The sequence below is a fragment of the Gymnodraco acuticeps genome, unplaced genomic scaffold, assembly GCF_902827175.1.
Source record: "Gymnodraco acuticeps unplaced genomic scaffold, fGymAcu1.1, whole genome shotgun sequence".
Taxonomy (NCBI): domain Eukaryota; kingdom Metazoa; phylum Chordata; class Actinopteri; order Perciformes; family Bathydraconidae; genus Gymnodraco; species Gymnodraco acuticeps.
In genome coordinates, this window is record NW_022990042.1 from 2,651,381 (window position 1) to 2,909,435 (window position 258,055).

At 41.7% G+C, this 258,055-nt stretch overlaps 9 protein-coding genes and 1 long non-coding RNA gene across 16 annotated transcripts; 5 read left to right on the plus strand and 5 right to left on the minus strand.

Moving 5' to 3' along the window:
• Positions 1-1,155: 1,155 nt before the first annotated feature.
• Positions 1,156-10,703, minus strand: LOC117545424 (lactosylceramide 1,3-N-acetyl-beta-D-glucosaminyltransferase A-like). 2 transcript variants are annotated; one of them, XM_034215198.1, is made up of 2 exons: positions 10,502-10,703; positions 1,156-3,611 (listed from the first exon to the last, which is right to left on the minus strand). In XM_034215198.1, the coding sequence occupies exon 2, from the start codon at positions 3,294-3,296 to the stop codon at positions 2,139-2,141; it is 1,158 nt and encodes a 385-aa protein (XP_034071089.1). In that variant the 5' UTR covers positions 3,297-3,611; positions 10,502-10,703; the 3' UTR covers positions 1,156-2,138. The 2 variants fall into 2 exon arrangements, with proteins under 2 accessions (XP_034071089.1, XP_034071088.1); XM_034215197.1 differs by lacking the exon at positions 10,502-10,703 and adding an exon at positions 7,223-8,022.
• A 15,132-nt stretch (positions 10,704-25,835) lies between these two features.
• On the minus strand, positions 25,836-26,909 carry LOC117545617. The gene is made up of 4 exons (XM_034215470.1): positions 26,838-26,909; positions 26,582-26,747; positions 26,317-26,444; positions 25,836-26,194 (listed from the first exon to the last, which is right to left on the minus strand). Exons 1-4 carry the CDS (start codon positions 26,907-26,909, stop codon positions 25,886-25,888), a joined length of 675 nt encoding a protein of 224 aa, XP_034071361.1. The 3' UTR covers positions 25,836-25,885.
• A 30,535-nt stretch (positions 26,910-57,444) lies between these two features.
• On the plus strand, positions 57,445-60,614 carry LOC117545427. The gene is made up of 7 exons (XM_034215201.1): positions 57,445-57,532; positions 58,684-58,746; positions 58,816-58,872; positions 58,980-59,058; positions 59,241-59,386; positions 59,460-59,698; positions 59,772-60,614. Exons 1-7 carry the CDS (start codon positions 57,508-57,510, stop codon positions 60,243-60,245), a joined length of 1,083 nt encoding a protein of 360 aa, XP_034071092.1. The 5' UTR covers positions 57,445-57,507; the 3' UTR covers positions 60,246-60,614.
• Positions 60,615-60,727: 113 nt separating this feature from the next.
• LOC117545426 (putative nuclease HARBI1) lies at positions 60,728-62,580 on the minus strand. 2 transcript variants are annotated; one of them, XM_034215199.1, is made up of 3 exons: positions 62,349-62,580; positions 61,744-61,843; positions 60,728-61,646 (listed from the first exon to the last, which is right to left on the minus strand). In XM_034215199.1, the coding sequence occupies exons 1-3, from the start codon at positions 62,450-62,452 to the stop codon at positions 60,762-60,764; spliced, it is 1,089 nt and encodes a 362-aa protein (XP_034071090.1). In that variant the 5' UTR covers positions 62,453-62,580; the 3' UTR covers positions 60,728-60,761. The 2 variants fall into 2 exon arrangements, with proteins under 2 accessions (XP_034071090.1, XP_034071091.1); XM_034215200.1 differs by having other exon boundaries at positions 61,734-61,843.
• A 12,323-nt stretch (positions 62,581-74,903) lies between these two features.
• On the plus strand, positions 74,904-75,991 carry LOC117545428. Its single transcript, XR_004568833.1, has 3 exons — positions 74,904-75,026; positions 75,381-75,472; positions 75,839-75,991. It is a non-coding gene; the product is annotated as an uncharacterized LOC117545428 (long non-coding RNA).
• A 5,872-nt stretch (positions 75,992-81,863) lies between these two features.
• LOC117545466 (F-box-like/WD repeat-containing protein TBL1XR1) lies at positions 81,864-151,742 on the minus strand. Of its 4 annotated transcripts, none has more exons than XM_034215245.1 (16): positions 151,494-151,742; positions 149,146-149,212; positions 131,317-131,420; positions 130,163-130,308; positions 129,769-130,006; positions 127,859-127,991; positions 107,116-107,257; positions 106,244-106,307; positions 106,053-106,150; positions 99,353-99,413; positions 98,311-98,432; positions 93,365-93,439; positions 93,097-93,224; positions 87,147-87,312; positions 86,956-87,057; positions 81,864-84,042 (listed from the first exon to the last, which is right to left on the minus strand). In XM_034215245.1, the coding sequence occupies exons 3-16, from the start codon at positions 131,372-131,374 to the stop codon at positions 84,016-84,018; spliced, it is 1,560 nt and encodes a 519-aa protein (XP_034071136.1). In that variant the 5' UTR covers positions 131,375-131,420; positions 149,146-149,212; positions 151,494-151,742; the 3' UTR covers positions 81,864-84,015. The 4 variants fall into 4 exon arrangements, with proteins under 4 accessions (XP_034071136.1, XP_034071135.1, XP_034071137.1 ...); XM_034215244.1 differs by lacking the exon at positions 151,494-151,742 and adding an exon at positions 151,055-151,333; XM_034215246.1 differs by lacking the exon at positions 151,494-151,742 and adding an exon at positions 151,051-151,261.
• Positions 151,743-163,472: 11,730 nt separating this feature from the next.
• Positions 163,473-168,707, plus strand: LOC117545643 (calcium-activated potassium channel subunit beta-2-like). Of its 2 annotated transcripts, XM_034215498.1 has the most exons (6): positions 163,473-163,530; positions 164,319-164,415; positions 164,787-164,900; positions 165,410-165,586; positions 166,119-166,314; positions 166,558-168,707. In XM_034215498.1, the coding sequence occupies exons 3-6, from the start codon at positions 164,851-164,853 to the stop codon at positions 166,840-166,842; spliced, it is 708 nt and encodes a 235-aa protein (XP_034071389.1). In that variant the 5' UTR covers positions 163,473-163,530; positions 164,319-164,415; positions 164,787-164,850; the 3' UTR covers positions 166,843-168,707. The 2 variants fall into 2 exon arrangements, with proteins under 2 accessions (XP_034071389.1, XP_034071388.1); XM_034215497.1 differs by lacking the exons at positions 163,473-163,530; positions 164,319-164,415 and adding an exon at positions 164,570-164,671.
• Positions 168,708-170,451: 1,744 nt separating this feature from the next.
• Positions 170,452-200,753, plus strand: LOC117545508 (phosphatidylinositol 4,5-bisphosphate 3-kinase catalytic subunit alpha isoform). The gene is made up of 21 exons (XM_034215309.1): positions 170,452-170,834; positions 172,238-172,650; positions 176,286-176,495; positions 176,599-176,849; positions 179,590-179,835; positions 180,069-180,154; positions 180,774-180,879; positions 182,138-182,290; positions 185,308-185,442; positions 186,210-186,334; positions 186,460-186,541; positions 187,550-187,714; positions 187,859-187,962; positions 188,900-189,071; positions 192,526-192,632; positions 194,417-194,538; positions 194,894-194,972; positions 195,163-195,333; positions 196,453-196,570; positions 196,659-196,810; positions 197,586-200,753. The coding sequence occupies exons 2-21, from the start codon at positions 172,299-172,301 to the stop codon at positions 197,854-197,856; spliced, it is 3,207 nt and encodes a 1,068-aa protein (XP_034071200.1). The 5' UTR covers positions 170,452-170,834; positions 172,238-172,298; the 3' UTR covers positions 197,857-200,753.
• A 2,236-nt stretch (positions 200,754-202,989) lies between these two features.
• LOC117545618 (calcium-activated potassium channel subunit beta-3) lies at positions 202,990-211,724 on the minus strand. The gene is made up of 4 exons (XM_034215471.1): positions 211,639-211,724; positions 207,026-207,247; positions 204,575-204,749; positions 202,990-203,355 (listed from the first exon to the last, which is right to left on the minus strand). Exons 1-4 carry the CDS (start codon positions 211,722-211,724, stop codon positions 202,990-202,992), a joined length of 849 nt encoding a protein of 282 aa, XP_034071362.1.
• Positions 211,725-213,711: 1,987 nt separating this feature from the next.
• mfsd8l2 (major facilitator superfamily domain containing 8-like 2) lies at positions 213,712-233,567 on the plus strand. The gene is made up of 11 exons (XM_034215472.1): positions 213,712-213,791; positions 213,971-214,156; positions 215,793-215,855; positions 215,955-216,074; positions 216,257-216,336; positions 223,797-224,079; positions 227,345-227,418; positions 228,417-228,630; positions 230,522-230,644; positions 230,760-230,890; positions 233,466-233,567. The coding sequence occupies exons 1-11, from the start codon at positions 213,716-213,718 to the stop codon at positions 233,565-233,567; spliced, it is 1,452 nt and encodes a 483-aa protein (XP_034071363.1). The 5' UTR covers positions 213,712-213,715.
• The last annotated feature ends 24,488 nt before the right edge of the window (positions 233,568-258,055 follow it).

The window sequence follows — 258,055 nt, forward strand, 5'->3', positions numbered from 1 at the left end:
CAATAGGAGCTTGTAGGCGGATGTAGATACAGAGCCGAGCTAGATGTTTCCAGTCTTTGTGCTCTAAGGCTCAGCTAAGCTAACCAGTAGTATAAAAACAGCATGTTGTAGTTTGACGGGGGGTTATGTGACTACTTTCAACAGTCACATTAAAACAGTTACTAAATCAGCCTACTATCACCTAAAGAATATATCTAGGATTAAAAGACTAATGTCACAGCAGGATTTGGAAAAACTTGTCCATGCTTTTATCTTCAGTAGACTCGACTACTGTAATGGTGTCTTCACAGGTCTCACTAAAAAATCTATTAGGAAGCTGCAGCTGATTCAGAACGCCGCTGCTCGAGTCCTCACTAACACTAAGAAAGTGGATCACATCACTCCTGTTCTGAAGTCTTTACACTGGCTTCCTGTGTGTCAAAGAATAGATTTCAAAATACTGCTGCTGGTTTATAAAGCACTGAATGGTTTAGGCCCAAAATACATTTCTGACCTCCTGCTAAATTATGAACCATCCAGATCTCTCAGGTCTTCAGGGACTGGTCAGCTTTCTGTCCCCAGAGTCAGAACTAAACATGGTAAAGCAGCGTTCAGCTATTATGCTCCAAATATCTGGAACAAACTCCCAGAAACCTGCAGGTCCGCTGCAACTCTATTCTTTCTTTTAATGTTTATTTTATTATCTTTGCTTTTTAATAACTGTTTTTAAATGCCATTTTCGTAATGTTTTTCATTTTTTGTAAAGCACTTTGAATTGCCTTGTGTTGAAAGGTGCTATATAAATAAACTTGCCTTGCCTTACTTCTTGAAGAGATGCTTCCTAAAGTCTTGTCTCTACTGCTGCACCCTCCTCTGGAACTCACTCCCTATCCACATCAGACAGTCATCAACCCTATCATCCTTCAAACCCAGCCCTTCAGATTTGCATTTCCCTGTTAAACCCCCTCCCCCACATCATTACTCCTCCAGTTCATAATGCTTTCTGTTGTGTATATCTCATTTACTTCATTTGTTGTTTGTATTGTACTGTAAGGCGCATTTAGAAAAGCATTCAATAAATGGAATTTATCATTATTATTATTATTATTGGCCAACCAATTGACATTATTGATGCCTGCAAGTACTAACACTAATTAAAATAATAAACACTTTGACTTTAACTTGGGAGAATTTATTTAATTAAAAAACCTTTTCACAAAGTTAATTACAAAAAAAGAGTCCACACTTTTTTGCGCTTCTTAATATACATCATTGTTATTTGCAGCACAGGAAATGTTGTCTGTGACATCTGTTCTACATCACTGTGAGGAATTTCCCACATTATGACATGGAGACATTTTTAGATTTGACACTGACCTACTTACATATCAGGAACTCAAAACTGTGTTACTTCTGAATTTTACTATTGGAGTTTGAATTAGGTAAATACCAAGTTTTTAAATGTTGTGTTTGTGGGCTTAAAGGAAAAATGTACTTGTCTTTAGGACCACAGTTTGTTCCTAAATAGAAAAATAAATTAATAGAATAATCAGTCGTTGCATGTGCCCAATAACTAAAAACAATACGATAAAAAATGGTTGTACCTAGAAGGAGCACAATTAAGTATTTGGAACTCAAAACAAGTTTTAAATAAAAAATATAAACATAATGCTATGTTAGAAAAGTTTCTGTGTTTTTCTTAGCTTCTTCAAAAGTAGAGACTTTGAATATTGATCAGTGCAACTGTTAGATACTTACCCGAAACATATGCATACCACATTTCAAGACTTTGCGTCGTGTTATTTTCTGCTTATCATACTCAATATAGTCTTGTTCCATTTCTGAGCATGGTGTTGGGACTACATGTAAACAGCACCTTTTAAAAAAAACTATTCAGAACTCATTCTGCTGTAAATGCAAAGCCAGTTTTATTAAAGTTTAAAACTAGTTGTCATTGAAGTGTTGGAGATCTCACACACAACAAAGAACAACAGGAATCATGTGGTGTCTTTGACTCGGGAAACACATAACACAGGCTCCAGTGTTTTCACATGGGTGTCCGACTGAAGGACTGAGGTAATATTTGCAACCATGGTCCTTCTTGCATTATGATCTATGACACACTTCCTCTCTGTCTGCAAATGCAACCTGACATAGTACTACAAAAAGGCTGCTTTGCACGGGTAGGTGTTAAAATAGTACGGTTTACAAAGGAGAGCTATTTTCACGGCTGCGCAGTGAAGCCTCCCTATGAGTCCAGAGGTCTTCTGCTTCACGTGCGGGTCCGTCGCCACCTTCCACAGGTTGTAGATATCCTCCACGTGACCATGCGAGGTCATCATCTGGTTATAGATACACATGTGATAGGGCGCTTTGCCCTCGCCTGAGAAATAGACGTGCTCTTGCGGTGACACGCCAACAGCATTGGCACAGATGCCCATGAACACATCGTCTATGTAAAGAGAGGCATTTAGGGTCAGCGTGGCATGGTAGATTTTGTCCGCTACGTCCCTGGAGATGACATACCCGGCCCCGGCTGTGTAGTCGGGGTACGACAACCACTGGTACATCTCATACGACACGTAGTACTTGCTGTCTTTGCTGCGGATTGGCGGCGCCCCTCTGTGCACTCGACCAATCCAAAAGTCTGTGACCCCTCTGCTGCTCACGTCCTGCAGGTAGCTCACCAGGTTCGGCATGTGGACGAAGATGTCGTCATCAGCGGTCATGAGGAAGCGGGCGTGAGCGCAGTGGTTATGAGTCCAGTGGAACTGCATGATCAGCTTCAGAGTCAGGTTGTGGAAGGAGTCTAAGAAGTCCTGTTGGATCAAATCACCGTGGAGACCGTCCTCCTTGATGAGCTGCTCCTGAAAGCCAAATCTTTTGCTCCACGAGGGAACCTTGTTCCTGGCCTGAGGCGCTCCCAAGGCGAACACCACCTTTACCGTCACTCCCAGGGCATTCTGGATGTAGGTCTCATTACCCCAGGTTGACCTGATGGCGTTCCGCCGCTCAATGTTCTCTGGGGAGGTCTTGACGAAGAGGAGCAGGAGGACATCTTTGCTGACGCATTTATCCGTGTGGTCCAGCAGGTAGGGGAAGTTGCTGAAGCTTTTGGCCTGCTCCCGGGGTATGGTGAGGCTCTTGTTGACGTAGGTGAAGCTGTTGACCAGGTAGCGGTAGGAGTAGGACTTGACGTGGCTGACCACACTGTTGTCCAGCTGCTCCCAGCAAACCATCACCACCGACAGCACCAGGCAGGTGGTCATCAGCTGCATAAACTGGCACTTTCGTATCCGGCGGAAGTTCACGAACATCCTGGAAGTCTTGTCACCCGTTGGCGGTGGTCCTTGTCTGGTTGGTGATGGCGGCAAAGCAGCTAGTTGTGCTTCTTCTCGCAAGGAAGGAGGGGAGTTGGTGTTGGCGGTCAAGATAGTTTTTCCGGTGCCTCAGATCAGCACTTGGTGGGTCTTCCATCCTAGGCTTTCCGCATTCACATCACCGGAGGCGGAGGCGATGGAGGGAGTCACTGGGTGTGCTGGGAAACATCCTCCATTGCAGAAGAATCACTTGAACAGTCGCCCGACAGCCGGGGATTCATCTTTCACCCATGAAGCCGTCTTCCTAGAATACTGAGAAGAAAAAGCACTCTTACTGGGGTGACATATCTATTGTTTCATTACTTATTTTAAAAAGTGGATGTAAACATTTAAAAATACCATGTTGTGTATATAGAAATTGTATTTATTGGGATAAACCCCTTGAGATGCACCATCTCGTTTTCAAGGGGGTCTGCTTGGTCACCATTTCCTTATTTGGAAGCAGAGTCTCTCTAAATAAATACCATGTTGAGAGATGATTTGGCAAGCATGTATTTTGTCATGTTCCACATTTTGCAAATGTCTAACAGAGCAGTTGGATCTTCACCCATAGTTGTGATAAATGACTCAGCACATTGGAGGCCGGCATTTCATTGTTTCTTTATCTCATGATTCAACTAATTGTAAGGGTCATAAATAATTGATGTGCCATCAATAAAAGCCCTTAATCACTTCAGAGTGTGAATGCAAATAGAGACTACAAACATTGCAGTAGTAAGTTTATGTAGTAAAAAAGATTGTATTTACAAGTGCGCTCAGGACATTAGCAGCAGTTTGATGCTACAGTAACTTTTTCATGGTTGGATCTAGGACCATCGCGATTAAATAATCATTGTGAATTATTTTGGCTGTGACCATACCGAGCCCTTTCGGATCTGAACATGGCTACACCCACATGTATTCAGTGTTTCAGTGCAAAAGTAGTAACGTTAGCTGAAAAGTCAAACCTTAGCGGGAGGGGTGAGAGGGACGGGCCGACTGAATACAAAAGCAAACGCAGCAAAACGCTGCCGCTCTATAATGGAAGGGATTTAAGGTGCAGACCCACTAAAATCGCTGAGAGTCATGGAAAGCATTCGGACACAATGGACAGAGTTAGAATACTTTGGCAGCACAATGCTGGACGAGAATAGCCTGATTCCGGGCCTGGCCTAAAAGCGAGGGGGGATCATGATGGGCACGGGCCTGGGACTCCCACCGCACCCCGAGAGCTTTTTAAACATCATTGGATGGCCCGCACCTAATGGGGCCACTGGCCCAGAATGCCTCTTCTCTGATAATAAGAGCCTCACCTCTGTTTCACTTTAAACCCAGTTCTTTGTTATAAAATGTAGGGCAGTATACCATACTTTACACTCTGTCGTAAATCTTTTTCAGTTAAAATGTCCTGCTCCTGTTAATGAATTGACGAGAGGTGATACTTTTTTATGGTCTATTTAAGACAAGATCAGTCAATAAGTACTTTATTGATCCCAATTTAGGAAATGTTTGTGTTGCAGCAGCATAAAAAGACATGGGATATGGTGATAAGCATATACCCGCTGGACTGTGGCCAACACATTTTACATAGGAACCTAAGAGTACAAGGGGGGATTCATGTAATAACTTATAAAACCTTAAAGGTCCCATGTCATGGCCATTTCTACTGATCATAATTCCATTGTTGAGAATAGATATACATTGTGCAATTTTCCAAACTCACATTGGTTTCTCATACAGCATCTCTGTATAGTATGTGTATTCACTCCCCCCTGTGAGCCCACTGTGCTCTGATTGGTCAGCTCGCCCACTCTGTTCTGATGAGTCCGCCACCGTACAGCGGAACATCAGTGTTTATGTGTTACAATGGCGTTAGCAACCAGAAATTGACACCAGTAATGACAAACAGATGAGAATGCTGCGTGGGGTCTGGGTGCCATGTTGGCGGGACGTTGCACGGCTCGCTGCTGCGAGGAGCGGACAGTGTGAGCTGGGTTCATTTCTGGGTTGAACATGATTTTGTTGAAATTTGCTTTCTAGTGTTATCTGGGCCTAGAGTAGTATGGTTTGAATCAAATGAATAAAAAAACATTTATTTATGTTCTTGGATTGTTAATAATGATGTATTAAAGCGGCCCTATTATGCTTTTTGGGGTTTACCCTTTCCTGTACAGTAGTGTGTTATATAGGTTGTTATGCATGTAAATGGTCTAGAAAAGGTTGAAATCCCAAAGTTTCCAAATCCCCAGCTAACCAATCAGAGCAGATTGGGCTCTCAAGTAGAGTACCTCATCATTTGGTAACTTTCCACCACTATCACCTGCTTGGTAACAGAAGTTTACAGAAACAGGGTGCAGTCATACAAGTATCATGAGTTAACCTCTTGCCAGGGCAAGGCACCAGACACAGCTTAGTTGGGAAACACAGGCAGGCAATACAGTAAAGAGCTTATTAACAGCATATTAACAAAACGGAAACCCTCCCAATAAAAAAATAATAAATAGCTAAACACACTTCCTACATTTTAGCCACTTCTGAAATAAAAAACCCTGAAACACAATTGACACCAAGCTATGGTTTAACATAGCTTGGTGTTAACAGCACCCCCATCTGCGAGGCTCCACTAGCACCCGCACCCCCAAACGCCTACAGTGTAAACGCGCCACAGTTTCGCCGCTGCTAGGCTCCACTAGCACCCCCCCCCAAGCGCGTCACAGTTTTGCCGCTGAGAGAGTGTGTGTGTGTGTGTGAGGAGCTCCACGGATTGATCCATGTGGGTATGGGCACGTCACTGTACCCAGGAAGCAAACAATGGAAAAATAGAAATCTCCAACGAGGCGTTCTGGGGCAGCATAGACAGGTTTTTTTCTGTGTTAGAGTTTTACTCGCTACAGGGTGTACTTTGAAGGTTTGTGACTCTGCAGACCGTTTACATGCATCAAAACCTTCATAACACACAAGGGGATGGGTAATAACCGGAAAAGCATGACATGGGACCTTTAACTTCAAAGGGTTGGTTAATTAAATTACCAATATCAATAGCCATTTTACCTTTCTCAGAAACTGCTTCTCTGTTACTCTGTACAGAAAACATTGTGAACTATTTTCCCAGACACATTTTCTCTGGAAAAACAAGTTGATGTTGCAATCGTATTCAAGCACCTTGCATAGAGGTAGTCGCAGAGCTCCAAGAGTTACACAATCACCAAAGTAATTCAGTTAGTTGATTAGAATTTGGGTGGACTGGCCCTTTAAAAGACGAGGTATGTCCAGCTGTCCAGGTCTGTAACACGCCTTTTTTTGCCTCCTGTATTATACTCATATACACACACCACATTTTCCATTTACAATAAAACACTTTTTTTTGCATTGACAATCTTTTGTTTTGGTCTAGTGGGAAGCAATGCTAACTCCCTTTTTTGCTGAAGTAAAATAAACACAAGAAATAGTTAACTGAAGTCAGACCGGGCTCATGTGACAGGTGCAACGTCATTGGAAAAAAATGTGGCTATGGTTAATTACTACAGCCTTTTTACAGCATAGAATAGTACCTCATATACTTTAACATTTCCCTTCTTTCAATGTATTACCAGTTTCCTGAGATAATTATTATTGGATTGTGTGTTCTTGTAGCCGCTCCTTGACTGAGGGTGTTGCCCCTTTACATCCTGTCAAAACTCCACTCTACCACATTGAGAACAAATACAACCGTGTATCCTGTCCCCTCTGTCTCAGCTGCATCTAAAACAAGCGCTCTGATAGTGAACCACAGCACTAGCATATTTCTAAAGTCACCGTTCGTATAAATAGATTTGAAACACACAGAGGGGAGGGAGGGAAGAAAAAATCCCACCATCACTCGTACTGATCACTCCAACACTCACCGGTAAAAAAAGAAGAAATGTGTGTGTGGATCCAAGCAACAGTGTCCTTTTTCCAATGAGTCTTCTTGACTTCTGAGCAGGTCCTCCTTTATGTTTGAAGTTTACTTTTCCTCAGCTGTCAGTGTGTCAGAAGGAGCCTCCTGTACCTTGTCAAACAGCTCCTGTGTGTGAATCTGTGTTTTCTGATCCTCCCTCTGCCCTGTGTGTGTGTAGACTGGAAGTTACTTGTTCATGTGCTGGTTGCCTTGGTTCTATCCCCTCCCACAGTCCAAATTATGAGAAGGCCTGCCTCATCTTTGTGCTCTGCCTGTTGACACCCAAAAGGTGGGAGGAGTATCTGACTCAAACAGAGGTATTCTTTCAAACCTCTATATAGTGCTGCATGATTAATCGAAAAAAGATCGTGATCTCGATTCAGACACCTATGCGATCTCATTTCTAAATTACGGCGATCCTATGACGTCATGTTGATTTTTTTTTTTGTTGATTTTTTTAAAAACATTTTTTATTATTTTGCTTCTGAATAATACCAACTTGCAATGTTAATCATACTTAAACGATGTAAAGCAAATATACTCTATACATTTAACATGAAAGTACCATGATCGCATGCAAATGGTAGTGTTCTGTCTGTCTCTCCTCCTCTCATGCAGTGTTAACGCTGCAGCCACTAGGGTTGCCAGTTTTTGCGGAAGGAATAAGCAACCAGGTCTACGAAAACAAGCGCAAAAGAACATGAGCACTTTAAACCTATATGTCGGGTCGGCTATTTGAAAATAACCTATTTACAAGCTCACAACCGCAACAACCATTATTACTTGCTACCAAGCAACTTCACAGAAAGATAAGCCCAATGTGGCTTATAATAAGTATACCTGGCAACACTCACTGACTGCAGCACGTGAGGGCAGGAGCCGGCAGTATGTTTACAGAAGCGTTAGCATTAGCAATGATTAGCAAAGAGTGACGAGAGCGACTAGTAGTACAAGAAAAACAGAAATGAGTGACACAGAAATGAGTGACGAGGAGGTCGAGGACAATGACAACAACACCGATGAAAAAAAAAAGGGGGAACATTGTTACATGCCAGCGTTCCTCCCTGAAACCTCAGAATGTCGACATGTTGGTGTTCTTAGCCAAGAATCTTAAAGTGCAGTAGATGGACTGTGCTAGTAGCTAAGCAGCTAGGCTTTATTTACATTTATTCTGAAGCTGTAACTTTATGTTCTGTTCCGTTTTTATATTCAGTACTGACTGCAGTATTTAAGTTAATCCTTTTGATTCAGTGACATTACTACTCAGTGGAGTCTAGCACTTTGTTTAAGTTTATGTTTTTTTCAGTACAAGAACCTTTAAGTGCAGTAGTTGAACTGGGTGCTAGCCGGCTAGGCTTTTTTAAAATATGATTATTCTAAAGCTGTGACTGCTTTGTTTTTATATTCAGCACTGTGGTGAGGTATTTTGAGTAACTTAAGTGCATTCCTCCCTGTAACAAACAGGTTGGTGTTGTTGTACAGTAGTTGGGTGTCCACTCTGGACAGGTGCTACTGCAAAGTTTACATGTTGTTATTATAAAGCTGCAAAAATTCTATTTTTTATGTTCAGCACTCAGGCAGCAGCAATATCTTTATTTTAGTTACTGTATGTTTTGTTACCAGAGAGACTTGAGTTTAAGTCAAGCACTTTGTTTAAAGCCACAGTAGTTGGCTGTCAAATTCATTTTAGTTACTCTATGTTTTTGCTACAAGAAACTGAGACTTGGATTTAAGTCAAGCACTTTGATGTTGATGGTGTCTGTTAAAGCCACAATAGTTGGCTCCAGGTGCCACATTTTGAATTTAGTAATGTTTGTTCAGTATTCAGCAACTACAGACTAAAGACAAAGTTATGTTTTTGTTACAAGAGAGACACATGTTGTCTGTTTAAATTCATTGTACTCACGTGACGTCTAAGAGTAAGAGTGCAATCAATATTTTCATTGAAACGATGAGAATCGTGTGAGAATCGTGATCTCAATTCTTATGGAGGAAAATCGTGATTCACATTTGAGCAAGAATCGTGCAGCACTACCTCTATACCAATTTAAAAATATTCCGAACGTTAAGATCAATTTGGAATCTCCTGGGTTTTGATAGAACATGTGAAGCTGTTGGTAAATAAACATTCACTATACATAATAACAATCAGAAAATCCTTTAAATACTGTTGTAAAATGCAACATTGTCCGTTTATGTATATATTTTAGGGCTGTCAGTCGATTACAAATATTTAATCACGATTAATCGCATGATGTCCATAGTTAATTGCGATTAATCGCACCCTTTTTATCGGTTCAAAACAGGGGCGGCGCCAGGGGGTAGCTTGGAGTTGCTATAGCAACTCCAACAATTGGCCTAGCAACGGCTTAGCAACACCATTGTTTTGTTATGAAAATGTATCTATATTTATACACATTCTCGCGAGATCTATCAGGGGTCGTTGTTCGCTCCCATCGCTCTAAACGCTCGAGTTTCACCCATGGTTTCACCACCGCTGCCAGCTGTGTTTACTCGCATCATTCAAACAAGACGCGCTGGCTCGGGAGCTACAACTACAACAAAATGAACATATTTTACCGTGATTAAATTGTAATACACGTTTCTAAATGATGCCGAAGTAACAACATACTGATACCGGTTAGTAAAAACCATGAATTAATGCTTGACAAGTCTGCAGACAGACGGCAGGCAAAAACACTTTTAAAATGCTTGTTTTCTGAATGAAGATCGGGTCGACCAGGCTAAACTAACGTTGTATAGACCTACTCCGTCCACACTCACAACAACGGCCTACAGACATAAATAAACCAGCGACTGTATTCGCCATGACACAGACAGTCTGTGGTTTGTACTTGTTTAACTTTTGTCCAGTTTCTGAACAGATATGAGGAGACGTGAGCTCTGTGTGCTAACTGTTAACAGCTAACGGCTGATGTTTTCTGGTTGAAAGTCAGTGGCAGGCTGAGATCCTCACCACTGCTGTGTGTGTGTGTGTGTGTGTGTGTGTGTGTGTGTGTGTGTGTGTGTGTGTGTGTGTGTGTGTGTGATGATGAGGTTACATGCCACAGCATGCCAGTTGAAACAGTGAACGATCGCTATTGTGTACTTGTACGCTCAGGGTGTAATGGTATTATACAAAAATATTGTAGGAGCACGTTAACGTAACATTGTAAGAAAGCAAAACGAACCTTCGAGAAAGATTTTACTCTCAGACTGGGTGTAAGTGTGTAGCATTGCTTACCTCCAGAATTACTTTTAGTTGTTTCCCAGTGGAGACTAGAGAGAGCTGTCAGAGCGGTTCCTCTCAGAAGAGCAGTGGGCGCAGTCACAGAAACGGCTCTCAACCGCTCTTCACTCCCTGACCGTTAGCGCCAGTTAAAAACCATGTTTTAAACCACTTTGTTTCAACCACTGCTGTCTCGCAGTTCCTCCGTGTCCCGCCCTCTCTCTCTGTCACAGTATGTCTGTCTCTCTATGGAGCAAATTTCCTGCCATAACTCCACAATCAAACTAAGCAGGTTTTACAAATGCCTCATGATTCACTAACAAACACAATGTGGTTTGCAAATACAAAACACCATCTACAAACTAATGCATTTAGTTTTGCAAAGTAAAAACATATCTATCAAACAAACATATAACATTTTTCTAATAAATCATGTTTCAGAGACAAATTCAGCATAGGTTTTACAAGTACACGACTTTTTTGTACAAGTACATCGCTTTTTTTACAAGTAGGCTACACAACTTTTTTTTACAACTACAACACTTTTTTGTACAAGTAGCTACAAAACTTTTTTTTACAAGTACAACACTTTTTCTTCTCACGGCGAATATTACTGCCAAAACTCACGTGACTCACTCACGTGACTTTTGGCAGTAATATTCCACCGTGGTTGTGATCAAACCTATGGCTCAAACACACTCACATGCTCACTCACACATGCTCCACAGCAGCAGGGGGCGCTACTGAGTCCATTAAGGCGGGAGGTTGAGCAGAGCATGGAACAGCCCTTGCCAGTCTGATAGCAGGTGTTTCTAGCGATCCAGCGATCTGGGTCAGTGTTATAGTGATAATATTATAAGGTGAATTTAGCGATCACAACGAAAACAGCCAAGACACATATTGAGCCCAGAAAATTAATGTTATTAGGGGCTGTAAATATAATAAGCCTATGGGTAAAATGGACAACATTGTAACTAAGGAGATTTAAACTATACAGCGATTCTGCAAGCGTCAATCAGCCGTCTCTCGAGTTTGTCTTTTCAAATCAGCTGCTCTTTATTTTATTTCCTGCTATATTAAATGAGTGATACAAATATTTTTTACAACAAGTTCTGAATAAAACTGATACTGTTGGACTCGGTACTAGTTGACTGCTACCAGAAATAAAAGGCAGTAGGCCTACTTTGTATCCTCTATCAGAGTCCCCTCCATAGTACTGCATGTTTTCTGCTATCTTTGACGAATGATACCAATTATTTTTTCTTAATGAAATTGATACTGTTTGACTTTGAATTAGCCTACTACTAACAATACATTGAAGTACTTTTACTGTGTATTCTTTTAGAAATCCTCTGTCAAAGTCCCCTGCTGAGAACAAAATCAAGCCATTATTCCCAGTTCAACTTGCAAAAACAAATCGCTAAATAAAAAGATAAAACACTGACATGTAATCTACGTTAGAATAAATAGAATGGTTTTGAATAATAGATGAGAGTAACATCTACGTCACTTTACAGCCCCACCCACTTTTGGGGAAACTAACGCTGTTATTTGAATGGCGATCAAGCCTGAAGCCACAGAGCTCTTCTTTTACTGTCCTTTCTTCTTAGAGGAAGTACAGAAACATGTAACTCTGGATTTGTTTTAATTAGGGCTGTCGCGTTAACGGAAAAAAAGATTAACGCCACTAATTATTTTAACGCGATTAATGCATGTGTATTTTTTTTCCTCGCCGCCCTGTAGTTTCAGAGCGCATCGAGTTTAAAATACCATCTACAAGCTGATGCTGACAGCCCCGCTCCTGCCGCCCGCTTGTGGCAGACCACACTTCCACGCTCACCAGCAGGCCCTGACTGGCCATCGGGAGGACCGGGAGGCAGTCGCGGCGCCAGAGATTTTCTCTAGGGGGTGCTGTGGGGTAGCTTGACGTTTCATAGAGGGTGCTCAAACATTTAGGGTTTCCCATTAATGCACCAGCGCTACAGTTGAATTTTCTACTGCAACACTCCCCACGCACACACACACAGTGCACCCGCGACTGTTACAATGAAGGCTCGATAATCAGCTCACGGCATATAGGCAGGGGTAAAGTGCTATTTTTACAAGTGGGGAGCGGACCTCACCTCCTCTAGGAGGGTCCTCACCTCCTCTAGGGGGGTCCGGGGGCTAGCTCCCCCGGGAAGATTTTTTGTTAAATATTGAAGTTAAAAGCATAAATCTGGTGCACTTTGAGAGCAACATTAAGAGATCGATCTCTCAACACCCATACGAAACAGAACTGTCAACAGATTTTCTATTTCTTTATAGATATTTTACAAATCACTCCCCTTTTAAAACAAACCGTTTGAGACCCACTGAGATAACTAAACTAAAGTTAACTATCTAAACACTGAGAGAGTCCTTTACTTCACCTGAGCTGAGGTTACCTGAGACTCTCCGTCTGACAGGAGAGAGTTCTCCCTCCACCTTGTTGTTGAAAAAGCCCCTTATATCCGTTAGCTTGGCTAGCTAGCACCAGATGCTAACCACAACGATCTCCGGTAGATACCCACTGGTGCGCGAGGCGAGCTCTCTCGCTCGCTCGCGCACGCACACAAAATGGCTCGTGCCACACACACACACACACACACACACACACACACACACACACACACACACACACACACACACACACACACACACACACACACACACACACCAGCGACGTGCAGTCAGGGGAGGCAGAGCCTCACCTGTCATACTCCAATGTAACAGAAAAACAACTAAAGAAAAACTAAATAGTAATAATAATAAAATGTCTCCACTGATCTGTGTTGTAAGTGTGATTTCTGTATGATTCCAATCGCTTTTTATAGTCAAAATCAGCAAATTGGCCGAGCTCCGCTACAACTACATGGGGGTGAGGCAGGGACAAGCTCTGCCTCACGTGCCGTGCCGTGCCATGTGTAGGGCGCGGGCACTAATGTAGCGCGGGCACTTATTTTGTGAGCGCGCTCAAGCCAGTTACTGTGGGGTGAGGTGAGGCACAGATGAGCTCTGCCTCACCTCAGAATGGGTCACCCCACAGAAACTGGCTGGAAAGCGGGCCCTAAACGCATGCCTGTTACCATCTCACTGTATGTCACCAATGTAATGTTTGTAGATCCCTTTATTACATTTATCCTCGCCATCCATAGTCTCTAAATAACTTATTTCACGTATATATGATATTTAGGCCCGCTGGTCTCATCATACAACGGCAATGAAAAAAGCACCTGGAGAGGCAGCCATAACCTCTGCCGCACTGAAGGGGGCGCACGTGAGCCCACATGTTCTTGTTGCTACTGTTATTCTACGCAGAGCGTACGCGAACAACAAACTAGACTTTTGTTTTGAAACTAGAGGGAGATAAGGAGGACTTTTACAAAAATGTAATGGAGATTGTTGTCCAGAAGGATAGCATGGACTTAATCTTCAAGTCAAGGTAAGACCACAATTGTAATGAACATGGGATCTTACTAAGAAAGAACAATCCAATTTAGATTTTGGGTATCCTTTTGTCGAACAGTCTGTTTAAAATGAATCGAAGCATCAGACTAAAAAAGCTTTTGAAAATAACCGAACATTTCGATTAAGGTCAAAATATAATATTTGTAAATCTGACCCTGAAAGAGTCAGTGCCTCACCAGCCATGAACCTCACCGCACGTCACTGACACACACACACACACACACACACACACACACACACACACACACACACACACACACACACACACACACACACACACACACACACACACACACACACACACACACACACACACACACACACACACACACACACACACACACACACACACACACACACACAGAGAGCAGGGCTTGAATTAAACACAGAGACCCAGAAGCTACTTGTACTCACGAGGCCTATTATGTGCAGAATCCCTCTCGCTTTCAGTTGGTTTTGATTGAGTGGACGTTTAAGGACTGAAAAATGATCAATTTGTCACTTTGCTGTTAGCAAATCATTTGGTGCTCTAGCTAACAGGAAGTCACTCAAGTGTCACAAAGTAATTTAGCCTATGGGTAGGTCAAAAATCGAATGGGTGTTGGCCATTGGCCTAATCATATCACCTGTGTTGGCTTTATGTTTTTGGTAAAAAATGTGTTTGTTTCACATATGCATTGATGTAATCAATAATATTTCTAATTTAATTTAATAATAATAATAATTTTCGGAAAAAAAACAAAACACATATTTCTTGGGGGTGCTTAGGAGGTGCTTTGGCAATCCTGGGGGGTGCTTCAGCACCCCCTAGCTCCCCCCTGGCGCCGCCCCTGCCGGGAGGGTGTGTGTATGTGTGGCGCGAGCGAGCGAGAGAGAGACCTTGCGTGTATTGTTGTTGTTAGCATCTGGTGCTAGCTAGCTGCGCTAAGCTAACGGATATAAGGAGCTGTTTAAATGAAAACAGAGGAGCGAGTGACATTTCGCCGACAACTGCGCCGAGCACTTGACTTTATGCAGGTAGCCAGACAGTGGGACATTGTACGACAAGTCAGCACATTCAGCACGGATAGTGCGCGCAACATGATTGCAGCGTCCAGGCAGCTCCCGTTCGAGCATATGCCTTGAGTTGCACATAGCTCCAACGATCCAACACACACACATACACACACACACACACACACACACACACACACACACACACACACACACACACACACACACACACACACACACACACACACACACACACACACACACACACACACACACACACACACACACACACACACACACACACACACACACACGAAAAAAAGGGGCAAATCGTGTTGTGTTCGTGTTCATCACGATTTGCCCCTTTTTTTCGTGTTGCACAGCACGATTTTAAAAGCAATGTATTTCCACTGCCTGCAGCACGTCTTTTTCTCCGGTCGGGTCGAGGAAGACCGGAAGCTGTGTGGTTCATAAAAACATGTTCTTACTCAATATCAAGCCACAGTTATTGCTTTTATTTGAAATCGTATAATTTCGGACTTTTGTTGCCGTCTGTGAGGAAAATAAATGGGGCTCAGAGCCTCAGAATACTGAAATCTGTATTTTTTAAATATTTTTTTCCTTCTAATTTGTTATTCTTTTCAAAATAACACACTGTTATTTACTCACCAATAAAACACAATTATCCTTGCTTTTATTTATTGGTTTAATTCCATAATCTCTGGCTTTTTTGGCGTCCGTCAGGAACTGAATTTCAAAATAAAAATAACCGGAAACAGACGTAGGCATTTCGAGCGATTACCCAAGATCCTCAGCTATGGTTTTAAGCTCGCTTATTGGATGTTTTAGCCGCAATGCATGCTGGGATTTGGTGTTTATATGATATGAAATCCGGAAAACATTTTAAAATAATACTTAATTCCGAGCGCTCTTGCTTTTCTCTTTGAAAGTCATCGCATAACGGCATTGTAATACACGGTTCGGCTGCATTACATATTACAGATCTGCCGTAGTTCTTTATTTATAGAGCCCTGATGAGAAGACCTTTGGAAAAACTGAGAAAATGCAGCCGAAACTGAATACTTGACGTGGATCATAAATATATTCAACAATTAAACAACATCTTCAATTTCTCTTCACACAATACGTCTCCTTGCAGTATCAACACTAATTCGGCTGACTTTTACATTTGATCTAATTCACAGATAGGTTATATTTACACCATAACGGTGCACAGCTGATATAAAAGGACTGTAGTTTTTAAAGATATTACTGATTTTCTTTGAATGTAAGAATGTGAATACTGAGTCTGAAATAGTATAGCAATATGCTATACAATTATGTGAAAGCATGCATAAAACTACACATTTTCAGATGTTGTACGAAAACAAAAGTGTCCTACACTAATAATACAAAGTTATTATGGCTGTGTGTACCTTGTGTGCACCGCCTAGTGGTTAAAGCACGTTATTGAATTATTGTGTTTTATTTGATTAAAAAAATATTAAGAGTACATACTTTCATAGGGGGAAAGTATAAATATAGAATATAAAAAATCAAGAAGATACTATAAGTGATCTCTACAATAAAACAGTTTAGTGCAGAATGTACAAAGATATGAATAGGAGGAGGTGCAAAACAGAAAAACGAATGAACCTTTATTTAAACATTAAATAACAGATTAAAAACTTTGGGGGTATCTATCTACAGATAAATATTAAGCCTGACAAAGTACTTAACGTTTAATTTATTGCTTTCCTGCAATGTTAACTATGTTGAAGCACTTATTTTAACTGATATTATACATATTAATTATACTCTTATGTATGTAGATAGAATAAGAAATGTGCAGAATATGACAGTTTAATGGTGGAGGTACACACATATTGATAGATGTCTTGTAATGCACTGTTGAGGAACCTGTGACCCAAGTGTTTCATTCATTGCATAACTACACCGTAGTTGTGTATATGATATGTCAATACACCTTTGAAAATCTTGAAAGGGATGTGCAAAATAGCCATAATATACAGTCTTTAATTAACTATTAGTAGAAAATAACGAGTAATGAATATACTTTATTACTCGTTTCCATTCATGTCAATTGCAGATACATGTTTAGTCTTCTCAAGCACCAACTATCAAATATCTCTCCTGATTGTTGGCACTTGACAATCACCTTACCTGAATTTTACTCGGGTGTAACTAAAGTCTGATTTAAGGGTTGTTTATATTTCACATAATTAATCAGAATCTGCAAAGTAACTCAAATAAATGCAGTGGAGTAAAGGTTTGACCAGGTTTGATTGATTGAAAAGTTTATTAACAGCTTGTATATTGGGTACAGTACAGTACAGCTCAAAACATACAATTGTTAAGGGGATGCAGACCAGAGAAAGACTTTCGTCTTGTTTACATCAGGGTCCCCCATTTCCAATTCATCATGTCATTTAAGACATATAAGACATATTTGACATACAGATGGCTTATTTACAATTTACATACAGGTGGTTTTTTTACATACAGATTGCTTGTTTACAATTTTCATTTTAGATTTCGTTCTAATACATCCTAACCGGACATTTAAGACATACCAAGTCTACAGATATACAGTTAGTAACAGAGTCTAAAATGCGAGTATATACATAGATGGGGGGGGGGAAGCTGTCCATTGAACGACAGGTTGAGATTTGTACCATTACCGGGGCCAGTTTTGCAATGCTCTCCCCCGAAGGTGCTCTTTAAGAGAGGTTTTGAAGGTAAGTATAGTTTTACTTTCCTTTACAGTTGTGGGAAGAGCGTTCCACCTTGATGTGGCATAATTGCGAAACGTGTATTCCCCCTTTTTTGTGCCAAATCTGGGTTTCACATGATTTGTGGAGCTCCCTCTGGTGTTATGATCATGGTATTCCTTGACCTTTGGGAAGAATTTTGACATGTACATGGGTACCATAGAGGTGTAGTGGATCTTGTAGACCAGGCCCATTGCAAGTAGCTGTACTCTGTCGTCTACTCTAAGCCATCCTAGGTTGTCAAAGTGGGCAGAGGTGAGGTGGGTTCTATAATGAAAGGTCAAGCAGTAGTCTGACCAGTTTATTTTGCGATGTTTGAAGTTTTATTTTTAGCGCCTTGGAGGTGCTATGGTACCATGACGTGCAAGCATAGTCATAGTACCCTTGAATGAGTGCTCCTGCCAGAGTTTTCAGGGTGTTTTTGTTTACCAGAGAGGAGATCCGGTATAGGAATCTAGTTCTTTGATTGACTTTTTTTATTACATTGGATGCCATTTTGTCACAGGAGAGGTTTGCCTCAAGAATAGATCCTAGGTATGTAATTTCCTTCTTACTTGTGACAATAATGTCGCCCACTGCAACTGAGAAGTCGTCGGATTTGCTGAGATTATGTTTCGAACCGAAGAGAATGGACTCTGTTTTACCCAGGTGTAATGATAATTTATTATCGGCGAGCCAGGTGCAGATTCTGCCGAGCTCGGAGCTGAGGGTTTTTTCAACCTGCAACCTGTTCCTGTCAGAGACCAGCAGGGCTGAGTCGTCCGCGAACAGGAACAAGTTGCAGTCACATGCTGATGACATGTCATTTACATAAATTAGGAACAGTAACGGACCTAATATGCTTCCTTGTGGAACACCACAGCTCACTGGGAGGGGGGGGGACAGAGTACCGTTTACCTCCACCATCTGTTCTCTCCCCTCCAGGTAGGATTGCATCCAGCTCACCGATAGTTTATCAAAACCAATGGCTTTTAGCTTGTCAATCAGAATGGGGTGATTGACAGTGTCGAAAGCCTTTTGTAGGTCCAGCATCACCAAGCCGCAGTACTTGCCCTCGTCCACCTCTTGTTTGATGTGGTCGCTCAAATAAAGAAGGCATGTGTCAGTGGAGTGGGATGTTCTAAAGCCAGATTGAAATTCATAGATTAGTTTCTTTTCCGCGAGGTACTTTTCGACCTGTTCATATACTATTTTTTCCATGACTTTCGAGATGGAGGTAAGTATAGAAACAGGGCGGTAGTTGCCTGGGTCCAATTTGCTGCCCTTTTTGTGCAGGGGGGTTACTCTTGCAATTTTGAAGTCTTTGGGTACTTTTCCCTGTTTTATGGAGAGGTTAATTATGTGAGCTATGACTGGTGAGATGGCGGTTGCTGAGTCTCTGAGGAATTTGGAGGGGATATTGTCGTGGCCAGTGGCCTTGTTAGGTTGGAGGGCGCTCAGTTTAATGAGTACCTCTGCTGTTGTTACCCTTGCTAGACTGAAATCATCTTTGCGTACCCCTAGGTTTTTGTAGTAGGTCATGATGTGATCTACTCCAAAAAGCCCTGAGTGGGAGGGTAATTTATTTACAAGAGTTGTGGCTATGTTTGTGAAAAAAATGTTCAACTACTTGGGTTAACCTCTGAATTGTAGAGACGTCCCATAGAACATTTTGCGAAACACAATAGCCAGCATGTGTAGTTCTGGGGGGGCGTTCGATTCCAGTTTTGGATAGTCTGGCGTGGTTTCGTTCCATTTCACACAGCTGTTTGACGCTCTGCGTAACCTTACCGGGACTGTAGTCCTAAACGATAGCTGGGGATTATGGGTAGTGTAGTGTCTTCGGCCATCCTAAACTCAGAAATGTCGCAATGATGCTCGAAATGTCCCTTATAGGCCTACGTCTGTTTCCGGTTATTTTTATTTTGAAATTCAGTTCCTGACGGACGCCAAAAAAGCCAGAGACTATGGAATTAAACCAATAAATAAAAGCAAGGATAATTGTGTGTTATTGGTGAGTAAATAACAGTGTGTTATTTTGAAAAGAATATCGAATTAGAAGGAAAAAAATATTTAAAATGACAGATTTCCGTATTCTGAGGCTCTGAGCCCCATTTATTTTCCTCACAGACGGCAACAAAAGTCCGAAATTATACGATTTCAAATAAAAGCAATAACTGTGGCTTGATATTGAGTAAGAACATGTTGTTATGAACCACACAGCTTCCGGTCTTCCTCAACCCGACCGGAGAAAAAAGGCTTGTTTGAGACGCGTTGCGGCTCGCCTCGAAAGTAGACGAGAATAGCCGATCGCAGCCGGGGGAGGTCTCAAAAAGCTCGCCTGAAGTCGGACAGCTCGGAGTCCATGCTCGGAGTCGGCTTCGTCTTCTTCTCTCGGTTTTTTGGCGGATTGCAAACAACTTTAAGGTGCATACCGCCACCTCCGGAGTCGGCTTGACTCGGTTTGCATTTATAAAGAATGCACACGTGTTTAATCGTTAATGTCAGATGTACTAAGTAAATACATTTGTTCCTGCTCAAGATTAGATTCAACTTTATTGTTATTGCACATATTACAGGTACTGAGACAACGAAATGCACTTTAGCTTCTAACCAGGTGCAACAAGCAGTAAAGTGAAAAGTAATGTACAAAATCTACAGAATAAAATATAGAATGAATTGAATGATGAATAAACAGGGTATGAATACACTAGATATACACAGCAGCCTGTGAGTATGAACAGTGTGTATGAATATGCTAAGATATATAAAGTATGAAAACGGTAAGCAGTGCAAGTATAGTATAAAATATATAGATATTAATTTCATGATAAACATTGTGGAACGGTGATGAAAAATGTGAACGGAAGTGGCAACGTAAAACTGACACAAAAGTAACAACAACAAACTTTTGCCGAGCCAATTGGAGAGTTTCATCAGCAGCACGTGGTAAAAACCACCAATGAGCGCTCAGCTCGAGATACCAGCGAGTCGTTTCCCATCAAGCATTTCGCTTCCGCAGCCCGTGGAGAGGAACTGCGCCGACTCGCCGCGGCTCGCTCTTAAGGCTGCGGGCATCTTTGTCCCGCGAGATTTCAACGTCTCATGTAGGCGAGCCTCCAGATGAAGTCGGACAAAATGACTAACCATCATGCAACGCACTAGCAAGACGTTGATCGCAATTGCGCAGGTCTCGCTTGTCTCAAACAAGCCTAAAGACGTGCTGCAGGCAGTAGAAATACATTGCTTTTAAAAATCATGCTGTGCAACACGAAAAAAAGGGGCAAATCGTGTTGGTGAACACGAAATGCCGTGAGACTGGGTTGCACACACACACACACACACACACACACACACACACACACACACACACACACACACACACACACACACACACACACACACACACACACACACACACACACACACACACACACACACACACACACACACACAATTGGTATTGTATTGTTATTGTATGAGAGGTTCCAGGTTGAATTGAGGCAAATATTTGTAATGTTCAGAAGATGTTGTGTTTAATATTCATGAGAATATTTGTCATTGCTCAAATGATAATAAACATTAGCATAAAGCATATTTGTCCACTCATATGTTGATAAGAGTATTAAAAACTTGAAAAATATTCCTCTAAGGAACATTTAGAACAGATCAAAAATGTGCGATTAATCGCGATTAACTATGGACAATCATGCGATTACATATTTTAATCGACTGACAGCCCTAGTTTTAATGTTTGAGGTTGTAGAGCCGATGAAAGGGAGTCAGAGGCGGTGTGTTCAGTATGGAACTCCACACTTTATTATCCATTCGTATAAAGACAAGGGACGTACATCTGCTCGCTACTCATGTTAAGCTAGAGTCTAGACTAACAACAACACCGGTGCACTCACTAACTCGTCCGTGGTGCAACACACACTATATGACTCAGTGAATTATGTCCCGTAACTGTCACTACACAAGCCCCCCCAGAATTCACTCATACACAAAGTCTGTGCGGCGGGGAGGAACGACAAGCCGACCACCCCGACTCCGAAGGACGGGAGCCGGGGAGGCGACCTCTGAAGGGGCGGCCGCTGGAAGAGATGGGACCGGAACCGCAGGCCCCAATTCTGTGACAGGGGTCGATGCCGGGGGGCGGCCCCGTCGCGGAGGTCGAGCCAGCACCCCCGGCTGGTCCAAGTCCAGGTGAGCAGCCTTCACCCGGTCCACCGAGACGTGCTCGGCCCTGCCACCCAAGTCGACCACCAAGTGCTTGTCCCCGTGTTCCAAGACCCGGAAAGGCCCATCGTAAGGGGGCTGCAGGGGGCGTCTGTGTGCGTTGTGTCGGATGAACACATGCCCCGCCGAGCGGAGCTCCACGGGAACCCGGGACACCTGAGTTCCGTGCCGAGCAGTGGGGATCGGAGCAAAGGCCTCAGCGGTGTCCTGCACGAAAGCCTGCTGGGCCGTCGCCGACCAGGGAGCCGATGCGTTGCCTGAGGAAATCCCCCGGAACCCTCAGCGGCTGACCGTAGACCATCTCGGCTGTGGAGCACTGCATATCTTCCTTAGGCGCGGTCCTCAGGCCCAGCATCACCCAAGGCAGCTTGTCGACCCAATTACCGTCCGTCAGGCCGGCCTTGAGGGCCGCCTTCATGGAGCGATGGAATCGTTCACAGAGGCCGTTAGCCTGAGGGTGGTAGGCGGTAGTCCTGTGAAGCTTAACCCCCAAACCACTCGCCACGGCGTTCCAGAGCTTGGAAGTGAACTGTGAACCCCGGTCCGAGGAAATGTCTGACGGGGTGCCAAACCGACACACCCACGTCACAATGAAAGCCCGGGCTATGTCAGCCGCTGATGTTGACACGAGAGGGACCGCCTCCGGCCAACGGGTCGTCCTGTCCATCATTGTGAGGAGGTAGGAAAAGCCATGAGAGGAGGGTAATGGACCAACCAGGTAGATGTTGATGTGGTCAAACCTCCTCTCAGGCACCAGGAAACGCTCTAAAGGGGCCTTCGTGTGGCGGTGCACCTTAGCACGCTGACAAGCCACGCACTCACCAGCCCAAGTCCTCACGTCCTTTTTCAGCCCCCGCCAGACGAACTTCGCGGCCACCAAGCGCACCGAAGGCTTACCGCCGGGGTGTGACAGGTCGTGCACTGCCTCAAACACGGAGCGCCTCCAACTGGCGGGAATGACTGGCTGCAGCAGGCCCGTGGAGACGTCACACAGGAGAGTAACGCCCGCGTCGCCGAACACCACGTCCTCCAAGCGCAGCCCCACGCCCTCCTCCTTCAGGGCCTGGACGCCGGGGTCTTTGACCTGGTCCGCCGCCATACGGGTATAGTCCAGGCCCAACTGGACGGCTCCGATGACGACTCTGGAGAGGCAATCTGCGACCTTGCCCATACATGGAGGAGTGGACCTATTTTTCGAATACACCTTGGGTAATGTATCATAAAATTATGCTTTGGAATAAGTCTTCTGTCAGGAAACAAAGATTTGAACAGCTTGTGGTGATCAATGATTAAATGCTTCAAATAATATGTCATACCATTTGTAATAATTGGTGAAAAAACAATATTCACAATCTGAATCAAGAGGAGGAGCAGATTCCAACAATTGTTGTTTCTTTCAACAGCATCACCAAGAATAAGGGGAGCATTTCGCAAGAGAAAAAAGAGAAACATGGCTGTAAGGTCCGGTTCTGGAGCCGGAAACATGGCTGTATGGGCCGGCTCTGGAGCCGGAACCATGGCTGCTAGGACCGGTACCTGAGTACGAGCTGGCTTCCTGACCTTGCGTCTTTTAGAAGTCTTTTGGAGGCTCCATGGACCTCCAAACGCCAGGCGGGATCCCAAGAAAGGGTCAGAGAATGGAGACTGGCACTCAGGGCTGCGTGAGAAAACTCTGAGAAACTCAGGCAATGAGCCTCTCAACCATGGCATGTTGTCCACCTCCATTTGTGCCTTTTTGAGGACAGCCTCTTTGTCCCTTTTAGCCAAGGTTCTACTCCATTCAGCATAATGACACTGAAGAGTGTACTCTAGGGATAACAAGTCCAAATCAAAAATCCGCTGGGTCCATTGTTGGTCGGTTCGTAATGTTACGGTGTGCAGGAAGCAGGACCCAAATGCAGATTTAAGTGACAAAATAATTCCTTTATTTCAAGGCTACAATATTCAGAGACAGAACAGAACACTCACCGCAGTTTACTCACAACACAAGACTGAACACAGGAAGAGACAAGACTAAATACAGGAAGGGGTAATCACAAGACGAGACACAGCCGGGCAGGGGAGGAGAAACACAAGGGCCACAGGTGAAAACAATCAGACAACTAGACACACCAGGGAAACTACCGACGGGAGGAAAAACACAGGAAGAAGGACCAGACAATATACAAGGATGAAAATACCCATAACCAGACATACAAAACTACAACACAGACAGATCCTAACAATAAGGGGAGCATTTCGCAAGAGTCACCATGACTGAATTGCATTAAATCCAAGATGTTAGCTACTCTCATCCATTTTTAAACCACTTGGCCTGTTCCGTCTCTCAGTATATCCATAGTTGAAACTTTGGATCCTCATTGACAGTGTTTCCAGAGATAGACACTTCTTATTGACAAGGTACTGAAATACAAGTTTCAGTTCGTACTGCACTACACCTTCAAGCAAATCGTGCATGATGTCCACCGCGTAGTTATCAGAGGTGTGGAAAAATGTTAGTGTATTGAGCAAGCATGTCTTCTTGACACCAAATGTTGACCCAAAAATAGGATTTTCCTGTTGAGCTGCACAATATTCTGCATGGGTTTCTTTAGTACGAAAAACCATACCAGGGTCATCTTCAGTGAAGACGGACTGTAAATCTTCTTTAGTAGTTAAACAAAACCTACAACAGTATGTTGCGCTGAAACACTCAACAAAACCAAACAGCCTGTGTAAACCCAGATTATCACCTGTTACTTGAATAACAGATCCTTGCAATGGTGAGTCAGAGAAAGGCACCTCTATCCCTTGCATTTCCAGTATTTTAAGATCATCAGTGAGAGGTTTTAGTATTGCATCAAATCCATATTTTTCAGGTCTTGTGCATGAAAAAGTGCCATGACATGAATATTCATCAGCACAGAATTACATTTTGGGGGTAGGTTCCTCAATATGAAGTAAATACAACCAAGTTTGTGTATACCCTTCTTTGAACCTAAGGGATTTGCTGTCTCAAAATCGTCATAGAGTTAAACCTGTAGAGCGTGTTTTTGCTTGGAAAACAAATCATTGCTTTTGAAATATGAACCATCACTTATGTCTTTATAAGTACCTTCTTCTTGTTGTTTTGCCTGCAGGAATAATTCACATAGTTCACTGTTCTTAAATATAGACTTAAGGGTTCCCAACAAGGGTACATACACAAATGTATCTGTTACAGGTATCTGATTGTAAACTCCTGTTGTTCGATCTCTGCGTAAATCAAATCCGACCCCAAGAACATACTCAACAGGTTCAACAATCTCCCACTTTTCTTCAAAGAACCTTTGTCGTTTGGATCCTGTATTAAAGGATGTGAAAGGATTTTCTAGCAGATCAAAACTATTTTCCAAATTTTAACCCAAATCAGTGCCTTGGACCTCTGAACTGCAGTTGAGAACTGCATCTCTTGCTTGTCTATGAATATAATTTACAAGCTCTTCCATGGACCCCACCATTGCTTGGACAGTGCTCTCAACAACACCAGATGCTTGTAACTGGGCTACAACAGAACCACACATGTTTAACACATGCTGTTTATCAAAAGTAACCTGGGAGGTTACGGAAGTGTCAGTACAAACTGCCTGAGAACTTGAAGATTCATCAGTTTCTCGTTGAGTGTCTTTTGTACTTGTTGAATAAGTACAAAAGGATCAAGTAAAGCACTTTGAATTGCCTTGTGTTGAAAAGTGCTATATAAATAAACTTGCCTTGCCTTGCCTAAAGAACATCCCGGCTGGCCACATTTCAAACGTAATGACTTTCCGGGATATAAACCATGGTGAAATTTCAAATGCTGACGAAGCAATGCAGAACTTTTGTGGTGTCCCTTACAGATAAAACAAATCAGCATATTTGCATCCAGTGATGTATATAACTTCAGATATCAGTGTGCAGAAGCCTTGCTCTGAGTTCTTTGACTTTCCTTGGCACTTCCAATATCAATGTTAAATACTGTGGTTTGGATGAAAGTGTAGAAGCTGGTGAGGGATTCATAGTAGTTGACACTGAAGATGAAGTGAGCTTTGAAGAGTTCATCGAAGGCTGCCATGGATGTCTGCCCCTTGCAAGGGATGGCCTTGTGGTCAACGATGACGTAGAACTGTTGAATGTTGTTCTTCTGTTCACCAACACACAGCAGGAAGGGCTGCCCTGGTTCCAAACTCGAAAGGAAGGTCTCAACACTGGCTCCAATCTGCAAAAACGTAGAGACAGAGAAGTTTTAATGGCAGACTAAGCTACTTAAAACAAAATGGTCCCAACTCAAGGAGTGTCAGTGATATAACAACTGCATACAAAAACTAAAATAATGCATACCTTAAGATATCTCACAACATGGCTGACAGCTTGATACGAGCTAATTTTAGCACTCTTCTTATGGCCTTTTGAGGTTGGGGGGAGTAGATGAACCAAGAGTAGAATGCTTGACAGGTCACTGTCCCATCCTACGGGCAAAAAAGATGCAAATATAACAGTCAGTCGTTTAAAGCTGAAAATAGTCTTAAATCAAGGTTATGCAACCGATAACATTGAAAGGTCTCAAGATTTTCAGTAAACAAAATCTGCAAGAGAAAATACTTGCCTGACTCATTTGAGTTTTGTTGTGCAGACAAGAGGTCATCAACATGAACATTAGAGTGTATGTTCTTGCAGTCTGCCAAGATCCTAGGTTTGAAGAAAGTGGGCCATCTCGCCAACATTTTTTCAGAAATCTCTTCTCCAAACATCATTGTGAAATCTTGGTCAACCTACAGGAGAAACACCATGAGTCATGGCAACCCCTCAGACCATCCAAATAATTTACAAATAAGAAACTAAATATGACATGTTGTTCTTACCAAGCCAGGGATGTTGAGGAAACGAGGAAACACATCCAGGACTGTTGAAGAGGCTTGCTGGTCCCGAGTCATTGCTTGCCGACACTGAAATGTTGCCTTCATCTTCTCTTTGACAACTGATTAGTCAGCTGAATGCTTCATGAAGGATATTGCCTCTCTGTATTCCTCGCCAGTCAGTTGCTCACAAGTCAAGAGAAAATCCCTCTTGCTCTTTGGACCATCTTGATAGGTAGTGCTGGGGTAGCACCTCCGGGACTGAACCGCAGTGTTGCGCTGAACCGTCTTTATCCTCCATGCCAAGTAGCCAGATCCACCATCTGCATCATAATAGTGTTCCTGTAACATCCAAAAAGAAATCAAAACTGAGAACACAGAAGTGAAGGTTGTTCAAAAAGTTAAGAATGAACACACTTCCTTTTCACAAATTCGAATACAGGTCATTCATTCATAGACTTACGTATCCATTCTTTGAGTATGGATATACATGGATATACATGGAAATAGAGTGATGATGCCAAGAGCACACTTTTCTCGCACATATCCTCCTTTAAAAAAAAAAAGTTTATCTTAAAAGTATAAATGCCTTACAGCTTTAGACTGTTTTAACATGTGAGCAACTGTTTCCAAAATGTACATTACTTAGCACTATCTTTGAAAACATGATTAACACCAAAGGGAATATTCAGTCCTTACCCATGAACTTCGATCATGTCAGCCACCAGTAGGTTTACCATCTGTCGTTGTGTACCCTCCATCAATGTTTTAGTTGTTGCATACTCTTGCAAGATGTTTTCTCCCCCTAGCTTAGACTGGAGAACATCTCTGACCATCTAGAAGATAAAGAAGAATCATATGGGAAGTCATTATCTTGGGCATTCCTGCATACAAACCATAGCTTATCTGTACAATATATCCATGTTTAATGATTAATAAAGAACTGAGTAAATTGCAAAAGTGTAGGCCCCTGTACCTCTTTGGCTGATTCCCGATCAGCGTGGACTCTTTTCACTCCACTGTCTCTCTCAAGAACTATTCTTGCATCTGATGAATCAGACACCGCAGAGGATGAAGCATTGGTCACGGAGAATGAGGTGTCTGAAACGTCCGACTCCAGCAAATGTGCGATACATTTTGAAGCACAACTGCAAGATAGATAAAAGAATGACATACACAATGAAAAAAAAAAAAAAACATACTTTCAGCACTCCAAACGATGTTACAGGGTCATCTCCCAACAGAAAAAACTCAGTATGATCCCTGATTTTTCATTGCGAGTCTGAATCTTACCTGAAGACTGTCCTGTGGACACTTTGACTGTAAGGTTCCCTGCTTGTAAAAGCTCCTCAAAGACATCTGCATCCACCTCTGTCCCTGATTCATCAGTCAAGTGCAGCTCACTCTGTAGTGGTAAACCTAACTGTTCTATGACTGAGAGAGAATATTAAAATGTACCACCTGACAACCATGGTACGTTTAACTAAAACAAGATTCATTTTTTAGACTCAAACAATCAGTGATATGTATTAAAGTTATCCATACCTTTCTGAAGAAATGTACCGTCGCTTTCATAGCCTTCTTCAGTCTCAGACACTTTCACATATTTCTGGCTTTCACCAACATGGTGTCCTATAAGAATACAAATTCATTAGCAAACATATTACAGAAATGTTTAAAGGCAAGGCAAGGCAAGGCAAGGCAAGGCAAGGGCATTTAAAATCAGTCATTACAAAGAAAAGATAATAAAATAAACATTAAAAGAAAAAATACATGGATAAAAGTTACAGTGCAGTTTAAGATGTGAATAGTTCAATTAAAAGCAGCGGCACTCAACACCAGTGGCTAACGATAGCAGCTAGTATTACTGACATGTGGAGCTAAACGTGTGGCTACCGATAACAGCGAGTAGGCCTATTGCTAACACGTGGAGCTAAAAACCCGTGGCTAACGATAGCAGCTAATATGCCTCGGGTGTTTAGCTTCACATGTTAGTAATATATTAAAGTAGCATATATTAGCCTCACATCTTATTAATATTACAGGAGCTACTATTGTTGGTCACGGGTGTTTAATTCCACGTGTTAGTAATATTAGTTACTATGGCGTTTAGCTCCACCTGTCAATATTAGTTGCTATCGTTAGCCGCAGGTGTTTAGCTTTAATTATAGCAGCTAAACGTACTAACACTTGAAGCTTAACACCCGCGGCTAACAATAGCAGCTAATATTACTAACACATGGAGCTAAACGCCCCAATGACAGACTTTGTAATGATATTACAAAGAGGTTAGGCTAAACAACCCTGGCTAATGCTGCACTGTGTTATATATCAAATGCACCCTATAGGACTCATCATTGCAAACGGTATAGCCTAACTGGATGGTCCTCACTTACTATGCTTAGGATGCAGCATTGGTTTTTATTAATGTATAAAGCCATTTTAGGTAAGCTTCCACTGTACATATGTGCCAGATTTGCTCCAGTTTGTGACTCTTACAACCTCAGATCCAGTGCCTGGATACGGTTCCAGGTTCCTGCTGTGCGGACTGAGGCTGGGAAAAGGAGTCTTTTTTATTCTGGTCCTTGGTCTTGGAATGACCTTCAATCACGCCTCAAACTGACGGCACTTGTCTCAATAGAATGTTTTTAATTGAAGTTGTCTGAAGTCCTTACCACCAGCTGCTCTTGCAGTAATAAGTAGTGCACCTTTCTTACTGTCCTAATGTGCACAATGTAGTGACTGCTTTTTTGTCTTTTGTTTTCTTAGTTATGTTCTCTGTATTTTATATGTTTGTGTAACGTTGCTGCCTTCTTGGCCAGGTCAGCATTGCAAATGAGATTCTATCTCAATGCTTTTATCTGGTTAAATAAAGGTTAAATAAAAATAAAAATAATGATAGCAGCACATATTACTAGCACATGGAGCGAAGACAGCAGCCAATGTAAAATCATTAGTATTTATGTAGCTGAAGGTAAGCGCTGGTTTATTAATCAGCTAAATAAATAAATACCTGTACTAGGCTAATGGGTCGAAACATTGACTTACAATTTTGTCAGTTTATCCTCCAAATAGAATGTGGTGGTATGCTCCCCCGACTTGGTCTCCCGTCTCGACTGCGCACACACACATTCACGGCCACACCCAACAGAGCAACAGCCAGTGATCCACAGAAAGAGAAATTGTAACACTGGCTATGTAATTAAATCAGCACTCTAGAGTTGTTTGGAGAATTCAACAATTGACTCCCTGTTTCAACACCAACTCGTTTTGAATAATAACTATCTTGGAGTTGAATGACACTTAAAATGAGTTGAAACAACTCTATATTTAAATTCCCAACTCCAATACTGAAAATATAACACTTTTGATTTTGCTGTGTAGGTGTCCTACATTAATTGTTGATTTAATCACTAATTACAGTAAGAGTGTGAGTAATGTGAATCGTGTTGTTTGTTTAAAGTTAAGTTTGTTTAAAGTTCATTCTGGTGTATTGAGTCATCTGTTAGCCTATGACGACTCGCTGCAAAACCAACTGTTAGCCTTTTTGTTTATTTGTTTAATGAAACCGGGTGCTTTCAATGCGACCATCTTTATAAGGACGTTGGCACAGGCTACCGGGGAAGTGGACGGCGAGGAATTTTGGAGGGTTTTTACTCCGAAGAGGGCTTCACGGGGTACTGCAGCTGGAGCTGTTTTCTGGTGGCTGAGGGAACAACAGACCCCGCCTCACCCCAGTGAAGAATCCTCAGTGTGGAAATTGTGCCCAGCTTCTAAATAAATAAAAATTGATTCTGCACTGAAATGCCTAAAGGTGCATAAACACACTAACAGTTGTTTTTGTTTTTGAGTAATCAAGCACCTCTTCAAAGGCAAGGCAAGTTTATTTATATAGCACCTTTCAACACAAGTGCTTTACAAAAAACGAAAGACATTAAGAAAATGGCATTTAAAATCAGTCATTAAAAAGAAAAGATAATAAAATAAACATTAAAAGAAAAAACACAAGTTAAAAGTTACAGTGCAGTTTAAGATATGAATAGTTCAATTAAAAGCAGCGGCAAAAAGAAAAGTCTTTAGTCTGGATTTAAAAGTAGTCAGAGTTGCAGCGGACCTGCAGTTTTCTGGGAGTTTGTTCCAGATATTTGGAGCATAATAACTAAACGTTGCTTTTCCATGTTTAGTTCTGACTGGGGACAGAAAGCGGACCAGTCCCTGAAGACCTGAGAGATCTGGATGGTTCATAATTTAGCAGGAGGTCAGAAATGTATTTTGGGCCTAAACCATTCAAAGCTTTATAAACCAGCAGCAGTATTTTTGAAATCTATTCTTTGACACACAGGAAGCCAGTGTAAAGCAGTGGCGTAGCTGTGGGTGGGCCCGGGTGGGCCTGGGCCCACCCACATGCACGTCTGGCCCAGGAAGTGCCACAAACTGCAGTTCATCTAGTGGCCGACAGGGGATGGATGCAAAAATGAGCTATTCCCATAGACCCCCATGTTAAAATGCCCAACTTTACAGCAGAAATAAACATGTGTCTAGCCTGGATCCAATAAAACTTATTCTGGATATAGTTAGATTCCACCTTCATGTCAATGGAATAGGGAGTGCATTTTTTTACCGTGAGTTTTTATAGTAAGTAAAGTAACTTTTGCCGTGAGTGAATGAAAGTATTATTTCTTCTTGAGGTCTGCAGTTTAGCGTGTACACATTTGCTGAATATGAAAACACTCAGTGTGTGCCCACTGTGTGACTGTCAAGGATAAACAACCTGTGGCCCCCGATATATGTCGTATGTATTATTGCTACACAAACATTACATTACAGTTTAAGTGTCGCCAACTCCGTTTCTAATACGCAAAAAGACTGCAAAATGCGTCTGATTATTTTTAGTATTTTAGATCTTTCCAATCCAGTCGAGAGATCTCTCTCCCCCGTCTGTGTGCGAGGGGGCGGGGCAGTTTACACACGCGCAGCTGCTACATGCAGCAACACACACACACACACGGAGGAGATGGCAGAGAGAACGCGCTCCGAGGTGTGGTTAAACTATAGCCGTGTCGATGTGGACAATACTCGTTACCAAAAGTGCAATAAGGATTTAGCATGTAAGGGCGGTAACACAAGCAATTTGTCAAAACATCTTGCAAAAGTGCTCCACATTCAGACGGAGGAATGCACCGGGTTCCACTGTGTTTCTAGTAGCTCTGTAGCCCCATCCACGAGTAACGTTTCCACGTCAGGTGTTATGTATGCTAGCAGCAACACACAGAGTTAACTCCATGATACAAACATGGGTTAATGATTAGAGGTAACAGTTATTTATTTTGTTAAAGTTTCAGCTATTCTGTTTACAGTTCTGTCATCAGATGATTTAATACGATTTGTTAAAACATTGTTGTTTCTTTTGATGTGAAATATTATTTATTTCATTGAAATAAAAAGCAATGTTAGTTTTGTTCACAATTTGTTTAGTTAGTTTACCTTATTTTTTTCTCCAAAAGAACCGATAAAAGTAATGTTAAAGGACCGGATCGATAAGACATAGACATAGAAATACTTTATTGTCATTTCAACAAGACACAGAGTGTACTATTAAAACGAAATGTTGTTGTACTGGCTTACAGGAACAGGACAATATAAAAACTTGCTAAAATTGTACATATAAATAAATAATAGTGACGTGGTGCTGATAAAATTAAAGATAAAGCGTGCGTTTAAAATATAAAGACTTACTATACATATAAATAAAATAGACATACTATATAACAAATATGTGCTCTTTACACAGCGTAATGTAATCTTTATGTTACTGGTCTACTTGCTGTTCAGCAGTCTGATGGCATGGGGAAAAAGCTATTGCAGAATCTGGCTGTTTTGCTCATAATGCTGCGGAACCTCTTGCCAGAGTGCAGCAGGGAGAACAGAGCATGGTGAGGATGAGTGGGGTCTTTCAACATGTTCTGGGCTTTTGTCAGGGAGCGTTTCTGAGCGGTGTCTCTGATGGGAGGGAGAGAAACTCCGATGATCTTCTCTGCTGTCCTAACCACTCTCTGCAGAGACTTCCAGTATTTGGCGTTGCAGTCTCTCGACCAGATGGAGATGGGCTGGTCAGCACGCTCTCTATGGTTCCTCTGTAGAACGTGGTGAGGATGGGAGGGGGGAGCTGTGCTCTTCTCAACCTGCGCAGGAAGTGTAGGCGCTGTTGTGCCATAGTGATGTAGTGTGAGTGGACCAGGTCAGACTGCTTGTGATATGCACCCCCAGGAACTTGGTGCTGTCTGTAGTCTTCACTGCTGTGCCGTTGATGTGGAGAGGTGGGTGACAGTGCTTTTTGTTCCTGAAGTCGACAATGATCTCTTTTGTTTTATCGACATTCAGGATCAGGTTGTTGGTGTTATACCAGTCTGTCAGATGTTTCACCTCCTCCCTGTAGGCCTGTTTGTTGTTGTCCCTGATGAGTCCCACCACTGTTGTATCGTCCGTGTACTTTATGATGTGGTTGATACTGAACCTGGAGCATAAGCATAAGCGCTATCGATAAAAGTAGTAGTACCGTTGTGTACCCTATGTGGATGTCAGTTTTACACACATTCTGAGGCCGCCGTGCCTATGTTTTTTGTTTTCACTGCTAATTTATGCTTATGTTCTATTAGTGCATTAAAAAATCATTAAAATCATTAATGAAGTTTCAGCTCAGACCCCACGCTTAATATGTCTCCCCCTGGCCCACCTACATTTCTCCAGGCCCACCCACATAATAATTCCTGGCTACGCAACTGGTGTAAAGACTTCAGAACAGGAGTGATGTGATCCACTTTCTTAGTGTTAGTGAGGACTCGAGCAGCGGCGTTCTGAATCAGCTGCAGCTTTCTAATAGATTTTTTAGTGAGACCTGCAAAGACACCATTACAGTAGTCCAGTCTACTGAAGATAAAAGCATGGACAAGTTTTTCCAAATCCTGCTGTGACATTAGTCTTTTAATCCTAGATATGTTCTTTAGGTGATAGTAGGCTGATTTAGTAACTGTTTTAATGTGACTGTTGAAACTCAGGTCAGAGTCCATGACTACACCTAGATTTCTGGCTTTATCTGTTGTTTTGAACATTGCACACTGAAGCTCAGCGCTAACTTTGATACGTTCTGACTTGGCTCCAAAAACCATAACCTCAGTTTTATCTTTGTTTAATTGGAGAAAGTTCTGACACATCCAGTCATTGATTTGTTCAATGCACTTACTCAGTGTTTGAATTGGAGCATAGTCTCCTGGTGAAATTGTTACGTACATTTGTGTGTCATCCGCATAGCTATGGTAACTTATTTTGTTGTTTTTCATTATCTGAGCCAGTGGTAGCATTTAGATGTTAAAGAGAAGAGGCCCCAAGATGGAGCCTTGAGGTACCCCACATGTCATATTTGTCAACTCAGATGTGTATTTACCTATAGAAACAACGTTTTTTCTGTCCTTTAAGTAGCATTCAAACCAATTTAGAACTGTTTCCGAAAGTCCCACCCAGTTTTCTAGTCGGTCGAGTAATATGTTGTGGTCAACAGTGTCAAACGCAGCACTGAGATCTAATACTAACACTGAAGTTCTGACACTGTCTGTGTTTAAGTGGGTGTCATTGAAGACCTTTACAAGAGCAGTCTCAGTGCTGTGGTTTGGACGAAATCCTGACTGGAACACATCGAAACAGTTATTTAAATGCAAGAAATTACTCAACTATTGAAAAACAACTTTTTCAATGATTTTACCTAGAAATGGCAGGTTTGATATGGGCACATTTGATTTATTTGGAACGTGTAATACAAAAAATAAAAATAATTGTTGAACTTTCCTGTCGGCTCCCAGACCGTGGTCGAGGAAACAGGGGGGATGACTCTCTGTCGTCTCCCAGGGCAGAAGCAACACGCTTCGGATTCAATAACCCACTTTATCAAATCACTGGAGAGAGGCGAGCTCGTCTTGGGAGGTCGTTGTATTTATTTAGTTCTTCCGTTTCACAAGATAAATCACAGACCTATGCTTTTTCCTGCTGCCTCGTTTCATTTCCAGAAAACATAATATACCGCTCGCTCACTCTCGCTCTACCATACTCACTCTCACATGCACGCGCCACACCCCTCTCTTAAAGCGGTAGCGATCTCACTCTGCATGACCCTAATGTCATAACATAATAATGAAATGAAACAAGAGAATTATGATACTGTAGAAACGTAAGCAGTCAATCACATTGATAAACTAAATATTATTGACTTACAAATGATATATAAACAAATGATCTACCTAATGTTTTCTTTCAACAAAATATACATCTAAATGTATGTCTACATACAATATACATTTACAATTATAAATAGATTATATAATTCTTACTACAATATATATATATAGGGGAGAAGGGGGTAAATTGAGCCAGTGGGTAAATTGAACCACCCCCTGTAACCAGGCAACGCCTTATATTTGTAATCAAGTTCCCAGAAATTATGCAAGCTCCACCCATTTCTCATTGCCTGTGAAAGAGAGTTCTATTTCGTATATGGCTTCGCCCTCTAAGGCTATCGCTATTGGGTAATCCCCCTGCGCACCCGCGCAGCACTGAAACACTTGTAGTCCACGCCCACCCGCAAAGTGGGCCCCACCCTCGGGCTCCCTTCCGGTATAAATAGGAAGGAGGCCCGACAATCTTCTCCCTCTTTTCTTCAGCACCTCGTTACTGAAGCACAAGAGACACTTTAATTGCAGAGTAAACATGAGTAACAATTGTGTGAGAGATTGTCCCTCATGTGGCTCTGGGTTCATAATGAGTTATGACCAGCACACAGTATGCGAATCCTGCCTGGGGAGAGCACGCGTACGCGGCGCTAAACCAGCAGGTAGCATGCACACACTGTGCCCGTCTCCCCTTGGGCGACAGGAAGTGGAGAGCGGACGCTCTCGCTGCTGCGGCCGAGGAGGACGATTGGCCCGTCCAGGCTTACGAGGCCGCGGACGGGGGCCAACATAATCGCCGGACGGCGCCCTACGTTGAGAGCTCCCCCAGAGACCAGTATGTCGCCCGCCAGGCCGACCGGGTGCACCAGTGTGCCTTTCAGGCGTCGGCGAATAACATCGCGCTGCTCTCCAACTCGGTGGTGATGCTGGTAGAGCGTTCCACCACCTTGGCCGCTGACGAGGCAGAGGAGATCAGCAAGGCGGCCAGCACAGCGCTCACTCTGTGCGCGTCCGTCGCTGTCTCCCAGGTGAGGATTTCCGCGTGGGTGACACAGATCCAGCGCCACCTCTGGCTGCAGCAGGCGTCTGTTACGGATACGGCCAGAAAAGTGCTACTGGACGCTCCCAATCAGCCCGGACGGGCGCCATGGTGGAGTCCATGAAGACGGCCGCGGAACAGGCGGACGACATTCTCCAGCATGTGAGCTGGCTCCAGCCTACTCCCGCTGCAGCCGCGGCGTTCACACCGGCCACAGCGGCAGCAGAGGCCGCAAGCGGAAAGACGCCCACAGCAACCGCCTCGGCATCAGGCTCGCCCTTCGGCGGCTGCAGGGGCTCCGTCCCACGTCTCCGCTCCCCCGCCACCCCAGAGACAGGGTCTCCCGGCGGCGAGTCAAAGGGGAGTGAGGCTCCCCCGCTCCTGGTCTGTTCTGCGAGAGCCTCCGAGGCGGCCATAATAAACCCATGAGCGCCGTTATAACGCCTCATGTGAACAGCACTGCACACACCTCCACTCATCCCCTGAGCGTGTACACGCCTCATGATGAGAGCCGGAGTAAAATGCAGCGTGTGGAGACTCCCTCGCAGCCCTTTCGCCTCACGGCCAGCGGCGGCGAGGGCAATGGTGTGGCTCGTCACCATGACGACCATTACAGCACATCACAGAGAAGCCAGAACGGGGGAATGAGACCCATCCTTGATCTGTCAGTATTCCAGGATGAGCGCCCCCAGCGCCACAGCGTCAGGGCTCGCTGCAGAAGCCTGCTGGTTTTAACCTGCCGGTTAATAAACTGCAGAGCTCGCTAATTAAGCCGGCTGCCACTAATCTGTTGATTAAGTAGACAGCAGGGCTCGCTGCAGAAGACTGCCGGTTTTAACCTCGGTTAATAACCTGCGAGCTCGCGGCATTCCTCTGTCCGAGATACGCCTCCACACGGTCATAATAAACCCATGAGCGCCGTTATAATGCCTCGTGTGGACAACACTGCACACACCTCCATTCATCCCCTGAGCGTGTTGTTGGGGATTTAGAGGGATAACTGGTCCGCTTTTCAAATCTCCGCGCGTTCCTATGAAGCTGGTTATAATACAGGAAGGAATCCATATCTACAAAGTAACCGTTAACAATAATCTACTTTAATGGCAATATGACAATGCAATACAATCATTACAATACAACATGATATATTACAGTTATATTGTAATGCTTAAGGAGTAATGCCGGCTTACTCCTGCCCTGGTTCGCATACTGCAGAGCTACTTTCACCCGAGGGCAGCATGTGAAGAAGAGGCCGAACGCCAGGGATCCACCGGATATATACCAGAGTAAGAAGGAGGGGTTTGGTGTTAGGTCAGCTGGTCATCTTTTCAGGTCATCTCATTGGGAGACGCAACGCTGGCCAGCAGGAAACCAAACAGGCTCACTTTCCAACAAAAGGTCTCAAGGCCTGCATACCTACACCTCCCCCACAGAGCAATACAACCCTGTTTACTCCAACCAGCCCAGAATGTTTATAGCCATTTGTAGTCCTTACATTTATGAAAGGATAAAACAGAGAAATCAATATAAAACACAAACACAGGTATTGTTTGAACAGTATTCACTTAACTGCTACTATTGATAAGCACCAGAGAAACCCAAGGGACCTCTCTTAATATCACAAACATGGTAGCTAGATCTAAGTTGAATGCAAATCAGGACATGCTCTCACCTTCCCCCATCTTCCTTTGTCCTCAAAAACACATGTCAACAGGCCCCATATCCAGCTCACAGTTTTACCCAAATTATTCCCATTTTAAGCTTATCCATAGTTTGCTAACATGAATAAATACAAATATAACTCTACAGTGTGTATATGCCTCATGATGAGAGCCGGAGTGAAACGCAGCGTGTGGAGGCTCCCTGGCGTGGCTCGTCACCATGACGACCACAGAACATCTTGAGCATGTGCGCCCGCTCTCAGTGTTTCTCAGAGTGGCAGCGCGTGTGTCTGATGGACAGATGGATGAGCAGGCTGATCAGCAGAGGGTACACCCTGCAGTTCGCCTCTCCCCCCCCCACAGTTCAATGGGATACAGGAAACACTCCTGTCATCCCAGGAACAGTCTTGCGCTCCATTCAGAGCTGCAGGAACTCCTGTTGAAAGAGGCTATTTCCAGGGTTCCTCAAAGGGAGGACAATCAGGGGTTTTTACTCCAGTTATTTTTCTAATCCCGCAAAAGACTGGGGGAATGAGACCCATCCTCAATCTGTCAGTATTCCACATGCTGACGATCAAACAGGTGCTGGAATGTGTTCACCAGGACGACTGGTTCACTTCCACTTGAAGGATGCATACTTCCACGTACCCATCATCCCAAAACAGAGGAAATTCCTGTGTTTCTCATTTTAGGGAATATCAGACCAGACAATCGTCTGCGGTTCGGATATTTCCTGGCTCCTCCCATTTTTGTGTAGAGAAGGCTGGAGCCACTACACAGAGGAGGGCAACCCGGTATCACGGCAAGACGTGAACATGTGACGATTTACCATGCTGGGAGACGTGAAGATGTCACGGTTTCGTCCCCTTCAAACGTGACAGCTACACGGTATTGTTAACCCATGTTAACCAGTGGAGAAATAACCGGAAATACCAAGCAAATGCTACCCCGACGTAATGATTTATTTTTTAATAGTCACACTCGATTACAGCGATTTTCTTGTTGCCCCAGCTGGTCGACACCTCTTTTAGCAGAAACAAAGGCTACATTAATGTATTAAATCGATGTTAATCCATGCGTGTGGATGTGGAATTAACGGACGTGACGTTGTGCGATTGAGTTGACAAGCAACAGCTTCGGTTCATGTTAATTTACAAACTATTCAACTACAACCGTAGTTATATTTAAAAACATGTTAGAAGGCCTCACGAAATACTTTAATGCACATTAAAATGTAAATGTGAAGGAATGTGTGACGTCAGCGGCTTCATTTGCAAATGAAGCCGCTGACGTCACTTCTTCTTCTTCTGCTTTGGGTTTACTGGCAGGCCGCAAACAAGTCCCTGGCCGGAAGTCACCGGAGTTGGGGACTGGCTTCAGTAGAAGCTGCTGGAACTCCCAGCAGCTTCTGGAACTCCCAGCAGCTTCTACTGAAGCCAGAAAATCGCCAGAACGCCGATACCTCCTCATTTCCACCGCTCCCATGTTTTCTTTTGCGTTGCCATAAGTTAGTCTCTCTGCGTTTGTGCGCTGGGCTAATGCTAATGCTAATAATGCTAATGCGAGGATAATAAAATGGCGGCTTCACAACACTTTTTGGGAGTTTTACGGGACGTGGTTTGCAATCCGCCCAGCCAATCAGAAATAGGAACCTCTTTCTCCCACGAAAGTCCCTGCTCTCTAGCAGGGACGGAAAAGCGGTTAAAAAGGTTCTCATGAACTAATCTTTGTTCCGGATTTTTTTGGTCTGAACGCAACATTTCGGAACTATATCGGAACTAAAGTGGGAAAAGTACTGCGGTGTGAAATCGCCTAATACTTGCTGGTTGTACTTTTGCGGGCATCCAATTCGCTAGGTGGCGATGTTGCAAATCAACTAGGGTCCCAGGAGTGCGGTCCCAGGAGTGCGGTCCCAGGAGTGCGGTCCCAGGAGTGCGGTCCCAGGAGTGCGGTCCCAGGAGTGCGGTCCCAGGAGTGCGGTCCTGAAACTGCAGTCTCCGACGCTGTAGCTTCATACTATTGGTCTTGTGTGGACGGACCAAGCGGCAAACTCTTGGGCAGAGCCGGGAGGCCAATAAGGAAGTGCCTCAAACTGCAGTTCATATAGTGGCCAGTGGGAGCAGTCTGCAGAAGGGAGCACTTTCCATAGACCCGAGGTTAAAATGCCCAACTTTAAAGCAGAAATAAACATGTTTACATCGTGGTTCAAAAAAACATATTGTCTGTATAGTTAGATTCCCCCTTCATGACAACTGTGTGGGGGGTGAATTGTTTTATAACACAACCCTTTTAGCTTTATTAGGTCTTAAAGTGTTTGCATAAATTAGGGCGTGGTCACCTTGAGTGACAGGTCTCTGCAGTGAGTGCTGCTTCTAGCTTTCTAGGAGGAGACTTGAGAGGGGACTTGTGTCGGTCGGTACGCCGACAGGACACGGGAGCTGGCGTCGGCTGGAGAGCCAACAGGAGACGAGGTGCTGGAGTCGGCCGGTACACCGACAGGCCTCGGGGAGCTGGCGTTGGCCGGTACGCCGACAGGACTCTGGGAGCTGGCGTCGGCCGGTAAACCAGTCCTGGAGCCGAAACTGGAGTCGGGACCATGGCTACTGGGGCCGGTACTGAAGCCGGAACCATGGCTGCTGGGGCCGGAACCATGGCTGCTGAGGCCAGGACTGGGGCTGGAACCATGGCTGTGTGGGCCGGTTCTGGAGCCGGAACCATGGCTGCTGGGCACAGAACTGGAACACGGAACCATGGCTGTGTGGGATGGTACTGGAGCACGGAACCATGGCTGTGTGGGCCGGCACTGGAGCATGGAACCATGGCTGTGTGTGATTTCCAGCCTGCTGACTACAAACGTCTCGGTGTGTTCCGTCCGGAGTCAACCCCTGCTTCTTCCCCATGTCCTGCTTCTGTCCAGGAGCCGTTCTCGGGAACTCGTCTGGCTTTCGGAGGTCCACGGAGCCTCCAAAAGGCTCCTAAGAGAAGGAGTCACAAGTCCAGGCAAGTAGCCCGAGCCCCAAGGGCCATGGTTCCGGTTTTTTGAAATACTAACATAAAATACACATTCTGGTACTCTCTTGAGAAGAAAAATAAATACATCTATTACTACACGACCTCTCTGAAGAACCAGCACCTTACCGTGGTAGAGAGGTTTGTGTGCCCTGATGAACCTGGGGGCTGTGTTGTCTGGAACCTTGTGTTCCTGGTAGGGTCTCCCATGGCAAATTGGTCTCAGGCAAGGGGCCAGACTAAGATTGGTTCAAAAGACCTCATGAAAGAACAACAAAGAAGTGAGGATACCCGGCCCGGAGGAAGCCCGGGGTCCCCTTCTGGAGCCAGGCCCAGAAGGAGGACTCGTCGGCGAGCGTCTGGTGGCCGGGCTTGCCACGGAGCCCGGCCGGGCCCAGCCCGAAAAGGCAACGTGGGCAACACCTCCGCTTCTCCGTCCCGCGGGCCCACCACCTACGGGAAACATCGATGGGGTCGGGTGCGCTGCCAGAAGGGTGGCAGTGAAAGCGGAGGGTCTCGACGGACCAGACCCGGGCGACAGAAGCTGGCTTTGGGGACGTGGAACGTCACCTCTCTGGGGGGGAAGGAGCCGGAGCTTGTGCGGGAGGTGGAGCGTTACCAGTTGGATCTGGTTGGGCTCACCTCTACGCACAGCGTCGGCTCTGGAACCTTACTTCTGGATAGGGGTTGGACTCTATTCTTCTCCGGAGTTGCTCAAGGTATGAGGCGCCGGGCGGGTGTGGGGATACTCACAAGTCCCCGGTTAGGTGCTTCGTTGTTGGAGTTTACCCCAGTGGACGAGAGGGTCGCCTCCCTACGCCTGCGGGTTATGGGGGGGAAAACTCTGACTGTTGTGTGTGCTTATGCACCCAACAGCAGTTCAGAGTATACGGCCTTCTTGGAGACCCTGGAAAGAGTCCTGTATGGGGCTCCTGAAGGGGACTCTTTAATCCTGCTGGGAGACTTCAACGCACATGTAGGCAATGATGGAGACACTTGGAGGGGCGTGATTGGGAGGAACGGCCCCCCTGATCTGAACCGGAGTGGTGGTTTGTTACTGGACTTCTGTGCTAGTCATGGATTGGCCATAACAAACACCATGTTCGAACATAAGGATGCTCATAAGTGTACGTGGTACCAGAGCACCCTAGGCAGAAGGTCCATGATCGATTTCGTTATCGTATCATCGGACCTGAGGCCGTATGTTTTGGACACTCGGGTAAAGAGAGGGGCGGAGTTGTCAACTGATCACCATCTGGTGGTGAGTTGGGTCGAGTGGCGGGGGAAGCCTCTGGATAGACCTGGTAAGCCCAAACGTGTAGTTCGGGTGAACTGGGAACGTCTGGAGGAGGCCCAAGTTCAGGAGGCCTTCAACTCACACCTCGGGCGGAGCTTTTCTGGCATTCCTGTGGAGGTTGGGGACATTGAACCAGAGTGGTCGGTGTTCAAAGCCTCTATTGCCGAAGCCGCGGCGGGGAGCTGTGGTCTCAAGGTCCTAGGTGCCTCAAGGGGCGGTAACCCTCGAACCTCCTGGTGGACACCGGTGGTCAGGGAAGCCGTCCGACTGAAGAAGGAGGCCTTCAGGGATTTGTTATCCCGGGGGACTCCCGAGGCAGTTGCAAGGTACCGACAGGCCCGAAGGGCAGCAGCCTCATCCGTGGCCGAGGCAAAGCAGCGGGTGTGGGAGAAGTTCGGAGAAGACATGGAGAAGGACTTTCGGGCGGCACCAAAGTTGTTCTGGAAAACTGTCCGACACCTCAGGAGGGGGAAGCAGGGAACCATCCAAGCTGTGTACAGTAAGGATGGGACGTTGTTGACCTCAACTGATGGAGTGTTAGGGCGTTGGAAGGAACACTTTGAGGAACTCCTGAACCCGACAACTCCGCCCTCTATGTTAGAGGCAGAGCTGGAGTATGACGGGGGATCAACACCAATCTCCCGGGGGGAGGTCACTGAGGTCGTCAAACAACTCCACAGTGGCAAAGCCCCGGGGGTGGATGAGATCCGCCCGGAAATGCTGAAGGCTCTGGGTGTTGAGGGACTGTCATGGTTGACACGTCTCATCAACGTTGCGTGGAAGTCGGAAACAGTACCGAAGGAGTGGCAGACCGGGGTGGTGGTCCCCCTTTTTAAAAAGGGGGATCAGAGGGTGTGTGCCAATTACAGAGGCATCACACTACTCAGCCTCCCCGGGAAAGTTTACTCTAAGGTACTCGAAAGGAGGGTCAGGCCGATTGTCGAACCTCAGATTGAGGAGGAACAATGCGGATTCCGTCCTGGTCGTGGAACGACGGATCAGCTTTTTACTCTCGCAAGGATCCTGGAGGGGGCCTGGGAATACGCTTATCCGGTCTACATGTGTTTTGTAGACTTGGAGAAGGCGTATGACCGAGTTCCCAGGGAGTTACTGTGGGAGGTGCTGCGGGAGTATGGGGTGAGGGGGTCTCTACTCAGGGCCATCCAATCTCTGTACTCCCAAAGCGAGAGCTGTGTCCGGGTCCTCGGCAGTAAGTCGGACCCATTTCCGGTGAGGGTTGGCCTCCGCCAGGGCTGCGCTTTGTCACCAATCCTGTTTGTAATATACATGGATCGGATTTCGAGGCGTAGTCATGGGGGAGGGGGTCTGCAGTTCGGTGGACTAAGGATTGCACCACTGCTTTTTGCAGATGATGTGGTTATAATGGCTTCATCGGTCTGCGACCTTCAGCACTCACTGGATCGGTTCGCAACCGAGTGTGAAGCGGCTGGGATGAGGATCAGCACCTCCAAATCTGAGGCCATGGTTCTCAGCAGGAAACCGATGGACTGTCCACTTCAAGTAGGGAATGAGTCCTTACCCCAAGTGAAGGAGTTCAAGTATCTCGGGGTCTTGTTCTCGAGTGAGGGAACAATGGAGCGTGAGATGGGCCGGAGAATCGGAGCAGCGGGAGCGGTACTGCAGTCGCTTTACCGCACCGTTGTGACGAAAAGGGAGCTGAGCCAGAAGGCAAAGCTCTCTGTCTACCGGGCCATTTTCGTTCCTACCCTCACCTATGGTCATGAAGGATGGGTCATGACCGAAAGAACGAGATCGCGGATACAAGCGGCCGAGATGGGTTTTCTCCGCAGGGTGGCTGGTGTCTCCCTTAGGGATAAGGTGAGAAGTTCGGTCATCAGGGAGGGACTCGGAGTTGAGCTGCTCCTCCTTCGCGTCGAAAGGAGCCAGTTGAGGTGGTTCGGGCACCTAGTTAGGATGCCACCTGGGCGCCTCCCTAGGGAGGTGTTCCAGGCACGTCCAGCTGGGAAGAGACCAAGGGGTAGACCTAGGACCAGGTGGAGGGATTATATCTCTTCGCTGGCCTGGGAGCGCCTTGGGATCCCCCAGTCAGAGCTGGTTGATGTCGCCTGGGAAAATAAAGTTTGGGGCTCTCTGCTGGAACTGCTACCCCAGCGACCCGACCACGGATAAGCGGAAGAAGATGGATGGATGGATGGACTACACGACATATTTAAAAAAATGAATGCCATTTTAGTTTTGTGTTACTTTGTTCTGAAAGCTGAACCTGCTGCTCCTCACAGAGAGAAGAGGGAAGAGGCTGTGAATTACTTTACATTGTGGATAAGGGTGGATAGCCCCCATTGTTCTGTGTGTCAACATGAAAGACAGCCCACACACCTATCAATCATCAAACCGTGGGGTCTCATTTCATTATGTGATGATTTCTATCAACACGTAATGTTGTATCGATGTATAGAGATGTACTACAGCAAAAGTATTCTCCGTCGGGACTTCCTGCAACAACACCACGTCGTTATCGTGATTCTGATTGGCCAGAAGACATTATCAAAGATGTTCTATTGAGAAGATGATCACTACGGGACAAAAGTTTTCAAACCGTTTCTAGTCTTCGGTATTTACAGTTGTCTGTGCAATTTACTCCGCGCGAGTTGGCGGACTTTATTTTGCTTACTTTAAAATCATTTTTCATGGTGGGGCTAAGCCATTTCTTGGTATGGCTGTAACCTACCCCAGTATACCCTGGCGCCGCCACTGAACATAATAATAAAACAATTAAAATGTTGTATTCAGCCCTGATTAAAACAGCGGGCCCAAATCCTGGATAGGCGGACCCAAATCCTGGATGGGCGGGCCCGGCCCCATGGGGCCCGCCCATGACGCCGGGTCTGCAAGCTGGCCATCAAGCTCAGAGACCTCGGGCTCAACAGCGCCCTCTGTGACTGGATCCTGAACTTCCTGACGGGCAGACCCCAGGCAGTGCGGGTGGGAAACATCACATCCTCCACCCTGATCCTCAACACCGGAGCCCCTCAAGGCTGCGTCCTCAGCCCTTTCCTCTACTCCCTGTTCACTCACGACTGCGTGGCCACACACAGCTCCAACACCATCGTGAAGTTTGCTGACGACACGACCGTCATCGGCCAGATCACAGACGGCGACGAGACGGCGTACAGAGAGGAGGTCGAAAATGTGACATCTTGGTGCCAGGATAACAACCTCCATCTCAATGTCAGCAAAACCAAGGAGCTGATTGTGGATTACAGGAAGCAGCAGAGAGAGGGACACGCCCCCATCGCCATCAATGGCCAATGGGACTACGGTGGAGAGAGTCAGCAGCTTCAGGTTCCTCGGTGTCCACATCACTGAGGACCTGACATGGACTCTTCACACCACCACCATCACCAAAAAAGCTCGACAGCGTCTCTTTTTCCTCCACAGGGTGAGGAGGTTCAACATGGACTCCAGGATACTCTGCAACTTCTACAGGTGCACCATAGAGAGCATCCTGACTGGCTGCATCTCGGCCTGGTACGGCAGCTGCACCGCCCTCAATCGTAAGGGTTTACAGAGGGTGGTGAAAACTGCACAGAACATCACCAGGACGTAGCTGCCATCCATGGAGGATTTATACTCCCAGCGGCTCAGGAAGAAAGCGTTTCAACGGCATGCTGACTGCAGTGGGACTCGAACTTGCTATCCCCTGATTCGAAGTGCAGCGCACTACCCGCTGAGCCACAGCCTCCCCCTATCAGCCTGTCAGTTTACTCTTGCTAGGTTAGTTTGGCTATTATCATTTATATTTATCTGCAACAATGGATATCAGGAAGTGGTTCACACTTGAAAGGAATATGGCAACTCAGCGCCAGATGCAGGCACATTAGAAGACATCAGTTACATTACCAACGAGCTAGCAAGCCAGCCAGGGACAAGGGAGGATGGCAATTATATTTTGAAGAGAAATTGACTCTCAAGCCAGCTCTCTCACAAACTCCTGCTCTGTGCGCAAGCAGACCGCTGCACATGCTCTCTGCCTCGCTCAATCTCTCTCTCTCTCCCTTTCTCTCCATCGCTCAACCTTACACCACCTTTCCACCCTGTGTGCGCTCAGGTTTGCCTGTGTGCTGCCCAAGTTGGCACAGCGTTACAAATGTGCCACAAAACCAACCAATGGATGTAGCCTATTATAAGACCGTCAACAGCCTTATGGCAAACCCTAAACCCCCCCCCCCCCCCCTTGACAAATCTCGAGATTTCCCGGGAAATGTAAGTTTCGTGGTGGGCCCGCCCTGGTAAATCAAATGCCCGCCCAGAGACGTATGTCTGCCGCCGGGTCTGCCAGCTTGGAGGGCACAATGGTGTTGAAGGCTGAACTGTAATCAATGAACAGCATTCTCATATATGTATTCCTCTGGTCCAGGTGTGAGAGGGCAGTGTGGATGGGGAGGGCTATGGCGTCGTCTGTGGACCTGTTTGCTCTGTAGGCAAACTGCAGGGGGTCCAGAAAGTCAGGGAGGGAGGAGGTGATGAATGATTTGACTAACCGCTCAAAGCACTTCATAATGATGGAGGTGAGTGCTACTGGGCGGTAGTCGTTGAGGCTGGTGATTTTTGTCTTTTTGGGGACAGGAACGATGGTGGAGTGTTTAAAACATGAGGGGACTACAGACTGCAGCAGGGACCTGTTGAAGATGTCTGTGAACACCTCTGCCAGCTGAACTGCACACACCCTGAGAACACGGCCAGGGATGCCATCAGGTCCAGGAGCCTTGTGTGGGTTAACCCTTTTAAAGGATTTACACACATCTGCCCTGTTTAAAACAAAAGGGCAGGGTTCCTGGTCCTTCTCTGCACCCCCAGCCTGGCTGCTCTCAAATCGTGTCAGTGGGACGGACACGTTTCTGGTGCCTATTGCGTGTGGACGGAAGACTTTTTTTATAACGATTTCGGTGCGTTTCCGTTATCGTCCTCGTGTGGCTGCAGCCTTATTTGGCAACCAACGGAGAAGGCCCCTGTTGGCCATTAGAAGAAATGCAGGTTTCAGCAACTTAATGACTTTTATCATCCTCTGACTTCTCTTACAGCACCACCAGATGAAAAGTGTTTTATTTATCCAGTCAAATATGTCAACATAATAACAAATCTGACTGTTTTTATACACTGTTTGTGCTAATACCTACAAAAAATAGTGCACTACAATGTCACACTGTCCCCAGAGAGCAATGTTTTTTTCTGTGTGAAAGATGTCAACAATTCCATTGTTTTCGCAACTTCCCACTTCCCCGTAACCTCACTTCTGCTGTAATTGTAACCCAAAAAACCGATCTCTTGTTTGCTCGACGTTCTTTGGAAACTGCTCCAAAAATGCCCCAGAAATTACTTTTATCAATTAATTTTCATTCGATACTGTATCTATTCTTTGAGGTTACATAGATTTTCCAAATGTGCTAAAGACGTTCCTTGTTCCAGGATGACCCTTCCACTCTCTATTATTCCACACTCATGATTTTGACCGAAACGTGACAAAAGCCACCCAGTTAAGGCATATCCATGCCCCATTTCCGTGTCTTTATGGATTATGCAACGTATTAGGAACCATGTGTAAAAAAAATCCTGGTGGTTTGTCTCTACTCATTTTCCATTTAGTGCAGGCAGACACAAACTAGCGGGCTCCTAAATGACAAACCTTCTTCCCTGCAGCTGCTGAGTTTCACCTGAGAGTTTAGAGAGTGGTGCAGTAGATGGATATCTAAAAATATACTAAGTGACCTGATTAGGAGAAATGCTTGTCAGGAGGTCACGGATGTAGGAGACTACAGTACAAGACAGTCAGGTCCTGCTGAGCACATGACTAATAATTCATCATGAGATTATTCAAGGAAAAAAAAAAAAAGTGTGTAAAAAAAGAGGTATGTTAACCTTGTGTGCAGGCACATGCACACATAGACATCAAAGTGGGCTTGAGCCCCTGGCCTTTTTCTTCCCCCAGAGAAAGTGCCCTTTTTTCCCCATTTTTTTATTTTGTATGAATATATATCTACTGCTGTTTGAGCACAGTTTCCCTTTCCAAAAATATATTGATTGAATACAAAATGTAAATATCAGGTCGGGAAATTAGACTGTGAAGTTCCGTAGCTCTCCCTCCTTCCCTCCCTCCACGTCTCCTGTACAGCGATGCGGACATCGGATATGGCGTTATATTTGTGCCTCTATCCTGAGCACGCAATGAAACATGTTGAGCATAGAAAATGCTATTGAGCATATAAATATCATTTTAGAGCACACATTTGAAATCAGTAGGTAAGGCTGTAATTTCGCCAGCTGTTACTCTCATGAGCGAGGCAGAAAATAATAGTTTTAACATGCCAAAAAGCTGCTGTGTTGTTTATTGCACCTCAAACATTAAAACAAATCCAGAGTTACGTGTTTCTGTACTTCCTCTAAGAAGAAAGGACAGTAACAGAAGATCTCTGTGACGCCAGATGTGGTGTTGTTAATGCGATATGATATCCAGTTTAGGATGGCCGAAGACACTACACTACCCATAATCCCCAGCTATCGTTTGGGACTACAGTCCCGTTGACAAACCCCGTGATTAATCTTCAAGCTCTGGGATTGGATGTTGGAGTGGCAGTGCGCCAAGGTTACGCCGAGCGTCAAGCTCTTTCAAATGGAACGAAACCACGGCAGACTATCCAAAACTGGACTCGAACGCCCCCCGAGAACTACACATGCTGGCTATTGTGTTTCGCAACATGTTCTCTATGGCACGTCTACTATTGTAGTTTTAAAAAACGTTTTCGTTTTCCCCAAAATTAGAAGTTGACAGTATTAAACTGTGTACAGCCCTGGAGGTTTAGGCGATAGGAAACGCATTGGTGTGTACACATTTAAAACATGTAATTACTAAATGGGTGAAAATCGCTTGTATCCATAATGGCCAGCATTAATATATACCCACATGACAGCTCATTGTTACTGTGTAATTCTACTCCACTACAATTCAGAGGTTAACCTGGTATTTTTACTCCACTACATTTATTTTAGTTACTTTGCAGATTCTGATTAATGACCCTTAAAGCAGACTTTAGTTACACCTGAGTAAAATTCAGGTAAGGTGATTGTAAAGTGCCAACAATCAGGAGAGATATTTGATAGTTGGTGCTTGAGAAGACTAAACATGTATCTGCAGATCTCTATAAAGTATATTAATTACTCGTTATTCTCTACTAATAGTTAATTAAAAACTGTATATAATGACTATTTTGCACATGCCTTTCAAGATTTCAAGATTTTCTAAGGTTTATTGACATATCATATACACAACTACGGTGTATGAATGAAAAACTTGGGTCACAGGTTCCTCAACAGTGCATTACAAGACATCTATCAATATGTGTGTACCTCCACCATTAAACTGTCATATTCTGCACATTTCTTATACTATCTACATACATAAGAGTATAATTCATGTGTATAATATCAGTTAAAATAAGTGCTTCAACATAGTTTTAGACGTTAAGTACTTTGTCAGGCTTAATATTTATCTGTAGATAGATACCCCCAAAGCTTTTTTCTTATTTGAAAGAAGACCTTAACCTAAAGTATTCTTTAATGTGTTAATAAGGGTTAATTAGTTTGTCTGTTTTGCACATCCTCATATTAATATCTTTGTACATCCTGCACTAAACTGTTTTATTGTAGAGATCAGCAGGGGTGCCCAACCAGTCGATCGCGATCGACCGATCGATCGCGGGGAGATTCCCTGTCGATCGCAAGATGTGTCTAAAAATAGAACAACAATATTCTGTTTTATCGTTAATGTCCTATAACATAATCTTCCTGTGCCAGAATAATGCACATGAACGCATCAAAGCTTTGTGATTGGCCGGCGTGACCCCTGTGTCGGGGCGTCGCTGGCAGTGTTGCCAACTTGGCGATTTTCTCGTTAAATTTGGCGACTTTCCAAACCCTTCGGCTACTTATTTGTGTCAAAAGCGACTAACGACTAATCTAACGATTTATAATGGTGTTATTAGGGACTTTTCTGGTGTTTGGAGACTCACGTATTGTTCTGCAGTTAACGAGCCGCGGGTGCTGCCGTGAGCCCCGCCTCCCTCCCATAGTACTCACAGGCGCGCCGCTCAGACTGACAGTTGCCTGGCCGCAGCAGAGCTGCTGCTGCAGTCAGAGCAGAGAGGAGACAACCACACTCCCCCGCGTCGAGACTGCAAATGAATTGCGCATGCGCCAACTGCCAAGCCGTCCTGGTTTTGAGCGGGATTTAAATGTAAAATGTAAATGTTTCTTCACTCACTTTCACACTATAATAAATAACTGCCTTTGCTTTGACTCACACAGCCTCAGTCACTCAATCACCTCGTCCACTGTGTGTGCGCCTCTCTGTGACAAGCATCATGGCACAGTCTACATTGTATTCTCAAAAATACAGAAAGGAGTGGGAATAAAACCCTGAGTATAAAGGATGGTTGAAGCCATTTATTGGAGATGACACACGGGCATACTGCCTTTATTGTAAGGGGGATTTCTATGCCAAACTGTCTGACATCAAGAAGCATGTTAAAACCCCAAAACATACTCAAAAAGGCAAAGACATTTCTGATCTACTGCCGTCTGTATTTAACTCCGGTGGTTTCAAGTTTTGATCCTTGAAGGGTTGGGAACGTTTTTTGTACTCCCCTCTACCATGCTCTCTTCTACAGCCGCAATTACATGATATGCAAATTAGGCGATGCCGTCATTTGGCGACTTTTCGGACAGCTAATAGCTACTTTCCTTACCATGGAGTTGGCAACACTGGTCGCTGGTAGGCAGTGGGCAGTGCACTAGTTCGCTAACGTTGTCCGTGTCAACAGGAGTGACAGTCCGCACACACACATGACCGCAATTATGGCAGAAGCAAAACATATATAATTTTCACTCCGAGTGGGAGGATGATTATTTTTGTATCTATTCAAATTCAAAGTCCATCTGTCTCATCTGCAATGCGAGCGTGGCTTTATCGAAGAAGGGTAATTTAGGAGCGGCATTTCAAAACAGTGCACAAACGCTACGAGACGGCATTCCCTCCTAATTCTGCCCTACGCTCCCAAAAGGTGAGGGACATGAAAGGACAGCTAAATGCACAGCAGTCCATTTTCACCAGGCTCAACAACATTACATTACATTACATTACATTGCATTTAGCTGACGCTTTTATCCAAAGCGACTTACAATAAGTACATTCGACCAGGAAGACACAACCTTGAAGAAAACAGAATCATATAAGTATATCAGGTTTCATAGAGCCAAACATTTCAAGTGCTACTCAACTGGCTTTAGGTAATCCAGTCCTTTATTAGTATAAAAGTGCTTCGTTAATCGTTCTAACGCTCGAAGTGGAGTCGAAAGAGATGAGTTTTCAGTTTGCGCCGGAAGATGTGCAAGCTATCTGCCGTCCTGATGTCAATGGGGAGCTCATTCCACCATCTTGGAGCCAGGATAGCAAACCCACGTGTTTTCGCCGATGGGAACTTGGGTCCCCCTCGCAGCGAGGGCGCAACGAGTCGTTTGGCTGATGCAGAGCGTAGTGCACGCGCTGGGGTGTACGGTTTAACCATGTCCTGGATGTAGAGCAAGGCAAGGCTGCTACCATTGCATCTTATCGTGTCAGTCACGTTCTTGCGAAACACATGAAGTCTTTCAAAGACGGCGAAGTTGTGTAAGAAGCATTCCTGGAGGCTGCCGATGCGCTTTTGGGGGACAGTAAAAATAACAGTAGCATTTCAACAGGTTTTTGATATAATAAAAACTCAAGTTAGATACCGTTATTAATCAGCTGTAAGTTTTAGTTTGTTTGAACTTATTCATTATAATTATTGTACAAAATGGTATAAGAATGCAAACTTAAAAATTGATTATAGTCTATTATCAATTCAGGTTAAGAAACTAGTGTTGCTTGCATCCTATTTTAAAGGCATTTATTTTTATACTCTACTAAAATGCAACAAAAAAAGGGTTTGATTCTATACATTTTGTCTTTTTTATTGCACTTTGGAAGCAGATTCCTGTGTAGCTTCAGATCTGAGTTGTCTTATTAGTAAGCCTAATTTATACTTTTGTAGCAACACTATTTTTATATAATGGCAAAGAAAGGTTTCAGAGTCTTTTCTTTTTTTCCCTGTGTCATATGTGGCAGCACTGTTCAATGTTTCTTGAAAACATTACCCACTGTAGTGTGACGTGTGAATAAACTCCAACTCTGTATCAACAACACTGTTGTGTAACTTCAGTTAAATACTTGTATGTGTGTAGATTAGAAAGAGGTAAGATAAAGGATCTGCAGTATTTTATGGAGTATTAATCGTACAAAGGTCAGTTTTATACAAGTAGAAGTGTGTATTTATCTGGTAGTAGGCTGTCAGTAATGGCTACGCCTCTCTATTTGGACTGGTAGATCTCGGCAGACTGGCAACTTTAAAAGTAGCTCTCGGTTCAAAAAAGGTTGGGCACCCCTGACTTACAGTATCTTCTTGATTTTGTATATTCTATATTTCTATCATTCACATTCTACTTTCCCCCTATGAAAGTATGTACTCTTAATTGTTTTCATCAAATAACATTATTCAACAAAAATAACATTATTCAACAAAAATAATTCAATAACGTGCTTTAACCACTAGGCGGTGCACACAAGGTACACACAGCATACTAATAATAACTTTGTATTATTAGAGTAGGACACTTATGTATGTATAACATCTGAAGATGTGTAGTTTTATTCATGTTTTTACATAATTTTACAGGATATTGCTATACTATTTCTCATGTTTTACTTCTACACATTAATATCTGATTTGTAAAACATCACAGACAGAAAGGTATATCCGTCATTTAATGGTAAGCTATTGAAATTGTGATTCCATAGATGTGTCTCCCATCACCCAAATCCCCTGACTATTCTCTCAACTCAGTATTTACATTCTTTAATTAAAAGAAAATCAGGATCTTGGGTAATCTGTTCAGTGGGTTTGTGGTGTGTTTAGCTCGAAATGTCCCTTATAGGCCTACGTCTGTTTCCAGTGACTTTATTTACGGCTAAAAAGCATGCTAAAAAGCCCAAGATTATAGAATTAAACGAATAAATAAGAACAAGGATAATTGTGTGTTATTGTTGAGTAAATAACAGTGTGTTATTTAGAAAAGAATAACAAATTAGAAGGAAAAAAAGATTTTCAAAAATACAGATTTCAGTATTTTGAGGCTCTAAGCCACATTTATTTTCCTCACAGACGGGAAAAAAAGTCTGACATTATACGATTTAAAATAAAAACAAATAAATAAAAAGATAAAACACTGTCATGTAATTTACGTTAGAATAAATAGAATGGTTTTGAATAATATATGAGAGTAAAATCTACGTCACTTTACAGCCCCGCCCACTTTTGGGGAAACGAACGCTGTCATTTGAACGCCGATCAAGCCTGAAGCCACAGAGATACTAGGCTTGTTTGAGACAAGCAAGACCTGCGCAGACCTGCGCAGTTGCGATCAACGTCTTGCTAGTGCGTTGCATGATGGTTAGTCGTTTTGTCCGACTTGCTCTGGAGGCCCGCCCACATGAGACTTTGAAATTTCGCGGGACAAAGACGCCCGCAGCCTTGAGAGCGAGGCGAGGCGAGTTGGCGCAGTTGCTCTCCACGGGCTGCGGAAGCGAAATGCTTGATGGGAAACGGCTCGCTGGTATCTCGAGCTGAGCGCTCATTGGTGGTTGTCCACAATGTTTATCATCATGAAATTATTATCTATATATTTTATACTATACTGCTTACCGTTTTCATACTTTATATACAGTGGCGGCGGGTCATTAGGGGCAGGTGGGGCACAGCCCCACCTAGTGTCAGAAGAAAGTATTACAAATAATGATTACAAAAAAATACTAAAAAATAAATAAAAAAACATATAAAATATATTTTAAGGTCATGTTTAATAATCTGATTCGTCTGTACATTTCTGTTTTAGTCTGTGTTCTTCTAATTAGTGTCTAGAGTGCCGTTTTGAGCTGTTTAGAGCCATGTGGGACAAAACCCGATCCTGCCCCTCCCTCTCACAGTCTAAGTGAACGGTGATTGTAAAAACTACACTGCGCATGCTCAGAGTATTTTTCTATTTAATGTGTGTGGCAAAAAAATAATGACCGTAGGGGCATAGTGCTCCCATCCCCACCATACGTCATCTCACATAATTCAGAATTGATTGGCTGTAAGTACTCACGTGTGCAGTGCTGCGAAACGTCACGTGTAGTTTGAAGAGGAGACGAGAGAGCAGCATTTAGCTAACATCACCAGCGATTAAAAGAAGTAAAAACCTGAAAGAAAATGAATGAAGTTGACCATTTACTGGAGCACACATTTGAGACACTTAGTCTCGGAGAGAAACTGGAGGTAAAGCGCCTCGGTGCCCACCATCCACCGGATTTCCAAATGGTCCAGACTGCGGGCAAAGTTAAACGTGGGTTTAACGCTGAGTGGTTTGCTAAAAAGAAATGGCTAACAGCGAGCATCCAGAAGAATTCCCTCTTTTGCTTTCCTTGCCTGCTTTTTGGTGAAGATCAAGGTACTTGGTCGAGGACAGGTTACAAGGACTTAAAGCATCTTTCGGAGAGGACAATGAAGCATGAGAGCAGCAACAGTCATTTGGAAAATGCCGTAAAATTGGGATTACTTGGAAGGGTGAATGTTGCAGCTCAGATTGACAGCGCCTACAGACGCGGCATTGATTCTCATAATAGGAAGGTGGAAGAAAACAGGTACGTGCTTGGTCGGATCATCACCTGTATTAAACTGTGTGGGAAATGTGAGACAGCACTGCGGGGCCACAACGAGTCGGCGGACTCTCTGAATCCAGGGATATTCAGGTCAATTTTCGAGACAATGTGTGAGGGCGATTCCAGGCTTCAACGGCACTACGAAGCTCAGCTTGTTTTCAAAGGGACATCAAGCACCATACAGAATGAACTCTTGGACTGCATGTATGATGTGTACAGGGAGGAAATAGCCAAGCAAGTGGACAACACATCATTTGTTGCCGTTCAGGCCGACGAGACAACCGATGTCTCCTGTAAATCGCAAATGGTGATTGTGCTGCGATACATTATGCCTGACCTCACAGTTACAGAGCGTTTTTTGGAGTTTGTGGAAGTAAAGGACAAAACTGGTGTAGGTCTCTCTAACAGCATCAAGGCTGTTCTGGAACCCCTGAAGCTGAAAGAAAAGCTAATCGCTCAGACCTATGACGGGGCGGCCGTCATGAGCGGTAACGTGCGCGGGGTACAGACGGTGATGAAGGAGACGTACCCAAACGCTCAGTTTGTTCACTGCTACGCCCACCAACTGAACCTGACCCTGCAGCAACTGTGTTCAGCAAGGATGAGCATCCTGAAGGTGTTTTTTGCAGATCTAACTGCTTTTTCCACTTTTTTCTCCGGTGCTCCAAAACGTGTTGCAGCTCTTGCAGAGGCAACACAGAGACGCATCCCACGGCCACCGGCTGTGAGATGGAACTTTAAAAGCAGAACTGTGAACGCGGTTTGGGAGACCCGAGATGCACTACTTCAGTGTATGAAGCATATACGCGCACAACCAGGATGGGATGCGGTCACCATAAGTGAGGCATACGGCCTGTCAAAGAAACTGCGGGGACCGAGCATTTATGCAGCTCCTGGAGTTTTTTTTCGTTGCTTATGCCAGAAGTGGATGTTCTATACAACACTCTGCAAAAACGAAGCATCGATGCACCTGGGATCAACAGCGCGCTCTGCCGTTTCAAGGAAAATGTTCAGAAAATGAGGCAGAAAACTGATGCATTGGCCACCACTGCTCATGATGGAACAGACGAGCCAGGCCGACGAGTCAGCAGCACAGCGCCGGTGATGAAGGAGGCTTGTGACACAGTCATCTCACAGGTGGAACAGAGGTTCTCACAGAGTGACCATTTGATCGCTGCAAAGCTTGTTGACAGCTCATTCTTCCCACAGCATGTCCTGTCATTTCCTACACCTGAGCTTGACTGCGCCGTGAAACTGGCCTGCGTTGGGAAACAAGGAGAAGTTGAAGTCTGAGCTGACCACGCTCTACCGCCACAGTGAGCTTCACACTGGAAACACTGCCCTGTCTCTGTTGAAATCCATTCACGAGAACAACTTGGAGGAAACGTTTGCTGAGACTGTGATTTTGGTCAAAATAATAGTGACAACTCCGATGACGACATCCGAGTCAGAGAGGAACTTTTCCACCCTCAAAAGGATAAAGACTTTCACTCGCAACACCATGGGACAGCCGCGACTTAACGCATTGGCCATGCTTTCAATTGAAAGCCAGTTGATCCAGCAACTACAGGACTTCATCCCCAAAGTGATAGACACATTCTGTCAGAGGAAGGACCGCCGTGCCGCTTTTCTTTTCAAGTGAGCCTTCAGCTTTGGTAAGTTCATTTATGTCATATATTTTTTTGATCTTCTGTGTTTTGCCTCTGCTGGATCGATTGATATTGTGACCTCGATGATGAGTGTCTGTGTTTTCCTTATATTTACAGTCTATGGTGTTTTAATGCTAAAGCATTACGGTTGTTGTTATTGTTAAGAATTACTTTGTGATGGTGACCTTTACTCCATGTATGAAGGTGCATTACTATGACATCCCCACGCTGTGTACGTAAATGTATGCGCTCACAGTGTTGCTCCTGTGGTCTTCAGTATGTAATTTGACACTCCCCCTCTCTCTCTCCTCCCCCCCTCTCTCTGTCCCCCCTCTCTCTCTCCTCCCTCTCTCTCGCTCTCTCTCTCCCCCGACCTCTTTCTGCCCCCCCAGTTTAGTACACCTAGAAACGCCACTGTTTATATATCTTAGCATATTCATACACACTGTTCATACTGCTCACAGGCTGATATCTAGTGTATTCATACCCCACTGTTTATTCATCATTCAATTCATTCTATATGTTATTCTGTAGATTGTGTACATTACTTTCCACTTCACTGCTTGTTGCACCTGGTTAGAAGCTAAACTGCATTTCGTTGTCTCAGTACCTGTAATATGTGCAATAACAATAAAGTTTCTCTTTAAGTTAAACCAAATCATTAAAATAAAATCTATTGTAATGTAATGATTTGGTTTAACCTTATTTATTGAATACATCATTTAAAATGGCAAGATTAAATCAAATTACATCCATGTTGTACACATCATAAAGCTTAAAGTGGCAGCTAAAGAATTAACACAGCAGCAGGTCTGTTCAATTCATGCTCATTAAGCTTCATGTGTGCGGATCTGAAGGGACTGATCATTTGTAGCCTGTCCACCTATCAGTTTTGCAAACATTAAGAGGGAGGAGCATTTCTAATTATGGAACCCAGTCATGACTGAATTAACAAACCTATATAAAGCAATGGAGATCACCTTTGTCTACAGTGGGTAAAATGGAATTTGTGGTGCTTACACTGTGTGACGAACAGAGTTGGGTGTAACGCGCCACAAAGTAACACGTTACTGTAATAATATTACTTTTGTCGGTAACGGAGTAGTGTAACGCGTTACTTTTATAATTTAGTAATCACACTACAGTTACTAACATTGCCCCGACACGCGTTACTTCGTTACTTTTATAAAATAATCACACTCACTGACAGACTAGAGGGGTTTCCGCCGCAGGTTTATATACATGTAGGCCTATGTAATCTGCGCGACTTGCGAGACCACATCTCCACGTGCAGTGCTGCATAAACATGGATGAGTCATCTGTAAACTCCCTCAACGGGGCCGCTCGCTCTCTTTTGTTGATCGCCCTCTCACGGGTGAACAGTTCAATGTCCCGCTTCATTGTAGGAATTCTGCCATGTCTCTACCACTTTAGTTTGACCATCTCTGTTATCAATCAATCAATGTTTATTTATATAGCCCAATATCACAAATGTTACATTTGTCTCAGTGGACTTTACAGTTTGTACAAAATATCAGTATGACAATACGACACCCTCTGTCCTTAGACCCTCACATCGTACAAGGAAAAACTTCCGGAGAAAACCCACAGTTTAAAGGGAAAAATGGGAGAAACCTCAGGGAGAGCAACAGAGGAGGGATCCCTCTCCCAGGACGGACAGACGTGCAATAGATGCCGTGTGTGAATTGAAAAGATAATACATTTGCAACATAGGTAGGTACTAAGTTATGGAATACTAAATAAATAAGTAATTAGATACCTTACCGTTACTGCGCTCATAAAGAATGATAAGAATAATGCGTCTTGAACTGGTTTAATTCATTAGTGTCTTGACGTTTCACAGACTGTTAGCTTGTTGTGTGGCTGGTAGCCTATTTGAGAGCATATAAAAAGAAAGACTTGTGTTATGTCTTCCTTAATGCAATAGTAATTGGGGGTGCAAGAGGCAAAACTGTGGCGCGCACACTGTAGGTGCGCCGCAGTCTGTGTGATCTGCCTGTAGGGAGGGGCGGGCCGGCCCTGCGAGTAAAGTAACGAGTAAAGTAACGAGTTACTTTATGTAGAGAGTAACGAAGTAGTGTAATATATTACTTTTTTTAAAAGTAATATGTAATATGTAATATATTACTTTTTTTTAGTAACGACCCCATCTCTGGTGACGAACAGGGAGACATCACTGTAAGAGTCTCACAAGACATTTCCCAAAGACTACAAAATGGTGAGTAAACAACTAAATTGCATTCCAACAATCTGGATATGATTTTAAATGATGTAAATTATTTTTCAGATAACAGTTTAGCAGCTGCACTTATGCAGCAAGCAAGGGCTGCAACAAATGCACAAGGTAATCTATCATTTAAATCAAAAATGGTATTGTCTTTTAATGCAAATCAAACAAATGACATATTCATGTTTATTGTAAACAAATATTTAATTTTCTCTCAATCACAGTCCCTTTAGATCTGTCTTCAGATGCTAGGCCTGCTCCTGAAAGGCCTGCTCCTGATGAAAGACCTGCTCCTGACGAAAGGCCTGCTCCTGATGAAAGCAGGCCTTTGGGGGACCCTGATGTAAACAAGACGAAAGTCTTTCTCTGGTCTGCATCCCCTTAACAATTGTATGTTTTGAGCTGTACTGTACTGTACCCAATATACAAGCTGTTAATAAACTTTTCAATCAATCAATCAATCAAAGACCTGCTCCTGACGGAAGGCCTGCTCCTGATGAAAGACCTGCTCCTGACGAAAGGCCTGCTCCTGATGAAAGGCCTGCTCCTGTAAGGCCTGCTAGATCCCAAGCTGGCACTCCTCACCTGGCATCCCCCTCCAACCGGTCAGAACACCTTGAGGCAACACAAGGTACAGTAACTAAAATGAGGATCTAAACAGCAAATGCTATTTGTTTGAGTTACTAACACTTGTGTCTTAACAGATTTCACACACAACACCATACTGCTGCTTTTGGACCTGACAAAAACACACCAACAGGTGTACTATCACTCCAAACCCGGTTTTTACAAAATTCTACAACGGCAGTTCAGCAAGGAGGGATACAGTTTCTCCTCAGACAAAATCCGGAAAAAACTCAACAACCTTTTGACCACCTACAAAAGGGCCAAGGACCGTTGTACCTCAACAGGAGAGGGGAACATAACGTGGGAATATTATGGGGTAAGAAGTTTGTTCTTGCACATCTAGTTGGTAAAAGCAACATTTCCATTTGAACAATTCTGCAATTCCACAGATAATGGACAACCTGTTTGGGAGGTGCGGTGTTGGGAGCGCACCTCCAGGCACTGTTGTTTCCACCCCTCTATTACCCACTGCCTCACAACCATCCACCACACTGCCGTGTGCCTCTGAGGCCCAGCCTGGTCCCTCCATGACCCTGCCCACCACACTGCCGTGTGCCTCTGAGGGCCAGCCTGGTCCCTCCATGACCCTGCCCACCACTCAGCCGAGATCAATCCGGTCTCGAGTCTCCCATCCCTCCTTCTACGACCTGTATGAGGCCCACTCGGAGAGGAGGACCAGTGCACTGGAGACACTGGTGCGGCCAGAACAGGAGCGCCGGAGAAGGCTGAAGGAGAGAAATAGGAGGAGGTTTGAAGCTAAAATGTTGACTGCGATGGGAGAAGTTGTTTCCCAGTTAAAGTCCATTGGGAGCCAACAAGAGCGCATCATTGAGCTTTTGCAGGACAAGCCCAATATGCCATAATTTCCCCCGCACTGGGTATTCCCTGAATTAATTTGTTTATAAAGAACACCACCTCAGTTTGTTTATGGAAGTAATATTGTTTAGATTAGTTATTTATTTTCCTCGTTATGCAGTTGAGTTATTATTTCATCCCTGGCAATTGCCTTGTAATATTTGTATTGGTATACACTAAGTGTTCACAATGTTTATATGCAATTATTATTTATTTGCCAAGTACATGTGTACATATGTATATATAGTTATTTCATTTTCAAAGAAGATAGTCAACTGCTATTGACATGTGCAGAAAATGACCATATCTAGTTTTCATATATATGCATTTATTTTTTACTTGCCCAATCATTTTGGATGACATTACATGTTACTTGTTAGGCGCTTTAATCCAAAGCAACTTACATACTCAATACTGTGGGCATAAAAGGAAACGAAATGAAAAACAAATGTCTTCCACAAATAATATGACAGTGGTTATTTGTGGGGGGGGGGGGGGGGGGGGGGGGGGGGTGTGTGAGCTCTTTAAAAAAGGTCACAAATCTGATTTCTGTGCAACACTGCATCTTGGTTCTGGGGATGCGGTGCCCTGTTATCTGCTGCTTCAACCTGCTCATCAACTTCAATTGCTTCCCCTTCCTCCAAGCACATGTTGTGAAGTATGCAACAGGCAGTGACTGTTGTGCTAATGTTTGCAATGTTTTTCATGTACAAACATTTGAGCCTCCGGAACTTCGTTTTCAGTAGGCCAAAGGTATGCTCAATGACCACGCGTGCAACATTTAATTTTTGATTGAAACGACGCTGCCGAGCAGTTAAATGGCCATTGTCCCTGTATGGCCTCATAAGCTGAGGCAATAGTGGGTAGGCAGAGTCCCCAATGATGTGCATTCCCTCAGGCACCAGGGACTGGGGATCTTCATCAAGCAGCCTTCCAACAGCAGACAACCGGAATGCCCGTGCATCATGCCAGCTACCAGGGTGGCCCACATTAACATGACAGAATCTCCGTTTACTGTCACAGAACCCAGTAAGCACAACAGAATAAAACTGTTTTCTGTTGATGTATGCTACTGGGTTCTCACAGTGTGGTTTCACAATAGGAATGTGGCATCCATCTACCGCACAGACAGTGTTGGGAAATCCTGCTGCACGAAATCCTAACTCAGAATTATGTAGGGCTTGCCCTGTGGGCCAGGAAATGTGGTGAGACAAATATGTGGTGACAAGACTACAGAATTCATGGAGATGCAGGCAGACAGTGGATTTGGTGATATTGAAACGATCAGCAACCCCCCTATAGGACTCCTGGTTTGATAGAGTCCACAGACAGGCAAGAACACTGTTTTGAAGCGGCACTTTACTGTGCTGTCTGTTCCAGTAGAACGGGCCAATAGTCGTCATCACATCCTGTTTGGTAGAAAGGAATAAATGGCTTTTAATATCACCAGTCCAGATAATACATATTTGATGTTATTTATATATATATATATATACACACACATACTTCCACATGTCCCCTGGACAATCGGAAATGACTTTTGAAGTCTGAAGGACTGTACTGTGGGACCACTTCTTCCACAAATTGTTGGACCTTTGGAACGGATCTAAGGAAGGCAGACACAGGAGCAAATGATGACCATAAATCATTAGACCTATTCAACATTCTTTATATATATATAACTGCTGCTGCTGCTGTAGGCCTATATTATCTTCACTTGATTTCAGTTGTATTCTTGTTTATTTATTGTATCTTTGTACTACTATCTTGCTTGCTTTCTATATCTTTAGTAAAGTAGCTTTTATCTTATCCCATTGGACTAAAAAAGACTAATAGTGTCATAATTTTGCACAATTTGTGATCTTTAGAGTAAAGTAATCAGTCCGGATAATCGATCATACTTTTTAATTTAGACTGATGCAACAATATATTTTGTCTTTTTACTTGTGTATTGTATTGTGTATCTGTTTTTGTTACCTGCCTAGGTAGCCTACTACGGATGTAAATTAGCACGTTTGCTCAAACACATTTATACTTCTTGTATTTTATACTGATGTTCATTAACATGCTCTGTCCCTATCAAATTAAAAAATAAAAAGATACGTAATTACCTCCGCAGACGGTGTTCATCATGCCATTCTCCATACAATACATGTGGGATTTCTATTGCATCCACTTCATCTGCAACGAAAAACGCCAACGCAATTTCCGCCATTGCAAACCCAGCCAGTCAAGCCGACTCCGACTCCGAGCTGTCCGACTTAAGACGAGCTTTTTGACACCTCCCCCGGCTGCGATCGGCTACTCTCGTCTACTTTCGAGGCGAGCCGCAATGTGTCTCAAACAAGCCTCTTCTGTTACTGTCCTTTCTCTTAGAGGAAGTACAGAAACACGTAACTCTGGATTTGTTTTAATGTTTGAGGTGCAATAAACAACACAGCAGCTTTTTGGCATCTTAAAACTATTATTTTCTGCCTCGCTCATGAGAGTAACAGCTGGCGAAATTACAGCCTCGCCTACTGATTTCAAATGTGTGCTCTAAAATGATATTTATAAATGACTATTATCATTATTATAAGCAAGACAATACATGGAAATGATATGTAGAAAATAAACGTATTTAAGATACGTTCATAAGAAACGTAACGTGGGAGAAAATATGTTTCTAGAAGATATGTAGAAAATAAACGTATTTGAGATACGTTCATAACGAACGTAACGTGGGAGAAAATAAGTTTCTTGCTAAACGTAATTGAGAATGCAGTTTAGTTCTGTGGGAACGTAATTTTTAGGAGACAGGGTTGGATCCAGGTGGAGGGATTATATCTCTTCGCTGGCCTGGGAGCGCCTTGGGATCCCCCAGTCAGAGCTGGTTGATGTCGCCAGGGAAAAGAAAGTTTGGGGCTCTCTGCTGGAACTGCTACCCCCGCGACCCGACCACGGATAAGCGGGAGAAGATGGATGGATGGATGGATGGATGGATGGATGGGTTGGATCGTCACGTGGTTCAGAGAGACTCAGAAAGTTCCCGGAAGTTCGTGGCGGGCCATTTGAATCACGATTTGAATACATTAATAACAGGATAGAAATGCAATTTTTGGTAATTAGTGGTCAATAAAGGTTTGGATTTGCAATATGTATACAACATATCGATATGTGTATGTAGTTACATCAATGTGTTTTTGTTTTTATTAAGTAAAATGTGCTAATATTTGAGGATTAAGATAAAATAAGAAATACTTTATTGATACCAATTGGGGAAATGTTTACGCTGCAGCAGCAAAAGACAAGGCGTTGTACGTTAGACAGTTAAAAGACTAGAATTAAAGAATCGAAAATGTAAACATCTTAAATAGAAATAACATAGCATTACAAAAAGTAGAAAATATACATAGTGTGAACAGCTATCTTACCTGTTAACATATACATGTTAGGCTAGCGTTGCCTTGGTTACAGAGCCTGTTGCTGTTGTTTATTGCTTTGAATTCTTTAAAACAAATATTATCTTCTTAAACTTGTATGGTAGTCAGGAGCATCACATCCTAATGTGTATTGATATATTTAGAGGGAGGGAAAATTCAAAATTCAGATTAGAATAATTTCTACCATTTCTTTAATTCATGGTGGTTTCAGTAATCCCCTGGTAATTGAGGACAGAAGTAATCTAAAGTACTAATGTAATCTTTATGACTTTCAGAAAGGACAGGAGACCCACAGGTGCCTATCAATGATTGTCAACTGACAGCACAATGAGTCAAAGCACTAGCAGCAGCAGCATGATGATGATGTTAAATGTGTTGTTTTAGGAACATCCATGTAAATAAATGGAATTCAATAAACATTGAATAGCATGCATGCAGTTTGTCTGTGCCTTTTCCTCTGTGTTGTCCCCCCCCCCCCCCCCCCCCCCCCCATGGTTTGCTGTGCTGCCTGGGGATGCTCCAAGCGCTCAGAGAAAGGAGTATGAGTGTACGGCTTCCCCACTGACACAGAGAGGAGGAAAGAATGGCTGGCTCAAGTCAGCAGGAGCAATTTAACTATCACAAAAGACAACAACAGCAACAAAACATGTGAGGTAATCATAGTTTTCACAAAACAAAGACCACACCATTGGGAAGCTTAATGTCTGTGTAATCAAAATAAGGAACAGGGAGAGGCTTGCAAAACTCTGGGAGTTGAGACTCAGGCTCAGGGTGAGGGTCTCATTGCAGGTCTTCAGGCTCCATTGAATCCCCCTGGGGTTCTTGTGCTGAAAGAGGGAGACAGGAGAAAGGGTTAGATACATCTAGCAACCTATAGGATGGGAAATTGCTGACCTATTTGAAACTTACCTTGTGTTTTCACTCTCACTTAGGTCCCTCTCCCTTTGCCATCAATCCAACATCAGCTGAGCTGCAACATAATACAGACAGGTAATAATTAACAGAATCACAAGGACATAATATGGCTCTGCTAAAAACACTCACCCATAAGTTACGTTTTAGTTTACTGTTTGGAAGTCTCAAATATCCACTCTAAATCCATATCAATAGCGATGGATCACAACAATAGCTCTCTTCCTTATTATTGTGTAACGTTCGTTAACTATATTATACTAGCTTGAACTCTAAAATGGATATCCTCATTTCACCACCTCCACCCACTACAATCACACGCCCCAATGTTATATTTAACTAATATGTAACTTCCTTCACCACCCCGGATAAAAGCATGTTTAGCCCCTTTTCTCTAATTCCACAACGTTGGATGAAATAACATTAAGAGAACGGATGAACGGCTGTTCATGGTTAACGTGTGTTGCTAACTTTATCCGGTATCCTAGCCTAATCTGTTTAGTTGTCCGGTTGAAAATTAACGCAAGCTCTATGCCCATTGTAGAACAGGAAACAGAAGTTGGTCCAGGTTCTGGTCGACCCAAAATTGTGATAGAGAGAGAAACATGTTTTGTCATTCTGCCACCTCTAATGCTTACAGCAAGTAATCAATACCTCAGAAGGGTTCATGTACATGTAGGCTACGTTTTGTTAGCGGTTTGCTTAAACTACCCCTATAGCTATGTTGCCAGCTAGCAAACTCAGGCATTGCAAACAATAACGTGATATCAGAAAACTAGAAATGTATAACTCACCTGATACTGTGGCGTGCTATTCTCTTCATCCGAGTCTGTCATGTCCTGTAAATGTCAACGATAGATGTGTAATAAGAACGTCAACAGCCTGATGGCAACCGAAAATCCCTCTCTCATCTCAGATAGAAGATATGATTGGAGACGACCAGCCAATCAGAATTTACCTTCTCGAGTTCTCCGATTGGTTGGTTTTGTGGCACATTTGTAACGCTGTGACAACTTGAGCGAGCGCAGGCAAAGCTGAGCGCGCACAGGCTGGAGAGGTCGAGCGAGCGAGGGAGAGAGAGCGCGTGCAGCGGTCTGCTTGCGCACGGAGCAGGAGTTTTATGTGCTCAAAAATGTTCAAGTGCGCGCTCAATCGCATTTTCTATGCTCAACATGTTTCATTGCGTGCTCAGGATAGAGGCACAAATATAACGCCATACAGCAGTCCCTTCAGACAGACAGGTAGCAGCACCTCCCACTTTACTGTCCCATGTTATGCCGGGTTTTCTTGGCTTATTTTGAAGGTGAGTGGTGATGAACAAATTACTAAACTGCCAGTGCCTCAAGTTTACAGCTAATTAGCTAAAAGACAATAACAAATATAGTTAACTAAGGTCGGCTACTAGCTAATGGATAAGTTAGCTCAAGGTTTAGCTAAGGCAATTTATCATGGCATACAGGCTAATGTACTGTACTTAAGGGGAGAAACTTAAAGTGAATACAGTAAAATGTGTATCTAATAACGTCATCACAATCGCCACAATGCAAATTAGGCGTTAACTAGGCTTAATTAAAATGTGCTAATTTGCATGCAGTTACCAAGGCATTGCAGGTGAAACGAATAAAACAAAAAAACACATCACCTCACAACTTCCCCAGATAGTTACTTACTTCAAGTCAGTATTTCCCCCTGAAATGGATATGTTTAAATGCAGATTAGCTTTAAATCTATAGATGAATTCAGACATGCACACAGCAAAAACCACAGTGTACATTGTACTCTATAAGAGTACATTTAACAACAGTCTCGGGGTGTATATAGGTCCAAGAATTTGGTGTTCTCTGAACACTGTCAAAAGAGTAAAATATAAACTCCAAATAAAGAGTAAGATTTGAACACTTTGGGAGTCAAAATAGACACTATAACTGGTACTTTTTTGACACTGTTTGAGTGCTTTCCAACACGTGCAGTGTAAACCTAGAACCCTCAGAGAGTTAAAAATGTACTCTTAGTCAGTCTTTTAGTGTCACTGTGCAGAGCTGATTATTCAACACTTTGAGAGAGAAAATGTACTCCATGGTCATTTTTCACACTGTTTCACTGCTGTTTAGCTGGTGTACACCAAACAAACAATTTTGGGGTGAATCATTAACACTTCGGGAAATAAAGTACACATCAGATTCTTGAAAACATGCATTAATTTAATTTTTTTTGATTTTGATGTGTTTTAAATATAACATCTAATCAGTAGCAACATCAAACAACCCACAAAATACATTGGTCATAGGTGGAGATGTGTGTACATTTGCTCATTAGGCCTCTTTAGCCTGGGGAAACACTTTAGAGATCATCATTCCAAAATCCTGTTACAACAAATGGACAACGTGGAATACCATACACTAGTGCTATTGTGCAAAGTAAACTGACAAAAATAGTGTTTTGAAAAACTAACAATCACCGAGCAGGATGACCAACATCTAAAAGTGTACATGGCAACCACTTTACATCAATGTTGTAGATGGTGGTCTGCAAAAATGTGTACATGCCATTTAAGGCCTGGTCATAGGAGATCCCAAACACATAATGTGCTTTAAAAAGTTCATCAAAACTGACAGGGACGACTTGGCCTTGCAGGGAAGGAGCTCACCATCCAACGCAATGTAGTACTCATTGCTGTTTCTTGTGGTCCCAACTGCTAGGATGTAGGGTTGCCTCCACTGGACCAGAGTACTCCTGAAGGCTGGAGATGACTGTAAGATAACAATAAACACAAATATAAGTACACTGTACATCATATTTTGATGGATGGGTCAGACACTGACAAAAACCTTTGATAGCAAATCAGATCAGCTCGGCCATTAGTCAAATGCAACATACACATTAATGCAGCAGTAATATAAAACCTAAAAGCATCCCAAAAATAGTAAAGCACTGACAGGGACAATTTCACTGCACAATGAGTGCTTTTACTTATACTTAAAGTACATTTTGCTGATTATACTTGCATACTTTTATTTAAGTCAGGTTTTAAGTGCAGGCCTTTACTTATAGTATATTCACAGGGTGGTATTTGTACTTTTACTTAATTGAAATCATATGAAACTTCCTCCACAACTGGAATTGGTCTATTGCACATGTACAGTACCAAATGTAGTGTGAAGTTAGACTTAACTGTTAACAGCATTATATCAGGCGGGAGGCGAGAGCTTCGAAATCATTCATTCTACACGAGTAACGTAAATTGGCGGTAGCTAAGCTAACAGCTGCTAACGTTAACGGTCTCATTATTTCAAATGGTGCCTGCAGACTAGAGTTGATTATGGATTAAAAAAACATGTATTCAAGGCCGCTGCGGCACTTCCGTAACGTTACCCCCTTGTCGAATGATTGGAACGAGGAGCGGTTTTCCCCCTGAGTCAGTATGAATGAAGCCTAACAATGAACACGGGAGCGGCAGCTAAAATAGCAAACAAATACATCTTTCGTTGTCAGAATAACGTTAATCTGATTGACTACGGCTAACGTTACCACTACAATAACGTCACAAATATTCTACTTCCTAACGTTATCGTTTTTAGTTGTTTAGTTATACAAATTAAAACAAGAAGACAAATATGAATATTCAGAATTATTCACTTGGTGTCTACTCAGTGGCATTTCTATATGTGCAAAAGTGGTGGGGCACAAAAAACTTAGATGTCTATTAGGGGTGTAACGGTTCACAAACATTTCGGTTCGGTACGTACCTCGGTTTTTTGGTCACGGTTCGGTTCGGTACGTTTTCGGTACAGCAGAATTTTTTTTCACAGAACAAAACATATATATATATATATTTTTTATTATTATTAAACCGTGAATAATGTATTCACTCAAATAAATACAAAATATAATAAAATAAACATTAAGGTGCAGCATTTCGATGAACTGAAATAATCTGTATTTGAACTTTACTGTAGGCTACTAGTACTCACAAAACATAAACTATTAGTTTTGGGTTTTTAATTATTATTAAACTGTGAATATTCACTCAAATAAATACAAAATATAATAAAATAAACATTAAGGTGCAGCTTTTCGATGAACTGAAATAATCTGTATTTGAACTGTACTGTACTAGTACCTAAGCAGCCAGTTTGACATTATGACTTGCTTGTCATTGTATTTTCATGTTTTTTTAAAGAAAAATTAACTTGTCCACATTGCTTGCCGAAAGGGCAGATCTGCTGGCACTAACAATGTCTCCTGCTGTGGAGAACACCCTCTCGCTAGGGACAGAGGTAGCAGATACAGCCAGGTAGCGCTTTGCTAACATGGCAACATAAGGATATTTGGCGTTTGTAATAGCTTTGGCTCGGTCTGATCTTTTTGCGAGTGGTGGAGGCTTAAATGCTAGCGGGAGTTGGATTTGCACTTCAGTCTTTTTTCTTTTGGTACCGGTGATATTCACGTTCGGGTGATGCCTTTTCAAGAGTGTGCAAGTTTGATGTATTGCCAGCCGCGTAACCAATTTTAGTTGAACAATGCCGACAAACAGCTTTGGTTCGGTCCACCTGTCTTTGTCCTTCATCCTTGTACGTAACTGCGAAACCAAAATGTTCCCAAACCGGAGACTTCAATGATGCTGGAGGATTTTCAAGCTCAACTTTATCTGCGTTCGCCATTAATTTTCGACAGTTCCTCAAATTACTGACTACATTTGAACGCATCCCTCTGACCAGCTCTCATAGTATGCCTCTCATCCAATGAAATGACTTGCTCGCTCTATGACGCGTTGAACCCAATGTGACCAAATTACTCTGAATGCTGCGACGCAGCACCTGAGATTACTTCCAAAAAGTTGTTCACGTTCTCAATTTTTTACGTTTAACGTTATATTCGTTCGGTACACTTCGGTACACACCTGTACCGAACCGAAGGGCCCGTACCGAATAATTTCGGTACGGGTACGTGTACCGTTACACCCCTAATGTCTATATATAAGCTTCTGCAGTGAGGTTCATGGGTGGCGAGGCACTGGCACTGACTCTTCAGGTTTACTAATATTATATTTTGACCTAAATCAAAATATAATATTATTTTCAAAAGCTTTTTTTGTCTGATGCTTCAATTAATTTTAACAGACAGTTCAACAGAAGGATACCCAAAAAATGTAATTTTATCATTTCAATATTGAATTGTTCTTTCTTAGTAAGATCCCATTTTCAATAAAATGGTGGTCTTACCTTGACTTGAAGATGAAGTCCATTTGCCTATCCTTCTGGACAAAAATCTCTATTACTTTTTTGTAAAAGTCCTCCCTATCTTCTTGTAGTTTCAAAAGTCTATCATAAATCTAATCGATAGATTTATGATTCGAAAATGATAAAAGTAGGATATTATCTGGCTGAACAAAACGTGCATTTATCTAACAGGTACGTTTCCCACAGATCTTATTTTGAGCTATTTTCTAAAATTCTATGGAGAAATCTCATTGCTTTTTTGTGGAGGGAAGCAATGCACAGCTTACTTCCTGGTTTTAGGACGCGTCTCTCTCCTCCTCTTCACACACACCACACTTTTCGCGGCACACGTACTTACAGCCAATCAGCTCTGAATGATGTGAGATGACGTATGGTGGGGATGGCAGCACTATGCCCCTATGGTCATTATTTTTTGCCACACACATTAAATAGGAAAATACTCTGAGCATGCGCAGTGTAGTTTTTACAGTCACCGTTCACTTAGACAGTGAGGGGCAGGATCGGGTTTTGTCCCACATGGCTCTAAACAGCTCAATAGGCACACACTGTAGACACTAATTAGAAGAACACATACTAAAACAGCAATGTACAGATGAATCAGATGATTAAACATGATCTTAACATATATTTAAATTTATTTTTTGCATTTTGTTGTAATCATTATTTTAATACTTTCTGCTGACACTAGGTGGAGCACCTGCCCCTAATGACCAGTCGCCACTGTGTCTACTTACCTAACGTTACAGTCCTGCGGAGAAATGTTGCTGTGTTCGATCCATGGATGTATAAATCTTGCATCAATCTGTAACGGTCACGGTCGCGCTTTTCCTGGAGAATATTTTCAAAAAGCCGAGGGTCACGAGGCTGCATTAAACCAATGGGAGGCGCGGCCTATCTGATGACGAATCGAAACCTAAGATCGATGCGGACCAGACAGACTCAATGCAAAGATATACTCTGAGGGAGTCCATCACCCCAGAATAAACACTACACAAGTCAACACCAACACCACGAAACAACACCAAAGAGAGGTTCTGGTGCACTCTGAGAAGTGTACTTTATGTCCATTCTACTCCAAAGTGTAAACATTTCTACTCTGGTCATCAGTACTCTGGGATTTTAACACTTTGGTATTTGCTGTGTATATTTAACTTTTTGTTTTAAAACCTTTTTTTATAAATGATTATGGGAAGTGCCCTTTTTCTCACTTGAGCACCTGCCCCCAAAATGTCTGTGCACGTCCCTGCTTGTGTGCACACTTTCTCACAGGAAACTCATGTTTGCAGAACTTGATTCAGTTGATTGTGCAATTTTTTTAAAGAATGATACATTTTAACTAGTGCTGTCAAAATTATCGCGTTAACGACGGTAATTAATTTTTTGAATTAGTTGCGTTAAAATATTTAACGCATTTAACGCATGTGCAGAATGGCCCGCCCCATACGTGCCACCAGTGGCAGCGCCAGGGTATGGCTGGGGTAGGCTACACCCATACCAAGAAATAGTTTAGCCCCACCATGAAAAATGATGTTAAAGTAAGCAAAATATAGTCTGCCAACTCGCGCGGAGTAAATTGCACAGACAGCAGTTAGTAAGATTGATTTCAGTAGCCACGGTTTTGAAAACTTTTGTCACGTAGTGATCGTCTTCTCAATAGAACATCTTTGATAACGGCGTGGTGTTGTTGCAGGAAGTCCCGACGGAGAATACATTTGCTGTAGTAGGCCTACAGGGGTGCACATAACTGGTACGCAGGTTATGTGAGTAATCTGAAATGCGTACCGTCACTTGTGTCACAAAGCGCATTTGCGTACCGACGTACTTGTGAAGATCACCAGACGACAGAGTCGGTCTCCGTGTGCACAGACAGGGCTGCTGTTAACGTCGGTCTGTACAACGGACCTATCGCTAAGCCACGCCCCCTTTGAAAACTCGGACAAACAAAGCCGACCGTGAATGACTCTTGACAATGGCCGCTGGGGGAGTTCAAGTTAAAATAACATTAAAATAGAAGCAAGAGCTAATAAAAGCAACAGCAGATGAAAGTTAACAGTTAAAAGCAAGAGTAAAAAGGTAGCCATGTATTTCTTTATATAAAATATCTAATCTTGTTGCCTGTCGTGTGTAGTGGTGACTGTTGTGTAACCATTGAAATGATAATATGATGTTGAATGTTAGCAGTGGTGGTCACTACATTAAATCTATAACTATAACTGTCCTTGTTGGTCATCATTTTCACTGTTATGCACCTGGCTGACTGTAGCGTTACCTTCTTTTGGGTGAGGGTCTGTGTCTTTTCGGAGCAGCACACACGAGAGCCCGGATGGGATCTGATATTCCAGAGTTGGCTTCCCATCTCTGAAGTGCTTTGAGGTGAAAAGACAGTTAGCTAAAGTTAGCTAAAAACACCAGCTAACTAGCGAGGACGAAAAGTCAGACAGCAAACGTTGATGTTGATAACACTGTAGCTAGTTAGCTGGCTAACAAGTTGGCAGCTAACGTTAGCTAGCTGGGCTGGATATACGCTAGCTAGTTGGCAGTCAAAGTCAATCGTTAGCAAACTAATAGTTTGGTCTACGTTTCTAATACATACCGTCAAATATGATGTCTTTATGAATTGACCTTACCTTTGAGCAAACATAAGTGTCCTTGATAATTGTCTTCACATTCAGTTGTGTATGTGGTTGACGACACAGCATAATCCACCGCTTGCATTTCTCGAGTTTTCTTTTGGGCTTCGGAAAAGGTACGAAATATACTCCTCCATCCAGTCTTTCAGGGTACCTGGTGTCCGAAATTACAGGTACCCCACGCACAGCGTTTCACCATCAGATATTAGCTAGATAATAAACATAGAAACTGAACTCTTCACAGTGGTTTCGATCACAGACGTCTGGTTTTGGTTTGGCTTTTCTGGTGATGTCCGAGTTTTCTGTCAGGAGGGATTTTCGCTGTGATATGATAGAACAAATTCTATTTGGGGCGTGGTTTAGCGATAGGTCTATTGTGCCAAAACTACGCCAACCGACTGCGGAGGGAGACTCCCCCCCCTTCACTGGAGAACTGCGCTAAAACAGCTGATCACAACGTTCACACTGTGGTCACGAAGTACTCCACTAGCCGCCGTTCCCCCCGACCCCCCCCTGTTGATAGAAATCAACACGTAATGAATTAAGACCCCACTGTTTGATGATTGATAGGTGTGTGGGCTGTCTTTCATTTTGACACGCAGAAAAATGTTATAATAAACATAGATACTGTAGGCAGTGGCGGCGCCAGAGATTTTCTCTAGGGGGTGCTGTGGGGTAGCTTGACGTTTCATAGAGGGTGCTCAAACATTTAGGGTTTCCCATTAATGCACCAGCGCTACAGTTGAATTTTCTACTGCAACACTCCCCACGCACACACACACAGTGCACCCGCGACTGTTACAATGAAGGCTCGATAATCAGCTCACGGCATATAGGCAGGGGTAAAGTGCTATTTTTACAAGTGGGGAGCGGACCTCACCTCCTCTAGGGGGGTCCGGGGGCTAGCTCCCCCGGGAAGATTTGTTGTTACATATTTAAGTTAAAAGCATCAATCTGGTGCACTTTGAGAGCAACATTAAGAGATCTATGGATACATCTCAACACCCATACGAAACAGAACTGTCAACAGATTTTCTATTTCTTTATAGATATTTTACAAATCACTCCCCTTTTAAAACAAACCGTTTGAGACCCACTGAGATAACTAGACTAAAGTTAACTATCTAAACACTGAGAGAGTCCTTTACTTCACCTGAGTTGAGGTTACCTGAGACTCTCCGTCTGACAGGAGAGAGTTCTCCCTCCACCTTGTTGTTGAAAAAGCTCCTTATATCCATTAGCTTGGCTAGCTAGCACCAGATGCTAACCACAACGATCTCCGGTAGATACCCACTGCTGCGCGAAGCGAGCTCTCTCGCTCGCTCGCGCACGCACGCACACAAAATTGCTCGTGCCACACACACACACACACACACACACACACACAACACACACACACACACACACACCACACACACAACACACACACACACACACACCAACCACCACACACACACACACACACACACACACACACACACACACACACCACACACACACACACACACACAGAGCAGGGCTTGAACTGAACCACAGAGACCCAGAAGTAAGCTACTTGTACTCACGAGGCCTATTATGTGCAGAATCCCTCTCGCTTTCAGTTGGTTTTGATTGAGTGTCCACACGTGGTCGTTTAAGGACTAAAAAACGATCAATTTTTCACTTTGCTGTTAGCAAATCATTGGCGCTCTAGCTAACAGGAAGTCAATCAAGTGTCACAAAGTAATGTAGCCTATGGGTAGGTCAAAAATCGAATGGGTGCTGACCATTGGCCTAATCATATCACCTGTGTTGGCTTTATGTTTTTGGTCAAAAATGTGTTTGTTTCACATATGCATTGATGTAATCAATAATATTTCTAATTTAATTTAATAATAATAATAATTTTCGAAAAAAAAAAAAAAAACACATATTTCTTGGGGGTGCTTAGGGGGTGCTTTGGCAATCCTGGGGGGTGCTTCAGCACCCCCTAGCTCCCCCCTGGCGCCGCCCCTGATCTTATGGCACATGTATAAAATAAGTGCATTCACTCTTGTTCACAGTTAGTGAGATGAATGGCACTGCATGGAGTCCACCATAGAGGTATTGGGTTATTTTATTTGGGGTTAAGTACATTGTCAGAATAAGTGAGAAATGGATTTAACTTCTGTTAGACAGCTATCATACTGAATAAATATTTACTGTGAATGTGTGCAAAAATGTATGGCATATAAATTAATTTCTCACTTATTCTGACAATGTACTTAACCCCAAATAAAATAACCCAATAAAAAGAGTTGTTAAATAATAGTGAAGTCACGTTGTAATAACAATAACTCATCTCTCTCGTGTTTTCCTTTTGAGCTTTGCCAAAAGCCACTGTGTCAATGTTGTCCTACTTGGGATGCCGTCCGGCGTTGTCCAATATGGCGGACCATCTCGCACATGCGCACTGCAGATCGGGCAGAGCTGCAGATCGGGTAGTGACAGGCATAGATATATATAAACACTAGATGGCTCATGGGAGATTTTCCAGCGTAGCTGACCGGCCGCCATCTTGCTACAGTTAACAGTTACTCTGATTCGCGTTATGTAGCTGTTGTAAGGTGAGTGATCTGCACAAAAATACTCTTAACTCGCTGAAATCTTGACTGATTTACAAACGGTTTGGTTTATTATAAACATTATTAGCATGGCTATGATACAGGATGCTTGGACATGTTGAAATTGCAGCTTTTCTTTGTGTATGTGGTTGTATTTATTAGCTGGCTAATAACAAGAGGCTGTGAGTGAGACCTAGTATTACAAAGTTGACCCAGCAACTTTACACCAGTGGGAGAGGCAGAACTGCTCTTTCTTTTCAACATAACTTAAGTTACACATGATTTCTTCCAAGTGGTTTGGCTTGTTAAAAACATCTTGCATTATGATACAGGAATTTGCTGGCTTTGTGTTTACAGAAGTACCTGACTATGCCGGACTTTTGTGCAGCCTACGGATGCTCTAATCACCGCAGTCTGCAAACAAGAACCCGTGGGATCACCTTTCACGTGTAAGATATGACAATATTATGACTACAATTAGGATAATCGTTAATTACTTAGTGGACATTACAAGTCCTGCTACACAGGATCAGTGGGGCTATGTGAGATAATAGTATTGCAAGATTGTTGTTGACCCATTCTCTTTAGAATATGTTGTTACCATTTCTTTACACAATTATTTAATGTTTCTTTTGGACACCTTTTTTATTACTCTTAGTGTGGTTGTCTTATTCTTAAAGTAGGCTATACATACATACCAAAAATATGATAATTTCGGTGTGTATTTTTGTCCTTACCCTTAATGTTAAAGGAAAGAAGGGAGGAAAATGTTGACAATAATTTATATATCTGGCTACCTTTCTCATGTTTTTAAGGTTTCCCAAAACCGAAGAGAGGAGGAGGCAGTGGGAACTCGCCCTAAGAAGGGACGGTTTTGTTTCCTGTGACAGGACAGTAACAGTTTGACCCGTTGTTGGGCCAATCTGTTTTGTGCATATCATTTTACTTACTTGCAGTTACAAATAAACTGCTGGTAACACATACCAATTCTACTCTGGTCGTGTCGTTTCCCTTTGTACCCCTCGCCAAGAGGGAACGTAACAACATGTGTTACGTCCCGTAGTGGGTGCTTGTGTGTCTCCCTCTCTTTCCCCCTGATGTTTCTTCTTCTTCTTTGTTTAATGGCGAATCGCATGGGCCTCGCCTGGGGTAGGCATCCGGGGCTAAAGCCCCGGATGTTTTTTCTTTAGCCCCGGACAAATTCTCCCTCAATAATATAATACATTAACCGTACTTTACCTAGAGGACGGCAGGATTGTAATTTCCCGTGTTCAGTGAATGCAACAGAGGCAAGACACCACCAGACCAATCAGAGAGTTGCATGGAAATAAACTTGTTTTATTGGCTGACAGTGACAGGTACGTACCTCTCCTCTGTGACAGTGTTTAAACTTTCAGCCGCGGACGCGGAGTTTCTGAAGATGGACATTAGACATTTTTTTAATAAAAAAGACGGCAATTCTCAAATGGTGGCTCACACAACAACCCCAGAGCCACCACCTGAGCCAGGTGAACAAGGTATGTACATGTCAGTAAACTTACAAGTTATGTCAACATGTAAGCAAAGCATAAATTATAGCCACGTTGACGTTACTTTGAATCGCGCGGGTAAGCTAAACCGTTAGCAAGTAGCTATAGCTAGCCAGATATATTAAATAAACACTTTGTCATACAATCTAAATGTTGTGTTTTTTAGCGTTACCTGGTGATTTCAAAGAAAGCTCTCTGGGAAATGTTGACTTACTGTCAGTGTTCGACATGAAGCTAGAAGCTACCTTACAGTACACAGTTGATCCGGAGTCCTGTCAGTTAAAGTGTTTCATAGTTAGCTTAGCTAAGCATCAACCTAGCACTGAAATATATGGATATTATGTGACAGTCTTTCTGAGAAAAAGTCAACTGAAATGGTGGCATAGTTGCCACTGCTTTACGTCGACAGCATGTTTGAACGTATTTGCAGCAGTAAATGTGGTGTTTGGCCACTGACGTTGCCATAACAACACCTGCATTTAAATGTGCAACCTCTTTTGTGACAGATTTTTGCAAGAAATTATAATTCTTCTGATTGATATTTCCTATTGACAGCTAGTTTCTATGTGAACATTATGAGATGGACAGCCAGCTAACAAGCTTTTTATACAAATATTTCAGATCAAAGCTAATCCAGTGGGGCTCCTGAAAGGGGGAAGGGACACTATGCTCCCAAATATTAAGCCTTGACCCCCATCTTAAAATTGATATGATCCAAAAATATCTGCATTGTCGGAGGCCTTTTTTCCTCATTATCATGTCAAATTGTACAGCTTTCCTTAGTGTTGAATGCAGAAAGATGACTATATTAGAGTATTAAGTGAAAATGACTATATTAAAGTGTTAAGTGAATATATTAAGTGAATTACTCAAACTGCATTTGTATAGGAATGATTCTGTCCTATTGGCAGATAACTACTCTTAACACTGATATCTAACAAGAGGTTTCCAATGTAAATTTAACTATTTTCAATTGGTTAGTATTACATTTTGTGACAGTGTGGTGACACTCATTTTAATGAAGACACATGTGTGTATCTTGAAATTCATTTATTTGACAGAGCTGGAAACTGATTGACTTACATACTTGTTTGTGTTTACCCACAGTCATCACAGATGAGCCAAACAGAGTAGAGGATGAAGAAAGGAGAACAGGAGAAAGGGACACACAAGAAGGAGATACAACAGACAAGAACAACAATGCAGACAACAATGAACAGGAACACCAGAACAGACAAGAGTCAATGGGTAACTGGGGAACTGATTTAGGGACTGCAGATACAGGGCCAAGGCAAGTGAGACATCACTGCTTTCCATTTGGCCAGCAAAAGAGATAATTTCAACCGCAAACAGCAAGAGATGAGGGATTATTATTTCCTCCTTCCATCCCTTTGTTCTGTTTAATCTGATTACTAACAACTTCTAATAATTTGACATAGTTTATGATTTAATTGGAAAATGAAGTGTTTTTAAATAATAAACCCGTTTCTGATTCTTTGATTTCTTTTTGACATATGGGTGTTGAGAGATGTATCCATATCTCTTAATGTTGCTCTCAAAGTGCACAAGATTGATGCTTTTAAATTCAATATTTAAAAAAAATCTTCCTGGGGGACCCCAGAGGAGGTGAGTTCCCCCCAAAATAGCACTTTATCTCTGCTTATGTAACTCCGGTGTAGTGTCCCCTCGGCAACAGATCACTCAGAGCTGATTACTTTCCTGCATTTCAATGGACAGCATATAAAAAGGACACGTGAGCTGCATTGCTTAAGAGATCCTCTCATGCTATCTCTTTTACAAAATAAGTGTCCAGTCAACAACAAAACATCAGTGATCGTATAGTGGTAGTATATTTTTCACAAGCAATGTGAAACATTAAACTTGTTCGCTGGGCATGTCAAAAACCTCCCTGCTTTGATCAAGACTTTAGGGAGCCTTTAGCCCCTCTAGCAAAGGGACTGGAAAGCAAGCATTGAAAATTCGGTACCATCTACATGCTGTCATGTTCCAGACACTGCTCTCAACCACTCAGGGCCTGCACAAATACCTGCAGAAAGAAACAATTGACTTGGTGCAGGCAGTAGATTACAAAACAGCAGTTGAGAACACACTGAAAAGTTACCGAAGTAACAAGAAAGCACATGAGGTCTATGACAAGACCAAGGCCCTGTGCAATGATCTTGATATTCCCGAAACTGTGACACAGAGGAAGAAGCGTAGAAACATGGAAGACTTTGTAGTCGAGGCATCATGTGGAGCAATGTGAAACATTAAACATAAATAAACTGGTGTACAAAACTCACATACCTGCATTTCAATGGACAGCATAAAAGGACACGTGAGCTGGGTTCTGGTGCTCAGATTAGCTATTGATGATCACGTTGATACATCATATAAAACAAATAGCCAATCACACAAAAAACATGTTGCTGTGACTGTGAGCATTACACAATAAACATTAAACTAAACAAACACAACAGTACGTTATTGTCCTTATAAAATAAAAACATACATTTTGTCCACCGAGATAATACAGGCACCTTACCCTCAAGTGATCCTCAGGTGCTATGAGAATCTCCCACAATGCATTGCCGTAACAAAGCTAATGCAGGCACACGTTTGTGACACCAGATGGCGCAATTGTGTATGTGAAATTGTAGAAATGTAGAAAATTCGACTGTAGCGCCGCCACTGTGGGCTAAGCCCCGAATGTTTCCAGGTCCAGGCGACGCCCCTGGCGAATCGCTACCACTAGGAGCATATATCGCCACCTACTATGTATTTATTAAATCTTCATGTTCCATGAGACGCAGCACTATGTTCCCCACATATGTTTATGTTTGCTCAGTCTAATAAACCCATAACATGGTTGTGAAAGAATACCAAAGTTGAGGCTGGACGATGATTGATTGTTGGTGTGCCATGTGCCACCGTGTGTCTTATTGGTTTTGTGTTATACTGTATTTTATTGTGTGCAGCTGGTCCTTATCTCCAAGACACATTTAAAACAAATAACCTTGAACCTTGAAGCCCCATCTCTCCCCACCTGCTCCTGCTTCCTACATCCCCTCCACACCACACCAAGTTGTTCTTCTTAATAATAATAATACATTTATTTTGGGATGCCGCCTTTCCCAAGGACACCTTACAGGGGCATAGGGGCAATATAGGGAACAATTTAAACAGTGGATTTTGTGATATATCAGCCGGGGTGAGACAAGACAAACCACAAATGGACTACAGAAGGACACAAAAGGACACATGGTACAGTTTATATTATTCTTGGTCTTTTTTAAATAACATATTTCAAAGGTTCTGGATTTGCTTACAAATCTAGAAACTAAATACAAAACTAGTATAGTAAAATGAAGATCTCATGTCAAAAATAATTGTGATAAATTAGACAGAACTGGTCTGTCTGTGCACATTTTATGTTGGTTTGGTTCTTCTGATAAAGGTGTGAATATCTAAATAATATACCAACATATGCTATTGTCATTAGTTGTGTCCCTGTTCTTAAAGCTAAGGCATTGCTAAATTAACAACTCTTGGCTTACAGAGTGGTAACATGAGACCGATTTTTATATATAAAATATAAATGTATTTTAATTTTATAATTTATTTTAAATATTAACAATATAATAAAAATAAATGGAAATATATACACCGGCAAATATTTAATATAAATACCTTGTGTATGTGTGTATAGCTATTGCTTTATCTGATTAATGTTATTTTCATATGAAAGTCCATGATTATAAGTATGCAGTATCATAACTACATCTTTGATGTTTATAAAAAACCAAACCGTTTGAAAATTGAGCAAGCTATGGTTATTTAAATAGTAAACCATAATGTTATGAATGAGAGAACTGCCTGTAGCAAGATGGCGGGCAAGTGGCAACGTCGGTCTCCATTGGCCAGCAGCGCGGGTGAGTCATCTAGTGTTTATATATATCTATGGTGACAGGGCCCACTGATGGTTCCTCCACGGCTCCTCCGCAGATGCATTTCCGGGAACGGTGGAGGCGTGACGCACGGCCGGACTTATCTCAGCTAATGCATGCAGAGCTGTCATTGGCTGAGATAAGTCGGACCTCACGGACCTCACAGCTGTTCTCTCTGTAAACATCGCAACGCGATGTTTACAGAGAGAACAGCTGTGAGGTCCTCACAGCTGGTCCTCACAGCTGTGAGGTCCGTGCAGAAAGCAGAGCAGTGTGTAACATATATATCATTCAGTATATCATTCATCAGGCCTACATTACTCTCTGTATTTGCTGTAGTTTAGTAGATATATACAAACAAAGAGTCGACATTTTTCTAAGACCATTTAGTGCTTCACATAATAAAATTATGTTGTAGCCTGATTATGCTTTAGGAGCTGTAGGTGTGTGTGGTACAGTGTGTGTGTGTGTGTGTGTGTGTGTGTGTGTGTGTGTGTGTGTGTGTGTGTGTGTGTGTGTGTGTGTGTTGTACAGTGCGTAGATGCGGCGGACACCTACAGACGGGTCTCAGTTGGTTTGGTGTCCTATGCTTACTTTCAATACTTGTAAATACAACTTTTGGCCCGTAATTTCAATTCCCCATTTCACTCAGAGGAGAGGAGTTCTCATTTCTCTAACCGCCTGCTGCTTCCCCTCCTCTCTCCTCGGTTCCCCTCCTCAGTCCTCCGCTCGCATCTCCTGTGGGCGGCACTAAGTCTCGAGGATAGGAGTCGAGGAGGGGAAATTAGAGTATTGAGAAACCTCTAATGCTTGCACTCATGATACAAATGCTAAATGCTCAAAATACCAATGCTAACATGCATGCAATGACAATGCTAGCAACTAGCATGCTGATGTTATGAAGGTGTACTGTTTAACAAGTTCACTATCTTGGATTAGCATGTAAGCAAGCATACTAGCATTTGCTTGTTAGCGCTGAATATAAAGTACAGCTGAGAATGATGCATTTCTTTGGTTTTGAAGGTATTTGGCTTCTACCCAAACTATTGAGAAAACAAAAGAGTATAACTGATTGTTAGAAGAAAACCCTTAATTTAAGTTTACAATTTTAGAGAAATGTATCTGCTCAAAATGCATCCAATTTGCTAATTTTACACACATTTCCCGTAGTTATACTTACTCTTTGTGAGTTTACTGTTGACTTGTTGAATGAATACAATATAAAATATAATATAACATGTCACTCAACTGTTCTAGGGAACATTTTGTCACTAGAAAACTGGATGGCAATCCATATCATATTAACTCCTTCATAAGAAATGTTGTTAGTGCAGCAACATGGAAAGTAAAACCAAACACATTGATATTATCAAAATAGATTTTATTCTAGACCTTGAAATCTGAGTGATATTACAACAGTCAGATCAAGAGGCTGCAGACTGCAACCATGTGAGTGAGAGAGAAAAGAGTACAACATAAGTGAGGGCAAAGACAACACAACAAAAAGAAATCTGCAAGTTTGTATTTACATGTTCCAGGTTATAATACATTGACAATTTAATCCGGAATTATTTCTTTGTTTTCATTTTGTGTACGTAGCTACAAATAAATCAGAATTACAAAAGTTTTGAGGAGTACAAAACCTTCAAGGGCTCTCCGACATAGCAAAGATAGAGTTAAAGTTAGTATTTTTTGTAGGAACAAAAGATAGCAAACACACTTGAATGCAGTGTAAAAAGCTTATCATCTAAAAACAAAACATTATAAAATACCATTCCACTGTCATAGACATCATTTGAAATAGTGTCTTTGTCGTACAGTCCAATCACAGCTGACTGTAAAAGCCAACTTTAAAATAGTCTTCAGTACTGTTTAAAAAAAAACGACTAACATTCTGAAAAAACCTCTGAAATGTCCGACGATACGTGCACGTTTGTCAAGCCGTTAGCTGCTAGTTATGGCTGCGAGATGAAAACCGGAATGCCACAAAGTCTGCCTAAATGATGAACCCCTAGGACGCCTTAATTACCCAATGCACACTTTCTGCAGCAATTCTAATTCACCTTTAAGAGCATTTTATTAGATGTGTCTACGATGACTTAAATAAACACACCTCCCGGTTTCTAAATTTGCAGAAAAAACACCCTTCACATGGCTGCTCTTTTTAAAATGTTCTATGACTGTTTAATGGTATTTCATAAAAAGAAGACACCATTCCTTGGGTAAAGACCCTTGCTGATGCACAGTGACATCACACTGTATTTGAAGCATCTTCAAAACTACCCTTAGCGTAGTGGCATACAAGAAGAGTCCCATGTGATAGCACAGATATATATTTATATATATATGTTATATGCAGATCATATGCTGCGAGTCTGCTTTTTAACAACAAGCACAGACTTGCCTCAAGACACCAACTCTACAAACAGTAAGCGCTGTCTGTCCATGCATAGGCCGGAACACAGCGTAGATTGTGTGTGTGTGTGTTAATTGTTATCAACGGCAAACAAAGGCAGGGACTGTAGTGTGTACTTGCTGGAAACCACTGCTCGATGTGTTAAAGTGATGCCAACAAGCAAAGGAAACATTACATTGGCCTGGTCTGATTATCATTTAGCAATGTCAGCAAGAAGCCAAAAATGGAGGAAATAAGCAACTATTAGTTGTTGGCGTCACATCGAGCAGATATAGTTCACAGATCCCAGAAGCTGAACCGACGGCAGAAAGCAAGCTCTTCCTGTGCCACGTTACCTGGGTGTTTGGTGACATGTTGTTACAAAGATTATCTTTCAGCCTAAAAGGTTTTGAATTCTTTAGAGCTCTATATATTAACCTGATGAGTTGTGAACACCTGAAAACCATTTCTGAGGTTGCAAAAACAAAGGACGGTTCAGCCTTTGATTAACTGCTTTATACTTTGTTAAAAAAAACAAACTGGATTGGATAAAAAATAGTCCACAGAATTAAAAAACATTTTCCTTTTCTAAGCTAAACATCTGCATTTGTTGCCAATAAGTGGATGAGTGGATCTCCAAATGAACACCTTATTAATAAACACCGGCTGTAAAAAGATGAATACCTTTCAAACCCCCGCCCTACCCCTCTTCTCTCCCACCCCACATGTAATATTTAACCCGCAGGTAGCAGTAAAATTCAAAACAATGACACATCTGCTGACATATGCAATATGCACACGCCGACAGGGAACCAAAATCGTTCAGGTACAAAGGATAAAAAGATGAAAGCGAGAGGAGTCCTAGTGTTTGGGCGTGTGAGTGATGTGTCTGTCAAAACAGACAAATGTTTGTTTGCTGGACGTCTGAGAGCGGCACAGGTGTCCAAGGTGTGGTCCTCGTGTGTACATATGTTGGGGGGGGGGGGGCTCCATTTGGCTGTGATGTGATGGCGGGCCATGGTGTGAGATGGGACTACAGCAGTGTGGCGGACAGGCAGGGACACTCAGTCATTTTGGCTATGTACACATTCGTAGTCGGTCCATGGCTCCCCTGACGAGTGTCATTTCCTCAGGTCTAACACGCAAACCTGGGAAAAACAGGAAGTAAAACAGTCAGAACAAAAGGCTACTTCCTGTTTCGATAATTTCCACGTCAGGCGCTGGCAGGGTGTATGTTTCATTACTCATAAGCAGGTTGGGAGGGTTACTTTAATAAGGAATTCCATTATTACTATATAACTGGAAAAAGTAACTAAATCGAAGAATCGGAATATAAAGTAATCTAACCTGATTCATTTCTGTAACTACTTTTTTAGGATTAGCTCAATAGCAATGTAAATAAATACAAGAGAAAATACATATCAATGAGATGGCTTTTACTTAAGTGTATAATGTAATACAACAGAATAATATAACATTATTAAAGAAGAAAAGACACGATGAGCTAGAACAGTGGTTCTCAACTGGTCAGGCCTCGGGACCCACTTTTTTCCTTCGTCAATAAATCGCGACCCACAATTTTGAACCGCTCAAATCTATTCAGCATACAATTGTAATTAAAGTGAAGTACAGTGCATATATCCTTATATCCCTTCACAGAACTAAAGTATGCTTTTAAACAAAGTTTAATCTGATGATGGTCATTACGTTTCTAGAATCAAAGTTGAACTGTATAACAAAAAAAGGCACACTTGACTTGTATTCAATAAAAAGGCAGACTTGGAGCCAATCCTGCAAATTCACCACACGTGAAAAACATGACATGCTGAAAACCCAACCCCAGAAGGGGGGTCTGGGGGGATTGTCCCCCAGGAGATTTTTAGAAATACTAACATATAAACTACGCATTCTGGTACACTCTGAGAAGAAAATAAATAAATCTATTACTACCCGACATATTTAATAATAGTTTATGTCATTTTTTTATTTTTACTTTGTTCTGCGATATGGTTGAGAACCACTGAACTAGAACATTTGCTATGGTTTATCCAAGACTAGTTTCACTTGATTTTGTGAGAATCATGAAGTGTTGTAATGTGTGCACGTGTGCTTCTTAATGCATCATTTGCAATCCTTCCAGTAATCCCCATTTAATGTACCAGTAATCTGATGATGTCATTTTTTGTATTTGATTGCGTAATCCGGTTACACAATTAATGTAATTCGTCACTTCCCAAACCTGCTCATCAACAATTTACAGGAATAATTCTAAATAGTTTGTCATATTCCTAACCCAGGTTACCTTGGATTTTTTTCTCACATGCCTCCAGTTTCAAAATCAGAGAAAAGTGAATTGAGGTAAAAGGGCTCTGCGTTTAAACTAAAGCAACTCATTTATCCAGTCCTATGCCCACCACTTCACAAACGCATGCATTTTCATTAAAACTACACTTTTTAGTACATAGCCATAAAGAGCCTGGTAGTTGTGTTGCTGCACTGCTCATCTGTGTAAGTGTTTATAAGATAGCAAGAAAAGGCTGTTCTTTTGAAAGTAGTAAAACAACTGGAAATATGAGACTTAGATTATACTGCACACGTTTTGTGAGAGTTTGTGAATGTTTTGCTGTTGTGAAACACAACCCTCATTTAGTTCAAGCCTTTATCCAATTGTTTATCATCTGTGCACTGTGGAGGCTTGTCAAGAGATTAAGATAACACGTGTTGAAACATTGATGTAGATATGAACCTTTTGTGGGTAGGCTTAAAGGAAATCATTATTGAGCAATACCTGTATTTATTTCATGGTTGCACATGGCATACCTGCGATAAAGTCAGCCAATAAGAGTGCTTATAGCGTTACTCTGCAGGAATCCAGATGTGTTGTCATGTCTCTTTAGCTCTGCAGCAGTAGTGCAGACACTCAGCCGTAGAGGCAGGCTTCTGGAACGTTCCCCCCCCCCTCAGCCTCTCTGCCCTGCTGCTCCCCGGGTCAATGCTTGTTAACACTTCTACTATTAGCATGTAGAGAGATAGCTTAAAAATATAGGACTGCAATTGAATAAATAAGTATTAATTAATGTTCTTAGTTATTTTCAGAATATGATTCAAACACGAAAAGGTTTTTTATCCAGAGCAACTGTTAATAGGGTTAGGCTGCTAGTTATGAGCAACAACCATTAGATGTCTGATTTAGCAATCAGTAAAACAACATCAGATACCAATGGCTCTATTAAGTGTTTATGAATTGAACTCCAACAAATATAAATTGTATCCAGTTTTTTAGGCTGTGTTTGAAGCTGTCTCCTGGTCTTTTTTAAAACACAGCCGCCAGAGCAGTCTGTATTATATTACAATCTCAAGTGCCTTGGTGCTAAAGTCCTTGAAACCACATGTCCTGGGACAAGCAGTAAAACCTTTTACCCCGCAGAGGCAGGTTTCACCCAGAGCTTTTATGGGGTCGGCCTACCTGGGTCAACCATGGATGTATAATAAGAACTGGATACAGCGTGGGAGGCGGGGCCTCGTTCATTCCTATGAGAGTTGCTCATTAGCGCATGAAGTCAAAATGGCCCAACTTTTGAGAGAGCAAAACGTCACGAAAGTATTCATATAATCCGTTCTTATTGTGCATCCATGGGTAAAGGTAAAACGCATGTAGTACTGAACACGTAACATGAACGTGCCGGGCGGCGCGGTCCCGTGGGTTAGATGCGCGTTCATAATGCAGAGGGAAATAACTTTCAGAATAACGTTATTAGCACATTTTTACAACTTGAGGACCGAATGTTTTTAATAAGGGCTATCCAAGTGTTCATACTGGGTAGTTTATTTAGTTTAAAAAAATGATCCAACGATTTACAGACGTCTCTTTCCCCATGTAAGTCAATGGGAAAAAGTGTTTCCGGGCCCAGCGACTGATACGGAAGTGTAGTACCGCCGTTTGGCCACAACTAATATTTTCCTCAGAGTCTGGCGCACTGTTGGGGGCACCTGGGTCAGGTGTCTGGTTAGTGTAGTGTGAATAGAGGTTAAAGTGTGTGTGAGACTCAGAAACAACTCACCGATCCATCTGACGCGCTGGCTCCTACTTTGTCGCCTGTGGCGTTCCAGCACACCTCGAAGATCCCTCCTGTCCCCCGGTAGCTGTGCACTAAAGCCCCCGTCTGCACAAACACACACACATCAGCAAACCTTCTCCTAATGCTTTTATATTAATGTGTATGTGCAAAAATGTTAAAGCATTATCCCTGACCTGAGTGTTCCAGATGTGCACACACTTGTCGAAGGAGCCGCTGGCGAGGTGCCGGCCGTCTGGGCTGAAGGCCACGCTGTAGACGGGCTCCTGGTGGCGGGTCAGAGTGTGGATACACACCCCCCGCTCCACGTCCCACAGCCGCACCGTGGAGTCAAACGATGCGCTGCAGAGGGAACAAGCAGAGGAGGGAGGGGTGTCAAAGAGTGGTGTCGCAGGAATATCAACTGCAATGTGTGACACGTGAGAAACATTATGCACAATAGAAATGCTGGATCTCATTTAAAAAGAAACTACTTCATTAATTCCTTTATTTATGCATGCATTTTTTTGGTAATAAATTGTATTTATAAATGTTCTTCTAATCTGAGACCATATCTAGGCCTTTCCCGATAACTTCTTTTGTTCAACGACACGTCATTTCCGAAGAAATTGCGTTTTTATGTATATAATTATGGAACAACATGTTTTAAAGGAATAACACATAAATCTAACAAAACCACAAACGTCGTAAGGCAAGGCAAGTTTATTTATATAGCACTTTTCAACACAAGGCAATTCAAAGTGCTTTACAAAAAATGAAAGACATTAAGAAAAAGGCATTTAAAATCAGTCATTAAAAAGAAAAGATAATAAAATAAACATTAAAAGAAAAAATACATGGATAAAAGTTACAGTGCTGTCTAAGATATGAATAGTTCAATTAAAAGCAGCGACAAAAAGAAAAGTCTTCAGCCTGGATTTAAAAGTAGTCAGAGTTGTAGCGGACCTGCAGGTTTCTGGGAGTTTGTTCCAGATATTTGGAGCATGATAACTGAATAACTGTCGTAAGTAAAGAGAGAGTGTTATTCATTCCTAAACATGCTTTACACTGCCAATCCAGTTTTTTTTTAAATGGTTAAGACCGTTGTTAAAAAAGAAATAGTAAACAAAAAACTAGCTTTATGTTAGATATAACCAGAGATGTGGACCATAATCAGGAAGATGTATGAAGTTGTTTTCAATCGTACAATAAGTCAATAATGTCGTTGTTGTGACAGACCTGACCAGGCACAGTCATTTTATCTGAAACACTGAGGGATACTTCTGTCTCTCAATACTATGTCGTGGATGGCATTGTGAGTTTGTTTATTCCGCTCAGGCGCACTGGGATTTTAGGGCTGCTTGGGTGGAAGACCCTCTCCGATCCGGTTGACCGAGCCCACCACAGTGGCAACCTTTACAGGTGCAGCTGGAGCATCAAAACTGGCAGTGTGGTGACTCAGCATCCAAACAACCAATAAGACTGAGGCGTATTGGTTGTTTGGCTCTGCATGTTATCATCAGAGACAAAAACTAAGGCAAGTCAAACCTGAATATTATATTAGCAGCAGGTGGGCTGCACGATTTGGAAATAATTCATAATTGCTATATGGTTCCCGGTATTAGAGGGATTGATAATTTTTGCATCATAATTCTCACTATTAGTGAAAATGCATTGAATTATGATGGTAAGATTTCTTAGGGGGATCTGTACCAAACAAACATCCTTTTTTAAGTCTGTGAAATATGAGGAGTATGCTGGGATGTCTCTGCAGCACCACATTACCTCATACAGAATGATATTTCACCATATTCATAGACTAACAAATACTGTGCTTCCTGCAACTTGAATATTGCATTTTACGGCGTGATATGCATGGTGCCGCCTTGAGGGGGTTTCCCGACATGTCGTTGCAGTAAATTAAAGGGTGTCACCGTCACATTGCTGTCCTTTCTTCGGACGAACTCAAAATAATGGGCATACCTCCACCCCTCGAAAGTTATCGCTGTTGACTCAGCCATGTTTATGCAGCACTGCATGTGGACACGCAAGTTGCGCAAATATAAGCCTGCGGCGGAAATCCCTCTTGTCTGTCAAAGGGAGAATCTAGTCATTCTGTGTTAGTAGGCTAACTGTAGTGTGATTACTGATTTTATAAAAGTAACGAAGTAACGCGTGTCGGGCAATGTTAGTAACTGTAGTGTGATTACTGAATTATAAAAGTATCACGTTACATTACTCCGTTACGGTACGTCCACACAGCAGCTTTAAACAACGCTTCCAACGCTTCTGCCCATTGACTTTGAATGGGGATGACGTCACTTTGCCTCGCTTTTCGCCGAACTGCATTGTGGGGGAGCGAAGCGAAGATTTCCAGGATTTCCAGGATTTTCAGGATTCAAAAGTTGAGCAATGTTCTACTTTTGAAGCTGAGCTGGAAGCGTCAGCCAATCAAATCCCGTTTATGCAAATCTGACAGTAGAAGCGCTAGCCAATCAAACCGCGTGTAAGCAGGGAGAGCCAGACCGCAGTTCATTTCCTCATATTCCAAACGAGAAATGACGGTAGCAAATCACCCGGTTCTTTACGACCAGAACTATTAACGGGATACAAACCGGAGGAACCAGGCATGGAGGGAGGTGGCAGAGACAGTGGGTGAAACTGGTAGGTTTTCGCCTGTTTGGGGAGTTTATATATATATATATATATATATATTGCTCGCATAAAATCCCCGGGGTTTTTTGCTTTGTATGTCGGGGGCGGGAGATTCATGTGATTGGTTGTTGGTCGCGTTGCTCGCAAAAAAGCTTTCAGACACGCCCAGCCCCAAGATTTTCGAAAAGCTGCTGTGTGGACGTACCGTTACCGACAAAAGTAATATTATTTACTTTGTAACGCGTTACACGCATGTGCACAGTTGTGGCATGACCACCAACATGATTTAAGTGGGGGGGACCTCACCTCCTCTAGGGGGGTCCGGGGGGCATGCTCCCTCAGGAAGATTCTTTTTTAAATGTTGAAGTTAAAAGCATCAATCTGGTGCACTTTGAGAGCAAAATTAGGATACATCTCTCAACACCCATATGAAACAGAACTGTCAACAGATTTTCTTTTTCTTTATGGACATTTTACAAATCACTCTCCTTTCAAACTGTATTCTTGTTTATTAATAACAACTTTTTTTACTGTCATATAGTATTTTATACCTGTTTTTCATTTATTCTCTTATTTTTTTATAACTATAATGACAGGGTGTCCGCGGGGTCTTAAAAAGTATTAAAAGTTGATCAATCAATTTAGCGCAAATTAAGGTCTTAAAAAGTATTAAAGGGCATTTTCCAAGGTATTACATTTTGTAGCTTGTTTTCAATAAGTACATAAATTGTCCAAAGAGGTTGTATTCTACAGTCTGCCTGAATGTAATCATTGCATAGGTGTGTAGTGTGATTCTGTGTAGTTTATTGATGGCATCCCGTTGGACTTGACGTCATCTGAACAGGACATCGCACGCTCACTGCTCGATAGCGCGCGAAGGCCCGTTTACGCCGGTTGTTAAACAACATCGTTATGGGGAAATGCAAGTCTGCGTCCAAATGGTTGGAAGATAAGGAGGAAGGACAATCAATACTGTATATAGTAAATGTGAGGTAAAGTGTGTCGCCAACAGGGTTGGGTTGTAACGGAATACATGTAACGGCGTTACGTAATCAGAATACAAAAATCAAGTAACTGTATTCAGCTCGCGTTACATTTGAAAAACGAGTAATCTGATTACAGTTACTTTCGTAAACCTGAAGTGAATACATTTTGGAATACTTATTGGTGGAAAGATTTCCTCTCAACATTTAATATTCATTACTAAAGGTAAACAGGCACTCGCTTGTTTAATTCTTTTGCGGTCTAGTTTTCTTAATTTTCTTTTTTTTGCGTGTGTTTATAAATGACCGTATACGGCCAGGAGGCCGGAGGTTCCCCACCCCTGTTCTAGACTATGCAACACAACAGAGGTGGGAGTAAGTCATACATGTGTAAGTCATGAGCAAGTCTCAACCACGTCACTGTGGTGAGAGTCAAGCAAGTCAAGTCATTGCTCAGGTCAAGCAAGTCACAAGTCAAGTAATTCGAAATTCTGATGAATAACCCCAGTTTCCGCATTTAAATCAGTTACAAATATTGTGGTTATGAAAAGTTTTGTTTTATTTTCAACATAAACAGCAATGGAGAATGGGGCGCTGAAATTATAACCTTATAAGTTCTAAAAGGGCTCTAAAGTGATAACAGGAGTACATATTTGACATCAACATGTTAAGCCTCCTGCCCTGGCTCCCCTTCAGCAAAGTCACAGTATTTCTCCTGTCTAAGGTGCTACCATATGACACTGTTTCATTGTTTTCCTAACTGTGTCTGTGCACAAAGAAATATTGCATTAAAACCAATACAACGGAATAGTGTATGTGTGCTGATAGTGCGACATTAAGATTAAACACATTTCTTTCATTTGGGAACACCCACATATACATATGGAGTTGGCCAGATGTGTGTAAATTACTGTTCATGGTAATTTGAAAACAAATGCTGTTCACACACACACACACACACACACCACACACACACCTTAGTGACCGGACATCTCCTTCATAAAACGAGTAATAGGGGGATTAATCGGGCAGTTCGATGTGCGTAGAGGTGTGAGTGTATAGAGGTGTGTGTGTTTAAAATGAAACAGCCTGCAGTCGCTCTTCAGCTGTTCTAATGAAAGTAAACACAGTGAAGCCCTAAGGTCTCACAGAAGTTAGCAAGTGAGCCAAAGCTAATAGGCTTAATATGTTAATAATAATATTAGTGACAATATGGGCTGCCACAAAAAATTGCCCAATAAACTCTAAAAGATGTTGTGAGAATTTGTGGATTGTGAGAAAAACACATTGGAGCCAGATGTGAGTGGATAACATCTTGTAGTGACACTCCTTGCTAAAGCATAGCATCGGAGACCAGAGCAAATATCCTGAGGGGTGAGGCAAGCATTTTCTACTCATCTTCCTTTCTTTATTTCTCCCTTTGTCTGTCTTAAACACACTCTGACAGTAACAACCATCAGCACACAGTCTGCTGCAGAGTGTGTACGATGATGCGATGAAAAAACAGCGCCCTATTGACATCATCAAAGTATGATGGAGTCACTCTTAAAATCACAATCATAGTCTCTCCCTGGACACACACACACACACACACACACACACACACACACACACACACACACACACACACACACACACACACACACACACACACACACACACACACACACACACACACACACACACACACACACACACACACACACACACACACACACACACACACACACACACACACACACACACACACACACACACACACACACACACACACACACACACACACCTTAGTGATAATAGGGGGATTAATCGGGCAGTTTGATGTGTGTAGAGGTGTGTGTGGTTAAAACGAAGCAGCCTGCCCGCTCTTCAGCGGTTCTAATGAAAGTAAACACAGTGAAGGCGTTGCGTAAAAGGCACAGCTCTTTGCGCGCTGGTGCTGCACTTCTCAGAGGCAGAGTTACACGTCCCACTTCCTCCTGGTGCTGTAGCGATTTCATGAAGTGAATGAGAGTCCGAGTTCGAAATATATCTAAAATACTGCCATTTCCCAACATAAACATTACAATCTGCAATGAAAGGGTTGTCTCCCGTGTGCTCCACTTCCTACTTGGCACTCCAGTAACTTACTTGTGCGAACGAGATACAGTATCTTAACCCTTTTTTTCATTGCCCTTTAGGGGCTCCGTACAATACAAAAACAAATATTTAATTAAAAAAAGTAAAGTCCTTTTGAGTCATCTGTCTCAAGTCAAGTCTCAAGTCATGACTACCAAGTCAAAGTCAAGTCAAGTCTTTTATCAATGTTAGTCAAGCAAATCTCAAGTCCAAAAATATGCGACTTGAGTCAAGTCATGTGACTCGAGTCCACCTCTGCAACACAATGTATTGAGTTTGTCTTGATATCCTGATACCTCCTCAGAATTATTATAAAATATTTTATTTTTCGAAAACTGCCTGTTTAGGAACATTAGACTCTGTGCATATGATGGCTGCTTGGCGCTCTCACCTGGCCAGCATGAGGTTGGCACTGGGGTTGTTGGTCCCGGGCCCAGTGGGGCTCCACTTGATGGTGTAGATCTCTTTACTGTGGGCCTGGAGGTCATGGACACATGTGTCCTGCTTCATACTCCAGATCTATACGAGAAGAAGAAACAAGCTGTCAGCATGGATTTATCACTACATATAATGAGTAATTTGTCTGATTATGGCTCATTTAAATTGTCATCTAAGCCATAAAATAACACCAAATAAGTCTGCAGGTGATGAGGACTGACCTTAAGCGTCATGTCGTCTGAGCAGGAGGCCAGCAAGCTGCCAGTGGGATCCCACTTGATGGCGTTCACCTCGTTCTGCATCCAGAAGATTAGAAATTGAAAAAAAACACAGCATATTTGACAGACATATAGCAACATAATAAATAATATACCTAGTTTAGCAATACATTTATACCAATTCATTTCAAAAATAGATGTTGTCTTAGCGTCCAACACAGTCTCACGGCATTTCGTATAATAGTCACTAAATAAATGTAATCTATTGATTCGTGTTCACCAACACGATTTTTCCATTTTGTTCGTGTCACACAGAACGATTTTAAAAGCAATGTAAATAATATTTCGAACTCGGACTCTCTTTAAAACTGCACTACACAGCTTCACTTACCTCAGGATCCAGGTAACCGATTCATTTAAAGATCTTTATAAAGCTAATTTTGCCCCCCTTTTGTCCCGCGTACAGGAAGACTTTGATCGCTGGTCAGTATTGAATCTGTCTCTGGTTGCCCTAATTAATTCTATCAAGATGAATATACTCACCAAATGTCTATATTTATTTCAATGTGTGCCCGTTTTCCTCCCTCAATTTTTTTTCCGTAAAACTGACACTATTATTTCGAACTTTATTTGGAACAAGAAAATCCCAAGGATACGCAATACATTTTTACAGAGACCAAAGGCGCTGGGTGGACTTGACTTGAGGTTCTATCAGAGATGGGGACTCGAGTTTGTGACTCGGACTCGAGTCGCACTTAAGTCGCACACACAGAGACTTCAGACTTGACTTGGACTCCTGCTCAAAAGACTTCGGACTCGACTTGGACTCGTGTTTTGGGACTCGTGAACAATCATTGTGTTTTCTATTTTTGGCGTATTAAAGGTGGGGTAGGTAAGTTTGAGAAACCGGCTCGAGATCGCTAGAATTTGAAAATACACAAACGGAGAAAATCTGCCACTTCCTCACAGAGCCCCTCCTCCAACACACACGAACGCGCACATGACCAATGAGGGCACGAGATAAGTTTGTGCCCCGATGGGAGGCTGACAGGCAGGTAGGCCATCCAGTTATCTTAGCCGGGCCGGCTATCGGGATGTTAAGAGCATTCCATGGAATATAACAAAAAGTGTATCTCGAGCCGGTTTCTCAAACTTACCTACCCCACCTTTAACATTAACATTAACATCATGGTAACACCATGGCGACAGGCCGCACACCTGCAGCTGTACCGCTTGTAATTAGGTTCAACTATAAAAACTTAGAACAAAACGCCGGCGGCACCAACAAAAGGAGCGCACACTGCAAAGTCTGCAATATTAAAATCAAGGATGCTGGTGCAACAACGTCAAATTTCATCAGGCACTTGAAAACTCACCCGGAGAGGTCAGTCACATTAACGCACATGTTTAGCTCAGCATCAGCTATGTAATGTTAACTTAACTTGCTACTAGCTTTGTAACTGAATATTTGAAAAGATGAGTGAATGTTTGCTTGTCACACTTGTTTGCGTTGAGTGGCGTTGACATCCAACTCTTGACATGACATAAAAAAGGTCGGTAACGTTAATCATTACGTTCCGCTGCCACTGGCTAACGTTAAACGTAGAAAAATACATAGTTACATACATAAATACATCTGTCGGTTTATAGGCAGGTTACAGGTTTATTGTTGACCACGTAACGTTAATGTTACAGGTTTATCAGGTTACCGTTACACTGGGTTTGAGTGAGAGGATAGAGGAATATGTTTATAGTAGACTTAAAAGATGTCATTAGAGACCCAGTGTAATTAAACAATACGGTTGCAGAGGTCAAATTTTAAAATGTTTGTCCACTGGCCAAATGGCTAGCCTAGTGAATGTTGAAATGTTACCAGCCACTCAATAGATTGCCATTGTTATGTTTGGCTGGTGCGTGCAACATACAGTACCAGCCACTTGCATGATTTACCAGCATCTGGCTGGTAAATGGTGTTAATGGTAGATATCTCTTTTGGAACAGGTCATGTTTTAATATCACCAGTTCAGTATATTTCAGATACAGTAAATGCTTTGAATTTCTTAGATATAGCTGTGCAGTATTCTTAACAGACTGGATAGCAGCAGACAATGGAAGGCTTATTACAACCAGAAGAGACATGAGACTTTTATTTTTTAGAGACTTGAGACTTGACTTGGACTCGTGACCAAAGACTTGAGACTTGATCAAGTCTCACCCCACAAAGACTTGAGACTTGACTTGGACTCGTGACCAAAGACTTGAGACTTGATCAAGTCTCACCCCACAAAGACTTGAGACTTGACTTGGACTCGTGACCAAAGACTTGAGACTTGACTTGGACTTGCAAAAAAAGACTTGTGAACATCTCTGGGTTCTATTATTGGGCTACAAATCTGAGAATAATACAGTCCTGGCTGCAGTCTGACTCACAGCACTCTATCTGTTTGGCTTGAAATGGAGACTGCTTCCTGTAGTCCAGTATCTCTTTCAGCATTGGCTCACTCTCCCATTAAGACCCCCTCCTCTGCTTACACTAAAAATGTAATCGTCAAAGCATCCTTGAAAATTTGGAATCAGTTCAGACGTTTCTTTGGTCTCCAAACATACTCTACATTAGCCCCTTTAACTGCAAACCATGTTTTTCCTCCATCCTTAGTAGATGGCGCATTTACCATTTGGTCTAACCAAGGCATTAAAACATTCAAAGACCTTTATATTCACAACACATTTGCCTCTTTCCAACAGCTATCTGATCAATGTGCACTACCTAGCCAACATTTCTTCAGGTATCTACAGATTCGTAGTTTTGTTAATAATAGATTTCCTCAGTTTCCTATCACCCAACTGATTCGCCACTAGACACACTCCTTAGGCCGTTACCTACTCTGAAGGGAATGATGACGTGTATTTACGCTCAGATTTATTCTCTTCGTTTGTTTACCATGAACATCATTACATCTCTTTGGGAAATAGATCTTGGGGAGGAGATTTCTGAAGAACTTTGGGAAAAAGCACTCGCTAATGTACATAAATCTTCTATTTGTGCTGGACATGAACTGATTCAGTGCAAAGTAGTGCATCGCACACACTTTACTAAGCTCAGGCTCTCCAAAATATATAAGGAGGCAGACCCAACTTGTGACAGATGTAGCCAAGCACCGGCGAGTCACGCACACATGTTCTGGTCTTGTCCGGTCTTACACTCTTATTGGACTGACATCTTTAGATCACTGTCAGAAATCACTGGAAAACCGATCGCTCCTAATGCTATGACCGCACTGTTTGGTGTAACCCCATCCACATGCCCACTCTCTTCTCTGGAGACAGCCTTCATAGCCTTTGTTACCTTACTAGCCAGACGCCTGATATTGCTCATGTGGAAGTCTCCAATATCCCCTTCACACACCTCATGGTTAAAAGAAGTCCTAAATTCAGCCAAACTCGAGAAAATAAGGTGCATAGTGAGGGGCTCCCTGGGAAAATTCCACAAGATGTGGAACCCCTTCTACAGGTATATACGGGAGCTGGACATGCCGGATGTCTCTGTACAATAGGGTGGTGGACCTGCGGTGTTAAACTGTGATTAGTGGGCGGCTGACTGACCAACAAGTGCTATGTTTTTATTTGATATGTTTGGTCTTTTTGTTCCATTTATACACAGTTTGATTTCTACTTTTTCATTACGTTATTAATAATGGGCTTAGACTCAAAGCCTTTAGTTTTTGTTGTTGTTTTATTTGTCCTGTCGCAGTCCTTTTTTGTTTTGTTTTATTTATTTTGTTTTGTTTTTTGTCCTGTCGGACTCGAATCGCACTGTTATCATCCTACTTGTTTGCCAACTGCTATTGTGCTGTCGGTCTGGTTGTTTGTTTATAAAAAACAAAAATAAAACGTTTTTTTATAAAACATCGTTCTGTGTGACACGAAATAAATGGGGAAATCGTGTTGGTGAACACGAATCAATAGATTAATTTCGTGACTATAACACGAAATGCCGTGAGACTGGGTTGTAGCGTCCCATAGTAGACAGTTGTATGTTGTTAGAGTTGTGAATGAATGCTATTAAAAGGGATAGTTTGAAGGTGAAGGTGGTGTAATTAAATGTCAGTGTATTACCTACAGTACTGTGTTTAACTGCTGAGGGACGGGGTCCGTAGCATAACGTATTTTACCCAGATAAAAGAAAGGCTTACCTAAAAAATCCTTAACTGAACCCCTTATCTATGCTTTTTTTTTGTTTTAAAGCCACAAGACTCCACTGAGAAAAATATGAATCTGAAATTGCAGAGCACGGGAGCGGCTGGTTTATTGCCGACTGGATTGGTTGGTTTGTTTGTGTTATTGTGTATTAGTTTGATTGGTTTGTAATCACACAACGACACAAACTAACTATCTAATTGAGGCAGCAGTACAAAAGTAACTTCCGTATTAAAATAAAAAAAATGTTCAACAAAGTCTGGTGGCTTTGACAATTATTGATAGCGCCTTCAGTTTCCCATCAGAAAGGGCTCTCTTATGTCAAGGTAAAATAGTTAAATATTCTAAATATAGCTTGTACTTAAACTGATTCTAATTTCTTTTTTAGGTAGGCTTTTCTTTAAGGTGGCTAAAATGTGGATTTTGATCAGTAAACAGTACTGTAGGTCATACACCGACGTTGGATAAGCACATAATACCCTAAAGGGGCATTCATTATTTTAAATCAGAAGCTAAAGTTAGTAAGTGCCAGTATTCCTATTAGCTATCAGTGGCGACCCGTCTCTCTGAGGGCCTAAGATATTCTAAAAAATAATATTTGAAAACATAAAAAAAAACGTCAGAGGGCCTAGGTATAAAAGTCACGGCTCGCCACTGTTAGCTATGCAACAATGCGTGTAGAACAGAGTGTGTTTGGCCAGCGGAGGGTGTGTGTTCCCCCCCCTGTGAGAAATCAACGTGTCCTGTCTCACCGTGTGTCCCTGGAAGGTCTTGACCGGTCTGTCCTGACCCAGCTTACACACATGGATGCACATGTCTGTGCTGCAGGAGGCGAACGTGTTGTTGCTCTGCCAGTCCACGTCCAGAGCCGGTGCTGTGGGGAGGAAGGAGAGCTTAGAGGCACAGAGCACCAGGAGAGAAGACCAGATGAACACGATGCTATGACAACACAGTGGTGCAGTGATTACATATTTTTGTGACCGGCCCAAATGTTAGCATCGCAAGCGCTCCCTCGATTGGTTGTTGGAATGTTACAGAAAATAAGCTCGGACTCATTTATGACACCTTCACGTTTTGTTCAGCAGGAATATCTCCACATTTTGACACCACTTTGTGAATTTCAAAGCATAAATGCAATCACCAGAAGTAAATACCTAACATTTGGCTATGAAAACAAACCACATGACGGTAACATGACTTCAAATCAATACGCTAAGCTTAACGCAGTTAAAGCTGACGTGATTCATTTAGTAGTCTTATTCAGTCACTTGTTAGCAACCGTTATTTTTAAGACACCTAGAAACTTCAGACATCCACGAGTGGGGTATTTATTAACTTTTTTTTGTCGTAGAACAAAGCGGGAACATCTTGTGAGCTTGTGTTAACCACATACCTTATTTTGGGAAGCTAACCAAAAAGCGTTGCCTTGGAAACGAGGGTACAGGAAGTGTTAAAATGCTATCTAATTTTGGGGTCGAGGAACTACACCACACAATAGATTTCTTTATGCCATATTTGAATCTGATGATTCACTATTACCATACTCTAAGGGCAGATATTGTTTTTTAAACAAAAAGAAAAGCTTTCAGCACATTTATTTAATGGTCACTTTTGCACTGCAACATAGCAACCATGTCAAACACGGAGCTGAGTGCAAAATGTGTACAGACAAGTTGGGTTGAGTGTGGCAGAAACACATATCAGTCACAATGTGTGCAAAGAACTTGGGTGTCGCTCACTAGAGTTTAGCAAAAAGTTAAGTCAGTCTAAAACAGAAAGCTTTTTGTCACTCACCTGAGTGGAAAGGAAATTGTTGTTTGGCCTCTCCCGTATGTGCGTCCCAAATAATTGTGGTCTGTGTGAAGGAAGACATTTTCATTATTTAGACCAAACTAGTATTATCACGCACGCACACACGCACGCACTCACACACGCACGCACTAATGTGAAGAAGGATATACAAACAGTTAATATATCACAACTCACACGCTTTTTACCCCACCAAGACACCAAAACAGGGGTATTAAAATGTATTCTGAAGGTGACGATGACAATGCTATTATTCTTCTGTACACTAGATGGCAATGTTGAACAACAAAGGTTTCAATGTTGTCATTTTCTGACAGGAGCATGAGTATGTTCATTGTGGAGGTGCACCTGTCACCTGTCAGTAATATCTGGTATGCTAATGGTGCGTTTCCACTGCAGCGGGTAGCTCGCTTTAAGCGTGCGGGGCCCGTTTTTGGTTGCGTTTCCACTTGGCCTAGTTTTGGCCCGGGGCTACTTTTTCACCTTTTTTCTGGCCCGACTAAATCGTGGTTCTAGAGCCAGGAACAACCAGGCTGAGTCGGGCTGAGTATGCTAAACTAGAGAGAGAATCGCTGGCAAGGCGGCTACAACTACAACAAGATGAACATATTTGACCGTGATTTAATTGTAATACACGTTTCTAAATGATGCCGAAGTAACAACATACTGATACCGGTTAGTAAAAACCATGAATTAATGCTTTGACAAGTCTGCAGACAGACGGCAGGCGAAAAACCCTTTTAAAATGCGTGTTTTCTAAATGTAGCTTGGCTAAGCTAACGTTATATATGCTCCGACCGTCAACACTCGCAACAACGGCCTATACCGACATAAATAAACCAGCGACTGTATTCGCCATGACACAGACAGTCTGTGGTTTGTACTTGTTTAACTTTTGTCTAGTTTCTGAACAGATATGAGGAGCTGTGAGCTCTGAGTGCTAAGAGCTAACGGCTGTGTTGTTTTTCTGGGGCTCTCATTGAAGATGACGTCACGGCTCCGCCTACACTGCGTTACTATAGTAACTGCCCCAGTTCCTAAACTGTAATGGAAGCGCAGCATTAAAGTGAGCCGGGCCTAATAAGGCCTAACCAAACCGAGCGAGGCCGAGCGAGGCCTGCAGTGGAAACGCGCCATAAGTAGAGGCTGACATGCAGGTATATCGATTAGTTTAATCTTTATATTGTTAAGGTTTAGAGTAAAAAATATACAAGTGTGTTACATCAGATGTTGCAGAAGAGCCAAAACTTTGGTTTAATGTTTTATTTGTATTTTTCTTTGAATCGGCTGCATTAAAAGTAGGGGCTCTCTGAAAACAAAAATGCAGGGAGCAGCATTTTTTATTTAGGCAGAAAAATAGGTCTCCTAACAACAGACGTCTTTTAAGAGTGTGTAAGTACGCTGAGGGTTGGATGGGTAGACAAACACAGGGTTGGTTCTCACCCAGGAGACCCACATTTGTCAGACATCGTTTTATGTCCCTGGATGTCATGTAAAGCGTCATTATAGTGTAGCTCAGGGATTCTGTCCAAGTAGCAAAATACGACAAGCTTGTTGATAGCTGTTTAGTGTTAATTTTGTCAGCTATTTTTTTATTTAGTTTTAGTCTTAGTCCTTTGTTAAATTTCCTTTTTAGTTTTAGTCATATTTAGTCACCTTCATCCTGTTTTTATTTAGTCAAGATTTAGTCGACTAAAAGTCTGAGCATTTTAGTCTTATTTTAGTCAAAGAAAACTAATTATTTTAGTCTACTTTTTGTCAATGAAAACTGTTGAGTCTTTTTTAGTCATCAGATTATATAGAACATTTCAGTCAAACTAGTCTAGCCAAAAACAATAATTTGTCATTTTAGCATATATAAATAAATAAGATTATATCTTGTCCTTATTTGATGAAAAACACAGGTTGAATGATTAAGAAGCTTTGCAGAGAGTATCTGGTCAGGTTTGTGGTGTTTTTACCAGCTGTGTTATGGCCACATTGCTTCCCTTCTGATAAAACAATGCATTCGCTTTTTTTCTCCGCCTCATTGTAGCGAAAATGGGCCCAAATATCACATCGTTTCTTTCTCCCAAGCAGTGGTGGCTTTAGACTTTTTCGTTGTCAGTCATTTTGACGGATCGTAACATTTCCGTCATAATCCATTATTACCCGTCGAGTACACAATTTATCAATCATTCGCGCTGATGGGGAGGTATTCGGTTAACGCGAGTGCGACCACTGCTCCCAAGCCCTGTTGTTGCCATTTCATTTTCTGTTAAATAAGGTTAGTTAGACCATGAGTTAGACCCGAGTCTTCCTGACAGTTCACAGTGTGCCGCTGCCCGGTGTAATTCAAATCTACCGCCGCGCGCAGCACAGACACACAGCTGCTGCCCAGCCGCAGCACCGGAAATGGAACTGCTGGGAGAAAACTGACTATCAGAGATGTAACGTTATCTTTGATAATATTTCGTCTCCTCATTTTTCGTCAACAAAAGTAAAGAGAGATTTTGGCATAGTTTTTATTTAGTAAACTACATTTTCGTCTCGTCACTTTTCGTCAACGATATTGCATGATGATTTCGTTGCAGTTATTGTTTACTGCCGTCGGTGCCGTCTCGTCATCGTCTCGTCATCGTCTCGTTTTCGTCATGGAAAAAAAGGTCGTTGACGAACATATTTCGTCATAGTTTTAGTCAACGAAATTAACACTATAGCCAGGGGTGCAGATAACTTTTTTGCCCTGGTTCTCAAAGGAGCACCTGGAGATGTTGCTTGGTGCTCATCCTTAAAATGAAATAAACCGTAACTTTTGAGGGGGTCTTGACTTTATTTGCCAGACACACGGCACTGAACACACATGCAGAGGTGAACACAGAACACACATGCAGAGGTGAACACAAGACAACATTAGCACGACCAGTAATCCTACAAGCTGTCATCACTACCCTCCTGACTGTTCTCCTCACTGTCTTCCTCTCTGTCAGACATGGTAGCTGATGATGTAGGCCTACTACTGATTTCAATGAATGATTTCAAACCTGTTTATCCCAATAATTATAAAGGAGTGCCTTGTAAATATGTGTTTACATAAATTGTGACCAAACAGTTTGAACTTAGACTAAAGTGAACTATCTAAACACTCAAGAGTCCTTACCTCACTGAGCTGTAGTTATCAGCCTCTCAGTCTGACTGGAGAGGACTCTCCCTCCACATTTTTGTAGAAACATCTTCTTCTTATATCCGTTAAAGCAGCTAGCACCAGATTCTAATAACAACACCGGGCAGTGCGCCCTTCTCTCTCTCCCTCGCTCACTCGCATTTTGGCTGTGAGCTGCGGGCGCCAGATAAGCCAACATCCCCCATTTTCATCACTTATAGCGCCCATCGTACAGGGCAAATGAAACGTGTAACCGGGGTGAAAAGGGTGTTACATTTACTTAATTATGAATATTGTTACATCAAGGCCGAAAATTAGGATGAGCCCCAACGGTCAAAAATGTTTTTTTCCCTCCCAGAGCTGTCAGCGCAGCGCCTCAACAGATCTGGCGCCCTAGGCGAACATCTATAACGCCAGTGCTACGTGCCGACCCTGAGTTCATATGCAACTCGCAAATATCTTTCTCTCTCTCTCCTCTCTTTTCTCTTCTCTCTCTCCCTCTCCCTCTCCCAATGTTGGTACACAAATGCGCCTTTTTTCAAATGACCCGGTGCTCTTTTTTTGGCGGAGGTGCGCATGCGCACCTGGGCACCAGTTATGTGCAGCCCTGACTATAGCTTTTGTTGTAGCTCAGTTCTGTAGGAAATAATTGGACTTTTTTTCCGTTTAGGCGCTAATTTGCAGTTGGTTGTTAACTCAAGTTTGATAAGCAAGGGCTTATTTGTGTGTTGGTTAAGGGAACATTTACATCAAGGGAATGTAAGGGAAGGATCACACCTCAACCAAAAAACACAAGGGACTTCAAACAAGCATTTTTAAGAAGTGAATCTTATCCTTCTCCAAGTAGTAACTCCACATTTAAATCCCTTTACACTCTGTAAAATAAAACGGGCATGATTTAGTCTCTAGGTGACAAGTGATCATGTTGCTTTGAATACATTAGGGAGTAGTGATGTTTGTTCCATCATACACAATCGACCAAAAGCAGATTAGTGTGTGAATCAATCAATAAAAAGTTTAACCTCACTAAAGTCAGACTATTGACCACGACAGTGCGAGAACAACGAGTCATTAATTTGTGGGATTATCCCATTCCTTCTTCTGCGAATGATGTATTGAATACTTAGAGTTGGACTGTATCCCTGCTGAATCTTGTCTGCTATGATGCTCTCTGCTTGGCAATTTAAAAAAACAGCTTTTCCTGAATATATTTGTATTTCGTATATTTTTTCTTTAATGAAATGCATTACAACTTTATAGAAAGATTAGCAGCAGAGCCAACTGTCACAAACACTGGTTAATGCATTTCTTCTTGAACAAAACCTAAATGTCGCCAAAACAGACACATTTGTGTTTTATACAGCTTCTCCCATATTGCATTCTGATATGCCTTTTCATATTTTTAAGGTTGTTTTGTACCCAGTGGACATTGCAGGACAGTGAAGCGAGGCTCACACCAGGTAAATCTGAAGGCAGAGTCCTCCAAGAAATACAAGAGGACTCACTGGCCAACTTCCTTGATATTTTCAGAGAAAGACAGGAAGTCACCAAATGCAGCCCTGAGACAAAAGGGCTTGCTGGAAGTATCAGTCAGGTAGAGCATCTGAAAAAGATCTGCCTGATGCTCCGCGGTGCCCAGAAAGATCTTGTGCAACTGACCTCCACAAACAAGGACCAGCAAGTTGCATCGGAGCACATGAAGGAAGACAAAGAGGCCCTTCAGATGAGCTTTGTGCTGACAGACGCTTGCTGGCAGTGTCTAAAACCACATGGAGGTGGAGCTAGGGAGTTATCTCCAAATAGGATGAGCAGAGAATAGGCATCTCCAAATTGCCCTGAAAAAGGCATAACATCTCTCCCAGACTGAACGCTGCCGCTTCGACAAGGAGAAAACCATCCTTCATCAGGAGGCAGAGAAATCAAGAGCTTCTCTTCTTGCTTAACTTGAGAAAGAAACAAAGCTCGAGTCTGCTCTGGAATGGACTCAGCAGGAGCTTAAGTACATCAATCTCCACGACACAAGGAGGCAATGTCCCTCGCTTCACAGCTGAAAGTATCAAATGGCACTCATCTTTCCGAGCTGCAGACGCAAGAGTCGAAAAACAAGACCCTCATGGCTGCACTTCTAAAACAAGCCAAAGATCAGCTTGGAAACTATCGTCTTCCTTTGTAGGAGAAAAAAGCAAAGATCTTCTCACGGAACAAGGACAGGCGAACATCAAGCTTGGCGACGCTCTAAGAAAGGCTGAGCAGAAGTTGGAGTGCGTTCGCATCCAGTGGCAGGACGACAGGTCCGCCCTTCATCGGGCCACAAAAAGCCTCCAGAAGACTCAGCAGCAGGAGGAGCAGGGATGGCAGGAAGCTGAGAGCCCTGGGAAATCGCAGGCCGAGGACTCGGAGAGCCGGTTCCCCAAAAAGAGGGAGAACTGGTTGCAAAAGTGCTTCAAAATCCCGGCACCTGTTGCTGATTTAGGTATATAAAAAGGCCCACTGAAACACGTTCCGCTTCAATAAATGCTAAACTGTTATTTGTTATGTTTATTTGTGATTTAAAATCTAAAACTAAAAATTAGGGCTGTCAAACGATTACAATTTTTAATCAGATTAATCACAGCTTAAAAATTAATTAATCATGATTAATCACCATTCGAACTATGTCCAAAATATGCCATTTATTTATGTATATTGTTGTGGGAATGGAAAGATAAATGAAAGAAGGCGGATATATCCATTTAACATACAGTATACTATGTATGTTTATTATAACATTGTTCTGCGTGTCAAAATGAAAGACAACCCACACACCTATCAATCATCAAACCGTGGGGTCTTAATTCATTACGTGTTGATTTCTATCAACGGGGGAGTACTTCAGGAAAGTCGACAGAGGGGGGGGGGGGGGCACAATTCCGTTGTACAGACCGACGTTAACAGCAGCCCTGTCTGTGCGCACGGAGACCGACTCTGTCATCCGGTGATCTAACCGCCTTCTGGAAAAGCTTCACAAGTACGTCGGTACGCAAATGCGCTTTGTGACACAAGTGACGGTACGCATTTCAGATTACGCACATAACCTGCGTACCAGTTATGTGCACCCTGTACTACAGCAAAAGTATTCTCCGTCGGGACTTCCTGCAACAACACCACGCCGTTATCAAAGATGTTCTATTGAGAAGACGATCACTACGTGACAAAAGTTTTCAAAACCGTGGCTACTGAAATCAATCTTACTAACGGCTGTCTGTGCAATTTACTCCGCGAGTTGGCAGTCTTTATTTAGCTTACTTTAACATCATTTTTCATGGTGGGGCTAAACCATTTCTTGGTATGGGTGTAGCCTACCCCAGCCATACCCTGGCGCTGCCACTGGTGGTACGTATGAGGTGGGCCATTCTGCACATGCGTTAAATATTTTAACGCAATTAATTCAAAAAATGAATTACCGCCGTTAACGCGATAATTTTGACAACACTAGTTAAAACATTTATTACCTCAATGATCTCAAAAACTTGTTTTAAGCATTTATCAAACTTTTTGCCTTACCTTGTCTACACCAGCACTGAGGATGAAGTTTCCTTTCTTATTCCACTTGAGTGCAAATATAGGACCTTTATGCTGACCCAATGTACTCGCCAGGTTACCTGGAAATATGAAAATTCTTGTTATATTCTCAGCTAAGAAAGAGAATGGAAACATTTCATCATCTGAGCGTCCCTGCTGAGCTTTGATCTTACCGTCTTTTGTCCATATTCTAGCAAAGCCGTCGTATGAGCCTGTTGCTAGCAACGTTCCCTCGCTCTGAAAGAAAGAGAGCCATGATTCTTATTAGAATTGAAGTCAGTGGCATTCAGTCTTTCTCAGTTTTATTTGAACATTCTGATTCAGGCAGATTGAGTGTGATTTTATATTCCACAGTTTTTTAACGAGACACATAGAGTGGTGGAGGAATTAATCCGTAAACCCTGGGAAAGGAGGCCCCGACCAAAAACATATGGATTTCAACCGGCGACCCTTCAGTTCCCAAGCCACGTCCCTACAGACTAAGCTACTGCCGCCCCCCTATGTGTCTAAGAAACAACTAAGACCTAGTTAAATGAGACTAATGAATGTCATCACACCTAACATTAGCCACTGTTAGCTCAGCGGTGTTAGCGTGAAGTCATGTGACCGGGATGTAGTTTCTTTATAGCCTGATGTTAGCATTTTATATCTCCTGATTGTATTTACTGTTCAAACAATCGAAAAGTGGTGGTACTAGGTGGAGAATATCCTGCTATACAAAACGTGTAACCAAAACGTGTGTTTGCTACAGACCTTATTTTTTTCAAATGTTCCCCCAAATGCTATGGGAAAATCCCATTTAGTCTAGGGAGCCCTAGTGATGTTAACTTCCAGATCAGCCTACAGAAACATGTCATCACTGCACGACTCTGTTAACACAACAGTAGCTAATGACTAAACTAAATATTAGTGCTGAAAATAATTTGCAGCTGAGTGGTAGAAAAAGTATTTTCCCCCCTGGGAGAGACTCGCCCCCATGTGTGTGGATGGAAGGAATGCCTTCGGCAGGAGTAGTGGTCAAAGGGGCGCACACACACGCACTCACATTCCAGTCTAGTGAGGTGACGTCTTTGTTGCTGGGTACGTCCTGGCCCCCTTCCCGTATGCAGTGCCTCAGAACCAGCTGGGTGGACCCGCCTGTGCTGTTCTCACTCAGGTTCCAGATCCGCGCTGTCGAGTCCCCGGACCTGCCCAGTCAAAAACACACACACACAATCTAACGTTAGTCATGTAACATGGCTTCCTCTCTTCAAACCAGTACTGAAATGTTATCCAACTGACCATCGCTGCTCTTGAGTAGGGCTGGGGTTTGAAAGCATTTATTCGAACCTGAACCCAGTATCAATTCCGTAAATCTTTCTAAATGACTAAACAACCCTTTTTCACATGATCTGTTGAGGAAAAAGGAAAAATACATTTTACAGGCACAACACTTAATTGCGATTACGTGGCCCATAATGCACCCTGTCAAATGTATAGGTCTGTTTTTTTATTTTTGTGAGGCGTGCTCATGCATAGGAGCAGGACAGTGTGTGCACACTGTTGGGTTGGACACTTATATTAATGAGCCCTCAATTGTAGATTAAGGCAGGGGGAAGTTTAAAGACATTTTAAGGAAGATGATTAATAATTCTTTTTTTAAAGTTAAGTCAATTATTTTTACTCCCTTGGCTTCGATCCATGGGCTTGGAAGGAAATTCATATTATGGATTAACACTTAGCTGTTAATGATGGCTCACAGTAATGGCCATTTACAGTCGGACAAGGCTTTTCCTGGGATGGGTGTTGAAGGGGCAGTACATTTATCACACATGTTCATGCCCTTTTCTGACTTGTTAATAACTTATTTTATTATTTTAGGTGTAGTCCACATGTACAACGATTTCTTCCATTATCTGATACACGTACTGCCTTTTAAAACAATCCTCCAATATGGAAAAAAAGTGTTGGATACTGTAGCTGTAAATCAACCTGAATCGCTTTCTGACGACTCTGTTTCTCAATACAGTGGAAGAGTAACGTTTTTATGAACCATGGAAAAGGTCTTGTTAGCAAGTTTAGAGCCAGCCCTATTTTGGATACATCTGCATGAAATATTTCCTCATTGGCGAGGCCTCACAAGGGTGATAACGGTGCAAACTTTAACGTTACAGGCCAGAATCTCTGTTCTCCCAGTCTACAATAAAAACTGAGTTTCTGATCATCTTCATCCTGGAAGGGGTTTTACAAGATCTTCTTTGTCGGTAACCATAACGCTTTTTGAATGTGGACGAAATATAGAATATGTTTAAAAATACCAGTGTGTGTGTAGACTACATTACATTTTGCTGACGCAATCTCATGAGCACAAATCCTGCAGGTATATTTCCTATCTACACTGAACAAAAATATAAACGCAACACTTTTGTTTTTGCTCCCATTTTTCATGAGATGAACTCAAAGATCTAAAACATTTTCTATATACACAAAATAACCATTTCTCTCAAATATTGTTCACAAATCTGTGATAGTGAGCACTTCTCATTTGCCGAGATAATCCATCCCACCTCACAGGTGTGGCATATCAAGATGCTGATTAGACAGCATGATTATTGCACAGGTGTGCCTTAGGCTGGCCACAATAAAAGGCCACTCTGAAACGTGCATTTTTGCTTTATTGGGGGGGGTCTGGGGGGGTCCGAAAACCAGTCAGTATCTGGTGTGAGGGTTAGGGTAATGTTGTGAATCGGGTGGCCTGTGTTCGTCGTCCATAACATACGCCTGCCCATACCATAACCCCACCCCCACCATGGGCCACTCGATTCACAACATTACCCTAACCCAGTGGTTCTCAAACTTTTTCTCAGGCCCCCCCTTTGGAGAAAAAAAAAAGTCGGGCTCCCCCAACACAAATAGTCAGGCTCGGTGGCGGCACCAGAGATTTATTTTGGGGGTGCTGTGGGGTAGCTTGACGTTTCATAGATGGTGCTCAAACATTTAGGGTTTCCCATTAATGTACCGAGCGCTACAGTGGAATTTTCTACTGCAACAATCCCCACGCAAATACACAATGTACTATATACTATGACTGTTACAATGAAGGCTCGATAATCAGCTCACGGCATATAGGTGTAAGCAGGGGTAAAGTGATATTTTTATAGGTGGTGTGTGGACCTAACATAGGGGGGTCCGGGGGGAAGATTTTTAAATATTGAAGTTAAAAGCATCAATCTGGTGCACTTTGAGAGCAAAATGAAGAGATCTATGGATACATCTCTCAACACAGAACTGTAAACAAAGTTACTATTTCTTTATGGATATTTTACAAATCACTCCCCTTTTAAACTTTATTCATTTTTTAATGTCATAGTATTTCATACCTGTTTTTTATTTATTCTCTTATTTTTTTATAACTATAATGATCATATAAACGTGTGCCTCGGAAATAATTGTTTACATTAATGGTGACCAAAACGTTTGAGACCCACTGAGATAACACTGAGAGAGTCCTTTAGCTCACTGAGTCTCTCAGTCTGACAGGAGAGGACTCTCCTCCACTTTAGCCGCATTCACACCGCAGGACTTTCCCTGCTTTGGTTCTTTAGTTCCGTTAGTACCAATAATGTCGCGTTCACACCGCCGGGACTACTCAGTGCCGGGAACTCTTTTGGCCATTTTCAGTCCCTGCAAGAGAGGTGGTACGAACCTGGTGATAAAAGAGTGCCAATTTCTATTCTATTTCTATTGGCTGGGCGAATTGCAAACCACGCCCCGCTAGACTCTGATTTTTTTATTTATTAGGCAGCCATTTTTTTCCTCGCTACAAAACCACATCCACACCTGAGCGAGTAGTTTTTTTGTACTTTAAAGCAGTTATGACCACACGTACTACAACACCGGAGCGGTGGAATGATGAGGAAGTGTCGGCGCTTCTGGCAATTTACTCTGAGGACGGGATGCAGCAGCTTCTACAGAAAGCAGTTCCCAACTCCAAATGTTTTGAGCGATGTTCGCAAAAGCTACTTGAGCTGGGAATCGTGCACAGTGCACACGGATGCCGGGTAAAAATAAAGAAACTCAGACAGGACTATAAAAAAATTAAAGACCACAATAATAAGAGTGGTAACACTCGAAAGACCAGTAAACAAACGCCTCATACAGCGGGTGGGCTTTATACCCCCTCCCCCGTGTAGTTCTTCTTCTCTCGTTTTTTTTTGTACTCGCCGTGAAGTGGTTTTGCGGCCTGCCAGTAAACCCAGAGAAGAAGAAGACGAAGTGACGTCAGCGTAATCTTGCCTCAGGGAAAGTACTGCGGTGTGAATGCGATTGGCACTAGCCCCCTGGCGGATTCAGTGACGTGGTACTTTAGTGCCGGCACTAAAGTACGGCAAGTCCTGTGGTGTGAAAGCGGCTATAGTTGTTGAAAAAACTCCTTATATCCGTTAGCGTAGCTCTCTAGCACCGGAAGCTAACAACAACGATCTCCGGTACCGGTGCTCTCTCTCTCGCGCACGCACACAAAATGGGCTCCCCACACACACACACACACACACACACCACACAACACACACACACACACACACCACACACACACACACACACACACACACACACACACACACACACACACACACACACACACACACACACAACACACACACACACACACACACCACACACACACACACACACACACACACACACACACACACACACACACACACACACACACACACACACACACACACACACACACACACACACACACACACACACACACACACACACACACACCACACACACACACACACACACACACACACACACACACACACACACACACACACACACACACACACACACACACACACACACACACACACACAGCCGAGCTTTAATGAAACACAGAGCCAAGCTTTAATGAAACACAGAGACCCAGATGTAATAGAACTGTATCATATCATTTTCGAATTTTTCAAAATATGATTTTTTTTTAATCTTTTTTTTTTTTTATATAACCATTTTTCCTCCTGGTCTCATGCCTGTCATGCCTCTGCCCACTTTGAGAACCACTGCCCTAACCCTAACCCTCACACCAGATACTGACTGGTTTTGGGACCCCCCCAATAAAGCAAAACTGCACGTTTCAGAGTGGCCTTTTATTGTGGCCAGCCTAAGGCACACCTGTGCAATAATCATGCTGTCTAATCAGCATCTTGATATGCCACACCTGTGAGGTGGGATGGATTATCTCGGCAAAGGAGAAGTGCTCACTATCACAGATTTTTTCAGATTTGTGAACAATATTTGAGAGAAATGGTTATTTTATGTATATAGAAAATGTTTTAGATCTTTGAGTTCATCTCATGAAAAATGGGAGCAAAAACAAAAGTGTTGCGTTTATATTTTTGTTCAGTGTATAACCAATCCAGGTTTAGTACTACTGCATTAGCTCACTTAAAGCCAAACCTTTTTAAGTGCAACGTGCAGAAGAGAGAATCTTAATATTATTTATCTTTTTGACCAAGGTGTCGTCAAAACATGTGAGTTTTCTGCTGCAACGGAATCGTTTAGACTCTCTGATGTCCTGATATCAATGGGGAGCTTGTTCCACCATTTTGGGGCCAGGATAGCAAACAGGCATGTTTTGTTGAGGGATACCTGGGTCTCTTTCACAGCGAGGGAGTAGCAAGCCAATTGGCCACTGCAGAACGAAGTGCTTGTGCATAACCAAGTCCTGGATGTAGGAAGGGCCTGATCCATTATCAGCATGGTAGGCCAGTACCAGTGTCTTGAAGCGGATACACTAGGCCAGGGCTGGACTGGGACAATAATGGCGCGTTTCCACTGCAGCGGGTAGCTCGCTTTAAGCGTGCCGAGCCGTGCGGGGCCCGTTTTTGGTTGTGTTTCCACTTGGCTTAGTTTTGGCCCGGGGCTACTTTTTCACCTTTTTTCTGGCCCGACTAAATTGTGGTTCTTGGGCCAGGAACAACCAGGCTGAGTCGGGCTGAGTATGCTAAACTAGAGAGAGAATCGCTGACAAGGGGGCTACAACTACAACAAGATGAACATATTTGACCGTGAATTAATTGTAATACACGTTTCAAAATGATGCCGAAGTAACAACATACTGATACCGGTTAGTAAAAACCATGAATTAATGCTTTGACAAGTCTGCAGACAGACGGCAGGCGAAAAACCCTTTTAAAATGCGTGTTTTCTAAATGTAGCTTGGCTAAGCTAATGTTATATATGCTCCGACCGTCCACACTCACAACAACGGCCTATACAGACATAAATAAACCAGCGACTGTATTCACCATGACACAGGCAGTCTGTGGTTTGTACTTGTTTAACTTTTGTCAAGTTTCTGAACAAATATGAAGAGCTGTGAGCTCTGAGTGCTAAGAGCTAACGGCTGTGTTGTTTTTCTGGGGCTCTCATTGAAGATGACGTCACGGCTCCGCCTACACTGCGTTACTATAGTATCTGCCCCAGTTCCTAAACTGTAATGGAAACGCAGCATTAAAGTGAGCCGGGCCTAATAAGGCCTAACCAAACCGAGCGAGGCCTGCAGTGGAAACGCGCCATAAGTCAGGCCGGGAATTATACACCCAGCCAGGCCACTACCAGTTTTCTTTTGTGCCATTTTCCTGGATTTATTTGTCTATATTTACAGTGTTGCTGCCCATAGTGATAGCCCTAAACTTTAAATCTACTACCCCAGAATAAACATATGGACATGGGTTACTATTTAAAAAACATGTGCAAATCTATTTAGGAACCTATCCATGTGAACATATTTTAAGTGGAGGTGGACCTCAAATCCTCTAGGGGGGTCCGGGGGCATGCTCCCCCGGTAAGATTTTTTTTAAATGTTGGACTTAAATGCATCAATCTGGTGCACTTTGAGGGGGAAATAAAGAGACTACACCCATATGAAACAGAACTGTATACATTTAAATAATCATAAAATCATAATAACATGGCCATAACCAATATCATACCATGTCCAATGAACATTGAAACTTGTTTATTTATTTATTTTTGGTTCATTTATAGTTGTGAGTGTGTCTGGGCTCCTGAACCAGCCTCTCCCCCCGGCTCCTCTTTGAGGCAGCAGCAAAGACTAGTTTTAGCTCTCAACACGTTTTTAAAGTTTATCTTGCCTTTTTTCACCTAGTTAAAATGTTTTTTTTATTGTTCATGCATATTTTACTCCCCCCTCAAATGGAAAATGTGTTTACATAAATGGTGACCAAACCGTTTGAGACCCACTGAGATAACTTAGACTAAGTTAACTATCTAAACACTCAGAGAGTCCTTTACCTCACCTGAGCTGTAGTTATCAGTCTCTCAGTCTGACAGGAGAGGACACTCCTCCACCTTGTTGACAGCTCATTATATCCGTTAGCGCCGCTAGCTAGCACCAGATGCTAACAACAACAATACACGTAACCGGTGCGCGCGCTTTCTCTCTCGCTCGCTCCCGCCCGCCACACATACACACACCCTCCCGAGCTTGAATGACACACAGAGACGAATCGAGGGCTTTATAGTGTATGATCTGTATGAAAGTGGCCATGTCGGCAGGCCACATCATGTAGACAGCCAGTCACCCGAGGCAGAGTCAGACCCACATTTGCGCAGCGTTGCGTTCACAATACATGCCAGCAGGTCACTTAACAGGCCTCCCGGTCCTCCCGATGGCCAGTCCGGGCCTGCACTAGGCGCATTTTTTCAATGGATTTCCTTGGGAAAAAGCGCTACACCCAGCATAGTTTTTCTAAACGCTTCACCTTGAACATGTTGAACTTTTTAGAAAAGCGCTGGTTTTTAACTGTGTTTGATGGAAAATGTAAATTACAACATTTGTTTGAATTGGGGACTAGTAAAGTGTGTGTTTTGCTAACTGACTCTCAAAATCAATTACTGCTTGGCGTAGTCTAATTTTTCCAGCCATGGTTTCTGGGTAAGGGCAGTTATATATATATATATTAGGGCTGTCAAACGATTACAATCTTTAATCAGATTAATCACAGCTTAAAAATTCATTAATCATGGAAAGATAAATGCAAGAAGGCGGATATATCCATTTAACATACAGTATCTATGTTTATTATAACATTTTTCTGCGTGTCAAAATGAAAGACATCCCTCACACATATCAATCATCAAACCGTGGGGTCTTAATTCATTACGTGTTGATTTCTATCAACGGGGGAGTACTTCAGGAAAGTCGACGGGGGGGGGGGGGGCTAGTGGAGTACTTCGTGACCACAGAGTGTGAACGTTGTGATCAGCTGTTTTAGCGCAGTTCTCCAGCGAAGGGGGGGAGTCTCCCTCCGCAGCCGGTTGGCGTAGTTTTGGCACAATTCCGTTGTACAGACCGACGTTAACAGCAGCCCTGTCTGTGCACACGGAGACCGACTCTGTCATCCGGTGATCTAACCGCCTTCTGGAAAAGCTTCACAAGTACGTCGGTACGCAAATGCGCTTTGTGACACAAGTGCTGGAACGATTTCAGATTACGCACATAACCTGCGTACCCAGGGCTCGACATTATAATTGGCCCGCTGGCCCGGAGGCACTATCTAGACAACCCGGGCCAGCATAACGTACTTTCCACTTGCCCGCTCGGGCCACTAAAAACAGTAAGACATACATTCACATTCTGTGATATTGGTATTTTGACAAGCAATTTTGTTAGATTGTTCCGTTTATTAACACTACAACATCGCGCTCTACTCTGCAGCTGTTTGTTGCGGAGTAGAGTGCAGTGCGAGCAGGCTCTCGTTCGCGTGCAGCGGGAGTAGGCCCGTGCTCGCGCTGCGCGCTCACTACAGACTTTCGCGCCACCTAACCATTCGGCAAAATGTTTTTAAAACCACCAGTAACCGGCCAAGCGCCGGGCAAAAAAACAGTCCTTAAATAAAAGAAAGTCACCGGAGGAGTTAAAGGAGAGTGACAGGGAGTACGAGAAGAAGAAGAGGGAGAGAAAGTTTCAGGCACACTGGCTTGATCGTTGGAGTTGGCTTGAATATGATGCCAATATAAACAAGGTCTTCTGTCGGCTCTGTACATCAATGCCGACCTATGCTGACAAGTAAGTGAAGAGTAGAAAATATTGTGGTATATTCGCTATAGGGAAATGTCCCAGCAGTTTAGGACAAGGAAGGCTAGAGGCTAATATATTATAGCCATTACATGTCTAACTCCTGATAATGACAGGAAGGCAGAAAGCGCATTATACAAATAATAATACTCATACCATAGTGTCACCCTCCTTTTTATTTTATTTTAAAAATGACCACAATATAATTATTTTAATAAACCAAATATGAACAATTGCTTTATAGAAATGTATAGTAGGCCTTAGGGCTGTGCGATTATGGCAAAAATCATAATCACGATTATTTGGTCAATAATTGATATCACGATTATTTTGACGATTATTCATTGACCATTTATTGAACTTTAAAACAAATAATATTTTACCAATAAACAAGATCAACAAATATGTTGGAGCGCACTTCCAAAACCATACTAAACATATATTAATATGATAAATAAAAATAAATTAGACCAAAATAAATGAAATCAAACATGTTGCAGTGCACTGTCACAACCTACTGAAAACTCCTTAACATATAGCCAACATTTTGGTAAAACATATTCAACATATTCCACTCAGTTAAACATTGAAGGCTGGCCAACCGTCATGGTCCAGAAGTAACAGGAAATAAATGTTGAACTACAATTTAAGACCAAATAAAAATGTTTAGGCCACCATGGTCACACCATGCTGGTAGGGCTGCTCATGTCATCTCTTAAAGATTTTTTTGCAAGACATACCAGCCTGTTTACATGGTCTGGTTTCAGAGATGAGCGCAGGCAGGTGACAATATTGCCACCTGTACTGAAGACCCTCTCTGAAGAGGAACTTGTGGCAGTGCTGCCACATATGACACAGGAAAAAAAGAAAAGACTCTGAAGAACCCTTTCTTTGCCATTATATAAAAATAGTGTTGCTACAAAAGTATAAATTAGGCTTACTAATAAGACAACTCAGATCTGAAGCTACACAGTAATCTGCTGCAGCAACAGTGCAATAAAAAAGACAACATTAATAGAATCAAACCCATTTTTTGTTGCATTTTATTAGAGTATAAAAATAAATGCCTTTAAAATAGGATGCAAGCAACACTAGTTTCTGAACTGATAGACTATAATCAATTTAAACAGAACAGATCTTAATGTTTGCATTCTTATACCATTTTGTACAATAATTATCATGAATAAATTCAAACAAACTAAAACTTACAGCAGATTAATAACGGTATCTAAATTGAGTTTTTATTATATCAAAAACCTGTTGAAATGCTGCTGTTATTTTTACTGTCCCCCAAAGCGCGTCGCAGCCTCCAGGAAAGGTTATTTCATAACTTTGCCGTCTTTGAAAGACTTCATGTGTTTCGCAAGAACGTGACTGACACGATAAGATGCTATGGTAGCAGCCTTGCTCTTGTTGTTGGGCCTGGTGAAAATGGACTGCTGTGCATTTAGCTGTCCTCTCAGGCCCCTCCCCTTTTGGAGCGTAGGGCAGAATTAGGAGGGAATTCCGTCTCGTAGCGTTTGTGCACTGTTTTGAAATGCCGCTCCTAAATTACCCTTCTTCGATAAAGCCACGCTCGCATTGCAGATGAGACAGATGGACTTTGAATTGGAATAGATACAAAAATAATGATCCTCCCACTTGGAGTGAAAATTATATATTTTGGGCTTTTTTGCTTCTGCCATAATTGCGGTCTTGTGTGTGTGCGGACTGTCACTCCTGTTGACACGTACAACGTCAGCGAAATAGTGCCCACTGCCCACCAGCCACGCCCCGACACATGGGGTCACGCCGGCCAATCACAAAGCTTTGATGCGTTCAAGTGCATTATTCTGGCACGGGAACATTATGTTACAGGACATTAACGATAAAACAGAATATTGTTGTTCTATTTTTAGACACATCTCGCGATCGACTGGGAATCTCCCCGCGACCCTTCTTTTTAACTAGTTGCTGCTCTTGTTCTGACATCTTCGCTTGCGCTGAACACTCACAACACATGTCACTCCCACGTGGCCGAGTGGGCTTTTAGGGAGAGGCGAAAGCGCACCCAGCAAAATAATCGTATTTTGTCAATTATGCTGTTTTCCTAATCGTCGCAAGCCATAATCGTAATCGCGATTAAAATACGATTAATTGCACAGCCCTAGTAGGCCTAGCTAGTTAGTGGCTAGCTAGTGGCTATTTACATATGATATTTAAGCAGCAGATTGTTTTGCTTGTTTAGGGACTCTCCACTCTTCAAGGGCCAGGTAGCAGAACGCTCCACAGGGTTTGACCCGCATGAAAAAAGCACCTCACACCAGGTGTGTGTGAGGAGGCAGAAGGCAGCAATCGAAACACCCGCTGTGTTAGCTGGGATTCATGTTAATGGTGAAATAGATGCAGGTTTCCAGGATAAAATGGAGAATATGTTTCATACATCGTACTATGTTGTCAAGAAAGAAAAGCCATTTACTGACTTTCCGGACCTGGTGCAGCTCAACAGTAGGACTGGCTCCAACATGACCAATTGTTACTTGTCAGACAAGGCATGTTTAAGGTGAGAATCACAAATACATTAATACTGTACATTCCAAATTTACTATTTAATTAACTTTTTACAATTCCTTCATTATTAATGAAATTCCCTTTTTTTACCTTCAGATTCACAATTGATATCTACAATGTGGAGAGGGAGCAACTGCTTTCTGACCTAAAGAATGCAGGCTATATCAGTGTGATGATTGACGGAGCAACTGATACTGGGAACCTTGAGAATGAGATTGTCTATGTCAAGTTCTTCAATAAGGAGAGAGGAGTGGTTCAGTCCTTCCTTGGCATTGAGGATGTCAAACACGCACATGCAGATGGTGTACTTTCTGCAGTACAGACAGTGTTTGAAAAAGCAGGTCTGGATAACTGGAAGGAAAAGGTGGTTTTCCTATGCGCTGATGGTGCGGCTGTCAATTTGGGGAAGAGGAATGGTGTGGTTGCAAAGCTGAAGGAAGAGATTGGACACCTGCTTGCTATACACTGTGTGGCACACAGGCTGGAATTAGATCTGGTGGATTCAATAAAAGAGAATCAGAGGCTGAAGCAGCTGCAGGAGGTGCTGCAATATTTGCATCAGCAATACCACTACTCTCCAAAGGCACTGAGGGAGCTGAGGATGCTGGCAGATGCAATGGAGGAGAAGGTCCTCAAGCCTACAAACCTGAAGGGGTCCAGGTGGTTGCCCTACATCCACAAGGCAACACAGATCCTGTGTAATAGCTATGCAATCTTTGTGGCCCACTTTGAGGACCAGGTCAGCCCAGAGAGGCCAACCCGACCTTCACCTGCAGTGATGGGAAGGGCAAAGAACATCCCCCACTACCTCAAAAGCCACACCAATGTCCAGTTCATGCACTTCCTGCTGGATACACTGGACTTTCTCAAGGCACTGAGCCTCCAGTTTCAGCAGGATAGTCTGACACCAGGGGAGGCAGTGCAGTACATTGAGGCCTGCCTCAATGGCCTTACAGAGCTGTGTCTAGAGCCCGGAGAGCAGCAAAGGAAGATGTTGGCTGATGCAATGAATGGCACCTATAGAGGGGTAGATTTCAAAAACACCACCACAGACACACTGGCTACAGACAGGAAGAAAATTACAGACATGCTTACCAAACATATTGAGAGCCGTCTGGGAGACCTGCTGTCTACCGAGAGCATTGTGCAAACATTCTCAGCTCTTGATTATAATGTGTGGCCAAAACTGGACAACTCAGATGAGTCCAAAGAAGCCTTTGTCCTCCATGGACGAGCAAATATTGAGTCCCTGTGCCACCATTACCAGAGCATCCTGGTGCGTGAGGGGAACACAGTCACTGAGGTGTTGGGAGAGTACAGGCTCTATAAAATCTGGGCAAGAATGCGGAATGGGCCCCTCAGAGACACTCTCCTGGAAATACTCCAGAGAGGTGATCTACAGACCAAGTTTAACAATCTAGGCATCTTTGCCCAGATCTACCTAACAATGGCTGTCAGTACCGCAGCATGTGAGAGAGGCTTCTCTTGCATGAAGAGGGTGAAGAGCGACTGGAGGTCCTCACTGTCGACCCAAAATCTCACTCGTCTCATGTTCCTGACCATTGAAGGGCCTAGTCTGGATACCTTTGATGCTAAGAGAGCTGTTTTGCAGTGGTGGCAGTCGGGGTCAAGAGCCAGACGTCCAGGATTTACAGCCTGGTCATCAGGAGGACGGCAAAATCAACCGACCGAGGAGGAAAATGAGGAAGAACTGACGATTGAAATGTTGTAGTATAGTAGTAATGTAGTTTGTAAATAAATTACTATTGCAACAAATGTGTTCATTTTCTTCATTATTAGAGTCGATTTTTTTGGACGAATTCTCTTGGGCCAGTGGTTACAATGGTGGGGCCAGTGATAATGAAAATCTACTGTATATTTTTACCCTTAATGTCTACCCCTGGTACCAGTTATGTGCTCCCCTGTACTACAGTAAAAGTATTCCCCGTCGGGACTTCCTGCAACAACACCACGCCGCCGTTATCTTGATTCTGATTGGCCAGAAGACATTATCAAAGATGTTCTATTGAGAAGACGATCACTACGTGACAAAAGTTTTCAAAACCGTTTCTGGTCTTCGGTATTTCCAGACAAGTGGCTACTGAAATCAATCTTACTAACTGCTGTCTGTGCAATTTACTCCGCGCGAGTTGGCGGACTTTATTTTGCTTACTTTAACATCATTGTTCATGGTGGGGCTAAGCCATTTCTTGGTATGGGTGTAGCCTACTCTAGCCATACCCTGGCGCTGCCACTGGTGGGATGTATGGGGCGGGCCATTCTGCACATGCGTTAAATGCGTTAAATATTTTAACGCAATTAATTCAAAAACGTAATTACTGCCATTAACGCGATAATTTTGACAGCATTAATATATATATATACACACATACACAAAAATGTGTTTTTCACAGACATTCTGAAGCACTTTTTACAATTTACAAAACTTTCATTTAGGGGAAGTTATCAACAACCCCCACCATAATGGGAACACTATAAAGCATAGACAGATTCCAACACTACTCTTGAGGCTATCTGTTTGTTATTTTCTGAAGCTAAAAAGTAAATAGTGCTGACTGCAAAAGATGAAGAAACTTTCCCCCACAGACATGGTTCCCAAGAATGCAATAGTGAACTCAACATAATTCTAAAACTAACCCTCTTGGTCTACTGATCTGTAAGTAGATTCATGGTTGCCAAATAACTGCTTAGTCTTACTTACTGAACAATAAGCCTTTAATCATTAGTTAATGCTGGAAAATTCGGCTCATTTACAGCGCCATCATGTAAAACATGCTTTGCTCTGTAACAAACATTTCATAGATTTTTCTGCATGAGTCCATTCATCTAGAGAGGGATAAGCATACTGTAAAAACAATGACTTAAACCAACAAAGATTTGTTTAGTGGTGGTATATCAGAGAAAGACCTTTCCATCGACAAAAAAGCAATGGGATTTCTCCATAGGATTTTGGAAAATAGCTCGAAATAAGGTCTTTCAAAAACGAACCCGTTTGATAAATGCACGTTTTGTTCAGCCGGATAATATCCACATGTCTACCCAGTGTGAGAAAAAGTTTTTAGAGAGTACTTGTCCATGGACAAGTGAGTTTGGCAATTTACTTGTCCGAATACATTTTTCACTTGTCCAGAATGGACAAAAATTGGGGCCACTGGAATCTTCTTCTTCGTCATCGTATTTTACATTTTCCCACGGTTTTTACGACAACGCTAACGTAAGTGAGGGGTAAGATTTTACTGCATCACACATAGGGTTGGGTATCGTTTGGATTTGAACGATTCTGGTTCTGCTTTTCGATTCCGGTTATTTTCGGTTCTCAATTCCGGTTCTTTGAGAGGGTAAAAATAAGTCAAACTGGGAGAAAAATATATTTATGAAAAGATTAAGTCAAATCTGTATTCCTATTTACAAATCACTTCATACTGTTGAATTTCTTACGGTTATTGAATACAATTATATAAAAATAATCTCTGCATTGTTTAGTTAGTTCTGGTGCAGTTTGAGAATGTACAATTGGCCCAGTCTCCTCTGATGTTACACTGCAACCTGCCTGTGAGACAAAGTCCAACCACACATGTCCAACACATAGGACATAACCTAATAATAATAATAATAATAATGACACATTAGATGTATAGCCTATAGGCCTAGCGCTTTTCTACAACTCAAATACGCTTACACATGTCCTGCAATACACATGCTGCAGCTGCCCAGCTGCTCACTGTTTGTAAAAGTAAATAAATAGTATTTTCATTTCAATAATGTACCTTCTATACCCTGCTTCATAAACAATACTGACATCCAGTGGCGTGCACAGACATTTATAGGAGCAGGTGCTCAAGAGAAAAAAAAGGGGCACCTTCTGAGTCGTTGTGGCGGTCGCGCCGAAATTGTGCGCAAAAATTTGCCGGATTTTGTTACGTTTCTTTTTGGTTTTTGGTTACTTTATTTCGGGGTTAGGGTTATGTTATTTAATTCTTATTTTTACCTGATTTTACTGATTTATTATCAACATTTTTATTATTTTAACATTTATTTTTATTATTCTAAATGACTTAGGGGGGTCCAATCTGAAGCTAGGGGGGGATGAAACCCCCGGGATTGACGCCCCTGGTGGAACCGCCGGCTGCCTTAGTAGTGTGAGATTTATTAAAAGGCACATCTTGTATGTCGTAATTGCATATATATTTATTTCAATAACCATATGCTGTCTGATGCAGATGCCTATCTAAAACAAATCAAATAGTAGGCTTACTAGCTTCTACACGCTAAAGCAACTGTAGTCAGGGATGCAAACTCATCAGGTATGAAAAAGGTGACAAGGATCCGAGCCCCCGACCCCACGGAATATCGGCTTTAAAATGAGGAATAACAGAGGATTTTAGCAGTCAGAACAACTAAAGCAGCCGTTAATAATAACAGAAACGCCAAAGAGTTACATCTAATAGAAATATATAAAAGCATTTATTTTAATTGTGTAGCAGTCAGTTTATAATTTTGGCAGCACTGTTGAGCATTTTGAAAATGTATTTTCATGCCTCTTAGTATTTTTATAATACTTTTCTACTTTCACTTGAGGAACATTTTGAATGCAGGACTTTTACTGTAACAGAGTATTCCTACACTGTGGTACTTCTACTTTTACTCAAGTACAAGATCTGAGTACTTCTACTTTTATTAAGTACAAGATCTGAGTATTTCTACTAAAGTACAAGATCTGAATACTTCTACTTTTACTCAAGTACAAGATCTGAGTACTTCTACTTTTACTCAAGTACAAGATCTGAGTACTTCTACTACTAACAGCTGTTCACCAGCGGTGCAGTCTGTGCCACAGTGACTCCGCACAGTTAACGAACGCACCGTAGCTAATGTAGCTGACCCTCATCCCGGAGCAGCAGAGTTCAGCCGGCCCGACAGGCAAGAAGACTCGAGCACACAGCTCGCGCTTCATATATTAAAAAATAACACCATGCGCGTCATGATGGCACATAACAGCTCGCGACCGCAGATTATTTCGGCGATTAGATCAAATGTAAATTATATTTGACGCAACTTTAGTTACATTTCCATGACTTTTCCAAAACTTTGGGAAAAATATTGTTTTCCATAACTTTTCCAGGGCCTGGAATTTGCATTTTGAATTTCCATGACTTTTCCAGGTTTTGAATGACCGTACGGTACGAACCCTGTATAGTTTAGTTTGGCATCTGATTTAGGGGATTCAACAATACACTCATTGTATTTGTTACCTGTTGGTTACTGACTTGGTCGTCACTAGGCCACTTTTAATCGTGTTGCTGCGTGCTGCTGCACCACACACCCGCCGTGGCCTGTCTGACTGAGTGACTGACTTAGTGATGTGTCGGTCGCGAACGAGCCGGCGCAAAGAGCCGGCTCTTTTAAGTGAACGACGGGAGCCGGCTCTCGCCCGCGAACGAGCCATTTTTGCGGAGGGATCTAGATCGGCATGAAGGCACATTTGCAATGTGCACATTATCCCGCTTATTACATGGCCACATTCTCAACAAAGTAACGACATGACTCCCAATAGTAATGGAAATGCTTTTATGGATTTAGAAAATGATTTTATTGATTTAAAAAATAGTTTTATGTATTGATTTAAATTGACATGCATCCGCTAAGAAAAGTAGTCCGTTGTTACTGTTTGAACTAACGTAGCAACGGCAGGAACTGCTTCGATAGTGTTTTTGATTACAGATTTGAAAACATCGTTGCTTGCTTTAAAAGTAGCACACTTCATGATGTCAAACCTTGGAAAGTATCTAGATATCCCTGCCCTAATGCCAAAGGAACTGCACACTGAATATGTGTCGCCGTTTGATGTCCATGTCTGGACCGCTGCGTAAAAAGGAGGGTTTCTGCCCCATTACTTCTCTTCTTACTTCTATAAGAATAAAACACGGAGGACGGAGATCTCTTTTTCTCCCCCTCTTCTGACAGCCCAGCAGCTGATCTCAGAGCACGCTCCCCTCTCCTGCAGGGGGCGTGGTCAGCTGCAGCTCACAGAATCAGCCCCCTGCAAAAACAGCGCTGGATGGAGCAAATAGAGCGAAATGAGGCATGGCTAAAATACAGGATCTTTTTGGTATTTTGAAAAAAAACCTATATTTATATACTTTATATAGGTCGATACAGTAGCCCCTTTTTTTAAATAGTGTTTATAGGTGTTGCTATCTGTTTTGTGTAGTGTGGTTCTACAAGCAAGTCAATGCATTCATTGGGTGGTATCAGAGAGTTGCACGGGTCTGTAAATGCAATGAAAACAATTGGCCACAGCAAATCATTTATATTAAACATGTAATTTTTACTTTTGAATACTTCAGTACAAAGGATGTATTGAATAATTTAAGTGATATATGTGTACAAATATAAATCATTAGTCAAAACAGGGCTACATTTGATTTAATTAAAAGGTATAATAAGTGGTAAACTGAAGAGCCGTTTGGGAGCCGAAAGAGCCGGCTCTTCTTGGTGAGCCGAGCCAAATGATCCGGCTCACCAAGAAGAGCCGGAATTCCCATCACTAGACTGACTGTCAGCTCTGCGCGCTCACGTTGAGAGCAGGGAAGGGAGGGGCTGCAGCCAGGAGTACGGGAGTGCCGCGGGGCACGCGTGGGGATGTCTGACAAAATTACAACGCGCATTTGGGGCATTGTTGTATATATTAGAAGCTTTTAATCCAGAATTGATCGATGTTACCATGAGCCACATACAGTACACTGTAATTTTTTTTTTAAACTGTAAAAAACGAACTTTCAAAAGGGCACATTGCTGTCCAGAGGGCAAAACGGGCAGGTGCTCAAGCACTACCTAGAGTCTATGTGTGCACGTCTCTGCTGACATCCCTGTGCTCCTCTGAGTCTGGGGGTCCGGGGATGTGAGGACAGCGCGAGGACACAGACAGGGAGGTTGCTTTACTTCATAAAAGGAAATGGTGGTCAATATTAACAACATAGGAGTTAAAACGCTTAATAACCTTCATTATGCGTTAGAGAAAGAACATAAGAAAGTTTGACAAAGATGAGGCTGTTAATCGGGCAGCGGATCCGCTGTGTGTAGAAAGAGAGAGAGACGCTGAGCTGCACCGTGCAGCGATCAGCTGATACGGAGCATAGATAGAGCTGCAGTCCGCGGGGCTCGGCCTCGCCTCCTGTCCTCACAACTCTTATTAATCCCGGTACCGGACAATTGATATTTGTTCCTAATCGGAACCGTGTTTTGCTTCCCAACCCTGCCACTGTGCTACACTTCCCACCCGCCCCGCCCCGTCTAACTGTACAGAAAGCGGCGAGATGCATTTCCTTAGGAATCGACAAGCAGAATCTAAACGAACAATGGCGGACACGTACAATTTGCGATTGAGTTCTGCCTTTTGTAAACTGAATGTATCAATAATTTGTCAATAAATCAGGCCGAAAAACGTCACTTGTCCGCCGGACAAGTCAATTGAAAGATCTACTTGTCCGATATTGTAAATAACACGTCCCGGACGGTGGGACGTGTACTTTTTCGCACACTGTCTACCCTATTTTTATAAATTTTCAAATCATAAATCTAATTGCCAGAAGCAAAATGCTAACGTTATGCTATAAACGAACTACAGCCGAGTACAGCAGCACGACTTCAATGTCACGCAAACTTAAGATCGATATTCAAAAATACAGATTCAAAATTGTACAAGTTGAAGTGTTTGTTTTAACAGTTTACAAGAGCGTAGGAACTTGCTTTCAAGCAGAACAGGGCAAACAAACTTAGCGGGAGTGTTTACGTGTTCGGCGTAATGGCATACAGCGTCCTCGACAACTTCTGTAGTCCTATTCAGCCACTTGTTAACAACCATCGTTTTTCAGGCACGTAAATCACCAGTGCAGAGCAAAACGTGATCCGTCTCTTAAATGTGTGTCAACCAGACCTTATTTCGAGCTATTTTCCAAAATCCTATGGAGAAATCCCATTGACTCTGAGACGAGGGAACCAGTAGTGGTAAAATGCTAACTCACTTCCGGGTTTTAGGACTCGTCACTGCACTGCAATGTTATCCTTGAATTTGATAAAGTAACCCGTATTTAAAAATCCTGTAAATGGTTTAAAAATGCGTTAGTTGACAAAATTAGATTTTTTTTGCTTTAACTCATGAACATTATTTTAAGTCATGCCCCGAATGATCTGATTCCGATTGTTATCTGCCTTAATTAAGTTAAAATATGCAATCGGCATTAATGCTTTCTAGTCCCCGATCTGCAAAAAGAAACGACAATAAAATATCCTCTTTTTTTTTTATCGTGGTCAGCAAACTCACCATCAACAAGTACAGGGGGTGATTTTTTTGTAAACAACCACCCTGTGTTAAATTCGGCACAAGGGCTGATAAAGTAAAAAACAAAAGTAGTTATACCGAAAAATACATTTTAAGATTACATTTGAACGTATCAAGATAACGCAACTTACCTTTGCCCAATACACATTTTAATTGAATGCATTATAATGAAACTCGAGGAACCTGCTGCTGTTTACATTAGCTTTTAGCAGATCGTGGCCCTGTAAAGTTAAAGCGTCATCATGATGTGTTCAAATGCAATCTTACAAAATGTAGTTTTTGGCAAGAAACTTCCTCTTTACCCTCATAAACTTTCATGGAGTTCAAGACCCCTTGGTAACCATGGTAAAGCAGCAGAAAAAAGGAGGATCAAGGCATCTCTATCAATAAGTGATCAAGATTTTGCTTTAGCTCATGCAGGTCCTTTTAGGTAAATGCATAAACCCACTCTTGGCCTCACATAGGACCAGTAGGCATCATTAGGAATCATTAGAACACTTGCTGCAGTGTGTATTCAAATTAGGGGTGCACCGAATGGGAAATTCTTGGCCGAAACCGATACCGAAAATAGGAAACAGTTGGCCGAAAACCGAATGCCGAAAGGCCGAAAATGATTAATAGAAATATATATATATATATATAATGTATACATTTTTTACCAATGTTGTTCAGCTACCTGATTATGGAAATAGACATGATTATGGCAAAACTTAACTTAAATAATAATCACTATTATGGGTCCATAAAACATTTATTCAGCACTTTTGAATGCATACAGTACATTTATATATGTCATGTATTATTGCTAAAAAACATGATATCGCAGTCTTAGTGTCGCCAACTCGTTTCTAATATGCAAAGACAACAAATGCGTCTATGATGTATTTTCGATCAGACGAGATCTCTCTCCCCCGTCTGTGTGCGAGGGGGCGGGGCAGTTTACACACATGCAGCTGCTACATGCAGCGGAGCACACTGCGGAGATGGCGGAGAGAACGCGCTCCGAGGTGTGGTTAAACTTTACCCGTCTCGATGTGGAGAATACTTGTTACCATAAGTGCAATAAGAGTTTAGCATGTAAGCACGAGCAATTTGTCTAAACATTTAGCAAAAGTGCACCGCATGCAGACGGAGGAATGCACCGGGTTCGACCGTCTTTCTAGCAGCTATGTAGCTCCATCACGAGTAACGTTTCCACGTCAGGTATTATGTATGCTAGCAGCAACACACGGAGTTAACTACATGATACAAACATGGGTTAATGATTAGAGGAAACTGAGTTATTTAGTTTGTTAAAATTTCAGCTATTCTGTTTACAATCTGTCATCAGATTATTTAATACGATTTGTTAAAGGCTCAGGGCAATCTCGATGACAAAGGTCAATGTTCCCCCCCCTGTGAGCTAGCCGCGAGCATGGTCGCCGCGTCTTTATTACGTCATCACAACAACACGTTAGGTTACCAACGTAAGCCTGTTCTGACATTCGGTGATATTTTTTCGGTGCTAAAGCCGAAAGGGCCTTTTTAACCATTTTCGGCCGATAATTTTCGGTGGCCGAATATTCGGTGCATCCCTAGTTCAAATCATTATGGTTGAAGGCCGTCATTAAAAAGGCATTTGTATTAAATGAAAAAAGAAAAGAGCCAATAACATCACTAACTTGTATTAAGGATGTTAATGCATTACTAAAATCCACTGTCCCAGTAGGAGAGACACTTTTGCCTGATATTCTAGACACTGCATGGCCATAGCGAACAACAGGATGATATGGAGATACTAACCCGGAGGCGAGGAGGTCGTTCACAGGGTTCCAGGCACAGATAAAGACTTCGGATTCGTGGCCTCGGAGAACCATGGCTTTATTCTGGGGGATCTCCACTTCCCTGTCCACCTCCATCATCTCTGCGTGGTGATCTTAAGGAGGGAGTGAGAAAACAAAACCTTTAACTTAAAGCTCACATTACAAGATCCATTACCTTCTGTTGCAGGTAGTAGGGAAGCAAGGGCAATGGAGTACAAACAAGATAAGATGAGTCACCGCTTCAAGGTTAATTTTCAATTGCCAGTGTTTCGCTACAAATAGGCTTAATTTGGGTTGGAACTGCAAACATCCATTTTAATAATGGCGGAGGACAGTCTGACATGATCTAATTTCCTACGAACCAGAGCAGTGGTTCACATGTACGTCATCGTCTGATCTCATTAATTCAAACCGAATGGCGACACCAGTATGTTTTAGACAAGGCTCGAGTTCAATCACCGCTAAATGCACTTTAACATACGGGTTTCTCCTCTTGCACTTTATGTAGCTCTTGTATCTTCTCTTGCACTTTATATGTCGTAGCTGCTACATTGTACTGCCATGTGGTTAATGCTTGTATGCTGCTCATGCTCTTCCTGGATATCATGTATTTATTTTTGCCATGTATATAACTGTCATGTTCATAAATGTTGTATGTGACGGGACTACGGATGGAAATGAGCTCAAAGCTAAAAATCCGGCTCATTTACATTTGTAAGCATTATTTTGTTTAAAATGTTCATCAATGTGCACTGTCCCGAAATCAAATAAACGATTAAATGAAAAACAAATGAGATGAGTAACCACTACTGCTCTAAGTGAACACCAGACAGCTGTGGAATTAAAGGCTGTGCTTGTTGTTAAAAGAACCAAAGCTTGTGCCCAACCCACAGCAAAAGAAGGAACAAAAAACAAGTTATCGAGCCCAGGTTAAACTCTGTGTAAGCCATCGTTGGATTTGTGTTTAGCCCATAAGAACCTGAACATAACACTCTATAATTGTATTGTGAGTCCGGTTGTGATATTGGGATTAAAACACATTGGAGAAAGAAGGAGGTTTTTGAGGGAAAACAAGCAGACCACATTTTTCCTTTCTACGCTAAAACAAACAAACAATTGTGTGTTTGGAAAAGGTGAGTGAAAACATGGAGACAGTGCTACACAGGAAGGACAAAACCAGAAAGGAATATGTGCTGGTTAAAGAAAAATACAGAGTTGCCTTTATGTAATACCAAGCAAGCCACAGACTTAAAAAAAGAAAAGGAAAACCAAATGTTGTACTGCGGCTGTCATGACAAAGGAAAAAAGCAGACCCACACAAACAGAGGTGGTAAGCTTTAACTCCATGCAATACAGTCCTCTTACAGTCTTACAGCTCTTACAGCTCTTACAGTCCTGGCTGCAATACATCCAAACCAGCTACTAACCTGGAAATAATTAAATAACATCGTAATGAATGTTCCTGCACATTCTCCAAATGTACGTTGAAATTAAGTTTGATCATAATGAATTTGCAAAAGTGAACCAAAACAGGGCCATTTACAGAAGCCTTTCCGACTTAGCAAAGCACTGCAAAGAAAAACACCAAGAATTGTTTCATATAATTCAAAGCGAGTGAGCTTCTATTCATGTTAAGGTAGCATTAAAACTTGGTATTGCTTTGCTTTAATTTTTCTCCGTTGTATCAGATTGGATATTGAGAATGGAAAAGAGAACTAGATTAACGGGGGAATGCCAAACAGCTTACACAGCATCTTATAAACACAACTGATTATGTAATTTGTATAGAGATAACATCCTGCATAAATACAGTTGTGGAATTTAGTGGACTATCTGTTTGTTTTAGAGCTTATTCATTCGGAGAGTTTTTGTAACCATGAGTTAGCTTACTGGCTAAGGCGTGGGATCCATTCTCGTCCCCGTTGGCAGTGCCCTCTCCGTTCTTGGGGCCTCCCTGGGGCCCTGCAGCGCTGTCACTGCCTGCCGCCTGCTGCTGCTGCTGCTGCTGCTGCTGCTGCTGGGCCAGCTTTTCCCTGTAGGCCTGCTGCCTGGTTTGGACGACATCTGGCATCACAGCGTCGATCAGAGACAGGGACTCGATGGGCCGCCCGTCAAATAAGGTCCCGTCCTAGGAAGACAAATATAAATAAATACATAAATATATTCACATTATCCTTTAGATTATATGACAAATACAGCAAAGAAACCAACCAACTCTAGTCAAAATAAATCTGACAGTGCAGAATGTTGTAGGATAAAACTAATTATTAGTTTAAAAGCTGACCTCATTAATGCTGACTTCAGCCTCCACATACTGCAGGCCCTTCTGAAGGATGGAGATGAGGGCAGCAGGGGGCACCAGGGCTCCATTGATGTTGGACTGGCTGATGTGGCTCTCTATGCCAAAGGTGAACGCTGAGTGGGAGAAGCCTGGAGGAGATGGGGATCATTAGGAAGGAAGGATGAGTCAATTGCAGGGATTCAAGCAGCAGTGTATAATAAACCATTAGAAATATTACGTTAAGTAGGAAAACAAGTGCAATACAGTGATGCAGTGATGACTTATTTGTGAGGACTGACACGGAGGATAGCATGGCAAGGGGGCCGTCGACAAAAAGCAATGGGATTGCAGAAGATAAGATTTGTGGCAAATTTGTTTATGATACTTCGACATTTGTATCAGCAGTATAATCTCCACATATTGATGACACTTTATCATTTGTGAGGCATAAATGCGATCGGCAGAAGTAAAAAGCTAATGTTAGAGTTTAATGAAACTACATTATCACTTCGCGTCACCATTGCTAAACTAAAGGTAGCTTAGCAACCTCCGTTTTTATGTCACAGAGACTTCTGACATTCACAAGTTGCACTGTTGGAGGAGCCCGTGACCTAAGATTTTCATCTACATAACTGCTGGGACTCCCAGCAGCTTCTACTGAAGCCTTCCGAGTAAATCGCCAGAATGCCGACACCTCCTCATCTCCACCGCTCCCATGTTTTTTTTTGTGTTGCCATAAGTTAGTCTTTCTCCGTTGGTGCGCTGGGCTAATGCTAATAATGCTAATGCCAGCAAATACAATGGCGGCTTCAAAAAACGTTTCCGAGTTTTACGGGCCGTGGTTTCCAATTCGCCGAGTCAATCAGAAATGGGAACCTTTTTCTCCCATGAAAGTACCTGCTCTCTAGCAGGGACTAAAAAGGGGAGAAAAGGTTCTCATGAACTAAGTTCTAGTTCCAGATCTTTTTGGTGTGAACGCAAAATCTCAGGAACTATCGGAACTAAAAGGGAAAAGTACACGGAAAAGTACTCCGGTGTGAAAGCGCCTAAGGACACCGGAAGTGGGGAAATGCTAACTACTTTCTGGGTTTTAGGCCCCATTAACGCAACGCTCTTTTCACAGAATTGTACTTTTGAAAAATGAAAGCAAGACTTACCTGACTCTTGCAGGTATCTGTAAACCAGGAAATTTACTTCATCACTGCTTATGCTCATTTTTAGTCCTTGTGATTAAACCATTTGGTCAGCACAGGATAGGAGTCTGTAAAAAAAGAACACAGAGCAGGGAGTGTTATATATATATCCTTTATTTAACCAGGTAAAAGACTCATTGAGATTAAAATCTATTTTCCAAGAGTGACCTGGCCAAGAGGGGCAGCATGTACGAAGTTACAACAGATAAAACACAGACATGACAGGCAGACAAATACAGCTGTAAAACACAAATAAAATGGCACATTAGCCAGTCAATATGTGAAGTAAAACAAACTATTAAAAATCATTAAAAACTGGCAACATTTAAAACGATTTTAGGATATACGAGCACTCACATCTACCAATGGTGTCGTGTTCTCTGTCCTTTAAGATGGACCTGAATTCCCCCATAGTGATTAAATCTGAGAGTTTCAGCTCCTTCTGTACATTGTTCCAAGCTGTGGGGGCAGCATATTTAAAAGCTGTTTTACCCAGTTTTGTTCTCACTGTAGGAACCAGCATCTGAATAAAATCTTGGGAGTGCAGGCCATATAGACTTTCTCTTTGACACATATATGTGCAAATGTAGGAGGGAACCAACCCAAGCAGAGATTTATAAATAAAACCCAACCAATGGGAAAGTCTGCGAGCAGACAAAGATGGCCAATTAGCAGCAGCATATAAAGTGCAATGGTGTACTCGATATCCACATCCAGTAATAAATCGTAAGGCACAATGTTACACAGTATCCAAGCTCTTTAGGCACTGGTCAAAGGCATTCATGTATAGCAGGTCACCATAATCTAATACAGGTAAAAACTTTACAGATATCAAATGTTTCCTTGTCTGAAAAGAGAAACAGGATTTATTTCTGTAAAAGAAACCTAATTTTATTTTTTAGCTTTGAAACAACATTTTCCGTGTGTAACTTGAAAGACAAGTTCTGTTCAATAAGAAATCCCAGATATGTGTAAGTAGTGACCCTCTCAATGTCAGCCCCTTGAGCAGTACACATCGTGGGTAGAATAGATGGTAACTTTTTGCCATTCGAAAATATCATCACTTTGGATTTTTCAGCATTTAATACCAACTTTAGTTGATATAAATGGGTTTGTATGACATCAAAAGGCAGACTGGAGGAAATCTAGACTTTGCTCTATAGAAGCGGAGGAACAATAAATAACAGTGTCATCTGCATACAAATGGTAAGAAGCATTTGCTACATAGATTATTTACATACAGTGGGGCAAAAAAGTATTTAGTCAGCCACCAAGTGTGCAAGTTCTCCCACTTATTTATTTGCAAATGATGGTGGAAAATAAGTATTTGGTCAATAACAAAAGTTCATCTCAATACTTTGTTATATACCCTTTGTTGGCAATGACAGAGGTCAAACGTTTTCTGTAAGTCTTCACAAGGTTTTCACACACTGTTGCTGGTATTTTGGCCCATTCCTCCATGCAGATCTCCTCTAGAGCAGTGATGTTTTGGGGCTGTCGCTGGGCAACACGGACTTTCAACTCCCTCCAAAGATTTTCTATGGGGTTGAGATCTGGAGACTGGCTAGGCCACTCCAGGACCTTGAAATGCTTCTTACGAAGCCACTCCTTCGTTGCCCGGGCGGTAGGGCTGCACGGTATTGAAAAAAACTGACATCGCGATTTCCCCCCCCCCTGCGGTATATATTACGTTTTTTTTAACCTGTTAAACCCCAAAGTCCCGGCGGGTACTTTACATTTTTTTTTCGCGACAGTGTCTCAGGGGATCGTAATATTTAAGAACCTATTAATGTGTTATACCAGATTAACGGAAATAATCTCAGCTAACTGACGATACAAACCATTTTTACCAAAACAAAACACAAGTCTCATAAGAAGCATCTAAATGACCCCTGAGCGAAAAATGCTAATGCACTTTGGCACAGAACTCAAGATAAAAGTACCCTTATTATTACTTATCGTAGCTGCACTTACAAGATATCCGATTAAAGCTGAGGTTTCACAGATTATTTAGGTATATAGTATCATCACTGAGTGATCTGAACTCGGACAGGGGAAGCAAACACAGACATCACAACACGTACCTTTACGTAGCTTCTAGGGGAGATGACTCACCGTAGCTGTCAATCTGATCAAAAGACGTGTTCAATGGCATTAAAACGAGAAAGAAAAAACGCGGCTGAATCGGTTAATCCATAGGTTTTTAACGTCTCTGTATACAAAAATGATTTAATTTATAATCCATAATTCCATTTTTATGTAAATATCGCAGAGCAAAAGTTAGCTGCTAATGGTAGCCACCAGAGTGGCTGCTGCTTCAGGTCTTGGCTATGCGGAAGTCTCACACACACACATTACCAAATAAGGACTGTGTGATTTCCCCTCGATTCCAGCTCTGACGGTCAGAAAGAGATGTCACATGTCAAAATCCAGCAAGGTGGGCCAGAGATATGGAAAATCCACCCAAATGGCCCCAAAAGAGGGTTTTTTTTGTGCTAAATCTGTCTAAAAAGGTCAAATATCACTTGTTTTGCATCAATCTTGATACAGAATGATTGTGATTGGTGGTTTGCTGTGCATGCAGGGGAAGTTCTACACACACCAACACATGAACAAATAAGGAGTGAGAGTAACGCGTAGCCAAAACCGGAAGCTGCATACACTCTGGTGGCTACCATTAGCAGCTAACTTTTGTGCTCCGATTTTTACATAAAAATTGAATTATGGATTATAAACAATTGCTTCAAAGCCACAGATACATTATCAACCTATGGATCAACCGATTCAGCCGCGTTTTTTCTTTCTCATTTTAATGCCATTGAACACGTCTTTTGATCAGATTGACAGCTACGGTGAGACGATCTCCCGTAAAAGCTCCGTAAAAGGTACGTGTTGTGATGTCTGTGTTTGCTTCCCCTGTTGCGAGATCGGATCGCTTAGAAGATACTATACTTAAATAATCTGTGGAGTCTCAGCTTTAATCGGATATATTGTATGTGCAGTTTCGATAAGTAATAAGGGTATCTTTATTTTGAATTGTGTGCTAAAGTGCGTTAGCATTTTTTTTTTTTAAATGAATAAAACCGCACGTCCCTGCGGTGTGAATACCGCGCATGCGCATACCGCAGTTATCGCCATGACACGGTATATCGTTCAGCCCTACCGGGCGGTGTGTTTGGGATCATTGTCATGCTGAAAGACCCAGCCACGTTTCATCTTCAATGCCCTTGCTGATGGAAGGAGGTTGTCACTCAAAATCTCACGATACATGGCCCCATTAATTCTTTCCTTTACACGGATCAGTCGTCCTGGTCCCTTTGCAGAAAAACAGCCCCAAAGCATGATGTTTCCACCCCCATGTTTCACAGTAGGTATGGTGTTCTTTGGATGCAACTCAGCATTCTTTCTCCTCCAAACACGTCTAGTTGAGTTTTTACCAAAAAGTTCTATTTTGGTTTCATCTGACCATATGACATTCTCCCAATCCTCTTCTGGATCATCTAAATGCTCTCAGCAAACTTCAGACGGGCCTGGACATGTACTGGCTTAAGCAGGGGGACACGTCTGGCACTGCAGGATTTGAGTCCCTGGCGGCGTAGTGTTGTACTGATGGTAGCCTTTGTTACTTTGGTCCCAGCTCTCTGCAGGTCATTGACTAGGTCCCCCCGTGTGGTTCTGGGATTTTTGCTCACCGTTCTTGTGATCATTTTGACCCCACGGGGTGAGATCTTGCGTGGAGCCCCAGATTGAGGGAGATTATCAATGGTCTTGTATGTCTTCCATTTTCTAATAATTGCTCCCACAGTTGATTTCTTCACACCAAGCTGCTTACCTATTGCAGATTCAGTCTTCCCAGCCTGGTGCAGGTCTACAATTTTGTTTCTGGTGTCCTTTGACAGCTCTTTGGTCTTGGCCATAGTGGAGTTTGGAGTGTGACTGTTTGAGGTTGTGGACAGGTGTCTTTTATACTGATAACGAGTTCAAACAAGTGTCATTAATACAGTTAACGAGTGGAGGACAGAGGAGGCTCTTAAAGAAGAAGTTACAGGTCTGTGAGAGCCAGAAATCTTGTTTGTTTGTAGGTGACCAAATACTTATTTTACCGAGGAATTTACCAATTAATTCATTAAAAATCCTACAATGTGATTTCCTGGATTCTTTCCCCCCATTCTGTCTCTCATAGTTGAAGTGTACCTAGGATGAAAATTACAGGCCTCTCATCTTTTTAAGGCGTGACACGGCAGGCAAAAACATCGTTTTTCAAGTACTGGTTAATTTTGAGATGTTGTGCTATTTTGATTCTATAACATGTTGTCTTTCAGGCTTTTGGAAGGAAAACGTACAAAATACACATTTAAGTGTTTATTTTACTATAGTTTGTCTATTTGCGTCTTTAGATTTCTCCTAAATTCACCAAAAGTTAGCATTCTAACGTAACATAAAGTACCGCGACCGCTGTGTGCACCATGTCATCAGAGATATCGTTAGAAAGCTGTGTCTCTCCTGCACAATCTCATCGGATCCAAATATGGTCATTTCCTTTGTATCAGCAACCAATCGTGAAAGCACAAAGGGGTCTTAAACCAAGAAACAAAATCTCATTGGCTGGTGTCAATTTCTGACAACGTGATTCGTTCAGATGCGTCACGTGTAGGGCTGTAGCGATACACTAATCTCACGATACGATACGATACACGATATTCAGCCAACGATACGATATATATCACGATATTCAGCCAACGATACGATTCGATTCGATATAATTCGATACACTTATATCATTTTCTGAAAGATTTTTAAAGGGACAGTGTGATTTTGGTGACATCTTGTGAGTGTTCCATTGACTTGGATTGAATTAATTCAACTGAAAACTGAAAGCATCAATTATACAATATATGGCTCTGACAGAGAGTCTACAGCTTGCAAATGCTGGACAAAATGAATCAAAAGATGTGGTGAGAAAATTAGTTTCCTTTATTGAAACAGTGCAAACTGTAGCTTACAAGCCTTTGAAACGTAATTACATAAAGTGCAGTATCACAATGGACAATGGAGAATTAAAAGGTGCAGCAGGTGGCGGAACACGGAGGATTTGAATGGGACTTGTTAGAAATTAAAATCAATGTTTTGATGGCATAAAGTACCTTAAACATACCGTCAGTTTAAATGCTGTTTTATACTGAAAAACCAGAAGTTCTTGTGCACAACCAGTTGTTAAGCTTTTATTCTGAAAATCCTTCATCTCCGGTTAGCATTTAGCATGTGGCTAATATACCATTTACTATAGAGGTGAATTTAGTAGCGATATGACACGGAGTGTTGCACACCGAAACCTACTGATTTCAACACTACAACTATAAACGTTGAGATATTATTATTGTTGAATATTAAATGAAGGTATAGTTTATTTGAATACGTTTGTTTACAGACGTGGGTAGCATGAGACAACATTCGGAACTACCGGAAATGATATCAGCCGTGAGGTATTTTTGGAGTATTGATTACAGCGTTTAAAATGTATTAAATGAAAAGTCATGAAAGAGATAAGGAGGAGAAAAGGCGTGTTTAGTTATATATTTAATGTACAATGTCTGAATCCTCTGTTAAGCCCCTGTCACACTGTCCCGAAATTGACACCCGATGGACACACGATAAAGGAAATGTTCAAATTCGGCTGTGTTCGTAGCGACATCGGGCCATTCGTGAGGGCATCTAAGCCATCGTATGACCGCCGGTGGAGTTTCTCAGGCTCCGGCAGCAACTTTGTGAGCGGCAACTTCGTAAGGCACTCGTGAGGGCATCTTGTCAAATCGTGTCATCTTCGTGTTATCATCGGTGCATTCACCCTCACTCTGATCGGGGTGAATGCCCGATTGCACCGATGATAACAAGATGCCCTCACGATGGCCTTACGAAGGGCAAAATGGACACACGAATTCAACACGAAAATGAACCTTCGCAAGGTCCTTCGGCAATTTTTTGCCATGCCAAAGATTTTGCCACCGCTCACGAAGTTGCTGCCGGAGCCTGAGAAACTCCACCGGCGGTCATACGATGGCTTAAGATGCCCTCACGAATGGCCCGATGTTGTTACGATCACAGCCGAATTTGAACATTTCCTTTATCGTGTGTCCATCGGGTTGTTTTATTGCACAACAAAATCATGTAAACATATTATGTAAATAACCCAATTTGTGTTCTGTGAAACTAAAAAGGATATAATATATTATTTTGAAGGAGAGTTGACAGGAAGTTGTTGTTGCTATGGAAACAACATTACGGAGAAAACGTAATATTTTCTACATATAAAGACCGATAAAGTAATGAACAAAGTCTGAAGATATCAGTACAGTATCATAGTACTGTAACATAATTGTTTTTGGTACTTTCATTGCAGTTGTATTTCTTAAATGTAATGTAAATGTTGCCTTCGTGTGTGGTTTGGGGCCATCTTCGTGCGAAATTCACAATTCCATATTCGTGTGTCCATCGGGTGTCAATTTCGGGACAGTGTGACAGGGGCTTTATGCGCAACAACGAACATTGGAGACGTGGAGGGCCGGCCCCCAGCAGCGCCAACCGGCCCACAGGGAGGAGCCAGCAGAGGATATTTAACAGCTGGAAAGGTTGAGCTCGCTCTCTTCCCTTCGCTCACGAGAGCCAGAACACAGCTGTTTTTCTGACTGAACCATCTTCTGCTTGTAACATTACCGCGCTTTTTATTAATTAAAGTATACATTTGAACCTTCTCAGAGACTCAATTAGTCTCCTTTTTAAAGCTTCTCTCCTGGACGCGAGAATAACGAACACACTTATCAGACTTAATATATCGATACCCGCGGATGAAATATCGATACTTTCTCGGAAAACTAAATATCGATATATACCGCAGGATCGATTAAATTGCACAGCCCTAGTCACGTGGTGTGCTAAAACACTTCCTGGTTAGCTTTCCGCTAGAAATTGAAATCTCAAAATGGCAAAAAAAACGTTCACAGAGAAGACGACAACAATTGTCACTTGCACGAAGCAAGGTTATACAAAAAACAAATGACCCCGAACATGAAATACCTTCACGGAGTGCGTCGATGCGCAAGCTGTCATCCAAAGAACAGGAGGGTTTAGCTAGCGCCTCACTGCAATCTTTAAAGGTCGTTTTCTCAAAATGAGTTTTTTCTCCTACTCTGAGTTTGAAATTTCAACTTCAGTAGCACGTAGATACACCAAACCTTCCAGTTATATTCCTATCAATATTATGAAGGCTTTTACAGAAGGGTTTGTTCATATATCATTCATAGCCTGAATTATACAACATTGTATACCTAAAAATATGGCGAAAATTGATATTTTAGGGCTGTTGACAGTATTTTCTGATTTATGGAGTGATAAAGAGATATCCAATATCCCTTCAGTAAAAGCCTTAGATACTAATATGACTACAAAATGAAACAAGAATTTTGAACCTGGCTTTATCCAAAGTTCAGATTTCGATTCCTGAAATGTCTTAAAATATGTGCATATGAGATAATGGATATGCATATTTAAACATGCTATTTCAGAAACTATTTCAGAAAACTTGTAATACAAAAAACAATTGTCTTATTGTAAGTAATTAACTGGAGACATTTCTAGCTGATACCTTTAAGTTAAAAAAAAAGTACCCTATTCACCTGGGGTGTCTCGCCTAAAGTGGGAGAACTTGCACAATTGGTGGCTGACTAAATACTTTTTTGCCCCACTGTATATGGTAAAAAGAATCGGTCCTAATATGGAACCTTGTGGCACACCCTTTGATATCGGGAAGAAGGAAGAAGAGGACCAGAAAATTGGACGCATTGGGTTCTCGCTGATAAATAATTTAAAAACCAACCTACAGTATGCCTAGACAAGCCTCTACTGTGAAGTCTTTCTGCCAGGATGATATGATCAACTGTGTCAAACGCCTTTGAAAAATCAATAAATAGAGCTGCACAATACTTTAATAGCAGCCGTTGTTGTGCTGTGTTGTTTTCTAAAACCGGATTGGTGCTCTGACAAAATAGCATTTGTGTCCAAGAATAATTTAAGTTGTTCACTGAGAAGCTTTTCAAGGACCTTCGCTACAACACATCATTTTGATAGAAGTGATTATATTTTTATGCCAATATCTTCCTATGGTAAAGTTTCATTTTGCACTTTTATTTTGGTAGTAATAAGATCGGGACTCTTATTTTTGAAGGAACTTTTACCGGAAGTGAATGCACAACGAAGCAGAATGTACATAATATATATTTCGCCTCCCAAGACTTTACACATTTCCTCTTTGCTTTTGTTCGGGTTCACCTTGCGCTTTATCAGTTGAATCACTTTGAACATTCGTTTGAGATGTTGACGGTTGGCTGAACTTTTTATCCCACGGTCAAACAACTTCATTTGCTTCGCCATTTTTTGTAAAACAAACACACAGCGCAGTAGGTTTTATCCCTGAAGGATTAAATTACATTTGGGCACCAGACAGATGAATATTTTATTTATGATGCTTGGAATTGTGTTCCCAAACAGCTGCTGGGTTCAGAGAAAAAAATCCCAAAACAGCCTAGCCTTCCTCCACTCCCTTTGAATCAGGGAAGGGATATTTTCTATTGGTTGGTTTTTATTGTCCCTTTTCTTGCTGCAAACTAGCTTGATACGAAGTTGCAGATAGATAATAAATAGCTGGCTGTCTATAATAGGCCAATATACACAGTATTGAATAATATTTAAACATAACTTTCTTATATGAAGACACAATTGAATTTTCGATTAAATATAAATTACAAAATGTTTGCGTAAATCAATTCCAGTTCTTAGAAAGAAAAATAGGAATCAGCTGTTCAGGTTTTTTTAAGTGGGAATCAGGCAAAAAAAAAAATGCAACTGATGATTCTTTATTACAGACCATTGACCTGAGCAGAAAGAAGGCTTTAGTAGTTTTGCCTTTCCTCTCTAGTGTGTGTGTGTTGGCTGTAGAAGCATTATTGCTCCAGGCAGGGCACCAGTTTCCATTCATTAACCTACAACTGGAAATAATTACCTGCCGCCTTCATGAGGCAGGCTGGGTATTGTGGGATAAAGTATTGGTTTTGAAGCTCAGCAGTAGCAGATCTTAAAGTGCTTGCGTCTGGGCTTCGTGTTTATTCACACGGAACCCGCACCGTTTAAATGGGAGAGTGGAAATAAACAAGGGGGTCTGGATGGCGGACAGAACATCAACTGTTTCCATCACGCCTGCCTGCCCTGCTGCCGCATCCCAAAGGCTGAAGTCCAAGATCAACTGGACCAAAAGCCCTGGAAGAAGTCCACCTGACATCCCTTACATGGTGGTCAAAAAAATCCTGATGGCTAGTATTTTCTCAAATTGAAGTTCTACCACTAGAATACAGCGAATTATTTGTGTCGTCATTTTGTTTGTATACATAAAACACGGAATATGCTTTTTAACTCAATATGCGTCATAGGACGTTGTTTGTGTGACAGTCAGACAGTGAATTAATACTTTCAAGCAGCAGCTGGCTTTAGGAAGTTGTAGGCTATACGTGGATGGAGCGGGAACGGCGTACTACTCCAGCGGTCGAGAATTACCACTGAATTGTATTGACATAGCATTGGTCATTTGACTCTGGAGAAGGGTATATAATTAGAAGTCATGCTTGCAATTAAATCTGGCTTTGTTAGTTTAATGGCAACATGAGCACAGCTTCAACGTAGTTCACCATTGTTGTTTTTGTGTTGCAGTGACGTAAACAATGACGGTATGTCGTCGCTACACTCTGGCTCTGCTCGTTGGAAAAGCAAAGTGGTTCAGAAGTAGGGCTGAACGATTAATCGATTTTAAATCGAAATCGCGATTTGAAATGATGCGATTATCAAATCACAAAGCCTGCGATTTTTTTTTTTATTTTGTGCTGTGCTGTGCACCACATGTACTAGCCATTGTTAACCAATCAGAAGTGGCCCATGATAGAAGGTGATAGACAGATTGATCCAATCACCTGCAAAGTATTTTTGAAATACTTTTCCAAATGGCTTCCAATGGAGCTTTCCTAGATGGTTTGGTGAAACAAAGCATCTGAGTCAGGTTAGTAATGCTCCATCACATGTTTTACATCTATTACAGGGTGAACCTTAAACTGAAGCTTGACTTTAAAGCAACCCAACGGAAGTTTCATGTAAGTTTAGTTCTTTCACTCGTAGCTCGGGCTGCGGGGGTGCTAGAGACGGGAGCACGTTGATACGACCTTCCTAGCCGGAGATATGGCCGCATTTTACAATAAACTTCCGTTGGGCCGCTTGAAAACAAATATCGCAAATTGAATTGCAATATTTGTCAGAAAAATCACAATTAGATTTTTTCCCAAAATCGTGCAGCCCTATTCAGAAGTGGTTCGCAATTATATATGAGCGTATTATGTATACATGCTGAATGTGGGTAAATTGTTAAAGCACTTTGAGCAACATCCTGTGTAGAAAAGTGATGTGCAAATAAAGCTTTATTTTTATTATCAATATCTAAACACTTTTACAGGAAGGCAAAAGACAGGTTTCTTAATGAAAAAAACTAAATATATAATATTAAATAAAAAAAGAACTGGGAAAGATTGATTTTTCATTTACAGGGTCTTTTAAGGGTCAGTGTAGTCATGGTGCACTACACGCACATTGCACCGTTGCATTTCAGACACTAGCCTGTTTTGACAGGGTGCCGGCAAATGTCATCACTATGCAAGTGACGCAGGAGCAGTGAACAGGGTCAGAGCTCTTTAACCTGTTAAGCCCCGAGCCTGTTTTTCAGGTCTCAGGCTCGAAAATGACATTCCCAGAACAAATGACCATTATCTTCCCTTCTAAAAGGGTTAAATTAATAATATGTTTTCTCAAAGCAAGGTTACACCTGTGAGTTGGATGAAGAAGTGTCAGAATCAATATAGATGTTTTTATTTTAAGGTAAATTCAGATTGAACACAGTAAAAAAATGTAAATGATTGTGTCCGTCCACAAAAAATAATTACTTATAGTGAAAACCACCCTTGAATGATGGGATGGTAGACTAAAAGCTTTAGGAATCCAAACTACAACATATAATAAGTACCCTGTATCAAGATTGATGCAAAACAAGTGAAATTTGACCTTTTTAGAGAGATTTAGCAAAAAAAAACACTTCTGGGGTCCTTTGGGTAGATTTGACCCCCCTTGTTCGATTTTGCTGATTGACATCTCTTTCTAACCGTCAGAGCCAATGGAATCGAGGGGAACTCCCACATACTCCTTATTTGGTCATGTGTGTGTTCACAAAACCGGAAGCTGCGATAACTCTGGTGCTACCATTAGCAGCTAACTTTTACTCTCTGATTTTTACATAAAAATGGAATTATGGATTATAAATTAAAAAAATTATTCCACAGAAACATTATCAACCTATGGATTAACCGATTCAGTCTTTTGATCAGATTGATAGCTAAGGTGAGACGATCTCCCGTAAAACCTCCGTAAAGGTACGTGTCGTGATGTCTGAGTTTGCTTCCCCTGTCGCGAGTTCGGATCACTTAGTGATGATACTAGGGATGCATATCGTTGACTTTTTTACGATACCGATACTCAACCGATACTCAACCGATACATATCGTGATACTTTGAAAATGTATCATCCCACAATTACTCCCATGAAGCGCTTTACGATATAGTTAACATGTCAAATGAATATTAAATTCAATTGTGGGACTTCTTCGACCTTTTAGTACTGAACAAACAATGAAAAATACATAACAAATATGAAGAAAACCGATTATGGAATATCTTTTATAACACCCGCCATCAGGTGTGCCGCGTGAATAGCACATCTTGTCAATGCAAACAGACCGTTATAATTAATGTTAAACCTGAGATTCGACTAGAGAACAAATAAATAATAGAATAAAGGTCATGAGATCTCTGCATTGCACAAACAAACAAATCTCATCTTTAAAATCAACATTTGCCTTCACTGGTGAGAGAAAACAAATCCCATCACAGTTCATTTGTGGGACTTTTACCTTTCTAGTATTGAACAAATAATGAAAAATACATAAAATATGAAGAAAAACGATTATGCAATCTAATTTATAACAATTTATAACACCCGCCATCATGGGGCCATGGACTCACTTTTAAAATTAAATAGAAAAAATGTTAAAAAATAATAATTTAAGTATCGAAATCGGATCTGATTTCGGTACGGTATACCGTAGCCACCAGTAACCGGTATTTCGGTAATACCGGATACCGGTATGCATCCCTAGATGATACTATACCTAAATAATCTGTGGAACCTCAGCTTTAATCGGATATCTTGTATGTGCAGCTATGATAAGTAATAAGGGTATCTTTTATCTTGAGTTCTGTGCCAAAGTGCGTTAGCATTTTTCGCTCAGGGGTCATTTAGATGCTTCTTATGAGACTTGTGTTTTGTTTTGGTAAAAATGGTTTGTATCGTCAGTTAGCTGAGATTATTCCCGTTAATCTGGTATAACACATTAATAGGTTCTTAAATATTAAGATCCCCTGAGACAGTGTCGTGGAAAAAAAAAAAAAGTACCTGCCAAGGGGGACCTTGGGGCTTAACAGGTTAAGTTGACCAGTTCTTCTTCTGCTGACATAACGTCCATTACCTGACTATTTTGTGAACGTGAGAATCCGTCAAGAGCCCTGACACTAGTGATGGATATCGTTAAGGTTTTAACGGTACTACTACTTTTATCGATACCGCTTATTGGTCCGGTCTTTTAACGGTACTCTTATCGGTTCTTTTGGAGAGAAAAAGAAGGTAAACTAACTAAACAAATTGTGAACAAAACTAACATTGCTTTTTATTTAAATTAAATAAATAATATTTCACATCAAAAGAAACAACAATGCTTTAACAAATCGTATTAAATAATCTGATGACAGAATAGCTGAAACTTTAACAAAATAAATAACTCAGTTATGAATGTGGAGCACTTTTGCTAAATGTTTAGACAAATTGCTCGTGTTACCGCCCTTACATGCTAAACTCTTATTGCACTTTTGGTAACGAGCATTGTCCACATGGAGACTGGTAAGGTTTAACCACACCTCGGAGCGCGTTCTCTCCGCCATCTCCTCCGTGTGTGTGTGTTGCTGCATGTAGCAGCTGCGTGTGTGTAAACTGCCCCGTCCCCTCGCACACAGACGGGGGAGAGAGATCTCTCGACTGGATTGGAAAGATGATCGAAAATACTAAAAATAATCATAGACGCATTTTGCAGTCTTTTTGCGTATTAGAAACGGAGTTGGCGACACTAAAACTGCAATATAATGTTTGTGTAGCAATAATACATACGACATATATTTTTGCATGTCTCCAGTACCGATAAAAAGACCGATAACGTCGGAGCTTAACGGTACCACGGTCTTTAATAATTCAGCCCCGGGGCCCATTTAATACCGGGGCTCGGTACCCATCCCTACCTGACACATCCCCGCTTATAAGATAAATAGCTGCTAAATGACACTGGAGTAACATGTGCAAATTATATCTTCACTAGACTGATTCAAATTCCACCAAAACATTTTCGGGTGTAGATGTGATAAGAGAGAAAAGGACATGTTAATTAGCAGACAGTAAACTAGAGTTGGGTGTAAACAACAAACATATCAAGTTTAGGCTATAAAACGTATCAGTTTGGTTCAGAATTATAATTCCCAAAGATTCAGATCTATGAAGCTGTTGTCTGTCAAACAAATAACGAATATTAGCTCATGTAGCTAGAATGGAGAGCTTTCAGATTTTGAACTTACTGAAATTGGTCACAAACAATCAGTAGACTACATTAGACAGTGCCATTTAGGCTTTGTGAGTGGAAAAAGGGGTTTTCCCCCTATCCATATCGTCAACCACTCAAGACACAATATTGATGAGCAGGCAAAATGAAAACGAACATTTGATGGCAAACTGGTTTAAGGATTTCAAATGCACTCCTGCAAAAAAAAAAAAGTCTCAGTGGGGGGATATGCCGGTCAGAAAAGTGTAGGTTTTTTAGATTATGACACATTTTCCGGAAGGTAAATTAACATTGCCTTATTCTGCTCATTTTCAGGTTTCATAATTGTATATTGTGCTTCTACTGAGAAATATTCAAAAAGAGAAACGGATTTTAACTTTTGCAGACCTTTTAAATGTCCAAAAACCAATATAGCACTGCAGGTAAGGGAAAACCAAATAAGCATCATAGTAGGGCTGCTCGATTATGGCAAAAATCATAATCACGATAATTTTGGTCAATATTGATATCACGATTATTCATTGACTTTGAAAACATCCATTTATTGAACTTTTAAAAATAATAAGTTGAACAGTATCTTTTTAACAGTTGATTACCCTGAACTTTAAGTATAACTCTACTGCAAAGTATTCAGCTGAAGCCACATCTTTTTCAACTCCCCCACGGCATTTGTCATATAGGGCAGGCAGTGCAGATCTGGTGAAATGATGCCGAGATGGCATCGCGTAACGCTTATCCATAGTGTTAACCAGTTGCTTAAACCCCTGGTTGCTTACCGTGCTAACTGGGCACATGTCTTTAGCTATGTAGAATGTGATGGCCTGTTATATCTTTGTGTCCTTGCGAGCTGGTTGAGTAGGCTGTTGCACTGTAAAGCGTCTTTAATTGATGACTGTGATGTGGTGGATGAAGTAGAGGGGGCACGCTCGTGAACTGTCAACGGGAGGCGGTGGGGGGGCCTCACTGCGGGGAAACTGTGGACCTCTGTCGCCTGTCAGCGCAACGGAAATGTTGACGTTTAAAAAATTCATTTTACCTTTCTTGTTCACAAGTTGCTCTTGTTCTGCTATCTTTGCTCGCGCTGAACTCACAACTATTGTCACTCACAACCTGGCCAAGAAGGCTTTTAGGGAGGGGCGAAAGCGCACACAGCTAAATAATCCTTTTATTTAGATTACGTTGTTTTCGTAATCGTTGCAAGACAAAATTGTAATCGAGATTAAAATACGATTAATTGCACAGCACTACAACAAAGGGCCCCTTTAACATCGGCGTTGGAGTGGAGCACTCATTGATCAATCTTGTAATTTGTGATATGCATGATTGTGAATCAGTACAAGAGTATCCAGTGCGCTTCATTGTATGATTAAGCATGCAATTAATCATGAGAAGTAGGGATGCTCCGATCGCCAATTTCGGGGCCGATGGCCGATCGTTGATCGCCGGAATCAGTATCGGCCGATACCGATCGCCGATCCGATCGAGTGGGCGGGGCCTAAATGGAAGATTTAAACATCACTTTAAATCTTCCATTTAAAGTGATGTTTAAAACTCAGTTAATGGGGCTCATTCACTGGAGCTTCCACAAACAACAATCAACTTAATTATTACATTCAAATGATGTACATTATTCAAGTTTACATTCACTTTGGATAATAACATGGAAGAAATTAGCGGAAGCGCTCTCTTTTCCTCTCTCCCTCCCTCTCTCCCTCTCCTGACAGCCTGTCAGTATCTCATGCAGCTCACTGATCCAGTAATGAGTGACCCGACAATGAAGAATACATATATTTATAATAACTAGTTTAGCTTGTTCCAGAGGTAGATAAAATAGCTAAGTGTGTTAGGTCTAACTCTGGTACGTCCACACAGCAGCTTTTCAAAAATCTTGAAAATCTTGGAGCTGGGCGTGTCTGAAAGCTTGGGGATTTTTTGCGAGCAACGCGACCAACAACCAATCACATGAATCTCCCGCCCCCGACATACAAAGCAAAAAACCCCGGGGATTTTATGCGAGCAATATATATATATAAATATAAACTCCCCAAACAGGCGAAAACCTACCAGTTTCACCCACTGTCTCTGCCACCTCCCTCCATGCCTGGTTCCTCCGGTTTGTATCCCGTTAATAGTTCTGGTCGTAAAGAACCGGGTGATTTGCTACCGTAATTTCTCGTTTGGAATATGAGGAAATGAACTGCGGTCTGGTTCTCCCTGTGTGTATGTTTCGCTGCGCTCACCGGTCCGGCGGGCGGAGCTGCAGGATTTGTGCTTCACACACGTTGCATACCGCTATTTTACTGTCTTTTTCGGACACCTTAAAATAATGCCAGACCGGTGAAGCCATTTTGGCGAGCTTGTTTTGCCGCACACAGAGAAAAGTGTCATGTATTTTACGTCATGCGATCGGCTCTCGCGATCGGCATGTTTAGAGAGCACCGATCGATCGGTAGAGAGTGGGTATCGGCCGATCTCGATCGGTGACCGATCGATCGGAGCATCCCTAAAGAGAAGTAATAACATGAAAATTACTTTGTTGCACTAGTGAATCATATAAATGGTGAAATCATTATCCTGGTTGGATACTTTGCCACATTTTGTCTTGTTTTTTTCTTCTTCCCTTTTAACCCCCTTAATGATCAACAAGTAACACTGTTGGACTTTGAACCAAGCTGACCACCCACTATATATTTCTAAATAGTTCAAACAGGTGTAAAAAACAGCATAAAAAGGAGTCAACTGTGCAAACAAAGAAGTGCATCAAAGATATCTGCATACTGTGGACCTAAAATAACAATACAACATAAGTGTTTTCTTAAAGTAGCTAAGACATACATAAACACGTTATAAAAAAACATTTCTGCATACACTTAAGCAACATACATGGGGTTCAAGGCCATCACCGTTTCTATATTTGCACAGCTATTCTTTGAACAGTCTCCTATAGGAATTTCAACAGAGAAGGTGTACTGAACCAGAGTATACCCAATATTTTTTAAATGGTCTGGACGTCTGCAAATGATTTACATTTTAGTATAATCTTTGTTGGACTTGTCCTATTGTTGTCAATTTCTGGTTTATAATGATGTGCGTAATAAACTATTTAATAATAAACACTTTGTTTGTATGGACCCTATCTTACACCCACCCACAAATATATATATTTACACATCGCACACTATCAGACATTTAATCACTGTCTGCATTGAATTTCGCACAGATCTCTCTCCATTATTATTATTATTAACCTTGTTGGATTTATTTGTTTTCTTGAATGTATTTCTCTATCTGCCTTGTATATGCCTTTCGGAGAAAATTAAGAATTTAATTGAAGAGGTATACTTGTTCTGCCCCCCTCTTCTCTATATGATATATATAATGTGATCTTCTAGGTCAGTGGTCACCAACCTTTTTAAGCCCAAGATCCCCGACCTCGGCCTTGGTGAAAGGCAAGATCTACCTATATCCATGCATTGCGTTTACACCGGACGCGATGCGATTTTTGGGGGCGGCGTGATTAAATGCAAAGACGCGGACAGATGCGGTTGATGCGAATGACGCATTCGCGCGGTAGCCAATCAGCGGTGAGGAGCTCAGCTTGCGGTCACTCATGTTGAATCAGAAAACCAAAACAACAGCCATTAGCTGTTAGCACACAGAGCTCACAGCTCCTCATATCTGTTCAGAAACTGGAGAAAAGTTATAACATTAACTAAACAGACTGTCTGTGTCATGGCGAATACAGTCACTGGTTTATTTCTGTCTGTATGCCGTTGTTGTGAGTGTGGACGGAGCAGCTACTACGTTAGTTTAGCCTGATCGATCCGATCTCCATTCCGAAAAACACGCATTTTAAAAGTTTTTCGCCTGCCGTCTTGTCTGTACACTTGTCAAAGCATTAATTCATGGTTTTTACTAACCGGTATCAGTTTGTAGTTATTCCGGCATCATTTTGAAACGTGTATTACAATTAACATGTGACAGTTAGATATCCTACCCATGTGATCAAGAGGTTTTCAGAAGCCCCTCATAGCTCCGTTGTCCTCAGCAGGAACTCTCAGCCCCTGAGAAGAAAAGAAAGAAAATGAGTACACTTCTTCCAACGTTTTACACTTAAGAAACACCAGGAGTGGGCATTTCACCTGGATCACATACGGCACTGCTTCCCCAAAGTAAAATCACTTAGGAACTATAGGTTAAGATCAAGAGCTACGCTGGTATTGTTTTCACCCTGTGTGAGTGTCACCCGGGCAAAAGGTGCTCCTGGAGGCCACTAGCGTAGCAATAACTACCACAGAGGAGGTTCTGAGCCAGTCATTTATTTGACAATGGACACATTTAGGGACCATAATAGATCGCAACCATGCAAGATGCAGTCACAGAACTTTACAGGTGTGTATTGAGATCATAGACGAAGAACATAGTAAGAAAATCCTGAATTGGGGGGCTAAGAAGTAGAATGGGACTGCCCCCAACTTTATTTGGCATCCAAGTAATTCCTGATAACACATGTCATAGAAGTTAATAGATGTGAAAATCTAGTTTACAAACAATCATGGAGGCCCTGCCAAATATCCACTCAAGACCATATTTTTCTAACAGAGCTGTGAAAAAGTACCCTAATTACAATTGACATTCTGCAGCAGTGTGTCAGTGAGTGGGTGAAAAGGCAGCCAGAGGAAAAGTGTTATAAACAAAGGGTTGTGTCATCAAAACAATTAAAGAAACTGGGTCAGCAATGCCTGTGGATATGTATGCACAGCACATTGTAACTACACCTGATGATGATGATAGTTATTAAAGGGGCAGTACCATATGCATTCATTGAATGAATACAATATGTAATGCAAGTAGGTAAAAACACCTCCTTCATGTTTGCCACCGATATATTAACCCCCATCTCACTGCTGGTACTGGATCACAAACTAGAGTCATTGAATGAAGTGTTTTAGTTTGTTTTGTATGTAGCTATTTTTTAAATGTTTTGTCGCCATTCTGCTTTCCTCCTAAACTCAGTTTCATCTCGTGCAAGTTAAGTCACCATGCTAAACTGCCGGTAGCTAAACTAGCATTAATTCATTGCAAGGCAAGCTACTTGCGGAAACACATTGCCCATCCCCCACACACCATGGCGATTGAATGGGCTGAAACTACAGTGTGTACGTTATCCGACATGCTGTTTAAAGCAACACCGGCTAGTGCCAATGAATTACTCAAAATGCACTTTAATGCTGTAAGATGAGACTGAATCAAACGCCCCTTCATTCGTCAGTGGGAATCTCAAGTATATAGCAGCGCTGCATCTATAAAGTATAACAACCCCTTTAACACGTTACAGTTGTACTGTAATGCTAGGCTGCCAATACTGTCCACATGTAACTACGTGAATGTATGGAGGAAATGAGACCGGGCTTTATCGGCGTTTGTATTCTAAGCTTTTTGTCAAGTAAACACGTGAACTTGCGCCTTGTTTTTTTATCTCGTTAAAATTGTGTAATTACCCGTTTATTTACAATCCATTATAACGCAAGTCCCCCTCTGCATTGCCATGAGCAACGAGATGTTAGCACAGAGGCTAACATGCGCTTTAACGTTAATGTTGCCTTGGCGGCGGCTGTAACGGTCGCCACAAATGCCAGGCAGGCACAGGGGTCTTAACGTTTTGTTTATTTTATGCATGTCACGAGTAGTCTATAGCTACCAAACGTATGCAGTCCAAGCTACATGGGTAACCGTTGTGTTTGGTTCTTTTAAATAGCGAGAGCATCAAGTACGCTTATTTGAAACAGGGTTTATGGCAAGTACAGTGAGACCATCAGCTTGCTACCACTCTGCTAACACGCTAGCTAGGTGGCTAACACTAGCATGATATGCTAATGACAGTGTTGCTATAATCTCGTACCTACTTGGATAAAACCTTTCAATGGACGATATCTTCCACAGCTCTTGTGTTCACGTCAGACCATGTTATCTCTTTTATCGATTGCAAGACAAGTCCTTTACGCACATATATTAACTATCGATAGGTTATAATATTTAAACTACAGCCAGGCGGTAAGAACCTATGGTAAGAACCCAGCAACCGCTTCAGACATTCGACACAGTGGGGTGACCCAACATGCAGAAATGAGCCGCCTGTAACTACTGTTATTTCAAATTGCTCAAGCTCAATGTAACGATTAACCCGTGACGACGGCAATGTATAATGTATTCACCGCCTCCTCGATCAAATACGGCACAGTATGATGGGTTATTCATGTAGAATGAGCTAATACAACTACATGTTACAAAAGCGTTATTTCATATTTCATCCACACATAACAATCATATAACGCGGTGACTAACCTATTTTCCAAAAGCAAGGCTTGTTAAAGGTGCAAGCGGCCCTCAAGTGTTGATTTGAAATTGGTCCGTTTGACAGGTTTACAGCAAAATGGAGCCACATTTCCTCGTTGAATCCAACCAATGAGGTGGAACAGAGGGAAAAAAATGCCGAGGCCTCTGGAAGTTTGTCCCGCAGCCAAGCACCAGTCATAACAACAGTGTCCTTGCCCATCCCCCACTACACCTCATTTTTGCATGCGTGGTCATCACTCGCCGTGGATTAATGACACCCCACCCCCTCTCCTCTGCTCAGTCATTCAGACTGGGAAAGTCAACAACAAGTTTACATCATCATTGCAATCTGAGTTGTACACAGATTTATTTTTTTAGATGCATACATAATCCATAAACATATTAATGTATCCAATGATTGCCTGACCATATTCATCCTGTTCCCCGGTCATGTTATTTAATATCAATGATTCACTTGAGGTTTGTATGCTGACCTTTAATGTTGCTGTATATGTTATTTCGGTTGTGATTGGTGGCTGTCCCTGTTTAAGTGGCTGCACTGCCTCTATGCCGTTTCCTCTGTGAGATGATGACATAGCGTGAAATGTGGAATCAGCTAACCATTCTATTAGCTGTGCAAGAGCAGTAACTCTGCAGCATATTCAGCATCAATGGCACTGTGACTTGTTATCGTTACCACAAATGTAATAATCTCTCCTGGGATTGTAGTGCATTCAAAGCATTACAGAGCTACAAATTCAAAGAGTCGGGTCATTTTTCATCTCTTTTTATTTATTATGTGTCTCTTTGTGGTCATTATGTTTCTCATCATGATGGATCTCTTTATAGTCAGTTTGGGGTTGTTTTGTCTCTCTCTGTAATAATTGTGTGGCTTTTCGGTGTCATATTTTGTCTCTTTGATTTATTTGTTGTTGTTTTTTATTTTGCTTATTTTGTGGCCCTTTTGGTGGTATTCTATCTCTTTGCTTATTTTGTTTCAATGTTTTGGTTATTGTGTGTCTTTTAGTGGTCATTTTGTAACTGTTGGTTGTCTTCTTGTGGCTATTTTTGCTTTTCTTTTTTGGTGATTGTGTGGCTCTTTTGTTTATCTTGAATCTATGTATTGATGATTGTCATTGCTTTGTAGTTTCAGTCTGTCTTTTTTTGCACATTTTTGTCTATTATGGACTTTCCCAAAAAAAATGTTGGCCCTGGCTCAGGGGCCTCCTGACCTGTAAGACCCCTGGGTCTGTGCCCTGTAGACCCAGGCAATAACCCATCCATCACTCTGTGCATCCTCACAAACAACACAAGATCATAATAACATTTGTTAGCCAAATTGCAAAAAAACACTGCTCATCAGTAGCCAACATTGATAATATATCAATAGAGCAGCACAGGCAGTATGGGAAAAATAAAGAGCGTACAGTATACAGTATTTGCATGCAATCAGATGGTAAAAGCCTCAAAGGATAGCCTATCCGTTGTTAGCTGATGGATGTGGCTTTAACAGACAGACACTCAGGCTACTGCAGTCCACTGACTTCTCCCCTCTGCTGCCTCTGAGCTGTTTATCCTCCATTACATTACATTACATTACATTACATTACATTACATTGCTGACGCTTTTGTCCAAAGCGACTTACAATAAGTACATTCGACCAGGAAGACACAACCTGCATTATATCAGTGCGTATCTTTCCCTATGTCCACATCCATGCTATTGATCCACCACACCTCTATGGCTCTAATATCTTGTGCCAAATGAAACATTACGCTTTTTGGGGTTTTCCCTTTCTTGTAATATTGTATTGGTTTTAGTGCTTTCAAATGGTCTGCAGATGCTAGTGATTCCTCGAGAGGTATTTTTTCTCCCACACACTCCCCCCCTTCCTGAAACACCTCAATTGTTAACTTCTGTAACTAGGGACATCACTGTATGTAACACTCTTGCTTCTATTGGCTACCACTCCAACACAGTGTACGTGATAGGCTAAGGGGCGGGACATCTCCAAGCGGTTGACCAATAACATCCCAGCCAGCCAGCTAACCAATCAGAGCAGACTGGGCTCTGGTTTCAGACAGAGGGTGAAAAGAGGCAGTATGAGAAAAATAAAGAGCTTTTTGAACATTAAAGCATGGAGACATGTCACAGGAGAGACACTAAATGAATCTGAAAAGGAGCATAAAAGGGCTCCTCTAAGAGAATTCCATCAAAAGTGATCTGAATGTCAACACATCTGGTGAACTGCAAAACATGCTTCACTTTCAGCACTGATTACTCTTCATTTATGGGGATTTCCCACATTCTGCCTCTCACTTATATCTCCTCAGGCCAGGAGAAACAGATATGTGCTCCATCCCTCCCACTGCCAGGGTGTTTTGGCTGCCAGTGAAGAAATGTGAAACAAATTCCTTGGCTCCAATGCCAAGCTTTCCACAATATATGATTCACTCTAGGGGCCAAAATTGTGAATCGACTGACCTCCTCTCTGTGAATGTGTCCTAAATGAACATTGTTTACTTGCACCATGTACACTGAACATACATTTGCAAAAATCTCTATTTATTCAGCTTGTGCCGACTGTGGTTCTCCATGAAATGAGATTAGCTTCCCTCTATAAAGTGTGTGAGACTAGAAGGAAATACAGCAGTATGGGATCTGTTTGGGGGCGGGGAACAGATGGATGCAATGGATGTGAGCACAGCGACTACACTGATACACGTGTGCTCGACCTGTTGGCATTGTGTAATTGCTTGGATACTGCCGCACAAACAGCAGCAGGCTGCATCCACTGCCTTCACAACAGCAGTATTGTCTTTTCTTTCATTTCTGTGTGAAGAGGGAAGACAATTATCAGGAGATTAGTGGCTACATCTAAGATAAGGATGAGTAGTTTAAGATTTTCAACACCATAAAAATGACATCAAGGTTCAATAATAAATGGATATCAGCTATATTTGTTAAGTAATGCATAAAGAGAATAATCTGAAAAGCATACGTTTAATAGTTTCTTTATGTGCGATACCAGATGTTTGACTATTGTAATTGTTATGTTGTAACTGTTACTCTAATAAAGAAAAAAGACTGAAGCTCATTTTGACCCTTACTTGAATGAATCATGTTTATTTATATTGCTTGTCAATTATATGTTCATATGTAAACTATTTAAAATGCTGTATTTGCATTTTAGGAAAATCAGCATTATCTATTATTGGTGTATTTTTTATGAGAATATTTAAGGGTTTTTTGTGCATGTAAATGGTCTGCAAACGCTAAAATCTCTGTATTCCCTCCAGAGGGAGTTTCTCTCCCACACACTCCTCCCCCCTACCTGAAACGCTTCCATTGGACTCCTTTGTTTACCGCCGTCACATAATGACATCATTATGTAACACTCCCACTACTATTGGTTAGCACGCCAACAAATTGTACATGATAGGCTAAGTGGCGGGAAATCTCTAAGTGGCTGACCAATCAAAACAGAGCCGGACAGCTAACCAATCAGAGCATTGATCAGTCTGAATAACACAAATATTGCATTTTTGTATAAATAAATGTGTACATTTTAAATGTGCTATTTATTTTTTGATTGAATTCTGGACTGATTTGTCCTAGTTGTGTGTCCAAATAAGAATCGTTTTGATTTGATCTCTTTTATAACAATGGCACTGTGGCCGTAGATAACCCTGATTCACAGCAGGTGACTAACCACCACACAAAGATCAATAACTGTCCTTCCTTGTTTCCTACATAATAAATAGCATGCAGTAACCACGTACAGTGTCAGACCAGCTCACCCTAATGGCTGTACTACATTAAAGCCCATCTCACATGAATCATTAACCTGAGAGAGTGAAGGACAGAAAAAGAGGAAACGGAGCAGATTGTGCAGCTCAACCTCACTGCCTGCTCAGCAAGACCTATTTTTAGGTTCCTGTGAAACAAAGAAGCAGAATCTCCTTTCACCCCCCCGTCACCATGTCGTTCCACCTCACATTGTGGAACTGGAAGACAGTCTGCGCCTGTTTGAAGCTATGTTTAGGCCTAACCTCAAATACATATCTGTCTGCCCTTTTCTTTTTTCTTTTCATCCTGATATATTTGTGCATGTATTTCCTGCTGACTGACTAAATGTAATTAATAAATATATATAATATATATATATATCATTTTTAAGAAAAGGATTTGCGTTAACCCTAACCCTACACAACAAAAAGGAATACAGACTAAAACTAAGACACCTCAAATGACTAAATGTCTCCAAAAGTAAAAACAAATGAATAAATAATAAAACAAATTGCATTTAAAAAATAAATAAAAATCTAGAACAGAGACGAAAACATGAATAATCATTTGCAATGAATATACAGTTCTTTATACCTCCACCATTTTTCCATATGGTCAAATAAATTACCTTTTTTATTCTCATGGTTATTTTGTCCATTACATAACATTCATTTACAAGATCCTATACGTTATTTTCCAAGCCTATTTCTTAGTCCAGGGTATATTTCAATGGGGAAGCATCAGCTAAGAGGCAGTACAGAGGAGTTTCTCTAGATAATTGTCTTAAGAAGAGGTAAGCACTGCTGTGATGCTGCTGCCTGGACACATTTTCATAATGACACACACACACACACACACACACACACACACACACACACACACACACACACACACACACACACACACACACACACACACACACACACACACACACACACACACACACACACACACACACACACACACACACACACACACACACACACACAGCCTTCAGAGAAGTCATTGCATTGAAAACAGCTCCTAAATATGACGTTTTATGGAACATAATATATGCCATGGTCAATTTAAAAATGATATCAATGTAAACATATCTCACAGAGGTCTGGCATGTAAAGCAGAATATGTAAGTAAACAAATCTGTAATAAAGAAAAAAATACAGAGAGACACAGTGAAACTCATCCTGAGCACACACAAACACTCACAGCCGAAGTAAAAACAATAAGTGTGGCTTGATATTGAGTAAGAAAAAGGTTTATAACGCTGTGAGAATGGGTCTGCGGAGAGCCTTTCTCCGCCATCCCAACTCGTCTATCACCAGCGTTCAGGGAGCTCTATGCAAGTCAATGGGACTCCCTGTTAGTTAGCCAAGGGATCCTGGTGTGAGGTGCTCCGCGGATTGGTCCATTTGAGCCAATCTGGTCATTTGTTGTTGATTTGGGTGTTCACACGTCACTGTACCCAGGAAGCAAACAATGGAAAAAGATAAATGTCCAACAAGGCGTTCTGGGGCAGCACAGACAGGTCTGTTCTGTGTTAGAGTTTTACTCGCTACAGGGTGTACTTTGAGGGTTTGACTCTGCAGACCGTTCACATGCAGAAAAACCTTCATAACACACAAGGGGACGGGTAATAACCGGAAAAGCATGCCATGGGACTTTTAAGAACAATGGTGATGGTGTGACTTTTCTTCGACAACACATTGAGAAGTAACAATAGCTTTTATATCAAATAAAATATGCAAAATAAACGAAATTGGAAAAAAGTGAAAAAAAGCATAGAAGTAAAAGTTTGTAATGATGTGCAAATAAATAAATAAAAGATGTACCTTTATTAACAATACACATTCATCAACACCCAACAGTGGTAGTTAATTTACTCAAGTACTGAAGTATATTTTTGATATACTTGTCTACTGGCTACTCTATACTTTTACTCCACTACATTTTGGAAGCAAATATTGTATTTTTTACTCACTACATTTATTTGACATAATTAGTCACTTACAGGTTCATATTATAAATATATTTTAAAAAAATTACCAATGATTTATGACATCCTATTGTGGATTAAGACACCTAGCAATATAAAGTTAGCTCCGAATGTACCAGCTGGCATTCTGCATAATAGTCGAATAGTAAAAGTTTGGGCTCTTCAATTTTTGTATTCTTTATTTATTTTGATGCAAATACCTTTGTACTTCTATTAATTACTTTTTTGTTAATTAATTAGCCTCTGAATGCCAGACATTTGCTTGTAACAGAGTATTTATACACCGTGGTATTATAACGTTTACTTAAGTAAAGGATCTGAGTATAAAATAAAATGTTTCACATTTGCACTTTCACCAAAATATAATCATCACTCAAAAAAAAAAGAATACAGTTTCTGAGGCTGCAGCGACACCTTGTGGCAGGATGCGGCTGTGTTTTCTTGTCAGTTCTTGAAGCTGTGGCCTCCAGGCTGTCTACACATACTGAACATATATCACATTTAAATTCAGAGGTGTTAGAAATAACTGCTTCTGAATTCCTCTGTGGATGTGCAACAAACATATCCACAGGCCCAGAGTGCAGCCAGTCAGAGGCAGTTATTTGGAGGTACAGTGGACATTCATTTTAAGCATGACGACATTGTTCAGGGAACTCGTATTACTGTCACAGGTATGGCAGGCATTCTGTTCACTTGGGTAAAGAGTTTAAATAAGAGGTAGCCAGCTGCTGACCCGGGGAGAGAGCGTGCTGGAGCCCACTGCTGACAGTTGTAGCACAGAGTCTGGATTATCCTTACAACACCGCAACAAGAGGTATGATCCCACAGATATGACCACTGCTGCTTTAACTCAGCACACACAGGAGCTGGGGTTTACTGTAATATGGAAGGATAGAAGATTATTACACGAACTACAGAGAGGCTGTATGTGCTATGAACTAATCCAAAAGGGGTTCCACACAGCATGTACCTGGGAATTATGGAGTTGTATTGTCATACATGTGAAATGGATTTCTACAATTATAACCACCTTGATGACTCTTGACTGCATAATAATGGTAGGAGTAGCAAGACACTAAACAATTGCAACATACTTGAATATGAATGGATGACTGTTTTATGACCAGCGGTGGAAGAAGTATACAAACTGTTTTCTTTTGTAAAAGTCTTGAAATCACAGTGGAGAAATACAATTTAATTCAAGTTTATCATTCAACATTTTATTTAGGTAGAAGTACAAAAGTACCATCAGTATTAAAATACATTTTAAGTAATAAAAACAAGTACTTATTGCACAAATTGGCCCATTTTAGAATAGTAGATTGGTATTATTGGATTATTATTACTCGTGCATGGGTTAGTGTGTAATGTGTTCACCACTTTAATGTCACTGTAAAAAGAGGAGCATGCTTTTTCTTCATTTATCTATCTATCTATTTATTCATCTTTTTATTTATTGTATTACTTCATATGCTGTCGCTTGTGAACACCAAAGGAAAAATACAGTTTTATCTTTACATTTCAATAGAACATGTTCAATTATGTGTAGATTATATTTTGTATCATTAATATAAATCTGAATCTTCCAAGTATTATTGTCAAATAAATAGTTCAAAGGGGTTAATATAAAAGTATAAACTGTAATATTAGCCCCTGAAATGAACTGAAGTGGACTAGAAGTAGCAAAAATGGAAATGCTTAAATTAAGTCCAAGTTCCTTAAATGTGTACTAAATTACATTACTGAATAAATGTTCTTACTATCCACCTACGGTGTTAACATATAATATATAATGCATGTTTAATGTGACTGACATGCCATTTGTAATGCCTTTCATTGTTGCATTGGCAGTGTTTGCACCTCAGTGTTTATTGATCGGCTTTACCTCTGTGGCGTGCCGTGCATTGAAGCCTGTGGTTCTTTTTGAAGGTTATTTAACACTATAACACATGGCAGGGGAGCAATTATCACTGGAAGGACGAGGCAAAAAATACATCATGCATTCCTTTTCAAAGAGCGTGTTGATAGCGGGTCAGGCTTTGAATTCCACAGCGCTGTTAAAACACGGGGTGAAAGTAAACACCATAAAGCAGGGATCAAAGCGGAGCCCTCAGACTTATCCCCTTCAGGTTACACACACATTATAAATCCATAGGATGTTGCTAATAGTCACATGAAATAATGTATATATTATGAGCAAATGGGTCCCTGAGCACAAACATGAAAAAGCCCCCTACCCATCATGTATTGGAGCAAAACAGCCTGACTCAAAAAGACACACAATGTTCAAATCATTTGTATTTCAGTTATGTGTCTTTGTGCCGGTTTTAAATTTTTTGGCCTCCATATCCTTTTTTAAATCTCCTTGTCGTTGCGTTGTGTCTCTTTGTAGTCAGTTTGCATCTCTTTGCAGTCATTATTGTATTGTTTCACATTATTTTGTCATTATTTTGGGGTTGATTGAGTGTCTTTTTATTCAATTTACGTCTCTTTATGGTTGTTTTGTGTCTATTTGTAGATGTGTGGTGTCTTTTCGTGGTGATTTGTGTCTTTTCGAACTCAGTTTGCGTTGCTTTGTGGTTGCTTTGTGGTTGCTTTGTGGTTGCTTTGTGGTTGCTTTGTGGTTGTTTTGTGGTTGTTTTGTGGTTGCTTTGTGGTTGCTTTGTGGTTGTTTTGTGGTTGTTTTGTGGTTGCTTTGTGGTTGTTTTGTGGTTGCTTTGTGGTTGCTTTGTGGTTGCTTTGTGGTTGCTTTGTGGTTGCTTTGTGGTTGTTTTGTGGTTGTGTTGTGGTTGCTTTGTGGTTGCTTTGTGGTTGTTTTGTGGTTGCTTTGTGGTTGCTTTGTGGTTGCTTTGTGATTTCTTTGTGGTTGCTTTGTGGTTGCTTTGTGGTTGCTTTGTGGTTGTTTTGTGGTTGCTTTGTGGTTGCTTTGTGGTGGCTTTGTGGTTGCTTTGTGGTTGTTTTGTGGTTGCTTTGTGGTTGCTTTGTGGTTGCTTTGTGGTTGCTTTGTGGTTGCTTTGTGGTTGTTTTGTGGTTTCTCAGTGGTTGCTTTGTGGTTGCTTTGTGGTTGCTTTGTGGTTGTTTTGTGGTTTCTTTGTGGTTTCTTTGTGGTTGCTTTGTGGTTGCTTTGTGGTTGTTTTGTGGTTGCTTTGTGGTTTCTTTGTGGTTTCTTTGTGGTTGCTTTGTGGTTGTTTTGTGGTTGCTTTGTGGTTTCTTTGTGGTTGCTTTGTGGTTGCTTTGTGGTTGCTTTGTGGTTGTTTTGTGGTTTCTTTGTGGTTTCTTTGTGGTTGCTTTGTGGTTGTTTTGTGGTTTCTTTGTGGTTTCTTTGTGGTTTCTTTGTGGTTGCTTTGTGGTTGCTTTGTGGTTGCTTTGTGGTTGTTTTGTGGTTTCTTTGTGGTTTCTTTGTGGTTGCTTTGTGGTTGTTTTGTGGTTGTTTTGTGGTTGCTTTGTGGTTGTTTTGTGGTTGCTTTGTGGTCACTTTGCGTTTCTTTCAATAATCTTTTTGACGTTACGGTCATTTGTGCTTCTTTTAATAATAATAATAATAATACATGAGACTTGTATAGCGCTTTTCTAGAAACACAAAGACGCTTTGACAGAGAATAAAAAACAATTAAAACAAACAAAATAAACAACAGTTTTTTGCTTTCCATCCATTTGTCAACAACTGCGGTTTCATATTTCTTTGTTGTGTCTCTTTGTTGTCAGTTTGCGTATCTTTGTAGTCGTCTTGTGTCGTTTCACATTCCTTTGTATATTTTGTCTTTATGTTCACTCGTGACTCTTTGTAGTGAGTTTGTGTCTTTTCAAAGTTCTGAGTTTTAATTGTATTACTTTGTGGTAACTCGTTTTTTCCTTGTAATCGATTTAGGTATTTTTGTCCTCACTGTGTGTTGATTCCTATTGTTTTATATCTGTTGACGTTGTATGTCTATTTGTAGTTGTTTCGTGTCTTTTTGGTAATAATCATGCATAGAAGCAAAATTCTCTTTTGTTTGAAAAACTGTTAATTAACACGTGTATTTATCACCTCGTACCTTTTCCTTGTAGCCCATGACAGAAAGATAAGTCTCATGTTTGAACACTCTTTTTGTCTGTTGTGTACATTTGTATTTTTCCCCATTCTTTTCTTCTATTTCTGTATTTTTCAAATAGGCCAATCAAACATGTTTTTTTTTTTAACTCAACTGTACATACTATTATTTACAGTGGAGATAAAGTAACAATCCCTCTGTGTGTAAGATAACACCTGCTCCACAGTTATGTGGTCCACGTCCACCACATGCCATTTAGGTTTATCACTCATTCAGTCACGTTTTCACTCTCACAATACGGGACAGAGGCAGCTGGGAAAAATATAAACCAAGGACAGACCCATACAGTGAGGTCGGCTGATCCTACCTGCCTCTGGCTCAGGATATGTAGTTCATTAAACTGATAATAGGAAAATGTGAACAATAACTTCCTGCTGGTGTAAGCAGTTTCACAATAGAGCTTCCCCTCACACACACACTGTCTCCCTCCAGTGCTTCCTCTGGGGACACTGCAGACCCAGTAGTTTTTTTAAATAAGCTGTGATATGGAGGATGCAAATACATGGAAAATACATTTAGGTTGCTGACCATCATTTAGAAACAATCTTATCCTATGAATATTATTTCAGTCAGACAACTCATGTGTTTCTTAATATGTTTATTATAAGCAGCATATAGTTTGAGTTTGGCGTCTAGGCTCGGGCCTCATCACTCCACAGATGTACAAAGAACATTGAGTGATGATTAGATAACTATCATCCCCCGAGCCTACAGGTGGAAGCTGAGGTGGTGGTGGGGCAGGCGAGCAGCAGCAACATGAAACACAGCAGCAGGAACATGAACGTAGCAATAGCACGTGAACACAGCAGTGGCAGCATAGCGAGGCAGAGGCAGGAAGACCTGGCTGCTTAAATAGAGCGGCATGTTTAGGAGAATGTGTTTGGTTGGTTGAAAGAGGGACGAGGTGCGTCACGTGGTAATGTATGATTGGTGCTCGAGTTGACTGCCTGAACTAGATCGCAGGCTTCGTCCCATTTCTGATACAAGCCATTTTAGTTTTCCAAGGGTGTCAGAAACTGTACTTGAATACACTTTTAGTTGCCTAAAAACATCCACTACTTTCAATGTTTAGCATTGAGAAAAAAAAACGATTAAATGGCAAAATTAAACAAATGAAGACAATTATCTTAAACCAGACCAATTGTCTATTGTGAAAGAAATATTACAATTTTTTTTAATGTAATGTGTGAGGCCAGGTTAACTGTCTATTCCTTATAAGTTAATAATCAGAATCAGAAAACTTTGTTTAATTCCGGGAGTTATTAGGTTTGGGGATAGTTGCTCCATTATAGAATTAAATAAATACATACAAATAAAACAATACAATAATAATATATGTTTTAATATAAGGAGGTAAGAGAAGGAATGAACAATAGAATACTTTTTAAATTATAAATAAACATGTATGGAATCATAAGAAGTTAAAGTTAAAATATAAAGTTAAACATTTATTTATAAACTAAAGATATTTATCACATAACATAAGAAGCTAAATAAAATGCCAAAAAAAAGTGAATGAAAATGTTCGTATAACCATAAGAAGTTAAAGTAAGAATGTGCAATACAAATATTTTAGAGAGCAGAATACAAATATTTATATTAATTGAAGTAAAAACTGCACAGTGTACTGCTGAATTATTTAGGTAGTCACTTGCATACATGAGGCACGGATCCAAATTCCTTGCTCTAAAAACCCTTTAAAACAGTTGGTACAAGGAGTAAGGCAATCTTTCTGAAAATGAGTGTGTCCATGTTTAGTTGAAATCAATACCGTTATGCGTGGAGCTTGAAGCACGCAGTCATAATGGCAAGCATTTACAGAGGAGAAGAATTGGACAGTTGTAAGACAGACCATAAATCTCATGAACCTTTGTTCTGGGTGTGAATGCAAAAAGCGCATGGACTGTTTCCAAAAACATTGATGGTTTCCTTCAGATTCCCTTTGTCTCACTGGGCCGGTGTTATCTCCCAGCAACATCTCCCCCAAGCAGCTGGGAATGTGATACAATGAGGAAATTACTCATCCAACAGGAACTTGTTGGCTTGTTTTCCAACTATTCTGCTCCTTGAAAGGTTGTTTTCTCCTACAAAAATGAAGAGCATACTACTAACATGTTAAAGGACTGGGCGGTGGCTACAGAAAATCCAACAATATATCATAAAATCCATGGGGTATGTAATGTATTGAAGGGGAGTCAATAAACATGAAAAACACTTTTCACGGTCATTTATTGATTTTCTGATTTAATATCTTAATATATTTTTTCCCAGTTATGTTTCTGTTTGTTTCAGGTTGAATTTATATTTAAATTCACTGTCATGTCTTTGAGTGGGAAACATTTACATAAAGTCACATTACCTTTTCGTGAGATTTAATTATTCCTCATTGCACTTTATACCCATATGTTTAGTTGAAACACGTCAAATATCTGTGAATCAGTAAATATTTTATAATTTACAACCAAATAGTCTTGGGTACTCTCCAGGCTGCAAAGGTAGACGACTTTGATTGAAAGTAAGCTGGATAGCTATTGTTTCCTTTTTGTATTCCTGGTTGTTTTTTTTTGCCTTATCCTTGAAGAGCAACAGATATTTGTATTTCAACATCACCAATATTTGGTTTCTTAACCGGTGCAGAGTCCAGCGATCCCTATTCTTTATTCAATATCATTTGATTGATACTGTCTTGATTGGTTGGTATTTATTATTCAATTTGGGCTTATGATGGAGCTCACCCCTGATATACAAGAAGATGACCAAATATTACTAGCGGAAATACATTTGTCCTAAATTGTGTTTTGGAATAACTGCCTTTGTATCGACCCTCACCATAACCCTTTCGGGACCCACAATAAATAACTCATAATGTCTCACTTACCCATTTATTGGCATCTGAATCAAGGCTAATGTTATTTATGGGACCGAAACAACATGTGAACTCTGTTTTCTGCAAACTGTAGGACCAGTACAAAGCGAGAGGAAGCATGTGCAAGGTGTCGTGCCAAGAGAGGACCCAATGACTTTGTGTTGACAGCAGAAGTGTTCGGGATACAGCAGGTAGGTTTATCACAAGCGCCTCATCAGCATGACCACCTTTCGTCTGTGGCTATCTGTCATCTTGTTTACCCTTTGTAGCGTTGCTTTGTGTGCAAAATGGGATGTTTACCTGGTGGAGACCACTACGTGCTTCCTGTCCCCACTCTGCACCACACTCTGAGAGTCAGGAACTGCAGTTTGTAGGCTAAAGAAGAGGCAGTTAGAACTTACAAAACTAGACATATTTAGCGACTTTGACAGCAGCTATGCACCAAAGGTACAGTGTGATTTGTCGTCTTACACATTTGCTTTGTAACCAGTGATTTGGGACTGATATTTATGATCCATATAGTAAAAGTGCTTCCGGACAACTAACAAACTCCATTTCACAGGTCTTTTCAGCAATCCTACCGTTCCACATCAGCAAGCAAAGGAGGACGTGGATCATCGAGAAAGATGTTTTTTATGGCCGGGGCCAAAAATAATGCAGGACGAAATGAAAGGAGGTAACCAATTCATGCTGAGAATTTGATTTGAAAGGGGACCTATTCTACAAAATGTCAGGTTCATAATTGTGCTGCAGCACCTCTTTTCACCCTCTGTCAGAAACCAAAGCCCAGTCTGCTCTGACTGCTTATCTGGCTAGCTCTTTTGTGATTGGTCAACCACTTAGAGATGTCCCGCCCCTTAGCCTATCAGGCATAATGTGTTGGAGGGCTAGGCGAGATGCAAATGTTACATAGTGATGTCATTTTGTTATCGGATGTAAACAAAGGAGTCCAATGGAGGTGTTTCAGGGGGGGGGGGGCACAAAAACATTTCATGCACAAAAACCTATATAACACACTATTGGAAAGGGAAAACCCCAAAAAGCATAATAGGGCCTCTTTAAAATGCAAAGGGGAGGAAGGGGGCATAACCAGGAAGAAGCTCATACCTATCGTGCAATTTTCATGTAACAATATTTGCACTGTAAGTTAAACTACATATTATATTGTCTCCTTTTTTAACTCAGCAGCAAGTCAATCTACCAGAAATTCCGTCGGGTAGATTTGTTGGACAAGAAGAAGACGGTGACGGCTCTGAGGCCCGGTGAAGATCGAGCCATTTTCCTGGGACTGGGAATGATCCTCTCTTCAGTGATGATGTACTTTGTCCTGGGGGTCACTATGTTACGCTCCTATGCAGACAGGTACAGGCCTGTTGTTAAATATCCCTTCATTTTTACACCCCATAAAGGAAGCTAAGTGATATAACTATCAGATACATCTTTTATTCATCAGATGCTTTCAGTGCTCTATCAACCTGAAAATTGCAAAAATTAATACTTTATGAAATCAGGAACAAATGATACCTTAAGCCATTTTCTTACCATGCGGAGGACTATTAGTGCCAGGCAAAAGGACAAGACGAGAGAGGGAATATTTTTGTTTTACTTTCTTTTTGGAGATGGATTAGGGAAATGTAGTTGAATTTATTCAAGTTTGGTATTTATTCCAACATATTTTGACTTTACTGTCAACATTTTGGTTTATTAACACCATTTCGACACTATTTCCTATAGTTGGACTTTATGTTCAACATTTTCTCTCAAAGTAGCATTTCTTAACACATTGAAATAGTTTTTTCACATTTTTGCTTTTTTACCCAACATTTTCTAGAATTTTTTTCTTTTTATCTTTTTTTTGGTATTAAATCGTTTTTTCATTTAAATCTCATCACAGTGTGTGGACAGAGGAAGGTGTGTGTGTTATACTGAACTCCACGATCACAGCAGACATGAACTGTTCCTACAACTGTGGGTCAGAGTGCTGGAGAGACTCCAAATACCCCTGCCTGCAGGTCTACGTGAGCGTCAATAACACGGGCCGTGTCAGCCGTTTATCTCACAATGAGGAGACACAGGACACCAGCTCTGAAGTGAGTACAGTGCCAGAGGGGAAAATACTGAGAATTACTGAAGCGTTACAAATGTTGACAATGGCTGTCAAATGTTGGCCTGATTGTAGACTTGCTCTGTTTCCGATTCAGAAAATGTTAGTTGATAGGATTATTTCTGGTCAAGCTGAACGATGATACATGAAGGTTGATGTATTCAATAAAGAACAAACCAACTGATTGCCCCCTAGATAACCTAAATGTCTTTCAATCCTGTCCTTGCAGTGTTTCTACGTGCCAAGGTGCCTGAAAGACAGCGTCGCCATGCATGTCATGATCATGAACATCTCAGAGCGTCTGAAGGTGAACCAGCAGGTCACGTGTTACTACGACCCCAGCGAGCAGCAGGAGAACGTTATCCTGATGCGGCTGTACGACCAGACCGTCGTCTTCCACTCGCTGCTCTGGCCCTCCAGCATGCTCATTGGAGGGGCCCTCGTCATCGTCATGGTGAAGCTCACACAGTACCTCTCCAGACTGTGCGAAGAGATAGGGAAGATCAAGAGATGAAATGCAATGCAGCAGCTGTCAAAGCCAAGCATATGGGGGCTGGTGATGGACATATGACATGGGATTAGTGCACCTTCTTCAGATGATATCAGCTCATTCAATGGCCGTCATCAGTGGCTGAGAGTCAGTATCAGTGTAAATATCTGGGTCAGAAGGGGCTTGACCTGGAAACCCATCGTCCATTGTTGTGACAATGATGAGTCTCTCAGGGCAACGACCAACTTCCCTCAGGTTTCCGGTGTAGCCAGTGAATATCCAGGCCATGATTTTCTTCTTCTGTGTGCCAATTGTTTACAGGCTGATTTGCAATTTGTGATGCGATATTGAAGTTAGATTTCAGAGACGACATCTAAGATTGGATTTATCCACAAGCTAATTTTAAATTAATTTAAGCTAAATTGTTGCGAAATGGTAGCCAATCGATTCTGAGATTGCATTCCGACCAATGTGTTCCCCCTATTTTGCTTCACACAGACTTCCTGCATCAATCCAAAGCTTCCTTAAGCGGGTTTTGCCCATTATACCTGGACTTCATGCGCAAACCAGAACTCATCCAATACCAAATTCTTGTCCAATGCTGCAGATTTATAATAATCAATAATAATAATCCATTTTATTTATAAGCGCACTTTTCATTTGCGTAAACAAACTCAAAGTGCTACAGAGTAAAAAGGGTGAAACAAAACAACAAAAACAATTAAAACAACAGAATAAAAGCAGTGACATTTATGCCGGCATGGCAAAATGTGGGGGTTATAGGATTTCATAATCTCTTTTTAGAGACTAGGTTCTGAACAAGATTATTGTCTTTTCAAACAGTAGCTCACCGATACAGGAACAAAAAGGTGGTGACCTCTAGCGGCACTTATAATGACGACGGAACAACGTTCGGTCCCGCAAAACCATTGACTGTAAATAGAAAGTGGTTATAGTCACCAATTGGTTTGGGAACTGGGTTATTTCTAAGTTCAGCATTTTGGTTGTCACCATATTGTTTTTTTTGGAAGAAAATACAAGAAACAATATTTGGACGAAACTGAGACTGACATTTGTAGGTGACCAAAATTGTTAAAACTTGTATTAAAACAGAGAAGGAGAAGGAGTTGAAGTTGTAAAACGAAAACATGGAGTATACTTAAACAACCAAATTACAATTGGGACCATAAACTCATTATATTTACTCAGATAATTACTCAGATGAGATGAAAGGGTATTTCCTCATAGGCAATATGAGTCACCCTTGCTAGCTATTGAAAAAAGAAATGAAGATTTAAGAAGCTTCCGTAATGTCTTCACTTTTCAGAACTGGGGGTTTTTCGCTCGGTGAAAACTAAAATATGAGATATGTTTACTGAAGTATTCTATTGTAACAACAACGTAGGCATACTTATTGTATCTTATTAAACCATAATCTTATACCTAAATCTTACCACACTGTAATTATGCAAAGATCTAAATAATTTTAAGTAAAACTTAACAAAACTGCAACCCTTTCATAATGTTTTATATGAAGCTTCTGGGCTAGGCAAATAATGGGAGCAGTTTGTCCCTTCTGAAGCAATAGAGTGAAAATGAAAACAACTGAATAGGCCATTTGATGGCTTGATAGCACTCATAAAAGGTAATTGTTTAAACCCAACAACCTTGCTGTGGCCTCTTACAAGCTTCCTCAGGTTCAGACATTTGGGAGAGCTGACTATTTGTCTGGAACGAGGATGTGACTGTTTATAAATGTGAAGTGAATGTTTCAAGGCGGAAACTGTCAACAAAAACACTGCATTTTGAATGGTTTTTAAGCATTATGAAGGGTTTTATGGATATTTGTTCACAAGAGTTCTTTAAATGTGTAAAAATTGTATGTTCTATAAGTGTACGTTTGCTTTTGCACATATAATACTCAGGACAATACCAGCATGTATGCCAAAGGGAGAAAACTCTTGATGTTAGTCCAAAAATGGCTGAGGAACTTACCATTTTGAGAACTTCCCCATACTTCCTATATTTTGATAATAACATGTAATCGTAAATGATTTTATTTTATATCCACTATGTCAGCGACCAAATAATATTTGTAAGCCTCCCATTATGAAATGTATTTAATAAATAAACATAAGGTGATGATGATTTTTGTTGGTCATGAGGTTAAAAAAACTATAAAAATGAAGCTCACCAAACCACAATAAACATATAAATGCATAGTATTTAATATACGTTGCATATGCTTGACATTTCTTATGTATTGAGATGTTATAACATAATTTATACTTGCAGATTTGCAGGATAAACATATAGGAAGTCAAATAAATAAATTATCAGGTCAGGTTCTCACAAGTTCACCTACAGGTCATCTCATGAATATAATCAGTAAATAAATCAAAATGAAAAATACACACAAGACCTCCTATATGTCCTATTAGACCAATACAAATATATTAGGCAAGGTAAGGTTTGTATTTATCCACAGAGGCGGTTCAATGTGCGTTATATAATGACATTTAAAAAAGACAATGATAACACAACAGTGCATACAACATGTTTTTTAATTAAGGAAAAGAAAGAAAAACAAAAGGGTATAAATTAAAACAAAAAAAATTAAATAAATAATGCTAATTAAAAATACATGGATAATAATGAAAAAATAAATTGCTATTACATATATCATTACATGTGTAATTTAGTTTAAAAGGCAGTCATGAACAGTCTTAAGCTTGCTTTTATAAGTAGTTTCACTTAGTGCCGATGTAAGATATTCAGGCCGTATGGTCCAACAAATGTCATAATAACTCAAATAGTTTCACTTTATGCGAAGCAAGGGTCAGTGGGTGTCATATGCTGTATACATTGTAGAAGGCACATTTGAGGTTTGTGGTATTGGGGCATTTATATAAATTAAACTGATTTGTCCTAACTTAACTTACAAATCTAACTGTCTACACAGCATTACCATTGTTCTGGGAAATTATCTGACCAGTTCCAGCTTACCCAAGGAAGATGTGAATTCAGATTCCTTCAAAATGTAGAACTTCTCTCTATAGCATAAAATAAATGTCAATTATATAACCGACAAGAAGCCAGCAGAGACTAGGGAGTCATGTGTTCGGCTCTCTTGGCCTTTGTTCGAACTCTAGCAGCCTCTCTGAAAGAACTGAAGCCTTGGAGCTTTCTCTGAAAGATCTTTGATATGTTGCTGACTTGTAACTCTGCCTATGGCCTGCTATAAGGTCCAACTGAATTCCATTGAAATGTAACTTCAAAGTTACACCATAAAAAGCGGGGGAAATATAGTGTCAATGTGGAAGCATTAAAACATTATGCAATTAAAATGAATGACTCATACAAGTCTCAATAATACTTCTCCTCATTCCAGTTTGTATCTGGGGGCTCCATCCACACACATGCTGGTAACGGGATTTGCTATGAGCTCTGCTGAATATGACCGTATCATATAGTGACATATACATATTTGGGAGTGTTTTTCATGCGCACTTTAGTAATATTTGTATTGAGGTTTTTCATGTCCAATGGCAGAAAACAGCGAACAAGCGGCTTCCCTTCCTATTCTCATGTCATGACAAAGTGCTTCCTCCAGCTAACGTAAACTCGCTGTATGTGGGACTTCCATGGTGTGGGAGGGCGCTCCATGATGATGAGCCTGCTAGCAGCCTTTGAGCAGAATAGCTGTGTGGAGCTAGCGTGCTACCGAACTGTGCAGTTCATTTTCGGGACCGCACGATGAAGAACATCATGAAGTATTATATACTTATTCCGCCTCAGCGTTTTGACAACATCATTGGGAGCTAGGGGCGTCTTTTTTCCTACACGGCGGGTCCGTCCCGACCCCTCGGTGTCATTGTTTGGATGGATTAACGTTAGAGCTAGCCCCTCTGTTTGAGACTTCCCGAGCGGGCACAAACGGGACACTCGGCTAGCCGCTGCTAATGATTCTGCTGGAACATTAGCTTGGCAGCTAACCGGTTGGCTAACTGACAGAGGTAGCTTTATATTTGTTTTTGTCATGGTTTGTTGAATGTTCGCGTTCCTTGTTTATCAAAGCAGCTACCCACTTACTTCCACGACACATGGTCGGGTCGCACCCTTTTATTGAAGTAACGTCAGTGTAACATGGTTATGTATCAGGCGAGGTTTTTATATTGTAGATGACATTGGTCTGCTTACTGAACTTGGCTAGCATGGTAAGCTAGCAAGCTAAGAAACAACACCTAACACACCAAGCAGCAGCACAACATAGTCGAGATGTCTGTCAAGCCCAGGCTAACAATCTACAACTAAGCCATTCTTTACTAACGAGTGGGTAATGCTTGTTCGTTAATGTGTTTGTTTACATTATTTTTGTCCCTAAATTCGACATCACTAGACATGTCTATCGCTGCTCTCCTTGAGTTAACATGGGTTTAACACATAGACTGTATATATAAAGGTTTAACACCACATCACTAAAGCGAAAGTTTCTTTCATACGTGTTTGCGGTCTCTGATGTGATTACACGTTATGTTGCCTTGCTAAAATGATAATAATTAAAACAATACAGTCAAATGTTGAATTCATGCTAGTTTCAACGTTAGTTAGCCAGCTCATTTGTTATAAATGTGTTGCTATCTTAAATTACTATACATAATGGCTATGTGCAGAGGTGGAAGAAGTACTCAGATCTTGTACTGAAGTAGAAGTAGAAGTACCAGAGGGTAGGAATACTCTGTTACAAGTAAAAGTCCTGCATTCAAAATATTACTCAAGTACAAGTAAAAAAGTATTAGCATCAACATATACTTAAAGTACCAAAGAGTACTCATTATGCAGATTGGCCCATTTCATATATTATATGTTTTGATTATAATTATTGATAATTAAAGTGTTATCAAAGCTGGTAAAGATGCAGCTAATTTTAATTACTTTATATACTGCAGGGTAGCTTGTCAATTCTCATCAGGTGTAACTAAAGTCTGATTTAAATGTCTTGATTATATTTCACATCATTAATCCAAATCTGCAAAGTATCTAGAGATATTAAATAAATGAAGTGGTGTAAAAGTAAACTATTTACTCAAGTAAATTACAAGTCTCTCAAAATTGTACTTGAGCACAGTACTTGAGTAAATGTAATGAGTAACTTTAACCCACTGGCTATTGGCAATATGGTTAGCTCAAAAACAATATGAACAATATGCAGTGGTGCTACAGAGATTCCTCTGTTATGCAATTTTGGAATTTCACAATATGTTTGGCATCCCATGTTAAATTGGTGAAGTGTGTATTTAGAATTGCTGCCTCTATGCAACTCTAGCATCACTTAGGTCAAATGGTTACCACAAGCGTTTTGCATTATTGTGCACAGGTCAGTGGTTCTTATATAATTCTGCTTCCTTCTTTCTGGCAGTTGGTCGGCATCGCTCATCTGATAATTACCGGGCTCTGAAAATAGCAGATTTGTGACGACCATGCCTCCAAGGCCCTCCTCAGGAGAACTATGGGGGATGCACTTGATGCCCCCCAGCATCTTAGTGGACTGCCTTCTGCCAAATGGCATGATTCTCACGTTGGAGTGCCTCCGGGAAGCCACGCTGATCACAGTCAAGCATGAGCTATTCAAAGAGGCCAGGAAGTACCCGCTTTACCATCTGCTGCAGGAGGAGAGCTCCTACATCTTTGTCAGTGTAACCCAGGAGGCCGAGCGGGAGGAGTTTTACGATGAGACCAGGAGGCTGTGCGATCTCAGGCTCTTCCAGGCCTTCCTCAAAGTCATTGAGCCAGTGGGAAACAGGGAAGAGAAAATTCTCAACAGAGAAATAGGTATGGTTCTTCAATTATTATACAGTTACAAACACCTTACTGTGCTTTACACTAATATAGTGTAACAACCATTTGCCTTGGCAATGTCATTACCAGCAGAGAGGACTATACATAACACTGTTGGCTGGAAGAGAACATTTGGTACCTCTTTATGTGGATGCACAATGAATATATATATATATATATATATATTAGGGCTGTCAAACGATTACAATTTTTAATCAGATTAATCACAGCTTAAAAATTAATTAATCATGATTAATCACCATTTGAACTATGTCCAACATATGCCATTTCTTTATGTATATTGTTGTGGGAATGGAAAGATAAATGAAAGAAGGCGGATATATCCATTTAACATACAGTATCTATGTTTATTATAACATTGTTCTGTGTGTCAAAATGAAAGACAGCCCACACACCTATCAATCATCAAACCGTGGGGTCTTAATTCATTACGTGTTGATTTCTATCAACACGTAATTTTGTATCGATGTATATAGAGATGTACTACAGCAAAAGTATTCTCCGTCGGAACTTCCTGCAACAACACCACGCCGTTATCTTGATTCTGATTGGCCAGAAGACATTATCAAAGATGTTCTATCGAGAAGACGATCACTACGTGACAAAAGTTTTCAAACCCGTTTCTAGTCTTCGGTATTTCCAGACAAGTGGCTACTGAAATCAATCTCACTAACTTCTGTCTGTGCAATTTACTCCGCGCGAGTTGGCGGACTTTATTTTGCTTACTTTAACATCATTGTTCATGGTGGGGCTAAGCCATTTCTTGGTATGGGTGTAGCCTACCCCAGCCATACCCTGGCGCTGCCACTGGTGGGATGTATGGGGCGGGCCATTCTGCGCATGCGTTAAATGCGTTAAATATTTTTAACGCAATTAATTCAAAAAATTAATTACCGCCGTTAACGCGATAATTTTGACAGCATTTATATATATATATTTTAAAATATGGACTAGTTTTCCATAGACATCGCAGTAAACAGAATATTCAACAAAGGCAAGAAATGTGAAAATGTCAATCTTAAAAAGTATTGTGGTGCTGCAGAGAAATCTCGGCCTACAAACCGTATTTTATAGTAAAAACACCCCCGTGTTAGGTCCACAACCCTTTTAAAATATCACATCATGATCATTTTAATATTTGTTTTAATGATGATCTGAACTATGTTTAAATCTAATATTGCAAAACATATTGCGCAATTGCAATAACAGAATCAGAATCAGAATACCTTTATTAACATATATTCACAAAATTCACATTTGTTACAGCAAAGTTCAAAAAGTACACATCTAGGTAAAGAAAAATTTGTAGCATTATCAGATTTGAGAAAAAACAAGTGTAGAATGTAGTGTGATAGCAGTCAGATATCAGTAGTTAAAACATTAGTAAAAGTATATATCAGTCAATATAATCGCCACAATTATTTTTCTCCAACTTGTGGAGCCCTAAAATCTAGGCTGAAGTCGAATAGTCCATTTAGCTTAGGAACCTTCCTAAAGGAGTGAAATGACCCGGAAGTCCCTCAGTGGCAGCCATGATAAGAGCCGTTCCAGTTCTCTAGATCAGGGGTTCCCAACCTTTTTTCCCAAGAGCCCCCCCAAATGACTCCTGTTGGAAGTTGCGCCCCCCCCCCCCCCCCCACACACACACAAGGGGGGGGTAGCGGTAATTAAAGTTTAAAAGTCTCAAAAATGCTACAACTACTGTAACAAACTAGATGAATGTGAAGTATTTTGTTAAAGGCGGATGAAAGCGTAATTAAGGAGCACTATTGGAGTGACTTTGATGGTTATTGGACTCAGGATTAATTCATTTGGATTCCCGCTGTATGAAGAAATGAAAGGACGGCGCAAGTGGAAACAATTCGCAAAGGGATTAAACTGTTTAAAACACATGCTCAAAGTAAGCCGGATTTTGCCGATGTGTTTATGTGGATTAAAAAATCATAATAATCCACAAAATGGAGGAGACAGATCTGATCGGAGCAACTGTGACAGAAGAATCATTTATATTGCAGAACAAATTATACATTTCTGTCTTTTTATGCCTATATTAGCTACTAACTTGAATTTGTATTCAAATTAATTAATCAATTATTTTTTATATTTTATTGTAATGTAGAGACAAGGCTTTTAGTGACAATCATGTATTGCCTTACAATTATATGTAAAAAAAACAAAACAAATCTAAATATAATATTTGGCCTCAAATCATCTGAGGCCCTGCGATCTTTGCCCCCCCCCCCCCTAGTGGGGCGCGCCCCCCAGGTTGGGAACCACTGCTCTAGATGATAGGAAATGAGGTTTCAAACTTCCTTTATAATCTCCTTTAGTTTAGGAACCACTGGACCTCCCTCACCGAAAGGAGAGGAGAAAATGCTGCCCCACAATCCCTTGCAGCTGCAGCATTTGCGTCACACAACAGTCGGCCGAGAAATTATATCATGAAAGTTACGGTGCTTATTAAGCTTTTTAAAACGGTAACTTGTTTTGAACGATTTTTGGATTATCCGACCGCAACCCTAGTCTATTGAAACAGATAATTCCTTAGTGCTTAGTTTATCTGCACGCAGCTCCTTGCCTCCATGTACCAGGATGCATTGCTCTGAAGTGGCGGCACATTACAGCTTCACACTTTTCAGATTGTACGTTTCACATTAAAGCCTGCCTTAAATTCATTCAGCTTTGGGCTTTTCTGGCTGCATTTTCTCAACAGCACACTGGCTCTAATAAATAGTGCTGAATATCCAAATCAGCCAAAACACTGTACAATGCATCATCTTCCATGACATCCTCTACACTCATGTGTGGAGATTACATTGTTGGTGTTGGAAACTAGTTTCCAATGTGAACAAAGCAAACAAGGAAAGTCTGTTTATTTAATAACTTTGTTTACATAATTGAAATTACGACAAGGAGGTTTTTTTTTTTTTTACGCCCACTGAATATCCAGAGAAATCTGACCTGAGCTAGTTTGTAGTTCTTCCTTGCCAGCAATTCTGTCACAATCTTATCAAATGGCCCGGCTGGATGCAGGAGAACTCAGAATTGTTGCTAAATATAGCACAAGCTAAGGAATTTATTACTCCAATGGACTACATTTGACACCATCATCAACACCGATGGATGTGTGAAAAAGTGGCAGATTTCTATTTGTGATCAGATTGCAGCGCAGTGACGTGTCCTAAAACCCGGAAGTAAGCTTCTTCCGGTTACTCGTCAAAAACGCAATGCCGTTTCTCCATAGGATTTTAGAAAATAGCTGGAAATAAGGTCTGTGGTTGAGACACATTTAAGAGACGGATCACGTTTTGTTCAGTCGGATAATATCCACATGTCTACCCTAATTTTATCATTTTATAATCATAAATCTATCGATTAGATTAAGAATTGAAAGTAAAAATGTACCACAATATATTAAATGTATACTACAGTATATACAGTGGTGACTAAAACATACTTTGATATAGGTGTATTAGTATAAATTAGATGCTAATGCTACATTTCACAGTTAAAAAGGATTAGGTAGCTTATAATGAATAATGAATACGCCATGGCTCACATGTCCCGACAAAGAAAATGTTTTATTAAGCATTAGTTTTTCCTTTCAGGTTTTGCGATTGGAATGCCAATATGTGAGTTTGATTTGGTGAAAGACTCAGAAGTGCAGGACTTCAGAAGGAACATTTTAAATGTTTGCAAAGAAGCCATAGACCTCAGAGACTGTAACGGACCCCACAGCAGAGCGCTGTACGTGTACCCCCCCAATGTAGAATCCTCTGTGGAACTCCCCAGGCACATCTATAACAAGCTAGATAAAGGTAAGACATTTTATATGAGGCAAACATTCACACTTTTGCTATGTGCACCTTTTTTCTGTGTACAAAAGACATTTCTTCAATCTCTTTTATTTCCATCCCTCAGGTCAAATCATTGTCGTCATATGGGTGATTGTGTCACCCAGCAATGACAAGCAGAAGTACACCCTGAAGATCAACCACGACTACGTGCCGGAGCAGGTGATCGCTGAAGCCATCCGGAAGAAGACGCGCAGCATGCTGCTCTCCCAGGAGCAGCTGAAGATGTGTGTGCAGGAGTATCAGGGGAAGTACATCCTCAAAGTGTGCGGCTGCGACGAGTACCTGCTGGAGAAATACCCTCTGAGTCAGTACAAGGTAATCTGATTTAATCTCACTGCGTCTGATGCTATTGTATTTAGGAGAGATACACGTCGCATTACATTATCATCCCACATAAATATGCCTGGCATTTGTCACATGGAATTTGATTTAGGAGAAAAGGAGCTGACTCCAGAGTAGATTGTACACCCGTCATAATCTATAAGTAATAAGAGCAAATGTTACAGTAATGCTTATTTGTACTCAAATCAAATAATAAACATGTTGACACATAGGGCTGCAACTAACGATTAGTTACATTATGGAGTAATCGGCAAATTAGTTTCTCAATTATTCGTTTGTCAGTCTATAAAAGATCCGAAGATATTGAAAAAGTTTTATCCAAGTTTCCCAATATCTAAGTTTATGTTTTTAAATGTTGTATTTTGTCACCCAAAGGTATTCATTTGTATATCATATAGAGAAGAGAAAAGCAGGGAATCTCATATTTAAAGGCTTTAAAAACCATACAAAAATAGTTTTAAGGTATTTTAAAAGTTAAGAATCCACCAGCTCATTCACCCAACCTTCCATTTATTTAAGGAGGAAAACAACAATGACAAAAAGGAAGAAATCAAGCTTACAAACTGATTAAACAAAACAACAAAAATGTATGACAAAAAAACAACACAAAATGAGTTGATAAATGAACCAATCATTACACAGCAATACAAAATAAATCAAAACAATACAAAATCAGAATCAAAAATCATTCTTCATATACAAACAAAGGGCACAGTGCAGATACAGTTGATGAGTAGACTGACATATTTGATAAAGAGGCACACATTTATACAATAAAAATAGTACACAACTAAGGTATAAAATGAAGTAGCAGTGAATATATGTTAGTGTTAAAAGTGAGTGAATATATGTAAAACAGTTAACTAGCAGCCAGTTATAACAATATTTAAATCAGGGGTGGGGAACCTTTTTCCTCTCAAGGGCCATTTCAATTTTTACAATATCCTCAGAGGGCCGTACAAATTATTGACCTCTGCTTAAAAAAACTAAAATCACAGCCCACTCATTTCATTCTGTGCAAAGAAAAAGCAACCTCTTAATCCAGATATCTCACCATGACTCGCGTATGCATGCACGTGCACGGTGTGGCGTGACCACCAAACAGAAAGATATGGACACAAGATGTGTGCAAATGTATTTAGACTCCTATCCATGTGAACATGATTTAAATGGGGGGGAGCTAACCTCCTCTAGGGGGGTCCGGGGGCATGCACCCCCGGGAAGATTTTTTTTAAAATGTTGATGTTAAAAGTATCAATCTGGTGCACTTTGAGAGCAACATTAGATCTATGGATACATCTCTCAACACCCATATGAAACAGAACTGTAAGCAGATTTATTTTTCTTTATGAATATTTGAGAAATCACTCTCCTTTCAAACTGTATTCTTGTTTATTAATAACAACTTTTTTTTACTGTCATATAGTATTTTATACCCGTTTACTTTATTCTCTTATTTTTTTATAACTATAATGATCATATAAAGATGTGCCTTTACCTCACTGGTTGTAGAAAAAGCTTCTTATATTCGTTAGCATAGCTAGCTAACCAGATGCTAATAACAACAAAGTTATTGACTGTATGATCAGTATGACAGATGAACAGATCGCCACTGGGCTTTCAACTAAAGACACAGACACGCAGAAACTGCAGCATGTGTACGGCTCCTTATGGGTACTGCAATTTCTGAAGTGCTGGAGCCGCGTTCTGGTGCTCTCAGTCAGAACTGCACCCCTGTCAGTCGAGACATATACCATGTGATGACACGTTAGGCTCGTGTTGTGTTCAAGGACCCTGACCTTGGCCAGGAAAAACAGGCACTCGCTTGTTTAATTTTTTTGCGGTTTAGATTTCTTACATTTTTTTCTTTTTTGCATGTGTTTATAAATTACCTCGAGGGCCGTACCAAATTGTCTCGCGGGCCGTATACGGCCCGGGGGCCGGAGGTTCCCCACCCCTGATTTAAATAGAACAAGTTGCAAATGTTATTTCACAACAGTGTTGTTACAGTCTAAGGCAGTGTTTCTCAAACTTTTTCATACCAAGGACCACTTAACCAATAAAAAAACACTCGCGGACCACCTAACTCCACAAATATCCAAAAACACATTGTTTTTTATAAATCGCCTGAAAATGGTACAAACAAGTGGCCACATGTGTGATGAAGGTGTTTATCTGGGCTATATCATGCAATTGAAAGTGAAACTTAAGCTCCCTCCATTGCGGAGATATTCCCGCGAGAGTGCGGAAAACTTTAATTAATTAATTAATTTCAAATGTGAAAATTTACCAATATACTTACGGACCACTAGGGGGCGCTCACGGACCACCAGTGGTCCGCGGACCACACTTTGAGAAGCACTGGCTAAGGTATTCAAGTAGCAGTCAGTTGTTACAATATTAAACTCTAGAAAATGTATACAGTGTATAAAATGTTTTGAATTATATATATAAGTGTTATTGCACAACAAAGTTGGAAATGTATTAAAAACGAGATATACACATACATTATTAGACATAATTAGTCCATTAGATGTCATGAAATGTTTTCTCTTCTGCCATCGATGCATGAATAAAGACGTAAACAATAAACAATCCTAATATATTCGCTGTTTATTTTCCTGTTGCTTGGTTGACTAAACGTTGCAGCTCTGTTGATGAAACTGGAAATATTTGCATGGCTTCAAAATGTCACTCTGTGTGTCCTTGGCAGTATGTGCGCAGCTGCATCATGCTGGGACGGATGCCCAACCTGATGCTAATGGCGAAAGACAGCTTGTATTCCCAGCTGCCCATAGACAACTTCACCATGCCGTCATATGCCAGGCGGATATCCACAGCCACGCCCTACATGAACGGGGAAACAGCCACCAAGTCTCTGTGGACCATCAACGGAACGCTGAGGATCAGAATACTGTGCGCCACCTACGTCAACGTCAACATCAGAGACATTGACAAGGTACACCGCCGCGGTGCTGTGACGACTACAGCGTGTTTTATTTATAGCCCCCCCGGCTTTGTTCTGCTTTGACGAATATAAAATGTGACTGTAAAATATAAATAAAATCTGTCTCACATCTTCTGTCTTGAAAGTATTAGAAGATCTTGCAAAGTGTTATGTAGTCAGTGAAAGATATCCTCAACTCTCGAAGGATTAGTAAAGAAGAAGTGTCTTTCTTCGGGTTGCTCTAGATCTACGTCAGGACCGGGATATACCACGGTGGAGAGCAGTTGTGTGACAACGTCAATTCCCAGCGTGTTCCCTGCTCCAACCCCAGGTATGAACAGTGAAGAAAAATGTGATTTCATTTTGTGTGATATTTTTTCAATTCTTTGTATTCACATTGACCAGGTGCAGGGCCCTATTCTGCTCATTTTCAGCTTCCATATTTGTATTTAGTGCCTCTACTGTGACATGTCTCCATGCCTTAAAGGTCCCATGTCATGCTTGGGACCCGTCCCCTTGTGTGTTATGAAAGTTTTTTATGCATGTAAACGGTCTGCCGTCAGCCTATCACATACATTGTTTTGGAGCGCTAGCCAATAGAAGCTCGTGTTACCTAGTGATGTCATTATATAACGGAAGAAAAAAAAGGATTTCGTTTCAGACAGAGGGGGGGGGGAGCAGTTTGGGAGAGAAACTCTCAGGAGGGTACACAGGGATTTTAGCCTTTGCAGACCATTTACATGCACACAAAAAAAAACAATATAACAGAAAAAGGAAAACCCCACAAAGCATAATAGGACCCCTTTAATGATAAGGGCAATTGAGGGAGAATTCCTCTGGGGCATTTTGGATTATTCTTTGATACTTGTGCCCTTGATAACCCTTCAAAAGGTATGTGTTGCATTTTTGGTGCTTGGTTATGCTAATAAGCCCCTTCCTATTTCTCCCAGGTGGAACGAGTGGCTGAACTACGAAATGTACATTCCAGACATCCCCTGCGCTGCCCGGCTCTGCCTCTCCATCTGCTCTGTGAAAGGAAGGAAGGGAGCTAAAGAGGTTAGCAGCTTGATCTTTGCGTTGGTTGATTTGACAACATTGTGGTTACTGGTGGTTATGACAAATGTGTCGAGCAAAACCTCCTTGCATGCATTTTTCATGAACAATAACCTCAGGGACAAGTGCGTTGCGGTTCCTGTGTCCATGTGCTTCATAATAAAAGCATTCACCAGATAAACACTTGAAGCAACAGGAGGAGGACATGTTGTATAAGCAGTGAGGGAATACAGCTCTGACACTGAGTACATCATAAACAGTGAAGCTGGATTATATACATGCATCATTATCCTGTGACCCCGCATGCGTAGGTAGGCGATTTCAATCTAGGGCTGCATTTGTGAACTTCAGATGGGAGCAGCGCTACGTGACGGCCTGCCGAAATAACGGCCCAGCCCCCTTTAGGGTGAAAACAAATAATTGGTGCCAAGAGGACAAAATAATTGTATCATGCCTAAAAGCTGCCATGTCATATATATTGCAGTCAAACAACAAAAAGATCATATTATGTATACTTTTACTTAGTATAAAGGAGGATAAAAGTAAATATCTGTGGCATCAGGCCCTCCACAGAGAGGAAGGAGATTGTATTCAATGGGACAGTGAATACTAGACGTCTGAGGGAAACACTTTATCACATTATGATGCTATTGAGGTTAATCACAGTCGTGATAATGTTATTTTTTTTCTCTCACTGGAACACACTGGGAACCGTTCACATATACAAGCTTCTTCTTATTAATTGTTGTCTGCGAGTTTCTGTAACACCTGCTAGTTCTCACAACAAATTCCTAATGTTGTAACATTAATTATCAATAATCTGTGTCTTAAACTTTCTAAATTCATGAAATGTAGCAATTTGGGTCTGGAAAATCCTCAAAAAGTCAGATATTAAACTCAGACTTTGTAGGGATCTTAATTGTATAATGTTTAAATTCAAATAAGTGCTGTTACGATTAGCTGATTTACAAAATGTTTGAATCCATTAGTCGTTATTGTTTATTTTGTACAAACATGACAGAAAGTGATGTTCCATCAATTCATCAATGATAATAACCCTTAGTTGCAGCCCTTAAGTTGTTATTCAAATCTTTTCATGCTTCTTGTTTGCATTTAATCAGTTAACAAAGGATAATGAATGGGTGGATGGGAAGTAAACCACTTCCCCTTGTTCAACACCGCACCTGTTTGTTCCATAGCCCCGAGCTGTTGCGTCTCATATCATTTTCATATGCATCATCTAAATGGTATTTTCCTGCAGGAGCACTGTCCTCTCGCCTGGGGCAACATCAACCTGTTTGACTACACCCACACACTGGTAGCAGGGAAGATGGCGCTCAACCTGTGGCCTGTCCCCCACGGCATGGAGGACCTGCTCAACCCCATCGGAGTCACAGGCTCCAACCCCAACAAGGTGAAAAACTAATGTCATCATGAACATCTTTTGTCATCATTTTAAGGGTAACAAACAGTTTGACGGACAAGTATAGAGTGGTGCAGGGACAAGTCCTAAAATCCAGAAATGTCTTAATGATTTTTTATTAGTTGCCTCAAATAAGATCTATGGTAAACACAAGGTTGGGATGCTTTCATGTTTTACTCTACGACATAAAGAACGTCAGTAAATACCCCACCGTCGAATGTCTTAAGCTTTTACATGTCTTGAAAAGGGCTGTTGCTAACAAGTGGCAAAATGAGACTACTAAACATTACGTCTTCAGCTTAGCAGTGGTGATGCACAGCAAAGCGACTGTGATTTAGTTTGTTTATATGTGTCATAAAAGCGGCGGTTGCTAACAAGATACTGGATGAGAGTACTTAGCTTGTGTACAGCCTAACGTTAGGTTTTCACTTCAGGCGATTGCATTTACGCTCTTAACAAATCTTAAAAGTGGTGTTAATACGTAGAGATAATCCTGATGAATAAATGTGTAAGTATCATAAACGTGTGTTTGCCACAGGATTTATTCCCGGGAATATTCTAAAATCCCAAAATGCTTTTTGTCGAGGGAGCCCTTGCAATACTACTTCCTGGTCGGCCTACACAAATATTCTCTCTTTTGGAATGTTTTCTCAGTGGAATAGAAAAGACATAATAGCAAACAAAATACAAATGTCTTTATGCCAAAAATACTCGCATATAAATAATAGGATTTAAATTTCAGTTACTTCAATCTTGAAATTCTAAAATGGTAGAACAACGTGGCACTAGGGGTGTAACGGTTCACAAAATTCACGGTTCGGTATGTACCTCGGTTTGGGGCTCACGGTTCGGTACGGGTTCGGTACAACAAGAAAAAGCAAAAAAAGTCCCAAATGCATAATTCCAGGTTTGTTTTTTATTTATTTTGAACAGTAGTGCAAGTTTCAGTTTAAAAATAAGGAACTCTGACATTTTGAATAATTAACTTTATTGCAGTTAAAAACAAACCACAAACAGTACCACACACACTCAGATGGCCATATTATCTATAATGGCTGAACAAAAAGGTTCAGCTGTAAAACTAAAAAGAATGTCTTGAAAATATTACAAAATAAATAATAAGATAGTGATTCAATCACAATCAATAAAAGCCGGGGTCCTCTACTATGGCAGCATAGCCGTTGAAAAACATATGCCAAAAGCTTCCGTTATTTCTTTTGGCTTTCATGTCTATTGGTTCTTAAAAACAGCGGGGATCAGCTGTTGAACTGCTGCTGTCTTTTGCCGGGCTCCAGTGATTGGCAAATCTGGGTGATACCTTCTGATATGATTTAGCATGTTTAGCGTGTGTTACCATTAGCATACCGCACCGCTGTGGAACAACGCCGACACACCGTCCTCGTCCGATCCACCGCTCGCACTCCATCGTTATTTTAGTCCACAGGGAACCCGAAATGTTCCCACACAGCTGATTTAAAAGAAGCAGGTGACCGGGGTTGCGTTCCGATAATCCAAAAATCAGCTCCTAAATTCTAACCCTATCTCCTATTCCTTGACCTCTGAGTGAAACGTCACAGGGTTAAGTGATAGTGGATAGGAGAATTCAAAAGGACTTAGGAGAAGAGACCGCGGTACTTTAGAGAATCCGAATGCACTTTCACTATCCGACGTGTTTATGATGCGCCAGCAGACGTCATGAATGTGCGTCTGCTGCTGTGGGGAAACTATGGAAACTACAGTTTTCTATACAGCGGACTACAACATGGATGTATAATAAGAACGAGGGACTACTGTAAACTCATCTAGAGACTGCACCGTGCTCTGATGCTGTTGCTTTATGCTTTATGAACGTGGACAACAGAGAAACATATTCTTCATGACCAAAGTTGGAATTGAAATAAAAAAGGAAAGTGAAACTTATGCTCGTCACCCTCTCCCTCCGGTCCACATTAATACAAATGATCCCAATACGTATGATTGTATGAAAATATCTTAAAATCAATACAAATGTATTTATTATAAACGTTAGTCCTTAACATCTATCACTGTGTATATCACCATTCAAACATCTTTTAAAAGTTGAACAAACCCCACACAGCTCAGTAAAGACTGTGAGATGTTGACTTTATTTGATCATTTCAGTAAAAACTAACGTTCATATTTCTCTTTTTGATTATAATACTGATGAACGTTCAGAAAAAAGCACTTTGGCAACTTACCACATACGTTTTAAAATGCTTAATAAGCACCGTAACTTTCATGATATCATTTCTCGGTCATAATCGGTTGTTTCCGTGAACAGCCGACTGTTGAGTGACGGCAAATGCTGCGGCTGCAATGCATTGTGGGGCAGCATTTTCTCCTCTCCTTTCGGTTAGGGAGGTCCAGTGGTTCCTAAGCTAAAGGAGGTTATAAAGGAAGTTTGAAACCTCCTTTCCTTTCATTTGGAGAATTGGAACGGCACTTATCATGGCTGCCACTGAGGGACTTCCGGGTCATTTCACTCCGTTAGGAAGGTTCCTAAACTAAATGGACTATTGGAATGCAACCAGGGTCTTCTAGCTCCTGTGTTGTTCTTCATTTTTTGTTTAAGGGCGGCTGGCAAACAGCTTTTAGGCGCAATACCGCCCCCTGGATTATATATAGTGAATGACAGACTTTTTTCCCACTCGTAAAAAAAAGGCGTGTTTGTCGTGTGACTGCATGCACCGAACCGTGACGTCCGAACCGTGACGGTATGGGACGGATACCGTTACACCCCTACGTGGCACCAAACATAATCTTTTCAAAGCTTTTCAAATATGTATCACGCTCGTGTCTGCTCTGACCTCTAAGCCTCATGACTCATTTTTAATCTAAGTGCTGATGACCTGTAGAGTTTCAGAGGTGAATCTAAGCCGCCTCGGTTTAATCAGCCAAGCCTCTTATCTTGCTTAATTAAAGACTCATTGACACAGGCCTTGTTCTTTGATTACTAATTCTCCTTCCACAACCTTCTCAATCTGCAGGAAACCCCATGTCTGGAGCTGGAGTTTGACCACTTCAGCTGCCCTGTCAAATATCCTGATATGACCATCATCGAGGACCATGCTAACTGGAACATTTCCAGAGAGCTGGGCTTCAATTACTGCCACACCGGTTTGGTAAGATAAGCTCATGTACTGTTGTGTCAGATTCATCAGGAGATCAGCTTTGTAGTTCACTCATACACAGACAGTCACTTAAAAAGTATGATATGAATTAGATTAAATTACTACACCAATGTAGTTTTGTTCTTACATTATTCCAAATGTTGCCAACATATTCTAAACCAGAGAATTATGTTATTTAAATGTAATGTATAATTTTAAGGAAATGTGGTCTCCTGTAATGGCGTCTTATCCCCTTTGTGTCAGTGTTGTTGTTGTTGTCATGAATTCAACTTTTATCCAGTTGAAAGACGCATTTTAACAATTTCTCTTAAAAATGTTACAGTTTTTTAACTATATAATTCAACAAGATAAGAAATGTTAGTCAGACGTCTGGAAGTTGTCAGAGAAACAAACTAGCTATTGTTAGCCGTTAGCTTACAGCCTCTCTGACTTTGTCAGCAAGATAAACACTTATTTTTTACATAAAACTCTTTTACAGTGTTCTTTCATCGGCTTAAATCGCTCTGTCCGTTTGTTTTGAAGAAGAGCATCATTCTGTTAATAATTCAACTCTGGGTAGAAACCCTCTGAATACAAAACAATAAATATTAGCTGTAGAAGCTAACTTCACTCAGTCAGAGACCCCTATTGGCAGAAAATGACATACAGTGCATTTAATATCACATGTTTATTACATTATGTTTCATGTGACACAATGAGGTGTTGACATTGTTGTTCGGTTAATTGTATTGAACTATGTTACATGTGCGGTGTCATAGAGTAACAGACTGGCCCGTGACAACCCCCTGACGGACACCGACAACGAGCAGCTACGCCAAGTGTGTAACAGAGACCCGCTGTCTGAGATCACTGAGCAGGAGAAGGACTTCCTGTGGAGGCACAGGTACGAGTGTGTGGTTGTGTTCTGTTATGTTGGCTTTATGAGGGTTTATTGTGTACTGTCATTTGAGGCTGATCTATATGTCATTAAAGTTCTAACAAATGTATTCTCTCTGTCTATCATTTCAGACAAGACTGCGTCAACATGCCGGAGATCCTTCCCAAGATCCTCCTGGCTGTGAAATGGAACTCCAGAGATGAGATTGCACAGGTAAGCTCCGGTTTCTCTCGCTGACACACCTTTATTTGAAGGACATCACGCCAGTGGCTCAAACATGCAAATCTGCTGATATATACACAGATAGCAAAACTTGCTTGCAGTCAAATAGTCTTTTTTGATCAGGAAGCGTCCTAGCAGAGTGAAATGTCCGGGAAGTATTTAAATGTCAGCCGTGATAAGAGCAGTTAGAATCCTCTATGGGAAAGAAGCTTCAATGCTTCTTTATCATCTTGTTTAGCGTAGGATACAACGGACCATCCTTTACCAAAGGAAAGGAGTTAATGCCATAACTCGCAAAAGTGTTTATATGTTTTGAACTTTCAACAATATGTTAAACCAAAAGGCAAACAATGAGCGTTACGCTAGTTACTTTAAAATGACCTAGTAAAGTTTTACAGTGTTTACTAAATGGGATGGCGTTTCTCAAGCTTTTTTTTTTTTATTCAATATTTTTGAATTTTGATATGCACAGTAATAGATTTCTAATCCAAACAAAGTATGCATATATTGCCTACAGTATTATTTATTCAAACAGTTTCACACGATCATACTAATTGAATTCATGTTGATTAATACTAGTGGACAGGAGTGTGAGTGCGAGTTTCACTTTCCTTTATTTGAATTCAAACCTTGGTAATGAAGTTATAAAGCCTGCATGATGCATAATGCTAAGTATCTAGATGCACCTCTGGTAGTCCATTCACGTCAAATTGTGTTTTCCCCACGGCAAAAGCCAATAAGTAACATCTCAGCCGGTGTAAGTGCAGTCGGATTCGCTGAGGACCGCAGTTGTCTTTTCTAAAGCCCCGATGAATATTCCTTCACATCTTTTCTTAACCCCGTGACCTTTTTCAGTAAGGTAAAGGCAAAGTGTTTAGGAAAAGACATAGGACCTTATTTTATAGACAATTTGACCATATCCACTGTCTCTTGTTTAATATTTCCCTCCTAAAAAATATATATATTTTGGAAGTAAATGTAAGATTTCTTTCATTTAAGATGTACTGCCTCCTGAAGGACTGGCCCACCATCAAGCCGGAGCAGGCCATGGAGCTGCTGGATTGCAACTTCCCTGATCCTATGGTCCGAGACTTTGCCGTAAAGTGCCTTGACAAATATCTAACTGATGACAAACTCTCGCAGTACCTCATTCAACTTGTTCAGGTGTGTTGCATCCTCATTACACTTTAAATATAATTTAATTAAACATTCAATCAAGGTTTATGTTTCTTTTCATATACTGTAGTTGTGTTTTTTTCTGTCAAATAATAATGATGTTAAAGTATTTTCTCTGTTTTCTGTGCCCAGGTTCTAAAGTATGAGCAGTATCTTGACAACCCTCTTGCACGCTTCCTGCTGAAAAAGGCATTAACCAATCAGAGGATAGGACATTTCTTCTTCTGGCATTTGAAGTGAGTTCATTAAAAAAGGTCTTCTTTGAAGAATTTGAAGCTGTATGGGACTTGAAAGGTTAAACTGATGTTTGAATGTCACTTCGCTGTCTGGTCTCCAATCACGTTGGAGACAGTTCTGTGAAGACTGGTTTGTGTTTCATGTGTATTTGTATTGAGTCTGAACATATTCTACTGAAGCCATGGGAGGCAAATAAGAAAAACTATTATGTAAAATCCACTTTTTCATGTCTTTTATACATAAATATGTGTCCCCTCTGCGTTAAAGCTACAGACAGAGAATCAGCACTTTAGAAGCAGGGCTGAAACAGAGGGGATTATGGGATGCTGCAATGATCAGTTTGGTGTTTTTGAGCCAAACCCTTCAGAGACATGTTTTGTATATATCTGAGACCTTTAATATATTGTTGAAAAAGAGTATAATAAGGGACCTTTAAGAGCAGGGGATTATCATTGATTGTTGTTTTAATACTCCTTTCACCCACAAGAGGCACCACTACACCGTTCTGAAAATAGCGTTCATGTTTTCTTTCAGGTGAGCTTTAATTTATTCTTTTACTATAAACATGTCAAGGTCCATACATTGTGTGCTGAAATGATTATAACACAGCAAAAACCTGAGAACAACATAAAATCACTCAATTTAATGGTGAAATAGAAGAAAAATGATCCAGGATCTTTTTTTTTCCCATGCAAAATTCCACCTGTTTTCACAGATGAATAAAAAAATGATAAAGGAAAATAATCATAAAACATAATCATAACTCAACTATCAATTATTAAGCTATAAACATAGGAAAACAAATATTTAGATCAAACTTAGAAAATGGATGACCAAAATATTTTCCCTTTAATTGCCTCCCAGGCTTTCCACACATTTCCCATTAGGACACGGACAACCTCCTTAATGTTTATTTTCGTGTCTTCATGTTTGTAGGTCGGAGATGCACAACAAGACGGTGAGTCAGCGCTTCGGCCTGCTGCTGGAGTCGTACTGCCGGGCCTGTGGCATGTATCTGAAGCACCTGAGCAGACAGGTGGAGGCCATGGAGAAACTCATCAATCTCACTGACCTCCTCAAACAGGAGAAAAAAGACGAGGCGCAGAAGGTAACCCGACAGCCGACAGCTGCTAATCCTGATCCACTGAATCCTTCACTTTAATCTTTTTCAACATCCAAACCAATCAGGCCAAAATACAGCAGAGAGATACAGACAGCGTCTATTTTCAGTTTGCTGCATCTAAACGTCAACCACACATTTCTGAAAGTGTGAGTGAGGGATTTTTTTGTTAATTACCATATTACATTACATTACATTACATTGCATTTAGCTGACGCTTTTATCCAAAGCGACTTACAATAAGTACATTCGACCAGGAAGACACAACCTTGAAGAAAACAGAATCATATAAGTATATCAGGTTTCATAGAGCCAAACATTTCAAGTGCTACTCAACTGGCTTTAGGTAATCCAGTCCTTTATTAGTATACAAGTGCTTCGTTAATCGTTCTAACGCTCGAAGTGGAGTCGAAAGAGATGAGTTTTCAGTTTGCGCCGGAAGATGTGCAAGCTATCTGCCGTCCTGATGTCAATGGGGAGCTCATTCCACCATCTTAGAGCCAGGACAGCAAACCCACGTGTTTTCGCCGATGGGAACTTGGATCCCCCTCGCAGAGCGTAGTGCACGCGCTGGGGTGTACGGTTTAACCATGTCCTGGATGTAGGAAGGGCCAGATCCATTCGCAGCACGGTAAGCAAGTACCAGTGTCTTGAAGTGGATTCTAGCAGTTACCGGAAGCCAGTGAAGGGAGCGGAGGAGCGGAGTGGTGTGGGAGAATTTAGGAAGGTTGAAAACCAGACGAGCCGCTGCATTCTGGATGAGCTGCAGAGGTCGGATGGCACATGCAGGTAGACCAGCCAGGAGGGAGTTGCAGTAGTCTAGGCGTGAGATGACGAGAGCCTGGACCAGAACCTGAGTCGCTTTCTGAGTCAGCTGGGGACGTATTTTCCTGATGTTGTAAAGCGTGTATCTGCAGCAGCGGGTTGTAGCAGCGATGTTTGCAGTGAAGGACAGTTTGTTATCTAGGGTCACACCCAGATTCCTTGCAGTCTGAGTCGGGGAAACAACTGAGGTGCCGATGTTGATTGTCAGGTCAAGAGTTGGACAATCTTTTCCCGGGAGGAAGAGCAGCTCAGTCTTGTCAAGGTTGAGCTTGAGGTAGTGAGCAGACATCCACTGAGAGATGTCAGCTAGACAAGCAGAGATGCGTGCGACGACCTGGGTCTCTGAGCGGGGAAAGGACAGAATTAATTGGGTGTCGTCAGCGTAGCAGTGGTAAGAAAAACCATGCGGGCTAATGACTGATCCGAGCGAGTTTGTGTACAAGGAGAAGAGGAGGGGATCAAGAACAGAGCCCTGAGGGACCCCCGTAGTTAATTGACAAGGGTCGGACTCAGACCCTCTCCAAGTCACCCTGTAGGTACGGTCTTTCAGGTATGAGGTGAGGAGGGAAAGTGCAGAGCCTGAAACTCCAAGTTTTTGGAGAGTGCGAAGGAGGATCTGATGATTCACCGTGTCGAATGCAGCAGACAGGTCCAACAGGATGATGACAGAGGAGAGGGATGCAGTTTTGGCAGTGTGCAGTTCCTCCGTGACAGCAATGAGAGCAGTTTCTGTGGAGTGACCTGCCTTGAAACCAGACTGGTGCGGATCCAGAAGGTTGTTCTGATTGAGATAACAGGAGAGTTGTTTAAAGACAGCGCGTTCAAGTGTTTTAGACAGGAACGGGAGGAGAGAGACAGGCCTGTAGTTTATAACATCAGACGGGTTGAGAGTGGGTTTCTTTAGGAGAGGGTTTACTCTTGCCTCCTTGAGACTGTTTGGAAAGTGACCAGAAGTTAGAGAAGTGTTGATGAAATGGGTGAGAAACGGTAGAATATCAGGAGCGATAGTCTGAAGGAGGTTTGAAGGGATAGGGTCCAGAGGACAGGTGGTAGGGCGGGCAGAGGTAATGAGGGTAAGAACCTCACTTGGAGAGAGAGGGGAAAAGGAGGTTAGTGTGTTGGTGGAAGGAAGGTCTGGTGACCCAGCGGTGAGTAAAGGTGAGTCAGAAAAGGAAGAGCGAATATCATCAACCTTTTTTTCAAAGTGGGTAACAAAGTCGCTTGACAGAAGTGAGGAGGGGGGGGGAGGAGCTTTTGGAGGGTCCAAGAGGGTGGAGAAGATGGAAAATAGTTTTTTAGGATTGGAATAGGAAGATTGGATCTTATCTTGAAAGAAAGTGCTTTTTGCCTGAGAGATCGAAGCAGAGAAAGAGGAGAGGAGAGCCTGATAGGTTAGGAGGTCGTCACGGTGTTTGGATTTCCACCATTTCCGCTCTGCTGCCCTAAGGATGGTTCTATTAGCACGCAGTGCATCATTTAGCCAGGAAGCAGGAGGGGACTGACGAGCCTGCCGAGATGTCAGAGGACAGAGCGAGTCCAGAGTGGATGAGAGAGTAGAGAGGAGAGTTTCTGCAGCAGAGTTTGGAGGCAGTAGTTGGAACGAATCAGAGGAAGGGAGGGCTGAGAGCACCGACGAGGCAAAGGTAGAGGGGGAGAGGGAACGAAGGTTACGGCGGACAAGTGTAGGATGAGAAGAGATTAGTTTGTTATGTTTGGAAAGGGGTAGAGAGAATGAAATGAAGAAGTGATCGGATGTGTGGAGCGGGTTTACAGAGAGGTTAGAAGTAGCGCAGTTCCTTGAGAATATGAGATCAAGGACATTGCCAGCTTTATGAGTCGGTGGGGACGGAGAGAGTGAGAAAGCAAAGGCGGTTAACATAGATTCATGTGCACTATTCTTAAATAAAACCTGGTTCTAGGGGTGGTAAGATATTGAATATACTCTACTGTATCTCAGCTTGTTCTACGTGGGATCATTTGCCCACTCTAAAGGATTATACCACGAACATCTTGTACAAATATGAATTGGCTGGTGATTCTTTAAGCCGCCAGCATGAGACTCGCTTTGGTGTTCCGCTGCTTTCACGGCGTTCTCCCCCTCACACATATCACATATCCTGGGCAAGTCTTATAGCGTATGAGCATGGATGTGTGTATAGGACTCGTGTTCTTACATCTCAAGGGAAGCAGGTGATACTTATTAGTATATGACAAGTGGGTTTTTTAAAATAAAAAACTGTTAAGCAGAAAAAGACCCATCTCGTATTATTGTTTTCAAATTAAGGCCTTTTCTCAAGACAATGTAAATACACTTAAATGATGGCACTATTTAAGAATTACCCGTGTTTAAATAGTTTGTAGACACGGCAAACAGTATTTGAAGTGTTACTGTCTAATGTCTAAACAAATGAATTGATTAGCTAGCTACCTAGCAAATTGTCTTAATATCTAAATACATCATCCTCAATGAAATACCATCCTTTTTTTTCTTTTTAAATGTAAATCCACACAGCACCAAACTGCTCAGCTGCATCACCTCGTTGCTACAGTTGAATCATTCTGCTGAGGGAAAGCAGCAGCATGTTTTTGAACTTTACATGGGTTTCTCTGCTTTAAGGTTCAAATGAAGTTTCTGGTGGAGCAGATGAGAAGGCCTGACTACATGGACGCCCTGCAGAGCTTCACCTCCCCTCTGAATCCTGCACATCAGCTGGGAAACCTCCGGTACATCGCTCATCTTAGTCTCCCCTCTTCAAAGCCTGGCATTTACTATTAATATTTCATATTTATCTGTTACTTTTCAAAAAACATTTGTTTGAAATCCACATGAAACACTCTTCATATGAATTAAAACCACTGCAGCACTTTAGATTTAAAAATAAAATGTTACCTTAAAGCTGGTTCTCAGCTACTCCCTCCTCCTTATTTCCTTGCACTAAAACAGTGATAATGAACACCAGCAGCAAATGCCAGGAGTTGACTTTTCATTATAACTAATTATGTCTGGTATGTTAACTGCATGCCAAATGAATGAGAGCACAAAAGGCCAAATTGCTTCCTAAGTATGACCGGTTACTGACAGGCAATGTAGCATTTAAAAGGCTATTATTGAAATGGAGTCTGGCACAGAGCTCACTCCACCCTAAAGCACCACGGCTACAGAAACATCCCGACAGCCCTCAGGTCACAACAGTATCACAATGTGTTTTAACCAGATTAGATAACACTCATCTGTCCTGCTGTTACAACAGACATGTGAATTAACCACAGACACTTGCCTCGTCAAGAGGACATATTATGTTGGTCGATATTTGTTTTTTTATGTCTCTACTCTCACATGTCTCCTTGCTTTCATGTTCAAAAAGCTCTTTATTTTCCTCATACTGCCTGTGCTGCAGCACCTCTTTTCACCCTCTGTCTGAAACCAGAGTCCAGTCTGCTCTGATTGGTTAAGTGACCGGCTCTGATTGGTCAACCGCTTAGAAAAGAACATACATTGTGTTGGAGTGTTACATAGTGATGTTACTATGTTCGGATGTCAACCAAGGGGTCCAATGAAGGCGTTTCAGGCGGAGGGGGTAGGGAGAGTGTGGGAGAGAAACTCCCTCTGGAGGGAACACCAGGATTTCAGCCTTTGCAGACCATTTAGATGCACTAAAACCTATAGAACACACTACAGGGAAGGGAAATGCCCTAATAGGGCCTCCATATGGACTCACCGCAGTGCTTCGCAACAGAATAAATAAAGGGAAAACAATTTAGGATATGATAAAAATTGCAAAATGTGCTCCTGGGGGCACCTACTGTATGGGAACAACCACAGAGGCAGTTTGGAGTAGCCCTATAAACTTTGCAAAATGCACTTATGAAATGTACAGGTGGTTAGTGTTCGCCAAGCGGCCATTGTCCTCCTCCTTTCTCTTTACGTTACCGGCCTAATCGGCATCCTATCGCAAGAATGCCTACATATATCTTTGGCATTAAATAAAAAATGTTTGGCAGGAGATCCTGTTCCATAAATATAGAAGCAATACTGATGTATATATTGTTTGGAGTCAGGGCTCAAAAGCACAGGTTGCCTGGGCCCAGAACTTTAACTCGACCTCCTCCATCAAGTTGACTGATGGGTCTGGCATTGTGACGGCTTCTTGTTTGGAAAAACAATCCAGCCAACAATCGCTATGGGGAACAAACTATAAGCCAATCAGCACCAAGGGCCAGACTGACGCTGTTGTCAAGCTGTGTCAATAGACGGCCATATAGCCCAACATCGTTTTTACCGGACTCTGAACTGTTTCCAGTCGGCTCCATGGAGTGGGCGGATTCAAAGGTCCGGAGAGGGCAACTCAAACTCTTAAAGCCCCGGGAGTACAGTATGTTGGCATGGCTACGCATCAGTGTCAATGTATAATGCTCAGGGGATTGGTGAGGAAGAATCTGAGAAGATGGAAGCTGAGTGTAATGAGTTGTGGTCTTCCTCTTTAAACATATCCCTGTCTGTGTTTCAGCCTGGAGGAATGCAGGATGATGTCATCAGCCAAGCGGCCTCTGTGGCTCAACTGGGAAAACCCGGATATGATGTCAGAGCTGCTCTTTCAGAACAACGAAATCATCTTCAAAAATGGAGATGGTGAGTTTAGTCTCTGTGTTTTCCCCCCTTGCTGCCCACCCTCTGCGTATCACACACACAGATTTGGAAGAAGCTCCTGCTGAGCCTGCAACATAATTAACTCTAGCCCTCTGGGGCGTATCATGGCGCACAACCTCATCCATGTTCTGTACACGGATTTCAAAAAAAGAACAAGTCACATTATCGGAGTGGCACTAGCTGCGGCTGCCAGAGCGTTTTGCTGCACCGTCTGTGACCAAAACTGCCTCTGACAGCTCTGCTCCATTATGTATGGTGGATTGATCAAAGAGCAGCTAAGCAGCTAATATTCACCTGACTGACACCCACCTCCTCGTCTCTCTCTGTGCCCCCGCAGATCTGAGGCAGGACATGCTGACGCTGCAGATCATTAGGATAATGGAGAACATCTGGCAGAACCAAGGCCTTGATCTCAGGTAGGCTCTGCGCTTCTCCATGACAGCGAGGATGCAGGTGCACATTAAACAGCCGCTGGATGCTTTCATGTCTCTGCGCCTCTGTACCTGAATGCAGATTAGCGGCAAGCCACCTCGAGTCATGTAATATGAAGTCCATCACTGCCGCCCTAATTATTTTCTGCCCCCTCGTTATGTCTTCCTCTCCCAGGATGCTCCCGTACGGCTGCCTGTCAATCGGAGACTGCGTGGGCTTGATCGAGGTGGTGAGGAACTCTCACACCATCATGCAGATCCAGTGCAAAGGAGGCCTGAAGGGGGCGCTGCAGTTCAACAGCCACACGCTGCATCAGTGGCTCAAGGATAAGAACAAGGGGGAGATGTGAGTGGAGACAGCAGTGATTTATAGTGTGATCTGCAGGCTGTAGGGAGTGTTGGAGATAATGTAAAGACTAATGTGGAGACTTAGGGTGCTTTCACTCCTGCAGCTCGCTCCATCTAGGCCCAACCAAGGAGAACAAAAGATGCAATGTGGCATTTTACTTCTGGTCTGGTTTAAGATATTATAAATGCATCAAGAGAAGAACACTTCAAATGATACAGGCTGACAGGTAGAGCATTAACAGTTAGTTTGTTGCATTAACAGAAAAATAAACGGCAATTATTTTTGGCATAAAATGAAGCCTAGTAAATACAGTATGTAGATTTCCATTTCTTTTTTACTCTGTTTCAAATCCTAAAAGTGCATAACCTTGGGTTTCTGGCGAGACAAAACAAGACATGTAGCATCTATTCTTGTTCTTTGGTGTGATATATGCTTCCAAAGTAATAACTGATATAAGAATGATTAAAACTATTAGACAGCAAACCAACCGCATCTCATGAATAATGACCAACAGGTGGAGTAATGACTGCCTGCTTATTACTGCGGGATTGCTTTCACACAATTTCTAATGTACTTAATGACCTGACTCGGTACTAAAAGGTCAAGCACAATACCCATAATAACACATGCATACAGGTTACCATGGTTACCAAATGAATTGTATAAAAAAGTCATGCCTTACACAGATACAATTTAAGATTGCTTTCTGAACAGATTTCCCAATCAGCAAATGGATATATTTTTATTTTAGCTTTGACATCATGCTAAGTACAAAATAATTTTAAATAATAAAAGTGAAATAAATGTTATTTATAGATTGCTTTTCAAGGTATTCAAAGACACTGTACAAGAAGTAAAATTCATTAAAGAAATCACAAAAACAAAAAAGCAGCTCTGCTAAGGTTTTGTTTTGTGATTTGAATATAGACAGATTGGGGCAGTCATGAATGTGTGGAGTTCAAGAGAGAGGGGGCCGTTATGGAACAATATTCAAATCTTTCTGCAGAGTTGGCTTAAGTGCTGGAGGGAACATCTTTTCCTTCTTTTTGTGGGAATGCATCAAGCCCCTTAATCATTTGGGAGACTGAAATGTTTTCCCTCTGATTGATTCTCCAGGTATGACCAGGCCATAGATCTGTTCACGCGCTCGTGTGCGGGCTACTGTGTAGCCACATTCATCCTGGGCATCGGGGACAGACACAACAGCAACATTATGGTCAAAGATGATGGACAGGTACAGATTACACTCTGATATCCTCTCAATGTTATAAATGCTACTCTGTTTCTCTCTCGTTGATTTCCTCATATTCTTTCTTTCACAGCTGTTCCACATAGACTTCGGCCATTTCCTCGACCACAAAAAGAAGAAGTTTGGCTACAAGAGGGAGCGCGTGCCCTTCGTGCTCACACAGGACTTCCTGATCGTCATTAGCAAAGGAACTCAAGAGTGCACCAAAACAAGGGAGTTTGAAAGGTAAGACCAGCAACAATTCCAAAGCCAAATTAAGATTTAAGAATTAAGATTTTTACATTTAAGATATCTAAAAACAACTTATCAGATACTGGTTTCCATTCTGAGGAGCCAACACAATAGACAACAAAGTTAAAGGTTTATGTAACATTTTCGCTATAAAATTACTCCAAACAACTACAGCTATGTTTTAGTTGAGTCGTGTAATTATATCATATCCAATGTTCCAAACTATTTTCACACCTGGAGAAATTGGTAATCTTAAGAGGGTAAAAGTAGGTTTCATCAGTTCATGGCCACCCCTTTTAGCATGACTGATGATTTTGAACTAGTTTTATTCCCCTTTTTCTTATGATAACTCATTGTTTTTAATTATATATTTTAACTGGATTAAGGATTTTAGACATTCATATTCTGAATCTGAAGTTATCAGACAAAACAAGCTAAGCAAACGCTAGCGGTTAGCTTGTAGCTCCTCCATCCTATGTCCACTGAACCGTATCAACAAAACACCGATTTTGAACAGGCTTTATTCAGCGTTATTCTCGCTTTTACTCACCTGGTATGTTTGTTTTGGAAAAGAAGAAACCTCTGAAGATAATCTGCCTCGGTGTTAAACCTCCTGAACAACAGAGGACTAGGGCTGACTGCTATGACGGAAATAAATGCCACCAGACTATACTATCCTACGTGGAAGATTTGTAGAATATCCTACTCATGTGATTGTTTCCATATCGTCATTTTCCCCCGCTTATATCCATTTGTGTATTTTCCCCAGGTTCCAGGAGATGTGTTACAAGGCGTACCTGGCGATCCGGCAGCACGCCAACCTCTTCATCAACCTGTTCTCCATGATGCTGGGCTCCGGGATGCCCGAGCTGCAGTCCTTCGACGACATCGCCTACATCAGGAAGACCCTGGCTCTGGACAAGACGGAGCAGGAGGCCCTGGACTACTTCATGAAGCAAATGAACGACGCTCACCACGGAGGCTGGACCACCAAGATGGACTGGATCTTCCACACCATCCGCCAGCACGCCATGAACTAGAGCAACGAGAGGACTGTGGCAACATCCGCACACTAAGAACCAAAAGAACAGAAGAGCCAGGTGGTCTTCTGCCAGCGTGTGACTCATGAAATAAGGGTGCTCAGAAGGGACAGTTTCAGGGACACAATGCCTAGACGCTAGGGTGGAGTTATATTTCATCAGTCGTCTTCATAGGAACTAAGCAAGTGTAATGGACCTCGACAACGTTGGCCTTCTCCCTCGTGTGAACAAACTACGGGCAACATTTGATTTTGTATTTGATTTGTATTCCCTTTCGGTACATCTGCAACCATCAGCATTAAGGAAGGAGCATCATGAAGCGGTGTACCTTGAGCACAGCCAGCTTTTTCTAAGATTTCCACTACCTATTTTGGGGATATCACTCACACAGACTGAAAGGGGAAGATAAGAAAAAAACTATAAAACAATCATCAACACTACGACAGGACTGACGGAGGACGCGTTGTTAAGCTAGCATTTAACGCTTCTGGTACTCAGATACCATGATTATTTTTACCCTACAGTTTAGAATTTACGCTACATAACAGACTTTTGTACAGCAGTATATCCTTAGACTTGTATGCATTCAGTGCACATATTCCTTTTTTTTCCTACTGAGCCAAAGTACTACATGTGTAACCCCCCACTACTCGGCAGTCTTATCGTGTGAAAAAAAAAAATTCCAAGCCTCTCGTGTGTACTCATAGCACTGATCTCCGCAGTATTTGTTTTTGTCTATCAGTATTATTCTGTGTCAGCTGTCGGGGCGTGACTGTCCGTCAACACCCCCCCCCCCCATGCAGACGGGGCGCGGACAGAGCCTGGGAAGGATGGTCAACATGTTGTGAGTTGTTGTGGAGCTGAGGAAAGGCGAGAGACGCAGAGGGAGATGTGCTGCGCTGTTACACTATGCAAGTTGTGATATATGTACTGCAGAAAGGAGAAGAAGATAAGTTGAAATGCTTTTACCCCGACATGCACACACAGACAAGTGGACTTTGCACATGGAAGAGGAAAAAAATGCTGCACTGTAACAGAATCGGCTGCTTCTTCCCGAGAAAAAAGAACTGAAAAACCGCCTTCGGACCCCGCCTTCTCCGCTTCTCCTCACCGGGTTTTTATTCTGATCTACAATTTTAAAGCCATCTGTAAAAAGGTTAGAGTTTTCTCCTGTCCTACTTGTCCTCGATCGCACACAAATAATTCACAACTGATCATTTAAAGGAGAACTTCACCCCCAAAATGTGTTGATCATTAACTCACCATGTGTTACCTTGGATTCTGGGAAATGTAGTTTTTCACGCATGCCTCCGCAGGTCTTAAAGAACTATTTTAAAATATCCTTTCCTAAACTCTCACCCTCTTGCACTTAAACCCAAGTCTAATATATCTAGTTCTTATGCTCATTTCTTCCGCATTTTCATTAAAACCTTACATTTTGATACCAAGGTTCTTCAGGTCCTTAAGAAAATTGGGAATTTGAAGATAACAAAGCAAGGCCTTGGACGTTTTTGAAAATATACATAAGGAAATTCAAGTTCTATTGTTATATGTGAGCTTCCGTAGAATTTGCTAGATCTCATTGTTTACATTCTACGATTGTGTCTCAATCGATGTGTCGGGTCCTGGAATTTGAGGGAATATGGCCTTGAAAGTCCTTGAATGTTAAGGGGTAAGTAGGTGAGAGATATACACTTCCGGATAAACAGTGTCAGGCAACTAATGCGTTTGAGTACAAAGTGTTGAATAGTTTTACAAAAAAAGACTTGTGTTTGGGAAGTAGTGAGCAGATGTCTTGATATAGTAAGATTGACCCTATTTACTTCTATTCATCAGGCTTTTTTTTATTCTTCGTTGACCGTCGAGGCATGTGAGAAACACTTTTATTCAAGGTGACACGTTAAGTAACTGATATAGAAATGATCGTTTTGATGGTAAAGTATTCCTTTAAGACAGCCTGTTTCCTCACACTTGCCACATCGTGACATCCAGGTAGAGAAAGTAACCGGAGTGAATTCTTTTTGAACCAAGTGTCTTCTTCCCTCCACTCTCCTATGATTGTCGCGCTTATGTATGGACGGTTGCAGGTTTTGCATACGTAAGAGGTCAGTTCATGTTCCAGCTTTACCAAATGATACCCAATGGGCGGTTTCCTGGACACGAGTCCATTTTTCTCTGTACGTGCGAACAGACTGAAACTGCTCAGAAAGCCGCCCCTGCTGAGATGCTCCTGTACCGGCTACAGAGCAGTGGGCCGGACCCAGACAAAAAAAACAAGACCCCATATACTTTATGGAAGAACTCTCTGAAAAATGCTATTTCCCTTTGTACCGTTCTGTTTCTCACACTGCATTATGCATGAGGTCCTCGAATATCTACTTTTATTTGTTGTTTTTTTTCTGTTGGTTGACCTGATGTTGTTTACTTGAATTTCATGTATAGAAATGACCTTGTTACTTGTGTGAGGTACAACAAAGTCACAATGAAGATAACCGAAAAAATGCTACATCATGTGCTTTCCTTGAATAACTACAGAGGTAATATATTTTTGTATTTTTAAAATGTACGCAAACTCGTAACTGCTAACCAAAAGAAAAAGGAAAAAAAAGAGGAGGCGGAGGAATCATGAATTAATGTGCAACGTCCTCATCCAGAAGCTAGTATAATGAATGAGAGGAGAGTTGTCGAATGAAGGACGTCGGAGTACGCTCCTCACATCAAGTGGAGGTCTGTAAGCACAATACAGAGGAAGACCCTACCCTGCATGTTTAAAAAAAAAGATCCAATCATGTGTTAGTTATATATCCATCTGTATATATATATCATTAAACCTTTTCAAATATTCGTTTTACTCATCCGCATATGTCTGATAAGAAACTGTATGCATTCATTTATTGTACTATTGAATAAAAACATTTCTCCCTATTGAAACACATTTTAGGTTTTATTATTCTGTTGCTTTTTATACATGTAGACAACTGTGAGTCATTTATAAGGCACTGCTTTTGCATTATTTGGATAAAGATTGACATTCATGTGGGATAAGGCTTCAAGATGTAAACAATTCATACATCCATCTTCCCATAGGCAACAAAGACTTGATGAGCTGGACACTTTGTTTTTTAAATAAAAAATGGGGCTGAATGCTATAAGTACAATTGAAAGAGTACTAATCTGCTTTTGGGGGTTCCCTGTAGTGTTTTAATATATTTCATTTTCACATTGCCACTTTAACCTTTAATGTGTGTGTTGTAGTGCCGAGAGATAGGGAGTCGGAGGCGGTGCAAAAGGGTAATTTATTAGAGTGTAGAAAAGGTCATGTTGTCCGGTTGCAGTCCGGGAAGAAGAGAGAGAAGCCAGGAGGGCACACAACATATATAGTCAACACACAACATGTCCGTGTGGAAACAAAACCCCAACTGTAGTTCCATGTGTGAATTATGAACCAGTGTATTAATAGGTGGTCACCACACAAGCCCCCCCAGAATTCAAACATGGCAAAAAAAATCCTCGCGTCCGTGGAGGAAGCACCACAGGGGCCGAGGAGGGTGGGGCCGCAGGTGAGGACCGGGCCGTCGGAAGGGGGCCGCAGTAGGCGTCGTGGCGAATGAAGTCATCACCCGCCAGTCGGTGAAAGCCGGGTCGCTGAGTCGCGACGGGCGTCAACAACCCGGTGGTCCCTAGCAGGAAGAAGCGCTGCCCGGCCGCAGGCGAGGGCACAGCGGCGGCGGGCATGAAGTCCTCGGGAGGAAGGAGCGCTGCCCGGCCGCAGGCGAGGGCACAGTGGCGGCGGGCATGAAGTCCTCGGGAGGAAGGAGCGGTCCCCCCGGGAGGAAGGAGCGCAACCCGGCCGCAGGCAGACGTGCAACGGAGGCGGGCACGAAGTCCTCGGCAGGCGTCGAGGCATCCCCGGGAAGCAGGAGAGCAACCCGGCCGCAGGCAGACGTGCCGCGGCGGCGGGCATGAAGTCCTCAGCAGATGTCGAGGCATCCCCGGGAAGCAGGAGAGGCCAGACAGGGTCCCGGAGCGCGCCACCCATGGGCCGATGGAGCATGGGCGACGTCCGGAACTGTCGAGGCGAGAGGGGGTACAGGAGTGCGCCACCCAGGCGCCGATAACGTGAGTGGCGTCTGGATATCCCCGGAAGGCAGGAGAGGCCAGACGGGCTCTGGAGCGCGCCACCCACGGGCCGATGGCAGCATGGGCGACGTCCAAAACCGTCGAGGCGAGGTCCAGGAGTGCACCACCCAGGCGCCGAAGGAAACTTGAGTGGCGTCTGGAACCGCCGTTGAGGTGGTGAAAAAGTGAGAGTGTCCACACGAGGTCAACCGGCTTGTCGAACCTCCTCTCCGGCACCAAAAAAAATCAAATCAAAAGGGCTGATAGCCGTTAGCACTAGCCGTCGTTAGCCCCACGTGGTTAGCCGCTAGCTGCCGTCAACCAGCGCAGCCGCACGCCCTGAAGTAACAAGCCCACGAGGCAGCAATCGGGTTGCTGGTCGACCCAGCAGGTCGTGCATGGTCTCCCTGTAGCCGGAAAGCCGATGCGGGAATGGCGAGCAACGTCCCCAGCCATTCCGCGGGGCGCGCACCGAGCCTCAGTCCGCGTGCCTGTAGCAGCTACGGTCGGCTCCAAAAAATCCCCGGCATTTCGAGAAAGAAACCTGGGTTTCCTTTGCCGTGTTCGGGTCCGTCTCGGAAACTTCCCAAGACGCTGTCGGGGTCACCAATGTAGTGCCGAGAGATAGGGAGTCGGAGGCGGTGCAATGGAGGTGCAAAAGGGTAATTTATTAGAGTGTAGAAAAGGTCATGTTGTCCGGTTGCAGTCCGGGAAGAAGAGAGAGAAGCCAGGAGGGCACACAACATATATAGTCAACACACAACATGTCCGTGTGGAAACAAAACCCCAACTGTAGTTCCATGTGTGAATTATGAACCAGTGTATTAATAGGTGGTCACCACAGTGTATATATATTGTATGTTTATAGAAATATTTTTTATTATATTTGTTTAAACTTAAACCTCTCACGTTTACATAAATATTTGTGATCTATTTAAAAAAATATACATTCTAAAACAGAGCAACTGTCTCAAACCCAATAAACCTCAGGACAGATAACCTCAGACCCTGATGTTAGGGAGGCGTCTGGGAGCTGGACCTGCGCAGCACTCGGTACAGTTTCCCCTGAGAGTGTCTGGATGTACGCCGGCCCTCGGCAGCCTCACTGCTCCCTGAGGAGAGGTGGGCTAAGCACTGCGTCAGCTTCACCAGCCCCACCAGCAGAGCCCCCCCCCCCAGCATCAGGCTGGGCCACAGCAGGGTAAACAGAGCGATCCTCAGAGTGTACTTCCTGTTTAGGATGACGTCCCTGGGGTGCCCTGAGGGGTCAGCGATGCACGACGAGGTGACCCCTATCTGAGAGTCCAGGCTGCTCTTCACCTTCAGGACTTCATCCTCCAGCTCTGCTCTGTCCGCCTGACATTTGGGAACGTAAAAACACTGAGAAAGAAAAAGATGATTCAAGTATAACTTGTTATCAAGGGGGCTGCTCGATACAGTCGGCTGATTGCAATCAGGGAGACAAGCTGCAAGGTTCTTTTTTGATTTAGGGTTTTTTCTCTATTTTTCATGTGCAGTTCTGGTACAACATTTTCTTTCCTCTTCTGAATGGAGCAGAAGTGCTGCATGAGAGCGTCTCCTTATAATATCTGCTGTTTTACTCATAAGGGTGCAGAACGTTTCCACTTGTCCATCCTGTCAGTTAGTTCAGCTTTTTACTTTCACTTCTTTCTCAGAAGCTTGCTTATGTCCTTGCTTGGATACCTGCCACACAGATATACTTCACAGAGTAGTCCTAGTGTAAGTTGTAGCACATTGAGTCGTAATGCTCAAATCCACTATCCTAAGGTGCTAACTCGTTTTTCTTATTTTATTTGTTATGTTAAGTATACTGTATGTATACTGTATGTATACTGTATGTAAGTAATTTAGCTTCATCACCTGGGTATATACAACTTGTTCCTATCCTTTATCTAATAGTGGCATTTCAATATGTTCTGTATTTGTTTTATACTGTGGCAGGTGCAAACACGTTACAACGGCCCAAAAGATTTCCGTTTGGAGACAATGTTCTGCACTTTTAAGAACGATGCAAATAAAAAAAACACAAATGTTCTAAAACACATAAAAAAGAAGAAACTTTTTCACCTAAAATGTAGGCCTACATTTAATTGGATTATTTTGACTGTGATCACATGATTCCTTAAAATACTATTGCAGATCTGCTGTAAGCTAGCTAGCTAACAAAGCTAATATACTGACAAAATATTTACAATTATAAAACAGACTAACTCTGTGAGAGTGACAGGCCAACTTTTTAATCCCTGAAAGTCAACAAGCGCTTCTAGTCCCAGCTGTGTGCATCACTTTTTATTGTCTCCGTTTCCATTGTTTTTTGAGCTTCTTGCAGCTATTTTTGATTTGCTGCGTTTTGTGTTTACAGCGTTTAGTTTATGAAACGCTTTTAGTAAACGATGCACATGTTTTTTGCTGCTTTTTCATTTGCATAGTTTTTGAAACTGTAGCGTATTTCTCTTAAATGTAAGTATTTTGGGCCGTTGTTACGTGTTTGCCTCTGTCGGCCACCATATTATCAGATCCAAACCCACAGTGCATTCAGCTGACTTTAAACCTGGAGTTGACTGACATAAAACTCTACCTCAGGAGCGAGGAGGAGAGACTCCTCGTCAAAGTGGAGGAGAGCCCTCTGATTGGAGTCGCTGAGGTTCACCGTCACCCTGAGGCACGGCACAGTGCTCACACCTCTGCAGTCCACCCACTCCTCCAGGATGTCAGCCTGCAGCAGCACACAGCGGACCCCCTCCTCCCAGTTACTTGAAAACAAAGAGGAATAGCTCCAGTACCCATAGCCAGATTCACACCAGAAAGGCAGTGTCTTCTTTTTTTTCCTTTCTTAGATCTCTGATGTGAGGTATGTTTTTTTGTGCCTGTTTTAGCAAATTTTATGGAAGCCCATTTATTCCAAAAAATAGATAAAAAAATTATGCATTATAATACTCAACACACATAATTATAAAATACGTACTATCTTAAAAATATATATTGTCATATTTTTTTGTTGGTCGGACTATCACTTTGGTCTAAATATCTCAACAACTCAACTATTGATTTGTAGCGTACCGTACACAGAGGACAAATCTGGACGTTGGTGATCCATTAGCCTTTCTTCCACTTTCATAGGTCAACATCGTGACATGCACATGGTAGTTTGCCATTACAAGTTTTACGCACCTGCATTTTTACTTTCGTGCATTCCTTCGAGTATTTTAGCTTATGACCAAAAAGCTGCAAAGAAAATCATCTAATTTAAAAAAAAATGGCATGCTAACATGCAAACATTGGAAAAGCTAGCATTGGTTCTTTGAGCACTTGTGATTTGTTTGTGAGCAGTGTTGGGACTAACGCGTTACTGTAACGCCGTTATTTTTGGCAGTAACTAGTACTCTAACGCATTACTTTTTAAATTCAGTAACTCAGTTACCGTTACTACATGGTGCGTTACTCCGTTAGTTTTTTTATATAGTCAACAGCCAGGCGAACAGAGATGAGAACTGTACTTAAGTACAGTACTTGAGTAAATGTACTTTGATACTTCCTGTGTCACATGTGGAGACGGGCTGTGGGCGTGTTTGTGTTGTTTACTAACAAGACTATCATGGCGGCGGCGGAGCTCAAGTCTAGTTTCTCCACCTGGAGATATTCTCACTATTTCACTTTTGTCGAGCACAAAGAAAAGAACGTTTTAGTTAAATGTAAGTTGTGTCCTGGCGGGTCAAAGATCCTATCTACTGCCCAAACCAGTAATTCAAATCTCTTAAAACATCTGCAAAAACAACACGCTGAGACGAAGCTAGTAGCTAAGACCACAGAGACTCAGCCGACGCCACTCCACCTCCACCTAAGCAACAGCGGCTGGATTTTAACCAAGGGACTGCTAGCCAGGGAAAAGTCGATAAAGCCATTGCACGGTATGTTGTAGAACACATGCAGGCTATTGCTACAGTGGAGTCACCCGCTTTCAGGGAGCTAGTTAGCATGATACCATGTCCGGGCGGCATATGGGAGAAAGAATATACAAAAATGGAAAGCCAGCTAATATCGATGCAATCCAGATTGCATATAATGCATGTCAAGTTGATCAACAGATTGTATTATTCTCCAATGCAATAACAGTATTGAAAGGAAGGCTATAAGGGCATTAATGGGAGCCCTTTTTTTAAGTAACGAACACGTTACTTTTCACAGTAACGCATTACTTTTTGTGTAAGTGGCTAGTAAAGTAACTGAGTTACTTTTGAAATGAAGTAACTAGTAATGGTAACTAGTTACTGGTTTTCAGTAACTAGCACAACACTGTTTGTGAGTAAAAACAGAATGAGTGGATCTGGTATAAATCAACTTGGTCCAGGTTGGAGGAAAATAAGGTTTGCTGTTTTGGTTCTAACTATGGAGTCTACAAGATAATATACATCTGTACACACCATCATTGGTTGATGCCTTTATTTTCTCGTGTGAAACTTTTGCCTTAAAACATTGTTGGTCTATGCAAGTGTTAATATCAAAAACGAGTGCCAAAAAATACATTTCAGTCAGACAAGTTACATTTGCAATGTTTATCAACGGCAGCAAATAGTTTGAGTTTGGCGTCCAGGCTCCTCGCAAATATGTTTTACATAACTGTTGAGGATTAATGAAGAAATAGCTATCCCCCAGAGCCCACAGGCAGATGATGGGGTGGTGGTTCGGTAGAAAGCAGCAGCGTTGCAGAAGCAGAGGCAGAGAGGTTGTATGAGAGGCTCAGACCTATCACGTGTATATTTATCATTGATGCTAAAAAAACAATGCCCTGGTGGGTAAAGGTCTTTGGTCGAGCTTTTGTTTTTCTTGGTAGAAATGGGCTCCCAAAACATGTAATTTGCATACAAACTCTGATAATAGATTTTAGATTTGTCAGACATTTAACTAAACAGTCTCCCTTTGAAGAAAAATGATAATCACCAGTTCAATCAAAGAAAAAGGATTAGTTGCAGCCTATTGTTAAAAAGCACATGATATTCTGCCAATGTCAAAAGTCATCATCACAAACTACCTGTTCACATAAGGTTGGACCATAGTGATGAAGACCACAAAGAACATGAGCACGGAGAAGGCCATCATGGCGAAGCTCAGCAGGATGGCTCGGTCCTCCCCAACACTCGACACCGGCGCCTGGGTCCGAGCTCGCTGCGCCCGAGCTCGCTGCGCCCCCCCCCACACATCCAGCCCTCTGCTCCACTCCTGCTCCTGCGCTGCTGCTGTGTGGAGGAGCTCTCTGTTTCTCCCACATACATACATACACACACACACACACACACACACACACACACACACACACACACACACACACACACACACACACACACACACACACACACACACACACACACACACACACACACACCACACACACACACACACACACACATGACATGTGTGCAGCATAGGTGTACAGATACCAGGGTAGTAACGATTTTATCCAAGAGTGATACAAATTAGAATTTTGATTCAAGGCGTCAACAAATGTAATGTGCGACATAAATGTATTTGATTTATTTGATGAATTTTCTACTCAAACTACATGATTCCCCTTCAGCGCTGAAGCGATTCGCGATTCTTAAACCTGAAGCGATTCGCTGAGCGATTCGTTTCAAATCGTTTTGGAAATAAGGCACATTTGCATTTTTTCAGATATCTTGCATCAGGATTTTCTCTTTTTTAATTTAGCTTTTAAAAAAACCGAGAAATGAATATAGAGAGTTCCGTTGGCAGTGTTTCAATGAGAAGGAACTTTAAAGGAGGACTCTGCCAATTTAGTATTTTACTGCCATGTTTTTGAAAGAGCAGCTCTTTGCGGCTAAACTTATAGTGGTGCTTTGGGCTAAATGCTAACATTAGCATGATAAGATGCTCACAATAACTATGCTAACCCACTGTTCTTTAGCAGGTAGAATGTTTACCGTTTTCCCAACAGGAAAAGGTATCCCCTTGTTGAAGGAGGTGTGAATCTACTGTAGACATGAGGTTTTCTTGAGCTAGCCAACCCAGTCTCATGGTATTTCGTGTTCACCAACACGATTTTTAATCTATTGATTCGTGTTCATCAACACGATTTCCCCCTTTTTTTCGTGTTGCACAGCACGATTTTAAAAGTAATGTATTTCTACTGGTAATGTGTTTCGTGCCTGCAGCAGCACGTCTTTTTCTCCGGTCGGGTCGTAGAAGACCGAAAGCTGTGTGGTTCATACAAACATGTTCTTACTCAATATCAAGCCACAATTATTGCTTTTATTTTAAATCGTATAATTTCGGACTTTTGTTGCCGTCTGTGAGGAAAATAAATGGGGCTCAGAGCCTCAGGATACTGAAATCTGTATTTTTAAATCTTTTCTTCCTTCTAATTTGTTATTCTTTTCAAAATAACACACTGTTATTTACTCACCAATAACACACAATTATCCTTGCTTTTATTTATTGGTTTAATTCCATAATCTCTGGCTTTTTTGGCGTCCGTCAGGAACTGAATTTCAAAATAAAAATAACCGGAAACAGACGTAGGCCTATAAGGGACATTTCGAGCATCATTGCGATTGTCAACATTTCTGAGTTTAGGATGGCCGAAGACACTACACTACCCATAACCCCCAGCTATCGTTTAGGACTACAGTCCCTGTGATTAATCTTCAAGCTCTGGGATTGGATGTTGGAGTGGCAGTGCGCCAAGGTTACGCCGAGCGTCAAACAGCTGTTTGAAATGGAACGTAACCACTCCAGACTATCCAAAACTGGAATCTAACGCCCCCCCAGAACTACACATGCTGGCTATTGTGTTTCGCAAAATGTTCTATGGGACGTCTCTACTGAACGTTTTCGTTTTTCCCATAATTAGAAGTTGCCAGTATTAAACACATTGGTGTTATCAAATGTAAAACATATAATTAATAAATGGGTGAAAATCGCTTGTGTCCATAATGCGCAGCATTAATATATACCCACATGACAGCTCATTGCTACTTTGTAATTCTACTCCACTAGAATTCAGAGGTTAACCTGGTATTTTTACTACACTACACTTATTTGAGTTACTTTGCAGATTCTGATTAATTATGTGAAATATAAACAACCCTTAAATTAGACTTTAGTTACACCTGAGTAAAATTCAGGTAAGGTGATTGTCAAGTGCCAACAATCAGGAGAGATATTTGATAGTTGGTGCTTGAGAAGACTAAACATATCTGCAATTGACATGAATGGGAACGAGTAATAAAGTATATTCATTACTCGTTATTCTCTACTAATAGTTAATTAAAGACTGTATATTATGGCTATTTTGCACATCCCTTTCAAGATTTCAAGATTTTCAAAGGTTTATTGACATATATACACAACTACGGTGTAGTTATGCAATGAATGAAAAACTTGGGTCGCAGGTTCCTCAACAGTGCATTACAAGACATCTATCAATATGTGTGTACCTCCACCATTAAACTGTCATATTCTGCACATTTCTTATTCTATCTACATACATAAGAGTATAATTAATATGTATAATATCAGTTAAAATAAGTGCTTCAACATAGTTAACATTGCAGGAAAGCAATATATTAGACGTTAAGTACTTTGTCAGGCTTAATATGTATCTGTAGATAGATACCCCCAAAGTTTTTTTCTTATTTAAAAGAAGACCTTAATCTGTTATTTAATGTTTAAATAAAGGTTAATTCGTTTTTCTGTTTTGCACCTCCTCCTATTAATATCTTTGTACATCCTGCACTAAACTGTTTTATTGTAGAGATCACTTATAGTATCTTCTTGATTTTTTATATTCTATATTTCTATCACAGACCTTCTACTTTCCCCCTATGAAAGTATGTACTCTTAATATTTTTTTAATCAAATATAACACATAAAAACAATAATTCAATAACGTGCTTTAACCACTAGGAGGTGCACACAAGGTACACACAGCCATAATAACTTTTTTATTATATTATTAGTGTAGGACACTTATGTATGTACAACATCTGATGTGTAGTTTTATTCATGCTTTCACATAATTTTACAGCATATTGCTATACTATTTCAGACTCAGTATTTACATTCTTACATTCAAAGAAAATCAGTAATATCTTTAAAAACTACAGTCCTTTTATATCAGCTGTGCACCGTTATGGTGTAAATATAACCTATCTGTGAAATAGATCAAATGTAAAAGTCAGCCGAATTAGTGTTGATACTGCAAGGAGACATATTGTGTGAAGAGAAATTGAAGATGTTGTTTAATTGTTGATATATTTATGATCCACGTCAAGTATTCAGTTTCGGCGGCATTTCTTCAGTTTTTCCAAAGCTCTTCTCATCAGGGCTCTATAAATAAAGAACTACGGCAGATCTGTAATATGTAATGCAGCCGAACCATGTATTACAATGCCGTTATGTGATGACTTTCAAAGAGAAAAGCAAGAGCACTCGGAATTAAGTATTATTTTATTCTTTTAAAATGTTTTCCGGATTTCATATAATATAAACACCAAATCCCAGCATGCATTGCGGCTAAAACATCCAATCAGCGAGCTTAAACCATAGCTGAGGATCTTGGGTAATCGCTCGAAATGCCTACGTCTGTTTCCGGTTATTTTTATTTTGAAATTCAGTTCCTGACGGACGCCAAAAAAGCCAGAGATTATGGAATTAAACCAATAAATAAAAGCAATGATAATTGTGTGTTATTGGTGAGTAAATAACAGTGTGTTATTTTGAAAATAATAACAAATTAGAAGGAAAAAAAGATTTAAAAAATACAGATTTCAGTATTCTGAGGCTCTGAGCCCCATTTATTTTCCTCACAGACGGCAACAAAAGTCCGACATTATACGATTTAAAATAAAAGCAATAATTGTAGCTTAAATATTGAGTAAGAACATGTTTTTATGAACCACAGCTTCGGGTCTTCCACGACCCGACCGGAGAAAAAGACGTGCTGCTGCAGGCACGAAACACATTACCAGTAGAAATACATTGCTTTTAAAATCGTGCTGTGCAACACGAAAAAAAGGGGGAAATCAATAGATTAAAAATCGTGTTGGTGAACACGAAATGCCATGAGACTGGGTTGAGCTAGCTAATGTTACGTTAAAGCTTAGACAATGGCGCTATTGATGTTGAAATCCCACTCTGCCACAAGTCTCTATTTACCAGTTCCTTTTGTGGGGTTATACAATAGAAATAAAAGTTTCTTTATTTAACTGCTTTCAACAAGTCTGTGGATTATCTTGAGTAACAGGGCCATGATTACTAGAAAAGGCATTGCTTTTCAGTTTTGCAAATGCTTTTGGTGCCTTTAGTTAGCAACTTTACGGTCAGTATCTCCAACTAACAGCAACTCACACTAAGACTAGGGTTGATAACAATCACTACAGGTAAGAGGACAAATCGGAACTTTTCATATTGGGCTAACCGTCTCTTTAATTAGCTTTATCTGCAGGATGTCCCTTTAATTAAATATTAATACATTTTTGTCAATCCAAACTTTTCTGATCTGACTTCTCAGACAACGTTTGTTTAATCATACATGCCAATATGTGTCCAAGAGTTCTAAATCAGAATGTGAAGCATTGTTAAAACTTATGAAGGCCACCCAGTGTTTTTCAGTCCTTGCTCTCCTACCGTGTCTGCCGCCTACGAGCACCCTGCAGGTTCATGTTGATGGGGATGCTGAACGACCTCCGGGGAGAAGCTGTGTTCAAGAACATTCCCACTCCTCTCTGTCTCAGACACTTCCCAGCCCAAAGTATGTCCACCTAACAAGCTGCTCACTATCTCAAAGTGTAATGTCCTGTCTACAGATGGTCTTCCACTGTAGCGTGCCAGGTGACTGACCAGATTGCCGTTTGTTCACTGGGGGACTTCCTGTTGTTTACCAAGGCTCAAAGGTGACTGCGACAACACCTTCCACCCCCCTGTGTGTTTCTATAGAGACATAAGGCAGGTAGGATGCTAATGGTTCTCAGTGGGCCTGTGATGCTCAGCTGTAGCAGTTTGTCATGGAAAAGATGAATGAAGCCCTTCTTGATCACATGTTACATCATTCAATTTGATTACTTTTAAATCCCACCATTGTGGGCCATCCCTCTGAGGCTAACAGTTGGGAAATAGCAGCATCTATTGAAAATGACTGAAAGTACTTTTTTATGACTAGAAGAAGACAGCACTACATATCCCCCAGACTCTAAACAAAAGCATAACATTATTTGGTTGAAAAATAGTAATACTGTAATATTGTCTTTATTACTTATTTCAACCTATTTCCAAAAATGTGTTTTCCTGTAGCATTTTTTAAATGTATTCTAAAGATGTTTGGAAAGAGTACAAGTGAATAATTAAAAATAAAATAAAAGTATTATACACAACATATGGAGGGAGATGTCCCGCCCCTTAAACTATCATACAATGTGTCAGAGCACTGCCAATAGGAGCAAGACTGTTACCTAGTGATGTCACTATGTTACTGAAGTAAACAAAGGAGTCCAATGAAGGTGTTTCAGGCGTTAAGTTGTCTTTAAATGTATTTTTCTTCAGTCCAATTGTCAAAGAGTTTGACATTAATATGATAAGAAAACTGGGTAAAGCAGGAAATCTCTATAATTTGAATAAAAGCTGAATTTTCGGAAATGTTTACATGACAATACACCTTTACAATAAGAGATACTGATCCGAACATGTGTGTTCTGCCACATTTCCTCTCCTGCAGGCCTATTTGAGCAGAAACCTCTCAGATTGTCCCCGCACCGTGTGACACGAGTGCAAGATGCTGAGCGAGTGTATTTGCGTTATTCAAACACTCAAACACCCTGTATTATTCATGGGTTTCTGGAAAAACACATGGAGGTATTAACGTGGTGACAGTTCTGTTTATTATAACAAGCCCAGGGCTAGGAGAAGCACAGCAGCTTGAAAATCGAGCCACCCGTTCAATAAAACAGACAGCGATGTCATGTTGTATTCACTATTTAATACAATACAGCGTTTTGTTTTTGGGGAATATTTCCCATAACCTTTTACTGCACATTTGAGGGTGCGGCTTTACATAGTTTATCTGATTCCACCCATATATTTTTATTACTGTGTGTGATGTATGGTGTTTGTGAATAACCGAGTCTCTTTTGTACAAAGTTCTTCACAGTTTTAACCTACAGGAGGGAAGATAAGTCTGGCACACTTCTTCACTTCTTCTTCGCAGCATCGGGAGCTGCTATCGGGTACTGCTATCGGGTGCTGCTATTGGGTGCTAAGCATCGGGTGCTTTTGATGAAACCGGAGAAAACATGATTAACTATTGATGAAGCTCAGTGCACTTTACCCCACCTGGTAACTGGAGACATTGCCGTGACCGTGAGGCTGACAGCGTGGCGCTGCTCCTCCAACGGGCCTCAAACAGAATTCCATTTTTAACATAATGCCTAATGGGAACATCTCAAACTGGACCGTGTTGTTTTCTTCGCAGGTTTTTATATATTCAGTTTTCACATCTCGCCCCTGCTGAGCCTCGTGTGATGACGGTTTTCAAAGAAGTTCTGAAATGACCTCGCACAATGGCGGGACAAATTCCTTGCAGTTTCCCCGGCCTGTGTTGTAATTGGACTCACAGTGTGTCCTGTTATCTGATTATGCCTCTGAACAACATTTCTGAACAACATGCGCAGCCAGAGGTCTGTGTATAAAAAAGAGGCAGAAAAAATTCGCTATGGATAATCAGCAGAAGAGGAATCTAACTTTTCTCACCATCGGACTGATATTTATGCTGAGCGGCATCGAGTACGGTAGGTGGAATCTGACAGCTTTATGGATTGCACGACGTGAGATAAAAAGCTCATTAGATTAGAATCCGCATAGCATTTTGTCTGATATTTAATAGAAATATATGTTTTTGTGGGTAAACAAAGCTTGTTGTTTACACATCTTCCCTCTGTTTCCTCCTCCATCCTTCTGTGGTGGTCAGCCGTCATTCTGCCGACAATATGGAGGTATCTGCAGATTATGGAGGCCCCCCCCTACTTCCTGGGCCTGGGTCTGTCTGCCTTCAGTCTGAGCGGCCTGCTCACCGGCCCGCTTTTCGGATTGTGGTCCGACCGCAGCAAGACTACAAAGACCATCATCCTCTTCTCAAATCTATTTGAGATCGTCGGTGAGTAATAAAACACGAGACAAATCACATGATGACAGAGTCAGAACCTATGGTCAGAATTTAGGAGCTATTGGCATGACTTTAATGGTGTAAAGTAACTAAGTACATTTACTCAAGTACTGTACTAAAGTACAATTTTAAGGCACAGGTATTTCCACTTCCTGCTACTTTGTACTTCTACTCCAGAGGCAATCCATCTGACAGCTTTAGTTACTTTGAATATTATTAAAGGTCCCATGTCATGGCCATTTCTACTGATCATAATTCCATTGTTGAGGTCTACTAGAATAGATTTACATTGTTCAATGTTCCAAAATCACATTGGTTTTCTCATACAGCATCTCTGTATAGACACTCTCTGTCCTACACGCCTTGTTGGAGCTCCTGCGTGGGTGCCATGCTCGCTGCTCTGCCCTGTGGGGTTTGAGGAGCGGACAGTGTGAGGTGGATTACTGGTGTTGTTTCCTGGTTAAACACAGTGGGAAATCCACCTCACACTGTCCGCTCCGGGCGCCTTGCGGGGCGGAATCGTGAGCTCCGTAATGTCCCGCTAACATGGAACTTAGTCTATATCCAGCATCCAGTGAAACACAGCAGGAAATCCACCTCACATTGTCCGCTCCGGGGGCCTCGCGGGGCCTGAGCTGCTCAGGAGTCCGCCCTGGCAGAGGGTGTGCCTATTGTTCTATAGCTGTGTGCCAATTGGTCCAGACTTAGTGACGTCAATAGGCCCCGGAAGAAAAAAATGGAAAAAGACAAATCTGCAACAAGGCGTTCTGGGGCAGCATAGACACGTATTTTCTGTGTTAGAGTTTTACTCGCTACAGGGTGTACTTTGAGGGTTTGTGACTCTGCAGACCGTTTACATGCATACAAAGCTACATAACACACAAGGGGACGGGTAATAACCGGAAAAGCATGACATGGGACCTTAAATTATAATAAGAGCTATTAAACAACTAATAAACTATGATGTATTATTATAGATTTAAAGTAGCTCCACCTAAACTTTATTTACAGTAAAATAACCGAATGAAATGTTTTTTAGTTATTTTAGCCTTTTATGAAGTATACATTAAGGCTATGGGTTTGTTTAGATTATTTGGGAATACCTTGTTGCTTGTTTTTATGTCGTCACTATTTTTGTAATGTTCTATTTCTTAGTGATTTGTCAATAATTCACCTTTTAAATCTTTTATACATTTATGCAAATAACAAATGCCTATGAAAAAAAGGGAAAGAAATAGCTCAACTTTAATAGCTGAAACATTAATTCTATTAAAAACACATTAATTGTTCACTGATTATACTCAGTGTTAAAATATATGATTCTGAAATGGGCCATTCTATACAATGAGTGCCTTAACTTGTTTGTTTTTTAAGTATAAAAGTATAGTTTGATTCTAATAATACTTGTATTGGAGTACTTTCTCCATTGTGGTATTTCTAAAAACGAAAAATAGAGTACTTCGTCCGACTCTGCTTTTTACAAAAAACTATCAGCGGATCAAAAGGTAATTTGGCTTCATAACCTGGGTAAAAAACACCATTGCTATCTGTCCAATAGTGGTGTTTTTTTTTCAAAATGTCTTCACTCTGAATTTGCATTACTCAGCCTGATGATTTTTCTCCTCAGGTAACTTCTTGTATTTTCTTGGATACTCAAAATGGCTGTTGTTAGGCAGTCGGCTTGTAGCAGGTGACACAAACACACACACACACATGAAAGAAAACTGAAAGCATGTACAGTATCCATGGTATCAGCATGTGGAGGTGTAACACGAGGCCTCCCTCTCAGGTGTTGGTGCGGGAGCGGGCTCCTCCATCTTCAGTTTCCTGACTCGGAGCACGCGACCGGACGAGCGCGCCGGCATCTTCGCCGCCATCATGGCATGCCGACAAGCCGGCCTGCTTGTGGGTCAGTTTAATTTCACCCCCCCTCTGTCTTCTGAGAGATATCAGTCACTGGGGAGGATGTGCTATCTTCTTTGATGTTCACTTTCAACTCTGAGAAGGAGACTTTCAATAAAAATCACTAAGGTGGTGGACCCTGTCTCCACACATCCTCTGTTTCTAAAGTTTCTCCCCCTGTCTCTCCAGGACCGGCGTTCAACCTGTTCCTGCGGCTGTGTGATTTCAAACTGGGGCCCTTCGTTGTGAACAAATACACATCTCCTGGGGTAACAGCATCCTGATAATCAGGAATCTAATGGCGCATTTCCACTGCAGCGCGTAGCAAGGTTTAAGCGTGCCGTGCCAAACCCGGCCCGTTTATTTTTGCTTTTCCACTAGGGGTTGTTCCGGCTCAGGGCTACTTTTTCACCTTTTTTCTGGCCCTCCAAAATCGAGGTTCTTACCGGGCCAACAACCAGGCTGAATATGCTAAACTAGTGACGTAAACACTCTCGACTGCTGAATGGTCAGAGAGAATCGCTGGCAAGGGGGCTACAACTACAACAAAATGAACATATATTTTACCGTGATTTAATTGTAATACACGTTTCATCGACGTGTCATCACGTGTGTTTTACGCGCCGTTAAGCTCCAACGTTATCGGTACTGGAGACATTTAAAAAATACATGTCATATGTATTATTATGTATTATTATTATGCATCTGGACCCGGTGACAACATTACCTATTGACGCAGCAACCACTGTAAGTTATATTCTTGTTTAATTAGACTTCTCGGTTTCATTTATTCGACTCTGTATAATTGTTACTGTAGCTTAAACGGCTAAATCGCTTTTGAGAGATTTTAAATCTCAGATCTGCTCAGGCGAAAACTGCTTTACAGCTCTCAGCACTCAAGCCTGCATTATTAACATAGGCAGGGCCAGTCTATTGTCGCCCATCAGCTGTAGATAGTTAACTAATTAACTTCAGCTGTGAGAACTGAGCAATCAGGCGTCCATTTCGGGTAGCTCTTTCCTGGAGCGTCAGCTTCAGCGGCAGACAGGCTAAGACTGACAAAGACATTAGAGTCCTACAGGAGTAAGACTGACAAAGACATTAGAGTCCTACAGGAGTCACGAGGGAGGCAAAGAGGAGGCAAATCCTACTTTGATTGAGCTAAGTATCGTTGGTGTTTTTAATTTTTAATTTTGTTGTTTAGCCCCTCATGCTATAATCATGTGTATTTTCTCCATTCCTGTTCATGTGTCTTCTCGCAATTATCACTGGCCCCGTGTATCTCGTAATCGATATAACCGGCCTGCTCTCGTCTATCCCACGTGCTCCACTGAGATCCAACATCTAGCTTCAGGTGGCCTGTGGAACTGCCAGTCAGCTGTTCCTAAGGCTGACTTCATCTCTGGCTACACCTCCCTGCAGTCTCTGGATTTCCTTGCTCTCACTGAGACCTGGATTACTCCATCCAACACATCCACCCCAGCAGCTCTCTCCACTGCATATTCCTTCTCCCATACACCCAGACCCACTGGCAGAGGAGGTGGCACTGGTCTCCTGCTCTCTCCCAAATGGAGCTTTTCCATCTTCAAGCTACCTAACTTTACTCCTTCCACCTTTGAGTTCCATGCCGTCACAGTAACCCATCCTATACAGTTAACCATTGTTGTTCTCTACCGTCCACCAGGCGCCTTGGGGGACTTCTTGGAGGAATTAGATCATCTCCTCTCACACATCCCTGAAACTGGCCCTCCCGCTGTACGTCTCGGAGACTTCAACCTCCAGATGGGGAAGATAGACGAACTAACATCTCTGTTAACCGCCTTTGCTTTCTCACTCTCTCCGTCCCCACCGACTCATAAAGCTGGCAATGTCCTTGATCTCATATTCTCAAGGAACTGCGCTACTTCTAACCTCTCTGTAAACCCGCTCCACACATCCGATCACTTCTTCATTTCATTCTCTCTATCCCTTTCCAAACATAACAAACTAATCTCTTCCCATCCTACACTTGTCCGCCGTAACCTTCGCTCCCTCTCTCCCTCTACCTTTGCCTCGTCGGTGCTCTCAGCCCTCCCTTCCTCTGATTCGTTCCAACTACTGCCTCCAAACTCTGCTGCAGAAACTCTCCTCTCTACTCTCTCATCCACTCTGGACTCGCTCTGTCCTCTGACATCTCGGCAGGCTCGTCAGTCCCCTCCGGCTCCCTGGCTAAATGATGCACTGCGTGCTAATAGAACCGTCCTTAGGGCAGCAGAGCGGAAATGGTGGAAATCCAAACACCGTGACGACCTCCTAACCTATCAAGCTCTCCTCTCCTCTTTCTCTGCTTCGATCTCTCAGGCAAAAAGCACTTTCTTTCAAGATAAGATCCAATCTTCCTATTCCAATCCTAAAAAACTATTTTCCATCTTCTCCACCCTCTTGGACCCTCCAAAAGCTCCTCCCCCCCACCTCACTTCTGTCAAGCGACTTTGTTACCCACTTTGAAAAAAAGGTTAATGATATTCGCTCTTCTTTTTCTGACTCACCTTTACTCACCGCTGGGTCACCAGACCTTCCTTCCACCAACACACTAACCTCCTTTTCCCCTCTCTCTCCAAGTGAGGTTCTTACCCTCATTACCTCTGCCCGCCCTACCACCTGTCCTCTGGACCCTATCCCTTCAAACCTCCTTCAGACTATCGCTCCTGATATTCTACCGTTTCTCACCCATTTCATCAACACTTCTCTAACTTCTGGTCACTTTCCAAACAGTCTCAAGGAGGCAAGAGTAAACCCTCTCCTAAAGAAACCCACTCTCAACCCGTCTGATGTTATAAACTACAGGCCTGTCTCTCTCCTCCCGTTCCTGTCTAAATCACTTGAACGCGCTGTCTTTAAACAACTCTCCTGTTATCTCAATCAGAACAACCTTCTGGATCCGCACCAGTCTGGTTTCAAGGCAGGTCACTCCACAGAAACTGCTCTCATTGCTGTCACGGAGGAACTGCACACTGCCAAAACTGCATCCCTCTCCTCTGTCATCATCCTGTTGGACCTGTCTGCTGCATTCGACACGGTGAACCATCAGATCCTCCTTCGCACTCTCCAAAAACTTGGAGTTTCAGGCTCTGCACTTTCCCTCCTCACCTCATACCTGAAAGACCGTACCTACAGGGTGACTTGGAGAGGGTCTGAGTCCGACCCTTGTCAATTAACTACGGGGGTCCCTCAGGGCTCTGTTCTTGGTCCCCTCCTCTTCTCCTTGTACACAAACTCGCTCGGATCAGTCATTAGCCCGCATGGTTTTTCTTACCACTGCTACGCTGACGACACCCAATTAATTCTGTCCTTTCCCCGCTCAGAGACCCAGGTCGTCGCACGCATCTCTGCTTGTCTAGCTGACATCTCTCAGTGGATGTCTGCTCACCACCTCAAGCTCAACCTTGACAAGACTGAGCTGCTCTTCCTCCCGGGAAAAGATTGTCCAACTCTTGACCTGACAATCAACATCGGCACCTCAGTTGTTTCCCCGACTCAGACTGCAAGGAATCTGGGTGTGACCCTAGATAACAACCTGTCCTTCACTGCAAACATCGCTGCTACAACCCGCTGCTGCAGATACACGCTTTACAACATCAGGAAGATACGTCCCCAGCTGACTCAGAAAGCGACTCAGGTTCTGGTCCAGGCTCTCGTCATCTCACGCCTAGACTACTGCAACTTCCTCCTGGCTGGTCTACCTGCATGTGCCATCCGACCTCTGCAGCTCATCCAGAATGCAGCGGCTCGTCTGGTTTTCAACCTTCCTAAATTCTCCCACACCACTCCGCTCCTCCGCTCCCTTCACTGGCTTCCGGTAACTGCTAGAATCCACTTCAAGACACTGGTACTTGCTTACCGTGCTGCGAATGGATCTGGCCCTTCCTACATCCAGGACATGGTTAAACCGTACACCCCAGCGCGTGCACTACGCTCTGCATCAGCCAAACGACTCGTTGCGCCCTCGCTGCGAGGGGGACCCAAGTTCCCATCGGCGAAAACACGTGGGTTTGCTATCCTGGCTCCAAGATGGTGGAATGAGCTCCCCATTGACATCAGGACGGCAGATAGCTTGCACATCTTCCGGCGCAAACTGAAAACTCATCTCTTTCGACTCCACTTCGAGCGTTAGAACGATTAACGAAGCACTTTTATACTAATAAAGGACTGGCTTACCTAAAGCCAGTTGAGTAGCACTTGAAATGTTTGGCTCTATGAAACCTGATATACTTATATGATTCTGTTTTCTTCAAGGTTGTGTCTTCCTGGTCGAATGTACTTATTGTAAGTCGCTTTGGACAAAAGCGTCAGCTAAATGCAATGTAATGTAATGTAATGTAATTATTGCTACATAAACATTATATCGCAGTCTTAGTGTCGCCAACTCGTTTCTAATATGCAAAAAGACAAACAAATGCGTCTATGATGTATTTTCGATCTTTCCAATCCAGACGAGATCTCTCTCCCCCGTCTGTGTGCGAGGGGGCGGGGTAGTTTACACACACGCAGCTGCTACATGCAGCAATACACGGCGGGGATGGCGGAGAGAAGCTCTCCAAGGTGTGGTTAAATGTTACCCGTCTTGAGGTGGACAATGCTCGTTGCCAATAGTGCAATCAGAGTTTAGCATGTAAGGGCGGGAACACGAGCAATTTGTCTAAACATTTAGCAAAAGTGCACCACATTCAGACGGAGGAATGCACCGGGTTCGACTGTCTTTCTAGCAGCTCTGTAGCCCCATCCACGAGTAACGTTTCCACGTCAGCAACACACGGAGTTAACACAATTATACAAACATGGGTTAATGATTAGAGGTAACTGAGTTATTTATTTTGTTAAAGTTTCAGCTATTCTGTTTACAGTTCTGTTATCACATTATTTAATACCATTGTTGTTTCTTTTGATGTGAAATATTATTTATTTAATTTAAATAAAAAGCAATGTTAATTTTGTTCACAATTTGTTTAGTTAATTTATAATATATGTATTTTTTAATCAAGTATTCATCTTTATTGTCTTCATTGTTAGTTTCCACATGCCTAAAACAACCTCAAGCTACATCTAAAAGTTGATGGCTAAATAAGAGTCCGAATAGTCGATAGATTAATCGATTATCAAATTAGTCGTTTGTTGCAGCCCTATTTCACAATGATACCAAAGTAACAACATACTGATAATACCGGTTAGTAAAAACCATGAATTAATGCTTTGACAAGTCTGCAGACAGACGGCAGGCAAAAAACCTTTTAAAATGTGTGTTTTCTGAATGGAGATCGGCTAAGCTAACGCAGTATATGCTCCGACCGTCCACACTCACAACAACGGCCTACACAGACATAAATAAACCAGTGACTGTATTCGCCATGACACAGACAGTCTGTGGTTTGTACTTGTTTAACTTTTGTCTAGTTTCTGAACAGATATGAGGAGCTGTGAGCTCTGAGGGCTAAGAGCTAACGGCTGATGTTGGTTTTGTAGTTCGCATTGAAGATGACGTCACGGCTCCGCCTACACTGCGTTACTATAGTTACTGCCCCAGCTACTAAACTGTAATGGAAACGCAGCATAAAGTGAGCTTGGCCTACCAAGACCTAACTATACCGTACTAAGACGTGCAAGGCCCTGCAGTGGAAATGCGCCATAAGGTTCTCCGAAAGCCTCATGAATACAGAAACAACAGAAATAGACCTCTGCATTCTACCCTCCTACTGTCTCACATGTATTATATCTTCTTTCTTTGTTCTGCTCTGAGTAAGAAGAATACAAAACTCCCGCAGCGATACTCAGCCCCATAACAACTGGCATCGATCTATTTCCATCTCAGGAGCCTTTGAATAAAACACCTGTAGGACGGATGAGGCTTAAATGAGATAAAACAAAGCTCCTTCGACTACTTCAATTTTCCCACATAATTTGACACAGCACGACACGTCTCTTCATTGCACTGTGCCAGGGTTGCTTTATATTTTGAATTCTCTCCTCCACATGTCAAATACTTTAGCTTTCCTCATAGTGTTTTAGGATTTTGATGTTGTAAAAAGCAGCGGAGTAGCAAGGTTGGGGGCAGGGGGCTTCTGGATCTCCTGCTTAAATGATCTCTCAAAAGTAGGCCTAATGAAGTTTTTACGTTTTTAATATACCCTACACTTTGTGTTATTTCCCTCTTGGATTTTCAGGTGTAGCCTACAATAGTTACTTAGACAATTTCCCCTCTTTACGACATCTTCAGTGCCCAAAGTCCCAAAATGTACGATCATTTGACTTTATGGTGCCATATCAACCCAGTCTCACGGCATTTCGTGTTATAGTCATGACATTTATTTAATCTATTGATCAACACGATTTTTGCATTTTTTTCGTGTCACACAGAAGGATTTTAAAAGCAATATATTTATATTGGTAGTATGTTTCGTGCCTGCACCACGTCTTTTTGTCCAGTCGGGTCTTGGAAGACTGGAAGCTGTGTGGTTCATAAAAACTGTTCTTACTCAATATCTTACCCTAAGCCTAACCCTTTTATTTTAAATAGTATAATGTCAGAGTTTTTTTGCCATCCGCGAGGAAAATAAATGGGGCTCAGAGCCTCAGAATACTGAAATCTAGATTTTTTCAAATCTCTTTTTCCTTCTAATTTGTTATTATTTACATTGCTTTTAAAATCGTTCTGTGTGACATGAAAAAAATGGGGAAATCGTGAACACGAATCAATAGATTCATTTTGTGACTATAACACGAAATGCCGTGAGACTGTGTTGGCCATATACACCAGTCATTTGTTTTGGTCTGCATTGTCTCAATTTAATTCCTTTATCAACAGCAAAATATGCTACCTGCGTTAGATTTTACGTATATCTCTTTTCACGACCTAGCCAATCTCAGTTGGAGAGTTAGTTAGCACAACACATTATTTATTAGCCTGAGCCTATTCAATTAAATATTATATGAAATTAAAACTCTATGCCTGAAATCAGTCGCAGTACTTGAGATCTTTAAGCACTGTAGCTAACCCAGCTAGCATTAAAAACAAATTATTTGAGGCGGGACATTTTTTATTATTTAATGCGTTTTTTCCAAAATCTCACATTAACACCTATGTGCTCCTGAGGTTGAACTATTTTAAAATGAATTTCCATAAAAGAAACATTACATTTAAGCATCCGGTACGATTGCCATGGGTGGGTTGTTATCTTCCGTGTGACATGTTTTATTTTGTCCTGTCATTTAGTTAGCAAGCTTTAACTTGTCAGCTAGTTATAGTCCATGAGCTAACTAGCTTCCATGAGCTAACTAGCTTCTATGAGCTAACTAGCTTCTATGAGCTAACAAGGTTATGGACTATTGACGTGTTTGTTCACAAGTAGTGCTAGTTACTAGGATATATTTTCAGAACAGCAATCAAAACATTGGATGAAATCTCATAATGAGAAATAGGGTTTTTGTCCTTGACAATAGTAACATCAGACATTTTTGGCCTCATTTTAAGTGGCTGGTATGGAAAAGGAGAATGGAGTCATCTTTTTCTCCTTTGCAAATATGTTTTTTTCTAAACTGATTTACAGATTCTTAGGTATTTAATTAAGATAAACATATGTGTTATCATTCTAAGGACCTTAACCCTTAGTGTTTACAATGTCTTGCATTGTTTTAGTATATGGGGTTAAAGCAATGATATAAGAACATTCTTGTTTCCCCCCTTGTTTGCTCTCAGATCTTCATGTGCCTGTTGTGGGTGCTGCTTCAGTTTGTGGTCATGGCTATGTACTGGGATGTACCACCCCTCAGCTCAGAGGGGGATGCAGTGATGCTGGAGATAAAACGAGAGGAGAATGATGAGGAGGAGGTGCCGCTAATGGGCTCCGACGATGAGCCGGTCCACACCTACAGAGCTGTCAACTCCGACCAATCCGATGCCTCTGCCTCTTCTGACATGCAGCCTGTCCACGGCCCCTTGTCGGCCCCCAACCCCTTCAAGAACTTCAGCGCCAGCAGAGGTGAGCCAGCAGGTTTGACTGCCCGTTCCCAGCAATGACTGTCAGCCTTCCTCTGCCCTATTTGTGGGGCTCAGGTATGAAGGGGTGTCACTGCCAATGCACATGTTTCAAATCAGCTCCATTGATTGTCTTTCACACACACATACTTGCACACACTTTCCATTCTCCAAGTCTCTCTATGGAATTCTGTGTGGCATGTCAGATCAGATTCCCACTGCATTGATTGGAGCTGTGTGTGTGTGTGTGTGTGTGTGTGTGTGTGTGTGTGTGTGTCCTTTCTGTCAGAGTGTACATGCATATGTATGATGAGTGGTGTCCTTCTGGATTAGTGTCATAGCAAGTTTACATGCAAGCAGTGATCGTGTGCCGCTATTGATTCACTGTTCATGTACTTTGTCAGTCCGTGTATGTGTGGGTGTGTGTGTGTGTGTGTATGTTTGTGTGTGTGTGTGTGTGTGTGTGTGTGTGTGTGTGTGTGTGTGTGTGTGTGTGTGTGTGTCAAGGCTTCAAATTGATTCCCTGACTCTTTGAAGATGTGGCAAAGGCATGGATAGCAGACTTCCTTTTTTATTGACAGGCTTGCTGTGGTTGACTTGTGGATGAAATGGAGACAGAATTGGTAATGTGGCCAACATTCTTCTTATCGATTTATTTTTGATTTGAAGAGAACTGGAAGATGTGTGCCTGTTAGCCGTTACAGTCTATCCCTCTTGAATTATTGATCTTCCTCGTCCTTTTGTGTAATATAGCAGGATCTTTGAAATTCAGACTGATCTTTCACATTATTTTTATTTCTGTGGGAGTTAATGCCAACAACATGAGTAAAACATTTCTTACTTTGGAAAAAGGAATACATGTAGCTTGAATAAGTATTATAACAGTGACTAATGTTTCGAAGACAGGGTTAAATATTTTGTTTGCTTTACAGTTCAGATCAAAATAAAGGCTGGGTTCAAAGATGGGTGTGGTCCAAACAAACGAGCTGGAACTATGTGCTAGGAAGTAAGGAAGGGTCCAGGCCCGAATTCGTGTCACGGCTTCTGTGATCCAAGATGGTCCTAGTTCCTCACCAAATTATCCTCAGAGGTATTCTCCTCTCAAAAACCAACATACACAGCAAGTACAACATGTTAGAAAACACAGAGTAAAGCAGTTTAACGATAGTTCGGAAAAACCTAATATCTCTGAATCTGCTGTGGATATTTGAAAATCCTACATCTTTGTACACATGCAATAATACATCCATTAAAAGCCTTTTGAATAACCACTCCACTGGTTACAAGATTGTTTAGAAGTCTAGGAAAACATTTACCCTATACTTCTCCCTTGATTGATCATCTCAGAATTAGTTTTCCTGATGAGATTAGGGCTTCTGCTTGGAGTTTTTAACCCTAACCCTACAGCATGATGTTCAATTAGTATATCATGGTCAAAGTAAGAGTGAAATAGCCAATAAAGCGGAGTATGATTTTTGGTGGGGCTACCTTGTGATTGACAGCTCGCTAACTGTCACGGAGGTGATCTCTGGGCCCATAGATCTCGGCCTCCGTTACGGGTTGTATTATAGCTTCATTGTGGTTGATTGTGTTCACCTGGTGCCCTGTGTTGTCTCCTCCCCCCCTCACCTGTGTCTTGTTAGGCTGTGTTAATTAGTGTGTGTGTATTTAGGCTCTGTTTCCCTCTGTCAGTGGAGAGAGAGGTAGTGTGTGTGAGATCCTTGTGGCTGCTGACTGTGTTCAGGTGGACAGCAATTGAGGCTGTGAATCATGTGCCTATGATTTGAATAAATGCCCACACCGGGTTGTATTTGGACGTTCTGCCTCTGCCTCCTTGCTTGGTCGGGCCGCTCAATTGTCGGCTTCACACTAACACACAGTGTTGAACGTGTTTTGGTCTTACAACTTCAATCCTTTCGCAATATAGTTTCAGTTTTGAAAGTTAATGGTAACATTTTAGTTGCCCAAATAGGTCTTGTTCAGCGTTCAGTTGTACTTAGCTCGAACATATCAGCAAATGATCAACTGGTTCCAAAAAAGCAAGATGGCGACAACAAAAAAAGCCCAAACTCAAGGCTTAAAACTGAGTCCATAAAGGAGAAATGTCTTGGTTAACATCCCCACACACACACACACACACCACACACACACACACACACACACACACACACACACACACACACACACACACACACACACACACACACACACACACACACACACACACACACACACACACACACACACACACACACACACACACATATATTTATTTGAGTGAATACATTATTCACAGTTTAATTTAAAAAAAAAAGTTATGTTTTGTGATAATTGTTTCTGCCGTACCGAAAACGTACCAAACCGAACCGTGACCTAAAAACCGAGGTACGTACCGAACCGAAATGTTTGTGAACCGTTACACCTCTACCATGTATACATCACTTCAGGGGACATTATATTGACTTACATGCATTTACTGGAGACTTATCCTAAGCTTAACCATAAGCAACACATGCCTAACCCTTACCCTTACCCTAACCCTAAACCTAACCAAGTCTTCACCCTAAAATTAATGATTCCCCTTATGGGGACCTCCAATTTGTCCCCATAAGGGAGGCGAGTCCCCACACGTGACTGTGTAAACAGATGTAGGTCCCCACAAGTATAGTAATGCTAGGCCACACACACACACACACACACACACACACACACACACACACACACACACACACACACACACACACACACACACACACACACACACACACACACACACACACAAATACAGTCAAATTACATTTGAACACATGTAGTGCATACTGTATTTTATGCAGTATAGTAAGAGACAGAACAGAGAGTACTCAGCCATAGTAGACCACACTCTGTAGTATCAAGCCATTCATCCCGCCATCTGGCACGTACTTCCAAATTTAGCAGCCCAGCTCATTTGTCCTCCTATCCAAGTCCATAAGGGAGTTTGGGTTCCAGGAAAAGCTGGGATCATAATTTGGAATTCATAAAACAAAATATCTCATGTTATGAAGTTTTGGGGCTTTGAAAAATAGCAGAACTCTTACTTATCTCTAGAAAAAAGGATGGCATGACTGAAAGACTCATCACAACTTCAGTCTTAAGATTACTTTGAGATTAATACGTTTTTCTTTTTTCTTTAAACTTCTTTATCTCAACCGAACTTGCCATTCGAAACTTTCAGTTCCACGGCACCACTTGATCTTCTTTTATGATTTTCTCTCGCTCTTTCTCTCCAGAGTTCCTGAGAGAGGAGGTGGTTGTTCTCCTCACGGCTCAGTTCATCACTCTCTTCAATCAGACAGCGCTGGAGGTGAGAGCAGCTACCGTTGAGATCCATCAGCCGGGGTTTCCAAGCATTTCACACAGTGTCACACTATTTTACCCTGAGTTTCATCCAAACTGCATCAATCTGAGCCTTACCTTGAAAGACCTGCGCCAGGAAATAAAATCAAGTATCGCTTAGTGCTCAAAGTAGAAGTGATGTAAGTGAGTGTACATAATCAGCCTCTATGTCCCAGACGTAAACCATGAAGAGGTCTTTTTCTCCTCTCATTAAACCGTGGCCACATTAGTCACAGTGCTGACCCGGATTATACATCGATTTCAATATCAAAACAGAACAAATCTTCAGATCTGGACTGAATGAAGCTGTTTGAAGGACCTAATAGTAAGGGTGGGGCAGAATACATTGGTTTATGTAAGAATCAAGATTTGTATCTTCCAAGATGATAAGACATTTTTTTATTGAAAACTATTTAGAAAAATAAACAATATATTTTACATCTTTTATTTTATTAGAAAAACAGATGAGTAAGTATACGTCAATTTGACAAATTCAAATGTAATTAATATTACCTTTTGTATACGGCTTTAAATGAAATCAATCGGGCCAGCTTTGTTGTGATTTGTCAATAAATTATGTTATTAATAATAATAATTATTAATGTGCGCTAGCCAATAGAATCGCAAGTGTTATGCAGTGATGTCATTACGTTAGGGAAGTAAATAAAGGAGTCCAATGGAGGTGTTTCAGGCAGATGGGAGTGTGTGGGAGAGAAACTCCCTCTGGAGGGAACAGAGGGATTTTAGCTTTTGTAGACAATTTGGATGCATAAAAACTTATATAAAAACTTCAGGAAAGGGAAACCCCCAAAAAGCAAAATAGGGCCTCTTTAAATCGTGACCCAGAGAAATGAAATTAGAATTGTGAGATAGCAAAATATCCACACCTCTGATTAAAAGATGCTAGATTCAGCTGTTTTAAAAACATCCTCCTCTTAAATAAATCCCTTTGTCCTCCCCCCCCAGACCATGGTGACTCCTCTGACGCAGCGCCACTTCAGCTTCGGCGAGCTGGGCAACAGCCTGATGTACGGCCTGTGCGGGGTGGAGGTCATCCTGGGCTTCTTCTTTGTGCGCTGGCTGAGCCGTAGGGTGGAGGACCGCGCCGTGCTGGGCCTGGGTCTCATCATCTGCTGCACCGCCTGCATCTGGTGCCTCGTCTTCCTCTGCGACCCCCGAGGTGCTCACCTGTCCAGGAACACATACAAACAGCAATAGAGAGGCCTTTAAAAAAAAAAGACCCCGTGTTCTGTGCCAAATCCTTTTCTGTGAGGCTGTTGTTGGGGTGTGCAGCGCAGAGGAGACATATCTGCTTACACACTGGCTGAATTGAATGTGCTCTGTAAATGATATCATTCAGCAGGAGATCACAGACACACAGATCCTGTATGCTGGCCTGTTGCAGCTCGTCATTTTTATCCCTCTGATTACAAGTGACAGGTGCTGCAGCCGGGGAGTCCGTATAAAAGGATTACAGTAATCTAATTAGACAAAAATGCTATTTCTTAAAGCATACCGTACTTTTGTTTGCCATTTGTTACAGTAAGTTACCAACGTCGGCAGACACCTGAAGAAAAACACATTTTCTCGTGACTGGCTTTTGGTGAAATTGCGTTTTGATTATAATATTGCAGACTCCTCAGATCGTGCATAGACATCCAACAGTCTGAGTGGGCACACGCTCACACCAACATGTGCACATTGCAGAGCAGCAGAGAACAAATATCTGGTGGCTGCCAGCTTGGCAGTGGTTTAGTTCTCAGATAGAGCTATCTGTGCTGGTGCCAGCCCACTGGTGGAAGGAGCTTAAAACCCCAGAGAAGGGATGGAATTCATCTGACACACACTTTGAATCCATATAACCGTATATTAGGCAACACAAATATTATAGTTTGATAGAAAGTGATGTCAACGTTAACGCTTGCGATAAATATTGAAACCTTAGCTTAGAGAGATTAACATTAACAGGGTTTTGAATATTTCTCAATTATTAGCATGAGGTCAGATGATTTTCCTGCAGTTAGCTAAAGCATCTAAAGAGCCGCTGTGTTAGCACTGTGTATAATATTTGTTTCCTTACACTGCCCTGCAATTCCCTGTAACACCTGCGCTTGAATTTTTGGAAGAAGGTAGGGTCAAAATTGTGAATTTTGTAGGCGTTTCCAGGTTGTTTTTGTTCAGGGGTAACACAGCGGATTTGTCAATGCTTAAGCCAAGTGATCCCATTAAGAGTAAATAGAAAGTAAAGAAGAGCAGGATTTTTGGGGGGGATACCTTGTAGTTGACAGATCGTGTGGGTTGGCGATCTGTCAATAAAAAGGTATTTTTGTCTTACAACTTTTACTCTTTCACAATGCATTTTCAAATGAAGTCAACATTTTGGCTGCCTATCAACTATTGAATCTCTGGTTCCAAAAAAACAAGATGGCAACAGCAAAAAAAAAGACTGAAGGCTTTCAAACCGTATTCCCAAAACCAAAGTGGTGACGACTGATTTAGAATTATATACATCTGTAACAATTTACATTCCTGAATAGAACGTGCAAATATACTACATTAAAATACAGGCATACAGTACTTCACATGTGAAAAAGGATGTAGTGCATATTGTGTATGGATTATGAACTACACTCCTACCCTGTAGCCAAGTGTTGAAAAGTTATCTAACTTCATGCCAATAATTCAGAAATCATCCACACTAGGCTGAGATTTTAAAATAAAGTAAAAAAACCTGTAATTGTTGTTTACGGATGTCCAATAGTCTCCAGTCAGTGCCAAATTAAATTGCCATTTCAATTAATGGTAAACATCCGTTCTGGAATTAGAGGAAGTTGAGGTCAAATTAAGTAAAGTGATTCATTTAGGTGAATGTTTTTCAAATAAGGTTTCCATATTGCTAGTGTGAACGCGTTAACATTGACAGCCCTACATTTATTAAATAGAGATTGACTGCTATATTCATTTCTGTATGTAAAAGTTGGTGTTTGCAGTCTGTAAATATAATTGTTTAATGACATGTTCCCTATAATACGGGGCTACTATCAAGTAATTGCAGGGTACATCTCTGTCAGGTGGATATGAGTGGGAGCTGACGGCCTTCATCATCGGGGTCTTCCTCCAGCTGCTGGGGCTTCCCTTCGTGGCCGTGTCTCAGGTGTCGCTCTTCTCCAAAGTCACCGCAGAGAAAACACAAGGTTGGCTCTTTTTTACCGCTTCACAATTCAGCATATTAGATCAACAGATTGCTGCTCAGCATATGTAATGCAAAGAAACACTTATACATATTTTTTTGTGTGACGCTCACCACAGGATTCAGCCAAGGTGTGAGGCGCTCAGTGGGGGGCCTAGCCACCATCCTGGGGCCTCTGTGGGCGGGGGGGCTGACCAACAATTTGTACGTAATGCTGGGCATGATGCTAGCTCTCCTCATCATGATCACAGTAAGTACAACACAGACCATTTGACTTTTAAAAGCATCAGAAAGTTGGTAACATGAGGAGTTAAAAGATACATTTCTCGCCAAGAGTCACATAAGAAGATTGACAACCCTCTTATGTCTTTACAGTAATTATGACGCTGGAGCGAACAGCTAGTTAGCTTAGCTTAGCAAGGCTGGAAACATGGGTTAACAGATAGCTTGGTTCTTTCCAAAGTTCAAGTTTTAAACATGGACGTTTAAAGACAACTGGATACAGTAACAGCAAGGATATTGAAACCAATTTGACATGGTGGCCAACTGTGAGGTCATAACTTTGAGGTCCGTAAACAAAAATGTTTTACTTGAATGGTGAAAGTGACATTATGAAGATAATGAACTTCCCACTGTAAAATATTAACAATGGTATTGTCTCTGTGATGCCACCTGTAGGAGCCATTTTATGGGTGTTGTTGGTGTCTCAGTTTACTTTATTTATATTTACTGCAATATTATTTTGGACACTTGGTGGCGGGGGTTAGCTGCACTGGGTGTATAAAAGAGGTCATAGCATAGGTGACCGGAGAGGACGAGGACACAGGAGGAAGAGCACACCGATTCCACCAGCCCGGCAAATGCTCAATACCACAACCTTTAACCTTGGTATGTAAAGCAAAAATAAACATCATTCTAAACTGCAGCAAAAGACTGGATAACCATCTGTTTGTGTCTGCGTCTGGTTCACTCTAAACCCTCCTGTGTAATGGCAAAGGATATAGGACATTGGAACATTACAATTGCCATTACACCACCAATTGGTTCCTGATCTGAATCATTTTATTCTTGGCAGTTTAACTTTTTTGGCTTCATGCGCCACTGAGCAACTGTCACACTGTATCTAGTTCTCTCAATCTATTCTATTGTGTTTGCTCTTTAATAACTACATGTAATGTTTGTTTAATGTCATTTTATATTGCCTGTGTATGCTTTGATGCTTTTATTATTTTTTTGCAAAGCACTTTGAATTACCTTGTTCTTGAATTGTACTTTATACATCTTTAAGTAAATTAGTGAGCTTTTAGAGGTCCTTTTTACATTATTTATTCTGTTTTCCTCTCTATCCAGTCTTTAAACTAAGGGGCTCCTGACTGTAGCTTCTTATTTAAAAATCCATCTACAGAACCAGCACATCTAAATCTCACTAAATAACAAGTCATATTTTGTTCATGCCATACAAATAACAAAGTGTAAAAATGTCAGTTTGTCGCAAGGCAAGGCAAGGCAAGGCAAGGCAAGGCAAGGCAAGGCAAGGCAAGGCAAGGCAAGGCAAGGCAAGGCAAGGCAAGGCAAGGCAAGGCAAGGCAAGGCAAGGCAAGGCAAGGCAAGGCAAGGCAAGGCAAGGCAAGGCAAGGCAAGGCAAGGCAAGGCAAGGCAAGGCAAGGCAAGGCAAGGCAAGGCAAGGCAAGGCAAGGCAAGGCAAGGCAAGGCAAGGCAAGGCAAGGCAAGGCAAGGCAAGGCAAGGCAAGGCAAGGCAAGGCAAGCAAGGCAAGGCAAGGCAAGGCAAGGCAAGGCAAGGCAAGGCAAGGCAAGGCAAGGCAAGGCAAGGCAAGGCAAGGCAAGGCAAGGCAATTCAAAGTGCTTTACAAAAAATGAAAGACATTAAGAAAATGGCATTTAAAATCAGTCATTAAAAAGAAAAGCTAATAAAATAAACATTAAAAGAAAAAATACATGGATAAAAGTTACAGTGCAGTCTAAGATATAAATAGTTCAATTAAACATTAAAAGAAAAAGTACATGGATAAAAGTTACAGTGCAGTCTAAGATATGAATAGTTCAATTAAACATTAAAAGTACATGGATAAAAGTTACAGTGCAGTCTAAGATATGAATAGTTCAATTAAAAGCAGCGACAAAAAGAAAAGTCTTCAGCCTGGATTTAAAAGTAGTCAGAGTTGCAGCGGACCTGCAGGTTTCTGGGAGTTTGTTCCAGATATTTGGAGCATAATAACTGAACGCTGCTTTACCATGTTTAGTTCTGACTCTGGGGACAGAAAGCTGACCAGTCCCTGAAGACCTGAGAGATCTGGATGGTTCATAATTTAGCAGGAGGTCAGAAATGTATTTTGGGCCTAAACCATTCAGAGCTTTATAAACCAGCAGCAGTATTTTGAAATATATTCTTTGACACACAGGAAGCCAGTGTAAAGACTTCAGAACAGGAGTGATGTGATCCACTTTCTTAGTGTTAGTGAGGACTCGAGCAGCAGCGTTCTGAATTAGCTGCAGCTTCCTAATAGATTTTTTAGTGAGACCTGTGAAGACACCATTACAGTAGTCCAGTCTACTGAAGATAAAAGCATGGACAAGTTTTTCCAAATCCTGCTGTGACATTAGTCTTTTAATCCTAGATATATTCTTTAGGTGATAGTAGGCTGATTTAGTAACTGTTTTAATGTGACTGTTGAAACTCAGGTCAGAGTCCATGACTACACCTAGATTTCTGGCTTTATCTGTTAAAGCCAGCACTCTGCTTATTACTAACTCATGACTCGGTGCTCTGTATTCTCTAAAGCCATCTCACTGTGTGCATTTCTCAGGTAATGACAGTGCTGTCCTACGACCGGCTGACTGAGCCCAGGGCGGTGCAGAGCGCCCAGAGCTGTGACAGCGGAGGAGCTGCAGACAGACAGACGGACTGAAACTCTGCAGAGGGAACTGTATGAATGTGGAATAAATATACATACCTTACACAGCCTGCATGCCATAGAGGAGAGCACACCACTTAAACGTTGTATATGCTTTGCACAATCTCTCTGTTGTCGCATTTGATTAGAATCTACCTTTGCACGTATATAACCATCAAACTATTAATTATACTTTACACAAGGGGGCACCATTGCTCTCATATTGAATATTCAGAGGGGTAATTGAAGATGAAAGCTTATTTTTTAAACTGAACTATTTATATTGATGAAAAGATAAGAGAGCAGCTTTTTTTCCCTTGTGACCCATGTAGGCCTACTGAGTTTTCATTTCTTGTCTTCCTCTAAAAAATGTTTAGATCTAAATCTAGTTGAAAATGAAACGGTTGACACAATGGGTGCAGGAGTAGAGTTGTCAACATCTAAGCAGCTCCATGTCAGTGCAGCTGATAGAAGAAGAGGGTCGAAGAAAGTGAAGCGCTATTTATTTGACGTATTGGAGGAACGTTTCTAGTGTTCATGCAGAGCCTTGAATAAAGCGGATATATGTTATCTGTGCAAATGAGGAGCTCCTGAATTAAAACCAAATTTAAGAAATGCTCGTTAATTAGCTATATCTATCGTTAGTTTTACTATGGGGGGAATTAAAGTTTAATTGCCTGTAGGCCCTATTCATAATTCAGAACATGACAAGGTGTGACTTGTGTATAGTCAGCTGTTCTTGCCTATATCCTCCTCTAAGATGTGCTGTATACTACACATCTCACCTGATTGGAGCGTGCTGTAAGCAACATCAAGTCATTGTACATTCCCTTTGTACCAATGAGCATGCGTTTGGCCAATCTCTGTGTTTTTGCATAATTGCAGATAAGGCTCCGTAACCTTTTCCCGTTTTCTACACTCAGCATGTGATGTTTGGCTTTCCAGAGGCTTTTCGCCTGAAATGGAAATGTTAATCTTTGGGACTCAAGGACATAATATATATAAGTACTTTCATGCCCTGATCAGCGTATTCAGGTACTTGACATTTTAAGGGAGATAAGGGGTGCAAAAAAATCAGGTCAAGCTTGAATTTACTCTCTTTTAAATAGCTTGTTCTTTTTCAGCATGATTCCTGATGCTCTGTGTTCTGAAGAAACTCACACGTGACACACAACAACCTTATGGCGCGTTTCCACTGCAGCGGGTAGCCCCGTTTAAGCGTCCTTAACCGTCCTCAAGCGGCCAGGCCGGTTTTTGGTGGCGTTTCCATATAGCCTAGTACCGGCCAGCGGGTACTTTTTCCCTCTTTTTCCGGCCTCATAAAATCGTGGTTCCCTCAGACCAGGGCCAGGGCTGAACTAGTGACGTCAACACTCTCGACTGCTGATTGGTCAGAGAGAATCGTCACAAGATTGCGTGCGAGTTCATCCCTAGCGTCGCATATATATCTAGAAGACTGAAGTGCCTGAAAATGTGCATGTTGGGTGAGTACGAAGCTGGAGCCAGCATCCCGTTAGCTTAGCATAAAGACAGCTAGCATGACTCTGTCCAAACTAGTTTTAAACAGATGTTAAAAGAAGAGAGTGCTCACCAATTTTAACACAGTAGCTAAACCTTGCAAAATGTAAAATCAGGTAACATCTGACTTAAATCTTCAGTTCTCTTCCATAACTTTTCATAGATAGATATGGATTAATAGATCAATATTTCAATGGTCGAAAGGGAGTAATCATCCCATAGTCACATCTGCTCCCAAATGCATTGTCCACGCCTCATGCCACACATGTTCCTAAAATGTTTTCATAGTGCCTGAAAATGTGCATTAATGTGCATGTCTGAAGCTAGAGTCAGCCTGGCGTTAGCTTAGCTGAACTTAGCTTAGCATAGCGTAAAGACTCAAAACATGTGTAAATAGCAAGCCTGGCTATGTCCAAAAGTCTTGAACATTGATGTATAAAGAAAACCGGATATAGTAACAGCACCAGGCTTTTCACCAATTGAAAATAGTAGCTAAAAACCGTAAGCAGTAGGCTACAATCTTTTTTTCCTTCTCAATAACTATTTATAGATGGATAAATATTGTAATGGTGTTATCACAGAAACTACAAGACAAACTGGAGATATCCATCAATATATTTTCCTTGAGTAACAAGTTAAGCGTGTAATAGTCCCATGATTCAGATCTGCTCCCTCATGTAATGTCCCACGCTACCTCCTTCCACCAAATTCCTTAAAATTGGGCCAGTGTTTTTTCACAATCTTGCTGAAAAAGAGACAACAAACCAAAAACATAACCTTCTTGCAGAGGTGATACAAAATAAGAAAGAAGTAAACACACTGTACCTCACCAAGGGACAAAACAAAGAAGCCTTATGATGAAGTCTTTTTTTTGTTGCCCTGCAGACACTGTAAAAAGTAAAGGTGATGGAGTAAAGGCCCCGAATGTGGTTGGAGAACTTGGCTTCAAATCTAAAGTATTTCAGTAAAACATAAAACATTTATGACTAAATAGGAATACCAATTTTAGGTTATATTTTGGTGTTGATGCAGAAAACTGTGAAAAACGTATTGATCAGGTCTGCGTGGTTTGATCGATGGTTCTAACAACATTCAGATTCAACTGCTGGAAATTCTGATTGATGTACACAAGTAAGGAATATTTTCTAACCAATCCATGCAAGCTTTAAACCAGCAAGGACATCAGAGAAAGAAAAATAAATAAACTTTTCAAACAGGAAAATATGTAATAGATTTCAGATGTAGGGCCTTTAGGGGGATTGCATTAACGGTATCATAGTAAAGTTAATTAAAAGGTTTTCCTACATTGTTCCAGGCAAACCACTCCTTCTCTACAGTACATCGTGATCATTCTGCTTTCATACACATGATTGTCTGTATCAATGCAGTCAGCTATGTAGCGACTGAGCCTATAGAGGCCGCACACAACCCCCCAAGGACGTAAATAGAAAAGTCACAGTCCTTTGGCTTTTACGGTAAATATACCAAAGGTAGTCACAAGTTATGAAATTTTAAACATACACGGAACAACCATTTGATCCAAGAGCCAGCAATTATTTCTGCGAAGCACGGAGCAGCGTTTGTCGCTATGGAAATGTAGTTTCTTGAAGGGGGCGGGGAGTAAAGAACCTCAGAGAAAATATTATTATATCATTGGAGAGTCGAAACCCTGGTTACTATGGATGAAGCATCTGCATCTTTTACTACTACCTTACTATAAATGGCTCAGTTTGCTCTTTGACTGTTTTCATGTCACGTTGAGGAAAAGCTATTCAGCAGAGTGTAAAAATATCTCGCCGCTCCAACTGTTCTTTATTGTTGAGTGTTTGCTGCACAATGAAGTGAACTGTGAACACTGAACTACATTTTAGGCTGTTACATCCCAGTCTTGTCGTTGACGGCTGTTAGATCACACCGTGCCTGAGTATCTCTGCGTACTGTAGCCCTGTGGCAACACACACACACACACACACACACACACACACACACACACACACACACACACACACACACACACACACACACACACACACACACACACACACACACACACACACACACACACACACACACACACACTTTGTCCCCTTCCGTTTTAAATATACAGATTGTGCACTTGGACAACATGTTTTTGATGAATCATTGAAGTCGCTGCAATATATTCCGGGTGACAATACCTTTTAAGGACGCAGAGCCAGTGAATATGTTAACATGCAGAACATATTACGTTTTTTGCCCATGTCCCAAGAAAGACAATAGGCGCTTTCACACCAAGTACTTTGCCGTACTTAGTTCATCAGAACTCTTTAGATCTGATGAGCTAAAGAGCAGATCGCGTTCACACCGGAATAAGTCCCTGAGGGAGGGTTAGGTGAATGCAGACGCTGATGTCACTTCTTCTTTTTCTGCTTTGGGTTTACTGGCAGGCCGCAAACAACTTCACGGCGTATACTGCCGCCCAAAGTCCCCGGCCGGAAGTCCCCGGAGTTGCGGACTGGCTTCAGTAGAAGCTGCTGGGACTCCCAGCAGCTTCTACTGAAGCCTTCCGAGTAAATCGCCAGAAACGCCGACACCTCCTCATCTCCACCGCTCCCATGTTTTATTTTGTGTTCCCATAAGTTACGGCCCGTCCACACGGCGGCGTGTGTTGAAGCTTCAACGCTTCTGCCCATTCACTTTGAATGGGGTGACGTCACGCTTTGCCGAAGTGCAATGTGGTTCCGTCGCTTCGCTTTGCTCGCGTTGCTCGCGTTGCTCGCGTTGCTCGTTTCAAAAGTTGAGCAATGTTCAACTTTTGAAGCTTCGACGGAAGCTCTAGCCAATCAAACCGCGTGCTTCTTTGTCCGGGGCGGGAGATTCATGTGGTTGTTGGTCGAGTTTCAGACACGCCCACCGGCAAGCTTCAACGCACGCCGCCGTGTGGACGCTGCGTTAGTCTCTCTGCGTTTGTGCACCGGGCTAATGCTAATGCGAGGAAAATAAAATGGCGGCTTCACAAAACGTTTTTGGAGTTTTACGGGGCATAGTTTGCAATCCACCCAGCCAATCAGAAATGGGAACCTTTTTCTCCCATGAAAGTACCTGCTCTCTAGCAGGGACTGAAAAGGGGGTGAAAAGGTTTTCATGAACTAAGTTCTAGTTCCGGATTTTTTTGGTGTGAATTCACATTTTCGGAACTATATCGGAACTATACTGGGAAAAGTACTCTGGTGTGAAAGCGCCTATTATTCCTATTAAGCTGTTTTCATTGATATAGAGTGGTCGTGACAATTCAACTTATATTTCCAATTACATTCAGCAGTGCAAACTCAGACTAACATGTTTTGAATCACGTCAAATTATAGATATTTTGATTGACTTTGCGTCAAAATAGGACTTGTACGGCTCTTTGATGCCTCCTCTCACCTTTTTGAAAAGGTCGCAACTACAATATTCAAAAACCTTGTGTCCATGTCTTGTTTGAAAGTAGGTGTGATTCTTCTTTTTCTTCTTGCAGAAATGCCTTTCTACCACAGCCTTGCAAATTGTTGGCTAGTTAGTTTGTGTACCACGCACAGAACTGGAAGTAAACAGGCGATAGGCTGCGGGTCATAAATTGTGTTAAAACTTTATTTGAGACGAATATTCCAAATGCACTGCATACATAATGCATAATATTGTCGTATTCTGAATAATAATAATGGAATAGTAAGTGTGCATGTAAATGTAATGAATGTCGCACTATAAAAGGAAAAGGTGACATAGATTTGCCTATTTAATGCCTCTAAAATAAATTCTTGTGAGATAAAATGCAAGTATGTATATGTATTTCTAAACCCAGAATTTCTATTTTCTACTTGTTGCTTTAAGGCCACTGATTAGGAATATGCCCTGATCAAAATTGGACTATGTTATGTCTATTTGATAATACTCCTTGGACATTGGTAGTCGGAATGAGTTTTGTAGGTTTTTACCTCTCTAGAATCAACAAATATAACCCCAAAATGTTTTTAATTTTTAAGAATTACATAGTCGTTTAGTCAAGAATGATCGATAATTGCAATTTTTTATGGTAAAAATAGCATTTTGTGAAGGTTCTGGTTGCAGAACCAAAAGAGAAGCCAATTAATTGTTCTATAGGACTATGAATGTTCTTGTTTTTACCCATATGGTACATGGAGGGGGACTGACATATGACCTAAATCCCCCCAAAAATATATGGTCTCCCCCAAAAACCCAGAGGTGGAGGAAGTACTCAGATATTTAACATAATACGAAGTGGTGTAGAGGTATAAAGTAGCAGGAAATGGATATACTCAAGTAAAATAGCTACATTTAGTACTTTTAGTACAGTACTTGTGCTAAGTTACTGTCCACGACTGCAAAAAACACAACTCATGCAGCAGAGGTTTAATAAAAGACATCCACTTTTCATCAAAGAGCACTTTATCCAGGCCTGTTTTCACTTTTTTTTTACATTGACCAGCTATGAAATCAAATTGACGCTGTCGTCTAACAAAGATAAAGGTAATTGAGGAAAACAGCATTTGACTGGAGCCAGTGCGTAAAAATTATGTTAGCGGCAGGCGAGGGCCAGAGAGTGGCTCTCCTCTTCTTGATGGCATTACTGTGCTGGGCTGAGGACGTTTGTTAATGGCTTGTAGATGATAGATGAGTTATCGTCTGGTGCAAAATAGCAATGGTGTCGCGGGGGGGGGGGGGGGGGGGGGGGGGGGGGGGTAGCAATACTCATTCCATGATTCACTTCATTTTCTTATTCTCTCGCTGCCATCTATTCTTTGTGCAGACAGATTTATTCCTGCGAACCATTTGTAACGATATTTAACTTTACAGGAATATATTTATTCGGGATGGAATTTATTTCCGTGGTGGAAGCAATTCATTAGAAAATCCTTTAAATAGATGTCGGCGGCTGGTCTGCTGCCAGCTTGTTCCAAGATTTACAGTTTCCCCGTCATTGTTGCTGACTTAAACCTGGATGTCATTGCCAGGGTGTGGCCTCAGTCCAAAACTGTGTGTGTGTGTGTGTGTGTGTGTGTGTGTGTGTGTGTGTGCAATCAGAAAGAAAAGGACAATTTGCTAGCAATTACGTGATATTTTTCTCCATTTAATCCGCAGTGTAATGTGTGTGAGCCGGTATAAAGCTGTTAATGTAAGCCTTTTAGCAATATAAGGCACGTTCACACCAAGTACTTTTCCAGGGCTCGACAGTAACGGTTGCCAGGTTGCCATTGACAACCATTCAGAAAAAATGTCAACCACTTCTTGGCCTTTGGTTGCCATCAGTGGCAACCAGTTGTCAACATAAAGAAACAAGGATAGCAAACAGCTAAATGTGCACCCCAAAATAGATACATGTTAATTACTTGTTGTATTAAGAGTGATATTTAATTATTGTTGTGACCAGTCGGAACCTGATACTTAAGTTACACGTGCATTGGTGTGATTACGGAGCCAGAAAGCGATCCACGTTTACTCGAGTGCGTGGTGCGCTGTGTGTTTGTTTTACAAAAAATGGCGAAGCAAATTAAGTTGTTTGACTGTGGGGTAAAAAGTTGGGCCAACCCGTCAACATCTCAAACGAATGTTCAAAGTGATTCAACTGATAAAGCGTAAGGTAAACCCATGAGTAAACCCGGTAAACCCTGGGTAAACCCATGGATGTATAGGTAAACCCGAACGAAAAGCAAAGAGGAATGTTGTCCTTTCACTTCCGGTAAAAGTTCCTTCAAAATAAGAGTCCCGATCTTATTACTACCAAAATAAAAGTGCAAAACGAAACTTTACCATAGGAAAATATTGGCATAACATTATATTCACTTCTATAAAAAGGTAACACATTTTAAATATAGTTAGACATATTAAAGGTAATTTACAGCATTAATGATTAATATAGCCTAATTCTTAACTGTGAATGATTTTAATTTATTTAACATTAGAAATGTATTAGTCTGGCCAATCCAAGACTTCAATGCTGAAGGGCCCACGGCTCTATGGTGGGGGTCAGCACAAAGGTCAGGAAAATCCAAATTTGAAAGGGAGACAACGGATGACGAAACTAGTGACTTGCTCAATTCATTTTTGGGGGATCTGTGAAGAACATGACAACAGCTGCACTACTGGTATTTTGTATACTAGCCATTGAGGGTGGACAAGTTTACTACCACTTTAGTTTCAAATAATTGTGTTAATTACTTATTGTAAAGCATTTGAACATTCTTTTGTGTCACACGTTCATTATTAAGTTGATGTATAACTGTATAGTATCTTAATTATTTAAAATATAAGGTGACTAAAAATGGCAACCGTATTTTCAGTTTTGGCAACCAAAAGCTGATGCCTGGTTGCCAGTCTGGCAACCACTTTTAAAAGTTAGCGTTGAGCCCTGTTTTCCCACAAAGGTTCCTGAGAACTACGATTTAGTTGCGTTCACACCAAAAAGTCCCAGGAACTAAATTAGTTCTAGAGAACTTTTTTTTACCCCCTTTTCAGTTCCTGCTAGAGAACAGGGACTTTCGTGGGAGAAAAAGGTTCCTCTGTCTGATTGGCTGGGCGGAATGCAAACCACGCCCCGTCAAACTCCCAAAAACGTTTGTGAAGCCGCCATTTTATTATCCTCGCATTGCATTATTAGCATTAGCCCAGCGCAGAAACGCAGAGAAACTAACTTATGACAACACAAAATAAAACATGGGAGCGGTGGAGATGAGGAGGTGTCGGCGTTCTGGCCGTTTACTCGGAAGTCCCTAACTCCGGGGACTTCCGGCCGGGGATTTTGGGCGGCAGTATACGCCGTGAAGTTGTTTGTGGCCTGCCAGTAAACCCAAAGCAGAAGAAGAAGAAGTGACGTCAGCGGCTTAATTTTCCTAATCCACCCCCAGGAACTAATTTCCGGTGTGAACGCGATCTGTACTTAGTTCATGAGAACAAAAGAGTTCTCAGGAACCTTTGTGGGAAAAGTACTTTGTGTGAACGCACCTATAGGCTAGTTGCCAGCATAGTGAACCCGGAAATGTTGAGTTCACCAATGTTTTATGTTAGAAAAGTAGTACGGGTTCCCAGCACATAGAAACTGCCGGATGCTAACTTGCTAACAAAATTAGCATAAGTTATGTTATGGCCTGTCCACACAGCAGCGTTAAAAAAATCTTGAAAATCTTGGAGGTGGTCTGAAAGCTTGGGGATTTTTTGCGAGCAACGCGACCAACAACCAATCACATGAATCTCCCGCCCTCGACATACAAAGCAAAAAACCCTTGGGATTTTATGCGAGCAATATATATATATATATATAAACTCCCCAAACAGGTGAAAACCTACCAGTTTCACCCACTGTCTCTGCCACCTCCCTCCATGCCTGGTTCCTCCGGTTTGTATCCCGGTAAATAGTTACTGGTCGTAAAGAACCGGGTGATTTGCTACCGTAATTTCTCGTTTGGAATATGAGGAAATGAACTGTATGTCTCTCCCAGCTTACACATGGTTTGATTTGCTAGCGCTTGTACTGTCAGATTTGTACTGTCAGATTTGCATAAACGGGATTTGATTGGCTGACGCTTCCACCTCAGCTTCAAAAGTTGAACATTGCTCAACTTTTGAATCCTGGAAATCCTGGAAATCTTCGCTTTGCTTCCCCACAATGCAGTTCGGCGAAAAGCGAGGCAAAGTGACGTCACCCCATTCAAAGTGAATGGGCAGAAGCGTTGGAAGATTTTTTTAACGCTGCTGTGTGGACGGGCCGTTAATCAGCAATAAATAGCATTATAGCCTATGTAAACAATAATTACAAAATGGCTTGGCCGATTTGAAAAATGTTTGATTGGTTTTGGCGGTTATTTAGGATGCTGAATCAATTTCTGTTAAAAAATAGCAGTTTTAACCTGAAAGTAGCCCTATTTGTACCCCGTTGGGCTTAGCTTATTTTGACTACCATGTTGAAACCATTGGATATAGAGAGCACAAGATGAAAATGATTACCTCCATTATGGACAATTTTTTCTTAAATAAATAAGCAATCTGTCCAAAAACAAATGATCCAGAGTCCCCATAAATCTTCAATATCGACCCAAAATTAATCAAAATCAGAGTACAAATATTGCCATTTCTCGGATCCTGAAAAGGTCAGAAATGCATTCAGCTTCGATAACGCAACTTTTGCTAATTGTGCAAATTGTCCAACATATGACATTTATAGCATCAGGCAGTTTCTATGTGCTGGGGATACTACTATACATTTCTACAGAAAACGTTGGTGCACTCAACATTTCCGGGCTCACAATAGGAGCTGGCAGCAGGACTAACATCAAGATGGGCGACTAATGAGCTGACAGGGGAGAAAACCAAGGGACGGCATGCTCGTACCTCGCTATCGATGAATTACCATTTTTCTTAAAGTCCCTTTTATCATAAGCAGCTTTAGATTCGACTGGCTGAAAGGCAAATAATTTGATTTATCACATGTGATGGCGGCGCTCGGGGTATGAGTATGTGCGCAGGTAGCCCCCTCTGCATTCTTACAGCTCCCACCACTGCCTGTTTGTATTCTGCCTGGCATCGCCTCAGATACATTGAATCAATTGCCTCCACCCACGCCAACCATCCACCCCCATACTCACATGTGAGCCTTGGTGAAATTAATGTCTCCGGGACATACACGAGCCCGGAGTTTAAAGCAGCTTGCTCATTGATTGCAGCTCATTGTCGTGGCGATGGAAATATCTTCAGATAATTATCAAGCTCATTTAAGTATGTGGCGTGCTTATGAACCTGCTGTTGCTTTGCGAAGAGAGAGTTTTTTTCCCGCAGCTCCAGAGCAGATTTGCTCCAGAGTACATTTGCTCATCAACCGGTTTCGTCCCGGTGTGAGGTAAAATTATCCAATATTTCTCGGTCTGGCCCTTTGAAGGTGGCGTTACTCAGCAAAGCTCAATGTGAGCCAAAATTAAATAGACCTCAAACTGACGCCTTGTTATCATGGCTGGATTGAGGCCTTGAAGAAATGAGGAGGAATAACAAACTGTTGTAAACAAATCAAGTAACATTTCATCCTGCCGTGTTGGTTAAAACGCCCAGTCATGCTTGCTGATGGAGATAAGGTCAAGGTTTATCTGTCTGAGGACATGTTGGAGCCCATTGATCCCATTACCAGCATGTGTGAGGAATATTATAAAATGATGAGAACTTCATAGGAGGTCAGAGGAGGATCAATATTAAATCCTATCTCGTTTATAATCCCGCTGAGCAGAGAGGCTTAGCTGCTTAAAGTAGACAGCATTTGACAATTTAATTGAATGCTCATATGAATAAATGTAATGACACACAAGTGCTTTGAGATGAAATGTTTTTTATTGTCTGTTTGTTGGCACTTAAGTGCTGTTTCGTTGTCAGTGAATGCACTATAAATACACTGATGGATTGACCGAAAAGCGCTCGCACACACGAACATGATCAAGCGAAGTATTGACATAGGAAATCAAACCAATCCATCAAATGTTTGTTACATCTCCTGGCAGATTGATGTTGTTTCTGTGGCTATTTTGAAGGAGATTTGGCTGCTCTTATCTGCAACCCTTTTTTCAGCGTCTTTAGATCAAGGATTAAGTTTCTCATTTCACATATCACTCAGAGGATAAACCCGTTCTCATCTCCCGAAAAGTTATGAATCTGATAATTCAATGAAGGGGTTTCACGAGATTGGTTTTCTGCGATGAACCTCCAGAAAACGTTTTCTCCCACTCTCCTAAAAATCAAGGAATGTAACCACTGATTTTGTTCGTTCCTGAGCCAATTAAGCTGTGAGATTTGTTTGAAGTCGTAGATTGAAAGGAGAGCTCTCCGGCTCCAGGCCCAAACAGTGCAGGGAGACCACGGGGGTCCAGGTTCCCAGAGCCTGCATGTGTAATCCAGTCTAACATGCATGCAAATCTCATCTGTGCCCTCACACAATGGCCTGTCTGTGCGGAGGAGGGAGGAAGGGGAGGCAGAAAGACGAGGAAAAGCTGTAAGTGTGTGTCCACTGTGCCGAAGCATGTGCCATGATGTGTCTTCAGAGACAGACACAGTAAGGTCCACAGACTGGTAAGAGTGTTTAATCGCGGTTGATATTCAAACATCAGCGTAATTAATCCAATATCTGTGGAGCTCTCTGCAGAGACGGGGAAAAAAACATCGCCCGTGGACATTGTGAATTCCTGGCACTGCTCTGAGTGCAGTTCTTCTTCTCCGCAGCGTAGAAACGAAAGTTGGCAACCCAGATCTCAGGGGAAATTAAGAATCTTTGTCTTATCCAGCCAATTAAATGATATACACCTTTTTATACATGGCTGGAGCTGGCCTGCGGAATCTTTTTTTATGAGCGCGTTGTGGCTCCTCACCGCGGAGAGCTTCACCCTGAGGAGTCGAGGTGACTTTTTGTTTTCCCAGAAGCAGAGACGCAGAGAACTTACTTTCCATCTGTCTCCATCGTATAGATTTAAAGGATTAAGCCAAATGCTGTTTTAGTGCTTTAGAGGCTCAACTCTTTCATGTGCAACATTGGATTAGATAGTCAACACAGGCCTTTGTGCTCTCCTTTTGTCTGCCATCCTATTATCGTGTTTCTGTATGGACGCCACGCCTCCAACTTTATTACATTTCGATAACTTTATACATGTGTGCGTCTTCATTCTCCCAAACTGGCACCTCCGCTCCATTGGGACCCCGCTGGGCAGACCATAGCTCAGCAGGGGGCCTTCACTCCAATTTGCCATCGTTTGTCACCATTTGTTCGTCCTGACAAACAAAATGCTGGCCCTCGGTCCCCTCCAGTTTGGCCGAAGTCACACATGGCTTCAGCTGCTCTTCTTTCTTCTCATGGCTCAATTTTTTTCCTTTCTTTGAACTGAATAACTCTGCTTTAGCCGGGGCGGGCTTGTGCTTAAAATAATTTGCCTCGTCTAATTACAGCATTTCATCTGACATTAATATTGTAGCGTGGTACTGTTGCATTATTGATGCTGTGTTTGTCTTGGTGTATGAGATGTTAATTAAAAGATAAACTGGCGCAGTGGCAGATCCTTTATCCTCCATTTCTTTGTTTTGACCCCGTCTATGTGTCTACTTTTGATGCAGTCAGACTCGACTCGTGGTTTCTTCTCTCTTTTACAGGCCTTTAGATTTCAAGGTAATTGCATAATGCCGTTTTTTTAACCGGTTTATGATAAACTCGGTTTGGACGGACTTCCTCAAGGCCAGCCGGGGGTCGAGCGCTGACGAATGAGCTCGAGATGTTTCAGGCAGATATACTGTAGCAGGCATGTCAAACTTCTCCCGTGGTGAGTCAGATGGCTAATGCTGATTTCCTGCCTCATATCACTTTCTTGCATCTCAGCTGGTGCGGCAGAGAAAGTAAAACATGTTAAATTGCTCCCCGGCTCCATAAAAACACAGGAAGGTCAGGCAGTTAAAAGAGCTTTCTGAGGCTTCCTGGGAGAGCAGAGCCTCTTTGGATTGCTGGCAAATGGACAGGCAATAAACTTTAGGTGACTTTACGGTGTGAGCAGCGAGGACTGGATCCAGTCTGTGATCCTGTCTCCTCTCTTCCTCCTCCTCCAGCCCTCTCTGATGTTCTGTGTCGTAAGGTTTCAGCTCTGGAGTGTGAGATTAACACATTTGGGGTGTAACGGATTACATGTAATCAGGATACATTTTTTTTTAACTATTCCCTTACAATTACATACAAAAAGACGTAATCAGATAACTTGTAAAAAAAAATGAAACAGGGTTTACATGCAGTATTACAACGTATCAATACTGACACTGCCTGCATTTTCTTTTTGGTTTTCGTTTAGGCTTTTTTTATATCTATATTATTTAACGCAGTAGGTGGACCTGACTTGTTAAAACAAAAATAGAGTTTGCTTTTAATTCTCATACTTCAACACTTTTTGTAAGCTCTACTATTTTGTAAGTCTAGCCTACATTTAAGAACACACATTTTTTATCCTAAATATCTCGGTTACCTCTTTTCTACAGCTGTTGTCTTACATAATAAATTGAATAAAAAAACATCTTATTGATAATTATTTCTCTTTTCTTCATTTGCAATGCACTTGGTGTTGAGTAACGGAAAGTAACCAGGTTACATTGCTTTTGTATTGTGATACACTGAAATCAAATGTATTATGTCAACAGATATCACATAACTGTATTAGGTTAGTTGAAACCAATAATATTACGTTAAAAAATATATATTAGGTTCAACTTAATATTATTGCTTTCAACTAACCTAATACAGTTATGTGGAACCTGTTGACATAGTGCATTTAATTAAAGTCAACGGTTCAGTTTTTTCAGTGTACTTTGATTAGGTTACTGGTTGCAAAGGTAACTAGTAATTGTAACAGATTACATTTTCTGAATAACCCTCCCACCCTGGAGATGAGGCGACAGATGACCGCACCATTAGGCTGAGTGGCTGCTGGTCAATGGGGCCGCGGTGACAAATAAGTTGGCAGAGATGTAGACAAGGGGCTCCTTGGCACCGAGGCCCCTGCTGCTTCTTTTCAGCCCAATGAGGGACGGAGAACAGATGTCTGGTTTGTAGCCACACAGTTTCTTTTCAGCTGTAATTGTTGTCGTGTTTGAAGTATCTCATTTTCAGCCCTCGTACCAAATCATATGCATACCTTTATTCACATCTTGAATCTCATTACGTGAAATGAAGAGTGTCAGATACGGGGAAACTAGAAAGAGCGGCGAGCCACTGGTCTGTCGTAATTGGAGACACTAGCGCTGAGATGAGCTTTATATTACCAACGCCACAGTAAATACTGACCTTGCTGTTTTCCTGTTTGTGGCCCTGGGAGTGTTTTTAGTCCTTGGTTGTGACTCATAGAAAAGTAATGGTGAGACATAAATTCAGAAAATAACGCAAATATGTTGGCTTTTGCCCACAAAGAAGAAAAATATATATGGATCATTAAAATGATTTATGCACAAGAAACCCAGTAAGCTTAAAGGATAAGTCTGGTGATATTCTTGATTTTTATTGTCAACAAATCACACAACAAAAGACCACCACCAACAAGAATGATGTGTCTAGCTTAAGCCTGATATATCTTATTTGATGTGCCTTCCTTGTTATTAAAAAACGATTACATTTAGATTGAAAATTGTAGTATATTTCGAATCGATCCAACATGCTGTCCTGCTTCTGTAAATACTCACTAGAGCACAAAATGTGTGTTAATCCTCTGCAGAAAATAATCCTTGACAAATGAACTCCTGCTTAAGAGAAATTTGATAAAAACTGCTTCGCCCAGCTGTTTAAAGACAATTCTGAACCTTTTTGTAACTAAAAGGTCCCGCATTCATCAGAGCTGCTTATCGGATGGTCTGGTATCTTCAGAAACTCACTCCCCCCCCCAAACCCTTCTGACGTCAGATTTGTGACCAGCTATTTCTGAGTTTTCTCAGAAACTCTGCATCAGGAATAATATTAGAGAGATACAGAGGAGTTCAAACCAGTGCAGCTGGCCAAACATCGAGCAAAGATGGTGTTTAGGGGAGCTTCAAAGCTGTTCCACTATAGATGAGAGCAACGTATCCTGGTACTCTCCCGCTACGCAAGGCCACGCCTCTTTTTGGGGGGGGAAACCTTCACTGTCATTTGAGTGGTGGTAAAAACTAATTCTGAAGTTTTAGTCAATCCGATCCCAAATTTAAGAAAACGTTGGATATCTACAAGGAGCCCCGATTACAATGTCCAGTAAGGCAAACAATTAAACGACACCATTGGAGATCAACATAGGGTTGATATAGGGCAGTGGTTCTCAAACCTTTTCTGTCAGGCCCCCCCTTTGGAGAAAAAAAAAAGTCGGGCCCCCCCAACACAAATAGTCAGGCTCAGTGGCGGCGCCAGAGATTTATTTTGGGGATGCTGTGGGGTAGCTTGACGTTTCATAGAGGGTGCTCAGACATTTAGGGTTTCCCATTAATGTACCGGTCACTACAGTGGAATGTTCTACTGCAACACTCCCCACGCAAATACACAATGTACCCGCGACTGTTACAATGAAGGCACGATAATCAGCTCACGGCATATAGGTGTAAGCAGGGGTAAAGTGCTATTTTTACACGTGGTGTGTGGACCTAACATAGGGGGGTCCGGGGGCAAGCTCCCCCGGGAAGATTTATTTCAAAATATTGAAGTTAAAAGCATCAATCTGGTGCACTTTGAGAGCAAAATGAAGAGATCTATGGATACCTCTCTCATCAACACCCATATGAAACAGAACTGTAAACAGATTTACTTTTCTTTATGGATATTTACAAATCACCCTTTTAAACTTTATTCTTTTTTTACTGTCATATAGTATTTCATACCTGTTTTTCATTTATTCTCTTATTTTTTTATAACTATAATGATCATATAAACGTGTGCCTCGGAAATAATTGTTTAAATTAATCGTGACCAAACCGTTTGAGACCCACTGAGATAACTTAGACTAAAGTTAACTATCTAAACACTGAGAGAGTCCTTTAGCTCACTGAGCCTCTCAGTCTGACAGGAGAGGACTCTCTTCCACCTTGTTGTTGAAAAAAGTCCTTATATCCATTAGCGTAGCTCGCTATCACCGGAAGCTTTAATGAAACACAGAGACCCAGACGTAATAGTACTGTACTGTATCATATTATTTTCGAATCGATAATTTTTTAATTATGATTATTTTTTTATTTTTTTAAATAACCAATTTTCCTCCTGGTCTCTCGCGCCCCCCCCCCTGTCATGCCTCTGTGCCCCACAGGGGGGGCGCCCGCCACTTTGAGAACCACTGATATAGGGTTACATTGAAATCAATAGGGATTGATGTCCATTCAGTCTGCTGGTGGACAAGTGGACAAATGACCCGCCCCAATGGCCAGAGGTGTCATATCGATATAATTTACGTCCTCTTTGAATAGCCTGAAGCCACAGATCTCTTCTTTTATGTCCTTTTGTTAGAGGAAAATGTAACTGGATTTATTTTATGTTTGAGGTGCGTGCAATACACCACACAGCAGCTTTTTGGCTTGATAATACTATTGTTTTCCGCTTTGCGCCAATGCATTGTTTCCCCCGAAAGTGGGCAGGGCCGAATTTTGCCAGGAAGTGATGTTAGCATTGCTCTCATCCATAGCTGTAATCTTTTATTGACTTGGGAACATTACTGGAAAATCAGATCCACAAAATGTTAAGAATTTCCCTGTTCCGTACAGAACGAAATATATTCCGTGTGAGGAGCGATCACACTTACTCGAAATACGCTTTTTGTTCACGCCATAGGTTTACATGAGGGGTCCACCTGAGAAAAAGCCACAATATGAGAGGGATTAGATCGCAATAATTTAGTTGGCTTTTAATTTTGAGTATGAACGTGTCTTGCCGTATCTTTAAGTTATCCAACGATTTAAGTGTTTCCCATTTCGACAGATATTGCCAAACTTGTCATCTGGCCTGTGTGACATTTCGATGGTGTCTTCCTGTGAAGGTCCCTTCTTTCCTATACCCATCAATGTTTGTTTTCTTCCGGTTTGGCACCAACTCACTTAGGCTACAGTTCTCTTGAGAATGAGCAGCTCTATTCACACTTGGCCATTATACATTGTACCAGGGGACTCTCAGGGCAAAGTCTGTAAAATGCCTGCTCGCTGTGACTTCCCTGAGTGTCAATGGCAAAATGCATGACCCTACAAATAACACATACATCTTTTATAATATTCACACAAAAGATAGGTAGAAAATAAAATGCAAACGCTGAACTTTTCTTTCATTATGTTTAGTAGCCAAATGTGACTTTTAAAACTTCAGCCATCTGAACCCCCTTTCCATTTCTGGTATAAAAATGATCCCAACAGCCCAATTTACTGACCTCCGCTGTAGTACTGCAAAAGATAACGAGGACAATTCTAGCTTCTGGCTTCGGTGCTCATATTAAACATAGTATTTTGGATCTGCTTTCTCTGTACCACTTTACTACCCTTATAAAGGATTCATAAAGGGTTTATAATTTATTAATTAGGTTGTAAACACTTTATTAATCATTAAGAACCATTTATAAACCAGTTCTAACATAGTTTTCATACATCAACACAGGCTCACTATTTGGCAAGATGACTAATGGTGCGTTTCCACTGCAGCGCGGAGCCCGGTTTAAGAGAGCTGTGACGTCAGCGGCCCGTTTTTGGTTGCGTTTCCACTTGGCCTAGTACCTGCTAGCGGGTCCTAATTCACAGTTTTTCTAGCCCCATAAAATCGTGGTTCTAGGGCCAGGGAACAACCAGGCTGAGTATGTGACGTCAACACTCTCGACTGCTGATTAGTCAGAGAGAATCGTCACAATTGGCGCACAAGATAATCCCTAGCATCGCATATATATAGCGAAGCTTGCAGCATTTTTATAAACAGCATTTTTGTTAACAGAGGAGCTACAAAAATGGCAAAGAAAAGCACGCCGTGGTCGGTCGAGGAAGTGACGACGTTCCTACATTACATTGCAGATGGTAAGATCCAGCGGGAGCTCGACGGGACAACTCGCAATATAAAAGTGTTTCAGGAGGTCGCTACACTGATTGATTGATTGATTGATTGATTGATTGATTGATTGAAAAGTTTATTAACAGCTTGTATATTGGGTACAGTACAGTACAGCTCAAAACATACAATTGTTAAGGGGATGCAGACCAGAGAAAGACTTTCGTCTTGTTTACATCAGGGTCCCCCATTTCCAATTCATCATGTCATTTAAGACATATAAGACATATTTGACATACAGATGGCTTATTTACAATTTACATACAGGTGGTTTTTTTACATACAGATTGCTTGTTTACAATTTTCATTTTAGATTTCGTTCTAATACATCCTAACCGGACATTTAAGACATACCAAGTCTACAGATATACAGTTAGTAACAGAGTCTAAAATGCGAGTGTATACATAGATGGGGGGGGGGGGGGAAGCTGTCCATTGAACGACAGGTTGAGATTTGTACCATTACCGGGGCCAGTTTTGCAATGCTCTCCCCCGAAGGTGCTCTTTAAGAGAGGTTTTGAAGGTAAGTATAGTTTTACTTTCCTTTACAGTTGTGGGAAGAGCGTTCCACCTTGATGTGGCATAATTGCGAAACGTGTATTCCCCCTTTTTTGTGCCAAATCTGGGTTTCACATGATTTGTGGAGCTCCCTCTGATGTCCACAAGCGGTTACTCGAGGACTGTCGTGCAGTGTAGGGAAAAACTCAAAAAGATGAAGAGTGAATATCGCTTCGTCAAAGATAACAACAACACGAGTGGTGCCAGTAGGAAAAACTGGAAGTGGTTTGAGCTAATGGACACCATTTACAGCCATAGACCAGCTAGCGTTGGGAGGGAGGGAGGCCTGGACTCTGCAACGGCGTTACTGGAGTCTCTGCATGGTACGTTTTTGCTAACGTTCTGTTATTTGCTTGAAAGCGTTGTGTCCCTATCTGTTCTAAAGCTCACTTATAGCAAAGAAGTCTATTTTATCCTTACATTTATGTTCGACAACCCATGCTTTTATGGAGCCTCGAAAGCTAGCTAGCTAAGGCAGATAACATTAGCTAGAGCTATTGTTTGCTAACACCATATGTGCCATTGTTTACGTTCAGTTTGTCTTTTCTATAGTTGTTGTTGCTATTTATAGTATTGTGCTGCAGTAGTTTGTGGAATTAACAAGTCATGTTTCTGTTCTAGATGATTACATTGGGACTAGCGAGGAGGAACAGTCCCGAACAACGTCCTCCGCATCAACTCCAACGGAACAAACCCCAACACGACCACAGACGGAACAAACCCCAAACACGAGCACAGACACCAACGCCGAGTGCCAGCTCGACACCGCTGCGTGTGGTTCTAGGTAAGAAATAGGCTGGAATTGTGACTTTTTTAAAACTTAGATCACCCATCGTCAGTAAGTAAAATAAGCTATACCACTGTGTGGGAACCATAGACTGTATATATAAAGGTGGGAAGTAAATTAACTAGCTAGTAAGCAGCTAGTACAATTGTGTGTGACATCCTATCATATACATGTATTTATATTCATTATCAACAGGCTGGAAATTCACAATCATTGTAAACATCTAGGGCCAGAACTTTCTTTAGTTCATCCTTACTGTTGTTAATAATAATATATTTTATTTAGAAGCGCACTTTTCATTTGCGTAAACAAAACTCAAAGTGCTACAAAATAAAAAAGGGTGAAACAACAAAACAATAAAAACAATTAAAAACAATTAAAACAACATAATAAAAGCTGTGACATTCATGCCGGCATGGCATAATGTGGGGGATTTAAAAATCTAGTTAAAGGCTATTCTAAAAAGATGCGTTTTTAGGCCTTTTTTGAAAGCCTCCACAGTCTGGTGTCCTCAGCTGGTTTGGGAGGGCATTCCACAGTCTCGGAGCAGCGGAGCAGAAGGCTCGGTCTCCCATGGTCTTCAGTTTTGTCCTTGGTGGGATGAGGAGGTTTGCCTTTACTGAATGTAGGTTCCTCGTGGAGGTTTGTGGGGTGAGCAATTCCTTGATGTAGGAGGGAGCATTTTCATATATGCACTGATGAGTGAAGAGGGTGATTTTGTAGTCAATCCTGAGTGAGACCGGGAGCCAGTGCAGTGATTTGAGGATGGGTGTGATGTGTTCGTACTTCCGCACTCTCATCAGGATCCTAGCAGCGGTGTTTTGGATGTATTGCAGCTTCTGGATGTTCTTGCTAGGAATCCCAATGAGAAGTGCGTTACAGTAGTCCAGCCTGGAGGAGACAAAGGCGTGGACACGTTTTTCAGCATCTGGCAGACGTGTGGGGCAGAGTTTCGCAATATTTCTCAGGTGGTAGAAAGAGGTCTTGCATATTTGCTTGATGTGGGCCTCAAAGTTCAGGTGAGGATCCATTTTAACTCCCAGATTGGTAACCGTTGATGAGAGTGGAATGTTCTGACCGGAGAAGGTGATGCTGAACGGACCTGATGTGGAGTGCCAATAAGAATGGCTTCAGTCTTGGAGCTGTTTAGCTGGAGGAAGTTGTGCTTCATCCACACCTTTATCTCCTCCAGGCAGGTGGTTATTGTGGATGATGGCAGAGGTGCAGAGGGGGTTGGGTTTGCTCTGATGTAGAGCTGTGTGTCATCAGCATAGCAATGGAAAGATATTCCATGCCGGCTGATGACACGACCAAGGGGGGATATGTATATGGTGAAAAGGGTGGGGCCGAGGACTGATCCTTGGGGGACACCGCAAGTCACAGAGTGAGTTCTTGATTTAGCCGCTCCCAAGGTGATGTGCTCAGTCCTCCCGGTGAGATAGGAGGTGAACCAGTTTAAGGCAGACTCAGAGAGTCCAATTATAGTGTGAAGACGGTGGAGTAGGATGTCATGGTCGACGGTATCAAATGCTGCAGTTAGATCCAGGAGGATGAGGAGAGATGGAGATCCGGTGTCAGCTGTCATCAGCAGGTCATTGGTCACCCTGACTAAGGCAGTTTCTGTACTGTGGCCCTGGCGGAAACCAGACTGGAATTTTCAAAGAGTTTATTCAGTGTTAGATGTTCCTGGATCTGAATGGCAACTACTTTCTCCAGTACCTTGGATAGGAATGGCAGGTTGGAGATGGGTCTGTAATTGGCTAGGACTTCAGGGTCTAAAGTGGGTTTTTTGAGGAGTGGTTTGATTACAGCAGCTTTTAATGGGTGGCTGGAACATGACCAGACTGGATGGACTGGTTTATCACTGAAGTGTCAGCGGACCTTATGGCACCAATGTTCGATTTAACCAAAGCTGTGGGAAAGGGGTCCAGGGCACAGGTGGAGGGTTTCATCTTTGTTGATGATGGCCTCAACTCTCATGCTGCGCGATGTTAGTGAAGCAGGCAAAGAGGCTGGGTCGGTCCACGGCTGGGGGTTGACGGTCAGGACTAGCAGAGCAGCGGAGTTTGAGAGGAGAGAGACGGATGGTCTCTACTTTTTTCCTGAAAACTGTAATGAAATTATTCACACTGCTCCTTTGTGGTGTCTTTGTGTAGCGGCAGTAGTCTGAGGTTGAGGAGATGGTTTTATGGTGGAAAAAAGTAGCTTGGAGTTGCCAGGGCTATTGTTGATGATGTGGAGTAAGAACTTCACCGTGTGTCTCTGAGGGACTTTGCGTAGGCATTTTGGTGGTCCCGGTATGCCGGTCTGTGAACAGAGAGGCCTGAAGCTTGAAGCGCCGCTCGAGGACACGCCCGCCGCTGTCTTCATTTCCTCAGCTCGCAGGTGTACCAGGGGGCTGAGCGTGAGAAAGTGACTGTTCTGGTTTTGACAGGGCCGTGGAGATCCAGGAGACTGCTCAGAGATTTATTGTAAAAATCCACAGATTCATTTACTGATGTAGGAGTTATCGTGGAGAGATGCTGGAGATCCGAGGTCATGGTGTCCGGGTTGATGTTTTTCAGATTTCTGAAACGGATTTGACGCTTGGGTTTGGTGTGGGGTAGCAGCAGTGGCAGCTCGATTGAGATGGCCTTGTGATCCGACACACCTAGATCGTAAACTGATAGTTTACTAATGGGGGGGGGCAGAGTTTGTGATTACAAGGTCCAGTGTGTGTCCCCTAGTGTGTGTGGGGACATCAACATGTTGTGTTAGGTTGAGGTAGTCAAGAAGGTGTAGGAACTTGGCTGCATAGTGACAGGAGGGGGTGTCAACGTGAATATTGATGTCTCCTAGTATTATAATGTTGGCAGAGGTAGCGCAGAGTGTACTGAGAAGATCGTGGATCTCTGGGATGAAGGCAGAGTTGGGTTTGGGTGGCCGGTCGATGAGAAGTATTGTCAGTGAGAGGGGGGGTTTACATTTAAATCCAAGGCATTCAAATGAGGATAGTACAGGCAGAGGCAGGGGGGACAGTTCCAGTTATTTTCTGTGTATTATTGCTAAGCCGCCACCACGACCAGTGCTGCGAGATTTTTCCAGGTAGCTGTAGCCAGGGGGACAGGCTTCATTTAGGGCACAGTAAACCGTTGGCTGTTGCCACGTTTCTGTGAGGCACATAAAGTCTATTCCCTTGTCCATGATGTGGTCTTGTATGAATGCCGATTTGTTTGTAAGGGATTGTGCATTAAATAGTTCTATTTTGACTATAGATTAAATGCTGGGTTTCTGTAGGGTCCGCAGTAAACTATGATCCACTCCACGTTTTCCGCACAGCTCAGTGTGTAGCAGTCTTGCGGTATTTCCCATGCAATTTACACCGAGAGTTGTTGTTCTGTTATTATACATTTTATTCTTATATCCTTGTGTGACCTTTACCTGTCCTGTGTTTTTCATTGTTATTGCTAATTCTTATTGCTATAATTATCTTGTCACCCAGGCAAGAGGAAACGAGGAGGAGAGGATCTGGCCCAGAAGGAAGACCGGGCCCAGCAGTATCAGCACCGGACTTTGGGGGAGGCGAGGGAGTTGGAAGCAGCCTTGAGAAGGGAGGAGATCGCTCAACAGAGACCTTTAATTTAGCCTTCCTGCGCACTCTTGGTGCTAGGGGGACTGGGCAGCCGACGTGCCCCGTCTCCTCCGCCACTGTGATACAACAAATACCTCTGGCTGAGATTATATTGTTTATTTACATTTGTACTTTCTTGTTTATTTTTATCTTTAAAATATTTAATTTTACAATCAATGTCATGTCTTTTTATGCTGCTGCAACAAAAACACTTCCCAAATTGGGATCAATAAAGTACTTCTTTGACTTATCTTATCGCTTGTTGATAAATAATTGCACCCAACAGCGATCATACAGAAAGATGGCATCATCTAGGCGTCCCTCTGCAGTCAGAAATATCATAAACACCATCATCGTCCACAAAGCACTGTACAGGGGTTTATGGATTTAAGAGAATACTTATCACAGTGAAACCTTTATCATCTGTTGCAATTAAAGAAAATAAGAGAATAAATACTTGATTAAATAATACATTTTAACTCTTTGCAGGACAACTCTGCATACTGTTTGAAATTGAGTTTGCTTGCTTGAGGTCCTCCTCTAAAACATAACATTACATATTTTGTAATGGTATTAAGAATACATGATAAATAAATAATACATGTACTAGTAATAATTGCTCAATTGTAATACCCTCGTTGTGCTAGACTCAAACAACACAATGCTTATATATTTCAAAGAGAAGAGAGAACAAAAGAAAAAACCTATACAAAGAGAGCGGTGCACAGCGCTTAATATTTATGTGCACTATATTTCTGTTTATCTGTGTTATTGTGTTGCGCTGTTGGAGGAGCCTGTGACCTAAGATTTTCATTGTCATAACTACACTGTAGCTATGTGCGAATGACAAATAAAAAATCTTGAACCTTGCGGCTTTGTCTTTCAACAAACCATCATAATAATCATATATTATTTATGCTGTGGATACTTTAGCCTCCATCCATGTTTACAATTGTTTACACTTGCATTTATGAATATAGTTTTGCTGTAGTTTACACTTTTGTATTTATGTTTATAGTTTGCTTTGATATTTTCTTAATATATCAGATTATTATTATTATTATGGGGCAGTAGGCCTAAGTACTGGTGCTTGAAATTCAAATATTTACTAAATAGTCAATTCGGATTACATTTTTTTGTTTAAATCATTTGACAAAACACATGTATGTGAAAAAAAGAGATTTATTTATGTTCAATACAATAAATATTTAGGTATTACATTATACTTTCTAGGTATTCAGGTAGAGCATCAGACCCTCTCGTATGTCCCTGCCCTCCTCCTCTTCTGAAATACACAAACAAAAGCATACATATTTTAATATGTAAAAGTGGTAGCTACAATTAATTAAATACTTGAAACACTTTGGTCGTATAGGGAGCGTGAGCCTAAACACATTGCTAGTTAGCGAACGTTAGCTTACCAAGTAGCATTGTAGTCTAGAAGAAGAAGAAATAGTAGTAGTGATTTGAGTCGTCCT

What these genes read in the sequence shown, in the direction of transcription:
- LOC117545424 (XM_034215198.1), bottom strand. Translation starts at nt 3,296, where the DNA reads ATGTTCGTGAACTTCCGCCGGATACGAAAGTGCCAGTTTATGCAGCTG.
- LOC117545617 (XM_034215470.1), bottom strand. Translation starts at nt 26,909, where the DNA reads ATGACTCGGGACCAGCAAGCCTCTTCAACAGTCCTGGATGTGTTTCCT. An exon ending in TCCTCAACATCCCTGGCTTG is followed by an intron (nt 26,748 to 26,837) that starts GTAAGAACAACA and finishes TTTCTCCTGTAG; the next exon opens with GTTGACCAAGATTTCACAAT. An exon ending in ACAAAACTCAAATGAGTCAG is followed by an intron (nt 26,445 to 26,581) that starts GCAAGTATTTTC and finishes TTTTGCCCGTAG; the next exon opens with GATGGGACAGTGACCTGTCA.
- LOC117545427 (XM_034215201.1), top strand. Translation starts at nt 57,508, where the DNA reads ATGGAATTTGTGGTGCTTACACTGT. An exon ending in TTCCCAAAGACTACAAAATG is followed by an intron (nt 58,747 to 58,815) that starts GTGAGTAAACAA and finishes ATTATTTTTCAG; the next exon opens with ATAACAGTTTAGCAGCTGCA. An exon ending in AGACCTGCTCCTGACGAAAG is followed by an intron (nt 59,059 to 59,240) that starts GCCTGCTCCTGA and finishes TCCTGACGGAAG; the next exon opens with GCCTGCTCCTGATGAAAGAC.
- LOC117545426 (XM_034215199.1), bottom strand. Translation starts at nt 62,452, where the DNA reads ATGGCGGAAATTGCGTTGGCGTTTTTCGTTGCAGATGAAGTGGATGCA. An exon ending in GATGAACACCGTCTGCGGAG is followed by an intron (nt 61,844 to 62,348) that starts GTAATTACGTAT and finishes TGCCTTCCTTAG; the next exon opens with ATCCGTTCCAAAGGTCCAAC. An exon ending in TGTCCAGGGGACATGTGGAA is followed by an intron (nt 61,647 to 61,743) that starts GTATGTGTGTGT and finishes TCTACCAAACAG; the next exon opens with GATGTGATGACGACTATTGG.
- LOC117545466 (XM_034215245.1), bottom strand. Translation starts at nt 131,374, where the DNA reads ATGAGCATAAGCAGTGATGAAGTAAATTTCCTGGTTTACAGATACCTG. An exon ending in CAGATACCTGCAAGAGTCAG is followed by an intron (nt 130,309 to 131,316) that starts GTAAGTCTTGCT and finishes CATCTCCTCCAG; the next exon opens with GCTTCTCCCACTCAGCGTTC. An exon ending in CCAGCGCGTCAGATGGATCG is followed by an intron (nt 84,043 to 86,955) that starts GTGAGTTGTTTC and finishes TGTTTTTCCCAG; the next exon opens with GTTTGCGTGTTAGACCTGAG.
- LOC117545643 (XM_034215497.1), top strand. An exon ending in TTACGCTCCTATGCAGACAG is followed by an intron (nt 165,587 to 166,118) that starts GTACAGGCCTGT and finishes ATCTCATCACAG; the next exon opens with TGTGTGGACAGAGGAAGGTG. An exon ending in CACAGGACACCAGCTCTGAA is followed by an intron (nt 166,315 to 166,557) that starts GTGAGTACAGTG and finishes CTGTCCTTGCAG; the next exon opens with TGTTTCTACGTGCCAAGGTG.
- LOC117545508 (XM_034215309.1), top strand. Translation starts at nt 172,299, where the DNA reads ATGCCTCCAAGGCCCTCCTCAGGAGAACTATGGGGGATGCACTTGATG. An exon ending in ACCCTCTGAGTCAGTACAAG is followed by an intron (nt 176,850 to 179,589) that starts GTAATCTGATTT and finishes TGTCCTTGGCAG; the next exon opens with TATGTGCGCAGCTGCATCAT. An exon ending in GATAAGAACAAGGGGGAGAT is followed by an intron (nt 195,334 to 196,452) that starts GTGAGTGGAGAC and finishes TTGATTCTCCAG; the next exon opens with GTATGACCAGGCCATAGATC.
- LOC117545618 (XM_034215471.1), bottom strand. Translation starts at nt 211,724, where the DNA reads ATGTTCTTGAACACAGCTTCTCCCCGGAGGTCGTTCAGCATCCCCATC. An exon ending in GCTCGTAGGCGGCAGACACG is followed by an intron (nt 207,248 to 211,638) that starts GTAGGAGAGCAA and finishes TGGGAGAAACAG; the next exon opens with AGAGCTCCTCCACACAGCAG. An exon ending in CTCTCCTCCTCGCTCCTGAG is followed by an intron (nt 203,356 to 204,574) that starts GTAGAGTTTTAT and finishes TTTCTTTCTCAG; the next exon opens with TGTTTTTACGTTCCCAAATG.
- mfsd8l2 (XM_034215472.1), top strand. Translation starts at nt 213,716, where the DNA reads ATGGATAATCAGCAGAAGAGGAATCTAACTTTTCTCACCATCGGACTG. An exon ending in AGGCAGTCGGCTTGTAGCAG is followed by an intron (nt 215,856 to 215,954) that starts GTGACACAAACA and finishes CCTCCCTCTCAG; the next exon opens with GTGTTGGTGCGGGAGCGGGC. An exon ending in ACAAATACACATCTCCTGGG is followed by an intron (nt 216,337 to 223,796) that starts GTAACAGCATCC and finishes GTTTGCTCTCAG; the next exon opens with ATCTTCATGTGCCTGTTGTG.